General features: G+C 38.6%; 4 protein-coding genes across 7 annotated transcripts; 3 read left to right on the top strand and 1 right to left on the bottom strand.

The window, feature by feature from the left end:
* The first annotated feature begins 19,770 nt into the window (after window positions 1–19,770).
* Window positions 19,771–112,538, top strand: MYO3A (myosin IIIA). The gene is made up of 28 exons (XM_060684219.2): window positions 19,771–19,948; window positions 24,485–24,650; window positions 38,427–38,523; window positions 39,858–39,974; window positions 40,505–40,609; window positions 40,942–41,025; window positions 41,532–41,734; window positions 43,165–43,263; window positions 43,426–43,540; window positions 46,146–46,272; window positions 47,407–47,617; window positions 48,142–48,289; window positions 53,167–53,320; window positions 54,729–54,817; window positions 56,638–56,767; window positions 69,795–69,868; window positions 70,537–70,611; window positions 74,748–74,953; window positions 76,456–76,567; window positions 77,435–77,597; window positions 79,092–79,178; window positions 81,132–81,243; window positions 82,286–82,634; window positions 83,469–83,607; window positions 99,713–99,822; window positions 105,662–105,708; window positions 109,506–109,649; window positions 112,296–112,538. Exons 2-28 carry the CDS (start codon window positions 24,601–24,603, stop codon window positions 112,408–112,410), a joined length of 3,462 nt encoding a protein of 1,153 aa, XP_060540202.2. The 5' UTR covers window positions 19,771–19,948; window positions 24,485–24,600; the 3' UTR covers window positions 112,411–112,538.
* A 4,158-nt stretch (window positions 112,539–116,696) lies between these two features.
* GAD2 (glutamate decarboxylase 2) lies at window positions 116,697–165,962 on the top strand. 3 transcript variants are annotated; one of them, XM_034402448.3, is made up of 17 exons: window positions 116,697–117,278; window positions 118,134–118,193; window positions 118,444–118,596; window positions 119,973–120,206; window positions 136,759–136,849; window positions 139,139–139,251; window positions 144,556–144,671; window positions 146,965–147,044; window positions 150,240–150,294; window positions 151,899–152,015; window positions 152,962–153,026; window positions 155,194–155,272; window positions 156,067–156,216; window positions 160,259–160,366; window positions 161,775–161,864; window positions 162,830–163,040; window positions 163,746–165,962. In XM_034402448.3, exons 1-16 carry the CDS (start codon window positions 117,203–117,205, stop codon window positions 163,001–163,003), a joined length of 1,761 nt encoding a protein of 586 aa, XP_034258339.1. In that variant the 5' UTR covers window positions 116,697–117,202; the 3' UTR covers window positions 163,004–163,040; window positions 163,746–165,962. The 3 variants fall into 3 exon arrangements, with proteins under 3 accessions (XP_034258339.1, XP_034258340.1, XP_034258338.1); XM_034402449.3 differs by having other exon boundaries at window positions 164,012–165,962; XM_034402447.3 differs by having other exon boundaries at window positions 162,830–165,962.
* Window positions 165,963–179,458: 13,496 nt separating this feature from the next.
* Window positions 179,459–197,469, bottom strand: LOC117655042 (uncharacterized). The gene is made up of 4 exons (XM_087892865.1): window positions 196,879–197,469; window positions 194,277–194,815; window positions 186,791–186,857; window positions 179,459–184,489 (listed from the first exon to the last, which is right to left on the bottom strand). The coding sequence occupies exons 1-4, from the start codon at window positions 197,456–197,458 to the stop codon at window positions 182,976–182,978; spliced, it is 2,700 nt and encodes an 899-aa protein (XP_087748991.1). The 5' UTR covers window positions 197,459–197,469; the 3' UTR covers window positions 179,459–182,975.
* Window positions 197,470–224,024: 26,555 nt separating this feature from the next.
* APBB1IP (amyloid beta precursor protein binding family B member 1 interacting protein) lies at window positions 224,025–270,925 on the top strand. 2 transcript variants are annotated; one of them, XM_034401915.2, is made up of 14 exons: window positions 224,025–224,371; window positions 241,265–241,336; window positions 245,126–245,213; window positions 246,039–246,325; window positions 247,622–247,696; window positions 250,190–250,349; window positions 250,730–250,851; window positions 254,432–254,506; window positions 256,410–256,553; window positions 258,859–258,969; window positions 264,695–264,793; window positions 265,118–265,235; window positions 268,082–268,176; window positions 269,560–270,925. In XM_034401915.2, the coding sequence occupies exons 2-14, from the start codon at window positions 241,265–241,267 to the stop codon at window positions 270,133–270,135; spliced, it is 2,022 nt and encodes a 673-aa protein (XP_034257806.2). In that variant the 5' UTR covers window positions 224,025–224,371; the 3' UTR covers window positions 270,136–270,925. The 2 variants fall into 2 exon arrangements, with proteins under 2 accessions (XP_034257806.2, XP_034257807.2); XM_034401916.3 differs by lacking the exon at window positions 265,118–265,235.
* Window positions 270,926–274,535: the final 3,610 nt, after the last annotated feature.

Below are 274,535 nucleotides of genomic sequence, written 5' to 3' on the forward strand. Positions count from 1 at the left end.
TCTGGTGATAGAAAATACTTCTGGCCTGCAGGATACAATGTTTTTCTTATCTGCTGAATGAACCTGTTTTGAAATATAGAGTTTTTCTGCATATGTTTGTGGAAGACTCCATACATGAATAGACTCACAAAGATGCTAGTATGACTGGCAAAAGAATATGACAGCCTAGAAAAGAAAGTATACCATGTATGTATAGACTCCATACATTATATACTTTCTTTTCTAGGCTATCACATTCTTTTCCCAGCCATACTAGCACATAATAATTAATGGCATCTGCATTTGGCAAAACCATGTTCTCAGATTTGTAACTAGCTCCAATCTATTTTTTAAATCTGGATTCAAAACGAGCACGACTTTTTTCTCTTGGTGGCTAGGCACAGGTGTTTTTCTAAACAGCAGTGGATATGACTGCTGCTTCTTTACCTGGTGATAAATTGAAACTATTTCTGCAGAAGAAGGAAATATACCCACTTTCCAAATTTTTTGTCTGACACGTATCTTGTGCTGTTTTTACGGTTTTTGTACAGTTCTTTGTTTTTAAAACATTTTAATGTTTGTTACCCGCCGAAAGTCACTGGTAGTCAGGCAGCATTTAAATTATTATTATTATGGAATCCATAGCTAAGGTTTTGACCACTCATTCAGCAACCATTCAAATTTGCAATGGCACTAAATGAGGGGGGGGCGGGGGGACTTACAGCTTGGAGTTCCAGCAGCCTTGCAGTCTTGGGCTTGTGATTTCCAACATTCCCTGCCAGCTTCCCACAAACAAAATCAGTGGGGAAGCTGGCAGGAAACTGGAAGCCATGTTCACATTAAGTTTTTTTCTTAGTAACCTATGTAGTGCTCACTTAACAACCTGAACTGGGACTGCCAGAACTACAATTGCTAAGCAGCGCAATAATGTGATGTCACAGTTTCAATAAAGGAAATATTTGTAGCCCAAGGTTGAAACAAGAGGTCCTTGGGGCACTCTGACCTTGGCTGTTTTCATGCAGATGTTTCATTACCAAAACTACATAACATTATCAGTGCTAGATGTCACAGTTTATGACCGTATCACTTAGCAATGGCAATTCTAGTCCCAATACCTCTCATAACCCAAGACTACCTATTTTGTCAAAAGTGACTGGTTACATCATTCTAGGTAGGACTTTGCTTATTCAAACTTTACTGAATAAACTAACTTTCTCTGTTTACCTAACAGGTTAAGTCAGTCAATGAAAAAAAATGAACACCAAGGGCCAAAATAAAGCCTTTTTTCTTTCACATTCTTTTTCTCTCCTCTCCCCCAGTTTTCTTTCTGAGTTTATACATGGTATTTTGGTGGGTTGGGAAGCAAAACAAATCTCTTAATCCATACAGAAAAGCAAAGCACTCATTTTACCTCTATCCCTCAGGCCTATAACAAGCCACACAAGCCCAATGCTGACAGAAGTTACGCAGTAACTCTCAAGCTGACAGAAGTTACGCAGTAAAAATACTGCCCGCTTGAGAACAGAAGTTATACCTCGAAACAAAGCAAGGGCATTATTGGCTAATCCAGTGATTCTAGGCACTGACTAACAGTGGGTGTTCAGGATTTTACAACTGAATTTTTGAATCTCTACTTGAATTAAACTTGAATTAAACTATGAGTTTTGTGCTCAAGACATTTCTTCTTTGTTTTTCTGCCTGAGAGCCTCTTTTGATCTACGATTAATGCTATCATTTACTAGGAATAATTTAGCTTAGGAAAGAAAGGTAGAAGATCCTGCTAGACAAAATATAATATTTTATTATGTAGCACCAGAGGTGGGTTTCAGCAGGTTCTGACCAGTTCTGGAGAACAGGTAGTGGAAATTTTGAGTAGTTTGGAGAATCGGTAGTAAAAATTCTGACTGGCCCCGTCCCTATCTATTCTCTGCCTCCCAAATCCCAGCTGATCGGGAGGAAATGGGGATTTTTCAGTAACCTTCCCCTGTAGTGGGGTGGGAATGGACATTTTACAGTATCCTTCCACTGCCATACCCACCAAGCCACGTCCACCAAGCTACACCACACCCACCAAGCCATGCCCACAGAACCGGTTGTAAAAAAATTTGAAACCCACCACTGTGTAGCACTTAATGAATTATAGAATTTGGTGCATTTTAATTGACAACTACAAAATACATATAATGCTCTTAACTCTTTTGTATTACAGTCTTTCTATCTGCAGATTCCTCAGGGATTCTTAGCCATTTAAATATATCATAGAGCAATAAAAGCCACAATCTAAAATAATCTTACTTTTCCTTAAAGTGGGGTACAATTTCAGCCTTAACAGATGTTAATAGATCATCCTTTTCAGGATGATTTCATTGTCATCAGTTTCTCAAAGCCATCAAGGAGATAGCAGTTGGGTCTCCATGGAAAAACTGTTCCATAGAGATAGAACATATATTGTTGGGTAGCACCCAGCCAGGTAGGGAGGAGGGATCAAGGACACAGTTAGCTTGGAGTCACTTCGCAACCACGAAAGGGCTAGGACTGCTCTCCCTATGTTCCTTAGAGCCTTTTCTAATTGTTTCCAAATGTAGGCTGCCAGTTAGATTCTGTACTATAGGCAGAAGAAGATAATGGTAGCTAGCTTGACTTGTGCATGTGTAGGTCTTGTTGTTCACACCTGACATACATTGAAAAATAAAGTTTCCTAGTTCCTTCTTCCTAAATCTCACACAGAGATGGGAAGAACTTTTCATTCTAATGTCAGTGCATGCACTATCCATTTCACTTGAAACAGACAGTTCTGAAATTAGCAGGACGCCAAGCTGTGAAGATCTTGCACATTAAATTGTATTCATAAACCAGCACACACAACATTGTATTATATGATTCTTCTGGCTCTCACTTGCTTGGAAAATGGGATGGTGCATTTTGTATCAATTGCAGTTCCAGCTGTTCTTTAAAAACAACCCCTGTAGGACCCATTGCTATAATACATTATAAACATGACTGTTTACAAAGCTTTCCACTCCATGTGGGACCACAATTGGTGCACTGCACCATATAAAAGATCACAGATAAAAGTTACCATAATTAAGTGCTGTTGGTAGTGTTACAGGAAGTTCTCAACTTAAGACCAAATGCTTAGTAGTTGTTCAGAGTTACAATGGACTGCCCAAAAGATACAACCTAATTCCAAAGTTACAATGGCCATGCCTCCCAGTCACATGACCACATGTTGGGTCCTCAGCAACCAACCCACATTTATGATCATTTGCAGCATCCTGCAGTCATGTAACTGTGATTTATGATATTTTGCCAATTTTTGACAAAACCAGCCCATAGTGAACAATGGTATCCATTTAATGACCACCACAAATAATGTCCATTATAGTTTTAAGTTTATAATTACCTGTATTTTCATTTATTATTAACTTTATGAAACTATTATTCTGATTTGTTGCAACATTTTTAAATAAAAGAATAGTTCTACAAATATATTCAGGCAACTGAATCAAAAAATACAAGGGAGCGGAGTTGATTCCATTTTAATCATATAATCAACTGTAAAACATGTTAATACAAATTTGTACATCACTGCAAATATCTTTCTGCCATTTTGTAGGTTTAGAGGCACTTCTGTGATAGTTGTTGTTTTACATAGAGACAACCTCCCTCAAAACAGGATCATTTTGAAACATCTGCTCTTACATAGAACCAGTATATCCATTTGTTTGAAGTTTCTCAGGATTCCTCTTAGGGCAGAGGTGGGTTTCAGCAGGTTCTGACCAGTTCTGGAGAACCGGTATTGGAAATTTTGAGTAGTTCGGAGAACCAATAGTAAAAATTCTGACTGGCCCCGCCCCCATCTATTCCCTGCCTCCCAAATCCCAGCTGATTGGGACGAAATGGGGATTTTGCAGTAACCTTCCCCTGGATTAGGGAGGGAATGGAGATTTTACAGTATCTTTTCCCTGCCACACTCACCAAGCCACGCCTACCATGCCATGCCACGCCCACCAAACCACACCCACAGAACTGGTAGTAAAAAAATTTGAAACCCACCACTGTCTAAGGGATAGTATTTCTAACATTTTATTCAGTTTTCTTATAATCACTTCTCAATTTCCATTGATAGAGAGGCACACAAATTTAAAATTTTATTTAATAAGATTATCATCCATCCTGACCCATGTCTGATGACCTGAGATAATCTAAACCAAATAGAGCAGTTTCCTGGATATTTACAAATATTCTTGCTATGTATACTTAAATATGTTTGCTCAAAATTACATATAAAATTTTTTTGAAGGGGAAGGGCAGGAGTTAACAGGTCTCTGCCTTTATGCCAGCTTTTGGACATATGGAAAAATTGTAATGTATGAAAACTCTCTGATAACCTTTTCTAATATAACCTTTTATGTTACAGTCTTACCGTATTTATGTATTATTGTCTCCTCACAGTATTCTATAGTTTTCAATTCCATACTTAACAACCTTCTCAGCTACTACCTTCATTTTTGTTCACCGAATTTGAGTTCTTCCTTCTGCTTATTATGAAGGGTTTATTATGATTATTTGAATTGTTTCAATTTTTAATGCATAGGATGTAGCATATAGAAAACACTAGTCATAAATAATGTAAGCATTTTAATTAAAGTAATTAACTTAATTCAACTTGATCCATTTAATTTTGTTTTCTATCTCATGATATGCTTTGGGTCTGTAAGTTACAAAATAATGTATGAGAAACAAATAACTCATTGCTAATGAAGGTGATGTCACAAAAAATAGATATACTGTTTATGTTAATTTCAGAAAATTCAAATGCAAGAATCAGCTTATAAACATTTCCAAGTAGAATACTTGAAATATATTTTTCTGAATCACTAGGTAATGAATATTTTTACATGTCCTATAATAAGAGGTAATCTCCTAATATTTAGGCATACACTCTTGAATTCAGAAATAAGTACAGGTAGCTCTTGACTTATGACCATTCAAAGTTACAACGGACCTCTCCAGGGCTACTTACCTGGATTTGACATTCCAGAAGCTTCCCTATCCCCCGCAGTCCTATATCGTATTTTGGGTGTTTGGCAGTCGGTCTGCATTTATGGTCATTTGCAATATCACATGACCATGATTTACCTTTTTTTTTTTTTTTTGGCCAGAAACTAGTGTTTACTTCAGATTTCTGTCAAAAAAAAAAAAATCCCATTGCAGATACTGGATTCACTTTATGCCCATTGCAAAAAAAGGTAGAGTCAGGTGCTTAACAACTGGCACAATTTATTATCATAATTCTGGGCTCAGTTATAGCACTAGCACTAGCAATAGCACTTAGGCTTATATACTGCTTCACAGTGCTTTACAGCCCTCTCTAAGCGGTTTACAGAGTCAGCATATTGCCACCCAACAATTTGGGTCGTCATATTACCCACCTCGGAAGGATGGAAGCAGTGGTGGGATTCAGCCAGTTCCCATCACTTTGGGAGAACCGGTTGTTAACTTTCTGAGCAGTTTGGTGAACTGGTTGTTGGAAGAGATCATTAGGGCAGAGAACCTGTTGTTAAATTATTTGAATCCCATCACTAGATGGAAGGCTAAATCAACTTGAGCCTGGTGAGATTCAAACTGCCAGATTGAAGGCAGCCGGCAGTCAGCAGAAGTAGCCTGCAGTACTGCACTCTAACCACTGCGCCACCGTGGCTCATTATATGTTGTAAGTTATGGTTATAAATCAAGGACTATCTGTAAAAGCTCATGTTCAGTCCTGTTTTATCTAGTTCTTCCTTTGCATGATCATGTCCTTTGTCTCTTATTTGCTCATATATTTACTATAGTAGAGGTAACTTAATTTGTCATTCCAGATTTTCCCAGTATCTAATTTTACTGATATTAAGTTTATTTTGGTTTTATAGCCAGAGAAGGAAGAAAGCACCTAAGCCTAGTCATTGTGGCAAAAGTATGGTGGTTCCTATTTTGTAAATAAGTTGTAAATCAAGTCAATGAGTTAATTAGTTAAATGAATAATTGACATTAAAGCCGCAGGATAAGACTAAGAATTACCTACACGAATTAAGTAGTCTATCAAAGTTAGACAGTGAGCTATTGCAAGGGTAGCCAAAGTCCAAGCATATGAAATGTTTGTTTTGCAAACATTTACTTTGCTTTATTCTCCCTAAAATTCTAGGAACTCATAGCTAAATCCTATGCAAAGTAGCTGAGCATCAAATGAGAACAGAGCATTTTGAAATGTATCTCAGTCTAGGACTTAAGTTTCAGTGTCCGAATGGAATTTGTAGTCCTTTCACACATGTACAAAAACCAGCCCAGGTTCCTTATTTCTTCTTCATTTTAGCTGCCTAACTTGGAGTATATCAGTGGCGAAGCTTTTTGGCACTGAGTGCCCAAACCGGAATGCACATGTGCATGTGCGCACATGTGCCAGAGCGCTGGAAACCCAAACACCAGCTGGCAAGTGTGCATGCACGCGCTGGCCACCTGGTCTTTGGGTTTCCGGTGCAACAGCTGGTCTTTGCATGCACCGGAGCTCGGGATACCCAAAGACCAGATGGCTAGCCCGCACATGCGCATTATACTCCAATGTTAGGCAGCTGAAATTAAGAAGAAATAAGGAATCTGGGCTTGTTTTTGTACATGTGTGAAAGGACTACAAATTCCATTCAGACACTGAAAACTACGTCCTAGACTGAGATGCATTTCAAAATGCCCTGTTCGCATTTGATCCTCATCTACTTTGCACAGGATTCAGCTGTGAGTTCAGTTGGTATTCGGGTTTCCAGTGCTCCAGTGTGTGCGAAGACCAGTGGCTGGTGTGCGTGTGCACCCCAGAAACCAGAAGAGCAGCTGGCAACAGTGTGCGTGCCCACATAGATTCGCCATCACAGGAGTATATTATTAGTATTATTATTATTATGGTTCAGTGTACAGTCAGCCAGATGTTCAGGCTGGATTTGGCATTTTTGTCCATCAAACTCACAGCCCGTGGGCCGGATGTGTCATGAGCTGGCCACGCCCATCCCTGGAAGGAGGAAAAAGTTGCAATATGTCACATGACAACGTGTCGTTGGATATTTGACACCCCTGATCTATCTTTTCAAGGACCTGGGATTGGCAGATATGCATGATTGATTACATCCATATTACAGCTTGTTACAGCTGTTGTTGCAAAATATAAAGCTGTTTTTAGCAATTGACTGATGGTGAATTTGTCTATGCCAATGATGAACATCATTTTGCAACAACAGCTGTAACAAGCTGTAATATGGATGTGTTCCATTGTGTGTGTCGGGGGTGTGCGTGTGGAATTGCACCGAAGACACCTCTTATTAGTATTGGTACAACCTTTCCTTTCTTTTACCTCAGCCATTCTATTTCTATTTGCAGATTTTTGTATTTTGTTATCTTCTCAATTCTTTTATTACATAATTATTGAAAAAAAGCTTTTGTGAGCTATTGGAAATTTTATAGATATCCCTGTACATCCTGATCCACCTTCTGACCACCCTTAAGCTAAAGAATTAGCTACCTGAACAAAAATGGACAGTTTTATTGTAGCGTCAAGCAGCATGACTAAACCAGAGGCTTAAACTCAGCAGTGAGTCATTTCTGAAAAAGAAAGGCAAGATAATTGGTTTTTTTATCTAGAAATTTTGACATTGGCATGACACGAGTATTGAAGCATGCTGAATTTACTGAACTGAAATAATTTATTTAAACAACTTGTGGAAGCCAAATTAGATGTAATATATGCAAACTTTTGCATATGATTTAGGTGACTGCCACATTTATGAAAAGCAAGCAAAATGGAAGATAAAACTACTTTTGTGAGTCTCCAACTAAAAAAGATTCACATTTTAAAATAATACCCACTATGATGAAAAAAGAGATTCAATTTTTTTTTGTTTTCCTTTATCTCTTCTCTTTAAATTATACTATTACCTCATGTTATGTATGACCAGATCCTCTATAGTATTATCTTTTCCCTTATATAAAATTCTTTAGCATTTTCATAATGGCATATATTTCTTCATAAATCAGCAAAGTAATGACAAATTAAACATGGCTCATTCAATATTACTTTACACTTCGTCCAAGCTCTTAAGCAAGTCATGTTATTATATTCTGCAAAATTTGGGGAAAATAGCTTGTCTGTTATGGTGTTTAGCAGTCTTATTAGTTAATGATAGTCCATTTTTATATCTGATATTTCTACAACAGAAGATGTTTTGAACAAGTTTTTCAAAACCTTGTCTATCTGGAAGCAGCAATAAAATTCAGAATATCGCTTTTCAATATTATTAGATCATTCTGTAAAAGATTTCGTTGGTTTTATCTGAAATAGCTTAAAATGAAGAAATGTTTCTCTGCATCACATAGCTCAATATTCAGATTGAGACAGAAAATGAATTATTTATTTCTGATTATGTTAACCTGTATTAGTAAATGATTTTCTATGCAAATTGTTTCTATGTGGCTTAATGTAAAAAGTAGTTTAGCCCAGTTACATAAATGTTTGGATTTGGTTCTATTCATGTAATGGACCAAAAATGTTTTATCTTTGTAAAATTTAATAAATTAAGACCACATCCTTAGGCAAGTCTTTTCCAAATTAGAACCCTTATACTTTATTTAGTTACCAAGCAATATTGGTGTTGATAATAATACCTGTAAAGAAAAGGTAAAGGTTTCTCCTGTCCAGTCGTGTCCAACTCTAACCGGCAGTGCTCATCTCCATTTCTTAGCCAAGGGAACCAGTGTTGTCTGAAGACATTCCCATGATCATGTGACCAGTATAACTATCCGCTCAGGCACATGAAACACTGTTACCTTCCTGTTTTGACCTAGGCTTCCTGAGTCAGTAAAACACATGAGTAGTCCCCAAAACCTCTTTTATTGCAACAGCTGTGAATTCTGTTCATTCACAGATGAGTCCCAATTAGTTATAAAGAGTCCTTCAGAAGAAGTTCTTTGGGATAATCACCCATCTTTATCTTCCTTGACACGCTGCCAAAGATCTAATTGGCAAAGCCACACGGAGTCCAGAATCAAACAGAGCTTCAGGCTTTAAGCTGAACTGAATGAACAAACGTGGCTTCCTGCAAAGGCCCATGTGCCTTTGCTCCTCTTTTAAGTCTTATGGGAGGGGCCAATCATCTCCCAGCCCTACTCCTGAGTTGTCCCTTTTGTTTTAGTTGTTCTTGCCTTCTGGCAGCTCTGCGCATGCGCGCACTGGAAACAGGCTACCCTTGTTCCTCTCCCTCGCTGATGTCCGACTCTGGAGGCTCCAGAGGCAGCATCTACCTCCCAGATGGCCCTTTTTCTGCCTCTGAGGCAGAGCCCTTGTCTGAGCCTTCCCCAGACTCCAGGACTGGCCCATGGTCCTCCCCAGCCTCCTCACTGTCCAACTCTGTTGCCAGCTGTGCAGGCTGCTAGCGGACCACAACACTTCTTACCGAAATGGTACCTATTTATCCAGTCATATTTTCATGCCTTCAAACTCCTAGGTGGGCAACAGGTGGGGCAAGTAACAGGAGCTCACCCCATTGAGCAGAGTTCGGGTCTTAAATCCGGTCTGACAGCTTTCCAGCTGATAAGTTCAGCATCTTTAATCGCCAAGCCATTGCACCCCTTTAATATTACCTGAGGGTATTGAAAACTCTAGATCTGCTCATCAGAAGGAACCACAGGGTTAATGCCTTACAGATAGTTAATGCCTTACAGATAATTAAGAGCCTTGGTAGTACAGTGGTCTAAGGCACCCTGTTATTAAGCTGGTTATTAAGACCAGCTACCTGCAATTACTGCAGGTTCGAATCTTGCCAAGGCTCAAGGTTGACTCAGCCTTCCATCCTTTCTAAGTTGGGTAAATTGAGGACCCAGTTGTGGGGGCAATAAGCTGACTTTGTATAAATATACAAAAGGATGCAGGCTATTGCTGAGCACATTGTAAGCCGCCCTGAGTCTCTGGAGAAGGGTGGCATATAAATCAAATTTATATATATATATATATATATATATATATATATATATATATATATATATATATATATATATATATATATATATATATATATATATATATATATATATATATATCTTTTTCTTTTTCGTAGGCTTTTATGTGCATATTCTTTCTAGCCAGGTTTTACCTACGTAAACTAAGTTGTTCTGCAGCTCTGGTTGTGTGAAATCTCATTCACAAGCTTCAGGGCTTTTTTTCTGTTGTGAGACCTGGCTAGAAAGAATATGCACATAAAAGCCTACGAAAAAGAAAAAGGCACATTGTACCTTTACAGGGGGAATATCTGAGAAGTGGGTGTGGCTCACTGACGACGCCTTAAAAGGCAGAAATAGCTATCTGAGTCTCCCAGAGAGCAACACAGAGTTGCAGTTTGTCAACAGAAAAAAAGCCCTGAAGCTTGTGAATGAGATTTCACACAACCAGAGCTGCAGAACAACTTAGTTTATGTAGGTAAAACCTGGCTAGAAAGAATATGCACATAAAAGCCTACGAAAAAGAAAAAGACACATTGTACCTTTACAGGGGGAATATCTGAGAAGTGGGTGTGGCTCACTGACGACGCCTTAAAAGGCAGAAATAGCTATCTGAGTCTCCCAGAGAGCAACACAGAGTTGCAGTTTGTCAACGGAAAAAAAGCCCTGAAGCATGTGAATGAGATTTCACACAAGCAGAGCTGCAGAACAACTTAGTTTACGTAGGTAAAACCTGGCTAGAAAGAATATGCACATAAAAGCCTACGAAAAAGAAAAAGACACATTGTACCTTTACAGGGGGAATATCTGAGAAGTGGGTGTGGCTCACTGACGACGCCTTAAAAGGCAGAAATAGCTATCTGAGTCTCCCAGAGAGCAACACAGAGTTGCAGTTTGTCAACGGAAAAAAAGCCCTGAAGCTTGTGAATGAGATTTCACACAAGCAGAGCTGCAGAACAACTTAGTTTATGTAGGTAAAACCTGGCTAGAAAGAATATGCACATAAAAGCCTACGAAAAAGAAAAAGACACATTGTACCTTTACAGGGGGAATATCTGAGAAGTGGGTGTGGCTCACTGACGACGCCTTAAAAGGCAGAAATAGCTATCTGAGTCTCCCAGAGAGCAACATAGAGTTGCAGTTTGTCAACGGAAAAAAAGCCCTGAAGCTTGTGAATGAGATTTCACACAACCAGAGCTGCAGAACAACTTAGTTTATGTAGGTAAAACCTGCCTAGAAAGAATAAGCATATATATATATATATTCCTCAGTTACTGACTGCTCTGTTTGGCAACTATTCAGAGTTATGACAGCACTAAAGAAGTAATTTTACAACTGAACCTTTGACTTATAATGTCTACCATGTGCCAGGGTCATTTGCACGCGTCACAGCTAGCTTTCAGCAAGTAGAGTCAATGGATACACTGACCGTAAAATTATACATCACAGTCATATGATGTCTCACTTAACAACCATGGTGGAAGTGAGGTTGTAAGTCTATCATGCTTGCATGATGTCTCACTTAATGACCAAGATGTCTAGCAATTTGTGGTCCCTTTTGTGGTCATAAGCAAGGACTTCTTGTACTTCCTTGGAAAGAAAAATAATTTCAAAATTATGTACCAACCTCTTCCACTTTCCCACCCCAAGAAAAGCTGTTAGAAAATTTGCAACTCTGGCTTCATGCTTGACTGGCTAATGAGGTGCAGAAAGAGAACATTGCCAAGTGTGGCATGACATTGTGATCCTTTGGTAAAAAAGCAAGTGCCTTAGGAGATCTTGTTCAGCTAATGGTGCAGACTTCAAAGGCCAGTCTGCTACCTCAAGGAAAAGGTTAATAATCATAATTTTGAAAAAAAACAGCCTTAAGGAAATCCATGCCCTGCAATTAAAATATAAAACATACATATTTCTGAACATAAACAAATTCTTTATACGCTTTCATTATTTCAGGTATTTTTTTTTTATTAAAGGAGCAGGATGTGATTTCAGACCGAGCCTTTTCTGCAAATCAGCGTTGGTTTTACGCTTGCCATTTTCCCTGTAAAGCAATTTATGATAATCAAATCTGACAGTAGAGCATAATACAGGATTTCAGCCCTTGCCCTTTTTTTTGATAGGATGGTCCAGATCTGCATCCTGTTGTGTGATTGAAGTGTCTCTCTGGAGCATAAAGCTGGGTGCCTCTCTTCAGAACCTGTGTTAATGACTTTGTTGTTGTTATTAAGACATGGGTTGTATTACTGTTGAATGGGATGGGGAGGTGGGTATTCGTATTATAGCTTTTATCACTGTATAATATATTTAAAGTGCTGGGAATATTTGTGGAGTCTGGATATAGAAACAGTAGAATAAATAAGGGTTTTGCAGCTGTCAACCTAGATAATAGCAGGCAAATTACCATATGATCACTTGACCACTAATTTCTGAGAGAAATTGACCATAAAAATGAAAAAAAATCCAATTTTCACACACACCACATCTTTTTGATGGATAAGAATTTCGTAAATATGTTTTTCATACTTGGGTTCCAAGTGAACCTTGTGGATCACTATAAAATTTACTGGAGATTTTGTTTTGGGAGGGGGATGCCTTTAAGTCAATTTTTTTCTAGATTACCTGGTCTGGTCCCTGAATTTTTCTTGGCAAGTTTTTTTTTTTTTTTTTTTGGAAGATGGTTTGGTTTTGCCTCCTTCCTAGGGCTAAGAGAAAGTGACTGATCACCCAGCTGGCTTTGTGTCTAAGGCAGAACTAGAACTCAGAGACTTTCGGTTTCTAATCTGGTTCATTTGCCACTATACCAAATTGGCTGTCAAAACTTATTGTGATTCCATATTAATAAATTGGTAAGGACAAGCAGGTTCTCTGAAAACAAACTGGCCTTCATATTTCATCAGTTGCCAGAAGGCGTTGGTTAATGGATATCGTAGCATGCATCTACAAATCAGTGAATTGTAAACATGTAAGATACCTTTTTGCTTAGTTTTCTTGAAATATTTTTGCCATTCTTAAAATACTATTTTTTTTAGTGGAAAAACAAAGTTAAAAATTGAAATTGGTAAAATACTAGCCTATGTCACTTGAGTGCACAGTCTGTAACATGTCTCAAAATTTTCTGCAACTTTGTAGAAAGAAGAATGTCCTCTGCAAATATATCAGTGCATGATAAGGATTCCTTGAAAACCATTAATGCAGTTGAAAGTTCAGGGATATGCATTTTATATAAATAAACTTTCTGTTACATCCTAATTTTCAATCTGTCATGCTAGTAGAATTTGGAACATAATCGTTATAACAGCAGCTCTCCCTTAAAAGGAGTCTTGGTGAGTGTCATATGCTTTTCTTTAAAAACCCTCAATAATACTTTTTTAAAGAAGGAATAGATTTTTAATATTTTTCAAGATTGCAGTGAAATGAACAGTTAATAGCTGAAGGTGAGATTTCCCCTCCTCCTGACACTGGTATTGTGTCTTTTTTTGAAAACTGCTGTGTTCCTTATAGAAAAAAAATCCCATATGGTATATACTATGATTTACATAAAAAGCTAGTTTGATCCTTTCAGATCCTTGCTGGGATTTCTTGCTGCTAAGAAAAGGATGTGATAATAACTGTAATCATCCATCTGAAAACCTTGCAGTTGGATTGCTTCTAAAAACCTAATTTACAACTAAATGTTAACCCCTTTCAAGTCACTGGCAGAGGAAAAAAATGCAAAATGGTAAGAAAACAGTTGCCATTATATAGTGTAAGGTACCTGGCAGAAAACTGCAAATGCTACTACAATTTGTAGAGTCCTTGGTGCTTTCTAATCTTGATTGTTTGCTTGCAGATGTTACATTATTCAACTACATCTGCAAACAAACAACCAAGATCAGAGAGCATTAAGCACTCCACAGTTCACAGTTATTCTCTTTTATTGATACTACTAGAATAAGGTGACCAGACGTCCCGCTTTTGGCGGGACAGTCCCGCTTTTGAGCAATTTGTCCCGCGTCCCGCGGCGTTTTAAAAAAGTCCCGATTTTTCATTCTGCCTCCTGAATCCCCGCTGCTGGCTAGAGGGAAAAAAACCTGTTTAAACTCTTGCCGCGGGGCTTCAAAGGGCCGCCCTACGTTGATTAGCTCGGCTTCCCCCTCTCAGCTGATTTGCGCAGGGCTCTGCTCTTCCTAAATTGCTCAGCAGTTTTTTTTTTCTCTTTGTGCAAACCAAGCTCAAAACGAAAGTGAAACTGGCTGTTGGCTTTGCTGTTTGCTTGCAACGTTGGAAAATTAGGCAGCAGATTTATTTTCCTTTTCCTCACCAAAAAAGGTAGGTGTAAACAATGGGAAATTATTTAGGGCAAAAGAGGAGAGTTCAAGATTTTAAAACACAAAAGAAAAAAAAGCTCTTTTTAACTAGGGAATTGTAATAATTGAGATACTATTAATTGTATACTGTGTTGAAAGCAGAAATGGTTAAGTTGTGGTTTGGAGGAATATATGGGGGAAATTATTTGGTTTATTATTATTGGTAAGTATAATTAATTGATTTGTAAGAAATTGGATTGCATGGAAATAATTGGAATATTCATGTTCATATTGATTAATATACAAAAAAGATAGTTATATAACTAATTGATTTATATTAAAATGTTGAATTTGTATTAAACAACTGTATTACATAATTACATAATTAACCAATGTGAGGATGGATATAAAAATAGATGACAATGGGAAGGGGTATAAAATAGAATAGAAGGGAAAAATTGAATTTGATTAAGATTAGAGATGAGGATGAAGGGTAATATTGTTTTTTTTAAAAAATAGATGAGGAATAAATATGGCAAAAAGGAAATATAGAAATTGTAAATTTAATTGAAATGACTAAACACTGTTTAAATTTGTGAACCAGCCAAATATTCTGTTCAAAGAAAATACATTGTATGTATGTGTGTTTCTAATTATTGCTATTTATTCATATTTGTTCTCTTTTATTCCTTAAAGTTTAACAATTCATTCTTTATCTTAATATCTTTATATTTGTTTGGGGTTGGCTTTCTTCCCTTTCATCTTTTTTATTGTACAGCAATCTTTCTCCTCAAACCTACCACCTCTCTTTTCTTTCCTTCTTACTTTCTCTTTCCCCCACCCTCTTTTTCTCCTCCCTACTTCCTCTTCCTTTCTCCTTCTCCTCCTCTCTTCCTCCCTCTCTTAACCGTCACTCCTACTCTAATTTCCCTTCCCTTCCTTCATCCCTCTCTATTACTGTATCCTTTTATGCATATGGACTACTCAGAGGGCTGAAAATGTTATTTTTGACTGGTCCTCGCACTTTTGACCAGTCCTCGAACTTACGACTGTCCTCACATTTTACATTTTTGACCTATCTTGTCATCATGGTGAAGAGAAGCAGTTGTGAAATGAGTGACATGGTTGTTAAGAATGCTGCACGGGCATAAATATGAGGATGGTCATAAGTGTGAGGACCAGTCAAAAGTGCGAGGACCTGTCAGAAATGACTTTTTTCAGCCCTCTGGTTAGTCCTTTTGTGCATATGGACTACTCGGAGGGCTGAAAAAGTTATTTTTGACTGGTCCTCACACTTTTGACCAGTCCTCGAACTTACGACTGTCCTCACATTTTACATTTTTGCCCTATCTTGTCATCATGGTGAAGAGAAGCAGTTGTGAAATGAGTGACATGGTTGTTAAGAATGCTGCATGGGCATAAATGTGAGGATGGTCATAAGTGTGAGGACCAGTCAAAAGTGCGAGGACCTGTCAGAAATGACTTTTTTCAGCCCTCTGGTTAGTCCTTTTGTGCATATGGACTACTCAGAGGGCTGAAAAAGTTATTTTTGACTGGTCCTCGCACTTTTGACCAGTCCTCGAACTTACGACTGTCCTCAAATTTTACGTTTTTGCCCTATCTTGTCACCATGGTGAAGAGAAGCAGTTGTGAAATGAGTGACATGGTTGTTAAGAATGCTGCACGGGCATAAATGTGAGGATGGTCATAAGTGTGAGGACCAGTCAAAAGTGTGAGGACCTGTCAGAAATGACTTTTCAGCCCTCTGAGTAGTCCCTATACACATAGCCATGGCCACCCGGTCACATGACCAGCTAGCCACGCCCACCCAGTCACATGGCCTCCAAGCCACGCCCACACAATAAGCCACGCCCACACTGGTGTCCTTCTTACCAATGTTAAAATCTGTTCACCTTACCCTATACACATAGCCATGGCCACCCGGTCACATGACCAGCTAGCCACGCCCACCCAGTCACATGACCAGCTAGCCACACCCACAAAATAAGCCACGCCCACAATGTCCCTCTTTACCAATGTTAAAATCTGGTCACCTTATACTAGAAGAAATGCTTTGTTGAAACAATGAGGATAAGAAGTGATTCCTGCCAGTGGGAACTCTAAAAATTTTACACTGCTGTCAATTTACCTATTTTCTTTAGATATATCTGGTCAGCTGACCAGAAGTTGCCTCGATTGCAATACTTCAGTAGGAGATTCTCTTTTGAAGGGTTCCCGAGTTTAGGTGGCATTTTATCAATTGTTTATTTTTTTCACATACATCTTCTCTATTTTTATTTCTCTATGCATCTATGTATCCATCACATGGCAATTCTCCCCACTTCTGTCCCTGTTCTTTCATTACAATGCTTTTAAATATTGAGGCCAAATCCTATTTTTAATATGGCCTAAAGTTATTAAAATATACCTAAGATTCTGTTTTTATTCATTAGGGTATAGTAAAATGGCTACCTCACATTGAAATTGTATTCTATCCTATACTCAGTAATGTCCATTGTAATAAAATATATAATATGACTTCTTTTTTTAAGTGCATTTTTATATCATCATAGACAATTATCCATTTATTTATTTACCTGTTCTGAGTTCTTTACTCAGGACAACTTTCATACAGGTAGTTCTTGATGTATGACCACAATTGAGCCCAGCATTTCTGTTGTTGGGCAAGATGGGTTAAGTGAGTTTTGCCCCATTTTAGGATCTTGTCACAGTTGTTAAGTGAATCACTGCAGTTGTTAAATTAATAAAATTTGTTAAGTGAATCTGGCTTCTTCATTGACTTATCAGAATGTCACAAAAAGTGATCACATGACCCCAGGACACTGCAACCATCATAAATACATGCCAGTTGCCAAGCAACAAAATTCTGATCATGTGATTGTGGGAATGCTGCAATGGTCATAAGTGTGAAAAACAGTCAAAAGTCACTTTTTGAAGCACCATTTGTAATTTTGAATGGTCACTAAATGAATGGTTGTAATACTTGTGCATAGTAGCCAAAGGAAAATCTAAATACTGGGTGAAATGTTTTGGTAAAACTCACCAACCAAAGGTTTAACTCAACATTGCACAGAAATGTATTTAAAAACATAGGGAGTAGGGATTACACTTAGTAGATGGTTAGATCTTTGAATCCTGTGGATCTAGTGTTTTTAAAATCCATGCCATCCCCCAGTCTACTCCCTTTTCATATCTCCCAGTAATAGAACTTTGATACCAAAAATAATAATTTTCTATGGAGCCAGGAAAGAAAGTTCTGCAGTCATATGGTCTCTGAATTTGAGACTCTGTCCACCAAACCCATGGCAGATTTCCAATCTAATGTCCAGCTTCTGAATACCTCTTCCAGTGAGTGTGTACTTCCAATATTAGTCTCTTTCATCTTATTTCAAGCTAAGTTTCCTACTTTTTAGAAAAATCTGCATGAAAGTTTTCTTGCATGCTTCTCCTGATATATGCATTATTTGTGAAATAGGCTAATGCAGGGGTGAAATCCAGCAGGTTCTGACAGGTTCTGGAGAACCGGTAGCGGAAATTTTGAGCACTTCGGAGAACCGGCAAATACCACCTCTGGCTGGGGTGGGAATGGAGATTTTGCAGTATCCTTTCCATGGAGTGGGGTGGGAATGAAGATTTTGCAGTATCCTTTCCCTGCCATGCCCACCAAGCCACACCCACCAAGCCACGCCCACAAAACCAGTAGTAAAAAAAAATTGGATTTCACCACTGGCTAATGTGTTCTCCTTTGTAACCTTCAGAAGTTGCAACTAGACACATGCTAACCCACTGGCTCAGACTCTGTAGAGCATTGGATACCTATTTTTTGCATACCAGATAAATTAGAACTGTCTTAAACTTTTTGTAGCCAACTATATTTTAATTTAGAACGATGTAGCCACATGTGTGCCTCAATACTTTATTGGAATATTATGCATGCCATTCCATGACATTGACCATGCTCACTAAAAGTACTTGGAAGGGGAATTCAGCAACATCTGGAGGGCCATATCTTGCCCATCCCTGCTTTAAAATGTTCCATTTTAAGTACATCACATAGTCTATGGCAGGGGTGGGTTCCACTTACCGGTTCGCAATGGGAGCGTGCACGCTTCTGAGCATGCACAGATTGTCAGTGATGACCTCAGGGTGGGTGGGCGGAGCCTCCCACTGCCATTACTACCAGTTCGCAAGAACTGGACCGAACCGGGAGCAACCCACCACTGGTCTGTGGGATTCAATTAATAATAACCATCATTATGGGATGGATGGCTACAAAACATGTACAAAAATTTGATGCTCTAGAAATGCTTTGTGTATCATCACCTGCCCAAAACTAAAATATGTGTCAAGGAGCCCTTCTATGGGTCTCAAGATGTACTGCTACAGTTTAAGATGAGGAATTGGCAATTTAACAGTTCATCGTCACTTACTGATTTATCTCATTTTCAGCTATATAACTGGTTGAGTCCATTTTTATACTGTGATGAAGAGTCTCTTTAAGTACTTATTCATATGTGAAGCGCCTTACTAGAGCTTCTTCAGTTATTGCCCATAGCTGATGTGTGAATTATAACAAGACTTGCTATCAAAGCCTACATTGAATCTTGAAATGTGTGCATCTGGTCTTGAAGAAAGGGATTTAAGTGGTCTTTAGATGCTACGTTGCAATAAATGGAAACAAAAGAGGTATTCCCTCTGCCATGGGATATCACAGCAATCACAGCAGCCATCTTCAGCAAAATTATCAAATGTTATTCTCAGGCACTAGGGGAAATCAAATAATTTGAATACTTAACCTTTCAGAATGTTTCTACTTCTTAGGTTGTGGCATAAAAATCTTGAAATCATAGCTGTCTTTAAAAGCTTTATTATTATTTTTTTTTAGAATCAAACAGCATGATTGAAGATACAATGGATTGTCAGATCTCTTTCTGAATCAGTATCGGTTTCATCTGTGTTTATTCATATATTTGTTATATTTCTGGATCAGTCTTGCGCATGTAAACATGCAAATATTTGTAGATATTACATACAAACCTATCTTGTCACAAAATATCTACTTTAAAGATTATTTTTTAAATGCGTTAACTTATAATATGTATTTTATTGCACATTGTAGCCTTCATATATTTTGACTAAGAGTTATTTTGTTGAGGTTTATATCATGAAATTTGGGAATGCGCAAAAACTGATGAGTAAGTCTTTTAGCTATTTCATCTTTCCCAATCTGATAGATTAAATCTGATAAATCTGATAAATAAAGATTTCCTGAAATTTATCTCACATGGTTTCCACTTGAATGGCCAGCAAATTAGTTGGGAATTTAGGGTTTGATGTCCAAAATATCTCAAGGCACTGGGTACTTTAAGATTAGTTTAAGGAGTGCAAATGAAGTTGAAGCACTTAAAAATGCAAAGTGAATGAGGATTTAAGCAATTTTAGACCTTTCCCAAAGGGATTTCTAATCCAGTTCTTATTTGTTTATTCATCTACTTTACCTCAGCAGGTGCTTGCACGCAAGCAACAGCAAGATAGTGCTTGTGATATTTGATCTGAAGCATGGGCCCTGGGGATTAAAACTGTATAGGTGATGGAAACCCACCTTTGGCTGATTTGCATCCCATGAGAATTTGTTTCTGAATACAAAGGTAAGAACTTAGTAAAACTGATCTGTGCTTTGGGTTTTTTAACAGCTGTAATAGCATTGAAAAAAATAAGTCAGAGAAAAAAAATTTCTCAACCAAATGCTAAATTCTTAAGAATGCCACAGCCCATTACCTCACTAACTGGAAATTCCTGGAATCCTGCATGAAAGTAGACAGAAATTAAAAGCTCTGAGTCAACGATAGATTTCCTTTCGTTGACTTCATTCTCCATCATCAGCTCGAATGATAATGTAACAGAATTGGCCATTCAACAAAATTTGATAGTTTAAGATGGGAAAAACTGAATCTATGCTTTTACAATCTGTGGTTGTGCTTGAGTACCGGCATGAGTACCAGCACTTGAAATGACAGGATTTTTTCTCTGAAGAGCTCAAGGTTTGGGTAGATATATTCAAATTCTAGGATGCAGTGTTTCACAATTAACATTTTATAATTTGAAAATCACTTTGTCTAAATTATACATATATTTCTGGTGTAAGGAGTATTATAATTCAGTGATATGTTCCTATTACCATCTAATTAAACAAATTGTTTTTACGTTACTGTAGCAAAAAGTAGGACTTATAGAATGCTACTTTCAGATATGTCTGTAGGAAATAAACCTTTCCCCATTATATTCTGATACAAGCACCTGAAGTTGTATTGGCCTTTGTTTTTTCTTTCTTCTTTTTCAACTTCACTGCAGGTAGATGGGGCCAGGGTCTATCTGCTTTCAGATATTTTTCATTTATTTATTTGAAAACAGGTACAAATGTTAAGATTAAATATTAATATTAAAATAAACAGAGACTAAATACATTAAAAACCAGAGTGGGGTGGGATGTTCTTCTAAGTCCATTAACTCTCAGGCCAAATGTCAGAACCAGGCATTGAGGCTCTGTTGGAAAGTCAAGAGAGTAGGTAGGGTCAAATGTCACATGAAGGGGTATAATGAGTACAATAAGGATGGGAGTCATGGCAGAAAGCCCTTCTGGATGCCGCCAGCTGTGGGAGGATGGTGTAAGGATGTAAACGGTAAATTAATGAAAAGGACTAGGGGTGACATGATAGTAGTCTTCCAATATCTAAGAGACTGCTACAAAGAAGAGGGGATCAACTTATTTTCCAAAGCAACTGAAGGCAGGACAAGAAGAGAATTAATCAAGGAGAGAACCAACCTAGAATTAAGAAGAAATTTTCTGACAGTTGGAACAATTAATCAGTGGAATGATTTGCCTCCAGAATTGTGGATGCTCCAACACTGGAGGTTTTCAAGAAGAGATTGGACAATTATTTTCTGAAATGGTATGGTTTCCTTCCTGAGCAAGGGATTGGTTTAGAAGACCTCCAAGGCCTCTTCCAACTCTGTTATTCTGTAATTCTGTTAAATAAGTAGAGACTTGTCTAATCTTTTATTTGTGAATCCCAAACATATATTTCTGTGTTTTCCTGAAACTAAGACCCTGTCTTATATTTTTTTTGAACCCTGAAAATAGTGCTTGGCCTTATTGTCATGTGCTCAAAAGCCCGATTGGGCTTATTATCAGGGGATGTCTTATTTCTGGGGAAACAGGGTAATAATATATTTCTTGTTATTTCATCTAGCAGTAGAAAAATCCAGATTATTAGATTATCAAAAATTCTGTATTAGTTAATGGATTAAGGTAATATTTCTGTCAGGGTTCCAAATAACACCCCAATGAAAGAAGATTCCAAGGCTAGAAGTTCCTCAAATTTCCATTTTATTAGAGATATCATATTGGCACATCTGGGAAAACCCGAATCTGAAAGCTTCCAGGTTTTCTCCAGTCCAGGTTCCTTCCCCCTGCACCCACATGTCCATCACATGGTCCAATCATTGCACCATCCCAACTGGAGATGCCTCCCAGTCACGCCACTCCAGGTGCAGGAAGAGTGTCCTTGACTCTCAGAGAAAAGAATGTTATTATGGCTAGATATCCCTGCAACTCCATGCAATCCCCCATCCCAATTTCCCACAGCACTAAGTGTGGCAGCCCTGAAGATCCAAAAAAAAAAAAAAAAGATGGCCTCCAGGGCTGACATCCCAAACATATATTAATAATATATTTCTTGTTATTTCATCTAGCAGTGGAAAATCCAGATTATAAGATTATCAAAAATTCTGTATTAGTCAATGGATTAGGGTAATATTTCTCAACCTCAGCAACTTTAAGAGATATGGACTTCAACTCCCAAAATTCCCCAATCAGATTTCTAGCCAGGAAATTCTGGGAGTTGAAGTCCATACATTTTAATGTTGAGGTTTAAAAATACTGTTTTAGAGCATGGTCTTCAACTTGATTGTAAGTAAATATTTTTTTTCTCTCAACCTGATAGAATACAAAGAACTGTTAAACTAATGGCTTTTAGGATTACAGGGAACTTGTGCGTAAATAATAAAAAAATAAGTCATTAGTCATATTTATGGTATAGTATGTTGTTAGCTTTGTAACATTAAGGTAATCAGTGCTGAATTCTACTTTTCTAAAAGGGCTCCTTATAAATAAGAGGAAATCAATTTGCAATTAGTCTTGCAATTTCATTACTCAGTTTGACTATTCACATTTTAATAGGGGGAGCTAGCTTCAGGCCTGTTGTATTAACATATTAACTTGTTTTAGTACCACCTTCTACAAGAATCCATCTCCAGTATTATAGCAGCAAGAACTATGGTCAGCTGAATTCAATGATTTTATCGGCAAGTGAATGATAGTCTGATCATTTTTAAAAAGCAGTATATACATTGCACATAAACACAGCATTGGAAATGTTTTGGTAATATTTTTGCTTGCTATAACACCTTCCTATTATCCTTGTTAATGAAGGATTTGCCCTGCAGTGTATGCACAACAGTGATTTTAGGTCAATAGGTATTTATTGTATTTCATATATTTATATTTAACCTTTCTTTTATCATGCTAATATAAATGGGATTCTTAGTCTTTCAGTGTCATGAAATGACCTGTTCCAGACCTCTTAGCTTTTTCAAGATGTTTAGATTATATATCTGTAGCCTTTACCTCCCTTGATCCTTTGGCTTTAATCTTAAGTAGTCTTCTGCACAGATAGAAAATAACTTGGAGAGATTTAAACCCTCCTTCTCAGAGTAGTCACCCAGGTGATTCCAAAGGGCCCCCAGTTCTTATAGAGCAGATTTTCAGAAGAGTTAAAGAATGTCATGCGACTCAGGCATTGTAAAGTCTCAATCTATTTGAAGGAGCAAATAATGCTTATTAGCCATATAATAGTACATGCAACATTGGAAGTAGGCAGCGATATAGCCTAATTTCTACAGTAATGGTTCTACCTTAACAAATACAGGTAGTCCTTGACTTACAATCTATCACTTAGTGACCCATTCAAAGTTACAACAGAGCCCTCAAAAGGTACTTACTACCTGATTTCAAAGTTACTCTGAGAACAAGCAGAAATGTATTCAGAAAGGCTGACAATTCTGTTAAAATATTCAGTGAGAAGATAGTAGTGGCATTTCAGCACAGGTTTTTTGTTTTGTTTTGTTTTGTTTTTTTAATTTGATTTATATGCCGCCCTACTCGAGAGACTCAGGGCGGCTTACAATGCGTTAAGCAATAGCCTTCAAACTTTTGTATATTTATACAAAGTCAGCTTATTGCCCCCACAAACTGGGTCCTCATTTAACCTACCTTAGAAAGGATGGAAGGCTGAGTCAACCTTGAGCCTGGTAAGATTCGAACCTGCAGTAATTGCAGGCAGCTGTGTTAATAACAGGGTGCTTTAAACCAGTGGTCCCCAACCCCCGGTCCGCGGACCGGTGCCGGGCCGTGGAGTACCTGGCACCGGGCCGCGCAGCGGCCAGGGGACATGAACGCTGCAGCGCAAAGGCTCCTGGGCCGTGCGCAAAAGCTCCTGGGCCGTGCGCAAAAGCTCCTGGGCCGTGCGCAAAGGCTCCAGGGAAGAGAGCCCCGCGCAGGTACGCACGTGTGGCCCAAAGCCCCCACCCCTGCGCACGCTCAGCGGGCCACGGTAAAATTATCAAAGGCTGATTGGTCCGCGGCGATAAAAAGGTTGGGGACCACTGCTTTAAACCACTGTACTACCAAGGCTCAGTGTGGTTCTTTCCCAAATCCTCTCATTGCTTTTTAAAATATAATCTGGTATAAGAGCCTCGGTGGTGCAGTGGTTAGAGTGCAGTACTGCAGGCTACTTCTGCTGATCGCCGGCTGTTGCAATTTGGCAGTTCAAATCTCACCAGGCTCAAGGTTGACCAGCCTTTCATCCTTCCTGAGGACCCAGATTGTTGGGGGCAATATGCTGACTCTGTAAACTGCTTAGAGAGGGCTGTAAAAAGCATGGTGAAGCAGTATATAAGTCTAAGTGCTATTGCTATATGTAAAATATGACAGATTGACAATAAAGCTAAGTTATGGGGAAAAATTTCACATGCTAGTCCTATACTTAGGTGGCATCAAGCACCCTTTCTTGTCCTGATATCATTTTGTCATACTTCAAAATATTTCCTAGAAATTGTTCTTTTAGCCAAATTCAGGTGTTTAACCAAAGATTATGAAAAGCATCCTGGAGTGACTGACCAACTGCAGCCCAATTTTGTGAAGCAGGTGGAAGGCAAAGAATATAACCAGCAAATACAACTAATGGAGTCTATTAATAATCACCAGCAGATGGGCGTTCCTGAAAAAGCAAGGTAATTTTTCTCTGCATGTAGCAAAGTACATTTTAATATCATTGAATTTAATTTTGACACGTAAGCTTTAACTAGCTAACATTTATGTGAAATGAATAATGGAGGTGGAATGTTATCCAAAAATTGCCTTCATTGGAAGGGATAGAAAATCCCAAGATACGTTTTCCTATCATTTTAAGAGAGGACAAACAAAACTATGGCATAAAACCTAAAACAACTATTATAAAAACTAAAAATATTTTCTGAACTCTTCCTGTCCCATGAAATCCAGGAAACAGAAGAAAACTCAAGCCCCACTAGAGTTACTGCCATGTTTGAGTTGGACAGCCATAGAAATAAATAATCAAATCAAATGTTTGTGATGCAGTCCTGATCCCTTCCATCATCATGTACCCCAAAATTGCTTTGGCCTAAACCTGCAGTATTGGTGAATCTGGATAAAGATATTAGATTTGGGAGCCAGATTTCCCAAATGTATAAACAGTCTTGCTGGAATGCCCTTAAGTTCTAATTCGTTCTCTAAAGATCAAAGAGCATATTGGGGGGGGGGGTGTAGCTACAAAAAGAAAGATGCAGCCAATTGTCTTCTAGCTGTCTACTAGAATTCTTGTTCCTCTGACTAAATGGTGAATATGTATTTTTTTCCCCACCTGAGATAATTGATTCTTGATCTCTATGATCCCCCAAAATGTGATCGTATTCAGTTTTTTAACAGAAGGAGGAAATCATTTTTCCTCATAATCTGCTCTTTGCTACTTTATTGCGAAGATCAGATCAACATGGTGTAGGCACATGTTTTTCTGAATATCAGAATTAAAAAAATTAAAAGATCCAAAACTCTATTCAGTTAATTTACATTAAGGAAAATACTTTCTCATTTCAAAATAAGACCATCCGATCCATCTTTCAACTGTTTAATAATTATATAATTTTCTTTGGTAATGTCTTCTGGTGTTCTGCTTTGGATATACATTCAGCTTCAAATTTGCACTCCCTTTTTAGTAAGGATAATCAACCAACTTTTCCTTGTTCTCTAAACTTGATCTGAACACTTTCAGCAGTTTCTGTCTTTGTAGCAAACCCACAAGAATGTAAGAAATGTAAGAAATAAATAAAGTTTCTAATCCAAAATATAGCTTCCATTGTACTGGGAAAAGGTGGTGTGAGACTTTTGTTAACACCACCATTTACATTCACAATTTACAGAAACATAATATTTCAACATGTATAACATAAATTGCTATTTTATCAATGGAAAAATATGCTAAGTCAGGAATTGGTTTTGTTTAATCTTATGAATTTATCCATGAATTTGGCATATCTTAAAATTTAATTTATTTATTTGTATCCTGCCTTTATTATTTTTGTAAATAATTCCAGGCAGTGAACATATTCAACCCATCTTCCTCCGATAGTGCCGAATATCTAGCTCAGACAAAGGATGATGGTGGAAGTTAGTCAGCCAAGTTTGTGGATTGGTTTCCAAACGTTTCTTTACCAGGCTCTTCAGCGGAATTTAGGGGATATCTATGTTGACATTCTTCTGCTTATAAGGATTTTGTATGGTCAGTAGGTCTTGGGATGGGGAGGTCACATCAGGTGAAGGTCATTGGAAGGTGAAGTGCTGGTTGTGGGGGTTGCTTGGGTTGGTTGAGGGTTAGTGCAGTTGCTGGTTGGCTGTGCAGTTGATTTGAATTCTGAGGGTTTCATAAGCTGGTTGTAGGTTGGTGTGTATATTGATGGAATTGCCAGGCTTTGATAAACTTGTGTGCATGGCGAGTGGTACTTTCCTCCTCCTATTTTTCCTACAACAATAATCCTGAGAGATGAGTTGGGCTGAAAAAGTGACTGGCCCAAAGTCATTCAGCTGGATTTTATGGGTGGGGTGGGACTTGAACTCATGGTTTCCCACTTTCTAGCCTGGCATCTTAACCACTAGACCAAACTGATTCTCTAGACTGCATTCCTGGAACTTCTCAAGTCCCTTTACAATACTCCTTTTGCTTGAAAAATCTATGTGTGTATCCATTAGTTTAGTAGTCAGATATTGGGATTGCTTTCTTGTCATAGGTATAATGTCAGAAAAACTCCTAGTTTGAGTAATCTGTAATATGCTCAAGTCCCCATTTAGCAAATGAAGGAAATATTATTGAGAGAATTACTATGGCTTCCATGATTTTAAAGAACATTTAGCAAGATATCCTGGGCCTCATGAAGATGAAATTGCAAGAAGTATTTTGCTTCAATGTCAGGTTTCCTGAAACAACTTCATCAAAATAATGTGCTGAATTTGAAATTTAGTTGTTGATGAGTATTGATGTGTCTCTTCTGTTTCAAGGTAAGAAATAACAGATTATCCTTTTTAAAAAAGAAGATAGAATTTAAAAGACGTTTCCTTAACACCATCAATTGTTGATGCCACCTTTTTCTCCATGTCAAATGACTTGAATAGAGAAATCCTTCTAAAATCAGCCCATTTATTATTAATATTGGTTTTTATGACAGTTTAATGTTGTTTTTGTTTGCAAACTCCGACTGAGATTTAGGAATTAATTTTGCTTTTTTTGTCTGCTTATCATTAATCTGATAAGGAGGTAGTGTGCAGAGATGTAAACAGTTCTTCTTTTCAGCATTTTGTAGTACCCCTTTCCCTTCTTAAAGCTCAATGTTGTCAGCATTAAAGGTATCCTATGTCAGTCCATAACAAAGGGCAAATCTAATGAATGACATTAATAGACAGGCTTAAAGCTTATAGCCAAGAAGTCAATCTATGAATTGATGCAAACAATAGAGTTAAATGTTTCCTCAAACAACCACTGTTCAGAATAAAATGTTCAATATTATAACTGATCTGTTAAAAAGACTTTTGAAAGTAGTCTTTGCCCAAGTTTGTGTTTTTCCAGCATACAGTACAATAATTTATTGCTGGTTAAATGTGATATTCTACTTCCTTCTCTTGTAATTATTTAAGAAATAGAAAGAAAATTACACAAGCTTTCTTAGGCACGATAATGAATATGTCCCTTAAGTAAAACAACAGAAAACCCTGTAGGTTCCACTTTAGGTGAAAAACATTTAACAATGGATGAATTGTCACAAATTACATCAGTTGGGGTAACAATTCCTGGTCAGATGGGTATGATTCAATTAGATGCCGAATTTCTGGAAGGTGGTTTGAAAGCTACAAATACTCAAGATTTGCATTTTTCCCCATCACAATTCTGTGGAAGTAGATTTCCTGTGGTCCGATATCTGGTTTATCACTGTAACATACAACTGCAGCATGGACACCAATATTTGATTAAACTGATCTGTGTTTGTAGTGATTGTTGTTGTAGTCTACCAAAACAAGCTGCATTTTCATTAGCTTTTCACTAGCTTGCTATTTCAGTAGCTTTTGAGCCATCTCTAGGAAATTCTTCAGTTATTTTTATCAGATAATACCATAGCAAGCCCAGTTTTTGAATACCTTTAGTGTAGTCCTACAAAGGGCTCCTATCTTTTCAGAACATTATTTCTCCTTCTTTTCCTCCAGTATGCCCATAAAAAAACAGCTTGGGCTATCCTAACATGCTCCAGTGCATAGCAATTAAGTGACTAAAAGTGACACTCGAGGAAAGAGGTTATTTCATCAAGCGCTGCCTGACAGATTAGCTTGTCTTCTGTTGTCTTATCTGTCTAGTTGTGTTTGCCAGTCAGGAAGAATTGTGGTAATGTTTGTGGTTTGCGTAGCTGATCCAGTTAGTTTTTATTACGAAGATTTGTCACACCCACAGATCAATCAGCCCTACAACATTGGGCCATGATTAACAAGGTGACCTTTAGAAATTACAAAAGCACTGGAAGTTATTTAAGCATTTTGATTAGACTAGGTCTTCAATAAAACAAGTCAACAAGATATGTAGACTACAAACTCTTTGCAATTCAGAAGACTGGCAACCTAACACTGCTTAATAATAGTTAGCTGTAATTCTTGTTTTAATTCTAACAGATCTCAGAAGTTTTGTGAAACAATCTCATTTTTTTTAGAAGATTTGTATGCAATAAAATTGGAAATTTGTGACCAAGTCCCCTTTAAAAAGAATTAGACAACCGTTTGTCTGAAATGGTATAGGGCAGTGATGTCTAACCTTTTTGCCGTTGTGTGCCAAAAGCAGGGGGAGCGTGGGGGAGGTCGTGCACACACGTGCCCATACTCATAATTCAATGTGCCCCTCCCCCCATGCATGTACACATGACCCCCCATGCTCCCCACACTTTTGGCATGCAATGGCACGTGGTCCTGGTAGGCCCATTTTTTGCCCTCCCCAGGCTCCAGAGGCATTCTAGGAGCCTGGGGAGGGTGAAAATGGCCTTCCCCAACCCCCCAGAGGCCCTCTGGAGGCTAGAAATAGTCCATTTGCCAACTTCCGGTGGGACCAGAAGGCCCGAAAAACAGCTGGCCAGCGCACACATGCGCACTGGAGCTGACCTACAGCAATGCTCATGTGGCCACCAATATGGCTCCGGGTGCTACCTGTGGCACACGTGCCATAGGTTCACCATCACGGGTATAGGGGATTAGACTAGAAGAACTCCAAAGGTCTCTTCCAACTCTGTTATTCTGTTGTTCAGTATCTATGCCACAGATTTGTAGCAGTTTTATATTACATCAAATTGTAATATAAGTCCAATCTTTAAATATTTGTTCAGTGTTATGAAAATGAACACAAAAATCCACCCCTCAAATTGCGGGGGGGGGGGAGAGGAAACTCCCTAGTTCCACTCATTTGAATTGTGATGAAATGTTGCCCTTCAAAAATAATTAAGTGTATCCCACTAGGCTACCTGCTGGTTCTCCATTCTTGGTAAAATGCAGAGATATAAGGAGGGTATAAACAAGTTGCACAGGGGGTGAGGTGGGATCAGCATAGCACTCCCCTACTGGGACCCCAAGCCAAATGGCAGAGCCAAGTTTTCAGACCTTTTTCAGAAGTGGTTTGGGAATAACGAGAGGCACAACCAAGCAAGTGACAACAGCTCTTTAATTTACAGTGAGACTTCAGCAAAAACTCAGAGGCTGCAGCCCTCCTTATATACAATCCTGGAGGGACTGTCAGCCAATCAGAAACATAGGCGGGTTTGAAACTCCCGCTTAAAAGTATCAATACATAACACTCCTCCCTTCCCAGAAGGCACTAACATTCAAATATTTACATACGTACACACAAAATCTCGCAGGTGCCCAGGCCGAGTTCTCGTCCTAGTTGACCTGCGCAGTTCAGTGTTTGGTGGGGCGTCGAGCTGGTCGGAGGGACTTTCTGTCTCTCCCGGCTCCGCCAATGGAACCTCCTGGATTTTGTCCGGGGCGTGGTTATCCCCGGTTGGGAGTGGCGACTCGCTGGGGCAGCGCTGGAACCAGGGCTTGTCAGCTAAGTATTCTCGCGAACCCGGGCTTGGGTTAGCTGTTTTGGGAAAGTTGTTATAGTTAGGCTCGGATATGTCTAAATTTATGTTTGCTTCGCCGACTACCCTTTTCCTCAGCTGGTCTATGTGGCGCTTCCAGAGTCTGTCTACCCCTACGTCTACCGTATAAGATTTCGGGCCCGTTATGCCCACTATGGTTCCTGCAACCCATAGAGGTCCGCTGGCATAGTTGCGAGCAAACACCAGGGACCCAACCTGAAACTGTCTTAGTCCAGAGGTCTCTCCCTTGAAATTTTCGTGCGAGTAGTTAGGATGAAGCCTATCTAACACGCACCGAAGCTTCCTGCCCATGAGGAGCTCTGCTGGGCTTCTCCCTGTGGCTGTGCATGGTGTGGCATGCTGGACAGCTAAGAATTGATCTATCCTGGCCTGCCAGTCCCCGTTATCTAGTCTGGATAGGGCCTCTTTGGCCGTTCTTACAAAACGTTCGGCCAATCTGTTAGAAGCCGGGTGGAACGGGGCCGATAGAGCATGGCGGATGCCCAGGCCGGCCAAGTAACCCTCGAACAGGGTTGCTGTGAATTGAGGGCCGTTGTCAGATACTAGAGTATCCGGTAGGCCATGTGTGGCAAATAGCTTGCGAAGGGCTTTAATGACTGCCTCGGCTGTGGTAGAGGGCATTAGAATTATTTCGAGCCATTTCGAAAAGGCATCAACTACAATTAAAAATGTTTGCCCATGGAAGGGGCCAGCGAAATCAATATGGATCCTCCCCCATGGCCCTTTTGGTTTCTCCCACTCTCGGATGGGTGCTACCGGGGGATCGGGGTGAGACTCCTGGCAGGGTCTGCACTTCCCCACCCACTCAGAGATAACTTGGTCCATGTTGGGCCACCATACGTAACTGCGGGCTAAACTTTTCATTCTAACAATGCCCGGATGCCCTTCGTGCAGCAATTCTAAGACCCTCGTTCGTAGTTTCGTTGGCACTATTACCCTGTCACCCCACAACAAACAACCACCTTGCGTAAACAGTTCATTTCGTTTGTTTACAAAACCTTGGTAGTCCCCCCCCCGTCCACCTTGACCGGCCACCCTTTCAGCACCCACCCCATCACAGTGCGAATGATCGGGTCCCTGGCTGAGGCTTTTGCCACTTCGGCAGAGGAAATAGGTCCCAAAGTTAATGTGTCCAGTAGAAGGACGGAGGCCTCTGGTGTTGGGTTGGTCAGTAAGTCAGGTAGGGGGCAGCGGCTGAGGGCATCCGCGTGACCCAGGGTCCGTCCGGGTCGATGTACAAGCTGATATGAATAGGCCGAAAGAAAAATAGCCCATCTAGTCAAACGTGGGGAAAGAGCAGCGGGGGTGGGCCTGTCGCCTTCCAAAAGTCCTAGCAAGGGCCGGTGATCAGTCACAAGTTCGAATTGCCGGCCATAAAGGTATTCGTGGAACTTTTTAACCCCCGCAATTGCAGCCAGAGCCTCTCTGTCCAATTGACTATAGTTCCGCTCTGCGCTTGACAGAGTGCGAGAGTAAAACGCAATGGGCGCCTCTAGGCCGTTCGGCAGTCTATGGCCTAGGACGGCACCAACTCCTACGGGGGAGGCGTCACAAACCAATACAAGCGGTAGCGCCGCGTTGTATTGGATTAGGAAACTGTCTTCCGATAGAAGTCTCTTTACAGCCTCAAATGCGGCTGCTTGTGGTTTCCCCCAGACCCATGGTACATTCTTCCCCAATAGCTTGTGTAGGGGATCTGCGACGGTAGCCTTGTCTTTCAGGAACATTGAGTAAAAATTGAGCAGTCCAAGGAAGGCTTGGAGCTCTGCTTTGGTCTTGGGGGCAGGTGCGCTCTTAATAGCTCTCACCTTGCTTTCGGTAGGGTGGATGCCTGTGCCGTCCACCCTGTACCCCAAAAATTCAACGGAGGGGACTGCTATCATACACTTGTTTTTTTTTAATTTGAGTCCCGCTTCCCTGAATCTGAACAGGATGTTCCTAACTCTGTCCCCTAGGTGTTATTCGTCCTGAGCGCTGACTAGGACGTCATCGAAATATGGCACCACCCCGGGAAGCCCTTGCAACAGGCGCTCCATGGTGCTTTGAAATAGGCCGGGTGCTACGCTCACCCCGAACTGGAGCCTGGTGCATTTAAATGCACCCCTATGGGTCACTATTGTCTGTGCCTCAGCCGTGGCATCGTAGACAGGAAGTTGTTGATAGGCCTGGGCCAGGTCTAGTTTGGCGAAAATTTTTCCTGGCCCCAGGGAGTGTAGTAGATGATGCACGATCGGCACCGGATAGGCGCTCGGCTGCAAAGCCTTGTTGATCGTGCACTTGTAGTCGGCGCAAATTCTAATTGAGCCGTCCGACTTGACTGGGGTCACTATGGGGGTTTCCCATTTTGCGTGGTCAACGGGAACCAAGATCTCTTGTTTAATTAATTTGTCCAGTTCCGCATCAATCTTTGGTTTCAATGCAAAGGGCACCCGTCTCACCTTGAGTCTTATTTGGGCTACGTTGGGGTCTAGATTAAGAGAGATAGGGGTCCCCACATACTTGCCCAACGTGTCCCCGAAAACGTCCTGGAACTCGGTCAGGAGACTGTCTTTTAACGATGACTTGAGCATCTGGTGGATGCCGGTGAAACCCATGCCGAGGGCTCGGAACCACCCCATGCCGAGAAGGCTGGGAAGCTGCTTCGTAACGATGGTCAGTGGCAGGTCTCTTTCGTAGTCTCCGTAGGTGACTTGGAACGTGCCCACGCCCTCAAGGGGGACTCGGTTCCCCTGGTAGTCTAGGATGCGCAGTCGCTGTTTGGAGAGCTGGTCCTTCCGGAACGACGGCAGGAGGGTCTTTAGGGTCGCCCATGACATTATGGAGAGAGCTGATCCGGTGTCGATCTCCATCGAGCATGGCTTGCCATTGATTTCGACCACCGTGCTGACTTTGTCCTCGATTTCCGCGCTGGCCTGGTCTATGTGAATGCTGCGGCCATCTCGAGGTTCAAATTCGTGCCGTTTTTTCGCGCCACCTTCTCTCGTTGGTTGTTTCTGGCGCGTTGATTCTGGTTGGCTGCAGCGCTCACATGGTTGGTGTTTTCTGGGCAGAATGGCTCTACAGACTCGCGCCAAGTGCCCTTTTTTCTCGCAACGCCTGCAGATAGCCTCCCTGTATTTGCAGGACAGTCTATCATGGTGCCCTCCACAGCTGGGACAGCTTCGCCGCGGGCTGCCTGTGTCCTTTCTCTGGTGCTCCGTTCGGAAGACGTCTTCATCCGACTCGGACTCCGAGCTGGATCCGGCGTCTTCTCTGTGCACCGGGGCAGACTTGGGGTTGTCTTTGCTGGTCAGCGGACGCTGCAGCGTTTCTGCGGCTTTTGTGGAGGCTTCATGAGCCCTGGCCTCGTCTAGGGCTCCAGCAAGCGTCAAATCAGGCTTGGCGAGCAGGCGCTGTTGCAGCCTAATGTCCCGGACACCACAGATGAGTTACTCAAGCAACGCATCGTCCAAGTCTCTATAGTCGCAATGGGTTGCGGCTTTTCTCAGGCTGGCCATGTATGCGCTGACCGGTTCTCCCTCTCACTGAACACGCTGTCTGAGTTGGTATCGTTGCACAAACTTGGAGGGCACGGGAGCATAGTGAGCCCAGAGCGTGGCCATCAGGGTGTCCCAGGAAACGGTCTGGACCGGTGTTGGCTCGCACAGTGACTCTGCCATCTCGAACACGTCCGGTCCACAGTGGCTTAGGAAGAGGGCCCTCTTCCGATTAGCGGAGAGCCCTTGCATGTTGCTGGCTTCGAGCGAGCATTCGAACCTCGTCAGGTACGAGACCCATTTTTCGCGGGTCGGATCAAAAGGCTTGGGCGGAACGTAGGCAGACATGTTCGGTATGCCTCCTGTAGTTCGCCTCGTCGCCTAGCTGAAGCTCGTGGTCTCACTGGTTCACTTCTTGTGACCTCTATCCCACCTTCGTCGCCAATGAAGTGGTTTGGGAATAACGAGAGGCACAACCAAGCAAGTGACAACAGCTCTTTAATTTACAGTGAGACTTCAGCAAAAACTCAGAGGCTGCAGCCCTCCTTATATACAATCCTGGAGGGACTGTCAGCCAATCAGAAACATAGGCGGGTTTGAAACTCCCGCTTAAAAGTATCAATACATAACAGTCAGGAAAGTTGGAGCAGATTTAGGTTTGCTAATTTAGAACAGTCGGGACTGTATTTATAAATACATATCTTCAGGAAGGGGATTGAAATAGGTGTCCGTACTTTAGTTCAGTCAGAATGTCATAACAAGCAATGGGGAAAATATGGAGCATTTTGTCCCAAAATGAGGGCAACAGAATGAATTCCTACTTCCCACCAAGAACCACAATAGGAGTCCTTGACCAAAAATTGGATCCATTATTATTATTATTATTTTGCCTCAGTTATCCTCAACGTGGCCTGCTCTATAGTCTGTTAGGACTATAACACATTACATGTTAGTGGGAAATCCTTGAATCAAGTTGCAATCAAGTGTCAAATTGGAGGTGATTGACCTACTTAACATCTTTCAGTTCCTCTTGGTTTCTCTGGGTTACGACCCAATTTTATAACACCTCCATCATAACCTCCAAGATTTATTTTTCTACTCTTGCATATAAATTATTTTATAATATAAATAGTGATTGTTCAGTTGGTTTAGGATTTTTTTTCCTATCAGATAAATAAGTAGCCTTGGTAGTACAATGGTTTAATGCACCCTGTTATTAACACAGCTGCCTGCAATTTCTGCAGGTTCGAATCTTACCAGGCTCAAGGTTGACTCAGCCTTCCATCCTTTCTAAGGTAGATTAAATGAGGACCCAGTTTGTGGGGGCAATAAGCTGACTTTGTATAAATATACAAAAGGATGAAGGCTATTGCTTAATGCATTGTAAGCCGCCCTGAGTCTCCGGAGAAGGGCGGCATATAAATCAAATTAAAAAAATATATATTCTAATTTCTGTACACAGGACACACATTTACCAAGGACTGGGCTTTTTCCATGCTATTTTGGGAGCCATCAAAAATCCCTTTTGTGCATTTTGACACTTGGGCTGAAAGTGACCTCCTTCTGCTTTGAGTAAAATAGGAGGAGGTAGGTGGCTGGGAATGAATAGAAAACGAGCTGGAACAATAAATAGTTTGGCTCCTGCTGTCAGTTCAGTCTCAAAGTAGTTGACTGTCACACTTTGGAAATACTGGAACAAAGACTTTTCCTAAAACTGACAATAGTAATTGAGCAGATTGAAATAGAAACTGTCAAATATTTGGTTGATTAGGCCTATGAATATGGTGGTAATGTCTAATGAGAAATTTTTGGGTTTTGAGAAATTTACTGGCATGGCTTGAGAAATTCACTAACCTCCTTCCCTTAGAGCAAGTCTTTCTCTCGCAAGGAATCTTGGGTGGGGGGTCCCAAAAAGCTAATTTATATTTCTCTGATAAAGAAATAAAGGGAGACTAGTATAGATCTATTCCAAGCTATTTAGCTGTCATCAGCTAGCCATACCCTTACTTGGATTTGAACTTGGGCTGCCTGCATGTTAGGCAGTTGTATTAACCTATGAGTCACAAGTTCTCCTCTCTTCATCAGCTTGAGCCAGGGGATATATATATATAAAAGGCAAGGCTTTGATGGTGCAGATGTGTAGACTTTTGTTGTTTCCTTCCCCTTGGACTGCCCCAAGAACAATAAAAACATCTGAAATACCTAAATTTAGCCTAAAATTAGGTTAGGTTTCTTTAAGCTACCTAAAATTCAATGAGCAGGCAGTACACACATTTTTGTAAATGAATTATTTATAAATTAAATAAATATATTTGAAGAGAAAACTCTGATGTTCTAAAAAAAAAATCCAGATAATATACATAGCAGAAAAAATAGGAGTAATCCTCTTGTTCCTTGGATTTCTCACTCCCTTAATTCAGCAGCTGCTCAATCCTGTAGGCTGAATGTGATATCACCCTGGCAACACATTGCTGCATGTTCGACTGTGTGGTGAAAATAAGGTGCTATATGCAGTGGTTAACAGCAGACATGGGAAATGACAGGCTGATTCAAGGTCTATGTCCTTCCCTTGGTTGAAGGAAAATAACAGAAAGGGAACAGATTATCTGCCAGCTCCTGCAGCTGTCATTTGTATCGCATATGCTTGACTTGGTCAATGTCACCCTGTCGGCAGAATCCGCATACTGCTTGGGCAAGCCAGTTGCTTCAACATTTCATATCTTTTTAAATGCCAAATAATGCTTGCGCTCCTCAAAATGCCTGCAGCTTAACACAAACGTTCCTCTTCAAGCCATGCACAAGACACAGAGCTGTTAGGAGGATGCCACCTTGCATTAACATTGGTGGAGGTTCCCAAAAGATATTTTAATATTCAAGGATTATGTTTAATGCCAACTCGTTGACAACATCTAGGCCAGAGGTGTGAAACTCAAGGCCCGCTGGCCAGATCCAGCCTGTGATATGGTCAGATCCGGCCTGCAGTTCTACCCAGTGCGAAGAGGAGAAATTGGGCCAGTGTGGCATTGGCCCTGTCGACGCAATGCAAAGAGGAAACATGCCAGCAGTTTGGGGAATGGCATCCAGATGGCCACACTCACCCAGTTGGCCACTCCCACCTGGCACCCTGAGGTCAACCACAGCCCTGATGCGACACTCAATGAAATTGAGTTTGACACTCCTGATCTAGGCAATCTTGCTTAATCTCAAAACCCTAAGCACTAAGCAAAATTAGTGGTAAAGGTGTCTGATTAGGAATGGGGAGACCAGTGGTGAGATTCAAAAATTTTTACTACCGGTTCTGTGGGTGTGGCTTGGTGGACACATGGCATGGCATGGCTTGTGGGTGTGGCTGGGGAAGGATACTGTAAAATCTCCATTTTCTCCTGATCAGCTGGGACTCAGAAGGCAGAGAATAGATGGCGGTGGGGCCAGTCAGAGGTGGTATTTACCAGTTCTCTGAACTACTCAAAATTTCCACTACCGGTTCTCCAGAATTGGTCAGAACCTGCTGAATACCACCTCTGGGGGAGACCAAGGTTTTGGTGTATTCTTAGACACAGAAGTTCTCTGGGCAACTTTGTACCACTCACTGTCTCTTGACCCAACCTAGTTCATAAAAGTGCTCTTGTAGGGGAAAACAGGAGGAACATTATCTGTGCTGCCTTGAGCTCCTCAAGTAAAGGCAGGATGCAGATCAATGTATAAACAATGTGGAGCTGAGATGTCTTTGCCTTCTTACAAGATTTTTGGTATTGTTTAGCTTCCCAGACTAGCTTACAGATCCTGAAATTCCTGATTGTCTTAACTCCCAGTACTAAAAAATTAAGTGCCATGTATGAAAATAAGTCATCAAACAGAGAGCAAATGCTTAGAATATTCTAGATGAATTATATTTTATTATAAACAGAATTAGTCAGGTTATACCTTGAGAATCAGATTAGTTTGTTTTAACCAATCTCGCCTAACTGGTTATGCTGGAGGATTGGAAGAAAACAGTGTAGAATTTTATCTGGCTAGATAAATATGCTACTAATATTGGTTTTCAAATGTCAGCAACATTATCTGTTCATTCATTGTTGAGAATAAGGCAATAGGTTTTTGCACATTGTTATAAGATTTCTGAAGGAAGAAAATCCTAGGTGAATACACAAGATGTTGTGTAGCTAAACTAGCTAGTCATGCGTGATCAGCAGTGATTTAGATCTATGTTCTGCTTTAAGAAATGTCTGAACTCTTGTATGGGAACATGATGTACAATTGTGAATAATAACATATGTTCAGTGGACCATAATGATCACTGTCTGCAACTTCGGGGGGGGGGGAGGTATTGTTGCAGAAAAAAAATGCCCTGTTTGGCTAGCAGCTTAGTGTGGCATAATCCTAACCTCACTCTAAGAAAAAAATATTAAATCCTTGTAACCTCAACCCATATCAGTGTCTCTGTAAACTATAAGAAGAGTCATAGGAGACTTTCTATAACAATCAATTATAGTAAAAATAATTGGTCATCTCACTACATTCTGCCCATAAGAGTAAGTAAAATATAACTGCTATAGCTACATAAAATTTGATTAACCAAAGTAAGTGGGGATTGAACTCTTAATTCAGCTCCTTGAAATGGGACCACTTGCTCCTGAAATGTTAAAAAAAAAAAGCTAAACATAATTCTATGTCCATATGAAAGTAATACCTTTGTAAAGAATGTGGAGAGCTAAATCTATGTTTATCAGAGTATTCCTTTACTTTTGCACTCCTAAGCAGCTAAGTCAAAATAATACTCAAAATCTTTTGTTCATGCTCTCAAATACATCTATCCATATTTGTTTTCTTACAGAATTGAAGATATTCGTTCTAAATTAGAGAATTTGACTAGGTCTCGAACTGCTAATCAGGAGGTGGATGATTTAGCAACCTTAGAAATATTAGATGAGGTAAGATATTTTTATTTTGTTAGGAATGTTCTAAATTGCAATAATATGCATGCATTAAACAAATAATCACCCTTAACTGTTTTCTACAGTATGTCTTTCTTTGAAGCCTACCTGCTTTTTGCTGTGCTTAGATTAAGGCTAGACAGCATTGAAAGAGAGTCACTGAATCTTAGAACTAATATACAAACCAAAACAAGTGACTTTAATAAACTTCATTTGTCTATTAACAAATATACAATAGTATTTCTTCAAATGTACAACAGTACATTATTTAAAAATGCATGTATTCATTAAATCAGTGTACTATTTATATCAGACAGTATTGCAACCAAAACTATGTTTGGAATCATGCACATCAAAATCCATATATTACTGTGAATTTAAAAAGCAACAACAGAAAATTCAAGAGGCAGAATCTGACAGATTGATAAAAATGAAAAACTGACAGAAATAAAATTAATATATCTATTCATCACTGTAGCTGGATATTATGAGCACAATCCATAGCCCCAAGTTTTGTTTTCTCCCTCTGTCTCAAGCTTGATAATATTGCTTTGAATCAACTATATAAATCACATCTAAAGCCAGAATCCAGTTCATGAAATAAACTGGATAAAGGATAAAAAGATAAAAAAATAAAGGATAAAAAAAATTTGTAGGAGTCCAACATTCTCAGGGGTAACATGGAAAAAGCTTTTAATTGGCTACACAAAAATATGATGAACATTTTCTGCATCTATGATGTCATTTTAGCCCTGAGATTAAAGTTTGCCCACCAAAAAGAATAGAGGAGGAAAAAGTAACTTTTCCCAATATTTGGAGCCATAAAAATCTTATAGTGGTAAAGTTATACTAAGATCAACTCTCACTTCATATTGCAGTATAAGATATGAGTCCTTAAAGAATAGTAGTCTGACTTGAATCATCCATAGGTTTGTATGCTAAATGTCTCATAAGATTCAATCCCTGATATCTCAAATTAAATGTTTCAAAATAATAAGTTAGGAAAGAACCAAGATTTCGGATAGCCACTGCCACAGCAGAGAATCTGAATAAGTACGGAGTTAGATCTCATTGATAGATCAGAAGCTTGGTAATTGGAAATCTCCCAGAGCCATTGTTTGACATTTTGTTCTACTGATGGGTTGCTGATGATGAAGACTTATGGATCCAAAAGGTTATCATGCAGGTAGAATTCAAAATTAAGAATATTGGTATCATAGTTAAAGAAATCTAATATATCTTCTTCTTAATCTCTCTTCAGTATAGGTACTCCTTTTTAAAAAAGAAATGTAACTAGGATTTTTCTTCCTCTTTCTCTCAATTTCAAACAGAATACAATAACAGAGCAACTCGAGAAGAGCTACGCCCGAGGTCAGATCTACACTTATGTGGGAGATATCCTCATTGCAGTAAACCCTTTTCGGAATTTAGATCTTTACTCTACAAAGGTGGGAAAATTAGATTAGTTATTTTGAAGGGAATTTGGAAAGGTCAGAATTTGGGCACTGAGCAGTGAAGCATCTTAAAGGGAAATGCTTTTTGCTTACTATACATTGCAGGGGTCATGACTTGTTTCCATGTCCACAGAAATTTCCTTGGGGTGTTTGCTTAGTTTGTTGGAAGCAAGAACGGAATTAAAAAGAGGTTGAACTTGCCAAGTTATATCTGTGTCATTTTCTATTCTTCACTATAGTAATAGTTGAAGAGGACACAGAGAAAATAAAACAGAAAATCTGAGTGTTATAATTAAACAAATTAGTGTTTCAGATTAGTTAATGTATTAGTATTGATACTCATTGCCACTCAAAACTGGAAACGACAAATTGAGAAATTAAATTGAGAAATGCTTTATCCCGGGAGTCAGGCTATTAAAAATGTGACATGTTGTAGCAAATATTTCTCATTGTAATAGTATTTTGATTTATCAGGTTTCTTTTAACCAATAGAATACATAATATTTATCTTTTCTTTCTATCAGCATTCCAGATTGTACATGGGGGCCAAAAGGACTCGCAATCCTCCACATATTTTTGCTATGGCTGATACTGCATATCAATCAATGGTCACCTATGGGTCAGATCGGGTAATGCTAATAATTCTAAGTAGAAATGTGCAGCAATTAAATCCAAAGCAGAAAAAGAATGTTGAAAAAAGTGTTTTTCAGCTCTGGCAACTTTAAGATTTGAAGCAATTCTGGGAGTTCTTAAAGATGCCAAGATTAAGAAACGCTGGCATAGGCATCATGCAACCTCTGCCCAATCCCTCTCCAAGGCAAACATTCATTCATTCATTCATTCATTCATCATTTGCTTTTGAGCCAAATCACTACAGATCCCTAATTCCAAGGCCAAAATGAATGCCCATTTTGATTGCATAGAACATTAATTATAAAATATGCCTGACTCTTAATTTCAGTGTATTGTCATTTCTGGAGAAAGTGGAGCTGGGAAGACTCAAAGTTCTCATCTTCTAGTTCAACAGTTGACAATCCTTGGAAAGGTAAGACAGATTTTAAAAACTTTAAGGGGTCAATTTATCTCTCAAACAGTTTCTATGCCAAATGATCTCGACTTATTCTTTAGTAGGCTGGGAAATTAGGAACTCTTATACAGGCTATTTGTCAAAGCCTGTATTGGGTGGAGATGGGTTCAAATAAATGTGTTCCCATCGGGGAATTAAAATGTGAGCCCACAATTATCTAAGCTATCACAATTAAACTGACAATTACATACCAGTTATTTGTGGTATAATGGTAATTAAATAAAATTCGCCAAAAAAGTTTTCTATATTAGAAAAAAACGAACGACACTCCCTTCTAACACTAAAGATATTACCTAGTTTGGGTAAACATCTGCAAGAAAACAATCAAGCTCAGAGACCACCAAGGACTCCACAATTCAACCTGGACTACAAATATTTTCTTCTGTTGGTAAAGCATGTATTTTGTATATAACCTAAGAAGATGAGTTTTTAAATGGTTTCTAATTTTTAAAATGTTTACTTAGGCTAATAACAAGACTCTTCAAGGAAAAATTATTCAAATCAACAATCTCTTGGAAGCCTTTGGAAATGCAGCCACTATTATTAATGATAATTCTAGCAGATTTGGGAAATATCTGGAAATGAAATTCACTTCTAAAGGAACTGTTGTAAGCGCTCAGATTTCAGAATATCTTCTAGAAAAGTCTAGAGTCATATGTCAAGCTGGGTAAGTGAAAGGAAAAGAACATTTTACCCAAAAGGAAAACAGGGATATTTAGAATAAAGTTTTGGTTCAAATAAAAGCATTTTATTTCTTTATTTCATAGAGATGAATTCAAATGGTATGGACATGGGGTGGGATTAGATAAATGGTATGGACATGGGGTGGGATTAGATACAGCATTTGCACAAAACCTTGACATGACTTGCATTAATATAATATATGAACTATGTATTCATATCCTATATTTTATATGATCTAATAAACATGCATATCAGAGTTGGGTTTCAAAAATTTTAACTACTGGTTTGGTGGGCGTGGCTAGGTGGGGGGCATGTGACTGAGTGTGCATGGCCAACTTGACATCACTCATGCCCATGCCCACTCAATCACATGACCCCTCCATCTAGCCATGCCCACAGGAAAAGGTAGGAAATTTTTTGGAATCTCCACCTCTCTACCACCACCATCCCTTCGCCAGTCATCCCCATTTCCCCTCCTTTAACAGTCCCAGCCCTAGCCCTGCTTCCTCCCCCCCCGCCTCTTTGTTCAGGCTGCTTACCTTCCGCAGCTGGTCCAGAGTCCGGAAGGCAAGCTGACCACAGTTTTTGGTGGCCCCCAGCCAGCCGCCGCTGCTGGAAAGCAGCTGGCAAAGAAACCTCTTTGAGAGTTGCTTTGTGGCTGTGACAGCTGGCCGCAGGCCGCCGAAAAGTACCGGAGGTCACCGAAAAAGCTTCTGCAGTCACTGCCATGTTCTTCACACATGCGCATCCCATTGGACTTGCAAGGCAATGGGATGCATGTGTGCAAAGAACATGGCGGCGACAAACATAGCGGGCAGAGTGAGCGAATGGCAACTGGGGCACCAGTTTAGGGGCATGGCCAGTTGGCCATCGCTACCGGTTCAGCGGCCTTGGCCAAATTTCCGTCAATGGTTCGCATGAACCAATGCGAACCGGCTGAATACCATCTCTGATGCATATGACTTGTATACACTCTATCTAAGTACAATCATGAGTAAATTGATAAATGTGGGATGGGCTTAAATAGCAGGCAAGGGTGATCAACCATTCACCCTAAACTGCCTGATTCACATGTTTTTTTTGTTAAACATGCTAAAGGAGATCACTAAAACATGCAAGTGTAACATATAAATAGTGTTACAAATTTAACAAGTGTATAAACTAGGCAAGAGATTATTTTTCTCAATTTTAATCTGCTTCCAGATCAGGTCTGTTCTTATATTTTATCTGCGTGTAAACACTTTGCTTTAATCCCTTCCTAAAGTATGAAAATAAATCTTAATGTTTAGAAAGAGTTTAAATGTTTAAAATGCAATATGAATTTCAAAAGAGGAACAAACAGATAAAATAGGAATTCTTAGGTTTTATTTTAGCAGCTACAGCACAGTAATTTGTTTGCTTGCTTTGTTTCAGTGGGGAGAAGAATTTTCATATTTTCTATTACATCTTTGCTGGATTGGCAGAAAAGAATAGATTAGCTCATTATAAATTGCCAGAAAATGAACTCCCAAGGTAAAAAAAACAAAACAAAAACCTTTGTATTTTCTTGCTCTAATAGTTCCTTAAATTCTCAAACAATTTTTTTGAAGTTAATTTAAACTGAAAAAACCCTAACATGCCTTGTATTGATTTTCCGTGTGAAAAATTTCACTTTTTTCCCCACCATTTAATTAGTTATCTACAAAATGAACTTCTGACACCAGTGCAAGAGGTCCTGAACAATACTTTTTATAAATCCAAATTTGCATCGATTGAGCAGTGCTTCAAAGTGATTGGCTTTACAATGGAGGTAGGTAATTGGCTGGAAATATTTAATTGGATTATTTAACAAAAAATATTTAATTAGCTGGAAATAAGGCTGATATTCTGACAAATTAGCCATCAATAGACACATAGATATAAATAATATCTACATACTGTGTAAAGGAGACAATCAACAAACCAAAAAGGGAGCAAAATGACAAAACACCTCCTCATCAGCAACCCAAATGTGCATAGATTAATTCCAAGATTATAATTAAACCAGCAATCAAGAAGTAAACAATACTTCTAGCTGCCTCGGCTAAGAAATGGAGATGAGTGCTACCCCTAGAGTCAGAAACTATTGGGCAGGAAATCTTTACCTATCATGCCTTTGTTATTTTTATCAATAACTCAAGGTGGCAAACCCATACAATATTCCTCCCTCCTTTCTTTTCCATCACTACAACAAACCTGTTGAAAAAGAATTTTCTTACCTAAGGTGGGACTAGAACTCACTTTCCTGGTTTCTAGCCTAGTGCCTTAACCACTATTTAACCACAATATTGATATTTCTGAATTCCAGGCCTTGTATCCATTTTTTGGCATGCATTATTTGGCTGGGTTATTTTGAATTTTAGAAATTTCAACCAGTATATCAAGAAGGAAGAAGATTATAGAATTTTGCTTATTGATCTCGAAAATATTCTGGGGTTACTGAATAAAACACATTTGATTTTTGATTGATAAAACACATAAAACCTTCCCTGATCATGCCTTTTCAAGGATGTTGGAACTTTTATAGTTTTCTAAGACCATCTATGCTTAGGAGATAAATATTGACACATGGCTCATGAACAAAAGTTATCCCAAGAGTTAAGAGTTGAATACACAGGGAATCCGTGTTCGTGTATCTCTTTTTGTGATCTCTTACTCACTTACCCACCATTAAACCAAGAAAAGAAAAAAAGAACAACTGAGTAATAAATATTGCAAGCATGATAGTTGAAGATACTTGATCACTAGCTTCTTCCAGATCAAACAGGCTCTTAAGTAGAAAGGTAATGAAGAGGATGAGACTTCTTTATGAAACATGAAAGTGGGACCTAAATAAATAAATCCTAGAGTTGTAAGCAGATATAAAATCAACTCGACTTGACTTTTTTTTGGTCTAATTATATTTATCATTGTTGAAATCTTTTGGGTGCAATACAAAATCTCAAAAAATCAATAAGTATCTTTTCAGACTCTTAATTTTCTCATAGTGTTTAAGCTAACCTTTATTTATCAAATAGTTGCCGCAAGAATTTAGAATTATATACAGTAATTGTACTACCATAGTTCTAATTATTTTACTTCAGCATCAATTCACATTAGTTTTGAAAAAATAAGAAGGTGGGATGAGTATGCCTTAACAGAACATTTCAGATTCTGTTTTTATTTTCCCATTTACAAAATCCCCTTGAATTTTTAAGATATTTACAAATATTATGTCTCCATTGACAGCCCTACTTTAACTAGGTGAAAATAAACAGAAATGCCCAGTACCAGAAAGGTAACATCTGCAAAAATGTAACCGTCAAATCCAAAATTCTACTGTGTTTAGAAAACTTCCAACATGGATTACAACAGACATACTAATCTGACTATTTAAAGAAAACATTTTGTTTTTCACAGGGAAGCAGTGTGTTCCACTAATAAATACATTTGAAGGCTAGATGTCACTTTGCAGCATAAAATCAGACTAAAAGTTATGTGGCAAACCCAATTAAAAGTGGGGGGTTGGAGGCAGGGGGAGTGATGCTGGAAATAAATGGCATTTATGCCATACAAATTAGATTGACCCATATTTAATGTAATAGGAGACTACCCCAAGATTTCAGCTGCAATATATATGTTACTGTGAGATGACCAAAATTGGCGTAATAATTTCAGTCAATCCTGCAATAATTTAGAAAATAAATACAATGGCTAAATGGCTATTTTAGTTAAACACCTACTGTATATTGCATAGTGCAAAAAAAAAAAGGCAAAATACATTATACATTGGATTCCCATGATAAGGTATAACCAAACACATTATTATGCTTAGAAGTTGTACTTAGGCAGGATGCAAACTTGGGCTAGATTAAGATTTACATGTAATTTTAAAAAAACAAATAACTTTCTCCTCTACTTGTCATTTACTGTTGCAGCATCAAGAACTAGCTTTCAGTAAACAAAAATCCAATTACAAAATAAGAGAGAGAGAGACTGAAGTCAATTTTCTTCTGTGGGTTTATTTCATACAAATCAACTAAATGAGGTGTATTATTATAAGCATGAGTAATGGCAAGGTTCAGAATTACATTGAAGTTCAAAATAGCCAGAAGAAGCCAGGGTGGGAATTTCAGTCCAACATAAAGGGAGGACTAAGAAAGAGATCTGTCAAAAAGTCATCCTAATTCCTTTAACTCTGAAGGTTTACCTGGATAACCCTACATTTTTAATATTCCAATGTCATCCATGTGGTTAAGATTAAGGTGAAGTGAAAGAGATGCAGCTATTAGAGAAGGCTGATTTTTCATTAAGCGCAAAATCAATATTAACTGATCGTTCTCTGTTCTGCCTGTTTTAAGACTGAATTGGAATGCTTTTGTACACTTATTTTTCAGGAACTAGAGTGTGTATACTGTGTACTTGCTGCCATTTTAAATGTGGGTAACATTGAATTTTCATCAGAGGTAACCGAGTACATGATTGACAAGAGCGTAATTTCCAGTCCAATGCCTCTGGAGAATTGTGAGTTATTCTTATTTTTTAAAATAGATCGGCAATGTGTGTCTTGCTTGTAGGGCTTGCTTTCAGGGAAGACTGCATATCACGCATTGTAATTTGGAACCTCCAAATATTTTCATCTTTAACTATTATGATCTTTGCCAAAATGATCAGTGTTCAGAGATTGCAGCATTTGAAGCAAAAGCATCTGGAGAATGCCAGTTTCTTATATCTGACATATAGGATTACGGCCTTATTCAGCTGTCTTGTACATTACGAAATCTGAAGCAATATGAACATAGCAGAATACTATTGATAAAATTCTTCAAGACCTAAATCCAATCTTATTGACCTTGTCAACAAATGGGAGCCCGGTTTGGCCACATTAACCTTGTGGATGTCTACAAGTGTAATGAGGTTTCCCCTGATGACATTCAACCTCAATGTTTTCTGTTGAGATACTATGTCTAATAACATTAGTGTAGCCATTTAGAAAAAAAGGGAAAAGTCTACAGTGTCATGTATACTTAAGAGAAAGCTTCAAATCCTAGTGAAAAGCTTGCATGGCATTGCATTGTGAAACCATAAAAGATTTGATGTAGATTAGGCAAGCTGTAAACCCAGGGCTGAAAGTAGCAGGCAATTACTCCAGACATTTTAATAAGTAGTGTAATTCTTTCATTGCAGTTTTCTGCTTAGGGAAAAAGAAGTGTTAAAAATGAGGGAAGACAAGCCAAAAGGGGAAAAAAAGGTTATGTCAAAAAGGACATACTCAGTCCTCATTCGGTTAAAATATTTTTCTATTTCTGCAGATCTTAATGTCTTGCTGAGACCTTTCTCATGTGGGGTGGAGAGTGTCTTTTGGCTATATAAAAATTAGTATTCCAGGGAACGAAATTTGTTGTTAACATATTGGGTAATTTTATTCTGTTTATTATTTATTCATATTTCTTTGTACTTTCTGTGGGGCAATTTTCTTCCTTTCATTTGAAAAACTCCCTTCCTTATAATATTGAATAAAAATAGGAAGCACAAGTTTACTTGTGTTTACTGAAGAGTGCTTTAGAAAAAGTACTTATACAAAACTAAGTAACAGGCCTGAACTTTCTGAACACATCTATGGAAATATGAAAATAACACAATTTATTTGATTTCTAGCTGCTTCCTTGTTATTTATCCAAGCAAATAAGTTGCAAGAAGCCCTAACCTCTCATTGTGTGGTTACCCGAGGGGAAACAATTATACGACCCAACACAATGGAAAAAGCTATTGATGTGAGAGACGCTACAGCCAAAGCATTGTATGGGTGGCTCTTTAGTTGGATAGTCAATCATATTAACATCCTGCTCAAACCAACTATAGGTTTAAGGTAAGATTCCCTCCACCTCTCTGTGAATTGAGATGACTTTATGAATTGAAGATCAGTATGGAATGTCTTATAAAGGGGACAGGCATAGTCATTTTCTTCCATTCAGAGCTTTCAAAAATTTCAGTGTATTTATATAAAAAATATTAAGTATATGCATATTCTTAATATTTTTTTCCTTCTTTTTTCTTTTCTATTTATTTTGTTTAAATAAATAAAACCCAAAACAAAAATGGAAAACAATACAAGTTTCTCACATGATATACAAATATTTATGTGTCATATATGCTTTGTCCAAGAGCTCTGACAACAGAACAATTGTTTCTGTTGTCCCTTTGTTTTCAGAAATTAATTCGTGCAGTTGGGATATTTAGCATTTGATAAACAGCCGTTCCAGAATTCTGGACATTAGACTCTACCAATTTCTGCCTAGCATAATTCCTAAGCATTTTAAAGATCTTTTTGTGAAGTTGAAATGAAACAACTAAATGAGACTGGAATGTAATACAAAGCTTTTGTATTTTCAGTGGAAGCGATAAAGGACTAAACATTGGAATTCTTGATATCTTTGGTTTTGAAAACTTCAAAAAAAATTCTTTTGAGCAGCTCTGTATCAATATTGCCAACGAACAGATTCAGTTTTACTTCAATCAAAATATCTTTGCATGGGAACAGGTAGGCATGCTTACATGCATATGCATACAAATATACTTTTCTCCATTTGTGATGTTCTAGGAGCTATTGAAGGACTTGGAAACTCAGTTCATGCTGCTGAGGAAAATTTTAGTTGAGGGACCACTGGATATTTTCCATATCCAAATGAAGGTTGGGACATGGTTGTCGTAAGCCAGATGAGCTTTAAAAACAAAAACAACTTTTCAGTTTCAAAATAGCAGAAAAAGAAACAAAGCAGAAACATTTGCTAAAAACTAGATGAAAAGGTAGGAGGGTAGGGCTGCTTTTTAAAAGCATATAAAGAAGAGAAGATCTCAACAGGGATGTCGAGATGAATAGTTTTCATTTACTATTGAGGAACCAATCAGGAACAATGAAGCTTCCAATCTGTCACTCATGCAGCAAATGAGAGAAAGGGGCCTACACATGCCCAGGCCAAAACCATGCTGAGGTTAAAGTATGTTGAGCCAGATGTGCTGAACATGCTATAACCTGAATATGCTATCAGCAACAGGGGTGGGTTCTACTTACCTTTACTACCGGTTCGCAATGGGAGCACACGAGTGCTTTTGCACATACGCAGATCATCCATGATGACATCGTAGCGGGTGGGCGGAGCCTCCTGCCGGTTTTACTACCGGTTCTATAGAACCGGACCGAACCGGGAGCAACCCACCACTGATCAGCAACATGTGGCTCAGAATGTGGAAAAAGTGGGATGGTCAGTATATGAGGAGCACAGACTGTTTCTCATTAAGAAGCAATTGTGCAAATTTTGTAGTGTAAGCAGGCAGAGAAAGAAACTGAAAGAAAGAACTTGATAATTTCTGAATTCATATATTTTTATCTAGCAAAGGTAATCTTGGCTTCCTTGAAGAGGAAAAAAAAAGTAGAATTGGAAGAAGGGTATGTGTTTGTGTGTGTGTTCTGTGCACAATTGTTTGATTACTTTCCACAAGTTAAATGTCCATCTGAAAATGCATTAAGCTTCTCATTTAGAGTATCCAGGCAACAGAATGAAGTGATAATAGGTTTGGTGCAAATACAATTTTGTTTTGATGTGGAATAAAGCGTACAGTATAATTTATGGTTCAAGAGCAAAAATAAAAATAAAAATGGACAGCACACTGAGCAATTCTTTATATAAAAGCGACTGTGTTATTAATTTGCCAGCAAGCATATTAACTATGAATCCAATTGGGAGTAGGAATTTGCAGTTTTATTTCATGTAGGAAATATCCCATGTTAATTTGAAAGATCAGTGGTGGGTTTCTACTGGTTTGCTGCAAACCGGTAGTGGAGGGGGTGGGAGCAGTGCCCCGGTTCAGACCTGTTTGCAAGAACTGGTAGTAAAACCAGTGGGAGGCTCCGCCCACCGCTCTGGATGTCGTCATAGGCAATCTGCACATGTGTCCATTGCAAACCAGTAGTAAAGGTAAGTAGAACTCACCCCTGGGCAGGAAGCTCCACCCACCCTCCTGGACGTCATCACGGATGCTCTGTGCATACACAGAAGCGCTGCGCATGAACGAAGCAAGAGTGCATGCGCTCCCAGTTCTGAACCTGTAGCGAAGGTAAGTGGAACCCACTACTGTGAAAGATGGATAATTTAAAATAATAGTAGAATGTATTTGATTTTTAAGATGGAGATAAAACAAAATGGTACAATTACTGAAAATGGGTAAACTTGATGGGTCAGTAAACAGACTTGTGGAGTTTATGAAAGAAGAACATTCAGCTGTGAGCATTAAAACAGTGTTTGGGATATTTGCTTTGGAATATTTGCTTTCTTCATTGGAGAGAAAGAACAAATGTTACAGAAACCCCAAATGGATGCAGCTGATTTATTCATAGTGTAGAAAAAATGTTACAATGCATTTTCGGCCCTTAAGTTGAGTGTTGTTACCCAGTAATTTCAATGACAGCTTTGTAATTCTTCTTAGGGATCCACAGTTTGAAATAGGAGGCAAACAAGTGCTGCTCTGTCCCTCTCCTGAATTCAAGAATATATTACCAATTTCTCATTGAGGACTTGCTCCATGAGCATATTATTAGATACAAACTTCCTCCAAATTCCTTCTGCTGTGCTATGTCAGGAATATGGCTTGATGTGCAGGGACCAGGACTCCTGGATTTTCTTACTTCTCTCTCAGAAAGCACAAATGGCATGGCTACTATTTTGTTTTTCCAGTACATGTCCTTTGCTTCAAGGATGCTATTCAAAAGAGCCTTGGTAGTACAGGGGTTTAAGGCACCCTGTTATTAAGCTGGTTATTAAGACCAGCTGCCTGCAATTACTGCAGGGTTCGAATCTCGCCAAGGCTCAAGGTTGACTCAGCCTTCCATCCTTTCTAAGGTAGGTAAATTGAGGACCCAGTTGTGGGGGCAATAAGCTGACTTTGTATAAATATACAAAAGGATGAAGGCTATTGCTGAGCACATTGTAAGCCGCCCTGAGTCTTCAGAGAAGGGCGGCATATAAATCAAATTAAAAAAAAAAAAAAACAGGTTCTGACAGGACCTGGAGAACTGGTAGCAGACATTTTGAGTAGTTCGGAGAACTGGCAAATACCACCTCTGGCTGGCCCCAGAGTGGGGTGGGAATGGAGATTTTGCAATATCCTTCCCCCAGGAGTGGGGACGGAATGGGGATTTTTGCAGTATCCTTCCCCTGCCACGCCCACCAAGCCACACCCACAGAACCAATAGTAAAAAAAATTGAATTCCACCACTGCTTCATCTCATTCTTTTCTCTTACATTTCCAGTGAGGTTTTGGTAATAATAAGGTCTGAGGCCTAGACTCTTGTGGTCTTCCCAAGAGCAGTTCAAAAAGAATAAGTAGAAGCAAGTACATGACTGGTTGAAACTGGGGAGTGAGAAAGTCATGAAAGCAGAAAACAGGAATAGAAAGTTTATAGAGAAATGCCAAGTTTTGGGACAATTTGTCAATTTGATCTTTGGCACCAGACTTAATTTTTTCCTGTGCCATTCTGAACAGTTTGGAGTTATTCTTGATACGCTTTGAAGGCCAGCCTTGCCTAGTCTTAGGTTTACTTAAGATGTTTTGGAAGGTTTTAGTTGGTTTGTATGCTACTCTTTTCTATTGGATTTCAAGTCTCATCTTCTCCATAGAGTACATAAGTGATCTATGGAATTCATTCATGGAATTCATTGTCACAATATGTTTTGAGAACTACTAAATTGGATGACTTTAAAAAGGATAAATAGGATAAATTCACGGAAGAGAGATTTATAACCGAAGGTCAAATAGTCTTGAAGACTCAATGTTACCTCTATATTGGGTGCAGGATACCTCCAGATATAAATTGTAGGGAAACAACTATGGTAGGAGGAAATGTCACATCTCCAGCTTAGAAGCATCTCAGAGATATTTGGTGTAAGAAACAAAATTCTGAATGAAAATTTGACCTGATCCAGTTAGGATTATTCTAACATTCTTTTTAATGAGTTTTCCCTTAATTCTTTGGAAAGGGCTGGGCAACCGTTTTTATTTCTGAATGGAATATGCCAAGCAGTGATGGGTTGCCCCCGGTTTGCACCAGTTCTATAGAACCGGTAGTAAAACCGGCAGGAGGCTCTGCCCACTGACCCTGACATCATCAAAATGCTTCTGTGCACGTGCAGAAGAGTGCACATATGCGCAAGCGAAGCGAGCGCATGCGCACGGCCCCATTGCAAACCAGTAGTAAAGGTAAGTAGAACCACCCCTGATGCCAAATGCCAGGAACATAGCATTTGTAATGCAATACTTGTTTGTCATGCAAACCAAATTTACCAAATTCCTCTATCCTAGAGAAAGAAGTGTCATTAAAATCCATCACTGAATTGGATTCTGAGTAAACTTGGAATGTGGAAGTTTTAAATGTGTCTCTGACTGCTAGCTGGTGATTCTAGATGTACTCTGCAAGTCTCCTGCCTATCTATTCTATATAATGGCTGCTGTTGTCCTTAATAATTTATGTTGTACATGACTAGTGCTTTTTTTTTTCTCTTAGGCTGCTGCATCTTAGTTTGCTTAAGATGTTTTGAGGGCTTTAGTTGGTTTCTGTGCTACTCTGTTCTATCAGATTTCAAGTTCATTCCAAATGAGGAACCTCAACTGTCTTCCAGTTGAGAAAGTCAACTGATGCTTTATTAGCTAAAGATTTAATACCCCATGTCCACATCGTCTTTTCAGTTCATATTTTATAAACTTACCATTTAAATTGGAACAAAATTAGATTCCTTACAGCTTTATAATAATGACCATTCTAACCATACCAGTGCTAAAGGCAAATAGTGGTTAGAGGGATGAAAATATTAATACCAGCTTATTTAGTGATTACTTCTTCTTCTTGTGCCATATCCATCATTGCGATCATGTTGGCGATCTTATCATGTTATTAGTTATTACTGGATTTTATTATTGTTTGATTTGATTCCCGGCATTTTTTCATGATCCTCTAAGAACTTTTGTGGTAGTATTAAGACAATTATTATGATGAAGGTTAAATCAATTATATAAATTAATTTCATGGCTCGCTCCACTCCCTATTCCTCTGAGTAATCTAGTCGAATTTTTAAAAACAGGGATGGGCAGGGGATAAGAAAACAAGCGGGACATATATCTGTGGTTTCCGTAAATTTTAGTAGGGAACGTATGGCTATTGTTGGCTGCCTGTTCCCAACTGTGCCACAGATTGGTACTCAGGAAAATCAACAGAAGGATTTACTGCTTGATTGGAAATTTAGGTTCAGACCATAGTTCTTAAATCTTTTATTAAATCCATTTGCTCTGCTTTTCCTATTGTTCACATACACCGGGTATCTTTACAAAATACTTCAGAAAAACACTTTTTTTTAAAATTTCTTACAGAATGAATACCTGAACGAAGGCATTGATGCACGAATTATTGAGTATGAGGACAACAAACCACTGTTAGATATATTCCTACAAAAGCCAATGGGATTACTGTCCCTTCTTGATGAAGAAAGTAGTTTTCCTCAAGCCACTGATCAGACGCTTGTTGGTAAGCTGTTGGCAGCTTGTACATAAAGATATATTGGCTTTTTTTTAGGGTTTAAAAAGAAATAGGATTGTTTCGCAGATTATTTTAAAATTGCCTAATTCGCACTTAGTCAACAGCCCAGAAGATAGGCTCAGAATCCAGATGGATCTCAACAAACTTGAACACTGGGTTCATCTTACAAAATGAAAATCAGTGTAGAGAAAAGTAAGGTTTTACACTTAGGCAAGAAAAACCAAATGTAGATTAGGTGAAACCTGCCTCACAAGCAGTAACCGAGAAGGATCTTGGAGTCCTAATGGACAATCACTTAAATATGAGCTAGGAGTATGCAGCAACATCCAAAAAGCCATGCAATCCTAGGCTGCATTAAAAGGGGATAGAATCAAGATAGTGTGAAGTATTAGTATCACTTTATAATGCCTTAGTAAGACCACATTTGGAATACTATATCCAGTTTTGGTCACCATGTTATAAAAATGATGTAGAGACGCTGGAAAGAATGCAGAAAAGGGCAACCAGGATTAGGGAACTGGAGGCTAAAATATATCAAAAACAGTTGCAGGAATTGGGTTTGTCTGGTCTAGTGAAAAGAAGGAGTAGGGGTGATATGATAGCATCATTCCAATAGGCAGCCACAAAGAAGAGAGGATCAACCTGTTTTCCAAAGCACCAGAAGGCAAGACAAGAAACAATAGATGGAAATTAATCAAGGAGATAAGCAATCTAGAACTGAAGAGAAATTTCCTAAAACAATTAACCACGAAATGGCTTGCCTTCAGAAGTTGTAGGTACTCTATCCCTGTTAGGAATGGTATAGTATAGCCAGGGTCTTGTCCAAAATGCCTACAAAAATGTGTGATTGGAAAACAGACACATATCCAAATGTGTATATTGGGGAAATTCTTAACAAAAAGTCATAATTGCTAAAGAAATGCATAGATTAGCAAAAAGTGAGAATGAGATACAGTTTAGTAGAAATATCTATGAAACTACATGTATAAACTTACACATAGACTTCTTTTAAAAAGGCAGACAAAATAGATTCATGGTTGAAAAAGCATCAAACTGAGCAAAGCTGAAGTTGATAGATTTACCCATTTTTACACAGATTTCTCACTGAAGTGTTTTCATTTATGCCTTCAGGGTGAAAATATTCCCACTGCTAATAGTATCTGTAAAGCTAATATTTTTTTGCTTCAAGAAGCTATTCAGCAGAAATATCAGGCAGAACCATAAAGTCTTCCTCTATTTAACCCAGAGCAGAAGGAAGTTCAGAGCATCCTTTCCAAAGTAATTTTCTTTCATATCACCAAAATATTTTTAAAATTTCTAAATGCATATTTACATGAGTGATACAAAAGCTAAGGTAATATTGGTGATGTTATAAGAGCAGTGTTTATCTTTACAGAAAAGTTTGAAGACAATTTGAAATCCAAATATTTCTGGAGACCAAAGAGAATTGATTTGACATTTGGCATTTACCATTATGCAGGGCAGGTAAAAAGACTGAATAATTTTTCTCTATTAATGTGATTATTTTATAACAGGATGGGCTAATTTGTTTCAATACATTACAAAAGTCTAAGCAGCTTTTTACACCATAAATGGTTACAAATATTTACTCTGTGCAACACAGTTATACCTTATATCTCTCCCTCTTTCTCTCTTTCTCTCTCTCGTTCTCTCTCTGTAAGAGAGAGGGAGGAGAGAAAGAGTAAGAGAGAGAGAGAAAGAAAAGAGAGAGATAAAGAAAAAAGGAAGGGAGGCAGGCAGGCAGGAAGACAGGCAGGAAGGAAGGAAGAAAAAAAGAGAAAGAAAAAAGAAAGAAAGGAAGAAAGAAAGAAAGAAAGAAAGAAAGAAAGAAAGAAAGAAAGAAAGAAAGAAAGAAAGAAAATCTTCCTCCAGGATCATAGAACATACATGCAACAATCTTTCTTCTTTAAAGCATTTATAAGTAATACTGTCATTAAAAAGAAATAATAGCTTATAAAGTTGGAAACCAGCTCTTTTAACAGCATTGCCACGTATGCCTAGAGCCTGAGATCAATTTCATACAAAACTGTTATTGTGGCTGCCTTTATGTGCCCAAGAATTCATGGTATATTCAACTTCATGGGTCACATAGGCCTTAGAGCTACTTCTCATATGAATAATGATCCTGCTCTTGCTGAGTTGGCATAAGGGACACTTACCAATCGGAACAGCCTGTGTTAAAGCTAAACAGTCTGCTTGAGCTAGTATTCTCCAGATGATTTGGATTTTAATTGAAATCCAGTATAATTTGAGAACTTTTTGAAGAAAGTTGCATTGGAATGTGTAGATCAACAATACTGACCTGTTTGCTTGTAATTGTATCAAAGTGGATGTCTTTTTGTGCATGTTCTTCTTCAAACAAAGACCACTATTAACACTGGTTACTTTTCACTTCCCAGTAGCCCCAAGTTCACTGTCCATGAGGAAGAACCAAATTGTAAATCTTCCCTGTGAACTCAAGGCACACCTGTCTCCAAGTCTTGAGGAAGAGCCTTAAGCACATATTTGTTGCCATGGGTACTGTGTGTAGGGCCTTTTGCCATATACACATACTCTTCTGCTGCGAGTGCGGCCTGCTCTCCTCCTCACACATTTACAGTATCCTTATATATTGTATATTATATATCTTTTTTAACTAGCAGGCCTCTAACTGCCTACTCAGTTGAATAGCAGACCTGTACAGTAATCACATAGGGATGCGGTGGCTCAGTGGCTAAGATGCTGAGCTTGTCGATCGAAAAGTTCAGCAGTTCAGTAGTTCGAATCCCTAGTGCCGCGTAACGGGATGAGGTCCCGTTACTTGTCCCAGCTTCTGCCAGCCAAGCAGTTCAAAAGCACGTAAAAAATACAAGTAGAAAAATGGGGACCACCTTTGGTGGGAAGGTAATAGTGTTCCGTGCACCTTTGACGTTTATTCATGCCGGCCACAAGACCATGGAGACATCTTCAGACAGCGCTGGCTCTTCGGCTTTGAAACGGAGATGAGCACCACCCCCTAGAGTCGGGAACGACTAGCACCTATGTGCGAGGGGAACCTTTACTTGACCTTACAGTAATCACATTCCTTCCATGCCTTCCAAAGTGAATCAGTCTATTCATATGGTAGCTGAATATCACCTTATTGGGGGTTTTTATGATTTTTTTTTATGATTTATTGATTTTTGGCAGATACAATTTTATCTCCGAAGAACCTTCTGTTTTTCTCATTCAAGAACAGAGAAGTAGTTAAAGAAGAAAAAATAGCATTGAATAAACTGTTCCTGACCTTTTGTATTTTCATTCAGGTTCTTTATAATGTAAATGGGTTCTTAGCAAAAAACAGAGATACTTTGCCAGCTGATATTGTACTACTCCTGCAATCCTCTCAGAATCACTTGATTCGGCTGTTAGCAACCCACCCTCTTACCAAAACAGGTAATAAGTCCGTGTTTTCTAAGTCCGATATTCTTTGCTATCTTTCCATTTTGTGGCTCCCTCTTGGGATTACATAGAAGGAGCTATCAGCCAAGATAATCACCATACAGGAATATCAGTGAAGGCCATGTAATTGGGGCCTTATCTATAATGTTGCCAGGTGTCCACTATTTGAGCGGACAGTCTGCTTTTTTCACATTATGTTCACTATTTTTTTTTCACAAAATAGTGGACATTTTTTTTATTCAAAAACTTTATGATGAAATTAAAATGTAATTTAATATTTTACATATTATTATAACATATTTGATGTTTTGAATTTTAAGTAAAAGTTTTGAAGTGATTATTTTAATACGTGTTAAAATGTTTGTAAGAAAATATATAATTTAATTGTAAAAATTTTTTTAATTTTTTTACTACTTAACCCCCTGCTCCCCCCACTTGTCCGCTATTTTTTGGAAGCAGACCTGGCAACCCTACTTATCCAGGCCCCTGCTCCCTATCTGTGATTTTTCACTGTCCTGCCCAGGGGTGAAATCCAATTTTTTTTACTACCGGTTCTGTGGGTGTGACTTGCTGGGCGTAGTATGGCTTGGTGGGCATGGCAGGGGAAAGATACTGCAAAATCCCCATTCCCTCCCCACTCCTGCGGGAAGGATATTGCAAAATCTCCACTCCCACCCCACTCTGGGGCCAGCCAGAAGTGGTATTTGCCAGTTCTCTGAACTAGTCAAAATTTCCGCTACCTGTTCTCCTGTCAGAACCTGCTGGATTTCACCCCTGGTCCTGCCCTTAGGAATATCTCCTATATGGATCAAACTGATACGTTTTATAGCCATCATTACATCCTTGCAACTTTCAGAGGATTAAAAAAAATCAGAAGAGGGATTATTCTGAATTGGCCATTGTTGTATGTGATTCAGTGATCCTGATCCAATGTCCTACAGATGAATTAAGGTGTACTTCATCATTATTTGATATATTTGAAAGGCATCAGATTGAGAAAGGGTAGTTCACACTGTTTCTAATTTTCCAGTATTTCAGGCCTATCTTTCAGGATCGGGTGGGAAGTGCCTCATTAAAAAAAAAAGTCCTATTTAGAATTGATAGGATTGAACCTGAGCCATTGACTCACAAACCCGATACTTCTCTGAAGGACATTCTACTAATGCACAATCAGTAGTGAACGCTGGTGATGGATTACAGCAAGCAAAAATGTATAGATAGTCCTCGCTTAACAACCATTGTTCAGCAACTGTTTCAAGTTACAACAGCACTGAATGAATAATAGCTGCAACCAGTCCTCAAAGTTAATAGATGTTGCAGTGGCCCCAAAGTCATGTGATCAAAATTCAGGCATTTGGCGGTCAGTCCACATAGTGTGCACTTCAATTCGCCCCCACCATAGGTAGGTTTCAGCAGGTTCTGACCAGTTCTGGAGAGCTGGTAGTGGAAATTTTGAGTAGTTCGGAGAACCGGTAGAAAAAATTCTGACTGGTCCCACCTCCATCTATTCTCTCCCTCCCAAGTCCCAGCTGATCAGGAGGAAATGGGCATTTTGCAGTAGCCTTCCCCTGGAGTGGGGTGGGAATAGAGATTTTACAGTATCCTTCCCCTGCCATGCCCACCAAGCCACACCCACCAAGCCACAACCACAGAACCAGTACTAAAAAAATTTGAAACCCACCACTGCCCCTCACCCATCTATAGCCTTCTCTCCTCTGCATGGAGGCTTTATGGAGGCCACCTGAGGGCCTCACAAAGGGCCAGCAACTCCCTTGCAGCAGCAGGAGGAAGACAGCGAAGGTCAACTGGGGCAAAAGTGGTAAGCAGCAAAATGCAAGGCAGCCAAAGCGTAGACATGGGGGGGGGAAGGTAGGCGAGGAGGAGTTGAAGCAGAGTTGAGCATGGCAGAACAAGAGAAGCATGAAATTGTGATGAAATAACAGTACAGTCCTGGCCTAATTATTGCATTCAGGATTACCAGAATTCCCATTGCTAAATGATATAATCACATAATTCAGCCTACAAACTTTTTGCTTAATGATGAAAATTCCAGTCCCAATTCAAATTGTTAAACGACGTCTATGGAGATTCTCAGTCATCCATATCATGGTTGTCCCATAGGTGCTTTTTCAAGTAGCAACTGGACTTTCTGGTTTTTCTTTGAAGACGTTTCGCTTCTCATTCAAGAAGCTTCTATATAAATTTGAAGTAAAAAAAAAAAAAGCTTCTTCAGCTGATTTAGTTAAATGAGGATTATCTGTACTGGGTGAATATAGTATAGTAATTATCTCTCAGTCATACCTACCTCATATGATACTGTTATGGGAGTAAATTTGAAGGCTGTATGACTTCACAATATACTCCACTTTGAACTCTTGCAGAAAAGGTGGGATATAAATCTAATGAATAAAATTACCTAAGGGAAATAAATCATATATTTTGCCATTAATCTGCAGGCACTAAGCATGCTTCCTTGAACATAACCAGTCAGGATTGCCATTTCTTTGATTGGTCCTGCTCCTCTGATTTTAATTGCAATCTCGCTATGCTGCTCTAAGCAGATGAATCATTTTTCATGATAGGGATTAAATGAAGTCAAAAGATTTATTTGTGCATAATATATAGAAAAATAAAATAAGGTGACAAGTCATTGTCCAGGTTCTTACAAGGCTGTGTATTGTGACAGAAATTGGCTGTAATGCTAAGAAGTGGGCTTGAAATCTAAGGCAGCTTGATAGAAATAGAGAAAAATTCTTGTCAACCTCCTCTCCTGGATGTTTCTCAGATGCATCTGGGGCAGCTCAATTTTTTGTGATGTGGATGGGGATTTAATCTTATTCAGCAAAGCTGTTCTTATGGTTATAAAATACAAAGATGAGTCTTGTGTTGGACATCTTTAGTTAGCTCTCTGCAAGCTCAAAACCCAGATGTATTCCCTGATCCTCAGAGATCTGTTTCCATTAGGAAATATGACTGCTACATCATACCATATAAAAATAAGACAGCAGGATTTACCCTGTTTCCCCGAAAATTTCCCCTGATAATAAGACCAATTGGGCTTTTGAATGCATGCACTAAAGGAAGCCTCCTCCTGAAAATAAGCCCTCCCCGAAAATACTTAAATGCAGAGCTAGAAATCAGGTAAAACAGCAAGAGGAGCCTCATCTTGCTCCACAATAAGACCTCCCCCAAAATAAGGCCAAGCACTTATTTTAGGGTTCAAAAAAATATAAGACAGGGTCTTGTTTTTGAAGAAACACTGTAATATTTGTTGATTTTAATGCATTTATGAGGACAGACTGAAAAATGCAAATCGTTAATTATTTCAGTAACCAGCATAGCTTTCATAATGCTATGGAAGTATTGTATATGCTTTTTCTATCTATAGGGAATCCCTGGATTATAGAAGCCTTGACCTACATAACTTCTGACTTTATGGAAAGAATGCAAGGACAACACATTTGGAGTTAAATAATTTTAATATTTGGAATTTTGCAACTTTGAACAGTTTAAAAACTGTTAAAAACATTTAGAATAAGAAAACAAGATAATTCAGCCCGGAAAAAAACCAACCTCTTGTCGGTTGGCCAGAACGCTGACGGTTGCTTTTAAAAAAGGGAAGTGAGGATTGAGCAAACAGCATCAATAAGAATAACTAATTACTCTTATTCTGAAACATTTAAATATTTAAAACATCGGATACATAACTAAAAAGAGAAACTGATCGGCAAAGCAGAATTGTTAAGAAGAAACGGAGTGAAAATATAACGGAGTGAGTTAACGAGGCTAATTGAAGTGTGAGGGGGCGAAACTGACAGGCAACGGAGCTGAGGCGATTTTGAGGAAGTGCAACGGAGAGGTGTGGATTGGAAATAAAACACATTATAGATTTACCAGACAGAAATTGGGAAATAGACAAAGATTATTCATTTGGGGAAAGAAATACAGATCCAAGTGTTAGACTTATTTTTAAAAAAAAGAAGCTGGTGCGGAGACAATAAAGAAGAGACGAAGAAGAAACAGTATCTAGTTTCCGGAGTGACTGTGAGGGATTTAAAAACTTTGTAACGGTGGCAGAGCTTCAGTGAACAGATACTGTAACTATATTAGAGTATTAACTTGCAAATAAATAAAAAACATTGAGGCTCTGGAAGAGGTGTTTAAAATATTTTCAGAAGGCAAATTGAAGGACTTTGGAAACAATTACAAACTAGACAACTGAAAAGACACAAAACCAAGTGAGGATTGCAAAGACTTCAATTCTGGAACCTAATACAACGAAAGAAATTTATTTTATTGTTTGAAAGACTTAATTTATTTGAATTATTTTAATTGAATTATTTTAATAATATTTTAAGTACTTTTAAGTACTTTTATCTATTTGTTTGTTTATTTATGTAATACTTAATGTTTTAATATAGAATATAGTATATAATATTATAGCCCAAATAGCATAAGGTTTAGGATTACTTAAGTTTAAATGTTAAATATATACTTTTTAATATATTCTGGAACCTAATATAACGAAAGAAATTTATTTTATTGTTTGAAAGACTTAATTTATTTGAATTATTTTAATTGAATTATTTTAATAATATTTTAAGTACTTTTAAGTACTTTTATCTATTTATTTGTTTATTTATGTAATACTTAATGTTTTAATATAGAATATAGTATATAATATTATAGCCCAAATAGCATAAGGTTTAGGATCACTTAAGTTTAAATGTTAAATATATACTTTTTAATATATTCTGGAACCTAATATAACGAAAGAAATTTATTTTATTGTTTGAGAGACTTAATTTATTTGAATTATTTTAATTGAATTATTTTAATAATATTTTAAATACTTTTAAGTACTTTTATCTATTTATTTGTTTATTTATGTAATACTTAATGTTTTAATATAGAATATAGTATATAATATTATAGCCCAAATAGCATAAGGTTTAGGATTACTTAAGCTTAAATGTTAAATATATACTTTCTAATATAAGTAAGAAAAGTTGGAATATATAAGTTTTGAATAGATATAATAATATAACACATAGCATATCTGTTTTTTCTTATTTCTGTTTTATCTTGTTTTTCTATTCTAATAGTTTTTTTATGTGACACAATTTAATATTAATTTAAAAATTGATATGGTGTTAAAAGAATGAATTGAAAATTGATTATTAATATTGATATATATTGATTTAAATAAGAATAAATTTATTAAAATTGATAAAATTTATTAGAGATATAACTAAGGATTTAATAGAACTTATTAGAATTAATAATATATTTAAATAGAATATTTAGTTTAGAAACTGAAATATGACTTGCTGAGATATCATATTTTATCCCTGCTCCTTATTTAAATTTAATTAATCCCTCATATAATGATATTATAGTTTGAAATTTGACTGTATTTGAAAACTAAACAAGTGATATTGGCTTCTGTAATTATCAGAAGGAAAATCTTACTATATGCTATAGACAGTGCGTGAAAATTTGGGAATTATTAAATTAGAAAATTAAGACGACAACTACTGGCTTATTAATAATGACAAAACCAGGTAAAAAGGCAATAGCCAACCAAGCAATGTCTATTACGTCATCAACACAACAGAAAACAATAGACACAATGTTACTTTCAGAAAAAGAGAAATCTCCTCAATCAATTAACATCAAAAACATTCACTCAGTATTATCAATGATACAAGAGACTATGAACAAAACACAGGAATCAATTGCTGATAACCATCAAGAAAGTAGGAAAAACCATGAGGATTTGAAAATGGACATAGGTGAAATTAAAGATAATCTTAAAAAAATGGATAATAAGATAGAGAAAATTCAACAAAATATTGCTAAAAATGAACAAAGGATCCAAAATATTGAAGATAAGATGGGCAAAGTAGAAAAAAAGATAGAAGAGTCAGAATGTGCTCAAACAACAATAAACAAAGAACTGGAAGATTCAATTTCATTTTTAGAAATGGAAAAGGCGTTATTTTACCTAAGATTTCAAAATATAGTGGAAAACAGAGAGGAAGATTTGAGAGATGTAATGGTGGGAATTCTGGCTGAAGCAACGTTAAAGAATAAAGAAGAAATTAATAAGGAAATTGATGAAATTTATAGAGTATTCACAAATTACGCCCGAAGAAACAGGTTACCAAAAGAGGTTCATATTAGATTTGTAAGGAAGTTGGTAAAAGAGGAAATATACAAAAAAATGAGAGAAAAACCAATTATATATAAGGGAAAAGAAATAATTACATTAAAACAAATACCAAGAAGAATAAGAGAAACAAGGAAAAATTATAACTTTCTGACAACAGAATTACACAAACATAAAATAATGTTCCGGTGGTTAACGCCAGAGGGACTGCTTGTTTCATGGCAAGATAAAAAATATAAACTTGATACACTAGAGAAAGCACAGCAATTTTTTGATAGCAACTTTTTTCCTGAGGAAGAACAAGAATCTGAACCACAGCAAGAAATTGCAAATCAGGAGAACAAACCGAGAAAAATACAGCAAGAAGAAAGAAAAAGAGGGGAGAAAGAAAGAATGGAAAGAGAAGGAGCAAGGGATAAAATACAAATTACAGGAAAAAAAAGACACTAGGAAAATAAGAACATCAAGAAAATAGAAATTTGAAATGGAGAAAGATTTAAAATTGATATCGATTAACATAAATGGACTAAACATTCCATCAAAGAGATCACGTACTTTTAGAAATTTACAAAAATTGAAGATAGATATTATAACATTACAAGAAGTTCATATTAAAAAACAACAACGCAGTTTATTAGAGAACAAAAGATTAGGAAAACTTTATACGGCACTAACAGAACAAAAAAAGAGAGGTATAGCAATGTACATCCGGAATCATATACAATCAAAGCAATTATTTGCAGATGAGGAGGGTAGGATGCTGATGGTTGAAATTGAAACAGAAAAGAAGAAGATATTACTAGTATCACTTTATGCACCAAATGGAACCCAAATTGATTATTTTAAAAAGATGCACAACAAAATTAAGGAATTGGAATACCAAAACATATGCATAATTGGAGATTTTAATGCAATTGTAAACATAGAGAAGGACTATAGGAGTTGTAAACATAATAAATCCAGGAAAAAAACACTTCCAGAAACATTTTATGATATAGTAGAAGAATTTCAATTACAAGATGCTTGGAGGGAACTCAATTATGATAAACAACAATACACATTCTATTCAAATCCACATCAATCGTGGTCCAGAATTGACATGGCTTGGATGACAGCAGAGCTTATAGCAGACATTAAACAAATAGAAATTACAACAAACACATGGGCTGATCATAGCCCCATTGAAATAACATGGAAGGGACACCAAAAGCGTAAAAGATGGATGATGGATAGAGATATTATAAATGACAAACAATATGTGGATATGATCCAAAAAGAATTGAAAATATTTCTACAAATTAATGTGAAAGAGCACACCAGTCTACAAAATCTATGGGACACAACCAAGGCATATATCAGAGGCTTAACAATTGCCTATACTGCACAAAAAAATAAAAACAAACAACAAATAAAACAAAATTTACAGACAATATTACATCAATATGAATTAGATCTACAGAAACAGCCATATAATCAAGAAATTAAGGAGAAAATAAATTTAACAAGGCATAAATTAAATTTGATCACAACAACAGAAATAGCAAGAAAAATAAAAATCGCTAAACAAAACCAATTTGAAAATGCAAACAAAACTGGACGGTGGTTAGCATATAAATTGAAAATAGAAAAACAGAGGAATATTATAATACAGTTAAAAGATGTAGATGGTTGTTTATACCAGAATATTGAAGACAAAAAACGAATTGCAAAGGAATTTTTCAAAAACTTATACGCAAAGGAAGAGATTAGAGAAGAAAATATCATAGAATATTTAAATAAAATAAAGATTCAAGAATTAGAAGAAGAACATATAGAATTATTGAACAGACCAATCTCAATGTTAGAATTAATAGAAGCGAGAAAGAAACAAAAAAATAACAAGACACCGGGAACAGACGGTATACCGGCAGAGTTTTATAAGACATTCCAACAACCATTAGATGATATATTAATACAAGTTTTCAATGATGCATTAATGGAAGCTGAAATTCCGAAGTCATGGAATGAAACAATAATCACATTAATACCAAAACAAGATTCGGATCCCACGGAAATTAAAAATTATAGACCAATTTCTCTTCTCAATGTAGATTATAAACTATTCACATCAATTATAACACAGAGATTGAAAAACCTAGTCAAATACTATATACATCCTGATCAAAATGGTTTTATTCCGGGAAGACAAATTCATAACAATACAAGAACAATTATTGACACTCTGGAATTCTATGAGCAAAGATCGGAAAACCAGTTAGCTTTAATTTTCCTAGATGCGCAAAAAGCATTTGATAATCTCAACTGGACATTTCTATTAGCACAATTAGAAAAAATGAAATTTGGAGAAAGATTTATAAAAATGATTAAAAAGATATACAACACCCAAACAGCAAAAATACAAATTAATGGCGATACAACTGAACAATTTGATATAAAGAAAGGAGTGAGACAAGGATGCCCATTATCTCCTATATTGTTTATATTAACATTGGAAATATTACTAGAAGAAATCAGGAAAGATACAGAAATAACTGGACTAAAAATAAAAAATCAAGAATATAAACTGCAAGCCTTTGCAGATGATATAGTATTCATTTTAGATAAACCCATACAATCTGGACCAAAATTAATGATAAAAGTACAACAATATGGAGAAGTAGCGGGATTGAAAATTAATAAACAAAAAACTAAAATTATAACAAAGAATCTTAACAAGTATCAAAAAGAAGAATTGGAAAATATATTAGGGATACAAATAGCAAAGAAAGTTAAATACTTAGGAATATGGATTACAAACAAAATATCAACTTTGAAGGAAGACAATTATATTAAATTAGCTAAACAAATAGAAAAGGATTTGGAAAAATGGGCAAAACTCCAATTGTCTCTTTTAGGCAAAATTGCTACCATTAAAATGAATATTCTGCCAAGAGTGTTATACTTATTTAGGGTAATACCAGTAAACCCAGGAAGAACATATTTTAAAGATTTAGACAGAATGATATTAAAATTTATTTGGCAGGGGAAAAAAGCAAGAATCAAATTAAAACATCTACAAGACAAAAGAGAGAGGGGGGGAATGGGACTCCCTGATTGGCAGAGTTATTACAAAGCCTCAGCGTTAATATGGATAAAAGATTGGATCGAACTCAAAAACATAAGAACATTAATATTGGAAGGTTTTGACTTAACAAGAGGTTGGCATGCATATCTTTGGGGAGAGAAAATTACAAAACAAGAACAATTTCGCAAACATATTGTAAGAGATAATTTGCTTAAAATATGGAATGAAATCAGAAAATATCACTATGATAGGATTCCTAGGTGGACTTCCATAATGGAAGCACATATTTATCCAAATACAATAGATACAAATAAATTAAAAACATATAAGGACATCTTAAATGAAGAAGGAAAACTAAAAACAAGAGAAGAATTGAGAATGCAAAATGTGGAAATAGAGTGGTGGTCATATTTGCAATTAAAATCCAGATATAAGTCTGATATGGAAAAAACTGGAATTCAAATGGAACCAAATCAGTTGGATAAAATTTTATTAGGCCCCAATGAGAAATTAATAACCAAAATTTATAATTTTCTATTGGAATATAAACTAGCAGAGGAAGTAGTTAAAGAGAATATGATCACATGGGCGACGAATTTTGGGTATGCAATAGAATTAAATAAGTGGGAAAATTTGTGGAAAAATATTAATAAATTAACATTATCTGTACCATACAAAGAAAATGCTTATAAATTGTTCTATAGATGGCATCTACCACCGGCGCGAATTTCTAAAATGTTTCCTGGCACATCTCCACTCTGTTGGAAATGTAAAGCGCATAAAGGGACATATTATCATATATGGTGGTCATGTTCCAAAGCTAAAAAATTCTGGAACAATATAAAAATGCAACTAGAACAAATAATAACTCAAAAGGTGCCATTAAAGCCAGAAACTTATTTATTAGGAATACCTACAAGCAAATATGAAAAAGAAATAATATATTTAATAACACACATTTTGACTGCAGCAAGAATTATATACGCACAAAATTGGAAACAAGAAGAGGTCCCGACTCAAGAGAAATTAATATCCAAAATTATGGAATGCGCTGAGATGGATAAACTTACCAAGGAGATCCAAGGAAAAGAAGAATCTGAATATTATCTAGTCTGGCAAAAATGGTATAAATGGTTAGAGGGAAGTGGAAAAAGAAGAGAAGAAGAAAGAAAGAAAAATTGAATAAAAGAAAAGATATCAATAGAGTAAAATAAAGTTTTAAATCAAATGAAATTTAAGAAAGAGACACGAGATATCAATAAAATAATATCATTATATAAGGTGAGAGAAATATTGTATATTGAAGAATATAGGATATTGATATTGTAACAATTCAGATATTATAGGTAGATGTTATAAAGATGATGTTTGTTGTAAATTGTTTTACTTGCATTTATAAATGTATTATGTGGTTTCTTAAATTAATAAAAATTAAATTTAAAAAAAAAAAAAAAAAAAAAAAACTTTATAGTAACTTAGACCATGATTTTTTTTGTTGGTGGTGCTTTTGCTACAATAAACTAAGGTGGTACCCATCTGGAAACATTAATGTGTTAACTGATATTCATTTTTTAAGCATGCCCTACGTTTGAATGAACTGCATTAAAAAATAAAATAAAACATTTTGATAGAGAGAAAAAAAAAAAAAAAAAAAAAGAAAACAAGATAAGACAAGACAGAAAAAGAGCAAAAATGGTAGGGATAACAAAACCAGATGGGAAAAAAGAAAAGAAAGAAAGAGTAGGTCTTTGTTCATACTCACCAAAGGCCTGGATGAAGAGCCTGACCTTCAGTGCTTTTCAAAATACTAGTAAAAGATGGGATTGGGGTGTTCAAATCTCATTCAAGAGGGCACGTGCTTTCAGGATCCTGATATGTAGAATGATTTAACTGAAGGATACTGGAGTGGGTGAATATTGCCAGATCAGATCAGTTGGGCAGATGTATGTGAGATAGGAGATCTCTCATGTAACCAAACTATTAGGGCCCTATGCCATGTAGGATTTTATAGGAAGTATCACCCATCAAATCACACCTGGAAGTAAATTGGCAACCAATGCAACTCACAATACATACCAAGATATGTCAATCATTGGCCATGCCACTACATTCTATACTATTTGAAGTTTTCAGATGATGTTCAAGGGCAGTTGTGAGATGTCCAGGGCATGAGTGAAGGGCCCACCAACCTAGGAAAGGAGAACAATTGGTGTACTAGATGAAGTTGTGCAGGTGCCATCATCACTTTGGGTGGCAGAACTAGCATTTTCAAATAGGGACATTTAAATGGGGGTCGTTGTTTTATTTGCTTTTTACTTTTTAGTATTTTTAAAAGATAACCAATATACTTTTCATTTGCTTCTTCAGTTTCTTACCCCAAATTATACATGAGAGCATATTTGTCAATACAACTTTTGGTGATTAGAAAATACACATTTGGTGAAAGAGCAGTTTTCACCCATTGTCCAACTATAATCTCAGAGATCTTGTTCTCTGAGAAACTGGAAGAAGAGACAGAAATTGAGCTGGCCCTTAGAAACAGTTCTGAGTACTGTCTTTTGTGTGTCTTTTTTAAGGGTTGCAGTTGTACACATTTCTTGCCCGATGGAATGTGTCCTGAGCTCCTTAAGAGAATGAGCTTCTTATGTCTCGCAGCTCAGAAAGGTGACAACAGCTCTATAAAATACTTTTCTCATTTTCCCCATGGATTGCTTCCATGCACTGTTTCCTGAACCTTTCATGGGGTCTAAGACTGGTTTGTCATTTATTGCATGTCACACTAGGCTATTTGGAAATTGTACAGTACTTTCTAATCAGGCTAAGCCATCTTAGCCACGTGTGTAAGGCTTTGGAAGTTCCACTGAAAACAAATTGGATCTTCAGAAATTCGATTTATACAATAATATTAAAAGAACAAATGCAAAATATATGTTCCATCTTCTCAGAATCTTCCAATTATCTGGGATTTTTTTCTTAATTAAAAGGAAAATAAGGAAAAGCTGGACAATTTATGTATTTTGAAGGCCAGATTATATCTTCCATTGTTCACAAGATGTTATTTTTAATTGTGAGAAATGTTTAGTTACCTTTCCAGCATTTTTGGAAGTCAGCATCCTGAAAGCCAAGTAATATAAAGCCTATAATAAAAATTCAAACAAGCATCAGAATGACAAAAGATGGACTAGAAAACACTAAAGACACACCATTGTGTTCTTTTTGTCATCTAAAAAGGACCCAGAAAGTACTGTATGTACAACAAAAAGTCTGGGAATCATTCTTACCTGTTTACCCGAAAATAAGACTTCCCCTGATAATAAGCCCAATCGGGCTTTTGAGTGCATGTACTAAAATAAGCTTCCCCCCGAAAATAAGCCCAAAATATTTAAATGCAGAGCTGGAAATCAGGCAAGACGGCAAGAGGAGCTCAATCTTGTTCCACGTGCCCCAAAATAATAAGATCTCCCCAAAAATAAGGCCAAGCGCTTATTTTGGGGTTCAGAAAACTATAAGACAGGGTCTTATTTTCAGGGAAACACGGTATTTTCTAAAAGTTCTTTTGAAAGATAACAGGTAATTAATACCATCTTTTTGCTAGTGGGCTAGTCCATGAACCTAAAAAAATCATGAAGGAGGCAAATATTAAAATAATGAATAGGTATTTTCATGAAGAACTTTTTTGTGCAAATGCAATAGCCAATTTTGTTTGTTCCCTATTTAATCCAGGAAGTGACCCTTTTTACCAATTTCTGATATCTTCTCTCTCTCTCTCTCTCTCTCTCTCTCAGGTAATTTGGCACTGAGGAAGCATGCAATAAATTGTCAGAAGTGGAGACCACAGAATCCAGTCAACCAAATAAAAGTAAAGGAGTCCCTGGATTGCTATCTAAATCAGATTTTAGAGTAGATAAATTGTTAATCCTTACGGAGTGGGGGGCTGTCTTTTTCCTCAACTCAGATAATTTTTTGTTTTGTTTTGTTTTTGTTTAGCAGGGTATCTTTGAAATGTACAATTCATTTTGCTTCTGTATCAGAAAACCAACATCTCCCTCCTTTCTGCTATAGTTTTATGAGTTGAGGGAAAACTAAATTAATTCTCAATTGTTATTTTCTTTAATATTAATCCATAGGTACCTTTACTGATGAACGTGTGCCACTAAATTCACAGAATTAGCTTGCTAGCAAATGTATTGAAAAAGAGAAAACACAAAGATTTTAATTATAGAATTGCATCCAACTTTATTGAAAGAGCTACACAACTATTACTATTGTAATTAATATGCTCATTAGATGTACGAAGTTTTAATAAATAAGAGAGCGATAGGCATGCTGTTTTTCTTCATATTTGTGACAAACACTTGTATCAAAATGTTCAGCTTTCCCAGATATACAGCATGATAAATTATTCTGTTTATGAAATAACAGCACCTACAGCTTAGAATGGGTACATGCAGGTTTTGTTGGGCAGGTTCAATCACTTTTGGCTGTTGTACTGATAAGCAGTGTCATTTTTCTTTTTTGATCAAATAGAATCAGCAGGAAGGTTCCATGCATCCAAGAGAAACAACCAATACGAAAATACAGACAGTTGCTTCTTATTTCCGAGTAAGACATTGTTTATTTTATATTTTAATGCATGTTATTCATACAACTATCCACACTACTTTCTGTAATTATATGATTAAAGTCAATTCTCCCACTATGCAGTCTTGACTCTTGATAACTCGATGGATATGCCTATTAATTTTCTTCACATCGATATGGAGATCCTTTGTTATTTTCACTTTTGGGGAAGATTTTTAAACTTTTCAATCTGCCTTCAGCCTTAGTATATTCTGGTACTGGTCTCCTCTCTTAATACCAGCATCTCACTATCCTTACCTCCCTGAAATGAGCAAGAAACATCCAGATGCTGGGCAAGGAGAGGTTTAATATTAATGTTTTAGAATATTATTTTAATGCATAAAACTGGGAGAAAATACTTCAATTCATTATTACTGAAATAGCTAATAAATCCACTAATTTTCTAATTGTTAACTTGAATTTGTGAAGATTCTGTCCATCTAATATCATTGGCATGATGCATGCATGCACAAACAAATCAGCTTATTGACAGTGGAAGAATAAATAGCCTATGATCTAACTGTGGTTACCATCCAGGTTACCTGGATGGTATAGAAACACTGATCTAAGTGGCCCTGCAAAAGACCATGGATGAGACTTGGCCAAAATTCATTGCCTGTTCCAGTCTGCTACTTGAAACAATTTCTAAATATTTTCTAAGGGCACCTATTAACTACTTAGTTATCTCAAGGCCATTTTAAGAAGAGAACTCTTGAGTGAGATGGCTGCAGCAATTGGTTCTAATTTTAATTTGGTTATACTCAAAGAATAACATTTGTGATATATGACCCTTTCAGAATATAAGCTATCTCAACATTGGATTCTATATCTTTATTTGAACTTTTAAAAGAGATGCCATCATTAGTTGTGTTTGTCTTTTGGAATTCACAAATTCCAGCATTTACCTGCCAGTAACTAACAGCTTATAGTAGGTTCATGTGTCCTTGCCCACTTGATTTGTTTTATTTTCAGATTCTTTTAATTGTCATCCTCCAAAATAAAATTCCAGCCAACAACATATACAAATATTTCTGTGTCCCACCAGAGCCCATTGTATAGGCATTCTTGAGAAATGAGCATAGAATCTACTTTGGCTTAACTCAAAAAGTTAAATTGGATTGGATCTGGGTAGGATTTGGATTGGAGATTCCTAGAAAATCCCAAGGCTATAGCAATAGCACTTAGCAATAGCACTTAGACTTATATTCCGCTTCATAGTGCTTTACAGCCCTCTCTAAGTGGTTTACAGAGTCAGCATATTGCCCCAACAATCTGGGTCCTCATTTTACCCATCTTGAAGGATGAAAGGCTGAGTCAACCTTGAGCCTGGTGAGATTCGATCTTCTGAACTGCAGCTAGCAGTCAGCTGAAGTAGCCTGTAGTACTACACTCTAACCACTGCACCATCTCGGCTCTTTATGTATAATGTAGATTTGGAAATCAAATAAATATCCCTCCAAAAATAACTTCCAAACAACTTCCATATTACTTCAAAGAAAAATATAGGGTTCTGTATTCATCAGAAGTCAAGCTCAATTCAAAGGACTCTTTTCTCTTCATAGGCTTAAGTCAGAGAAAAAATACACTATAATTTTGTTGTGTTCCATATTATATTCATATTCATGATATTGCTTGTATGTGTCCCTGCCAAAGATTTTTATCACTCTCTGGTTGGATTTGATTATTATGTCAATTATAGCATTTGGTTTGTGATGCCGACTGAAATTGTAATTATACATTCAAGGAGCATATTAATATGCTTTTTAAATTTACATTTGAATAATGCACTTACAAGAGTATTACATTGTTGCTACCATTTTCTTTTGAGGCACTCTGGTGCTTGCACAATTAGCTTCTCTGTTTTGAATAAGAATTTGCATTGAGGCATTGTAGAACACCTGTCTGAATACCATTTTATGCCACAACCACCATTAATTGCCAAGAGGCAATTACATCTCTCTCTGCTCATTAGGAGTACATAATAGGAAGAGAGTGTGCTAGAGCCCCTACGTGCAATGTGTTAGCTTAAGACATCAGCCACAACCAATTTGCTTAGCATCAGAGGTCACCGTGATCTACATGACTGTTAGCATAAGAGTATGCAATCAAGAAGTTAAGATAAACAATTTTATGATCTACATACAGTTTTAAGCACCAGAAAAGTCTCAACAATGAATACATTGTACTGAATAGGCCAGAGCTCATAGACAACCAAACTGAAAATTCCTTTCTCCTGTGTGTTTTGTCTATTCTGCACATTCAGTCTCTAGGTTTCCCTTTAAATAAACTTTGCCTAAAGAACCTAGGATTATAAATTGCAGTTTAATCCAGTAATGAAAGTTTACATTTGACATAAAGAAATAATCTCTTGTCAAAAGTGAGGACATAGATGTGACAGAAATTTAAATACTTCATTTAGCATTACCTGCTAATATGATACCTTTGGCACATAGTTATTTATATATTCAAAGAAAGGTGAGTCATCCATCTCATTCCCAGATGGGTTAATTGTTTTAATTTCATGTACAAGTTCTGCACTTTGATGTAGGGCTAATTTTATTTTTGAAATGTTGCATCATTCAGTATATAGGATGAATTCACTTAGTGTTTTGCCAGCTTTGTTCTCCTCCTGTTTTGTGGCAGCTGACTAATCAAGCTAAGAGCAGGGATAAGCAGTCTGGAGGTCATGGGCTAGGCTGTGCCTACAGGCACAATTCAGAGTTCCAAGTAATACATCCATAGCAAACAAAACTCCAAGGCAGGTAGTTTCCTCAAAGAATAGTTTTATTAGAAATGTCATATTGGCACAACCTGGTGAAAACCGACTCTGAAAGTTCCCACAGTTTTCACCTAAATAAAAGTAAAAGTTTTTCCCCTTTCCTAAACAATCAGTCACATGGTCCAATCAAAGTGCCATCCAGTTGCCTGGTAACTTCACTCCTCCCCTCTCTCTCTGGCCACCTGTGGAATTGTCCTTGGTTCCCAGGAGAAAGTATTTTGTTTTGGCTACAAAACCCCAACTATTTCTATTCCCCCTCCCTATCCCTCAACTCCAGTGTGCCAACACTGAAGTTTCAAAATGGCTTCAGTCAGGCCAGCTTCAGAGTTGACACACTATTCTTGGTGCTTGCCAGACTCCATATTCCATCTGACATTAAAATATTATTTTAAATTTTTAAAGTGAGGTAGTAAATTAGGGTATTCTAAAGCAAAGCACTCTACGATTATGTTTACAGGTAGTCCTCGAGTTACGACCACAATTGAGCCCAACATTTATGTTGGTAAATGAAACATTTGTTAATGTTTTATTATGAATTTGCCCCATTTTAGGACTTTTCTTGCCACAATTGTTAAGTGAATCGTTGCATTTGTAAGTTAGTAACATGGTTGTTAAGTGTTAAGTTGTTGACATCGTTGTTAAGTGAATCCGGATTCCCCATTGACCTGGCTTGTCAGAAAGTCGCAAAAGGGAACAACTTGATCCCAGGACCTTGCAACCATCATAAATATGAACCACTTACCAACCATCTGAATTTTGGTCAGGTGACCATGGGGATGCTGCAATGGTCATAAGTGTGAAAAACAGTCATAAGTCACTCTTTTCAGTGCTGTTGTAACTTTCAATGGTCACTAAATGAACTGTCGAGGACTATCTGTATTTACATGTATTTCTCTCAACTTCATTCTGAAATAAGGGAGCTTACAAAAGGGTATCTCAGAGCAGATGGGATAATAGAAATCCTCCAGAATAATCATCCAAGTCTAAAGGTTATGGTGGAAATCAATCATACAGTAGTTATTTGCTCTTTGGTCAACTGGTGTTTTATATAGTGGTGGCTTGATGGTAGTTCTAAATATGTTCACTGGCCCCAAACATTTACTTCTTCCTGACATTTTGTTCACTCAGTTTTGAATTGTTTAAAATATTGGTGAGAACAAGAGATTATTTATAGCTGCTCTTTCAGTTATTGCAGCAAATTCATTCTTACTTATGATCGCCTGTAGTTATTCTTTGAGCCAGGCACATTTCAAATGTTGCCAACAGAAGCTTTATCAGTTTTTGCAAATAGAGTCTGTAAAAGAATCCCAAATGTTTTATTTTCATCATTCCTATTCAGAATTCATTGATGGATTTGTTGTACAAACTGGCGGTTGGCCAGCCTCATTTTGTTCGTTGTATTAAACCAAACAACCATCGTCAGGCGAACAAATATGACAAAGAAAAAGTATTGATTCAGTTGCGATACACTGGAATTTTGGAAACAGCTCGGATTCGGCAACAGGGATATTCTCATCGTATTCTTTTTGCAAACTTCATAAATCGGTAAGTCCTTGTAAAACAAGACCCTCTACTCCTCCTTCCTTCTGTGTTATTGGTTTTTCTATCTGCTTGTGTTTCTGCCAAGAGAATGCCAGTATTGCCTTAAAGGTAAGAAAGGTGGCATATAAAATAAACAAATAAATGTGGCATTTTAATTAATTAAATACATACATACATACTGTCACCAGCCTCTTTAAAATAAGAAGGATCTCTGCTTTTTTTCACTTGGAAAGGCCAGGCAAAGAAGGAACAAGAAAACAAGAAGTATGTAAAACTAAACTCGAAATATTACAATTGCATTTTTTATTTGTATAAATAAATCCTCAGAATTATTTATTTACAGATTTACAACCTGCCACAATTATCAAAAAAGACCATAGCTGGATCAAAATAATAAACCTTTTTTTTTCTAGTGTTTTTCCTGCAAAAGCAGGGTGTGCTTTTTTTCAGATCAACCAAATGTTGATCCATTGATTGAAACGGGACTTTTCACCAGAGGTGACTTGTCACCTGACCTGGACATCATGGGCTAAGAGAAAGTGATTGGCTCAACATTACCCAGCCAGTTATCATGCCTAAAGCAGGACCAGAACTCACAGTCCCCAGGTTTCTAACCTGATACCTTATCCACTTGACCAAACTAGTACTCACATCAAACATAATAATGCAGACCAAAAATGCCTTAGAAATACAATTTTAAAAATCTCAAAAAAATATCTGGAATCAGATCCTCAAAATCCTCTGGAAAAGTTCTATTTTCATCCTCTTCCTAAAGTTAGATAATGTTGGAGACAAAGCAGTCTCCAACTAGAGGAAAGAAGAAAATACTAGTTGACATTGGTGCCCAAATTTCCAGGACAACAACTAGTTGCTTCTCCCAGCATGATCAAAATAATTGGGCCCCTCTAGTGGGAGTGGTCATCTTGCAGGTAACTGGAGTTGAACTAGACTTTGGTTAATTTATGGTAATTTAGTTAGGCGAGGGATGGAGAAATGGATAGATAAACAAAAAAGTGCTATAATATTCAATCCTTTAAAGATTTGCTTACATTGTACAAACTAAGATAGTTTTTCAAAAGTCAGTGTGTTGTCACTCATGTTATACCTATCAAAGCTGACAAGACTTAACATAGGCAGGAAAAAAATCCAGTGGCCTTCTTGAGAAGGTAGCAGGAGCATCATACATTTTCCTCTCTGAAAAATGAGCTAGTCAGGTGGAAAATTTGTTCCTTCTGTACAGTAGTGAGGTATCTGAATGGGTGGATAAATTGAAACCTATTCAATGATGCTTTGTTTGCAGTTTCTGTTACTTGAGTGCACCTCAGTATTGGAATAGCCTTTTAGCTTGGTAAATATGATGCACTCAACCTTGTAAAGATTGTTTACTGTTTATCTAATAAGCACCAAATACAGTATCTCCTATAAATGCATTGTTAAATAGTTGGACCTTTTTCCTCTCACTCTTTCTCTTTCTTTCCTTCCTGAACTCTTTCTTTCTCTTGTAGATACTATTTCCTTTGTTACAATTCCAGCAACGAACTTCCTATAAATTCTGCTACTTGTACTGCCATCTTGAAAAAAGCCAGTTTGGATAAATGGATGGTTGGGAAAACAAAGGTACTATTTCCATGCTCTGCCACTATCCACCTGTAATATTGTCTGCAGTGCTCCTGCTGAAACAAGTAGAATAATCAAGACTATAATGCTATGAAGGCTCACTCATATGCCATCAATAGTTACATCCACCAGTTTTTAAAAAATTATCCTCTCTTTTTTTTAATAACTTATTTAATATAATTTGATGAAAAGTTCTAGTGAACTCATTAGCTTGAAGTTGGCCTAATAGTTATGATTAACCTATATATTTGTGACTTTGGATTCTGGCTATTTTGTACACAGTTTCATAGATACTTAGAATACATTGCAAAAACTGTTTTAGTAACATTATTTTGTCTAGAATTCAATGCCGGATTCAGAATTCCATACACACACACACACACACACACACACACACACACACACACACACACACACACATATATGTATACTGCCCTTCTCCCAAAAGGACTCAGGGCAGTGTACAGCCAGAATAAAACAAATAAATATAAAATTTAAAAAACAATTTAAAAAATATTAAATAATTTGGTCCATATCTAATTAAAATAAAACTACCCGTTTTGGACATTTAAAAATTAGAATTAACAATTAAAAATTTAAAAATTAGGCCAGCCTGGCTTGTTGGAATAAAAATGTCAGACAGACTATCTGACATTTTACCCACCATAAAATAGGAACATCTGTTCCCTGGACATTTTTCATATCTAATCATCCTGACTTCCAACATTGCTGTTTTTTTTTTTTTAAGGCAGATATTGGGTGGCTTCCTCTTAGCTAGGCAGCAATCATCATGGGAAATGTTATCTATGTAATTAAGTGGGTCTTCTCTTTATAATCTATTGTGATCCTCCTCTTTTTTTACAAAAGGTTTTTCTGAAGTACTACCACGTAGAGCAACTAAATATAAAGCAAAAGGAGACAATGCACAGGATTGTTTTGATTCAAACCTATGTGAGAAAATGGCTTCATTCAAACAGATTTAAAAGGTTGAAGGAGAAAAGGCAAGCAAGTGCAATTAAAATACAATCAGGTAACAAAAATATTTTTAGCATCACATATACATGTATTTACATAGAATAAGATACTCAGGCATAAAACAAAAGAAACACCCATTTTAACTATTGCTTTAATTCTCACTATATATAATTTTGTTCTCTTGTTCTATTTTGTACTTATAGCTTGACTTTTATCTCAAATCTCAAGTCTGCATACATGAAGATTTCCCTCCTTGATGGGCATCACTTACATGCATCACAAAGTAAACTCTACCATTTTTTTATTTGTATTATGATGTCACATACAAGTATGGAAGGGATAGAGCTTGTATTGGGATGTCATAATGCAAATTTTGTTATTTTGATGACATTTTCACTTCTCTAGTTGCCCTTCCCTTTTCTATATAGAGTCTTGAATTGGTGACTTGCAGAATATCTTAGGAAAATCAATCTGTAACCAAAGTAGGAGATTGCCAGGAAGTTGGCAGATCCTACCAATGAGATTGATTAATATCTCTGGACAAGGGAATATGAGAAGATACTCTCAACCCCCTTAAAAATTTTCAATTCACCAAAATAGTATATCAAGAGCCAGAGCCAGTAATGTAGTCCCGTATTTCCCTCCTTTTTGTTTGCTTTGTTCTCCTCTGCCTTTTCTCATCTTCCAGCTTGACCATTTCCTCTTTAAAAAGTCCCTTTCTTGCATTGATGGCTTTTCATTACAGCTGACAGTCTTGTCTACTCATCCACTTTATTTCCCAGCAGAAAATTGTCTGATATTGTGAGCATTATCACTACTAGAGAAGTCCTCTGACAGTGTTTTCAAATAAACAAATAAATACATAAACCTGAAAGGACTAAGGTGAGAAGAATTAATTAAGCTGGTTTTTGACTAAGCAACTATAAGGCTTTAGCTGAAAAGATAGAGCATCTTGTTTGGGATTTAAGCTTTTGATAAATGGCAGTTTGATCCCTAAGCCCATTTCCAATTTTATCTCTTTTAAAGTCTGAATTTTCCATTTTGAGAGGAAAGTTGCATTCTTGTTCCTAAATGAAAGCTTTATATTGAATCAACTTGTGTTTTCTTGTCATAAGCCTGGATCTCTACATAAAATTTCATTGTATTTGATGTCCTAAAACATGATTTTTTAGCAACCTATGATTTCAGATGTATTTAATGTCCCTAAGCCCTATTTTTTCTTTCTTTGCTTTCTTCCCAGTTTTCTTGTTTTCTACCACTGGAGGTGTCATAGTTTTACAATTCAAAGATAGAGCCTCATCTTGAAGTCCAGTTTCAAAACAAAAATGTTTACACTGGCTGCATTTGTATAGGCCCATCTATTTTATTACATGGTCCAATCCCTATAGTCCTCGTTGCCCTCTTTCAAAGGATGCCACAAAGACAACAAAGTTTGTCCCAAAGAATAATCTTTTATCCACTTCTTTCCTCCTTGCAGATGTGAATAACTAGGTAACCCTGTAGGAAAATACAATAGCTTACTTTAGAGGTTTTCACTTTCTATCTTCAGTTTACAGGGGATATATCACCCGCAAAGCATTGGCAGAGGCAAAGAGTGTGTATGGAACAGCTATGTGGATTATCAAGCTCCAATCAGGTAAGACTTTCCAATTATAGCATCAAGGTTTGTACAATCAGAATGCATAGCTATCAAACAGATTTAGAAGAAAGAATTGTTTCTTCTATTTCCGCTTAATGTATTTCAGTCTGAGCTAGTGACTACAAGTGGTAGCTGAGAATCAGGACACCGGAGTGAAGCCAGATATCAAAGCTAGAAATCAGAATCTAGAACTTGAACTATTTTTTTAAAAAGTTGCAATTCAAATAGGAGCTTTTCATAGACTTTCCTGCTGAAGCAATAGGCAGCCTACTTGCGCAGAATTATTGCCGTAACCCAGAACTGTTTCTGACACCATGATCCTATCAGCCAATGGCAGTGAGCAATAAAATATTGAATCAAAAGTTGTAGTTTCACCCTTGTTTAGTATCCCTCCCCATTCACTCTATCTGGGGGGGATGGACAGGTTGGGGGAGGGAAAAAATACTTTCCAGATAGGGGAAGTAGGCAAAGAGAGTTAAATCCCATGAGAATTGAGAGTCTAGTGACTTCAAAGAAGAAAGAATAACTGCAAAATCTGGGCATTGAGGTGAGATTTTAGGACCCCAAAAGAAAAGTTTGAACAAGGGAAATCAGGAAAAAGGAGTGAGGCATGATCTGATGAAACAAATAAATGCTAGGTTATAAATAGAGGCAAGGCACTGAACAGCGGAACTGTGACTTATGATCAGGCGTTCCTAAGCAAACCTGCTTTTATGAAATATGGTGGAAAATGCTTATCCATCAACCAAGCATTATGATGAAATTGATAACAAAAGATCTTGACAGACTTGAACATTGGGTACTATCTAACAAAATGAAGTTCGATGGCGAAAAAAGTAAGGTTCTACATTTAGGCAAGAAAAACAAAATGCACAAGTACAGTATATGTTGTACCTCGCTCAATAGTAGTAACTGTGAGAGGGAACTTGGACTCCTACTGGACAACCATTTAAATATGAGCCAGCAGTGAGCAGCAGCTGTTTAAAAAGCCAACACAGTTCTAGGCTGCATAAACAGAGGGATAGAATCAAGACTACATGAAGTGTTAATGCTACTTTAGAACTCCTTGGTAAGGCCACACTTGGAATACTCCATCCAGTTTTGGTCGCCATGATGAAAAAAGATGTTGAGACTCTAGAAAGAGTGCAGAGAAGAACAACAAAGATGATTGGGGACTGGAAGCTAAAACATATGAGGAACAGCTGCAGGAACTGGGTATGTCTAGTTTAATGAAGAGAAGGACTAGGAGAGACATGATAGCTGTGCTTTAATATCTCAGGGACTGCCACAAAGAAGGAGTCAAGCTATTCTCCAAAGCACTTGAGGGTAGAACAAGAAGTAATGGGAGGAAACTAATCAAGGAGAGAAGCAACCTAGAACTAAGGAGAAATTTCCTGACAGTTAGAACAATTAATCAGTGGAACAACTTGCCTCCAGAAGTTGTAAATGCTCTAACGCTGGAAGTTTTTAAGAAGAGATTGGATAACCATTTGTTTGAAATGGTATAGGGTTTCCTGCCTAAGTAGGGGGTTGGACTAGAAGACCTCCAAAGTCCCTTCCAACTCTGTTATTCTATTCTATTCTGTTCTGTTCTATTCTAAATTCAGTTGAATCCAATTAATACTGAAGATTTGTGAGTGACTAATAACATAAGTCTGTATTTAATAACATAAGTCTGTAAATTCTCATTACCTTGGATAGAGATCATGAAAATCATATCACATAATACATTGATTGTATAACCCAGTGTTCCCCATTCTCCAGCATCTGAAAAGAACAATTCCTATCATCTACAGCTATAGACCCAGCAGGCTAAATTGGGAAAAAGAGAGTTGATGAGAACAGTCCTCCAATCCAATCTGAAAAGTGCCAGATTAAAGAAGAGATAGTTTTAATATGCTGATTTACCACAATAAATTAAGGGTTTATTCTTACTGTGACTTATATTAGTTACAAGAAGATTCTCGAGCCAAAAGGGGGCTAAAGAAATAAACAACGCTGCAATAACAATTCAGTCTTACTTCAGAGGATACAGGGAGAGAACAAGTCTCAAAAAAAGAAGGTAGTATTTTATTTTACCTACGATTACTCTGTTAAATACCAACTCTTCTGCAATAAAACATAATCTTCTGTTTCATTTCAAGCAGCACCATGCCATGCAGTCTTTCTCAAAGAGAGATTTCCTCATACTAAGTTTTGTTTTCAAAAGATAACATAAGGAAAGATGTATGTGCTAAAACTATAGTATGGGGGAAAAAACCAAACCCTCAACCTGTATTCTTAACATTTTGTTCATTAAATGAGATGTGAAATTTCCATTCCATTTGGAATGGAAGCAAATGCATTTTTAAATCGCTCTTGGATAGACTAGAGATGCTGAAAATATAGGGTACTTTAAAAATACAAGAAAGAAAATAATACTGAATAGCCTTTTTACCTGGTACTCAATCTGGAGTGCAAATTACTAAAACAGATGCATTGGTGGCAGAATGCCTTTCAGAACCAAATGATATTGCACTGAATTGGACCACCCTTGGTCTGGTCCAGCGGAGCTCTTCTTAATTTAAGAATGACCTCATTCTCCTCTTCCCGGCAACACAGATACTGATGGCCTAGAATCACAAATTGTGACTCAAATGAGGCCTTCGTGCAATTGGGATGAAGAGCTAGTACTGGAGTGGATTCAAACGGCCTCTCCAAGTCCATTTCTTCTTTCTCAGCAGTATATATGGAAGGCCATTTCATAGGATAGGAATTAGTTACTGGATGGTCTGACACTGAGTGAGAGGTGATAAAAGTATACACATGATTTTGTTTCCCATTGTACTTTTAATGGAATAATATACAGAAAACTGCTGCCTATCTCCTGGTGACCATAAATCCTATTATTTAACATTACAGTATATACCTTTATTTTGCAAAATAAACATGTGCTGCATGCAGAAAAAAACATCACTCCCAAGAAATGTTTTGCTTTCTTTTCGTTTTGGAAAAAAAAAAGTATTATATTGACAGTTTAATGCATAAACTAGGCCTGAGTGGTCTTGTAAGGTTGCAGTAGCTGTCTCCTGTAATCTTCGCTAAATATATTACATTTGTTTCAGAGAATCACTTCTCAAGAATAAGCAAGCCGAAATGGCAACAAGCCCAGGAAAAAAAGAAAATCTTCCTAAAGAAGACCAAAACCAACTTATTTTTCGAGAAAGAAGTGATCCAACAGGATCTGCACGAAGCTCTCAGAAACCTATTGAAGCTGGCCAACAAATCACAGAGAATGAAGCAAAGGCAGCACTAATCATTCAGAGTATTTATCGAGGGTACCGAGTAAGAGATCAGCTCAGAAAGAAAAAGAAGTTACCTTTGGAAAATCAAGGTGATAGTGAGTCTGATGACCTAGCTTTAAAGGGTGGCCCAGAAGAGGAAAAATCTAACTTGGCTGTTTTCTCCAAGCAGGTAAGCATTTTAGAATAACCTTTCTCCACGTGGGTTGAGCCATAGCAGCCGGTATACCTTCTGGGGATGATTAGAATTATAGTCCAAAGTATTTGAAAGACCCAAGCTGAGGAAAGACTAGAATAGAATAGATGAATAGAATAGAATAGAATAGAATAGAATTTTTTGTTGGCCAAGTGTGATTGGACACACAAGAAATTTATCTTGGTTCATATGCTCTCAGTGTACATAAAAGAAAAGATACATTCATCAAGAATCATAAGGTACAACACTTAATGATAGTCATAGGGTACAAATAAGCAATCAGGAAATAATATCAATATAAATCATAAGGATACAAGCAACAAAGTTACAGTTATACAGTCATAAGTGGAAGCAGATGGGTGATAGGATGGGTGGGAACAATGAGAAGATTAATAGTAGTGCAGACTTAATAAATAGATTGACAGTGTTGTGGGAATTATTTATTTAGCAGAGTGATTGCGTTTGGGAAAAAACTGTCCTTGTGTCTAGTTGTTCTGGTGTGCAGTGCTCTATGGTGTCGTTTTGAGGGTAGGAGTTGAAACAGTTTGTGTCCAGGATGTGAGGGGTCTGTAAAGCAGTTAATTCAATCTGCATTAAAACAGAACCATTGAAATCAAATACTGAAAAAAGTGGTCAAGGTTTTGATTTGAATAGTGTAATAGTTCGGTATTAGAAAATTCTCCATAATAGAAGGGGCAGAATTCTTTGTAATAAAAAGTAATAGTTTCTCAGGATGACTTTCCCTCTTTGATTTGCCTTTGGGTGTATTGTTTGGTTATATATATATGTTTGTGTGTGTTTCTCACCTAGATATCAAAGTTATCAGAGAACTATCTGTCTCTGGAGAAGAAACTGAATCACATACTTTTATCCAATCAGCTGAATCCCATGAAGCTCCCCACAAACTACCATCCCGGCAGTCACCTTTCTTCATATGTATACCAGTCTGGTAACAACCAATCTCATTATTAAACAAATTTATTTTATTTTATTATTATTTTTTTATTTGTCAAGCATATATAAGATAACAGGTAGAGGTATAAACATAATTTGAATACATGAAAAGAGTAAGAGTAAAAGGAATATTAGGACAGGGATGGTAGGCACACTGGTCCACTTATGCACACCCCTTACAGACCACTTAGGAATGGGGTGAGGTCAACAGTAGACAGTCTAAGATTAAAATTTGGGGGGCTTGGGGAAGAAACCATAGAGTCAGGTAGCGCATTCCAGGCATTGACCACTCTATTACTGAAGTCAATTTTCTGCAATCGAGTTTGGAGCGGTTTACCTTGAGTTTATATCTATTATTTGCTTATGTATTGTTGCGGTTGAAGTTGAAGCAGTCATTGACAGGTAGGACATTGTGGTAGATAATTTTATGTACTACACTTAGGTCAGACCAAAGTCAGAGTAGTTCTAAGTTGTTTAAGTCCAAAATTTCAAGTCTGGTGGCATAAGGCATTTTATTGCGGGTAGAGGAATGGAGGACTCTTCTCATACTCTCTCAATTCAATGGTGGGTTGCCCCCAGTTCGCACCGGTTTAATAGAACCGGTAGTAAAACCGGCGGGAAGCTCCGCCCATGGACCCTGACATCATCAGAGCACGCACGCGCCCCCATTGCGAACCAGTAGTAAGTAGAACTAAGTAACTTACAGCAGTAAGTAGAACCCACCCCTGTCTCAATTGTATTTAATGGAATCATCTGCAGTTGCAACTGTTATCCTCATGAAACTATTATTTACTCATGGAACTGTAGTCTTTCAAGAGACCAAGGGAGGATCATTAATTTATACAGATAATCCTCGATTTAAAACCACACTTGAACCAGTGGTGGTATTCAGCCGGTTCTATCCGGTTTAGGCAAACTGGTACAGTGGCTGCGGGAGGCTCCGCCCACCTGCCCAGACGTCATCATGTCCTGTTTTTGATGCTCTGCGCATCCGCAGAGGTGTCATGCGCGAGCGTGCTCACATTTGTGGACCGGTAGCGAAGGTAAGTGAATACCATCCCTGACTTGAACCCCAAATTTCCATTGCTAAGCAAGAGGGTTGTTGAGTGAATTTTTCCTCATTTTATGACCTTTCTTACCACAGTTGTTAAGTGAACAACTACAATTGTTAAATGAGTAACATGGCTCTTAAGTGAATCTGGCTTCCCTATTGACTTTGCTTATCAGAAGGTCACAAAAGCTGACCCTGGGACATTGCAAGTTTCATAAATATATAGCCAGTTGCCAAGGGTTCAAATCTGGATTATGAAACCAGGGGAATGCTGTAATAGTAAGTGTGAAAATCAGTCATACGTCATTTTTTTCAGTGCCACTATAGCTTCAAATAATCACTAAACAAATGATAGTAAGTCAAGGACTACTTGCACTGATATCATTCTGAATGGAAAAATTCATTAGCTATAAGAATCCAAGACCAACTAAGCTAATCACTTGTCCAGCTTGAGATCTATCTAAGTATGTTACAGGTCTCAATTTGCCCTAGAATGGACATGCACCACATGATAGATGCAGTGGTGAAATTCAATTTTTTTTACTACCGGTTCTGTGTGTGAGGCTTGGTGGGCATGGCAGGAGAAGGATACTACAAAATCTCCATTCACACCCCACTCTGGGGCCAGCCAGAGGTGGTATTTGCTGGTTCTCTGAACTCTCAAAATTTCCGCTACTGGTTCTCCAGAACCTGTCAGAACCTGCTGGATTTCACCTCTGGATAGATGTTTTCAAAGTCAATAACATGCTTAGGGCTAGTCAAAATGAACTGCAGTATATTATCAGAAAGTAAAGTTTAGCTGAAGTTTAGTACTTTAAAATACACATGTAAATATTATAACAACTGTCAGTGAACCCAGAAGTGTTTTGATTGAATTCCTGGGCAATTTATTTTCCAAAGAATAAATGTACTAGGGAACAATTAGTTTTTTCAACATGCATCCATTTCTTTCTGAAATGTTCTTTAAAAAAAAAATCATTATTGTTTCATAGTTTTAAACCTTCTTTTATATTACCTTTTAATTTTCTTTGTGTTTGTAAAGGGCTTAATCATGTCTGAATAACAATGTGATTGAAGATCTGATAAAAATGAAAAAAAAAATTTAAAACTTCTAGAAAGAGTTTTTTTTTTATCTACTGTAGCTAAAAAGTCATAGTCTTAGCAGTGTTTCTTTTCTTAAACTATAACCCTTCAAAAATCATTTATATTTCCAAAGGAGGTTTGGCTTAATAGTTTTATAAAATATTAGACATTTTTATTGGAGCAGTGGATTAATCTGGTCATTTCTCGTACTGGCATTTGATTTTATCTGTTTCAAAAATGTCGCTAAGAAAATTAATAGTATAATTCTGTATACTATTTGTCTTACCGTATCTGTCATCCTAAAATATATCGAAGGATTTAGGTTCTCCATATTGCTAGTTCCTTTACTGTGAAGTTAATTTTATTGTAATTACTGTTAATAAAATGTGCAACTTTTATTGTGAAAAGTTGAGGCCTCACCAGTGGTGGGTTTCAAAAATTTTTACTACCGGTTCTGTGGGTGTGGCTTGATGGGCATGACATGGCTTAGTGGGTTTGGCTTGGTGGGCGTGGCAGGGGAAGGTTACTGCAAAATCCCCATTTCTTCCCGATCAGCTGGAACTCAGGAGGCAGAGAATAGATGGGGGCGGGGCCAGTCAGAATTTTTACTATCGGTTCTCCGAACTATTCAAAATTTCTGCTACTGGTTCTCCAGAACTGGTCAGAACCTGCTGAAACCCACCTCTGGGCCTCACACAGTGATGATCCCTATGTAGAATCTCTTCCAGATTGAATTCTATTTCTGGGATAAATGCAGGTTTGAGGTTAGACAGGATTAATGCTTAATAGTTCTCAGTGGCTAAAAGACCCTCTCCCCTCCTTGTTCTGCTGGTTTTGGTTGTAATCATCTATACCTATTCTAAAGACTATTCTCTGCACTGGTATTTTGATTTGGCTTCCTATCATGTATCGTATATGGCTTGCCCTTGAAGATAATTCAAACTCAGGAGTATTATCTAGCCACTTAGTTTTTGTATGAGTAGTAGTTAAGTTTTTTTCTAAGTTAAATCTCATCTGTGCCATTCAATGCTAAATTGAATAAAACATACCATTTTGTATGTTTTGCAAAGCATTCAGTTGTAGATTGGGGTGGCAGGTTGGTAGCAATATTTGTGATAATAATAGTGGGAGGATACTGGGAAAGAAGGGGTGTAATGGCTCAGCCCAGGTTTGAGGACCGAGTGCCACGCAACAGGGTGAGCTCTCGTTACTGGCCGTAGCTTCTGCCCACTTAGCAGGTCAAAAGCATGCAAATCAGTGTGGGTTGCCCCCAATTCGCACCGGTTCTATAGAACCGGTAGTAAAACCAGCGAGAGGCTCCGCCCACCGACCCCAACGTCATCAGAATGCTTTTGCGCATGTGCTTCTGCAGAAGAGCGCGAGAGTAAGAGAGCAAACTGAGCGCACGCACACGACCCCATTGCGAACCGGTAGTAAAGATAAGTAGAACCCACCCCTGATGCAAATGTGAATAGATAAATAGGCACAACTTTAGTGAGAAGGTAACAGTGTGCCTCAGCGTATAGTCATGCTGGCTATATGACTACATCCAAAATGTCTTTGGACTATGCTGGTATCCTCGGCTAAGAAACAGAGGTGAGCACTGCCCCTTTGAGTCACACATGACTTGAAAGGGGAAACCTTTACCTTTTACTGAGAAATGGGGCCGGTTGTAATATGGGAAGACGTGGTAAGAAGAGTGGCAGAGTAAGAAGACTGGAGAATGCACCCAAATCACGTGTGATTAAATAACCCTAACTTCCCTGTTAATCAGGGAATCAGGTGGGGTTTTCATTTCTCCTCTTCCTTTGCCTATCATCCTGATATATTTGGATGAATTTGAAAATTATTGTTTTTGTTATTTTTACAGTCATTTAGTTTGAAAATCCAACTGGTGTCTTTAAGGGGATTGCCACTAAAACACAACACTTCTTATCAAGGTGCAGTTCCTGTGGCTATAAGAGCTTCCAAATACAAATGGGATATCTGTTATGGTACTGGTAACGAGCAATTACTGGCTGTAAGATACAAGTGTTAATAGATACTCCATGTTCAGGAATCTCCTGCCATGTTGCAAGTTCTTTCTCTATCTCTTTGTTCTTCAGTTGTTTTGTGTCATGTTTCAACATGACAAAATAGTCTGTTTTGGTTGTCTGCTCTGATTACTTCTCGAAATTAAGCTTGAGAAAACCCAGTCTTGAATATATAAGATTCAATCTGGATCATAGGATCATTGTTACTTGATTTGTATATTGTGTTGCAATATGCAAAATAGAATTTTTTTTTTGATTCAGTATATTTTCCCCAGGCATAATTTTAAAAGTATTCCTGAGATTTTGAACAAAACCTTTCAGCCAATTGATCTGTAGCTTGGGAGATAAGATATTGATACAGTGTATCTGAAATTGTTCAGTTACAGTTTACCATTCACTAATTATTCTGAAACACCAGTTCACACAATATATACAGCCATGGTGGCGCAGTGGTTAGAATGCAGTACTGCAGGCTAACTCACTGTTCACTCCAGGAGTTCGATTCTGGAAGGTTGTCTCAGCCTTCCATCCTTCCGAGGTGGGTAAAATGAGGACCCAGATTGTTGGGGGCAATATGCTGACTCTGTAAACAGCTTAGAGAGGGCTGTAAAGCACTGTGAAGTGATATATAAATGTAAGTGCTATTGATGTTGCTATCTATATTGTGTGTGCCTGTGTGCCTCACTGGAAATACCCCTGTCTACTTCAAATGCCTATTCGCCATAAGTTAAAAAAAATATGTACCCAAAAACAGTCCTACAAAGTCAGTAGGGGTGTTTTTTTCATGGCAAGGAAGCCATGACTGAAGTGATGCACTTCAGCATTTTTGGACATTTTAGCCACCTGAGTAACTCACTATAGATCGTCTCAGCTTATGATTTTAAAGACCATTTGAAATTATGACAGACTTCAGAAAAAAGCTACATAACCCATATTTGAAATTTCAACTGCTGCTGCACCACCATCTCCTGAAGTCACATGATTGCATTTCAGTTGCACTTCTTGTGGTCATGTGACCACAATGTTTTCTGTCATCTTCTGGAGAAAACATGTACTTGATTTACTTAATAACTGTGGTGACTCACTTATCAACCATCAAATATGCTCATAAAATTGAGTCAGGTCAGATGGTGAGCCACTTAATGAGCACAATGATTTATGACCAAAATTCTCAATTGTGGCCATACATTGAGGACTATCTATACACACTGTTCACTTGGGTGTGTATATATGTATATTTTTCCTGGCTAGCAAACAAAATTGAGTTACGAGCAACTTGTAGTTCCTTCAGAGCTTAATCTTTCAGCTTGGATGTTACGATGACTCTACAATCTTTATGTAAAGAAACTGTCACAAGGTATAAGTCGGCATGTCACTGATAAAACTCCATAATACCCTCCATTCACTGGTCATCTCAGTTGTGAGAAGATGCTCAATTTCTATGAGAGAAAGTATGTCAAAGGAATCTCCGTCAGATGTGCATTCCTCAGTTTGCTTACCCCTTATGAGTAAACAAGATAATCCATCTGCATTGTATGATTATGTATCATTTTAAATTCTATTGTGCATTTATGTCTACCAAGCAACAAAGCTGAATGTTTTATCCATGCAGCTGCTGTAAGCAGAATTCCTTGTGGTGAATTTAAGACTGTCAATAGTAGCTGATGAGAGCAGTGAAACTAAATTCTCTTCTTTTCAAATACTGGCTGAAATGTTAAGCCATGCTCAGTACTTCCCTGTCTATATTTGCATAATTTTTCTCTGCAGCTGTGAGTCAGCATGATGCAAAATCTATCAGGCATTCACTGCTGTCTTCCATGATGTGTGACATAACCACATCAATGCCATATGATGAGGCATCTCTGTGCAATTTCACTTCTAAGTCCTGGTTATAATGTACGACGGTTGTGATGCTGTGCATTTTCTTGATAAAATAAAAGCTTATTTGCACTGCTTTTTCTTCTTCCATGCTCTTCCTACTTACAGTAAGATGTTCGAGGGATAGAACACAATGACTACATTTGGTAGGAAAGTGTTAGAATAATTAACAAATCCTAAAAATAATTTAGACGCAACACAGCAGCTTTGCATTTTCTCTTAATGTTTCTGTAGGCCTTGTGCATCAGTGGTAAAAGGGTGTAGAAAATTAAGATAACATCAAATATATGCTTAGTGAATTCACAATTGATGGCAAAAAATGAACTTCATAAATAACTTTGTTTTCCTAGCCTTGAGAATAGATAAAGATTGTCAATGTGTTGAAGAAATAAAGAGATTAATCTTGAGGAGACAGGCAATGACAAACATAGACAAACTCAAGAAAGTTACACATACATATATCTATGACAATGGATTAGAATTGTTAAAAGAGTAGGTTTTTTTCAGAGATAATATACAGCTATGAAAACTGGACATTGAGAAAAATTAGAGAAATAAATCAAATAACTGATTTGGGGGCAGTTACTAAAAGTATGATGATCTGCAAAAAGAGCCAGTGAATTAGTCTTGGATTAAATAAAGTTTGATTGCTCTTTTGGGCAAAAAGAAATTCCAGACCTTGAGCCTGGTATATGGACAAATGGATTAGGGGGAAAAAATCTGGTAAGGTTGGTAAGGACAGGAAGACAATAGATACGTTATAGATTACAAAGGAAAACAGAATGAGATTCCAACCATGTGTTCGTCCTATAAACAAGGGTTGGGTTGACTCACTAGCAACTAACAAACTACATAATATGTGTTTTGTAGGAAAGGATCACCCAAGCCCATCCTTGAAGTTCTATAGAGGTTGCTCTGGGCTGGACCATGGAGTAATAGTCCAGTAGATTAAATCTCAGTGAGGAAGAGAGGGAAAGGGAAAATTCAGTATCCCATGTTTTTTTCCACCTCTTCCATAAAAAAAATTGCACTTGCTCCCATTTCTCTCTCCCTGTTCCTAAAAGCTTCTGAAAAAAAAAATCAAAATGCTGGTTATGATTTTAGTTTTGGTCTACAGTGTATCTAAACTCTTTTAATTGAGGGAGGGAGGGAGGGAGGGAGGGAGGGAGGAAGGAAGGAAGGAAGGAAGGAAGGAAGGAAGGTAACCAATGGCACTAAAGGCACCCAAATGTCAGTGTTCAAGATGGCGATGGCCATATAGTCAAAGCTAAGTATCTTTATTACCTGCATGAGAGCACAATCTTCCAGGAGAAGAGTATTATAAATGTACTATACTTGTATTACTATTTAGTCAAAATAATTAATATTAACATATCAGTTATTGAAGTTGTGAATAATAACAAATCTATTCTAAACTCATCTGATCCCGAATGTTTGCTTGGTTGACTGGTTATGTGCCATCAAGTCATTTTTGGCTCCAAGTAAGTACATAGATAGCTTTTCTCCAAGACTATCAGTTCCTAATCAGATTTTTTTTTAGTTCTCATAGCCACTGTAACTACTGAGTCTTTCCATCTTTGTCCTGGTTGCCCTCTTCTCTTTCCCTCCACCTTTCTAAGCATTAGAGCAGGGGTGTCAAGCTCGTGGCATCACGGTGGCATCATGTGACGTATCGCAATTTTTTCCCCCTTTGCTAAACTGGGCATGGCCAGAGTGTGACTCATCCGGTCCACGGGCCACAAGTTTGACAACCCTGCATTAGAGCCTTTTTCCAAAGAGCTGGGTCTTTGTCACGTGTCCAAAGAAGGATAATTAAGCCAAAGGTTAATGCTGTGTATATAGCATGCCAAAATTCATCTTTCAATTTCTTGACAATCTTCTTTCCTTGTAAAAGAAGCTTTGGTTTTCTACTTTATAGTGTGCATTCAGCTTTTCTAGGCATTTCATTGGGAAAAGGTTATTTGAACTTAATTTGGAAGATGACAAAGAATGCCAACGATTTTTTTTGTTATGAGTCTTAGCACTGATGTGCTCTTTCTCTAGCTGGTCCTTCTTCCTAAATAGAAAAAAAAAACCCTCCACATTCTGAAGTGTCTTGGTAAATATAGTTGGTTATCATAACAGTTGTCTCAATAAGGACCCTTTCATACAATTCCATTTTAATTCTGAGTTGTCACTTCAGGAAAGGAAACAATTCCACTGACCATTTGCATTCTTTATTCTCTATTTATTAGCTAGCAGCACCTGGATGTTCCCAGGTTTTAACTCCCTTTTCATTGAGTTGTATCTGCCTGATCAGGTTTTGTTACCAATAAAAAGGAGCATATAAATTTAAACCTTTTCTTTGCTGATAAAAATAAAATATTTACCCCCAACATTTCAGTTTTCTCCAAAATATAATATTAAAGATGTGTATATTAGTAGCAGATTAATGTAAAAGGAGCACATCATATTTCATATCCTTTAAAAGCAACACAATTGAGGAAAAAAACATTCACTGTAGTCTCAGTTCCTAAAAACATCATTAATCTGTAAGCGGCAATGACTGCTGATTTTTTTTGTTTTCATTTAAACTGGTTAGCCTACCATAATTACTATAATAGTACAACTGATAATTGTACATCTTTCCTTCAATTTCATGTGTTTAGCTTTTCATCCTACAGCTGCAATGAGAGAATCCAAAAAATAGGGCCCTTTTGCCAAACAGAAATATTTCCCTGCCTTTTGTTACGAATAGAGCAATATTATACATTTATATAGGTCACAGTAGTCCTCATAGTTAAGTTCCGGTTAAATATTTCCCTTTATAAATGATAATCTAATAGATTGTAGCAAGGAATTTGAGTCATTTTTAAATAATCAGATGATTATTTATCTGAAAGGAAACAAAAGGTTCAGAGAGCTGTTATTCTTCACCAGGAGTAAGCAATAAAATCAGGGTGAAATCCAGCAGGTTCTGACAGGTTCTGAAGAACCAGTAGCGGAAATTTTGAATAATTCGGAGAACCGGCAAATGCCACCTCTGGCTGGCCCCAGAGTGGGTGGGAATGGAGATTTTGCAGTATCTTTCCCCTGGAGTGGGGTGGGAATGGAGATTTTGCAGTGTCCTTCTCCTGCCACGCCCACCAAGGCATGTCCACCAAGCCACACCACGCCCACCAAGTCACACCCACAGAACCGGTAGTAAAAAAAAATTGGATTTCACCATTGAGTAAGATGTTTCCCATTGTTTCTACAGTAACCATAATCTTCAAAAAAATAGGGCATTATGAGACATAATGGAAATTGTGGACCTTATACAACTGGAGGAGTTCAATTTCCCAACACAGCGCTGGCCACAGAGATACTCCAACACTTTTCAAATAATTGGAACAGATTGTTTCAAACTCAGTTTGAAATGCTTGCATACCTCTAGTTTAATATATATCGGAAATATACCGTAGCTAGGTCACTATCAGTTCTGACCCATCCATCTGTAGTTAGATACAAACAAGAGCTTACCACTGGTTTTCTGAATGTGGAAAATTGCAACTTGGATAAACACATGTACATATCAAAAATATCAAGTCATTATTTGATCAAAATCTAACATCCCAAACTGATATGAAATTGAAGACAGGTTTGCTTTAAGAATTGCTTTACAGGTAATAGAGTACAGATAGTCCTTTATTTATGACTGGTTGTTAAACAACTGTTCCACAGCAAGATGGGTGGCAAACAAATGAAATGAAATGAAATAAATAAGCTACTTATGACATCTGCAAATCCCCATGGTCACCTGATTGCATTTTGGGCACTTAACAACCAGCTTACCTTTATGGATGTTTCCAATTTCCCATGATGATGTGAATGTGATTTTCCAATGTTTTTTCCCATTTCTGGCATTTTCTTCTGGTTTCCAATAAAAATACGCCCATTGGTTAGCAAATTAGTTTGCTTAATAACCTCTGTGTTCACTTAAGGACCATGGCATTTGCTTAACAACCTTAGCTTAATGACTGCCACAAAAATAATCAGAAAATTGGATCTGGTCATGTGATGCCAGGACCACAATGACTTACAACTGTAAGTCTGGACTCAGTTACAGTTTTAATTTCAGGATGACCTATAAAAACAATTTAGAGCCTAGGCTTGAGGATTACAACAATTGATCACAATTCACATGTACAAACAAACAATATACTATTGGGTGCTGCATTCTATTCCCAGAGAAAAGGTGAAACATAAATTTAGTAAATATATAAAGTCCATCCGACTTACACACACATATATATACCAACATACAAGAAACAATAGATGGAAGGTTTCGGTTATATTCACTTTCAGCGTACTAAAAGGAATTAATTACATTAAAATGTCATTCTCTGCGGCACCTAGTTTAGGAAATAACTTTTGTTCTTGAGAAGGAAACATAATTGTCAATTCGTTCAATTTAGGAACCTTCTATATTCCAGATAAGAAACTAAAACAATAAATGTAAGCATTACTCAGCTGTATTATAAATTAACATTATTCCTTCTGGCCTTTCAATATATCAGTGACCTTTCCAAGCCTTTATTTATCACATGTAACAAAGAAAAAGTTAGTACCTAATTGTGCTGAGGTTACACTGATGTATTGCTGATCATTTTTGATTATAAATGTTTGTGTCGTTTTCTTAATTAAAATGACATAATGCGGTAGAATAGCATTTTCCTTACACGCAAGAATGATGAACTAACCCAGATGAGAAAATTTCCTTCCTTACCCATATAGGTCAAACGAAGGAGAATACAATAAATATCGTAAATTGCAGGCTAGTCATACAGTCATGTAATCAAAGCCTTCTTGTGGAGTGATTAAATATATTTGAGCTGGATCAAGCAGGTAGATCACTTGGAAACTACATTCTTTGAGAAATGATTGAAAGAACTCATTCTTTTGAGCCCAGAGGATTAAAAGATAATGGTAATCTTCAAATATCTTTTTGACTGTCACCCAAGGGAGAGGCTTGTTTCATTATTTCTTCAAAAGGCAGAAGGAAAATTGCAGATAGCCATAGTAATTCATTTAATTTAAGTATTATTCCAAGGTCTCCAGAGGTAAGGTGTCTTTTGAACACATGTAATATCAAGAGTGTAAAGAAGAATTAAGATATTTCTCTAGATGCAGAAATAACAAATTTTAACTAAGATGTATCTAGACTTTTCCATATCATGTACAGGTAATCCTCAATTTATGACCACAATTGGTAAACAAGATATGTGACAGCTTTGTTTGGTGACCACAATCCAATATTCCCAATTGTGGTTGTTAAGTGATCTTGTGGGTCATTAAGTGGACCAATTCCCAGATAAGGAGCGGAGGCTCAAGGAGGTGGGAAAGACATGGGAGGTCTATTTAGGAGCTGAAAATCCTCCCTTGCTGAAATCCTAGCAGGTTTTTCAGCCCCTGAATGAAGAAACACTCTTGGCCTATGCCAGGCCTCACAGGGGCTCCTCCAACCATTTGAGGCAGTCCGTGTTCCAGTGGTGGGTTTCAAATTTTTTTACCACCGGTTCTGTGGGTGTGGCTTGGTGGGTGTGGCGGGGAAGAATACTGTAAAATCTCCATTCCCACCCCACTCCAGGGGAAGAATACTGTAAAATCTCCATTCCCTCCCCATTCCAGGGGAAGGTTACTGCAAAATCCCCATTTCCTCCCGATCAGCTGGGATTCGGGACGCAGAGAATAGATGGGGGTGGTCAGAGATGGTATTTACCGGTTTTCCGAACTACTCAAAATTTCCACTATTAGTTCTCCAGAACTGGTCAGAACCTGCTGAAATTCACCTCTGCTGTGTTCCTTACCCTACCACACTGCTTCTCTGCATGGATTTTGGCTCCCTATCCTTTTTGGGGGCTGACTAAAAGAGTTGCCTACCAAAGGAATTCAGCTCACTCCATCTCTGCATGGAAGGGAACTTTTTCAGTGGAATGCAGAACAGGGCTTGAATCTTCAGAATTTGTATTCCATTTCTGCACCCCATCAAGGTAGTTCAGCTGCCCTCCATGTGCAGAAGAGAACTCCCTCGATGGGTGTTTTGTCAACTTTTATGGAATGCAGGAATGGAGCTTGTTTCTGAATTCCACCAAAGCAGCTCAGCTCCCCAGGAACCCTCTTGGCATGCGTCAACAGTTGCAACTGTCTCTACTGACTTTCCCATTGACTTTCTGTGAAAGCCAGCAGAAAAGATTGAAAATGGTGATCACATATTTTCAGGGCACTTGGCAATCAGTCATAAGCGTGAACAGGTTGCCAAACAGCAAGATTACAATGATATGACCACAGAGGATTGTGTGCAACATTTTGGGATGATTGGAGGTGCTTTATTGGCTGTAAAGCACTCTTTCTGAGACTGTTGTAATTCCAAACCATTGTTAAACCAACAGTCATAAACTGAGAACTACATGTAATTAGGAATTCATTTTTAAAGTAGCTTGGAAGGCAAACTGCAGATTTGAGATTTTCAGTCAGTGGTGAGTTGCCCCTGGTTCAGATTGATTACAAGAACCGGTAGTAAAACCGGCAGGAGGCTCCACCCACTGACCCAGACATCATCCTAGGTGAGAGCACGCAGACGCGGTGCAAACTGGAAGTAAAGATCAGTAGAACCCACCCCTGCTTTCAGTCCATATCTCCAAGAGAGAGTGCTGGCTCTTTACTTCATATAGACATTTTTCAGCCGCTTCTGTCCTGGATGTAGGAAAGATTCATGTTTTTAAAAGAAAGAAATCCACAGAATAGAATTATTTCTGGGGAGGAAAACAGGCTTCCTTTGTCTCTTGTTGCAGAACCTATTACTACTTAGAATCTCCAAATTGCTGGAGAAGACCAAAAAATTGAAGCAGAAAGCTATTTGCTTCAGCAAACTTATATCTGTGGAAATAGGTAAATACATAAAGCTAGGTCACTGCACTAAGCCTTTTCTACTTTCTTTTGTATTGTGACAAATCCCATTTTCTTTTTCTCTTTGTACAAGTTACGGGACTGAGTGTTTGATTTTAGGTTTGGTGCATATCTTATAGACTAAGTTCATTAAGATTCTTTTGTTCGTTAAAATCTTCTTTGTAATATTTTGCAGTCAAAAATCTTTATTCATAGCAGATCAGTCCCTCTTTGTGGTTTGTCTGGAATAGTGTATTTTTTTGTTGACGTTTGCTTTTTGGAAGATTAATTTGCAAGCTGCTCACTTATGACCTGTGCAGTTATACAACTTTCTATTTCTATATTAAATATTTGCATTTTAATTCTTGCAGGTAAAAAGGGGTAGAGAGTTCTTTTTTTTTTTTTTTTTACATTTTGTCTCTTTTTAAATAATGAAGCTAGATTTTATTTGTCTCCTGTGAGATTGATTTATCTCCCAGTGGATTGGGAAGAAGGGCAGAAGCTGCAGATACCAGTATGCTGCTTAGCCAGAGGATGGCATATTAAAATTATTTCTTGTTTATCTCTTAACATTTAGAAAAGCATCTGACAGATCTCTCATACATATCTGTGTTAGAGTGTGGTAATCATGAGAAGTTTCCACTTAGGGACAGGTGTTAATAGCAGGAAGTACCAAATCAAACAGAAACAGGCATATAGAGAATGGGAGGACTTCTGAGAGAGGAAGTATGGTGTCTGTGGGTTTCACCATTGCTTTAGATTGAAAAGTCTAACTGAACAGTAGCAGCATTTGGCAATGTAAATTTGAAAATTAAAAAAAAATCCAGAAGAAGGCAAGGGCAAATCTTGCTGTTCTGTTGCCAAGAAATGCCTTCTGTTGAGATCCTGGAGATGTCCAGCAGCTCAATAGAAATCGGGATCAGGTTAAAGACGGATGTTTTTTTTTTTTACTGTTTACAAATATAATAGTCTCTCTAGCAACTCAAATATAATTGGTTCAGGGGTGGGTTCCACTTACTTTTGCTACCAGTTCGCAACGGGAGCACTCGCTTCTGTGCATGTGCAGAAGGTTCTGTGCATGTACCGAGCATCCGTGATGACGTCCAGGTGGGTGGGTGGAGCCTCCCGCCACCGTTACTACTGGTTCACAAGATCCAGACTGAACCGGTAGCAACCCACCACTGAATTGATTGAACTTGTAATTATAGAATTGCAAAATATCAAGGTTGGAAGAGACCTTGGAAGTCTTCTAGTCCAACTCCCTGCTCAAGCAGCAGACCCTGAACCATTTCAGATAGGTGGATGTCCAATTTCTTCTTAAAAACCTCAAGTAATGGAGCACTTGTAACTTCTTATGATAAATTCATAATAAAAGTCAAGTTAGCATTAGAAATTGGTTGTATAAATAACCACAACTGAATCTAAAACAAGTATTTCATATACATTTTAGTTTTTGAGCTGAAATCATCACATGATTTAGCAAAATAAATCAGTTGATACAGAAAGAAGTGGTACAATTAAAATGCGCTAGATATAATGCCAAGATTTATACTTTCCAAACATGGGATTTATTTTTCCCCATTCTGGAAAAAGTCCAATAGCTAAGTTTGGTCTATACAACATCACTGGTTGAAAGTCTGTTCAACTTAATGCAATCTAGCAATAATTGCCTATATGTTATAATTAAATAATAAAGCAATTAATGTATACTGCTTATATAAACAAGTATATATTCTTCCATTTGGAAATGAAGTGTCTCATCAAATTATTTGCAAAACCCTACCATTCAGCCTCTAAAAGTCAACACCAACATTTTGAATTTGTCTCAAAAACTAATCAGCAACTAGTCTAGTTAAGACTGGAGTCATATTTAATATATTTGATGCTGTGTGATATCCATTGCATAGTATAAATTAAATAACCCTTGCTTGATTTTTTAAAAAAGGAGTTAAAGTTGATTCAAAACATTGGGCAGCTTACAAAAAAGATGGGAATTTATTTCCTAATACTTACTTTGTGATTTTTTTTAATTGTCTGAATATATTCTAATAGTACCTGTTGGGATCTCCAAAATTGTGCCCTTTTTAATGGTATTTACAATTAGTCTTTACTTACCACAATTAGGACCAACAACTCCATTATTAAGCAATATGTCCATAAACAACATGTGAGAGTATCCAATTTATCCCAAAAAACTAAAAACTGGACTTTCTTGGTGTTTCTTGAAGACATTTCACTTCTCATTTAAGAAGCTTCTTCAGTTCTAACTATGTGATGGGAAACAAAAATGATTTATACTCTTTGCAGTCAGCCACTCTGATTCAGGTAACTGAGGAAACAGATTAACTCCCAGGTAGTTTCAGTGCCCTCAAGAGTGTTAAGGACTGGCTGACTGCAAAGAGATTTCCTTTCACCTGAAGAATGGAGAAGAAGCTTCTTGATGAGCAGTGAAAGACTTCATGAGAAATAAGAAAGTCCAGTTGTCTTTTTTAAAGCACCTTTGGAACAATCATGACATGGATGACTGAGAAGCTCCATAGACAATGCCCAACTTACAGCATCAGTTCTAGTTGTGGTTGTTAAGTGAATCACCTGTGGTCATTAAGTGCTGTATCACATGACCACATATGTGATTTCTGGCCAGCTTTGCTTGTTGGAATTTAGCCATAAAAGTCACAAATGGGACTCCATGTGGAAGCTGGGACAGCCACAAGCTCAAGGACCAAGTTCTAAATGTCCCTTTTAAGCACCATGGTAACTTTGAATAATTCCTGAACAAATAGTTGCTAAGCAAGGACTACCTGTATAAGTTTGGTAAATATACAAAAATGTTTAAGAAATTATACTGTCAGGGACAATGAATCAGAAACATTTGTAAGGTTGCAGCATAGAAATTTATCCAAGACTATACATAAGACTCTGGTCAACTAAAGTTCAACACTACATTAGCACCAGATAGCGATCAACAGAATTCAGGAGGAATTGAACCTGGAGCACTTGTGGGAATGCAAGGATTCTAAACTGATGAAATGTTTAACTTCGCCCTCTGGCTGCTTACTCTTCTATACTTACTGCATCTCAAAATGGTTTCTTGTCTCAAATATATTGCTGTTTCAAAACAATTTTCTCATAATGAACCTTCTTTGCAGTTGGTTTCAAAAGAGAGGATGGCGATCATATACAGAGAAGCCCAAGGCGATTTCCAAAATCCAAGATTTTAGATGATCCTGAAGATTCAACCTTTTATGCTCTTCTACAAGTAAGCAGTAGTTTTAAATGGTGTGGTTAAAAAGCCACTGTTTTTACGAAAGGAATGCTTAATATTTCTGGCCTTTGATTGACACGCATAAATACCCTGTTGGAAGAGTGGAATTACAAAAACTGAAAATGGTGCCCACAGTTGTGTGAGTGAAATCTGCTTTGGATAGTAAAAGGTGACATATGGTTATGAATGCCATCTTTCTTTCTTTCTTTCTTTCTTTCTTTCTTTCTTTCTTTCTTTCTTTCTTTCTTTCTTTCCTTCATTCCTTCTTTCTTTTCCTTCCTTCCTTCCTTCCTTCCTTCCTTCCTTTATTTATTTTTGGATCTTCCTACTAGTCATGGCTGGTGTCAGGCCAAAGGATGCATTTCCAAAAATACAGGTGGAAGACTACAAACGATGGAACCAAAATGATATAATTACTCAAACTGAATTAAAATTCATAAAATAAAATTTAATAGGATTACTTGCCATATACTTAATAATTTACTTCCTTTATACATTAAAATTTTTAATTCTGTGGTGACTTCTGGTAGTGCACAACCTCTGGAATTGATTCTGGAGGGTTTAGGGAACTGCAAATAATACCATAACTCCGGTTGCTCAGCCTAAGGTCTTTCAGGAAGCCCTTAATTCATAACAAACTTCGTTTATTCAGTTTGACTTTATTTAGGATCTAAATGAGTTTTCTTGTTAGTTTTGATAAAATAAAATCTTTAAATCAGTACAAGAAAGCTTTTGATTCAAAATCATTTCTAGATTCACCGTTGGACCCAGAATAAAGTGGTGCATTGTACATTGCAATTTGTACATCAATGTCTTTTCCCAGACAAGTGCAGAGAAATGGTATAAGAGGTCTTCTCGCCCATTTATGTATGACATTGTAATCTTTTAGTTAATTCCCATGTGATTATTCATGGCTGCTTTCCAGATCTGACCTTAATGCAGTTAAAAATAGAAAAAGGGACTTTGGGAAATAGCAATCCAGTATGTCAAAGAGAAATTGAAGGAGCTGTTTTCCTACTTCCCTCTTAAAAGCAATTAAGCCTACTTGCTGGAGGCATATGCAAACTATTGACCTACTTAGCAGCAGGTGACAAAATACATTTGCTTAGTCAGCCTGCCTCAGTGGCTACCATTCAACCGAAATGATAACAGACTAGTTGCAAAAATGAAGGTGGTTCTAGATATTTTTATCTAGAAATTCTTATCTTTGCCTGAGGCAGGCTAAGAGGCTTGGAGCAGCTGTTGCTTTTAACATTATTTGTTCCCTCTTTTTTGTGACATCTATGACAACATAATGTCACATATTTATGCAGTGCATTTCTCCTCCCCGCTGAGTCATGAAGCAAGGCAGCATCACATCCAGAAAGAAAAATAAAAAGATGTTGAACTGTGACAAAAGCTTCTAGGTGTCTTTCAGTGCCTTGTTCCACCTGCTCATAAGTGGTATTTGGAAAGGCTTCCAAACCTTCCAAAGGCTTCAACCTTAAGAGGAATTCCCAGTAAGAATGGCCTTAACTAGAATGATAGGGTATTCCATAAACAGATATGGAGGCTTCTTGTTCTGCTTCAGGTGTTTTTCTTTATGTCAGTTCCAGTGGTGAAATTCAGATTTTTTTACTACCATTCTGTGGGCATGGCTTGGTGGGCATGGTGTGGCTTGGTGAGCATGGCAGGAGAAGGATACTGCAAAATCCCTATTCCCTCCCCACTCATTGGGAAAGGATATTGCAAAATCTCCATTCCCACTCCACTCCAGGGAAAGGATACTGCAAAATCCCCATTCCCTCGCCATTCTGGGGCCAGCCAGAGGTGGTAGTTGAATTACTATTCTCTGAACTACTCAAAATTTCCACTATTGGTTCTCCACAACCTGTCAGAACCTGCTGGATGTCATCCCTGGTCAGTTCCTTAGATATTGTGACACTTCTACCCTATTACCCCAGTCCTTCTTTTCATTAAATTAGGATATACCCAATTCCTTCAACCATTCTTCATATGCCTTAACTTCCAGATCTGATCAACTTTGTTGCTCTTCTCTGCACTCTTTCTAGAATCTCAACAATTTTTTTTACAATGTGACAACCAAAATTGGATGCAATATTCCACATATTATCTTACCAAAGCACTATAAATTGATACTAACACTTCACATGATTTTTATTTTATCTGTCTGTTGATGCAGCTTAAAATTAGCTTTCTTTGCTGCTGTAGCACACTGCTGGCTCATATTGAAGTGATTGTCTTCTAGGACTGTTAAGGTCCCTCTCACAATTCCTACTCTTGAACCAGATACTACCTATTCTATACCCATGCATTTGGTTTTTCATGCCTAAGTGTAGAGCCTTTTTTTTTCACCACTGAATTTTATTTTGTTAGATAGGGCCCAGTGTTCAAGTCTGTCAAGATCCTTCTTTTTTAAGCCTATTTTCTGCAGTGTTTGGCTATTCCTGTCAGCGTGATGTTATCTGCATATTTGATGAGTTCCTTTCTATCCCCTCATCTAAATTGTATTATACATTTTAGATTACTGTCAGTCATCACTAAAGGATTTTTCAGGTTTTAGTCCTATTTTCAGTGCTTTAAACTGCCTTAACTGGCATTACATCAGAACTATTTATTCTACAGGGTCATACTGTAATCATGGTACTACCATATCTACTCTACACCTATTTCATTCTATATCCCATTCATTTCCTTCTTGGAAGAAGTATAGCAGAAATCAAAGCTAAAAACAAAAATAGATTCTCTGAATCTGAAATACAGATTAGCCATAAAGCAACCTTGAAATGCGTTGGAATTACAGTGTTTAAAGTTGGGCAGGAATTGTAGACTTTAGCATTTTGGGGAGAAGGAAGCACGGTTGGGGAAATACGGATCCTGCGTTTTCAGTATTTCATAAAGGTTTTAAATGATGAAATGTACAAGATTAAGAATAAAGGCTTTAAGTTTCAGCATTGCCCACTGTTAGAAACTGTTAGAAAAAGAAAAGAGGAGACAATTATTACATTGATTGTTTGTTTATGTGCATGAAATAAAACTGTTAAAATACAAAACATCTAACATAAAAGTCCTGTTTATAATAAAACTAAGCATAAGTGTAGTGGTTAAGGTGCTGCCATAGAAACCAGAAGACTGTGAGTTCTAGTCTGGCCTTAGGCATGAGAGCCAGCTGGATTACTTTGGGCTAGCCATTATCTTTCAGCCCAACTAACCTCACAGTTTGATGATGTGGAGGAGAAAGTAGTAGTATATATATTGATTGCCTTGAGTTATTTATAAAAGTAATAAATATGGGATAAAAAATGAAATAAATAACATTTAACAGATTAATAGAGTTGGAAGGGACCTTGCAGGTCATCAAGTCCAACCTCCTGCCCAACACCCTACATCTGCCTCTACCTAGGATCGAACTCACAACCTCCTGATTGTGAGACAAGAGCTCCACGTTTTAGTTCAGATACAGAAAGTTCTGACATAATTTTTATAGTAAAGAATTTAACCACATAAATAGGATTTATAAATATTGTTCATTTAATAGGAAATGCACAGTGGCCTATTCTGGCCAGCTCAAGTGATTTGTGATTCTAGAGAATCACATCTTACAACTTCCAGAAACAATAAATTGGACAATTCAGAAGTGCATGTGCAATTGATTCAGTTTCAGTGTCACGACTATATATAAAGGCTCCTAGTGTAGAATATTATCAAATCTCTCAGTGAACACCATCAAGGTCAGGACATCTAAGTATGTCAGTATAAACAGCCTTCTGTGGAAGGACACAAGTTATGATAAAATTACTTGGGAATAATAAGAAGCAGATCAGTAAGTTCATTGTAGCAGAGGTGTGAGATATCAATTCTATCACTTAATTATCCAATTCATCCAGATAATGTTGGAAGTGATAACATCAATAAACCTTTACGTTTCATTCAAAATAAAAAACAACAAAAATGCTAAGTGCTCCATCACAGTGCATCAAAACGTTCTCTGCTTTACTTCATTCCACATGTTTCTGAGAGCCACCTGTATGTGGATTGAGGGTAAAACACAGTGAAACAAATCAGGTATCATTTGTTCTTCTGTGAGAAAAACTTTGTCTGTCTAGCAGTATAAGCTGGGCCAAAAAATCACTTCAGTGTATTTGGGCTAGTACTTAAACAGGCAAAGTTTCAAACAGGCCTCAGCAGAAGTACTCTGTAGAACAAGTTCTAGCTGAAGAAATGCGTTTTCTGTTGAACAAGGAACTCTGAGAATAAATCTTAGAAATTTAGATTGAATTATTTCTACTGTGGCAATATCATTGTACATGCATTACTGTGCACCTTAGAACAGAAGGCTTATTACCTTGGCTTTAAGTAATTTAAATGCTACCAGCATGTAATTATTCCCTAGTATCGCTTGCCTACCTGTTTAATGCAATAGAAGCTTTTTAAACTTCTGCCATGGTTTCAAGACTGAAATTCCAGCATGCTAAAGACTGAAATACATGCCTAGGTACTTGACAGTTTTAACTTGCTCAATTTGGTTATTCATTTCTAATTATGAGAGCAATAGATGGAATGCTTAGTAAATAAAGCCACCTTTGTATATGCATTAGATTGAACTGGGAGCCAGAAACTGAAGGTGGAATTTGGATTGACAAGGGCCTGTATAATTCATTAATTAAATTTCGTGCCATAATTTATTCTTTGTAATGTTTTCATGGAACATCATCATTAGCCATGGAAGATTATAGAAGTGGCTAAATGGTAAATAGGGGGAGAGGGGCCATGATGGCTTAGTGGTTAAGATGCTGAGTTTGTCAACTTGAAACAGCCTGGGTTTGAGACCTGAGTATCATGCAACATTCACCCCAGGTTGAAAGCAAGCAACTGTGAGTAGATAAATAAGTACCACTTTGGCAGGAAAGTTACTGCATTCCATATTTTCATGTTGGCCACATGATGATGGAAACGTCTCTCAGACAATGCAGCCTCCCACAGTTGAGAATCAGATGAGCACCAACCCCTTGAGTCAGTCACGACAAAACAGGGAATCTTTAAGCCTTTTAAATGGTAAAATGAGTCAGCCTTAAATGAATCTAAAGCTTTATGTTTTAAACGCATTATTAGTTCAGTGCAGAAATGCTTAAAACTAACCCTCTGTCTGCTCAGAATTCCTATTCCAAATCATCTAAATTTTGGTTTGTCAGGGATGTCTGTGCTAAGGCCTAAGTAATTCTTGCTTGCAAAGCTGCAAGGGGTCAAAATAATTATCATTCTCAGGATTTATTTTACTCCTTGAAAAAGGAGAACAGATTTCTCCTCAGAAGGAAGATTCCGGTAAACCAATTGGCTGAATGGGACACATTTATTCAATCCAGGGCTTTATAATCTTGGCAGCTTTATGATGTGTGGACTTCAACTCCCAAAATTCCTAAGTGAACATGTTTTCCCTTCTGATGATAGACAGACTCTAAGCAGATAGTGATGGAAGTTATGATTATACAGTAAGTGCCCCGGCCTCACTTCCATTTCCCAAAACAGTCAAGTGATTGAAATGTAATCGTCTTTCAGTGTATACACACTAGAAATGCAGATTTTGGGATAAATTGGGATTCAAAATTGGGATAAATTGGTATACAAAACTTACATTTAAGAGCAATTGTGTAAATTATTAGAAATTTGCAGATTGATACACAGGTAGACTAAACCAGATTAGTATTGACCATAAACTAACAACGATCAGATTTATAGTAGTCCTTATTTATGGATATTAATGAGAAGTAAATTGATACTGTTTAATGTGTACAATGTTTTATCATGTTGATGTTCATTTGAAATATTTTTTCAGAAATTCTCGTCTATGCAAGATGAAAGGCGAAAAGCAAGAAGTAACAGGTAATTGTCTTCTCAGTAAGATGCAGCAATATTGTGAGGTAATAACAGGAATACATTGAAATTGAAGAAAAAAATGGCATGTAGACTAACTGAGGGGTGTAGACCCAACAGTAGGGGTATCTGTTAAAAGAGGAGTATATTGTTGCAACTGGACATCTGTTTAGTGATGTTGTCATACAACCAATCCCAAATAAAAGCTTCAATTTATCCTCTAGAATTTTCTTTGCTAAGCTAGGTTAAGTGAGTTGCACCCAATTTTACTACCTTTTTTTGCCATAGTTATTAAACAAATCATTGCAGTTGTTAAGTGAATCACACCGTCATTAAATGAATATGGCTTCTATTCACTTTGCTTGTCAGAAGTCAGCTGAGAAAGTTGTAAATGATGATCACATGACCTCAGGATGTTGCAACCATCATAAATACATGCAGTTTGTCAAGCATTTGAATTTTGATGACCTGATCATGGGGATGATGCAATGATCATAAGTGCAAGGGCCGGTTGTAAAGCCCTTTTTTGAGTGCCATTGTAACTTTGAACAGTCACTAAACAAATGATACATATCATCATGCAAAATATTCAAATCACTATAGAATTTGGTCCATAGTAGTTGTATCCATTGAATCGATATCCAATAAATCAAGATTCCACTGTTGACATGACACGTTAACATTGCTAATTGGTGAACATTTATTCTTGAATTTTGAAACCTTTAGTTTATTCATGCATTATAGTTTCCTAGTGTCACTTGTCCATAAATTGGAGAATATACTAAATCCAAACAAAATACTGAACGTTTTTACATTTCCATTTTATTGCAAGTAAATTTTCATCTCATTTCATCCATATAAGTTTTCCTTCTGAAAATAAATAGTAGAGCAGGAGAGTGAAATTTGAATCAATGACATGACACTGGGGAAAAAATGTTGGACTTTTTCTTTTAGACACTCATTCAGTTCATGGTCCTGATACCCATAGACACCTGTTTTTACATTACATTGGTGCATTCAAGAAATAGCAAGCAAATACAAAGTAACGCTTGCTACATAAAACTACTCTCACTTTCAATTCACTTCTTGATGAAGGTCTCATTATTCCCTGAAACAACCATATTATGTTTATTTCAAGTAGCTGTATATGTTTTGCATTTTGGATAGACTCTATCAAGCCTATAGCAAATAAAAAGAATCCAGTGCCATGGATTGTAAATAGGAGGTACCTTGTGCTACAGTTAGTCTTCAGTTTAAGAACCTTCCCAAAATCTGTCCTTCAATTGAACTTCTATGTAAGCTGGAACAGTATTACAGGTCCTCAGTTTACAATCATAATTAAACTTGGAATTACAGTTGCAAGTTGAGTCAGTTATTAAGCAGGTCACTATGTGATTGCATCCAATCTTGCAACCTTTTTTGTGAATGTCACTAAATGAATGCCCTGGATATTAAGGAAATCCACTGTCTGCAATTTTTTTTTTCTTCTGAAAACAGGAAGTAAATGCCGGTTTCTAGCAAAAAATAACATTGTAAATTTTGATCACATGACCCCATGACACTGCAAATGGCCATAAAGGCAAACAAGTTTCCAAATGCCCAAATTGCAATAACATGATCACAACGGTTATCAGAACTTTGATTCTGGGTCACAAGTATCCCTAGTCCATCAGAATTTCATTGCTAAGTGACCAATCATAAATCAAGGACTATCTATATTGTATAATACTATATACGTGGTATTGTTTGCTTAATCTGAATCATTGTGTATTTAACTTGAATTTTGCAACAATAGGTTCCATTATTAACTACATGCCATTACATGCCATCTAGTGGTGAAGTCTAAAATTTGTCACTACCGGTTCTGTGGGGGTGGCTTGGGGGGGTAATGTGACTGGGTGGGTGTGGCCAATTTTTTTTTTTTTACTTTTAAAACCATTTTTTTTACAACCTCTTCAGCAAAGAGGTTGTAAAAAAATGCTTTCAAAAGGCTCTGACAATCCCAGCTGAGTTGCCTGATCGGCAGAGGCTTTTTTTCTTTTAAATGCCTCTGACGATCAGGCAACTCAGCTTAGATCTTCAGAGGCATTTAAAAGAAAAAAAGCCTCTGCCGATCAGGCAACTCAGCTGGGATCCTCAAGAGGCTTTTAAAAGCATTTTTTCTACAACCTCTGAAGAAGTTATAGAAAAAATGCTTTTAAAAACCTTTGAGGATCCCAGCTGAGTTGCGCGATCATCAGAGGCTTTTTTTTTTTTACTTTTAAAAGCATTTTTTCGGCTAAAGAGGTGGTAGAAAAAATGCTTTTAAAAGTAAAAAAAAAAAGCCTCTGACGATTGTGCAGCTCATCTGGGCATGGCGGGGGGCAGGGATTTTGCTACCGGTTCTCCGAACCACCCGCCTCCATCACTACCAAATCAGGCGATCCGGTCCGAACCGGGAGCATTTCACCCTTGATGCCATCCATAAATTGGGGCGTTCTTAATCCAGGCACTTGCTTACTAAAATCAAGCTCTCTCTTTCATAATGAGTGTTAAACATATGCACAGTGATTATTTCTGTGCTCTTATTGATCAATATAAGCTATTCATTTATTTCTCAGCCTGACATAGCCCTGATAATGTCACTTTCTTAGTGATATGGCAAAATGCTGGAGTCTGAATTTAAATCTCTTGCAGCCTAGGCTTAGTGGAAGCCTTGCCTGCAAACTGCAGTGTCGGTGCACAGCGATGTTAAATACATAAATCCTTCTAAATAGGGGCTTATAAAGACAGGCCTAATGCACTTCAAATTATATCAGTAGAAATGGCGTTTCAGAAAATTGCCCAGTAATTGTAGAACCTTATAGTATGGAACAGCTTTGAAATACTAACTTGTGCATACTTCCTATCAGTATTGAATGGGGCATTTAGAACTCTGGACTTTTTTTTTTTTTTTTACTTACAGTAAGACTTGGTGTAACATAAGAAGCCTATCCTTCTATGGTACAAAATGCTTTTGTTATGTGCAGTCCAGGGTTACCAGTTACCAGCTTCTCAAGTGCCAATTGTATGTGATATTTCACATGCCTTTTCCCTGCATTTTTTTTCCAATCAGTTGAAATCTCTTCTAACATCTCTCTCATATTGTCACTGGAACCTCGCAAAATTTCAGCATTCTAGAACAGTATCTGACAAAAGTTCAACATGTCTGTGAGATCTTGAAAGGTTTCAGGTTGAGTGCCTAAGATTTAGGGCATCTGGAGTCCACATATGTCCTACTGCCAGCAAGAGTTTCTTGCCTAACCTAGTGAAGTCCAAAACAGCTAACATTGTGCCAACCGCTTCTCAAAACTTTAGCTGCCATTGGCTGTGTTCAGAAATAATTAAGTCTATAGTCCTTTAGTTGTGACTTGGATTGTGCTTTAAAATTGCAGTCTTAAATATACTTATTGGCTTATAAAAACATAAGGAAGGTGAAATTTTAAATAAACACAGAATTGAGCTGAATACGTCACTTGTGAAATATAAAAGGGAATCAGCATTGCCCTTAAAATAATTTGAGCCAGGATAATTTATCTACTTTTATTGTGGAAGTTGCTTTCCTTTTGCCCTTTGTAGCTTTGTAGCTTTACAGATAAACTACATAACAAAGAGGTAATATTTCTATAGGAGTCAATCTCTTTTAGTTGATAAGATGGTACATAATACATTTTGGTTTAGTTTATTAATATATGTAGTAGTAATACATGTATTTATATATATTACTATATATAGTAGTAATATATGTATATATATTACATATACATATGTAATATTTATTTTGATAGTCTGGGCAGGATACTGAATATAGAAGATCGGTACTACCAAGAGTTTTCATCTACTGATTTCGTCTCAAAGGATAGAAATGCCAGCACAAGAGAAAAGAATCTCCTGCAAGACCCTATCTCTGCAACATTAAGGAGTGCTGAAGGGTGAGCAGTTTCTCCAAAAATTAGTATCTTAATATTTACCAAGTTAAATAGGGGCATGTTGAACTTTTCCTATTTAAGAAGTCTTCCAATACAACCAGTAACTTAGATTGGGGTCATACAGATCATCATGAAATGGAAGCTATAACTAACTTAATTTAAGAATGCAAATGGATTTATTTGTTTAAGTAATTCACATTCTGTTCTCCAAGGATGTCAGCAGCTCATCATGACATAATTCAAAAACACATACCCAGACTAACTAAAATTGCATTTTCAAAATTTAGATCCCATTGAGTTCACCAGAAGCCTGTTTTTAATTGTACATGCTTGTAGAATTGTACTTATTTTCCCCGAAAATAAGACCCTGTCTTATATTTTTTTTAACCCCGAAATAAGCACTTGGCCTTGTTTTCGGGGAGGTCTTATTATTTGGGGGCGTCTGGAGCAAGATGAGGCTCCCCTTGCTGTCTTACCTGATTTCCAGCTCTGCATTTAAATATTTTCGGGAAGGACTTAATTTCAGGGGGAGGCTTATTTTAGCGCATGCGCTCAAAAGTCCGATTGGGCTTATTATCAGGGGATGTCTTATTTTCAGAGAAACAGGGTAGATCCATTAGTTGTGCAGCAGAATCTGTATAAAATTCTTGAATAAAGCTAGGTCTTCCAAGTAGATGTGTAAAGGATGAGAGTGCTTAATCATAAGTCAGGATGGCCATAAGTCATATTGATGTGTATAGCCAGTTTTTCTAATGCTCTCTTTATTCCCTTCAAAGGCCTTTGAAACCAATAAACCTCTTTCTCTTATTTGAAGTTCAGAGAGGCAGAAGATAAATGCAGCCTCATAAGAAAATGTGACATTTCTCACAGTAGATTGTTTGACTTAGAAATTAGAGAAGCTGATACGGAATATTACATGATTGTTTGAGTAAGGAAGTAAAACTCATCAAAGAAGAACAGTTATATCTGGCTTCTTCCAGGGTTATATAAAGGAAGAATTTTGTTATTGTATAACATGGTTATCCAAAATGTTATTCCTTTGATTAAAATATTGATATAATTTTAAAATTAAATCTGTCTGTTGGCCTGGGGTAACTGGGTATGGCTGATGGGGATAGAGAGAAGATTCCCATCTGTGTATGCCTGTCCCTTTGGTTTTTACTTTCTTATTTAACCTTTCTAATTTTAAGTACTTTGTATTGTCTTTTTTATTTTTTATTATTTTGCGAGCCACCCAATGTTGCTGTAACAGTGACATGTGTGGCATATTAAACACATACATACATACAGCAGGGTGTTTGCCATCAAGTGAAATAGACTTAGTTCTCATTTACACGCTTACAGTTTTTAAAGTTTTTGTGGGTAAGGGTTATCTTCATCAGATGGTTGATGCTGGCAGCTTGCAGATTCATGGACACTATAATTGCTGTATATCCCATCTACCAAATGTGGATAACTCATGTTTCATCTGATGAAAAGGGATTTAGGTCCAAATGCCAAAACTTTTTATTTTCACATGCACACAACACACATACACATGCACACACACTTATTCTTTGTTTGTTTGTTTCCAGGATTTCTCTCAATGGAAATCTCACAGGTTGCAAATAAACTTTTAGAATTTCATTAACTATGCAAAGCCTTGTTAGCTAAATCACTATTCTCAGGGATTTCATCATTTGCAGTATTAAAACTGGCATTTATTCTGGTATTTGTCAGTAAAACAAAAGTTGCAGCTACACTGCAACTACATAGAGTGCAGCTAGAAGCTTGGTGCACTTAAATAGGCACCCAAAGGTGCTTTTTCAAGAAGGCAACTAGACTTCCTGAAACCAGAAAGTCCAGTTGCCTCTTGAAAAAGCACCTTTGGGACAACCATGACCTGGATGACTGAGAATCTCCATGGACTTAAATAGGTACATTTTGGTATGTCTAACAGCTAGCTACCCTATGTAACATTTGTCCAGTAGATACAAATTGCTGAACAAAGCTAATTGTGTACTAGCCATTTCCTGACCCAATGTTAAGATACTACTTTTCACTGTGACTTTAAGATATCTGCAAAATCAAGAAACCTGTAAGTTTCTTTATGGTCAGCTGATTGTGATTGATACATGCATGCTCATTATCTATCATTATGAGATCAGATAATGATTTACATGTATAAACAGTTTTGCACTAGAACATTCATGTATTCTTAAACACCATCATTTCCCAAAAGCCTGGGATTGGAAAGACTCAACTGATCATATGATCCAATTGCCTGTTATAAAACAAAATATCTGTAATCTGAAAAAAACAATGACCCCCCCAAGTTCTCAAACTGAAGATAACAACATTCAGCTAAGAAAACAAATGGACACCAGAGCGGCTCTCAAGTAGTTCATTCCTATTTTTTTTTCTAACACTTCCATGTAATCCTTTTTAATTGGTTACTTCATGCCCATTGAATAAAACATCGTCTTTATTTGACATTCCCTCACACATAGCACATTTCCCCTTGCCGCAAAAGGCAATATTTTGTCAGAGTGAAAGAACTGGAAATTTTCTTTCCCCTGAGGGTAGAGTTAAGCAGTCAGTTAATAGTGTATACTGAGGTAAATATTTTGATTTACCCTTTCTAAAATGTTTCTGTAATGTAATCCATAGGCCAAAGGTCCCTGGGATCCCGCTGAAAGAGAATGAAGATGAAGATTATCCTTTTGACTACCAAAAGCTACTCCGGAAGACTTCTCAACGCAGGCGCCTTCTTCAGAAATATTAGCAGCTGCTGCTACTGTTTGTTCTTCTTCTTCAGCAAAATCTCTGCTTTTTTTCTTATTGTTTTGTTTTGCTGGGGGGCGTATGGAATTCCCATATCCTTTTCTTTTGAATAAACCTCCTACATACATATATTAGCTGTGTATTTGGGTATATGAATATGCTATCTTAGCCTCTTTCCAAAGGGAGACACTAGGCTTTGTTATAATGTTTGTTTGTTTAAATATGCAAACAGATATGAAAAATATTGCTCTCCTGTACTATCTCTAACTCTTAAGAGTTCGTTTTGGAGGGAAGGGGAAGTACATTATTTTTCATTTTGTTTTACTATATGTTTTGCATAGCTTTATCTACATAGTGAGATTGCTTATGATCTGCCTGGATCTTTGAACCTTTCACTTACATATTATGGTTCAGATGAAGTTAGTTTAATTAATGTAAATGGATAAGGAAATAAGCCTTGAATGTTAAAAGATTGGGGGCTATAGTGGAGGCAGTGCAGGTAATTTAAGAAGCAACTTTATTGTGAGAACCAACTTTCAAATGAGCATATGGACATATGGACATGATAAACACATACGTGTAAAACGTGGCCTCTGTTTGTAGCTGTGACAACTAACCATCATCATTCATCATTTTGGTAGGCATTGTATTCAAGCAAAAAATGTTGTACATCAGTTAAGCCCTTTTGTGGGTAGAGAAACAATGATTTCAGAGGGGAGAACTATAGGGGGGATTTGTATCCTCTTCCTACAAATCTGGTAATTAGAGGTTCTTTCCTTTAAAAAAAAACCTTTAGTTTTCCTCTACTGTGATCGCAAAATACAGTACAGATTCATTTATTTTGCCCTGGTTGTATTAGAGCAAAAAAAAATCATGTGCTTCATAGTGATTGTGTTGTTGTTGTTTTGCATGAGTAGTTCAAAATTGACTTGTAGGGTCTCTGCACAGTGGGAAAAATTATTTTCTCTCATGTTTTGACCAGATTATCCTGCAGCCACTAGCTCAAATGGTTATGGTGTAACAAAGACATTTTACATAATGCCACTTTCGTAAATGGAATATACATATACTATTAAAAAGAGAAATTGTGAAATTACAGCCACGCCATCAAGTTCTTTGTAGTAACTAAAATTACAATCCATATAAATAATAGCTTTGGTTTTCATTAGTATAGTGACTGTGTTAAAAGGCAAGAGACAAGCACAATGAACTGGGAAATGCATTGGGAATTTGTGTGCGCGCGTGCGCATGCACTTGTAATTGTGTTTCTGTATGTGTGGATGTGTGTGTGTGTATTGCCTTCCTAATGTGTATTTTGGAAAGATGTATTCATGGCCTATATTATTACAACATTACAGGGTATAAAGCTAGGAGAGATGATGACTACATCTACTAAAAATCCTATAGAATTGTTGAAATTAACGAGCTTACGTCTCAGTCCAAACTATTTTGGGATTTGATTTTAGGACCAATGAGAACAAAACATCGAAGATCGTCTTGCACTACTTTGAAGCCCATTGTGATTTTTTTGTTACTTGCTCATCCACAGGAAGAAATCTAAGCCAGTTCTGCCCTTGTGAAGAGAGACTAGCTTTTTCCCTCTAGCCAATTTAAAAGGCAAGCGACTCCTGCTTCAATGAACTGAGACATGAACTAGCCCTGAGATAAATAAGACTCTGCAGTGTCTGTGTTACAGATGCCCATCAAAGGCCTCCATGTTCCATGTACAAACAAAGGAAGAGAGACTGGCCCCATAGCTTCAAATCTGCTTTCCCCGAGAGGAAACAGCTTTCCCCACAAGCAGATTTGAAAATGACCACATCCTTAATATGGGACATTAAAAAATCCTTACCAGGATAGTGTGACCTCTAACATTTCTGAGCATGTGGTTTTGCTGGCAACAGTATGTCAAAAATTTGCCTTGCTTTCTTCCACCCTTCCCATTGGGCCTCTTCCCTTGAATGTCCTGAGAATTTCTAAATACTAACCAGATCCCACCTAACTTAGTTTATTTTCAAGCCAAAGTCAGCTAAGACTGCCATAAGAGATGGGCAATTAAAATGCAAAAACTAAGAGTAAAATTAGAGATTATTTTAATTGGATGCTTTGAAATCAATGCTTGGATTTTGTTTTTCATTTGCTATAAAGGGGAAGATGATCACATTTCAAATGGGGAATTTTATCCCAGCCTAAATGTAAGCATGCTACAAAGAAACAACGCCTGTGCAAAAATATGTCAGTTGGGGGAGAGGAAGAGGGCTCCTATTAACACTGAGAATAGAAGGACTCAGTTTTCATTCTGATCACAGCTGGCATGGAAAAAGTACCCTGTTGCATGATTTGAGCCCAAATGTGATTGCTCAAACTCAGTTGGAACGGGCAGAAAATGTACTGACCTCAAATGGCATTAGACTAACTCCAATTAATCCTGATCAGGACCCATGGTGGGACTTGTGAGTAGTCTAGAATGCCTCACTTCCAGCCACTCCAGAGTTGGTGGTAAATGCCTGCAGCATAGCTTGACAGAGAAACTAATGAATTTGTCTCTGCCGTTCATTAACTCACAAATCTGTTTTTCAACCAGCCAGCTGAGGTCCTTGCTCATGCTACCTGTCCATGGACACAAGCCAGGGACTTGAACAGGATAAGAAGATGGCAGACAGTAGCTACCAAGATCAGTTTCCCTATAGGGAATGCTTCCCCGTTTCTTCACTACTGTGGAGGCAAAAGATGTCACCAAATTATACTCTCTCTGTATGAGAAGCATTGATGTTGATTTTCTCTGTTCAAGTACACATTTTTTGTCTTGGAGCCGTGCATTTTGATTCCGGCAGACAATGTATTCACTGCCTCTCTAAGAATACTGTGAAATCAGTTCACCAACAGGGCATCTTTGATGTACATCAACAAATTAATTGAAAGCTATTATCTGCCTGCAGATACCCCAGAGATAAAGCACACTCCAGGCAAGATTTATCGCCCCTCCAATATGCTTCCACATTTTTCAGTTGGCTAGATGATAATGGGAGCTGAAATTCAACAGCTCTGGAAGATACCAGGGTGGGGAGACTTCTAGCTCAATATCTTGAGCATGTTATGATCTAATTTATCTTAAAAAGAAAAACAGACAGCAGTGTCAACCAATTCCATCCAAAGCATAGAAAGAAAGCTGATGGAAAGCTGTAGTGTTTTCACGTATTGAAGGTTTGGCCTTCTTCCCTTCCCATCCCCTCTTCCATGTATATATTGAGCTGAAGAGTTCAGGAGCAGGCATAATCAATAGGACGGCAAAATAAGAATGGTGTGTGTGTCAGAAGGGAGAGAGATAAAGGAGCTATATAGCATTTGTTTTTCATGCTGATTGCCATCACTGAGGATGTATGTTTCCCACACTGCTGCTTCTGCTTGGCTCACAAGCCACAAAGAAAGCAGAAATTGTCTGAACTGTCTCATAAAGTGGCTAAATGCTTGAGTTGGTCCTATGACACATGAAAATTGTGATCCTGGTCATACAAGGATTCCTGACTGGTGGTTGTCAGATTTTTTTAATGCAGTCTCCAAGGCTTGTTTTAAAATAGAAAACAGATGGCCAGAAACTTTCTTCTGACATAGAGGAACAGACAAACCAGGCAAATTGGCAATGGAGAGAGATTTGCCCTACTCTACTGTTAGCTATAGCATCACTAACTGAGATGAGGAAAAGCACTTGTTTAAATCTCTGGTGGATGATATGGCCAACAAGTGTCCCTCAGCTTGTAACTTTTTCCCTAGGCCAAATTGACTCTGGTTATTTCTGTCCAGCAAATCTCTAGCTGGGCCAACTGTTCAGATCAGGAGCACAAAATGTCTACAGAATCAGGACAGGGTTTTCAGTGCCCGAAGAACCAGGTGCTGCAGTAGCTGAAGTGTGGCTGGTGCTCCTCAAAGAAGGTGGAGATGGGAGAGGAAGCCATCGTGGTTCCTGCTAGATCTGTTTTTTCATTATGGATCGCCGAGTTGTTGGAGGCTTTGAGCCTGAGCAACGTTGCCACTCCAAATACAAGTCACGCATTGCTGGCTCTGGGCGACGTGCGTGATGTGTATCGATCCCTCTGTTCTCCGTCCTGTGTGGTGCGAGGAATTCCTGACCTCGCCCTGCGGCGCCCTCTCTTAGGTACAGCCCTTGAAGGCTGGATCCAGATGTGATCCGAGGCATCCTCCTCCCCTTTCAAGACGGCCACCGGAGCAGACTACCAATCCTGCCTCCTCCTCCTCTCGGTCTTTCCCCTGCTGTCAAACGCCTGAAGGGCCTCTCCTGTTTCGGCGCTCCTTTACTTTTTTTGCTGCAGCCTGAGGCAGCCCCAGTTGGACTGGGCTGCTTTTGCTGCCTGCTAGGATCACAGCAGCAGGTGGCCATTCGCTAACTGTCGCTTGAAGGCAAAGCTCCCGCCACCGTCGCGCCTCCTCTCAGCCACTGCTTCTGACGGCGAGTCAGCGGCGGGTCAGTAGCGCGGAAAGCGCTCAGCACGAGTGTCTGCCCAATTGGCGCGCCCAGGTCTTCAGTGAGAGAGGAAATCACGCTCAGAGCCTATCCGCCGTCCACGTCGCGCTGAATCAGGCCCGCGTCCTCATTGCAACCCTCTCCCCGAACGCATTCGCCTCGCTTTCTCCCGCGCCTTCCCTTCCTCCCCTCCCCCGGTCTCTCACGCACCCCCCCCCGCCTCGTCCCGCCTTTCGCGGCGGCGGCTCTGTCTCCCGCACACACAGCCCAGGCGCTCCGGCTGCACTTCAGCGGCTTCTCAGCGGCTCCTCAGATGGCAACTCCGGGAGCTGGCTTTTGGTCCTTCGGGACTGAGGAGGGATCTGGCGATCCGGACAACCCAGGTACAGGTAAGAATCTCCGGCCCGCCTTTCTCTGGCACATAATCAGACCGCCGGAAGAGCGGATGGCCACCCGAAGCCACCTGTCCGCGCGAAGTTGCTCTTCGCCTAAGTCTTCCCGGACTTTTGGCATCTCCCCGTCCAATCTCGACCTTTCTGGCCCTGAAAGGAGAAGCGACTGCCGATCCCCTCAACTGACTGGGCTTCAGACCATCACAACCCAGTCAGTCTCAAGAGACATTTACCTGCTGGCCAAGGAGACCTTGCCCCGGCGAAGGAAGGCAGCCCGGGCGTCGAAATGAGGGTGAACTCTGGGCTTTCAGGCGGCGACGAGGAGACGCGCCAAACCTCACTAACGTCGCAAAGTGAAGTGGAAAGAAGGGCGGGCTGGGTGGGTGCAGGTGATGAGGTTGGCAACCCTGGATGCGCCGCTATACTGCTTTTCTTGAGCCGCGGGCTACAAATAAGATCGCTAGAGAGATATGGGCAAGGGTGCTGGCTGGGGATGATGGAAGCTGTGGTCGGCTGCAAAAGGCCCTCTTAGAAAGTTATAGGTGTTACATCACCCACCCATCCCTCGGATTTAAGGGCAATCCACGGAAAGAGCGGTTGAGCCTTGCTTTCTTGAGTTTAAAATCTTTCTCAGAGGGAAAAGGCAAAAAGCAACCCGCGCAGCTCTATCCTAAAGCACACTGCTCAGGACGCAAAAGCCTCTGAGAGGGTTGCAGCCGATGGACCCTCACTCCACTCACTCATAGGACTGATCGAAAGAAATAAAGAATGTAGTCTATAGTGTGATAAGATCTATCCGCTGAAATCCACTCATCCATCTAATGCCAATATATTGTTCTCCTCTGTCCTTAGCCAAAGCCTGGTGCCAGGCTGCCCAGAAGTTTACCGGAGGCATTTCAACCAAACTCTGCGGTAAGCATCTACCCCAAGAGGGTCCCCAAATCACCGAAAGAACCGTTTTTTAAGTAATAATGATGATAATTTCGGCAATCAAAGTAATCTCCCCGAAGTCTCAAGGACGCTTTCCCGGGAAATATGGAGATTTGGCGATCCTTCGAGGCGTGGAGGCAGGGGGGAGACATTGGAATTGGGGAGGAGGGGGGGGCGTTTCGCTCCAGTCCCCGCGGTGCCATTGACGCTTCGCCCTTTGTGTCTTTGTTAGCGCTGCTCTACGGAGATGGCGACAAGACCACGGAAACGGGAGAGACGAAGGCAGACCCTGGTTCGGCCGCCAGAAAGGGGGCTTGTACCTGCAGCAAAAAGCCTTGCGCTTGCCAGAAAGGAGAGCTCAGCTATGCTTTCCTGCACGCCTCAGGTAATTGGTCTCCAGCCGGCCCAGGACTTGGCAGCGGAGTCTTAAAAGGAGGGTGGTAGTCAGACGTTTTGGAAGCCCTCCCGCCTTTGGTGGTTTCTATTTCTCTTTAAGGGGGAGTAGAGCAAGTGGGGTAGTTCCACACCAAAGGGCATTCTGTCACTCATTTTCCCTCGAGGTGAGGCGTGCGCCACCCCGTCTTGCAAAAGGAACGGAGATCAGATGCCAGCTCTGCCAGAACGTCCCTGTATTCTCATTCAGCCACCAGAAGATAAAAAAAAGGGGGGGGGCGGATCTGTTTTCCGATTTCGCAGAGATGCCAGCCCTTCCCTTCCCCTTCCGTCTCCATTTTTATATACATTCTTTCTATATCGCAATGATTCCAACGTTGGAAAATCAGTTGAAATCTACCTAAGCAAGGACTAGACTGGCTTCATATTAACTCCGAAAACACTGCCCGAAAAAGTTCCCGTTGATTCCAAGCCAAATAAATTAGTTTATCTTCATTTAAATACAACTATTCCTACAGTGAATGGGTTGTTGTTGTTTTTTATTTGTTTTATGAGCTATTCCTAAATTGTTTAATTTCAAATCCCATCACATCTCTCCAGGGCCAAGAAATACTCAGAATAGGCCTGTGGACAACGTGTGTGTGTGTGCGCGCGCGCGAGAGGGGTGGAGGGAGAAATGTAGAAATTTTGAATCAGTCTTTTAAATCAGTCTTTTAAATTTGGAAGTGCTTGCCAAGAAGAATATTTATGGGACATGAATCATTCTGGCTCAATGAATCTATTTGAAAACAATGTACCCTACATTGCTGGATGGCAATAACTAATAAATGGCCTTCTTTGACATCACACAGAAGGTGGTTCGAATAATGCCACTGGCTCCGCATCCCGTAACATTGTTCGTTGTCGGAGAACTGTTGTCAAATTGACCTTTAATTCAGCACCACTTGGAAGAGAACAGCAACCAAATAGATTTTAAGTCATTTTATAAACCTAAATTAAGGGAGAGGGGAGTAACGGTATTGGCAGTATGTGTCTCATTTTTCAAACAGAACTGTTTGATTTTTTTAAAAAAAATTACATGTCAAATAGTTAAAATATTAATTCTTAAATATTGATTTCTGTGTTGACAATGACAGTGACACTGTGTTGACAGTGACCTGAAAGTATATTTCATAATCGTGTGTCTCTCCCATTCCAGCGATTTGAACTGTATGTTTATACAAACAACAAACCGTTTAGATATATTAAGGACCTGCAAATTATTACAGGGTAAAGGAATGACTTTAAAATAAATACAGTCTGCCTTGGCTGTTTTTATCCTAAGCATAAATCTGAAAGGGTCGCATCCTGTTTGTTCCTTCGGTGCAGATCTTCTGCCTGCTTCAGATGGGGAAGCGATCACCTTGGCTTTCCTACAAGATGTGATGGACATTTTGCTCCAGTATATGGTGAAGAATTTCGACCGAACCACTAAAGTGATTGATTTCCACTACCCAAACGAGCTGCTTCAGGAATATAATTGGGAATTGGCGGATCAGCCCCAAACCTTGGAGGAAATTCTGCTGACCTGCAGGACGGCGCTGAAATACGCCATCAAAACAGGTATGCCGGGCTCGGCCAACCGCCACCAACATAGGGCCGATTTTTTCTCTATTGATCATGTTGGGCGCTGCAGCCTTTTCGTGCTGGGCCTTTAAGGGAAAGAGCTGCAATTTCTGGGCAGGGCGAGGGAAGAGGGGGAGCGGCATTAATTCGATTCCGCCGCGACTAGTGGGTAGGACTCAGGACAGTGGCGGTCAGTGAGAGGCCGGACACTTGAAGGACAACAATTGCTTGCCGTGTTTGTCAGAGGAGGGGGGCAGGTTTGATTCTGAGGACAGAACCTTCCTCTTCCTCCCCACTTCCCCCCCTTCAAAAAGTGCACCATTTGGAAAGTAAACCCCCTTCCCCACCCCATCCCACCCCCTTTCTTTATATCTCCTCCGGCACAGTGTGTATAGCTAACCGGAGGTCCGTTATTTCTGTTTCTTTCGCTTTTTAAAGGAATTTTTAAGTATTTTCTGGCTGGATAAATCCGACCCAAATGGAATTGGCTGGAGTAGGGCGGAGAGTAAACGCGTGCCAGTCCATGGCTAGACTGAAACAGTATATAGGCCATGCCACACTAATGATTGATGGCGTCTTATAGTGTCACCTGACCATTGCTGTGCCAATATATCAATAAGACAGACATTATAGCGCCACAGCGATGGCTGAGTGACCCTCGAAAACGCTATAAATCACCCGTGAGGCAATCGCTTTTGGGGTGGAGGGTGGGTGGGAACAAAGGGATGGTCGCAGCCGAAGAGGAGAATAAAGAAAACGCGGAGCAGAGCAACAGGGCAAGAAATGAGGTATCTATTGAATAGGAGACTTCCTCGATTGCGCCCGGTCATACAATATTCTATTGTTGTCATTATACCGTGATGTCCATAGCAAACGGTAGCTATCACTCTGTGGGCGAACTCACTCCCCAATGAGTTAGTTCCCTCAACCCTAGCTAGTATCACCAAATCACACTGACTCCTATGGCGGTGTTGGCTGAGTGACAAGACTTGTATTCCAGAGCATCTCGGAGGCAACCAACTGGTGAAGGAAGCCTCGTCCAGACACTAATTTTTTGTAGAGGTTACTGTTCTTCTCGCTTTCTTCTCCCTCTTCTTCTGCTTTCATGGGACACTTGGCTCTCTTCCTGGCAGAGATGAAAGTGGCTGAACGCCTTCTTGGGAGTAAGCCAATGCGGGGCGGGGCGGCTCTTGCACGATCTTCGCGGCTGATGGCCCGCTTCTCGAGATGCCAATGGAAGGAGGTCTCCCCGAAGCCAAGCCTTAGAGCCGCGCAGTCTCTCTTTATTCGTGCATAGTTCTTCTGCTTCGGTTTACAAATTTGGGGGAGAAGATCGAGAAAAACGGGTGCCAAATTTAGGCGTTTGGTTGGATCTTGATGTGGCACCCGCTTTCTTTATTGCTCAAGCTGCCCTGTCTTGAATTTCGTTGCTAACTAGGTTTCCTTTCTCTTCTTGCCTCCGGGCTGTACGTTTGGCATCAGTTATTTTTAAGAATATTCCTGCCAGATCAGAATGGGGGAGCCATGATTGGTTGTGTAACTGGGTCGACGGAGTGATTTAGGATTCATCCACCCATCCCTGATTGCAAATGAGTCCGTTTAATTTCGAAATACTTCGGCTTTTGGGGACACGACCTCTTCCTAATTCTTCCTACAGGCAGTTCTCGAAAACGTGATGTTGCTTTCCCTTTAAAAAAGGTCGCGGGGATAGTGGACAGCTTCTTACAGCCCCATCCTTTTGCGCTCTCTTGGAAATCATCTCTGCAGCTTTCCCTGGATTTAAATCCAAGGAGGCTTTTTTTTTTTTAACTCAAGCTTAATTTAATGACAGATTAAGAAATGCACTAAAAGAGCTACTCGCATTTGGGAGAAATCTGCACTGGAATTCACGTGGTCACATTCCAAGGCTGCCATTGCAAGAAAACCTATGGTATAGGTTTTCCTGTTTGAGCAGGTAGGATTTGTTAGACAGTGGTAAGAAAATCTGAAATGAGATAATTCTGTCCGTCCCCAGCCTCCAAGCCGGAAGATTCCGTCGAAATTAGTTCTTTTTAGTTTGTAGACCTGTGAGAAGGCTGAGATAAACAACAATAGATTTATTGTGGGCCACAGCACATTTTCTGCAGCTGGACATTCTGCAGCTCACATCAAGAATTGGACCGTTTCCATGATTTTGAGTCCATCAATCTGCTCCAATCTGTTGAAGTTCCTCCAATCTGCTGGAATGGTCCTTTCTTTTCCAGGAATACTTTCAAAAGACTGGCTGAAGAAGACACTGGGAAGCCCATTCGAAGAAGCTAAGCCCAATCAAAGGCAGGATAGTTGCCTGAATCAGAATGGTAACCCATGAATAAGCTCACAAGAAGGTCCAAGAAAATGTTCCCAGTTGTCCATAGAAGGGATATTAGGGACAGGACGGCCTAGGGAAGTTAGACCTTCCTTCCTCTCTGCAGGAAGGTTTTTGCAAGATCTGACTAGAAGAAAAGAGCCGAAGTGATATTGAGAAAGGAGAAGGATGTCTACCCAGGTCTCCAAGTCTCACACATTCATACAAATATTCCACTGAGGGATGTGTGCATGTCCATGCATGCAAACACCCACAAACACATATACATTGACACAGGTTTGTCTGTATTAAAAGATCCATAAATCAGATATTTTTCAAGAGTTGCAACTGCTGTTCATTTATCATGTGAATAACACAGCTAATGCATTTCACACACACACACATGTCCAACTTTCAGCAGAGGAGGAGGAGCCTATTATGCATCACTTCTGTCAGCACTAGAATAAATGCAACTTGAAGTGCATTTCCTTACCAGAAAAAGACAATGTATTATTTCATTCAGCACACTCTGTCCCACATAAGAAAATGCAATTCGATAAATAGGAGGCAATTCTTAAATGATCAGTTGGTTACTGATCCAGTTGGATGACATCCCACAGTTTGCTGTGACATATGATCTGCTTAGAGGGTATCACAATTTTCTCCCTGAATATTCTCCAGAGATGGACTTCAGATGGACTTCAGTTCCAAAATTCTTCCAGACAACATGACAATTGTTGAGAACTCCAGGTGAGTGCAGTGGCCAGACTGGTAAAAATTAGATGAGAAATCAGATAAATTTCCTTCAACCTTCCAGAGCTACTAAATTTCAAAATAATCTACTGCCTGTAGTGGGAATTGAAATTCAGGGCAAATAAAGGGCAGCAGGCTGCACTAAACTAAGAAGAGATAGAATGAAGGCATAGAGTTATTTAAATGTGCTCCAATACGGGAGGTTTTTAAAAAGAATTGGGTTATTTGTTTGAAATAGAATAGGATTTCCTGCTTGAGAAGGGGGTTGGGCTGGAAGACCTCCAAGGTCCCTTCCAGCTCTGTTATTCTGTTAAATCTTTTGAAACCCAAGGATTTTCTCCATTTACTTGGCTAGAATATAGATTTAGACAGAAAACCATGTCTGATACTATTAGAGACACATAAAAATACACAGGTATAAAATTTGCTAACCCAATTGCCAAGCTGTATTCTGCCACAATAATGAGACAGGTTTAGCACATGACTTAGTCAACAAACCATGATTAGACATGTGGGACTGCATTGCTACAGTATATGCTTACTTGTGGTTAAATGAACCATGTTTATGCCATTAATCCAGTATTTTAGATGTTTCTCACACACTAACCCATAAATAAACTATGGGGTTTCTGCAGTATCTGCATATTCTAAAATATGGTTCAGAATGCTCAATGATCTGGATCTCTTGCAGTTTGTTTTCCTGGAAAAATCTGTTATCTGCAAATACCCTTTAAAAAGAATTTCCTCTATTGCTGGAAATCACAGGTGCAAGGACTCCCATTAAGAAAAGAATCTGGAGCTAGGATTTCTAAAAAAAAAAAAAAAAAGCTCCTTATGGTTGGCATACAAATTGAATGCAACAAATATGCAAATGTGCCCCTCGATGCTTCCTGAGAATTGTTTATTCATCTTTGCTCAGCCCAGTGCCCTGCAAACTGTGTTGGATTTGGCCACCACTCCTGTGGCCACAATAGCAAGGAATTTGGGGAGTTCAAGCACAGCATTTGTGGAAAGTGCAACGTTGAGCGAAACTAATCTGGTTTAAATTAATAACCAATACTAGTCAAGGAGGCATCCTTCCGGGAGTTGTCCTTCCCCTTTTTTTCTCCTTTCTTCTTTGTCTTAAAGAAGCTGCTTGACAATCTTCTCTTAGCTATTGCTAATTGTTTTGGTTTTATTTTAATGTAAAAATTGTCTGAAATTGAGCTCATTTCTGGTGACTGCAGGAGACCTCCTTGATGTTTTCCTGACCAAAAAAAAGGGGGGGGGCTTCCGTTGGCTTTCAGGGGATTCTTGTCTAGCAGTTGCACCTATGAACAAACCAAGTTCGACCCCGTTTTTCTCTGCCTAACCATAACAAAGTGCGCTATTTTAGCGCGTTGCGCTAAGCCACTTTCATCTCAGCTTGTGTGGCTCGTATGGCTACCTTGGTTTGACGCAACAAGTCACACGACTGAGGCCCTTGCCGTTCTCAGCCAGAGTTTCGTGAGAAATCACTCATTGCGCATTTTGGTTTTATTTGATTGGTTTTATTTGCTCGTCCAGACGCTGAAACCACTTCGCGTTACCAGCAAAGCAGCTTCTAGCTAAGATCTTACAACAGCAACCTTTTGGGTCACTGCTTTGTGTCGCCTCCATCACGGAAGGGGGGCTACCAGAACTGGGCTGCAAAAACCTGGATTATTTTTTAACAGCCAGGTACGGGGCCGTTCTTGGTCACTGCATCTCCCGCAACAGGGAAGCTCACACTCCGCCTGTCCGCTCTCCCTTCCCTGCTCGCTCCTCCGTTGCCTCCGGTTTTGTTACGCGACCCTTCTCCCAAAAAATGTTGCGCGGCGTGAGAAGGAAATCGTAACGCGGCGCATTTGGATTTTATTGGAGAAAGGAAACACGGGGGGGGGGAACAGAGGAGAAAAAGTCGGGAAATTAGGGAAAGGTTTTTGGGGAAAAGAAATCATGTTCGGATTTTCTACTCGGGGTATTTCTTACCAATTACACCAAAGACCAAATATGCTTTATCTAGGTTCAGTTAATTGCGCGAATGCTTACACAACCGATTGTTAATCACGCTAGCCGTTAAACACCGTGGTTTAGCATGTTGGCTATGGGAACATAGCGTTGGAGTGTCATCCAGGGACGGTCACGTGGCAATGAACGTGGAAACGCTTGTCTTCCATAGCCAACGGAAGAGAGATGCTAGGACATAAACATACAGTATTTTGCACAGAACTGTTAGCAACACGTGTTTGGCTTTCAGCCATCCTATGGAGAAGGTAGATGTTAATAGAATTTGCTGCCTCAAACTTCACAGTTTCAGAGCAATATTGTTGTGGTTGTAAATGTATCTCAACTTGAGATACTTTTATAGGAAGAGAAGAGAGTTGTGGATGCTTTCACCTTTTTACTGGGGAGGAAATTACATGCTTTTTGAGCAGAAAGATTATAGTTTTGTCCAAGATGTTGAACTATACTCCTAATATTTTCATGTTTCATTCAAAGCTGTGTATTCCCACTAAAATGCTTTGGAGAGCAACCCTAACCCTAACTCCTGGACTAGTTGTGTCTAAATCCAAAGAATTTAGCTGTACCTAAAATATAATACTTAGTTCACCTTGGTTCATTCTGAAAAGCAAAGCCGGATCAGTCCTGGTTAGTATTTGAATAGGCAACTAGCAGGAAAGCCCAGGTCTGTAGACTGAACTAAGAAGTCATTAAAATATCCCTCAAAAAGATAATGACAATCCAGTACCACATTCCACCTAAGAAAACTCAACTTGGAGGAAATATTAAAATTCCACTAAGTGGTAGCACCTTCCCAACCCTTCAGCCATGCATGGCAATTGGCTTTTCTTAAAAGCTAGACTGGAGCTTTTAATGGAGCTTTGTGAAATAATAGAGATGCTATCCATTTTTTGCTGCTGCTCCTTGGAATCCAGCAATTAACATTTCCTTCAGAGAAAACTAGTGCCTCTATTCCAACATTGTTAATCAGACTCTAGTTTCTTGGTTTGCAGGATACAATGACTCCAAACAACTCACAACTCTGGATTTTGACAACCTGTCTGGCTAAAATGTGGTGTATTTGTAGATTAAAGTGCTATGGGATCAAAGCCAGCATTTAGAAGATTGAATTGCTATGTTGCACTCAATGAATAAATCCACAGCTATTGCTGAACCAATAGGATGGGAATATATACAGAAAACAAAGATACAAAAGAGGAGAAAGAACTATTTCTCTTAGACCATTTAGGCTGCAATAAATTCATTGTATACAGTTACCTGGGAAGAAATCTATTGGCCCTATAGGCCTATATTTTTGAAAAGGAATGCCCTTTAGACATAAATATTTATCTCTGAAGAGCATTTCAGGACCTTGCATAAATAACACGATCCATGGAAAGACCAAGAATCCTGAATATTATTAGAGATACAAGTATCTATAACAGGACGAAAAAGAGACCTGTAATGGTGACTCTTAACTACAAGGAATGACCTAGCCAGTTTGGTGCAGAGGTTAAGGCATCAGGCTGAAAACCAGAAGACCATGAGTTCTAGTCCCACCTTAGGTACAAAGGCAGCTGGGTGACCTTGGGCCAACCTTTCACTCTTAGCCATAGAAAGCAGACAATGGCAACCACTTCTGAAATCTTGCTGGAAAACCTGCAGTTTTGGGTTCATAGGCACAAACAAAAGCCAAAATTTCAAGGAATAATAAAACAAATGTGTACCTGCTAGGTTTATTCTGTAAAGTTTGCTCTCTCCGAGAAGCATAGATTAGTAGAGATGTCACAGAATAATTTCCAAGATTCATTAGACTTGCTCTTCAATGTGGAGTAAAATTCTCCTAGCAAAAATAGTTTCAATCAGTTCATACTTGGAAAATCTAGGAAGTAGACTGAGGAGCCTATATCAAATAATATTTTCATCCACCCTTCCAATCTGTGGATGAAGGCTGGAAAAAGAATAGTGCCTATTGCAGGTGAATGTCTATGAAAGTGTAAAGAATATTTGATACCTACATACATAAATAAATATACATTTAATTTATGCGACCACAGTATTTATTATTTGGATTATTAGTCCCTAGTATTCCACCTCATGAAGAGTTGGGTAATGTTAAGGTGTATCAGACCAATCTCATTTCATTTTTTCAATCAGTATTTTCCACAATAGATTGTAAAAATGCTGTGGACATAATATCTCTTGACTTCCATAAGGCATTTGATAAAGTACCTTTAGATTTTTCTGTTAACAAGCTAATTGAATATGGAATGGTATGTCTGCACCCTACCTGCCTTGTTACCAATCTGAATCCTCACCTGATCCTGAGCCAGTGTGTGCTTGGACTACTGTAAATTGGGTGATAGGATGATTTAGATTTATACCATCTTGACAATTGTTTTTTTATATGACTTCATGTTTATCTTTTTTTTTCATTGTGAAACCACCCAGAGATATCCTGGAGTGGAATAGCCTAGGAATTCAATGAAATAAACAAATAATGATGATTAAGGAGAGCTGATTGTAATGAGGAGATAAGTTGAATGCTTACCAACTTTGCAGATGGCTCAAAATGGGGTGGAAGGGTTAATAATTTTAAAAGACAGAATCAAGTTAAAAATCACCTTGATGGAATAGAAAAATATGTTGAAAATAACAGAATGAATTTTAATAAACAAATGCATCAGATTTCACCCACCAAAAGGAAATCATCATAAAATGGATAATCTCACAGATGTAATTCTTCTACTTTTTGGAATTCCATTACATTGATTTTTTAAAAAAATAAAAGTTATCTTATTTGTATATTAAATACTTTTATATTCCTTCCTCTTGCAAATAATTTAATTATTTGTAAATATTTATAAATACAGACTGTAAATTTGTTCTTTGGGTTGGGCTGCAAATGTGTTACAAATGACAAATGATGTGAAAGGAGCAATGAAAATTTGAAGCACCCAATTCAAACACTTCAAAGGCATTTCTAATTGGCCACAGTCTGATCACCAAATACATTTAAGGAAATCTAATGCCTTATCTAGAAGTTTATGAATTAGAGATGCAGTTCTCAGAATCTTTAATTAAGATAGTCAACAAATTATGGAAAATATATTCCATCACATCTTCACAGTACCATGTTGGGATAAACCTCTCTACAGCATGCAGCCATCATGTATTTAGTTTGCACCTATACTTTTTTTATATATAACTTTGTGATCTCTGGAACATACAAAGAATCACAGCTGTGAGAGGGCAAATATATTACATTGCTGTGATAAATAAATACATTGATGTGTGTAATCAGGAATCTATAAATTAGTTGGGGATTGTGGGTATCACATATTTTCATAGCAGAAATCCGGACTTGATGTGGTGATCTTCTTGGACAGTTTTCCTGGCCTTGACTTTCTAGAATGCTCATTAGTACTGAGATCAGTCTTCAGTCTTTTACTAAATTTATTTATTTTAATTTCCTGCCATACTTTCATTAAAAACCCATTTTATTGTCCCACTGTTATTATGGCATACAGACCACTGGCTGGGGAGATGTGGAGATAGGAGAGGATTCACTAGGAGCAATATTAAGGTAGCATGGCATTTGTTGTTGTTATTAATTGTGAAGTCATGTCCAACCCATCGTGACCCCATGGACAATGTTCATCCAGGCCTTCCTGTTCTTTACCATCCCCTGGAGTCCATTTAAGCTCACTCCTACTGCTTCAGTGACTCTATCCAGCCACCTCATTCTCTGTCATCCCCTTTTTCTTTTGCCCTCAACTTCTCCAGTGAGTCCTTCCTTCTCATTAGGTGGCCAAAGTATTTGAGTTTCATCTTCAGGATCTGGCCTTCTAAAAAGCAGTCAGGGTTGATCACCTCTAGGACTGACCGGTTTGACCGCCTTGCAGTCCAAGGGACTAGCAGGAGTCTTCTCTAGCACCGTAGTTCAAAGGCATCAATTCTTTGTGCTCGTCCTTTCTTATAGTCCAACTTTCACAACCATACATTGCAACTGGGAAAACCATAGCCTTGACTATACGCACTTTTGTTGGCAGGGTGATGTCTCTGCTTTTTAGAATGCTGTCTAGATTTGCCATAGCTTTCCTCCCCAGGAGCAAGTATCTTTTAATTTCTTGGCTGCAGTCCCCATCTGTGGTGACCTTGGAGCCCAAATAAAATCTGTCACTACCTCCATTTCTTCCCCATCTATTTGCCAGGATAGCATGGCATAGTTGGGAGCAAAATATACTCTAATAATGCAAAGGATTTATTAAGAATAAGTCACACAATCTGTCCAACTGACAGAATAGCTCTGAGAATAGAGTTGAACTGCAGTTCCTTGGTATTCTATGAGCTTTGTAGTTTTCTTGCAGACACTTCATTTCATTACCAAACTAGGTAACATCATCAGTGCTAGAAGGAAGCAAGTTTGTTCTAAGGGTGGCAGTGGAGAATTGACCTGAGATTTTAAGGAAAAAAGCTTTGCTTTCATATTAGCAGGGCTTAATAATCCACTTGTGCTTAATTTTTTATTTGACAAAATATTGTTCCCTGTAAAACACTGAAATGAATCTAGAAACTACATGGAACCTCATTCACATGGAAATTTCTCTGATAAAATATTATTTTCCTCTTCTTCTTCAGTGTAAAGCAAAACATGATCAAGTTAATCCACATAAATGGGTTTGCTGGAAATGTTTCTAGATGAGTGCACTCTGAACACCATTTTTGGTGGAAAGAAAGATGTATAATATAAATATGAAAACATCACATAAAATATGTTAGGAATGTGATTTGTTAAGACTGCAGATGCCCATGCCATGTGTTTTGCCACAGGGCTCACTGTACTCATTTAGTACAGTTTTAATTCAGCTTTTCCCATGCTGGTGCTTTTCAGATGCAGTGAATCTCAATTGCCATATTTGTACTAATAAACCAATAAATAATCAATAAAGGCAAGCAATGGCTAAGTGTAGCAAAATTAGATGTAGGACTGCAGATTTATTGAATCCAAACCAGTGGTGAAATCTAAAAATTGTTGCTACCAGTTCTGTGGGCGTGGCTTGGTAGGCATGGCTTGGTGGTCATGTGACCGGGTGGGCATGGCCAACTTGACGTCACGTATGTCACTCACTGTTAGAGCCAGGAGCTGCACATTCTGAAGCACATTCTGCCCTTCTGAAGCCCCCAACACTTTGAGTTTCCCTCCACTATCTGGCTTGACTGCCCAAGCGAACCTCAGAGCCTTCTCTTGCCCTGCTGTCCATCCAGAGGGCCATGCATTCTCCCCGCCAATCCTTGATACAAACTGCCCACCCTGTTTCTGCAAAGCATAGCCCCCCCCACCTGCAGAATGATCCAAAGAAGGGAGGGGGATGCTGCAGAAAAGGCTGCCTTCCACCCGGGCCTCCCGGGCCAGCTTCGCGGGACTTGGAACTCCAAAGCAGCCCACTGGATTCCCACCCAGCCACCTGCCTGCTCTCTTTTACCACTGGCGCCACTCCAGGAACTCGGCCCATGGAGTCCAGTGCTCTGGGGGAAGGAAGCTCAGCCACGCTGCTGCTTCCTGGCAGCGAAGAAGCAGACCAAGAGGGGCAGAAGCCCCCCACATGGGGAGGGTTGTAACCCAGGCCCAAGTAGGTAGTAATCAATGCAAACAGTTCCAAAACAAACAGACTTTATTAGAACAGCTGAGAATTAATTCATTCTCAGCATAGTCCAAACTAAATTAAAACAAACTCTTCATAACACAAATTCTTCAGTCTAATCACCAACCTTGGTATAATTAGGCAAACTGCCAAAGGCTTCTCTTGGCAAAAGTTCAAAAGCAGAAGATAAGTGCAGCAATACTATCAACATTGTTTTCCGACAAAGAGCCCAAGAGCCGTTGCTGGTCTTTTAAGCCTTATGGGAGGGGCCAATCATCTCTTGGCCCTACTCCCGAGTCATCCTCTTTGCTTTAGCTGCTCTTGCCTTCTAGCAGCTCTTCTCACATGTGTACTAGAGACAGGCTCCTCCTGTTCCTCTGCCTCTCTATTGTCAGCCTCTGGAGGCTCCGGAATCCTCAGATCACTCCCCGATGGCTCTGGCCCCATCTCTGCCTCCGATGCAGAGCCTTCATCTGAGCCTTCCCAAGCCTCCAGGACTGGCCCATGTTCTTCCTCAGCCTCATCGCTGTCCGACTCCGCTGCCAGCTCTGCAGGCTGCTGGCGAACTACAACAGGGAGAGGGCCAGGCCCGACCGCACCACCGCAGAGCCCGCAGCACTTTCTCTTCGACCTGAGCAGCGGCGCTTACCCAGATGGGCTAGCCCTTCATCTTAGCACTCCCTTGCCCACTGCCACCATTCTCTCTGCCCTCCCTCCCCACCTGGCTGCAGACCTCTGCCTGCCCAAAGCAACCTCCCGAAGCAACTCTGGCACTGTTTGCTTTCATTTTGCAATGGGAGAAGGAAGAAAGTGAATGGCAGCAGCGTGGCAGTGCTCCGGGAGGACAGGACCCAAGGCAGAGGGGAAGGCAAGTGGACGACAGTCAGCTAAAGGCCCCATGGAAGCCGAGTGCACCAGGTCCAAAAGGCGAGCGAGCCTTGGCATATCCCTCCAAGGGGCTGAGCGTAGCGGGTCTCCCTCCCACCACCAGTGTCAGCCTTACCTTCTAGAGATCCTCCACCGGTGTACTCAGCATGCCCAATGGGGCTGATGGTGGGCAACCCTTGGTGGAGATGTAGCTGCTCCGGGGCTAAGAGGGACGGCGCCACCATAGTGGAGGGGCTGCTGCACATGTCCCAGGGTAGCACAGTGGTGGCATCTCAACCAAGGGCCACCTGCCCATCCACTGGCCGGGCCAGGCTGGGTGCCAACCTCGGAAGGCAAGCAGGTGTGGGGGACCACCGGGAAGGCAGCATGGAAGGCAGGCAAGCATGGCAGGGCTGTAGGGAAGGGAATAGGCTGCTAGCTCCCTTCCCCACATCCCTGCCATTCTTCCCTGCCTTCCACGTGGCCTTCCACTTGCCTGCCTTCGCAAGCTGGCCACCGGGATGCTGGGAAGGTAGCGTGGAAGGCAGACAAGCATGGCAAGGCTGTGGGGAAGGGAGTAGGCTGCTCACTCCCTTCCACACAGCCATGCTATGTTTGCCTTTCTTCCACATTGCCTTCTGCTTGCCTGCCTTCGCAAGCTGGCCACAGGGATGCTGGGAAGGCATGGAAGGCAGGGAAGCATGGCAGGACTGTGGGCTGCTGATCACTTCGGGCGGGTGGCCAGCCAGCGATTGCCACCGGTTCAGTGAACCAGCCCCAATATTTGCTACCAGTTTGCCCGAACCGGTCCGAACCAGTAGCATTTCACCCCTGATCCAAACCCTAATGTACTGTAGATAGTGGAGACACTGTCATATGTGATTATATTAGGAATTTGGAACTAATAATTTATATTCCAGGTGAAATCTATGTGCATATACAATTAGTTTGAATTTGGTTTTGCTCTGCTTTCTGCAGCAGCCAGGTTTGAAAAAGCTATATGTGAAGATTGAAGGTGTAAACCAAAAATATATCTGGGACATAGACATTGTCTACATTATATTTTAGCCACTTCCAGATTCTGGAAGTTGATCTACAAGGAAATGTTGTTCTTGGAATGAAAAAAAAAACCACCTTTCTTAGGCCTTCATTAGCATACAGATTTACATTCCCCTTTAGCCATGTAGATAGTCATCAACTTACATCCACAATTGAATCTAAAATCTCTGTTGCTAACTAAGGCAGTTAAGTGAGTCATACCCCATTTGATGACGTTTTTGGCATGGTTATTAAGTGAATCACTACAATTATCAAGTAAATCGTGGTTCTTATGTGGATCTGACTTCCCCCATTGATTTTGTTTGTCAAAACCTCCTTAGGCAGGTTGCAAATAATTCCAGGGGCCTGGGAATCTGCAAACCATTGTAAACACACACCAGTTGCTAAGCATCTGAAGGTTGAACGTTTGACTTTAGAGGTGCTGCAACAGTCATAAGTATGAGAACTGGTCATAGGTCACTTTTTTCAGTTGCATTGTAACTCTGAACAGTCATTAAACAATGAACAATCATTGTAACTCAAGGACTACTCATACTAACCTACTGAATGTCCTTGGCCTAATTGTTCCCTCCCGCTTTATTTTACTCATTGAATCATTCTGGACAGATGGCACAGGGCCATTTTGGGACAAACATGGGCTAAACCTGTAAAAAACAACAGGGATAAAAATCAGGGGGATTTAAGTCAAACCATACTCTTTGCTTTTCCAAAACAGTCACCATAATTTTAAGCTAAATTAACAGAAGGTTGTGCTCTAGTTCCATATCTAAAAGAGTAATTGGTTTTGCTGCCCCCTTCAACCTTCCTCTCCTCCTTTAGTTTCACCCACACAACCTGACTATTCAGCCTTTGTGTGTCACTCTGTGGATGACAGCAAAACCCCTTTCAGTGCCGAAGTCTTTATGATATGCATGTGATTGATGTAAGACTGCTCAAGGGAGATAATTTTCTTTTCAGTTTCTGTATGCCATTTTTAATGGCTCTGCTGTACCTCCTGCTTCTCTTGCAGATAGAGATGTTATATATCTTAAAGAGGAGCTGTCTGGGGCTTGATTTCAGAAATCAAATGCTGGTGAAGCAGCTGTTAATCTTCTCGTGTGCTGATCCTGAATCTGAGACAGGACTAAATACACAAGTGTTGCATGGTTAAGCACATGTGTATGTGTTTTAGCAACTTCAGGAAAGTTTTCTTTATGGATGAAAGACTAGCCCCCCCCAAATTTACTAAAATCTCCAAACTGTTTAGAACATATCGAATAAACCACATAAATGAGCTAATCAATCTATAGGGATTTTCTCATGTATCATTTTTACCACACCAGTGATATTAACTTCCATCAGATTTCTTTAAAAATCACAATGAACAGGAAATTTGATGATTTATTGTTGTTACGTTCTGTCCAGGAAGAAGTAATATAGTCTTCAGCTGCCTGGGAAATTCATATCTTCACCTCTTTCATTCCATTTCCTCCTTTTGCCTTATCATCATTAGTTGTTTATCATATGGGTTATGATTAATCATGAATAACTACTCAGTATTCTGGCTGGTGCTTCTGATTCTGAAATAGAGCAGTAATTTGTAACAGAAGAAATAAAGATATCTACAAGGTGGTTGGATTCATTTTAAAGGTAAAGGGGAATTGCAATTAAAATAATATTTAGTTTTGCTTTACAGTGATGGCAGAAGGCTGCTTTTCTGGAATGGGCTAATATGTAGTATATCTTTTTTGTGGTTTAGAATAGGGCTACTCTATTTTCTCTGGGCAGCGAAATCCAGGTGACCCAGAAATGAAAATAGGCAACTGAACATTCCCTTTTTGTTGATATCTAGAAGCTATCTGGCTACTAGAAATTGCAACCTAAGGATGTGCAAATGCATGTGGTGATCCTATTAGAGCATTGTATAAATCTAGCCCTTATAATTTCTGAATTGTTTACTTGCTGAGCAAATTATTCTAGTTGTGATTTGCTTGCAATTGCATGTCCTGTGAATACAGTTGAAATATTTTAATCTGCTCAGATATGGATTAACTACTGTGCAAAGAATCCAACAGGGCAGAATTCCAGAACTGCTGTGCTTTAGATCTACTTGAAGCAACGTAAATATATTAAACTGTTATAGAAAAGGTCTAGAAAGAAATCCAAATAATTCATACATTTACCCTTTCCTAGCAGTGGGAATTTGAACATCTTTTCATAAATCTTCCAGATATGGTGGACTTCTATTCCCAGAATTCCTTTCAACCTTGCTGGCTAAATATTTTGGAAGAGTTCAGCATATCTGGAAGACACTAAATTGGTGACAGTTGGTTTACAGGAGTATTTTTATTTAAGCAGGGAAAAAATATGAGCTATAAAGTTATAAAGTTATAATCAAACAGAGCTTGTTATCCAAATCTAGATATGAATTGACAATTAGTTTTTGGAAGATTTATTGCATTGTTTAAAATTATTATTCTAATAAGCAAAAAATCATTGCTATATTTCCTAGAATTCAAAGTTACCCTGGGTCAAAAGATCCAAGGAGAAACAGAATGTCAGATTTAGTCATGTTCTTCCCTTAATAAGATCAGCAAGATTTTATTTACACATTTCAAGTATTGCTGTCTTATTTTCTCAAACCCCCCCCCCCCCACTTTAGACTCGTGTAAGATTTATTTCTGATATCTATAAATTCTGCCAATGATCTACATGGAAACATGTTAGAGCTGATCCCTTCAAAAACTAGAGGAAACCTGTGAACAATGATTTGTGGAGGACAGAGATAGAATGGGTGGAGAACAAGAGGGATGCAGTCTCTTTCTTCTGAATGTATTGATCAGATGTATATTCGTCCTGTTTTGTGGCTTAGGCTTGTTATAAGATAATTTACTGCCCATTAAGAATGTTTATGTTTTGATGGCTCTGTCTACAGTATTTGGAGTTTATTAGAAGATCAAGAAGGATGGCCAAATACTGTAATTAAATAAGGACAACTTTCTTGTGCTAATTTGTAGGAAAGAATGGCTGTTATATATGGTCTATCGACATAGGGACAAGGAGCAATTAGGACAGTTTGTTTAAATTTTATGAATTTGTTTCGTTTATTAGATAAATTTCCAGGCACATTTTGCCTGCCTATCTCCCTACCTGTATTCTCTTCTCTTCTCTTCTCTTCTCTTCTCTTCTCTTCTCTTCTCTTCTCTTCTCTTCCCTTCCCTTCCCTTCCCTTCCCTTCCACTCCCCACCCCTCCTCTCTTCTCTTCTCTTCTCCTCTCCCCTCTCCCCTCTCCCTTCTCTCTTCTCCCTTCTCCTTGCCCTCTCCTTTGTTCTCTCTTCTTCCCTCCTGCACCCTCTCCTCCCTCTCCTTTCTCTCTCTCTCTCTCTCTCTCTCTCTCTCTCTCTCTCTCTCTCTCTCTCTCTCTCTTTGGAGGTAAGAAAGGGAAGACAAAAGTATTCGTGTTATTTTGCTATGTTAACTCTGTTTACATAGCTATTTTTCCTTTTTGTTCTTATCTAGTTTGAGAAAATGTTTTTTTAAAGAAAATAAGTTCCCTTGGATTGATATAAAGTGCTCTTTGTGTAATTATATTGAAATATAATTCAACTGTTAATTTCAATTTGTTTCTTTTTTCTGAAATGGAAAAGATCTATCTAGTCTTTTTAAGAGAACAGAGCATTTTGAGCAATGGTAATACTTATAATGTCTGAACAAAAGTCTCTCTATACAGAACCTTCCTCCTCATTGCTGAAAGCTAAAAATAATGATTTTTCACTGAAGCTGTTTGCCATATAAATTCCATAGAAATGCAATGAGGTTGGGATTTTATGGGTCAAAATAGACAGCAGAAATATGAATGTGATAGAAATATAATAAAAATTTATATCTTTCAATGTAGCTTATTCAGATGTTTTGCAGGGCATCCCAGATATTTCAATCAGCTTTCAACTGGATTGGATATGGTTGGATTAGCTGCAGATTGGCTAACTTCTACAGCTAACACTAATATGTAAGTATGTAAATTGACTAATAAGATACTTTTAAGCATCATTAACTCAGAAATTAGCTTAGATTGTTTTCAGAAATAAAATACACTATCTTACTGTCTATGCAAAATATTTGTTTTTTTAAATTAGCAACTGTACAAAAAAATCCTCATTGCAAGAGTTTGTCCATTTTTGCACGCATAAAATTAAGGTGAGAGCTTATTTTATTTCAGGGTAATGCTCCATAGTAGTTATAAGGAACAAAACCCAACAAACATACTTGAATTCATAATTAATGAACAATAATTAATCACATAAAATTTCACATTCATAGATATTAATACATTTATTTTATAGTACACAAGAGGTTTTAGAGAGAAGAAAATAACTTGATCCTCATATTTACCAATGTCAGCAGATAGGTTAGCATTTATATTTTGCATGCCTCTTGTTAAGAAAGAAGAAAAGAAAGAGGGGGAAAAGGGTAGCATTTACCATATATGACATGAAAAATGGTTCTATAGAATCACTGAGAGTTGCATAGCCAAACAGATAAACAGAAAATAATTTGTTAGTGAAAACAAGAAGAGCAGGTATTAATTTGTTAAAACTAAGGGAGGCAAATGGGAAAAACAGCAATTTGTACCTCTCCAGAAAAAAATAGAATAAAAAGTTCAGTTCTGAAGAAGCTTCTTGGATGAGAAAAAACTCAAGAAAGTCCAGTTGGAAAAGCTCTTTGGGATAACCATGACCTGGATTATTGAGAATCTCCATAGACAGTGATATGTTGAAATCTCTTCTTTTTCTTTTGCCAGTGGTATTTGGGAGTTGTAGTCTCAGGCATATCTGGAAGGCATCAGAAATTGTTTTAAAGATCTAAGCAAGAATTTCTAGAATGCATATGGGTCAACATAAAAGGAAAAAAGAATGACATTGCCATAGGTATATACTACAGGCTATCCAATCGAGCAGAAGAAATAGAATAGATGGACTTTTTCTAATCACTTAACCAATTTATATAGAAAACACACCACAGTAGCAATGTAACTACTCTGACATCAACTGGGAGACAAACTGCAACAAATGAAAGATTCAATAGATTCCTGACCCACCTAGCTGACAACTTCATCACCCAAAAGGTAGAGGAGGCAACTAGAGGGACAGCTATACTGCATCTTATTCTTACCAACATAGAAGAAATTATAGAGGGGGTTGAAATTTCAGGGACTTTATGGGAGATTGACCATGTCATATTAGAATTCAATATAAAAAAGGCACAAGCAACAGAACACAATCAGAGCCAGTTTCTTAGACGTTAAAAGAGCTGATTTTAACAAACTCAGAAAGAGCTTTGGGAGGATCCCATGGATGAAAATCTGAAAGGGGAAATCAACTCAAGAAGTTTGGGAAACTGAAAAATGATCCAGTTCGATACTGCTAAAAAGGAAAACCAAGAAAACCAAGAAAAATCCAGCATGGTTGCACAAAGAACTCTCAGTCCAACTGAGAGGAAAAAAAGGATAAGTACAAAAAATGGAAAGAGAAACAACTAAGGCAGGATATCAACAAATAGTCCAAACTTGAAAAGATGAAGTTAGGAAAGCCAAGGCTTTGAACGAAGTAAGACTTGCAACAAATATCAAAAGCATTTTTAAAAAAAATTATTTCAACATATAAAAAACAAGGAAAAAAGTCAGAAACATAATTGGTCCACTAATGGGCAAAGATGGCTAAGAAATAATGGGCAATAGAGAGAAAGCACAACTACTTAATTCATACTTTGCATTTATTCATGCAAAAAGAAAACACAACTCAACCCACCAAAAACAGAACCCTAAATGACAGGTTAGGAATGCAAATCTGCAAAAATAAGGTAAGAGAACACCTGTCATATCTAGATGGATTCAAATCACCAGGTCATGACGGACTACATCCCAGAGTGTTGAAGAAACTACAGACATGATTTCAGAATTATTGAAACATATCTTTCAAAGCTCTTGGAGCACTGGGGAACTATCTGAAGACTGAAAAACAGTTGATATGGTTTTGAACTTCAAAAAAAGGGAAAAACATATCCAGGAAATTACAAACCAATCAGCCTGACATCAATACCTGGAAAAGTCTTGGAAAAAATAATCAAGCAACAAATCTGAAGCAAAGTTATAAGGGTCTCCTGCTTGAGCAGGGATTGAACTAGAAAACCTCCAAGGTCCCTTCCAACTCTATTTTTCTATATTCTATGCTCTGTGAAGTGAGATATTCTGTCAGTACTTTTACTTAGTCAATAAGATGCAGAAATTGCTTTGTTCTAGGTTCACCTATGAAATTGCTCCTGTGTTTGTACTGTTGGAATATGTCACATTAAGAAAAATGAGAGAAATAATTGGTTGGCCAGGAGGTGCTGGTGATGGAATTTTTTCACCTGGTAAGTGATGCTTCTTTGTGCTTTCATGCTTATGATATGCAATACCTTTGAAGACAATCTAATGTGAGATGCAGCATGTTCAAATGAACCTTTCCTCTTAACATTCTCTCCTGGTTATAAAAAAGATGCATATTTATGTCAACCCAGAGACACTGAGAACAAAAACTTTACTGTCTATTCTTGCAGAAAGTTCCTTCAAGCAAATTGTGCTGTTTTATAAAGAATCAAATGATTGAGAACATGCAATCAAATAAAATATCCATTCCTTAGTTCTGTAGTACATAACATTCACTCATTTGTATGGAATAAATAAGAAATTACAGTATGTAATAATGAGGTCAGGCTGTTGTAGACCTAGTAAATGAAGATAGGAGTGCTGAATGGATATTACAACAGCTAATGATGTAAGCAATTTATCAAAGCTATTACAGTTACATTAGGCCAATGTTGGCGAACCTTTTCAGCACCTAGTACTGAAACGGGAGTGTGTGCGCATGTGCAGGGGCTCCAGAAGCCAGAAGAGCAGTTCCCTAGGAGCACACACATGCCAGGAAGCTGAGCTTATGGTTTTCAGCATGCACATGCATGCTGGTCACCTGGTCCTCTGGTTTCCAGCGCTCCCATGAGCACAAAGACCAGCTGTGCACCGGAACCTGGAAGAGCAACAGGTGACGGCTGGCGGGCCTGGAGAGATGGCTCTGCGTGCCACTTCCGGCACTCGTGCCATATGTTCACCATCATCCGAGAGGTGGTATGCAGCAAAAGGGATTTTGAGGAGTTTTTTGTATAAATTTTTAATTAAATTTTTAAGGGGTTCTGGGGGGGAGGGTTGGATTGGAACTAGGGCTGTGGGTTTAGGGGATAACCCACTGAGGGTGAGACCAGGCCTGGCTAGGGGTCACGGCATGGGAGGCACAGGGCTCCGGGTTAAGGAGAGGGTTAGAGCTTGCAACGATGAGAGCCAGTACATCAGTACTGTGAGTGGGAGGGGCAGATAGGGTGGGAGCAGGGGGCCAAACCTGGTTGTGGGAGTGCGCGCCCGCCGTCCTCAAGTGGTGGTGCGCGCCAGCCCCCAAGGCTCCTCTTGTCCCCCAGGTAGTTCAGACTCTCGGGGCCCGGACCTTTGGCTGATGTTATGCCTTGCCAGATCCGTAGTAAATAAAGCCGCCCTCATTTGTGATCTTGTTCAGGAGGGGGGGAGCGGATCTAGCAGGTATTATGGAGACCTGGTTGGGCCAAGAGGGGGGGTCCCCCTCATTGAAATGTGCCCTCCTGGTTTCCGCGCATTTCATCAACCAAGGTCACAGGGTAGGGGCAGGGGGGGTTGTTATAAAAGAAGGTCTTGGTCCAAGGGAGGCCACTGTTCCTCAGATTGCCAGATGCGAGTCCCTCCTGGGGAAGTGGGGTCATGGGGTACAGGTGGGCTTGCTGATCACGTACCTGGCTCCCTGCCATGTGGCAGCAGCCCTGCCTGAACTGCTCAACATTATAGCCAGGGTGGCGGTTGATACCCCGAGGCTTATGGTCATGGGGGATTTTAACCTGCCATCCATCGGTGAAGCATCTGAGGCAGCACGGGAGTTCATGGCTTCCATGACGGCTATGGACCTGACCCAGTTAGTGCATGGCTCTACTCACACAGGGGGAAACACTCTGGACTTGGTTTTTGTCTCTGGACAATGGTTGAATGATCTCGATATTGGGGATATAGTGACTAAACCCTTGTCATGGTCAAATCATTCCCTCCTTCGCTTTGACCTTTGAACCACCACACCCCACCGCAGGGAGGCAGAACCGATGAGGTGGTTCTGCCCCAGGCGCCTGATGGACCCAGATCAGTTCCAGATGGAGCTTGGGCCGTTTCCTGAGGCTTTGGCTCACGGCTCGACTGAAGACCGGTGGCCACCTGGGATAGGGCGGCCGCTGGAGCTTTGGATCGGGTCATACCTTTGCTGCCTCTGACTCAGCGCCGATCTCGCTTGGCTCCTTGGTTTACCAAGGAGCTGAGGGAGATGAAGCACCAGAAAAGACACCTGGAGAGGGGTTGGAGGGCCAGCCAGTCAGAATCTGACCGAACACTGGTAAGGTCTCATATTAAGACTTACCTAGTGGTGATAAAAGCGGCAAAATGTAATTATTTTTCCGCTCTTATTGCATTATCAGATAATTGCCCAGCTGCCCTGTTTAGGGTGACCTGCTCCCTGCTCCTTCAGGAAGCGTGGGAGGACCCCTTGGAGGGCAGAGCCAAGGATTTTGTACAGTATCTGTATGATAAAATCACTCAGATTCGGGAACACCTGGACTCCGACAGGGTAGATCCAGGGGGGAGGATGGAGGCAGGTCTTGAGAATATTATCTGGGAAGAGTTTGATTCTGTGACTCCTGAAGACATGGACAGGATACTGAGTAGACTGAATGCTACCACATGTTTATTGGACCCGTGTCGCTCCTGGCTGGTGCTGACCTCTCGGGAAGTTACACGAGGCTGGCTCCAGGGGATTATAAATGCTTCTTTGAGTAAGGGTGTCTTTCCCGCCGCCTTGAAAGAGGCGGTGGTGAGTTCTCTCCTCAAGAAGCCTTCCCTGGACCCGGCAGTGTTGGCTAATTACCGTCCAGTCTCCAGCCTTCGCTTTGTTGTGAAGGTTGTTGAGAGTGTGGTAGCATGACAGCTCCCTCAATACCTGGATGAATCAGCTTATCTGGATCCGTTCCAGTTGGGCTTCAGGCCTGGGTACAGCACGGAAATGGCATTGGTCGCATTGGTTGATGATCTCTGGAGGGCTCGGGACAGGGGTTGTTCCTCTATCCTGGTCCTATTAGACCTCTCAGCGGCTTTTGATACCATCGACCATGGTATCATGCTGCACCGGCTGGAAGAGTTAGGGATGGGGGGCACCGTGTTGCGGTGATTCTCCTCCTTTCTCTCTGACCGGTCGCAGTCTGTGTTGGCAGGGGGGCAGAGGTCGACCCCGAGGCCCCTTGTATGTGGGGTGCCACAAAGGTCGGTCCTCTTGCCCCTTCTGTTCAACATTTATGTGAAGCCACTGGGTGAGATCATCCGTGGTTTCGGGGTGAAGTACCACCAGTACGCTGATGACACTCAGCTGTACATCTCCACCCCGGACAACCCCAATGATGCCCTTGAAGTGATGTCCCGGTGCCTGGAGGCTGTATGGATCTGGATGGGAAGAAACAGACTCGGGCTCAACCCATCCAAGACCGAGTGGCTGTGGTTTCCGACATCCCAATATTGTCAGTTGGTGCCATCACTGACTATTGGGGGCGAGTCATTGGCCCACACAGAGAGGGTCCGCAACTTGGGTGTCCTCCTGGACTCACAGCTGTCTTTAGAAAGGCATCTGATGGCTGTGGCCGGGAAGGCATTTTATCAGGTTCACCTGATTCGCCAGTTGCATCCCTTTCTGGATCGGGACTCGTTAAATACGGTCACTCATGCCCTCGTCACTTCCCGCCTGGACTACTGCAATGCTCTCTACATGGGGCTCTCCTTGAGGAGCACCCGGAGGCTCCAGCTGGTCCAGAATGCAGCCACGTGGGTGGTTATGGAAGCCACGGGGCACTCCCATGTGACCCCCCCCCTCCTGCGCGAGCTGCACTGGCTCCCAGTGGTCTTCCGGGTGCACTTCAAGGTTTTGGTTACCACCTTTAGAGCGCTCCATGGCCTAGGACTGGGGTATCTACGAGACTGCCTTCTGCCACCAGTAGCCTCTCACCGACCAGTATGCTCCCATAGAGAGGGGCTTCTTAGGGTGCCGTCGGTCAAACAGTGTCGACTGGCAGCCCCCAGGAGGAGAGCCTTCTCTGTGGAAGCACCTGCCATCTGGAACGAGCTCCCCCCGGAGATACAGAGGATCACTGATCTGTGCGCTTTCCACCGTGCCCTTAAAACATTCCTATTCCAGCAGGCCAGCCTGGCCTAACCTCTTTTTTAAATTGTTTTAAATTGTTTTTAATTTTAAATTTGTCTTATAAAATTGGGGTTTTTAAATTTTGTTTTCTGGGCCAAATCATTTAATTGTAGTTTAATGATTTTTTAACATTTGTATTATATGTATTTTATCTTTTGGCTGTTCACCGCCCTGAGTCCTTCGGGAGTAGGGCGGTATATAAATTCAATAAATCATCATCATCATCATCATCATCATCATCATCATCATCATCATCATTGCACTAGGCCATGATATGACTTTTTTTTACTTAACATGTAATGTGAACCAATTATGATTTACAATCTATTACTTAATGACTTATCTCGTGGAATGAATCTAATTTAAATGAGACTGTTGGATTATAGATTCAATTAACAGAAATCTCTTTAAAATGATTACGTAGTAAGGAGAGCAAAATTCATTCTATTTTTTTTAAGCAGAACCCAAATCTACTTGCCAGAGTCAAATATAAAGTACCATAGTACAAAATAGCAATAGCAATAGCACTTAGACTTATATAACATTTCACAGCGCTTTAGGGCCCTCTCTAAGCCATTTACAGAGTCAGCATATTCCCTCAACAATCTGGGTCCTCATTTTACCCACCTCAGAAGGATGGAAGGCTGAGTCAACCTTGAGCTGGTCAGAACTCCTGGCAGTGAGTTAGCCTGCAGTACTGCATTGAACCTATTTTGTACAGCAATTTTTTAAATACACATTGGAATCATCAAAATTTACAAATACATATCTATGTCTGAATAGATACTGTGAGAATTGGGGATTCTTATAGTCCAGTTCAGGAGAAGAAATGTTTTCTGCTGTCTTCTCTGCTTGAAACAAACTCTATCTGATCTATTGGGGAAAAAAATCCTCTATTGAGATTATAAACTGAAAAAACTGTTTGGTCAGTGAAGAATGTACATTCTAGAAGTAAGACAATAAGTTGTCCTAGGTAAGACTCTCTATTCCTTTGGAGCTAAGCCATCAAATCTAGAACAGCAAGATAAGAAATTAAGGGAAGGTAATAGGAAAAAAAAATAGCACTGAATCTTCCAAATTCTTTCAAACAAGTTTAGATTTTTAATAGTGAAAGGGTCATTGAGCAAATGGATTCAAACAAGAGTAAAAAGTAAAATGTGGTTCTACAGTATTTTTTATTGCTTTTGTCTTCTTCATATTTCTTCCATTGTTACCTGCCTTCAAAATTCAGCACATGAATATAAACTGAATGAGTGAGAATTTATGATACCTGTATTTGGATTAAACCCTGAGAAAAATGTCTACTATGAAAAAAGGTTTAGTTTGTATGCAAAGTGTGAATCAATAAAAGTAACACTCTTACTGTGGTCTCCAGGTGGTGCCATATCTAACATGTATGCTATGTTGATTGCACGTTTCAAGATGTTTCCAGAAGTTAAAGAGAAAGGAATGGCAGCTATTCCGAGACTGGTTGCCTTCACCTCAGAACATGTAGGTGTTCCTCTGTAATCCTTTATGCCCAATTTATCTTTGGCTTATTGCTTTCTTTCTGTGACATATATTCTTCCTTTGGATGTGCGTATGTTTATTCTTTTCCAAACAGGGCATCCCATATTAGAACCAATGATTCTTTCTTTTTGAAATGCATTACACAGTGATGTTTGTGAATAAATGTGAATTTGAAATTAATCCTGTCTTTATACAAGCACTTGGCACAGTTTTGATCTTAGGAGGTGCACTAATGTTTTGTTTATTGGGTTGCTGGAACCTACAGCAGATGAAGTTATGATGCAAAGTGGCCAGGTTAGAATTTTCTGGAGCAGTTTCTTGTGCTCTGCAGATAGGGGAGTTTCAGGATTTTTAAACTCTTTTTAAAATTCATTCTACAACTTAGATTATGGTTTCACTATGATTCTCTTTCCGTGCCACCAGTTTTCAACAATGGTGACCAGACATGATCTGAGGCTCTTGAGAAAGGTAGTTTAGGGACTTCATAAGGTTCTGAAATGTCTAATACTAATTAGGTCAATTGAACATCATTTCTGTGGAATCCAGTGCAAAGACAATTGTAACAAACTGAATTGATATAAATACTTAGAATTCAAAACTCTTTGTTTTACATCAAGTGACTAATTTTCTAAACAACTGTGCTAGGTGACTCCGTCTAGGCTTGAACAACATGGTAATATTAGAGTTGAATAGTTTGCAGGTCGGAGGGGAATCAGATCATCCATTAAGCCATTATATAATTTAATTGTTTGGACGTAGTTATCAGATCAATTCTATTTTTTAATCAAATTAAAATATTGTATGAATGAAGTCAGAATAATGTTATGGGATTCACAAATAAAGACAAGGTCCTATCAGATTTATTCATAAAGGAGATAAATAAATAAATTAATTAATTCATTCATTCATTCAATTTATATGTCACCTATCTCATTCTTGAAATGACTCTGAGCTCTGGGATTTAAATTTCTTCCCCAAGAAGAATAATTTTCCTCAGGGCTGGCAACCTGCAATCAGAACTGAATCTTACATTGTTATCTATCTTGCAATCTCTAAAGCCCATAATCCCCAATTCCTAATCAGGCACATGAATGTTGGCTGAATGGTTTTGGGTTGGGAAACACATGAAAACTGTGATACAAACTGTAAAATATACTGATGAAATACACAATGCAAAGAAAAAGAAAGCATCAATCCCATTCGTTTTTGTTTTAATTGAAAAAAAATGAACTGTGTAATGTCTCTTGAGACTCAGAAATTTTAAAAGTGGCTCAAGGTTATAAAAGAAAAAAGGCCATTGATTGTTAAGATGTTTGGCTGTTCGGCTACAGTAGGTCTTAAGAAAAAGTTGCATTCAGAAAACATTACATGCCAGTCAGAGGCAATAGAGCAGAGGTGTCAAACTCAAGGCCCAGGGGCCAGATCTGGCCCGTGGGGTGCTTAGATCCGGCCTGTGGGGCTGCCCTGGAAACAGTGATGGACTGGCCTGCGATGCCTCTGCCAGTGAAAATGGCACTCGCAAGGGCCACAGGCAGCCCTCCAGAGTTCCGTTTTCGCTAGCAGAGGGTTACAGGAGGACATCACAGCCGAAAATGGAGCTCAGGAGCCTGTTTTCTCTGACAGAGCTCTCGGGCCACCACAGGTGCCCTCAACATGAATGATGTCAAGCTGGCCCCCCTGAGGTCAAACACAACCCTGATGTGGCCCTCAATGAAATCGAGTTTGACACCCCTGAGGATGGTCAGGCTTCCTAATTGTGAGCACTTCTATTTTCAGGAATTTGAGCACATCTCACACACTTTCTCAAACTTTTCAAGGCTAAATATGAGTTCCCCCAATTTCTCCCAATAGGATTGTTTCAGATAAATATAAATATGGATGGGGGAGAATTGCAAAGAAAAGAGAAACAAAATAATAGGATTCAACCTACCCACTGGCCAAAGGTTTGTGTATCAACAACTGCTGTACTTGCCATATCTTCTCAAATTCATTTAAAATACCATTACTTGATTAGACTTGCTTTGTAACTCAGGACAACACTTTATGCTGATGATGAAATACACAGTAGCCCACTAAACCTCTATTATAATGCATTTGTCAATTTCTAAGATGAGACTGGATTTTGCTTTTTTTTTTTTTTTTTTACAAACCCTTAAAGAATTAATCCTAACATTTCACTAGTTTGCAAAGAAGACAAATGCAAGAGCATTATTTCATAGGAGAAATATATTGGTGCATTGCTTCCATGTACAAAATAATCAATATACTTTTTCAGAGTCATTTTTCAGTGAAGAAAGGAGCAGCAGCTTTAGGAATTGGTACTGACAGTGTGATTTTGATCAGATGTGACGAAAGGTAAGCAGAACTTTTAATTTAACCAAAAGTTAGCATCGGTGGTGGGTTACTATTGGTTCGCGCTGGATTGGGCGAACCGGTAGCAGCAGTGGGAGGCTCTGCCCACCCACCTGGATGTCTCTGCGCATGCACAGAAGTGTCATGCTCACGCTCACATGTGTGCGTGCCCACAAGGGAACCGGTAGGAATCGAAATTGAAGTCCACTACTGGTGAGCACCAGGGGTGGGTCCCACTTACCTTTACTAGCGGTTTGCAGTGGGAGTTTGCTTCTATGCATGCGCAGATCACCCATGATGACGTTGTGGTGGGTGGGCGGAGCCTCCCACCAGTTTTACTACCAGTTCTATAGAACCGGTCCGAACCAGGGCAACCCACCACTGGTCGGCACCCATTTTCAGGCTGCTCTACATTCTCAACCCAAAGGAACCAAATTTATCCAGAAAGATTTCACAAAATTTCAGCATTCATATGTGCAAGTGCCAAAACCTCATATTGTTTACCCTTTTGCAAGAAAAAAATTCCTTTAATAATTTTATTTATGAGTGCAATAGATACATTTTAATAGGAAACATTTTTGAATACAGAAGATTTTTTTAAGCTCCATTAGGATGAATATTTGCCCAGAAAGCTGGTTAGAAATATTTAACCACTCATCATATTTACTTATCATTGTAATGTAGTAAGTAATTTCCGTTTCCAAACATTTCCTGTTTTTGATCTACCATCATGTTGTACTTTTTATGGCCATTGAGACTGGTCCAAGGTAGGAAATGTTGCTAATTCTATTTCCTAAAGTCTCTGCTTAGGAATTAGTTTCATGGGTTTTTGTAATTGTTAAAACTTGAATACCAGAAAACCATTGTCTTTTCTCTGCACCCACCAAATCTTCAGGGAATTGTTCTCAGTGCTCTGTGCAAATAAACTGACCAATTATCCTTATTAGGAAGAAGGTTTTTTTTCCCTGATAGTAGCACCTCAATTATGGAAAGTCTTCCCAGAGAGAGATTTTCTGGTGCTAAGGATTTTGACACCATATCTTTGGTAATTTTGACACCATATCTTAATTAGAATACAATAACAGAGTTGGAAGGGACTTTGGAGGTCTTCTAGTCCAACCCCCTGCTTAGGCAAGAAGCCCTACACCACTTCAGACAAATGGTTATCCAACATCTTCTTAAAAATTTCCAGTATTGGAGCATTCACAACTTCTGGAAGCAAGTTGTTGCACTGATTAATTGTTCCAACTGTCAGGAAATGTCTCCTTAGTTCTAAGTTGATTCTCTCCTTGATTAGTTTCCACCCATTGCTTCTTGTTCTACCCTCAGGTGCTTTGATTAATAGTTTGACTTCCTCTTCTTCGTGGCAACCCCTGAGATATTGGAACACTGCTATCATGTCTCCCTTAGTCCTTCTTTTCATTAAACTAGACATACCCAGTTCCTGCAACCATTCTTCATATGTTTTAGCTTCCAGTCCCCTAATCATCTTTGTTGCTCTTCTCTGCACTCTTTGTAGAGTCTCCACATCTTTTTCACATCATGGCGACCAAAACTGAATGCAGTATTCCAAGTGTGGCCTTACCAAGGCATTTTATAAAGTGATATTAACACATAACATATCTTTGAATCTTTTAGTCTGACTGTCTCAATTTAAATAATTTAATTCTGAGTGAGGCTTGGCAGTATTTCTTGTTTATATTGTGTTGTTTATAATATGTCTACCTAACTTATGTTATGGGACAACCGTAAAATTATAGTGAGCAAAGCATACAAAGAAACAATCTATGGATATCAAAAAGAACAATAATGACTCCAAATGTTTTTTTCTTCTCTATTAAATATAGGCAGTCCTCGACTTATGACCACAATTGGGTCCAAAATTAAATGAGACATTTGTTAAGTGAATATTTTAAGTGAATTTTGCCCCATTTTACGATCTTTCTTGCCATAATTGTTAAGTGAATCACTGCAATTGGTAAGTTAGTAGCCCGGTTGTTAAATGAATCTGGCTTCCCCATTGACTTTGTCTTTGTCAGAAGGTCACAAAAGGTGATCACATGACACTTGGGACATTGCAACCGTCATAAATATGAACCAATTGCCAAGCATCTGAATTTTTATGACATGATGATGGGAAGGCTGCAAAGGTCATAACTTTGAAGAATGGTCATAAGCAGGGGTGGTATTCACTTACTTTCCCTACCAGTTCATAAATATGAGCGTGGGCGCCATCCATGCATGTATGTACTGCAGAACGCAGCTAACAAAAGAGTTCATTGAAGATGAAGTATGCTGAAAATTCCATTTGTGCTCCCTACAGTGGTAGAGTTCTTGGAAGCTGCATAGCATGCTTCATGTGAATGTCTAGCTCAGATCCTATTAACATCTTGATTCCGCCTTCCTGCCCCCATGGAACTGATTATAGCAGTCAATATGAATATATTTCATGGTACCATGACTGTATCATTTCGGCTGCTATATATATTGTGGCCTAAACTTCTTTAAAATCCAATTTTTTAATTGCCAAGATTTATCAAGTACCTTTTAGACTCATATGCTTTAAGAATTTAATAGGCAAATTAACAGTGGAAAAATAAATCATTTCATAAATCTGAGTTCCTTATACTACTTTTGATATCTCCCCACTCAAACGTTACTGGTAAAAAAAGGAGTCACACACACATACATACGCACGAGTTTATACTTGCATAAATGAGAGACAAATTTTTCTTCAAACCCTAGCTATTAGCCACTTGTAATTCAGACAAGTAATAAACACAAGATAGTGAATGAACATATTAACACAACAGATTACAAAACAGGTTTAATTATGTCAGGTAAAACTTAGTTTGTGCATTTGTACAATATGCAAAGTTTGCTTGGCATTAACCTGAATTAATTTTTGTACGGCATCATGTGTTATGCAAATGAGCCATCTTAAACTATTCCTCAGTATATTGCGTGAATTGTTGGGAAATTATTTAATTCTGTAATTAGGTTTACTGTGTTGTGTACATGCCAGTTGTATTGCTTTATAAACTGACAGATAAGCTAATGCTTCTGACAGTTTGTAAGCAGCAAAGGACAATTTTCATAAATAGCAGCTTATCTTGGATAAGACATTTGAAAACACTTAGTATTTAGTATGATTATATCCATATCCATCATATTTATTTATATATTCACTATTTCCAGGGGGAAAATGATCCCATCTGATCTTGAAAGACGAATTGTTGAGGCCAAGCAAAAGGCAAGTTAATTCTATCTAAAGTTTCTATTTAATGCCATTCAGATATTCCAGCAATATGACATTTTTCATGCTGTATCTCAGTCTTCACCAATATGCTGGATTAAAAATCTCATCATGATCATCTAAAGATAATACATCTGGTTCTCTGGATTACTTTTGCTTGGAAAAAAAAGGATCTGTCACTAGCTAGGTAAAAATAACAAATTAAACATAGCTCTTTTATGTGCATATGGATACATAGTCAATTTTTAAAAATCCAACTGTGTAGAATTTTGAGAAAGAGAAGAAATTATCTGAAAGGTGGTAGTGGAAATGCTTGCTGATATGTGATGTTCCCTCAGAGAAGGAAACCCCATCCTCATTTCTAAAATCCTCTTCCTCTAGTGTAGGATCTTGGTGCTAGATTTGGATTTTTCCAAGTGAGGTTAAAAACAAAGAAACAAATAAACACAAAGTACCTTCAACAATTCATATTAGGGCACTATTTTTATTAGACAGTTCTAAATGTCCCAGAATAATGTGCAAACATTTGAATTCTTCTCAGGAAATTACGAGGCTAGAGTAAATGGAATGAAATTGAAGAATAAAGGGGTTGTGGGGGGGTGTGGAAGTCAGGTCAGTCCATCCATCTTTGTGTGTGTGTGTGTGTGTGTGTGTGTGTGTGTGTGTGTGTGTGTTTTGTGTTTTGTGTTTTGTGTCAATAATGTCAAGACTACAGCCACAACTAGGCAATCAAAATTTGGTGTGTTACAATGCATGTAAAAGAGAGTGGGGGTTTAATCACATGGTTGTGACTGCCTTTTTTTGATATTTTTCACTCACACACACACAAACATACAATGAGACCTGAAAAAGGTTATAGGTTCTTTCTCTTGGAATTTCTATGACAAACTAGGGGACTCCCTGGCACCCCAGTGTTCCTCACTGATCACAATACTGGCCATATCTTGTCCCCAGTCTGCATTTTAAAGTCTGCATTTTTTCTGTCTGACCACATCCAACCTACATGAATTTTATTGAATTTCCTTTTATCCTTTTTAAAAGGAAGTATCATGTGACTAAGCAAGCATTGATCAGTCCCTGGTAAATTTGCAAAGGTAATGCCTCGTTTATAGCATTTTATCAGCCAATCAGTATCCTCAAAATATAATTGCCTCCAATCTTGGAGAACAATACATCCTATTAGTCTGATAAAATTAGAATGTCGTGCAGCTATTTCAGCAAAATGTTATTGCATATCCACACAGTAAGAGCTGAGTTACTGTAAAGATCCCCAATGAGGAAATCCTGACAATGTTTAGATGGAAGGAAGCTGAAGACATTTAATTAGGTTCTCTCTGCTCTGAGAGTTTAAGATTGCACTTTGGATGGTCTGTTATGTACCCCATTAGGTTGTTTAGGTAAACAATACTGAATCATTTCTATTGTTTTGGCAGCTTGCTGCCTCCTACTGTTAGAAACAGCAATCACATGGCAAATAAAGTAACTGTAATAGTAAGTACTGTGTAATCTCTTGGCTGCCTCATAACAGAAAGTGGTCTCTTATGCATTGCCAGAGGAGAAGAAATTAATCTGCTGAGGGTTTTTTTTATATATTCCTGTAGGGATTTGTTCCTTTTCTAGTAAGTGCCACTGCAGGAACTACCGTATACGGAGCTTTTGATCCGCTTATAGCTATTGCTGATATTTGCAAGAAGTATAAGATATGGATGCACGTGGATGTGAGTATTAAATCTTCAAGCATCAGATTGTAAATCCAGTCCTGGGTCTGCTGGTGGGAATGATAATGAAGATGCAGAGGATTTAACTGTGTCTGGGCTGTGTTGCTTCACATGAAAATAAACTTCTTAATAGAATCTTTGGAAGATTGAAAGGTTTTCTGCTTCTCAGAGATAACACGGTAGCCCTAAAGATGGTGAATCATTTGATGTGTAAGATATACTGTCTTAGTATTCTGGCATTTTATGTAGACTTCATGCTTAACAGCGATAGATAAATCAATCCTCCACAAAGTTATCTTTTTAAAAAATACAACTCCATCTGTATCTACAATGGTACTTAATTACACACACACACACACACACACACACACACACATGTATATGTATGTACGTGCATGTGTGTGTATACATATCATATACATGTGCAATACAATACACATACACATACACAAACACATATACATATACACCTGTGGTGGGTTGCTACCAGTTCGCCTCGGATCGGGTGATGCGGTAGCGGCGGCAGCAAGAGGCTTTGCCAACCCACCTGGACATCTCTGCACATGCACAGAAGTGTCGCGCGCTCGAGCACGCAAGCACTCATGAGTGAACCAGTAGCGATGGGATTTGAAACCCACTACTGATATACACATACACATATACGTAATATACATATACATATAGATGGAAGATCTTTGTGCTGAAAGATTTATTATTGCTGTCTTAAAAGGCATTCAAGCTAATTCCAACATATGCTGCAAATTACAGCAGTGTTACTGGAAAACTGATCAAAATTTACCTTTGGCAATTTCCAAAATTTTAACTGCTTTCCCAAATAAGTAAAAAGCTGAAAATAAGTGATTCACATCTTTAAATATGAAAATGTTATATTTTCAGAAATCTGAATTATTATTTAATGGAACTGATGATTGTAATCTTTTTCCAGGGAGCTTGGGGTGGTGGGCTGCTGATGTCAAGAAAACATAAATGGAAATTAAATGGCATTGAAAGGTATGGTTCATAACGATATTATGATATGCTTCTCACATTGATACCAAGAAACTCCAACCTGGCGAAAAACAAAGCCAATTTAATTCATGCTTGAAATAATAGCCTAGAAAAACGTTTTTCTGGTAGGCATTCTCCAACTTTTCAAGCATTAATTCCCATAATTTCCATTTGTTATGGTCTTTGGTCATGCTAGCTAAGAACTAAAACCCTTGAAAGCTGAAGAGTTGGGATCCGGGAAGTCTGGTGTAAAATGCTTAAGTAACAGGGCATTTGCGAGAATTACAAAAAAAGATGGCGACCAGTTGAGATTAAAGCCTCTTCCCATTTTATATATATCAAGCATGCAGCATACATGATATGGTGGGGGAGAAGTTGACTGCACAATTGTGGACTCCATCGAGACAGTTCTTAACCTCCTACCCCATGTCCTGCTTGTATAACAAAATGCCCCTCGGCAAAGCCTAGCACCTAACTAACAGCATCCTGCCAGATCAGAAGGAGACTCAAAGAGAAGAAAGTGATTCTGAGATTAGCAATCTCTTAGACAGGGAGTAAGAGAAGGAGTGGCAGAGCCTGGGGACAGAGTCAAAAGAGAGATAATCCTAGAAGCCCTATGTAGCCACAAACGTGCTAAATCCAATCTACCATGAATTCTGTTGATCCTTATCTAACTTCTAGGAGGTGCTAACCATTAGTTGAGAATATTCCTGTGCATAGGCATAAGAAATAAAGTTGTTCAATTAAATCATAATATATGGTCCTGGTCTTTCCCATATGACATTGGCAGAGTAATAAAGACAGAACATTGAATAAATACTTACATATGTCCCGATACATATACCTTTGTAGTTAGTGGTTCATGAAGAGATGGAATTCATACTTCCAACATTTCCAAGACATTTTTTCAGTTATACTTTTTAATATGTTGCTTCACTAAGGTTTACAAGATAAACTACAACTGTCTGAATTTATAGTTTAAGCCATAAATCATGGCTTGATCTTTAATGTTTGCATTTACTCAATCTGCTAAGCCTCACTTGGTTGAACTACTTTATGGCTTACTCTAATACGTGGAATACATTATTCTATATTCTGTTATAATTTTTCCTAATACTTTATAGGAGCATATGAACAACCTTCAGCTGATCCTGGCTTCCTGCTTGTCTCCCTCTTCTGCATGTTAATAAGGAGGCTGGAGGCATTTGTTTTAGTCAAACTATGTTTAAGACGAATGAAGTCAAACTTTCAGGTCCTCGGTAATGCTAATTAACCATAATTTAACAACTCCAAATATTTCTTTCAGGTTTAGACATTGGAGAACTCAGAAGTAGAAAGTTCTAAATTATTTTTTTCAAAGGAAAAGGGAATAAATGCAAGGTTGAGATCCTCTGTATTTATTTACATAGCAGGAAACATGGTGTATGATGGAAAGCAACACATAAATCAGTATTATGGTGTTAACACAGCATTTCAGCTTCTACTGGTGGTGGGACTCCATTTTAAACTTCTCATAAAGCTAAGATAATGTATATGTTCATTATTGCGCATCCTAATGACTTAATATTATCCACCTTCCAGAACTAATGTGAAACATAGATATAAAATGCCATCAGATATGCTTTCCTTCTGAAAACAAAACAAAAACAAAACAGATGATGCAGCTCTGGAACTGCAATATATCCTCCACTTAACTGTGAAACCTAAAATTGAAATATTTGTACTTGTTTTATAAACCTCCATTTCTTATCTGTTGAACTAATATTAATAATTATCTTCCAAAATGTAAAGATGAATCAGAAGACAAATAGTATGGAAAATGAAAATGCTATACATAAATATTAAAATTCTTGTTTCAGATAACGAGAAAGTTTATTTTTAGAACTATAGTTGAGATCCCTAATCTTTGTGTTAAATACCAAAAAAGATTGCAAATCCAGTTAAGCTGAACAGAGGTCTGATGGTGACATCAAACAATTATGTTATCTACTTTTTGTTTTCGTGTGTGTGTGTGTGTGTGTGTGTGTGTGTTTAAATGCTTATTTTCAGTCTTGTTGCTTTTGGCCTTACAAAAATCCTATTATGTTTTATAATTGCTTTTCCATTTGAGCTTCTAAGATTGCAGTCCTTGATCATTTCACTTCCTTTTAAAGTTTGGTTTCTGTTCCAGAGCAAATTCCGTGACATGGAATCCACACAAAATGATGGGGGTTCCCCTTCAGTGTTCTGCCTTGCTTGTACGCGAAGAGGTGAGCCGCTGAAACTTTGAACGATGTCTTGTTGCTTTCAGATTTCTGCCTTTTCATATGTTGGTTCTACATAATTGTGACACAGCAGATACACCCATGTGTAATTAAGATAACATCTGAAATTTAAAAAGAAAAAAGTCCAATCACTTTTCAACACAGAATTTAAAAAACTTCATAACAACTGTCTAGGTATATTGAATTAGAGATCTGGAAGAGATTTTTGAGGTCTTCTAGTCTAACCCACTTCCAAGGCATGAGTCCTTGTTCCATTTCAGACAAATGGTTGTTCAATCTTTTATTTAAATCCTTTTCGGCCAAAAAGCAGTAGGAAGTTGCTTTATGGTAACTTTGATCCACACTCCATTTAGAATAGACAATGCTGGAATGTAATATATAACACAAGAATACCACTTGGATGGAAGTGATAAAGACCCAAAATTCTATTTCCAAAAATAGATTCCAGTGGGAAGCCCATAAATAAATTATGAATGCAATAAGATTTCTTAGATTCCCTAGACTAGAAACCATACATGCTTGGTTTTGTTGAATGATCCCACAGGTATTGGTATTAAGAAATTATCCCTCTTTGCAGATTTAGCATAATTGTATATACTTTTGACATGGTCCCTGTACTTGCCTTATTTGTAAACTTCCAAACACTGTGAAAATTTTTCTTGGAGAATTTTTCTTCAATCATTTTGCCTGCTCTTTTTGGAACTTTTTCCAACACAACAAGTAGTTCTTTAAGATGCAATAAATCAGAACTATGCAGAGTGTTATTATTTCTTTTTAAGGGGCTGATGCAAAGCTGCAATCAGATGCATGCTTCTTACCTCTTCCAACAAGATAAGCATTATGATCTCTCTTATGACACTGGAGACAAGGCATTGCAATGTGGACGCCATGTTGATGTCTTCAAACTATGGCTGATGTGGCGAGCAAAGGTAAGCATTTAGATGAGTTTGTGGGGATAACAGTAGTCCAAATCAGGGATCTCAGAATGCAATAAGGAAAAATATTGAACTTCAGAGATAAGACCAGGTGTGTTAATTGAAATGGTCTATAGCAGAGACCTTGAAACGGCATTGATAATGCTACTTCTTTAGAACATGCTGAGAACATAGCATATACTACTGTGTATGTATAGGAGGTTTTTACCTTCAGCTAAATTGGGTCTACTTTCTTGATTCCATTTCCCAATTTATTTGACTCATGCACCATCTACAAATTCCCATCATGATATTAGAAGGAAATGTTTCTGTAGTGGGGAACACGTTGAGCCCAGGGCCCTCATGCAGCCCCAGTCCTGTTTTTGCAGTCCCAAATTCTAACTGCAGAAAAATGGAAATCATGGTTTCCTGTGATGTTAAAGCCAAAAACACAACAACTCTAGTGTACCTTCTAAAATAGATGCAATGAGAAAGAAATTGGCAAAAATTTCAACCATTCCTATGTTCTGACATTGCCCTTCTGTCTCTTCCTCCCCTACTAACACATGATTTTTTAAAAAAAAATGGTCAACATTTTGCTTCTCTCTCCATTGTGCTTTGGACAAGTCGAAATTGCATGTTGGTTGCTAGGCAACCCTTCTTAGTCCTTCTGCACTGCAGCTTGGAGGTAAACTTGAGCAATCTCTTACATAAGACCTCTGTTTCTGTAAGAAGCAGATAAGAGAAGAAAGCTGGGAGTAACCAACAAACAATGATACAAATACGTTTGCATTTTTCCAGGAAGTCACCCAGAAAGTGGGTGTCACTTTCAAGCTTAAAACACTTGATGTCATCCAATTATGGCTTGTCATCCAGATCTTGCTAGTTGGCAGCATATCGTAATTGTGATGCTTTAATGTAATCAAGCTAAAAGCTTTTGGGAAATAGAAAGGATTTCGTTTTAGGAATTCTTAAAACTAGATGTGGCAAACTGTGATGAGAACACCTGCTTCCACTTTACTCCACAATTAAGAATAGGCACATTATTGATGTGGAGAGACAAATTAAAAACCTGTTCTTTTCTGGGGCATATTTGTAAAAAACCTCAAAGGACCACCACTTTGACCATTTGAAAAGGGGTTGCCAAATAAATACTTCCTGCATAATGATTCCTATTTTTCTGGCATGATTTGTCTAAAAATTGTTCATTATTGTAAACAGTAATAAATAAATAAGTAGTGTTTGTTATAAAGAGCTTTGTTCCATCACTGTGTATTCTAGTATCCGTAAATCATTCCCAACACAAATTAAATCCACGGTAATCTGCTATTCACTATCTGCATGGTGTTATCAATGTGCTGATGAAAGTACCTCCAGCCTTTCATTGTTCAGCCTGAGGTGGTCGGTAGATGAATTCAGCTAAGACAAGTCTATCAGTGTTCATTGTTCTAGAAGTAACCTTACCAATCACTGAGTTCACTCCTTCCAGCACTCAGAGAAATGAAATATATCATTTCCTCTCCTTTATTTATTTATATTATTTTATCTATTAATCAAATGTGCATCCCACTGCAATCAAAAGATTTTCAGCAGCTCAGAAAATTAAGAAACTATTATAAAATATGAAAACATAGCCGTAGAATTAATAAAGTCCCAAAACATCCTTGGCATCATGCTCCAAAACCTCTCTAGAAAAGTTTTGTCTTCATCTGTATTTATTATTTATGTTGTTTTTGTTAACTTAATTAAAAAACAGAAAAAGAACCAAAAGAATCAATAAATGGGGGAGGGAGGAAAGCACTACAAAAATATGAGGACTTCTCATATATGTATGTACAATATACAATTTTATACAATGGTTAATTCTTGCATTTTGTATAATTGTAATCCACACAACTCATTCATATGTATGTGTAACAAGTAACTTCTGATCTTCAACTTACTGAGTAACTGGCCATAAATGTATTTTCAAAGGTTGAAAGACAAGTTTTTTAATAATAGGAAAGAGAAGGAATATTCATTTATGTTTTGAGCTGTCAAAAGAATAAACCATGTATCAGATTAATATGTGTAATTACTTTTTTTTCCATAATGTAATAATTTTAGGGCATCACAAAAATCAATGCTTTAATGAAGCATTATTCTCGTTGCTTTTCCAATGACACAATGATTTTCTCATTACTTTTCTCTACAAATAGAATGTAGTCTTTGGTCCACTTATTCCAAAGTAGGTTTTGCACCCAGGTCCCAATTACCTGCATTAAATGAGAATTACACAGTTCTCATTTAATGCAGGTAATTGGGACCTGAATTACCAATGCTAAGTGTCATAATGATAAAGCACAATATCAAATGTCTCCACTACTTAGATGCAGAAATTTTAGTACTTCTAGTTGTTGAGTGAGGTTACTGTCACTGTGGTTGTTAAGCAAGGACATTTCATAGTTGTCATTTGGGACCTCCTGTAATGGAATGCATGGATAGTCTTGAGGAAAGAAGAAAAGGGATGATGCCTAGGCAGGGATGAAATGCTCCTGGTTCGGACCGGCTCAGGTGGCAGCAGGCAGTTTGGAGAACCGGTAGCAAAAATCCCTGCCCCCATCCCCCATGCCCAGCTGAGCCGCTCAATCATCAGAGCCTTTTTTTTCTTTTAAATGGCTCTGACCAGCCAAGCTCTGATGATCCCAGCTCAGTTGCCTGCTAATCAGGCAACTCAGCTTGGATCGCCAGAGCCATGTAAAAGAAAAAAAAACTTTTTTCCTTTTAAATGGCTCTGCCTGCTAATCGGTAGCAAAAATCCCTCCCACTCCCTCCCTCAGCTTGCTTACTTTAGCTGCTGGTCGCAATGCCTTGCTGTAATCCCTGCAATCGATTGCATCAGCAAGCAACTGAATCTCCCTGCCTGCAATCAAGCAGGCAGGGAATTGTGGACTTCAACTCCCAGAATTCCTCAGCCAGCAAAGCAAAGCTGGCTGAGGAATTCTGGGAGCTGAAGTCTACAAGTCTTAAAGTTGCCAAGGTTGGAAACCCCTGTTCAATTGGGTAAGTTTTTTTCCCCTTTGGGAGCTTTAAAAAAATAGTTAATTGGGTTTTTTTTAGTTGTTCTTTTTTTAGACCTAGCCATTTAAAGTTTAGGAAGTTTTAAATTTAGCTGCTTTTATATAAAAATAAAAGTAAATTAAAATTAAATAATATTTGTGCAGCTTTCTGAGATTTAGTGTGTTTCTGTAGTGTTTCATTCTAACTACACAAATGCACAAAATCTAACAAAACTGTATGTGGAATTTTGTGTGTGTAAAGTGTGAAAGTTGGTTTTTTGGGCTTTTTGTCGCTGTGTGAGGTTCTTGCTTGTTGCAGGGGCCATTTTGGGTCTAGCACAGCTGCTTTTACATTGTGGGTGAGCCAGTTGTGTTGTGTTGTGTGTGTGTAAAGTGTGAAAGTTGGGTTTTGAGGCTTTTTGTGGCTGTGTGAGGTTCCTGCTTGTTGCAGGGGCCATTTTGGGTCTAGCACAGCTGCTTTTATATTGTGGGTGAGCCAGTTTGTGTTGTTTGTGTTTTGTAGGTTAAAAAAGGGCAAAGAAGTGACGTTGACTTGGCCACGCCCACCTGACCAACAAGCCACGCCCTCCCAGTCACCTTACCACCAAGCCACGTGCACTAATTAAGCCACGCCCACAGAACCGGTAGCAAAAAATTTTAGATTTCACCCCTGTGCCTAGGGAACAATCAGACAAGCGGGGCAGAGGTCTGCAGTCTCTTAAAGAAACTAAGGAAGCCCCCTCCCCCAATGTAGCAAGCAGTTAAAAGTAGGAAGTGAGGCATTTGTACTTTCAGGCTTACAAGATTCTACTAATGCACCCTTATAATAATGTAGATTTAGTTTATCTTGTCATGCTTCCTATCTGGTTTACCCACAAAGATTTATGGTACAGATCTTATAGATCTGAAAGTACAAACTTACTTACCCTCCACTTTTAACAGCTTGCTCCATTTTTCAAAAAAATTAGTGTGATTTGTATACTCACTCATGCTATTTTTTAATTTCCTTTGTTCTGCAGGGCACTGTAGGATTTGAAGCACATATTGACAAATGCTTGGATCTTGCAGAGTATCTATATAACAAAATTAAGAACAGAGAAGGCTATGAAATGGTGTTTGATGGAAAGGTATGTTTTAAATCATACTTTTGAATAGCAGGTACAGTTTTAGTTGTCCATTGTACTGTGTATAGGTTCAATGGTTTTTGAGAATGCACCAATGGATTCTCTTCCAAGTTATCATGCAAAAATTGTACTGTTAGAGATTTTCTATCAGTATATTAATAGCACTAGCACTTCTACTTATATACCACTTTACAGTGCTTTACAGCCCTGTCTAAGCGATTTGCAGAGTCAGCATATTGCCACCAACAATTTGGGTCCTCATTTTACCGACCTCAGAAGGATGGAAGGCTGAGTCAACCTTGAGCCTGGTGAGATTTGCACTGCCAAATTGCAGGCAGCCGGCAGGCAGCAGAAGTAGCCTGCAGTACTGCACTCTAACCACTGTGCCACCGCGACTAATATTTGTTTATTATTAATTGACATATTAATACGCCTTCAGAAATTACACTGTATTCCATTCTTCAGTTTTACCCTCATAACACCAAGATATAGGCAAGACAACAATGTGACAATCTCAAAGCTTTGGCTCAGTGGGGGTATGAACTAAAATTTCTCTAATTCCTTCTCTAGCACTCTTGTTTAGTTATTTACAGATCTCAAAACTTATTCACAAGCAATTATATCCTGCACAAATTATTGTGGTCAGATGGCTCTGAGACATGATACCATAGAAGTACTTGGCAACTATGAGAATGTTTCTCAATTAATCTTCATGCTACAAGGAATCAGTATTAAGGTTCATGGCTACATATGTCAATACTTGTACATGAAAAGAACATGCCAAGTGATTGAAGATAGGTGATCCGTCAGATAACAGTTCTTATGTATGATTACTTCCCAGTGCTCAGTGGGCTAATTCACTAATTCACTGGTTAGGGAGAACAGTGGAAATTCAAAGAAAGAGGCTACATTTCAAAAAGTCAATGCCATCAAGAAGTTAATTATTTCAGTCTTTCTTTCATGCCCATCATTACAATATGTATAAATAAATGCTTTTGTACTTTAGCTCTGTCCCTCTGTTTCAAGAGGGGTAGCCATATTATGTCTTCTATAGGATCACAATAGAGAATTTTATGAAATAGTATACATGCATCTGATGTAATGGGCAGTGAACTACAAACACTTAGGTAAAAACAGATCAGATAATTCTAATGTATGATAAAATTAACCATTAGTGTGACCCAGACCATTTTCACTAAGAAAACAGATATTTGGAGCGAAACATGATTTCCCCAGTTTAAGATGCAAGAAATATTTGTAGATGCATTGATTACAATGCTAGTGATTTTTACTGTGCTGCACCAAAGTCAATAAACAAGAAAAACACTTCAACTGATCACAATCATAGGAAAGGCAACCCTGGGGAAAAGTGAAAACACAGTGCTTACTGCCATTATTGTTCTTCCATTAGCCTCAACACACAAATGTTTGCTTCTGGTACGTGCCTCCCAGTTTGCGGAATACAGAAGATAATGAAGAAAGAGTGAACCGTCTTTCAAAGGTAAAAGAGAGCACAGAAAAAACAGAACAGAATGAAGTCTATTTCTGTTATGCAATTTTAAGGACCGCCATCTGTATCTGGGTGGTGCCTCAGAATTATCAAATCTCTTCTAAATAGAGAGGGAACCCTTACCAGTTAATTGATCAGCTTGCACTGTTTATGGAAGATAGGGTAGTCCTGATTATGAAATGAAACAAATTATATTTTTATTACTCCCCAGCCGATTAGTGGCAGTGGAGAATGAAGACAGAGATTTACAACCTCACAATGAAGATTTGTGTTAAATTCATTTTGAAAGAATCAGCATTCTGGTACTTCTTCCACAGATGTTTGGCCTAAAATTCCTCAGTCCTGACCATTGAATAATTAAATTGAGGTTAATGGGACGTAAAACTCTCTAGAGGACACAATACTTCCTATTTTTGTGTAGATGCTACTGAAACAAAGTCACATGTTTTGATGAACAATATAGAGCAGAAATTAGGAACTTTATGATCAAAGATCTTGGTGAACTTTGAAAACTATGTTAAAATACTTTGACATCTCACATGAAAATTCTGAAACTTCATGAAAGTTTTTTCAAATGATGTGAAATTTTACCCAAATTTTCTGAAATCTCACAGAAATGTTGGCAGTCTTCAGATCATTAACATTAACATTCAGATCTGATGGAATTGTGGTGTCCAGGATTATGCAAGATTGCCAATTTATGTACTAAATTTTAGACTATTGCAGGAGGAGGTCTTTTGGACTTGGTGAGTTTCCAGAAATGGGTTGCCATGATATGGTAACTTCTATTAATTTATTCATCTCAAAAACCAGGCTGAATGAATTTGAAGAGCTCCTCATTCTGTTGAGTAGTGTTGTATATTCATGCCAAAGACCTTCCCAGAATGCATCACTAGAAGAATCAGAAGGACACGATGGTGCAGTATTGATTTGCTTTCCATGTTTTATCTTTGAAGGTGGCACCAGTAATTAAAGCTCGGATGATGGAGTATGGAACCACAATGGTCAGCTATCAGCCCCTGGGAGACAAGGTCAATTTTTTCCGCATGGTTATCTCCAATCCAGCAGCAGCTCACCAAGACATTGATTTTCTGATTGAAGAAATAGAACGCCTTGGGCAAGATTTATAATCCTATAATCTGCCATATCCTTCTGAAGTACCTCTAGGTAGACAATTAAGTTGTCACAAACTGTGGTGAATGTATTTGTAGTTTGTTCCAAAGTGATTCTCTTTCTATATTGTGGCGTCAAAGTAGAGTACAATTTAAAATCAAGAACATTGCTCCTTTTAAAAAGTTGTCTTCTCCCCTCTGAGTTTGCAAAAACTTCTTTTCCAGGAAGATAGTATACAAAAGGCTGCATTTTTGCATATCAAGCATACATATATATATTCACAATCTCATCTCTAAAGATCAGTGTGAGTAGTAAAAATAATTCCTTTTGTTAAAAATAGCCAATAGAACAATGGTTCCCAAATGGCCACAGATTGCGGGGCAGCATAAAAACAAAATGCAAAAATGCATATTAAAACTGAGTAACTTTTATCTTTTTTTTTTACTCTGTTAGAACAGAATTTCTAATTTACATGCAACGTTCAGATGTACTTAAATACATCTAATTTTACAAAAGAAATATATAAATATATAAATATATATATTAAAAAGATCCTATTTTGTAAAATATAGATTTTTTATTTTATATGGGTTCTAAAAACTGCAGGGACAAATAATAAATATAATAATGAAATATTTTATTTTTCCTTAGATGAAATGCATCAAATGTTTAAGAATGCTTCTTTTGAGACATAAACCCACATAAATTCTTAAAAAGAAATGTTTGTTTTACATGTCCTTTTATCTTGTATATCTCCAGAGTCTAGTACTGCAGAACCTCAAGAGATGTCTGCGTATAAGAAAACAAACTGAAAATAGTGATATCACAAAATGCTGCTATTCCTAGTGATTTTTCCCATATGACCTAGCTAAATAAAAGCACAATCTTTCCAGACTGCTATCTGGGAGTAAAATTAGGGTTGTGTTTGGAGCCTTCTCCAAAAAAAAGGGTGCACTTCAGAATAATTAATTTTACTACAGTACTTATATTTCTCACAGCTACTGAAGAAAATATGAATATTTTAGGTTCTAAAAAGGCCAGTCCACTGGTAAGGAAGTTCAAGTAACAGCAAAGATCCACAGCAGGTTCTAAGGATTGACGGTCGAACTTCGTGCGGAGACATGAGTTTGAGAAGACATCCAGTGCTGTTGATCTTTGGAGGAGGCACAAGAGTTGGAAATAACTTTTACTTGTCATGTGATATTTGTAACTGCTGCTATGACCATATTTCCTTTCAGAGACTGGCTGCTAATGTCCCAGTAGATCTATGTGATCTTATGAATGATGTGTCCAAGACATTGAATCCATTTATTTGAAATTGGTTTTCCACATCTAAGCTCTTAGACAGTTCTTAACTACTATTTACGTTGCTCTTAGAATTGGCCTAGTATAACAACTAAGATACTAAATACAAAGCAGAAAATATCTGCCCTGAATTATTTCTAATGTAATTTGTAAATGGATTCAACCATGCTACTGGGTTTTAAGCTTAGCCCCTAACAATTGTATGGGAATACTACTACCAGCTTATCTTATATAGTGTTATGGAATTTCAAAATATAACAGAGTGCTATTTTAATATAAATGTGTGATTATGATAATCAGTATTCTGTCCACAGTTCATATACCTCTTTTAAGGAAACACAATGAAGGTCCATCTAGTTTTTATGGATGCAAGATCAGCCATATTTCAGGCAGATTTCCTTAGTGTGTTGCCCTCCAAATGTTTGGGACTGCAAACCCCATCAGTCTTAGCCATTATGGCCAGTGGTTTGAGATGATGGATGCTGCATTAGAGAACATCATGAGGCTATTGTGTCAGGGAAGGCTAGCTTGGAGGAAATGAAATCTGTCATTCCTCAGTTTCACATCCTGGAACAATTTCCAGTTACAACCCTATTTAAACATTGGGTTTTAGCTTTAACTAAAAAGCAACATGGCCACCTGGGTTTGTAAAGCAATATTGTTTTACACTCTCTCAAAATACTTGAAGATACAAATGCAATGTAATATGATTTGATTGAACATATATAATTTTATGTACTAGTGACTCATTGTAAACTTGCAAAATAGGGGGAAAAAGAGATAAAACTGTGTCTGTAGTTGTGTTGCCTTTTGAATGATCTTGCTGGTTTTTTTCCCACCTCAAGTTGAGAATTGCGCACTTTAGATTTCATACTGTACAGTGTTGCCAATTGACATATATTGCTGTATAAGCTTGTACGATATATTATGAATTGTTCTTATACGTGTTTGGTAGCAGTATTGAATCTAGATATTGTAAGAACTTAATCCTTTCTAGTTTCTCTATTGCTTATTTGCTTTAGACCATGATTCCATTCTGGCTGATTCGTACAAATAGTGTTTAATTCTAGACATTAAAGCTTATGTGCTGAAGAGTTTAAGAGCTTTTCTATGTGATCTAGACCAGCTTTCCCCAGTCATGGGTCTCTATGCAGATGCCAGTGGACAATGCAAAACCTCCACGCATAAGAACTTTCCCCCAATCAGCTCTATGCTGTATTGGAAGAGGGAAATCAGATCATCTTTACAGATCAGGACATTTGAATACGTATCAAACACTGTTGTTAATGCAATCTCTCTTCAGGTGGTAATTGTATAAATTCCACTGAAGTGAGCAGTCCATTGGTGAGACCACTTTGAGATAATGGAGCAGTTCAACAGCTAGATTGTAAGTCACCACAAATGTTCCTGTTACAATCAAAGGGAGACAGAATAGTGGCAGTGACTTATAGCTTGGATTGCCTCCAATAATATTTAGTCTAGATAGAATTTTGGTGTTCAAGATCTACAAATGGTGTTTTCATATGAACATTCTAACAGGAATTTCTTTTTCAAATTAACTCTGTCTGTTGTATCTGGGGGGAAGTCCACAGCAACCTGTTCTTCCTGTATTTGATTAAAGTACTTTATCTGTAGTGTCATTCAGAACCCAAATAAAAGTGTAAAATGTGATTGTTGTGTTTCTCTAAAGTTTATCCCCAGCTTTCGTTATTCATTTGAAAGCTCATAAGATCTAGTTGCATCTGTTATGCTATCTTTCAACAAAAGTCATGAAGACCAAAAATGATTTCTTCCAGCTGTCCCTGCTATCATGTTAGTGCCTAATTACTAGTGTCGATGTAACAGCCTCTTGAAAATCCTCTTGTTTGGTTAGCTCTTTTATTACCTTATACTTTATGAAAACAGATAGAGATTTCCCCCCTTCTTTAAAAACAGGTGTGTCCTTGAATTAATAATCTTCCTATCCAATGTCTTTTTCAACGGATACCTAATATTGGTAGAATAATTGACCAAGGATAGATCTGTAGCCTTTTGCAGTCTACATACATGGATCTACTCCTCCCAGGCTACACTCTACAGAATTGACCCTGCCAGATTTATTGTATCACTGTCATCATCATCGTCACCTTATATTCCACCTTTATTTTTTCAGATGGTATCTCCACAACAAGACAATGGTAATGTAGAATACAATTGTACAACACACTAACCACTCTTGCTTCAAAAATGGTTTACTCAACCCAATTTGGGGAGTCGTTAAATAAATTGAAGCACAAATGGGATGTAATGCATTAAATTACAATGTGGTTGGTGCCAGTGGTGGAATTCAAATTTTTTTATTACCGGTTCTGTGGGCGTGGCTTGGTGGGCATGGTGTGGCTTGGTGGGCATGGCTTGGTGAGCATGGAAGGGGAAGGATACTGCAAAATCTCCATTTCCCCCCCCCCCCACTCCAGGGGAAAGTATATTGCAAAATCTCCATTCCCATCCCACTCTGGGGCCAGCCAGAGGTGGTATTTGCCGGTTCTCTGAACTACTCAAAATTTCCACTACTGGTTCTCCAGAACCTGTCAGAATCTGCTGAATAGCACCCCTGGGTTGGCCTCTTTATGGTTCATGCATTGTATAAAGCCAGCCAATGTCCAACCCTACTCATAGTATGGTCACTGATCGCAGTCAACAAGTGACTCCAAATACTGAAAATGATTGTACATTGAGTGCCAATTGCTGCAGAGTTTTGTGGACCAAAGTACAACACTTGGGTTATGAATCACTTTGCAGAGTAGTAAAAACCAATGCTTATCAAGCAAGGGCTGACATTGTGGTGTAATGAAAATAATCTCACACTTAACATCACAAAAACTAAAGAACTTATAATTGACTTCAGGAGGAAGAGCGATGTACATCTACCATTGTACATAAATGGTGAGGAGGTGGAGAGGTGGGTAGTTTTAAATTTCTGGGCACTTATATCTTGGAGGACCTCTCATGGACTATGAATGCTAACATGCTTGTGGAGAAGGCACAGAAGAGGCTGTACTTCCTGAGAATGATCAGGAAAATAAATCTATCTCAGCATCTACTTCTGTCCTACCATCGCAGCACCATTGAGAGTGTCCTGACATACGGCATTCTTGCATGGTATGGGAGCAGCTCTGTAGCGGACAAAAAAGCTCTACAGAGAATCATTAAAACTGCCCAGAATATCATCGGATTCCAGCTACTAGCCCTGGATGACATCTTCGAATCTTGCTGTTTGAGAAAGTTCCATAACATTCTCAGAGACTCTTCCCATCCTGCTTACAATCTTTTTGTACTGTTGCCTTCTGGCAGAAAATACAGAACAATTAAAACTCAGACCACATGTTTTCTGAATAGTTTTTATCCCAGAGCTATGTTCAACAATGAACTAAAGGGCCACCATTAGTTGGACAGTATTACTTGGTCTGTTGTGTGGATGTTTGGGTGGTTTAGGGGTGGAGAATTATGGTGGGTGGAAGTGTGTTTGGGTGTTATGTGTGTTGGACCTGGTCTTTGAGTGTTAAGTGAATTTTGTTGTATGGGTATACTGTGTATACACATACAATGACTATTTATTTATTTATTTATTTATTTATTTATTTATTTATTTATTTATTTATTATCCTCCATTTCATGGTCAGGACCCCAATCCCACTTGAGTTATTTTGGTATCAGAGGGAAAAAGAACCATAAGCCCATTATCCTACCTTAAGACAGTAAAACTAAGATATTATATGGCATTACTTTTAGCTTCATGAAAGGCGTAAATGTCATACCCATTTTCTTGTTTAAAGGGATTTTCTTACTCTACTTATAACAAACTGCTTTGAGCTTTTGGAATTGATATAGGAATAACCAAAAAAAAAAAAAGCTTGGTGAACAGCTGGTGCAGCTGGGAGTTAAATAAGTAAATCTCTTGTTTGGTGTGGATATATTTTGAGAGGGGGATAAAAGTGCAGGTTTGGGACTGGCCCTAAATTAAACCAATATTATCACATGTGCACAGCCTTAATTTGCACTTTTTAGGATAAAAGGATAGAAATCATTACAGCTGTTTTGAAACAGCTTGAAAAAAAGAGGGAAATTGAGAAAGTTATAAACGGAAACATTAGCTGAGCAGTGACTCAGAGCCTTCTATCTTTGGGGCTTACCATCTGTTTGCTTTCCTCTCTTTCAAAGGCTCCTGCTGCCAAGTACAATAAAAAGAGGAAAATAAAGCAATATTGACCACAGCCACTCTAGCATATGAGACAGCTGCAAAATCTTCTTCAAACTGAATTCTCTGCACGAGTACACTACATCATGATGTTCAATTGGCAAAGTGCTACTTGGTTGTAAACACACTGTGGCTCCCATCCAGATAGCTGCCTGCATAAACCTGTTCTGTTGAGACAATGGATAAGGTAACAGAATGGTTGTTTCTTAATTTTTCATCATCCAGAGGCTGCAAGTGGAGCCTGTATTAGACTGTAAAGTGACAAGTCAGTCCCCTCCTGCCCATTCTACTGAAAATAACCTTGGACTTCTTCCCTAAATTCTATGATAATGGAGGTGGATCAATATGATTCTCCATTCTGACTATAACTTCTGGTTGCCAAAGTTTGTTATTTCCATTCCAGACCAATGCATGTGCGTATCAGCCCTGTATCCTGCCATCTTGCTAAATTCCACACATCACTCTTACCTTTCAGATGTGGCCGCTATGGCTTCAGTAGTGGCCAAAATTGTGGAAAACTTTTGGGGAAAGTGTATTTTTGAGATTTGATGGCTAATAACACCACTTTTTTTTGGAGTTTCAAGATAATCATATTCCACTGCTGGAATGGCCTGGGAATAACCCAGATCCTAACCCAATTGAAAATCTATGGAGCTGACTAAAGAAACTTGTTAGTCAAATGCAACCCAGCAATAAAACCCAGTTAATAGAAGCAATCATTCAATCTTGGTTTCACATTATAACAGCTGCAGAACTAAAAAGTTCACTCTATGGGAAGACATTGTGAGGCCGTAATTCATGCTAAAGGTTACCCAACTAAGTATTAACTGACATGGTGATAATTTTTGTATATCTCATTTTTTATATGTGTTTCACTTTTCTTCTTTATACTGTAACTGCTATTCTAATAGCAAATCCTTCATAAAAGTTATTGCATTACATTCTTGATTAAATTATCTTTCCATTGATATATGGTAATTTTATGGTACTAGTCCAAAAAAAAAAAAGTGGTGTTATTAGCTAGTTTTAGAAAATACACTTTTCCCAAAAGGTTTCCACAATTTTGGCCAGTATTATAACCCAAAAGGTACCACTCACACATAAGAGGTCAGTATCACTAAAGAAGTACAAGAAAGTTTTAACAGGACTCTCAAACCTAGTGAGATTGTTTTTCCATAATAAAATCCTAATTGCTAGAGAAGGGGAAAAATTGGAGCAGTCAGAGGGAAAGGAAGGAATAGAGTACCATATCCCAGATCGGAGAATGGTTAAATAGGAGCATGTCATAAAGACTATTGCTATCTATAGGGAACAACATGTTATTTCCCATAGTTGGTTAGGTCATGCCTGCAGTACTTAGGTTGAGGCTGTTAAGAGGAAAGGTGTGAGGTCTCAAAACTTCTCTTCCAGAAATTGCACACGTGCTAACTATAAGAAAAATAGCAGAACTTCAGTTAGACTATGACCACTCTCTTGACTTTTGGGGCCAAAATGGAAGTTGATCCTCCATCACAACCAACTTCTTTCATGTTAAAGCCTCTGTTTCAATTTATGTTTGTTATATAAAATTGGCAGCTGCCAAGGCAAACCTTGCAGAGACTTAGCTATGTGTTAATTATTTACCCCCTTATCTATCTGTAAATAGGTACCACCTCAGTGGGAAGAAAGAGCGCTCTGTGAGGTCATGCTGGCCACATGAGCGCAGAAATGTCTTTGGCCAGCATTGGCTAAATGGTCTTGAAACAACAGAGATGAATAACGACCCTAAGTCAGCAATGACCAGTGAATTCCCTTATCTTTATCTATCTGCAAATCATTGCATACCCCAAAATCATGGTGTGGTTCTGCTGGTCAGTTTTAGTAATATATAATCCTCTTGGATCGTTAGTAATTTTAATGTTGATTTTTAACAGATATTGTCTCCGTCAATTAATTATGAATTTTATTTAGTTACTATGAATTTGTCTAATTTCTCCTTTTGAATCATATCAATGAGTTGCATCCATCAGTTCCTTTTATCTACCCTAAATTTATTCTTAAATGGCCCCAGGTTCTAGCCCCGGTTTTCAAACCTGGATCCCCATATGATTCTGGATTATAAATTTATCAACTTTATCCTTGTTGGCTGGAAGTTTCAGAGAGACAAAGGTAGACTTCTCAAACTAGAAGCATTTGAATGGTAAGTGCAGCCAGCAACACCTGAACACCAAAGTCTGAGACATGCCAATCTGCAGAGTTCTAAGTTATTTCAGGTATAGCTTCTCTTTCTCCTGTAATGAAAACTACATAAGCTGTTTTGGACATAGATGCTGACCAAAAGAACTTCAATAAGTTCATTTTCAATTCAGAAGATAAGGTATCTTATATCATTTAAGAGAAAGTATACATGATTAGACACTCTCATGTCTTCCAGAGGGAACTTTAATTAGACGATTACTATAATAATTCATCCCAAAATGTCAACAAGAACCAAGAAAGAGCATTTTCCAGCAGAATGCAATCTGTGTGTGCATTTTAATTGTTCTATGCAAATATTATTATCCTTATATACATTTTCCATGAATACTACACTGATCTTTTTGGCCTGATTCACCATAAATATGGCTTTTTTTTGATTTTGGCTTAATGCACTGATGGACCTTCCCACTGTGGTTGGGTAAATGATGTGCCATAGTATGTAGAGTTAACACAGATACTTGTGATTTCATTACTAAAATTATGGTTAACAAGCTACAATTTAGCACAATACGTGAATACCTAGCCTGATACTCTTCTCTTCCAGATGTTGGCATGTAAGGTTCCTGAAGATACAGATGATGATAGATAGATAGATAAATAGATAGATAGATAGATAGATAGATAGATAGATAGATAGATAGATAGATAGATAGATAGATAGACAGACAGACAGACAGACAGAGATATAATTTATGTGGATTCAGTCCAGCAAAACTTTATGCAAGAAGGAATTTGAAATAGCTCCTCTCCATTCTGACAATTATAGGACTTTTAAAATATAAGCATATAAAATGAATTTAAAAAGCCACTATCACAGACTTGCCTTGACAATACAATTTCATAATAAATCAGAACTGAGAACACAAGCCTTTATAAGTAGGTGGGGTCATGAGTCCATCCCATAAGATATCTAAACAGCCTTGCTAATTATTCTCTGACAGGTAGATGATAAATCATAGAACTTAGGAGAAATGGCAAGTGATTCCATGTCTCATTCTATCCTTGTGCAGCACCTCAGACAGAAATGAATAATGAAACATTCACTTTCTGTATACCTTCCATGTTCCATCGGATATTACAGCTTCTGGTTTCTTCCTTGCCAGCAATTCATAGACCCATTCACTTTAGGATGGGGTGAGGTTAGTCAACCACTGTCTCTTGTTGGCCGGATTCCCAAAATTCTTCTCAAATGATCCATTTAGGGTTCTGACCGAAGCAATCTGTCCTCTACTTGATTGAAGAGAAAGAAGAGAAAGGAAGAATGAGGAGTGCCAAAGTAGGTAGTGATTTTCTTTGGGTGCTGACTTCATCCATCATAAATTTCATCCACCAGATAAAGAAAATACAACATTTGACAGGAAGGATGTTCTATCCCAACAGCAATCCAGGGCAAATATGGCTGGGAGCTGCACTTCTGGACTTTTCTGACTTCAAAACTAAGAATGTCATTTGCAGCAAGTTGGGACTGCTTCAGATGGACAGTTTGTGAGGCAGAACAAAGAACTAAGTTGCAGACAAAGACAGCCTATCTGTCCATACTAGTCCAAGATCTTGCAATGCTTTGTGAGACGGAGCAACGAGATACTGCTTAGCAAACAAACAGATAAGAGAGAGCAAGCCCCCCCCTCTCTCTCTCACACACACACACACAGAGAGCAGGCTAACAAGTCCATCCGGCTAGAAGATAAATAGTTGTCTGCCACATCTATTCATCTCCGCCCCCTGCCTTTTATCCCCAGAACTAGGGTGGGGCTTCCCTAGCAGCAGTGGCTCTTCCATCCCAAGGATCAGCCCACAGATTTCCACTGCTCTCCTCTCCTCTGCCTTCTGTGCATCCGAGCGTCAGGCATTGGATCCAGCTGTTCCTCCTCTTCCTCATCAGCCACCTCCAGACCTGGGGGCAGTTGACTCTCCATCTGAGGGCTGATGGATGGCCCAGGCTCCACCTCTGTATTTTTCTCTGACAGCTCCATTCCCTCTTCCCCCTTGGAGCTCTCAGGTTGCCTTGATAATGATCCTGACTCCCATGCCTCCTCCTCAACTGATTCAGTTCTGGAACGGTAGGCGGCCAACAGGCTACAACAGGTTGGGCCTTCTGTATGGTCTATCTGGTAAGGCTGACAGATACCCATGATAAAACAGAATATATTAAGATGTTGCTGTTGATTCTGCTCAATTTCTTCAGAGTTTCGAAAGAAAGTAATGGTAGGTGGTCATTCCCTGAATGAAAAGCTATTCTAAAAACTTTGCAAAGAAATGTAGCCATTAGATAGTCATATGTAATCTAAAGTGTTCATTCCTTGAGATTCCCAAATGGTGAATTCGCCCTCAGAAAGCATAAAACTGTTCAGAGTGTTCAGATCAATTTGGTTAACAGAAAAATGATAGTGTAATCTCAGTATTCAGGAATTGACCAAATGGGGGCTGGGCACACTTTTGGGGAAGTGGCAGTTTTCAGGCATGGGATCCATGTGTCAATTGCTTGCCACTTTATCTTTGCTTTTTAACTTCCATTCATCTCTTCTAGTCAATGTCACTTTGAGAATTTAAGATTATGTAGCTGTCAGCAACTCTTTCTTTTCCTCCTTTAATTCTAAAGTTAAACTTAATTGTGCCATGGGCCATGTTACCATTCACATGAGAGAAATGTAATTACCAACTTCATTATATGCAATTGCTGCAGCACTTCTAAAAACAAATGTCCATGCCAATAAATTGAATGAGAATAACCTGGGCATGAGCATCTCCCTGGAGGTCCACCAGAAATTCTAAGTGAAAACATGTTGAAGGAGGAAATTGCACTGCTACTGCAGAGAGCCTAACTGACAAGCATTGGAAGTCTTGTGTGGCATTTATTTCCAACCAAAGGAACTAACTGACAAGAATGACAAGAATTATGAATTCTAATAAACAACCTGACCTTGGTGAATGACACAACTAAATTTTTTTTGGTGCAGGTTAGAAAAAAATCCCAGAAAGATAAGTAACCTGATATTTGAAGAACTGACCCCAATCTCTGGTGATGACCTTCCTTTTACAGATGGTTACTACAAAAATATCAGATAATCTAAGTACAGAAATCTTAGATCTGATAAAGGAGGGAAATCTAGTCATCCATCAGATGAAATAAATTGAGTGCTATTGATTCAGTATAAAAACCCACTGACTGTGCTTAAAATCCAGAGGACACACACTTGGTGAAGCCTTGGCCTTTTAATCCACCTGAAATTCACTCCATTGGGTTTTGTTCTATTTTGGAAACATCAAAGAAACCTTTCAGTTCAGGTCTTCTCCAAGTCTGAAGGGCAATACAGTAGCAGAAAATAGGTCAGTAAGCAAAAAGATAAACTTCCATCCAGTTGTCCAAAGCAATGGAGCCATTGTGAGAAAATTTAAAATGTGTTCACCAATTCAGATAACCAGCAGAGGTTTCCCCTTAGTTTATTATGTATTTAGCAAATTTATAAAGCTGCCCATTTCATGAGAAATGATTCTGAGTGGCATACAATAGTACAGTTATAAGCTAGATCACAGAGATTTACAGTAGTGCCTTTAATATTTTCAGTTAATAGTTCAAAATATAGGCAAAGTAAAAGACTCAGAGGGCCATTCAAATATTATAATTAACCTAGTCAACCACTAACTCTGCGCCACTAACCACTGAGCCGTGGTGGCGCAGTGGTTAGAATGCAGTACTGCAGGCTACTTCTTTTGACTGCCAGCTGCCAGCAGTTCGGCAGTTCAGCAGTTCGAATTTCACCGGCTCAAGGTTGACTCAGCCTTCCATCTTTCCGAGGTCAGTAAAATGAGGAGCCAGATTGTTAGGGGCAATATACTGACTCTGTAAACCACTTAGAGTGGGTGTAAAGCCCTGTGAAGCAGTAAATAAGTTGAAGTGCTATTGCTAACTCAGTCATACAGGTAGACCTCACTTAGCAATTCTCTTAAGCAGTACCATTTAAAATTATGATGATGAAAAAATAACTTGACCACCAATGTCATCTCTCAGCCCTGTGTTCACCTTGGTCAGTTGCAGTAATATGTGTTGTCCTGTGCCTGCTTTGCTTTGCTTTTCCCATCTTGGCACAGCAGAGAGATTGCTTTAAAAAGTAATCTCTTCCTGAGCTGCTTTTCTCCCCGTAGACCTCCCCAAAAAGGTGCTAAAGGCAAGCTCAGGTCTGTAATCTTAACTAGCTGGTTCTGCTTGTGACTGATAAGACTACCATAATTACTTTAGGACCTTCCACTTTTGTTTTCTTTCCAAGCAGCTCAGGGCTCAGAGCTGCAATCATGCTAGGCAAACAGCCAGTGCTAGTGCATTTCTTTCTATGTGTTTTCCCTATTGTTTGCCTGATTACTCTGTTGTAATCCTGTCCTTTACACTGAATGTAAATATAAATACTAATCTCTTTCTTGCTAAATTATTCCATTGCCATGGTGAGCATTCCTAAGAGCAGGGAGTGGGGTAAAAGGAAAGCTGAAGTAAAACTATATGTAAAATCATGTTCATATCATTTTCAACCTAGTGACCAAGTGCTGGTCCAGTTTTGGTTGTTAAATGACTACTTGTAGTTCTTTACTATTGAATCTGGCCACACACAATCATTCTAACCAGATCAAGGACAGTCATTTTGAGAAAGCCAATCTGCTTCTTCCAATCTTGCCTGATGTCTCATGAACCACTGCAGTTTATTAATGGATCCCTCACCATTGGCAAGCAGGCAACAGAGCCTATGGCCTATGTAGAGACAATATTTGGGCAATATAGGATAGGGATCCCCAACTCTGGGCCACACAGCTGGAGGTGAGGAGCAGGCGAGTGAAGTTTCATCCGTATTTGCAGCCTTTCCCCAGTGCTCAGCTCTACCTCAGATTGTCAGGCATTAGATTCTCATAGGAGAAAGAACCCTACTGTAAGCTGCAATTGTGAGGGATCTAGGTTGTACCCTTCTCCACCCCATCCCATCTACTCCATGGAAAAATTCTCTTCCACAAAATCAGTTTCTGGTGCCCAAAAGGTTGGGGACTGCTGGTTTAGGAGATGACCAGGATGAGCCCAAGAGAGGGGTCAAGCACTTTATCAATTATCATGCCCACAAGATATCTGTTGGGCATGCCTCCGTTCAAAACCCAAGAAAGAAAACCCGGGACTCCATGTTTGCAGATAAGAAGTACTTTTACTGAATTTGAAATGATAGCCATGAAAGAAAAGCAAGATCTGAGCCAAAGGGTGCAAAAGTTACATATTGAAAGTTTCCCAAAATCCCTCCCAAGGACCCAGAATGTCCAATCCCCATTCCATATGGTATCATGGGGCTCTACATGGGGCTACCCTTGAAAAGTGTTCAGAGACTACAGTTGGTCCAGAATGCAGCCGCGAGAGCTGTGGTGGGTACACCTAGGTACACCCACATTACACCAATTCTCTGCGAGCTGCACTGGCTCCCTATAGGTCTCCGGTCACAATTCAAGGTGTTGGTTATTACCTTTAAAGCCCTACATGGCTCAGGGCCAGGGTATCTTCGAGACCGCCTTCTACCGCATAGCTCCCAGCGACCGGTAAGATCCCACAGAGTTGGTCTCCTCAGGGTCCCATCAGCTAAATAATGCTGGATGGCGGGCCCATGGGGGAGGGCCTTCTCTGTGGCTGCCCCAGCTCTCTGGAACCAGTTACCTCCTGAGGTCCGAACTATCCCCACCCTATTGGCCTTCCGAAAAGCGGTGAAGACCTTGCTCTTCCGGCAAGCCTGGGGCCGTTGATCTTGCTGTTGCGATCTGGCGAGATCCGGCCATGAATGGTGTGAATGGGTTTTAATTGTTTTTAATGGTTTAACTTTTGTTTTATATATGGTTTTTAAATGCATTGTAAGCAGCCTTGTGTCGACATACAAGTTGAACAAATAAAATAAATCATGTGGGGCACATCTTCAGGTGGTTTTCCCCATCTGGTATGCTGAGATGGTTGACTTTGACTGGGCACAAACAAGTCCATTCAGCTGCACAGTCGAGACCATCCCTCCCTTTTGGTTCACACACAGGCCGTCTTCACTCTAACTCACTTCCCCACCCAAATGCCAACCTTCCCCCTTCCCCATTACTATGGCAGCCGATAGCAAGCAAGCATCAAACTGATATCTAAGTCCAGTCCACCTTAAATTCTGTTGACTCTTATCTACTACCAATTTGTTTTGACTATTAGCGGTTCAGATTCTTGTAACTAGTGTTAGCATGTGATAGACCTGCATTCATTTTAATCATCTTTTTTCCAGATTTCTTGTACTTGACAGGTGGTACTCTGATGGTGTGTGTTTTCTAATAGAGTTTCTTCTGTTTTGAATACTGCATGCTTTTCTCTTCTTTCTCCGGAGTATTGATTAGCTAAGAAATGACCCTTGGCCTACAGTGCACTAGATTTTAAGATTCACACAACACAGCTAAGCCAGGCAATATGGTTGAATTCACTGTTCTTATACTGAGCAACTTATTTGACTTATCCTGGGTCATGTGATCACCTTTTGCAACCTTCTGACAAGCAAAGTCAATGGGGAAGCCAGATTCATTTAACAACCATGTTACTAGCTTAATAACTGCAGTGATTCAGTTAGCAATGGAAATTTTGGGCTCAGTTGTGGTCTTAAACTGAGGACTACCTATAACAGTGATGACTTTTTGCCATCGCATGCCAAAAGTGGGGGGGAGCGCGGGGGGTTGAGCATGCATGTGCCCACACCCATAATTCAATGTGCCCCGCCCCCGTGCATGCACATGCGACTCCCCCAGCGCTCCCCCCACTTTTGGCATGCGATGGCACGGTGGGTCCAGTAGGCCTGTTTTTTCTTTCCCCAGGCTCCAGAGGCTTTCTAGGAACCTGGGGAGGGCGAAAATGGCCTTCCCCACCCTCCTGGAGGCCAGAAATGGTCCGTTTCCCGATTTCTGGTGGGCCCAAAAGGCCTGAAAATCAGCTGGCTGGTGTACACATGCACGCTGGAGCTGAGCTAGGGCAATGTTCACGTGCTCACAGATATGGCTCTGTGTGCCACCTGTGGCACGCGTGCCATAGTTTCGCCATCACGGACCTATAACAAAAATAATCAGGAAAGATATCACTAAATAATCAATGTGACATCATCGAAGAGAATCACATTGGCAGTACTTTTGCTTTTAATGCTGTTAGAATATTCTTCTTGCCCTTCTCTTAAGCACCAAAATCTCTACCTCGATAAATGAACTATGTGAATCTCAAAATGCATTTCTGCATCACCAACAGAAACATCAATAACTGGCATCCATACACCTGTTTTAATCTCTCCAAATAATGTGCCATGTTCCCTGGCACATAGGGGTAATAGGAAAAAAATGCCAACACTAGAAAAATGGAAAAATGTGGAAAAGGGAAGATTTTTCATTCTCAACAATAACATTCCAGGGAGACAAATGACTTCTTAAATTACAGCTTTGGGCAAAGCTTTCATTAATATTATACTGCCAGACTTTATTCACAGATATTAAACATTAGTCCAATGAGAAGCCAAACTTTTGACCCGCACAAAGTACAGAAGAAACTGATGCCTTCGCTTAGCAACGTAGTCTCCCCAGTAGGTCAGTTTCTCAAACTTGACAACTTTAAATTGTGTGGATATCAACACCCAGCATTTCTCACCCAGCTAGGGAATTCTGGGAGTTAAAGTCTACATATCTTAAAAGCTGCAAATGTTTTAGAAACTTTGGCTTAGATGTTCTACTTCCCAGGTGCCAAACTTGCCGTGTCATGTTGATGTCACATGATGTATCGCGGTGTTTTTTGCCTTCACGGAGTTGGGGTGGGTGTGATTTGTGTGTGATGCATCTGGCCTGTGGGACACCCCTGTTCTACTTCATCACATCTTCTCTTGCAGGTATGGCATCAAATATCACAACCTCATACTGAAATATAATTGCAGGAATACAAAAGTACTGGTTTTGTATTAAACACACACACATTCACAGTACTATGAAAATCTGTCATTCCAGAAATGTAATGTTTTTTCAAAAAGAAAATGAAATGCACTTCAAGTACTGCTCCCATTGGCCCTAAGATAAACATTGTTTTTTCTTTCTTAGTACAACAAATCTTTTCCTTAAGTAAAATATTTTATAACACCAGCTAAATCTGTCTCCTACTTCCAAAATGAGTGAGTTAATTTTTGTCTGATGTAAGACACCTGTATTCTTCTTCTGCTTGCAATCTGTTCATATTCCCTGAAGTCTTTTATTCTCCTCTCAGCCAAGGGTTATACAATCATGAGGTTCAGATGTGCCTAGAACTTTAAATCATCTGTTGGTCTTATTTGCTTTGAAGTGATTAAGATGGAAGCACTCAAGAATGCCTCACAGGGGTGTCTTTAAAGAAAGATTAGTTTGAAATAACGAATCTGGCAACCTTTAGATAGCAGTCAGATGCTCCTAGGCTGAGCAAAGACTTTCTAAATGGATGAAATACTACATTTTGAATATTGCTGAATTCCTCTTCAGAATTAACAGGAAATTAACTGTTGGAATGAACACATAATTAAGAACATAAATTGTGCTGCCTTTTAGCTTCCTCTAAATGTTTTACCTATTGTTGTTTATGGCTGCTGTTGTTTGTCTGCAATTATGGAAGAAATTACATGAAATATGAAGGATAATCAAGCAAGAAATAATACCTAGATACTATTGTCAAAAGTGTACTGTTTTATTTCTCAGTCACTTGTGAGCTTTTCAAGGCTTAAAGCAACTCAGTAGAAGCGTATGGGGTAAAAAATTTAAGCAAGTAAATAGGATATAACATTTATACCTTCCAAGGAGCTGAAAGCAATTGTTAGTGAGGAGGGTGTGGACAACCAATTTCTCAACATCTCAGGAACACAAAGTTCATGATTATATGTAATATTCTTGTGGTTTTACTGTCAGGAAGACATGTAACAGATGGTAGCTTGCCTTTTTTAAAAAAAAATTTTTTTGATTCATATGCCACCCTTCTCCGGAGACTCAGGGAGGCTTACAATGCGTTAAGCAATAGCCTTCATACTTTTGTATATATTTATACAAAGTCAGCTTATTGCTCCCACAAACTGGGTCCTCAATTTACCTACCTTAGAAAGGATGGAAAGCCTTGAGCCTGGTGAGATTCGAACTTACAGTAATTGCAGACAGCTGGTGTTAATCACAATGCTATCAGTCTGCTGAGCCACCAGGCCCTCAAGGTCCCAATGCAGGAGCTCAACTGCAGTTGCATCCTGCAGAAATCAAATCTGGTTAGTTGCTCCTAAGCCATAATTAGAAACTGGACAGAAGACTGCTGACAAATTTTGGGACCGTACTCTAGATCTAGATCGGTGTTTTTCAACCTCAGGAACTTTAAACTGTGTGGACTTCAACTTCTAGAATTCTGGGGATTTCTCGGAGCTGAAGTTCACACAGCTTAAAGTTCTCAAATTGAAAAACACTGCTGTAGATTTAACTGGGAACTCAAAAGAATATCCCAGAAGTAGGCTGTGATACTTTGGTACGCCTTGTACTTGATACTTTGGTATTCCTAGTTTGGTTTTCATGGCTACTGTTTGTTGGTGAAATGACTTTGGGGTAAAGCCGTGGGAGAAAAGGAATATATGCTGACATTTTGCTAGCTATGTGGCAAATTTGGAGCAGATTTGAAACTAAACGTAGCAGCAGATGTCACATCCTTTTATGTTGCCTGTGTCCAAGGGAGGAAAATGCCTTGAAGTCACCACTAACTGCCATGGAGATGACAGTCAACCACTTTCCTACTGACTGAAATTATTTGGATATTTATACATTTCTGTATCTTAATAATTCTGGGAAAATATCTGCTGAATCATGCCACAATACAAGTACACATATTTTTTTTTGTACCAATTCCATGAATGCACTATTCATTGGCAAACAGCAACTGCCTAGCAGAAACAATAGATACTGAAGAAAAATAGTAATTAAAAATACCGTCTGCTGGGTTTCAAACTAGAGATATTTTGCATTCAAGACAAGTATTATAACTATTATGCTAGGAAAGAAGACTATCAGGCACAACATCTGCAACAGGTGTTAACCAAGAAAATCAGGATAAAAGTAAGAAGAGAATAATTTTAAGGCTGGTGATTGTACCTATATATATGTTCAGGATCTGTAATGATTGTGCACTTTATATTTATTATGTCCTCTCAAGTTGGCTTTGATTCTTAGCAAAGACATACATTTTATCCAGGGGTGGAGGAGATTGTACCCAGCCTGGTCCTTCAGGTCTTCCAATGATGCACCTATCATGATGTAATTGCATCCATCCACCTAGCTTAATTTTATATATATAAATGTATGTACATATGTGTATACAGATGCATATACACATAAAATATAAATGCCCACTCATCCATAGGAAGAAAATTCTACTAGATATGTATAAAGTAAATACTGTGAGAACATTTCTGGGCATCGCATGCAGTGCTTTCCAGTTGGTTTTGGCTATAGCTCTAGGATGGCAGTATGGCACCTACATGCTCTGCCTGCTGGGTGATAGCTGGCTATAGCCTTGCAGAGGCAAGTCAACTTCAACACTGAATACTTCCACAGGATTACTGGTTCTGATGCAGAAATTCATGGCACGAAAGGTATTCTGCAGGATGGTTTGTGTGCTGCATGAGGTTTACTTGATAGTTATTGTGAAGGTGAGAAATAAATGGGTCAGGGGCTCCATGAGGGTTGGTTCTTCCTCTGGACTTAGTAAGATAGCTTTGATTCCATGTATTTGAAACCTTATACTCAACTAATGTGGTCCAGAGTCTTAGAAAAAGAAAGTACTATCACAGCATAGTGCTGCAGGTTGGGATGAATTTACGGGCCAGTTTATGGGCTTCAGTGCAAGTGGTTCTGAAGGTTACTACAAAAATCAGGTGTTTTAAGCTTCTTCTCTTGAGTTGGATGATCACCTTGTTATTGTGGAAGTGTGCATTTCAGGTATAGTTGATGATTTCCTACCATTTCTCCTGCACTCTACAACAAGAGTGTATAATACGTAGTTGAGCAGGCATTTGAGGACAAGAGAACATTATCTATATAACATGTTTCTAGAACATGGTTTGGTTTGGTTAAAAATGTGCTTATGGCTCACTGATTTGTGCGTCACAGTCACGCACAAATCAGTGCCAAAAGATGCTCTTAGGCTACTTGCTAAGAGTACAACAAAAGCTGTTGCGTCAAAAGCTGGTGGAGATGATTAGATGCTTTGCATGCAAAATCCCTGGATTCCAGGCACTAATCATCCATCATGTCAGGAGTCAATTGCTATACACTTCTGGGAACCCATGAGAGGTATCTGCTGCCCTTCTTCTTGGGGCTACTGGTATACCGTAAAGCCTAGGTGCCATGACTTTGGTTTAACTCAGTTATGTATTTTTGCCATTTTCTTGCTCCCACTCCTTGTGTTAGGCCACCAATGAGGTTTGTTGCAGTAGGGAAAGATTGTCTCCTTCACTATTGCTTTCCTTCTATATTTACTTCCCTTAAAAGAACAGTGAAGGTACTGTTTTGCTCATGAGTCACTTGCAGAGTGATAGCCAGGTGGTAGACAGGAAGGGTTTTTCAGTGTTTCCTCAGCTTGAGATCATGTCAGGAGAGGTAGAGGAGGATGATACTAGGCAGTGATGGGCAAAGCAGATAGTGGATGGAATTGCTAAAAGGATGGCCTGTAGGCAGTGTGAAAATAGGGTGGATCAGTGGATGTACCATTGAATATTCCTGCTTTTTTCTCTTTCTCCCTTAATTTGTCCAATAAGGAAGGAGTTAATGATGAGATATAGTCTTTCCAATACTTTCACAACTCAAGAGCTCATGGGATGGCCAGAACATCCAACAGAAATTCAGTAGAGATGGTACCTTTGGTTGACTCACAATTCTCATTTTCTATCAATCAATCATTCATTCAATCACTATTATCAAAAAGTTGACTGTTTAATTTACTTCATGCAACAAAATGTAAACAAAAGTAAGGGAATTGTGGCTTTCTCAGTCTTAGTCCCTTGATGTACACTAGACTGAAAATTCTGAGTCCCATAGCTGGAAGATTATGGGAGCTGTAGTCCAACGCATCTGAAAGGCACCAAGTTGGGTTTTATCCAATAGTTGCAACCCGTTTACTTCAATCTTCAAAGTTTCTTTTAAAAGTCCTCCAAGCAAAACTATGAAGATATCCATAAGACAGATAAGCTTGTTCCATATTCATGAGAAATGTGGTTAATTCTGCCACGCACACAGTCTAGTGATACAGATATCATGGTTCCATTGTGAACCTTGAAAGAGGAACGAAGGCTAACACTGGTCCAGATACTACCTTCAGGTACTTGGCCTCCAATTTGTTGAGCAATTATGTTAAGAGGAGCATTATCACTGACATACTGATTTAAAGTTACCCGGAGCATATTACATGAATGAATTAATTTTAAAGTGAACACAATACTAGCAATTCCTCTTTCTGTAAACATAAAATATTTTTGGGCAAATTGTCCAGTAGATATTAAATAGATCTGTTTCTCATAGGTTGAGACTTGTGCAAAATCCAAAACTTTGTTTCTGACAGCTCCTGTAGGCAATCTTATTACGGAGACTCTGGCTGACAATGCAGTGGAAATAGCAGATGGAAGCCAGATGAGACTTAGAGTACTAATTCCAGAACTGTCTCCAAAATAACGAATGCTGCATTGTGTAGGAGAAAGGATTTCAAAGCTCATTAGATCCCCAGCACTGACTTTGGTGGCTCCAGAAACAGAGATTGAAGTATCTCTGTAATTGACCCCAGATTTATAAACCGTCATCAGTTCTGCATTAGTTCCGTTTTTGTTCAGATAAACAACCATATTGAATCCCTCATGAATGCAGGTGTGACCCATGGAATACAGAGCTTGTTGGAAAACAAATTTCACTACCCCCATTTCAGTAAACTTGATGGCTCTACCATCATGAGATAAGGTTAGCATATAAGAGTCAGAAAGAGAAACAAATTTAAAGGTTGGTTGATAATTTGTCTGGTAGTGAACTGCGGTCATTATCTGTGCAGTCATGGCTACTGCTCCTGTATCGTGAGATAACCAAAACAAGCTGAGAGGGGTTTGAAGATTATATATGTCTAAATCTTTACTTTGGTTGCAGAATTGATTAGGGCTCTTCAAAAATATCGAAAGAGTTTGGCTTGGCTCTACTTCTGCAGCACTACTCACACTGGCACTCTGAAAAAATTTGCCTTCTGGTTGTTCAATACGAACTCCACTGAGTTCATAGCCTTCTTCACTGTCCTTGAATTTTAAGGAAAGGTGGAGGAAATTTCTGCAGTTATGTTTCACAGCAAAATTGAAATCAGCCCACATTAAGCCATGTTCTTTGAACACCAAGCTGTCCTCTTCAAGAGTTCCCGTATCACATCCTTGCTTTTCTTTTAACTTCAGGTTAAACCCAGGGTAGATCTGAAATGAGCCAGACAACGGTAAAGCTATATCTGCAGCCCATGTCTCAGATAGAATGGTTTCAACAGCTGTTGAACAAACTGTATCGCTCACAAGCGAACAAGGTAAAATCACTGCTCCATCATCACACACGAGACAGGCCTGGCACTCCTGATGCTCTTTATTGAAGAAATATTCCTCTCCACACAGTCCCAGAGCAGCCTCTTTTTCTGCCATTCCAAGACAGCGGAATCCTCCTATTCACAAGAAGAAAAGATAATTCAGTCAGAAGCCTGATTTTATTTACCTGCAACAATTAAACCCTGTTTACTGAATGTCTGATGAAATTTACACTAATAAAATCAGTTCCAAGTCAATGGATTCAATTCAAAAAAAGGCCAAATGCCTTATTACAACTTTGGAAGTTTTCTCCAATTTTATCCCCACCTTGGCGCACAATTTTTCTCCATTATGAATTGGGACATCTAGGAAAACTAGACTCAATTCAGGCAGCTGAAACAAAAGAAAATTCTCCCTGCAAATCTGAGTGGGGGGGGGGGAGTAAAACTCATATGACACAGAACTACCAAAAATGCACCATCACTTCACTGCTTGCATTGAGCCTGTGGCCTCCTAATTATGAATTTTAGCTAATAGTTTGAATGAATCATCAGAAACATTTGTATTTTGTGTATGAATGGCAAGTTTTTTTTAGCCAAACAATTCCATTTTATTTGCTTTAGACAGAGCTGCTCCATTTCAATCAATTCAGGTGTAAACTTTCAAAATGTTAGGAATAATAATCAAAGTTCCTCTAAGATTGCCAGCTGTAATTTTTAATGCAACAAATGGGGGAAAAGTTTCCAGGGGACTAAAAGTTTCAGTCCTACTTTAGCCATGAAAAACAGCTGGGTGATTTTGGGCCAGTCATTCTCTCTCAACCCAACCTACCTCACAGGATTGTTTTTTGTGAGGAAAGTAGGAAGAAGGAATATTATGCACATTCACTGCTCTGAGTTTTTTATAAAAATAATAATGCCAGGATAAAAATGGAGTAAGTGAAATAAACAAGTGGGGAAAAATATTAAATGCAGAAAAAACAATCAGATTAATTGTATTTCACTATTTTCATTCAGTTGAATACAGAATCATCTCCTGGCCCTGCACCTTTTCAGAATTGGAAAATTCCTCCAATTCAATGGTCCAGGGACATAAAATCTCACCTTCCCCTTTTGGAAGCACAATTCTAAAAGAGGGAAATTGTTGTGAACTATAGGTCAAAATTCAGAAAATTTGCCTTTTACAAGTTTAAGAAGAACAAATTAATGAAGCTTGCCTAAAATACCCTGTTTCCCCCAAAATAAGACATCCCCTGATAATAAGCCCAATCTGGTAATAAAGCCAAGCACTTATTTCAGGGTTCAAAAAATTATAGGACAGGGTCTTATTTTCAGGAAAACACGGTACAGAAATACATGTGATCTACATCCAACCCAAAATAAATTAATTTGTGTTTCTAATCCAATGTTACACTAAATCTGACTAGGTGGCTCAGTGGCTAAAACACTGAGCTTGTCAATCAGAAAGGTCAGCAGATCGAATCCCTAGTACAGATCTCCTGCGTGAGCAGGGGGTTGGACTAGATGACCTCCAAGGTCCCTTCCAACTCATTTACTGTTAACTGTTAAATGCTCCAGGATATAGAACTGAGAAGTTAGAAACAACCCCCGAAAATAGATAATCTAGTCTAACCTTTTGAAATTTGCAGAAAAACTAACTACAGGTAGTCCTCGACTTACGATCACAATTGTGCACATCATTTATGTTGCTAAGCAAGAAAGTTGTTAAGTGAATTTTGCCACATTTTACAACCTTTCTTGTCCCAGATGTTAAGTGAATCACTGCAAATGTTAAGTGAATCTGGCTTCCCCGTTGACTTTGCTTATCAGAAGATCACAAAAGGTTATCAAATGGCCTCAGGACAGTGCAACCGTCATAAATATGATTCAGTTATTGAGGGTCTGAATTTTGATCATGTGACCACGGGGAAGCTGCAACGGTTGCAACAGTTGTAAGAAAAACTGTCATAATCCCTTTTTTTAGTGCCATTATAACATCAAACAGTCACTAAATGAACTGTTATAAATCGAGGAGTACTTGTAAACTATCCTTTAGAGGTAGCTATCCAGTGTCATTTTAAAAATCTCAAAAGATGGAAAACCCACAACTTCCATAGGGAAATCATAGAATAAGATTATAATGAACCTATATGCATGTTATTTAACAGTTTCCATTAAAACCAGAATTTGGCAATTGTTTGTGCCTGTAAACAAATCATTTTCCTATCATACTTAATCATTTTCTGCACAGCTGACTCTGATTAAGAACCAAGATTAAGATGGACATTGGTGCCACTGGAATCACTAAGACAAATCAGTCCTGACCATCTGGAGTTCAACTGATTCCAATCAAACTAAAGGCATACTAAAACTCTGATTTTTTAGATATATTTTGTAAAAGGAGACTATGAAATAAATAATGTTTTTGTCACTCATTACCTGGTGTGTTCAGGCATTTCATCCTTTCTCCACATATACTTGGTAATTCGATGCATTCATCTTTATCCTGTGAAGAATAGATTCAAATTCATATTCAAATCAGTGTTTTCCCCAAAAAAACCCCAAAAATCCAAAAAACACCTCTATACCTGCATCTCTTACCTCTACACTGATAAACTTCCAAAATGCTAGTTATACATTCCAGGATTGTGGCCTTAAAGTCCAACCTACCCAAAAAACGCCAGATTGGAAAGGCTTCTATTAGATATACTTATATTAATTCTGTAGTACATTTCTAACATTATACTATACTATTACAGATATCAAATTAATGTACTATTACAGATATCATTTTTTAAAAAAAAACATATTCAGTGCTACTGTTCTCTTATAATTTGGACAAAAGATGCAAATGATCTAATGTCTTTCCAATAATTCTATAATTACACTGCACCTTTGGGACTCAAAATCTATTTTGTCTAGTCTATTTTGTTCCATAAATTTAAAACCAATTCCTATCCCTTTCAATTTTCTTCCTTATAATTCCTGTGAGACCTTAAAACCCCCTTGACATACTCAAATTATTTCTTTTTGGCTTCGCTACTTTGCCTCTTTTCGACAAATGATAACAATTGTGTATGTTTTTGTTTTTCAAAGATGCTCCTAATATTAGTAAATATGATCCCAGGCATCATGGATCATCTCACCAGTATCACAATATCATAATGCCACATAATCAATATTCTATTTTACAATGACCCAAAAATACCACTTTTTCCTCAATCCATGCTACTTTTGATAATTTTGATTTCTTTGTAGAAAAACTGAAGAAGAAAAACTTAGCTAAAATATTCATAACTGCTTCTATTCCTTACTTTGTTTCAGATTTAAGTAAACCCAGCAATGTTTTGGAAGCTTGTCTGACAGGATTTATGGCCTTCTCAGCCCTCTATCCCTGGCCGTGCTGTTGGAGACACTTGTAGGACAACAATATCTAGGAGACCCTTTTCATGCTCATGCAGGCGTGGTTAATTGTATTGAAAAAATAGTTGTGAAGTCTATTGGCCATCCATTTCATAGAGAGATTCCAAATCTATTATGAAAGTAATTACTTCCAGACCTATTTCTTCACACCACCTGCTAGGAATCTATTTCATACCACCAAAAAGATTAGCTAGAGCTCTCATAACTTGGATATTGAATTATCTCTTTCAACTGTTTCCTTACCACATATAAATATTCTTAAAGGCATCTGCAGGGAGTGGGAAGAAGGAAGAGAAATGATATCTGGATTATGATATGATGGCATAAGTTATACTACTTACTTACTTGTGTCAAGCTTCATTACATAACTACATCACTTACAAGGCATCATAATACAAGTTGGCATTTCAATGTCACTGCAGTTTGTTATAGATTCCCTTGTTAAATTCAATGCTTCTGCGCTTGCTCAAACATATACAACGCCTAGAGCTACTAGCAAATATGACAAATCTGTTTCATGACCAAGAATTTCCAATCTGGAACATCTGGAGGATAAATTCCTAACATATTAGGAGCATCACTGTATTCTGATTTTATTTTTTGTTTGTTTGTTTAGCAAGCAAGCAGTTGGCATTTTCTGCCCTAAGATTATGTCTATGTATCTACCCACCTACGAATGAACTGGATGTTGTTTTGGAAGAAAAATCTCTCAAAATATATACACATACAAATATTCCTTGACTTACAGCCATTCATTGGAAGTTACAACAGCACTGAAAAAAATGATTTGCAATCATTCCTCGCACATGACTATTGCATCATCCCCATGATAATTCAACCAGCATGTATTTATGATAGTTGCAGCATCCCAGGTCATTTAATCGACATTTTCAACCTTCCCAGCTGGCTTCTACCAAATGAAGTCAATGGGGAAAGCCAAATTAGCTGAATGACCACTGAACAACTGCAATGATTTGATTAACAATTGTGGCATAAAAGGTCATAAAATTGGGCATGACTCTCTTAACCACTGTCCTTCTTAGCCATGGAAATTGTGGACCCAACTGTGGTTGCAAGTTGAGGACTACCAGTATATGGTGAACTGGTAGTGAGCTTCTGATTAAGAAATAGACTCCAGTTCTTATAACGCCTTGCAATCAGGCATGCTATCTGCAGCTGATAGGACTTGGTTCAAAACATTTGGGAAACTAAATTTTATTTTTTAAAAAAATAATACTCTAGTTATCCTTATCAAAATAACCAATTAAATGACCTCAAATTACAAATGTTTAAAAAGAATATAAGACAGTAATTATTCGTGGTGCAAATGTATGCTTTTAATTATATGGTTTCAAAGAAGTGTTGAATTATTCATCCTTACTTATTGGAAGATCACATTCTCCAACAGAAAATAGTGGATCTGCCTAGAACTAGAAAAAGTCCTAGAACTTCAGCTCTAAGGCTGTTGCAGAAAATATGCAATAGATGACCACACAGTAAATTTAGGCAATGTATTATTGCTGTTACTGTTATTATATATTCTTTATTACTTCAGTTCATATGACTGTCCACTTAGCATATGAATCAGGGGAGATAACAATCTATAGTGACTAAAAATAGCCAGAAATAATAATTTTAAAACAATTATAGACAACACATCATGCCCACAGTGACTCACAAACATACAGATAATTCCTGATTTATGGCCATTTAAAGTTATAATGGATGTCCCTAGAACTACTTAAGATCCATTTTCAAAGTTATAATAGCCCACACACACCATGGTCACACAATCACATTTTAGGTGCTTGTCAACTGGCTCGCATTTATTGCCATTTGCAGTGTCCTACAGTTCCATGATGATTTTCAACATTTTCTGCCAGTTTCCAATATTTATTTCTGGTTTATGGCAAAAAAAAAAAAAACCTACTGTGGAAAATTGTTTTACTTAATGACCTCAGTGTTTGCTTAACAACCACTATAAAAATGTCAACAAATTGGGTCCAGTCACACTCAATTTATGACAACTTACAAGCATAATTCTGGGCTCAATTACAGTTGTAAATTGAGGAATATCAGTACAATTATTTCATCAAATTTCTTAGCAACCTTGTCACTGCCTAGAGCAGGGGTGTCAAACTCAAGGACCTGGGGCCGGATTTGGCCTGTGGGATATTTAGATCCGGCCGGCAGGCCCGCTCTGGAAACAGCAAATGACTGGCCTGTGGTGCCTCTGCCAGCAAAAACAGAGCTCGGGGAGGTGCACAGGGGGGCTTCTGAGCTCCATTTTTGCTAGCAGAGGTTGCAGGAGGCTGTCACAGCTAAAAACGGAGCTTGGGAGTCCGTTTTCACTGGCAGAATGCTCAGGCCACCACAGGCACCCTCAACACAAGTGACATCGAACTGGCCATGCCCATCCTTGCCACAATCACCCTGGTCCCCCGAAGTCAAAGACAACCCTGATGTGGCTCTCAATGAAATCGAGTTTGACATCCTTGGCCTAGAGGAAGAACTTCAGCAACTTACAGTTTCAGGAAATATGCTGTTCCACAGGGTAGATACCACAACAGAGAAGACATGCTTCCTGGTTCCTATCAGATGACATTGCTTATGGAAGGGCTTCAGAGCATGCCCACCCTGTCAGATTTCATAGGACGGGCAGAAATAAGTGGAGATAGACCATCATGCAAGCAACCTGGCCCTATGTCAAGAAGAGATTTATAGCAATAACCAGCAGCTTGAATTATACCTGAAAACCCACTGGGAGCTGTGCACCTTACAAAGTAGACATGTACAAGGGGTAAGGTGACCAGATTTTAACATTGGTAAAGAGGGACATTGTGGGCGTGGCTTATTTTGTGGGCGTGGCTAGCTGGTCATGTGACCGGGTGGGCATGGCTAGCTGGTCATGTGACCGGGTGGCCATGGCTATGTGTATAGGGTAAGGTGAACAGATTTTAACATTGGTAAGAAGGACACCATTGTGGGCGTGACTTATTGTGTGGGCGTGGCTTGGAGGCCATGTGACTGGGTGGGAGTGGCTAGCTGGTCATGTGACCGGGTGGCCATGGCTATGTGTATAGGGACTACTCAGAGGGCTGAAAAGTCATTTCTGACAGGTCCTCACACTTTTGACTGGTCCTCACACTTATGACCATCCTCACATTTATGCCCGTGCAGTATTCTTAACAACCATGTCACTCATTTCACAACTGCTTCTCTTCACCATGGTGACAAGATAGGGCAAAAACGTAAAATGTGAGGACAGTCGTAAGTTCGAGGACTGGTCAAAAGTGTGAGGACCAGTCAAAAATAACTTTTTCAGCCCTCTGAGTAGTCCATATGCACAAAAGGACTAACCAGAGGGCTGAAAAAATCATTTCTGACAGGTCCTCGCACTTTTGACTGGTCCTCACACTTATGACCATCCTCACATTTATGCCCGTGCAGCATTCTTAACAACCATGTCACTCATTTCACAACTGCTTCTCTTCACCATGATGACAAGATAGGGCAAAAATGTAAAATGTGAGGACAGTCGTAAGTTCGAGGACTGGTCAAAAGTGTGAGGACCAGTCAAAAATAACTTTTTCAGCCCTCTGAGTAGTCCATATGCACAAAAGGACTAACCAGAGGGCTGAAAAAAGTCATTTCTGACAGGTCCTCGCACTTTTGACTGGTCCTCACACTTATGACCATCCTCACATTTATGCCCATGCAGCATCCTTAACAACCATGTCACTCATTTCACAACTGCTTCTCTTCACCATGGTGATAAGATAGGGCAAAAAACATAAAATGTGAAGACAGTCGTAAGTTCGATGACTGGTCAAAAGTGCGAGGACCAGTCAAAAATAACTTTTTCAGCCCTCTGAGTAGTCCATATGCATAAAAGGATACAGCAATAGAGAGGGATGAAGGAAGGGAAGGGAAATTAGAGTAGGAGTGAGGGTAAGAGGGGGAGGAAGAGAGGAGAAGGAGAAAGGAAGAGGAAGTAGGGAGGAGAAGAAGAGGGGGGGGAAGAGAAAGTAAGAAGGAAAGAAAAGAGAGAGGTGGTAGGTTTGAGGAGAAAGATTGCTGTACAATAAAAAAGATGAAAGGGAAGAAAGCCAACCCCAAACAAATATTAAGATATTAAGATAAAGAATGAATTGTTAAACTTTAAAGAATAAAAGAGAACAAATATGAATAAATAGCAATAATTAGAAACACACATACAAACATACAATGTATTTTCTTTGAACAAAGTATTTGGCCAGTTCACAAATTTAAACAGTGTTTAGTCATTTCAATTTAATTTACAATTTCTATATTTCCTTTTTGCCATATTTATTCCTCATCTATTTTTTTTAAAAAACAATATTACCCTTCATCCTCATCTCTAATCTTAATCAAATTCAATTTTTCCCTTCTATTCTATATTATACCCCTTCCCATTGTCATCTATTTTTATATCCATCCTCACATTGTTTAATTATGTAATTATGTAATACAGTTGTTTAATACAAATTCAACATTTTAATATAAATCAATTAGTTATAAAACTATCTTTTTTGTATATTAATCAATATGAACATGAATATTCCAATTATTTCCATGCAATCCAATTTCTTACAAATCAATTAATTATATTTACCAATAATAATAAACCAAATAATTTCCCCCATATATTCCTCTGAACCACAACTTAAACATTTCTGCTTTCAACACAATATACAATTAATAGTATCTCAATTCAATTATTACCATTCCCTAGTTAAATACAGCTTTTTTTTCTTTTGTGTTTTAAAATCTTGAACTCTCCTCCTAAATTTCCCATTGTTTGCAGTTTTTCACCTACCTTTTTTGGGGAGGAAAAATAAAAATAAAAATAAATCTCTCTCTGCCTCATTTTGTCACGTTCCACCAAAGATCCTGGTTTCGGTTTCGTTTCTGCAGCTTAGCTAGGGGAAAAAAAAACTGCTTCAGGAACTCTTTACACTGATTGCCTGTAGGGCGGCCCTTTGAAGCCCCGGGCAAGAGTTTAAACAGTTTTTTTTTCTTCTAGCTATCAGCTGGGGCTCAAGAGGCAGCGGGACTGAGGAGGCAGAATGAAAAATCGGGACTTTTTTGAAACGCCGCAGGACGCGGGACAAATTGCTAAAAAGCGGGACTGTCCTGCCAAAAGACGGGACGTCTGGTCACCTTAACAAGGGGTAGCAATGTATCCCTTGCTATCATGTAGAATGCATTGCAATAATCCAAATGGGAGGTGACCAATGCACAAATGACCCTAATTATGATCTCTTAGTCAAGAAATGTGTACAATTAGTACAGAACAATTTCTAATCATAGCTGCCATCAGCTCTCCTGGACCTCCAGGTTGCGCAGTAACTGTGTCGCAGAAGTACTAACCAATTCTCAACAAAAGATGGTGAATCTCCAGATCCATGTTGGTCAAAATTCATATCCACTTTATTCTGCTAAAACTGAGCCCAATTCGGTGCCTTCCCATCCAGATTCCACTACCTTGAGAGAACCTATTAAACATTTTCTTTTTTACCTCCCCAACCTGAGGTATTCTGAGCCTACATGTAGAGCAATACCAGATGTTTGAATTTTATCACTTTTTATAATCCCACAGTGACCTATAACTAACATTTCATTTTATTTTTTATTTATTTTTTTATTTGTCAATAACGTATTAGGTAATATATATAAGTATAGGCATGAATTGAATACATAAAATAGATACGAATAGAGGAAACATTAGGACAAGGACGGTAGGCACGCTGGTGGTCTTATGCACGCACCTTACAGGCCTCTTAGGAATGGGGTGAGGTCAACAGTAGACAGTCTTAGGTTAAAATTTTGGGAGCTTTAGGATGAAACCACAGAGTCAGGTAGTGCATTCCAGGCATTAACCACTCTGTTGCTGAAGTCCTATTTCTGCAATCAAGTTTGAAGTCATTACCTTAACTAACACCAGCTACTTACCAATACTGTAAATATTGCCAATGTCATCTGCTCAGATAGCAGATGCTTTTGAAAGTTGTGGAAACACCAAGAGCCTTGGTGGCGCAGCGGACTAAAGTTCTGTTAAGTAGCACTTAGCTGCCAGCTGCCTGCAATTACTGCAAGTTCAAATCTCACCAGGCTCAAGGTTGACTCAGCCTTCCATCCTTCCGAGGTAGGTAAAATAAGGACCCGGACTGTGGGGGCAATAAGCTGACTTTGTATAAAAAGAACACCGCTTGGGGGGGGGGGCGAAAGCCCTACTAAGCAGGTACTGTATATACAAAAGTATGAAGGCTATTGCTTAACGCATTGTAAACCGCCCTGAGTCTCCAGAGAAGGGTGGCATATAAATCGAACCAATAAATAAATAAATAAACAGTAAGTAACCGATGTCAAAGATCAAGGTATACACATCTATATACTTGTGTAAAATGCATATAGGCCAAACCTGACCATTAATCCTAAAAATGCTACTATTTAAATTTAGAATATAATAATAGCTCACCTGGCATATTCGATCTGTATTTGCAGAACATTCCAATAGCTGAAAAAAGCCAGCAGGACACAAGGTACATTTTTCACATTGTGATGGTGTCTTCTGAAAATTGCAAAATTCATCACTTTCACAAAAGCCACATTCCATTAAAGTTTCTCCAATATCAATCATTTTTGCGTCCACATTTAGTTTATGCCCAGAATAGGACTTCTGGAGATGATTTCTGACTTCCTTCTGCAGGTTTTCAAGATTAGCCTCAAAGTAATGCTGGATGTCCTCTTGCAAACCTTTAAATGACATTTGCTTCACTGTGTCAAAAAGCATGCCGTACTGAACTTTGATCAGATCCATTTGTTCATACATTTTTCTTTGTTGCATAATAATTTCCCGCTGCTGGGTAACCAATGCATTCTGCTGCTCGGCAAGTTTTTGCTGTAAATCCACAATGACTGCCTGCTGACTTTTTAGTGTTTCAACAAACTTTTCTTGGCCTTTTGTAAGCTGTAGTTGGAGCACAAGTGCATCCTCAGATGGAACTTCATTACCTCCTAACATACAAACAATCCGGCATTAAAACATGCACAGCTTCTCTCACTGGTTTCATTTACCATAATGCCTTCAATCTTCTTACAAAATATCCTAATTTCATTCTTAAATTCCCATAATGTGCTGGTGTAACAAATTCAGATATTGGCATATTGTAATATTGCTGCTGTACTAAATAATATTCCAGCATGTGGGAGCCCACTAAGTCTACATAATGTTTGCTAAGTCTCTTCAAATTCAGAGGTGGCTCTGTCCAGCCTCACCAACTTTTTTTGACTGGCCTGTTTTCAAGGAACTATCTCTATGGCAGGGGTGTCAAATTCGCGTCATCACAGTGGCGTCACGTGATGTATTGTGACTTTTTTCCCCTTCGCTAAACAAGACGTGGGCATGGACAGCGTGTGATGCATCTGGCCCACTGGCTGTGGGTTTTACAGCCCTGCTCTATTGTATCACCACAATTACAAGTAATCCTTGATTTACAACCACTTGCTTAGCAACAATTCAAAGTTACAACGGCACTAAAAAAGTGGCTTGTGAACTGCCCTCCTACTTACAACCGTTGCAGCATCCCCATGATTACATGATCAAAATTTGGGAAGTTGGCAACTGGCATTTATTTATGAATGTTGAAGCATTCCAGAATTGCAGTATCCTAGAGTTACGTGATTGCTATTTGTGACTTTTCCAGCCAGTCCAACAAGCAAAGTCAATGGGGGAAGTTGGATTCCCTTAACAGCACTGTAATTTGCTTAATAACTGTGGCAAAAAAAAAGTCATACAGTTGGGAATGACTCAACAGCCACCCTGCTTAGCAACAGACGTTCTGGTGCCAGTTGTGTTTGTAAGTCAAGAGTCATGTGATTGAAGGAGTCTTAGCAATTCAAACTGGTATTCTTTAGAGGTGTTAGATTAAGGTTGGCCACATGGGCTGGAAATTCTAACTCTAACCTATGGTTGCTGGGTTTCAGGTGCAAGAATTGGGATGACCAAAAACATGGCACCAGAGTTTTCTTTATTTCTTTGCTATCATCTAATGATTATTCATATTTTTGTAGCACAGATTTATAACTTCGAACCTATTTAAAGGCGTCAAGATTATAAAACGTTTTTATTCACTTAGGTAACATTAACAGGGAGAGGAAAACTGGAATGAGAATGTTGCTGCAAAGAAAAACTACCACATTGGCATGAAGCCTATTAAACTTATAGGGTATAACATGAAAACAAAAAAGGAATGATTTTTCTTTCTGTTTGCCCTCCCCGTTCCTCATATTACTATTTTGGAAGAAGTTGGTCTGTTATTCAATTGGCCCTAGAAATGCTAATTCTCATCTGCAACTTTTAGGACATAGAAAAAATTGTTTATATTTTACTTTGAACTGTTTTTTTGTAGAAGGAATGGCAGAACCTGGGGGTGGAGATAAAACGGGAATCAGCCTCAAATCTCTATGTAGTCACAAATGGACTTAGTTCAACCCCTCTTGAATTCTGTTGGCCTTTATCCAGCACCAAAATAGTGCTAACCATTAGTTGACTAGATTACTGTTCATGGGCATGATGATATTATTTAGTAATATTTCATTTTAATTGGAGATTCATGTGTGATCCTAGTCTTTCTTGTCTGACATTTTTATAATGTAAAAATCCTGGAACTAAATGTTTCTTATGGCCACAGTATATCTGGGTATTTTTCACTGAACATGTCTTCTTGTGACCAGAACTGGTACTTAAAGTTATTCATTGTACAATGATGTGCTGCAGCCAATCAGTTCTAGCCAGAGGTGGGTTTCCAATATACTTACCACCAGTTCGCTGTGCATGCGCACACATGCTTTGCGTGGCTGGACGCCTTCCACACATACCTGACCTTCCGGTCATGCGCCTGGCCTCGAAAACGTCTCTTAATAGGACGACATAGAGCCAGGGCAAGTGCACGGGTGGGTGGGTGGGCAGGCCCACCCATGATCTCCACTACCTATTCACCCGAACCGGTACGAACTGGCTGAATACCACCTTTGGTCCTAGCTTACTAAATGGATCAATACTAGTTCCCAACACTTACCTGGTTTAACATCACAGGTGAGCTGAACGCTGAGAGCAGTGCCACCAAGTTCTGAAGCTGTGTAGGCAAGCTCTTCCCCAACAAATTGTGCTGCCTTCTCAGTTACTCTGACCAGGGTAGGCTCCAGGCAGCGTTCCCCTTGATTTGGTGGGCATGGGAAGATTTGGCTTGCAGGTCTAGGCTTCTGGCGAATGTGCAGGGGCAGCCGACACTCAATGCCTCTGCAATCCTGCATGGTGCTATTGAGAGTTCTTCTGGTACAGTCCCTTCCTCCAGAACATATCGCCTCTGAACTTCGGCTAGTCACAGCTAAGAGCCCCAGGATGCTGCCTATAGAAGACTGCTGTGGTTGTTGTTTGCTGGATGGCTGAACAAAAGTATGAGATGAGTGATTTGACCTGCTGAAGCAGTGTGCGCCATGGCACTGCTGTCTGATAGGCTGTAATCCATCATTGGTATTCCTGCCACATGGGGGAATTCTGCAGAGTTTTGCATAGGCATATCCTCCTTCTCCAGCTAGGAGCCATAGGCAGGTTCCAAGCCAACAGCAACAAGTCCAATATGGCTGTGTCACCTGCATCTCACATCTACAGAAAAGAAGATCTTAGTAATCAGTTGGGGAGAGGGAAACACCACACTATTCAAATGCTTGCTCTTTACCTCTGCCTTAACAGGCAGTGTTATGGAATTAGTACATCAAAAGAAAACAGTCAATTATTTTTCCCAGTAGAAGAAAGAGGAGAGAGAAGATAAATGTATTAACAGCAAAGTAAGAAATGTGGGAGAAATGTTATAATAAATGAAATGATATTATGAAATGATTAACATTGGAGAACAAGAAGAAGTCACAAAAGATGTTCTCAGATGAAGCACTGAATGATTGATTATGTATTGTTTCTTTGTCTATAAAATAAAACTTTAATAAAACTAAAATAAAAAAAACTTTCAATAAAATTCTTTTTCCCAGTGAATCAATGAATAAAATATGCATGATAATTATGTTTGCTGGAGAAACAAATATAATTAACTGTCTGACTACTGATGGAAAGTGCTTCCTATTGAGGAAAAAAAATAACATGTATAATATTAAATGAAACCAAAGAAAATAAGAAAGCATTGAAGGGCATGCATGCTATTACTGTTAATAAATAGAAGATATAAATATATGGATGAATTTAGAGTTGGCCACAACCACCTATAGCTGTCACCATATAACTATGCTGTGAAGGTTTGATGGGGGATACAGAGGATTGCAGATGGTGGACGCAAAAAGTTCCAGAACCCCAATTGCGGATTGTGGAGCTGTGTACTCCATGTGCTGATTGGTTCCAACTTCCTGCTGAGAGGTGGGAGAAGGGAAGGCACATTCCAATGGTGGGTTGCCCCCGGTTCAGACCGGTTCGCAAGAACCGGTAGTAAAACTGGCGGGAGGCCGGAGATCTGCGCATGCGCGTGCGATCCCGTTGCGAACCGGTAGTAAAGGTAAATAGAACCCACCCCTGGCACATTCAACGGGAAACATTAAAATTCACTGACATACAAAAAGAGCACCCGTACAATCATCCCTGGATGACAGCCATGTGTGTTCCACATAGTCCAGTGCAGCAGAAATCTACTCCAGTCTTTAGGCCAAAATAGCTTTCAGAAACAAAGGATTTTACATTCTGAATGCAGAGGTTTAAATCCTTCACAGTAACGTCAATGAATTTGGTACCCTCTAAATGTTTTGGAAAATATTTCCAGATGCCTTTTACTGGCTTTGCTACCCAAGTCTAATATGAGCTAAAAGCCAAACATCCAGGAGACAGCAGATTACACATTTTGTTTGATTTCCTTACCCCAGGTTCTTATTTTGAGATGCATACAAATAAAAGAAAGTTAACTTTACAAATGGATAGTTTTGCTCTGAGCAATTTCTTGCTTTTTGTTACAAAGACACTCAAACAGCAATTCCTAAAGCTCAGTGCAGAATCTAAGGTGAGACAGAAAGTGGGGAAAGTAATGAAATGTCAATGGGGTTTTAGACTTGGATTACATATACAGACAGTTCTTGATTTACAACGATTTGTTTTGTGACCATTCAGTTACAACAACGTTGAAAAAAAACTGATTTACAATCAGTCCTCACACTTAGGGCCATCAGCATTCCCACAGTCACAGGATCAAAACTCAGGCACCTGGTATGTATTCACAACCATTGCAGCATCCTAGGGTCATGCTATCACCACTTGCAATCTTCCCAGATGACTCTGAACAAGAAAGTCAGGGGGAAAGACAGATTCACTTAACGACCACACGAGACACTTAACAACTGCAGTGATTGGCTTTAACAAATGTGGGAAACAAGATCATACAATTGGGCAAGACTCACTTTGTGGAGATTCTCAATCTCACTTGATAACCAATTTGCTTAGCAACTCAAATTCTGGTTCCGGTTGTGGTCATAAGTCAAGGACCACCTGTATAATGTATACATCTCAACTGTAACACTTATGTGCATGGTAGAAATGCAAACATCATTTTAAAAATGCAAACAAGCCTTCTCAAGCAAACTGTTCCTTCATCCTACAGAGTTGTTTTCAACAGGTTTTAGTTCTACTTTACAGATAAAGAATCCTTCGCCTACTGAGTACTTTTTATATGTGTTAGGTGTGTAACTCTCAGAATTTCTAGCTTTTATCAGAATTTTGGAGATTGCCAAGTGGGACAACACTAGATTTGGGTGTTACAATGCTGAAAGCACACAAACACACCCAACTAGCTTGCCTTGGTAGCAAAGTTTATTTTTCACATCCCTTGCTCTAAAAGGTCAGAGCCAACAAATCTTTTTTTAAAATCAGATAATCTCCAGATGCCCAACTTAATAAACACAATACTGCTTTTCCATTATTCTTATTTCTAACCTCTTACTGGATTCACCCACATTTCTTGAAAGATACACAAAGAGAGACTGAGACTCATCATTCTTCTTTTTTAGCATAAATAATCAAAGTTTTCTCTACTTGTGTGTAGTCCCTATTCCCAACTAGAGAACACAGGTTGCTTTTTCTCTTTCTTTGCAAACGTTGCCAAAGTCCTCCTTAAATATGATCTAGTGAACTTTTTAAACACACACAGGGAAAAAGAGAGAAAGGGAGAGAGAAAGGGAAGAAAGTTCACAATACAGTAATCCTAATCAAGCAACCTGAGCGGCTTACCTAAAAAAAATAATACTAGGCGTAGATGAAGCGGGAGGAGAACAAAAGAGCAGGAGAAAATCCCCTTTTTTCTCGGTTTCTGGACGAGGTGAATCAATGATCGAGAAGGGGCCCCGGGGCAGGGAAGTAGTCCTTTCTTCTCCCTCCTTCTCCGGGACCTTGGAAGGGAACGGGAAAGTGTAAGGTTTCTGAAGACATCATTTACTTCAGTTGTTTTAAGCGCCTCCCTTTAGTTTCCTGGATGCCCGACTATTGCAGGATTCCTCCCGGGCTGGAAGAGTTTGCTGCCCCCAAAAAGAAGGAGGAGGAGGAGGAGCGCCCCACAACACTTCTGGCTGGGGAATTTGCAGGTCTCCATTTCAGGGGGAGGGCACAGAGGTGCTGCTCTCTGCTCTCAGGCGAACCGGAATAAAAGCCAATCAGCTTTGCAGTTAAATGATCTCTCTCCTCATCCTCACCCCCCCCCCAAAAAAACATACTGATACACAGAGACTCCCCTCATGCCCCGCTGGTTAACCTAATCCCAACAGGTGCCCGAGCCCTTTCTTTAATCAGGAGTAAGAACCAAACATCCAAGCATTCCTTAACCTTTCAGGATTCCTTAACTGAGCAGGATGTGACTAGGAAGAGGAGGCTAGACACGTAAAAAGACTCAGAACAAGGACACCTGTAGGATCTGTGCCTGAGGTTTGCCTAGAACAGCGTTTGTGAATGGTGGCTGCTCTGAGATGTGTGAACTTCAATTCTCAGAATTGCCCAGCCACCCTGGGGATTTCTGGGAGATGAAGTCCACACATCTTAAGAGAGCCAAGGTTGACAAGCACTTGCCTAGAGAGTACAGGTAGTCCTCGACCACAATTGAGCCCAAAATTGATGATACTAAGTGAGAAATTTATTAAGTGAGTTATGCCCCATTTTATGACTTTTCTTCACATTTGTTAACTGAATCACTGCGGTTATTATATTAGTAACACTATTGTTAAGTGAATCTGGCTTCCTCATTGTCTTTGCTTGTCAGAAGGTTGCAAAAGGTAATCACATGACCCCGGGACACTGAAACCATTATACATGTGAGTCATTTATCAAGCATCTGAATGTAAATCATGTGCCAATGGGGATGCTGCAATGGTCAAAGTGTGAAAAATGTTCATAAGTCACTTTTTTCTGTGTCATTCTAACTTCGAATAGTCACTGTTGACCTGTTGTAAAACAAAGATTACCTGTAATGTCTGCTAGGGATCCATATCAACAAATGTCTTCAGGCAAAACCTTTAGAATAGTAAAGTAAAGACCTGTTAGATCTCAAGTTGGATAGGGTAAGTTTATGGCTTTACTTGATCTGTTTGAGTTTGGTTATGATATGCTTCTATATGGTTATGGAATTCAGAAAATGGGCTAATTCATTCTGACGTTCTGAGGAAGTCATCATGGTACGCAGCTCAGCTGAATACTGCAACACAGAAGCTCTACAAATTGCAAAACACCGTAAAACACATATCTGGAAATTAAATAACTACCCAATTATACAACTCAAATTTAAAGGCTGACACTCTCTGTGAGTTTATCTTGCCTATATTATTGGAAATAACTCAAGGCAGCAAACATATCAAACATACCTTCCTCCTATTTTTGCTTATTTGCTTATTTTGCTTATATCACAGTGTTTTCCCGAAAATAAGATTCTGTCTTATATTTTTTTGAACCCTGAAATAAGCGCTTGGCCTTATTGCCATGTGCTCAAAAGCCCAATTGGGCTTATTATCAGGGAATGTCTTATTTTGGGGAAACGGTAAACATTCTGGTCACTATTTAAATTTCCTACTATCAGATTCAAATGTCTCCATCTCTTTAACGGTGGCCAAATTCTGTCATGTAATATGTAAGGTGGGCAGCAGCCTGATCAACAAATATTCTGACCTAACTAATCAATATTAATTTTAGGTATCCAAGGTTTTTATGTATACAAGACCAAGTTTGGGGTAGTGTGTAAACATCAGGCTAATTGAAGGAGATTGTGAATTCTAATTGTGCCTAAGACACAAAGCCATCTAGGTGACCTTGGGCCAGTCATCCTCTCATAGCCCTAGGAAGGAGGCAGCAACAAACCACTGCCAAGTTTTGACAAGAAAACTGCTTGGGCAGAGGGTTGGACTAGATGACCTACAAGGTCTCTTCCAACTCTGTTAATCTAATCTAATCTAGTCCAGACAGTCCCCAGAAGTCAAAACTAAGTTAAGGTACAGAAACATTTTTATGGACTAGTCACTGGTACAATGAAGCTTATGTTCTAATATTTGTAAACAAAGAATAACTCAGCCATAATCATGTATTTCTAAATTTACTGTATTTCTACTAGCAGTAGTTATCTATATCCCAATTACTCAGTGCTGAGTAAAACAATATCAACAATGTATCTTTATTTATCTCATCTTGCTTCCACATGCTTATTTCACATCTTTTTGTTTTATTTAAACAGGCTAAATTGAATCCATATTCAATTCAGAAATGAAATGCACCTTTGCAAAAATTGGGAGCTAAGCCAAAACTCTTCAATTCATGTGAAGTCACTTTATTTTCTCAAGGAATGAAAAGTCCTGCCCAAAAAAGATAATTCATATGCACTTAAAATATAGTTATTTTAAAATGGTCTTTTGAACACAGGCGACTCATTTGAGCTTTGAACAATGAAAAGAAACCAGAATTCTAATAGCTGTTGTATTTAACTTTCTGCACCCAGATCCCTGTTTTGAAAATTAGCACTACATAAGTTCCTACTATTTAGAAATCCACAAAGATATGTATTAGGTCTAAAAAAGTGTAGCTTTGCTTCAAAACGCCCAAATCCTAACTGCAATAGAAAAACTTCATTTTTGCCTGCTTAGGACAACTAGGATACAATTTTGGTCAGGTGATTGGGTATGTCTATGCAAATAAGATCATTTTTCAATGAATGAAAAGAAGAACAGAAAAAGAAAAAAGTTTAAGTATCACATTACTGTAGTAAATTGGATGTTATTTCCTTAATACTGTATAGTTATACTGCTTAAATACCCTGATGGGAAATTCTGACTGAATGCTAAAATATTATACATTACATACAGTTGTTTTGTGTTCCCTTTAATTGTTTGAGCAGTGAATAAACTACTGTATGTAAAGAACAAAGTATTTAATAAGGCCATTTCATTCATTCAGATCTTGGATGTCTTCTGCTTGTGTTCCCTTTATTTTTTTGAGCAGTATATATTGCAGTGAGTGCTTCCTCTTAATGTTCTTGATGATGGTATTTTTCTCCTTCCATTTTCAAACTAATGGAATATTGGAAATAAATTACCTATCCACATTTGTATTTAATTCATTTTGGATAGCACCTACTCCAACTTACTCAGGTGCATTTAAATTGAAAATGGGCTCAAGATAACTGCAAAGCAAAACAGGACTAAATTTGATATGGCAGCTCTCCTTAAAACTGGTTACAGAAAGCATGAAAATTGAAGGTACAATGGCTCATAGATTGAATGTATGGTCTTGAAGGAAACGTCTTGAACTGAATCCAAAAATAGACCACTTGCAACACAAGAACTTTTGCATGACCATCTAATCACTGTGGTTTTTGGCTTCCCTACTGTTTATTGTGACCACTAGCAATAGTTCATTAAAATGTCCACTGCCCTCCAAGTGTAGGAGCATGTGTGTGGAGAGGGTGGAAGAGGGAGAGGGAGGGGAGGAGAGAGAAAAAGAGCAGTAACAAGGGTTAGGAATTGTGGAGGTAATTATGTGCACTTTCTGTAACTATGCTTGGTGATAACAGCATATTTTATTTTCCATGGCAGAGGAATTGCATTTATGCAACATGGCTGATTTAGCAGCTACCCAGGGGGAAGCAACTCAACTGTACTTTAGGTACCTGGTCAAACAGGTTTGAACATCTACCCAGACTTGCAAATGTCTCCTGAAGGTTTTTGGATCCTTTTTTTCAAAATCAATTTTTTGGGAGGAAAAAAATCATAGCTCAGTTGACATCAACACTACCATCACCAATAGAGCTAGGGTACCTTTATCCCTTCTATCCATGTTTAACATCATGTGTGACCAAGGGCAAGGCATGAATACTAAAAGAGACTCAAAACAAAGATCCTAAAACTTAAAGGGCACTCTAGGAATTTGTCTCTGTGCCACTAGCAGGAAAAGAGGGTTACAATAGTTGTTTTGCCTCTATTTGTATGATAAAGTTGATTGATTGAGTAGTTTAGCATCAAATAACTTCAGGGCTATGTTTGGTAATACCAATAGCAATAGCACTTAAGACTTATATACTGCTTTACAGTGCTTTACACAGTTTACAGAGTCAGCATATTGCCCCCAACAATCTGGGTCCTCATTTTACCCATCTTGGAAGGATAGAAGACTGAGTCAACCTTGAGCCTGGTGAGATTTGAACTGCCAAATGGCAGGCAGCCGGCAGCCAGCAGTCAGCAGAAGTAGCCTGCAGTATTGCACTGTAACCACTGTGCCACTGAAGCTCATACTAATAATACTCTCTAAACCCAGTACTGATTGGATAGAACTGTTTGAATTACATATTATGTATATTCCCCCCCTTTAAACTCAAACAAAGAAAGCCACTAGATTCTTATGTATTGCCGTTTTTAACATTAATGCTTCATTCATTGTACCATTCCAACAGGCAAAATCTCCCCCATTTGCTTTTGTTCAAATAATTGGCCTTTTCGCATTTTTTCCTAAATATGAAGATACTTGTTGCCATATTTTAACTATGCCATTTTTATTTTTTATTTTATCTTTTAATATTTACAAATCTTTTATTTCCAAAATCCATTTCACAATGTAACATAAATAGATGTCTTATTATAGGAATACAGAAAAAGCTAGCTGAGTTTATTGTTTTTGTTTTTTTCTAATAGATATTTCATAATTTTAGAGAGCAGAGGAAATAGGTTTTTTCCTCACTTTATTATTAATGGCTGAAGACATATTAAGACATATCTTGAAATCAAGACCCTTTGCTGGAATTCCTTAAGCAAAAGACTAAGAAATATCACTGAAACAATTATGCCAACAGTGAAAAAAATGCACCTACCGTGTTTCCCCGAAAATAAGACCCTGTCTTATATTTTTTTGAACCCTGAAATAAGTGCTTGGCCTTATTGTCATGAGCTCAAAAGCCCGATTAGGCTTATTATCAGAGGATGTCTTATTTTGGGGAAAACAGGGTATTATTTTTCAGACTATAAGATGCTCCGAAGTATAAGACGCACCTAGCTTTTGGGGAGGAAAACAAGGAGGGAAAAAATCTGCCTCTGCTTCCCAGCAATTTACCTCTTTGCAGCAAACAGCAAACAGCCTGGTCAGCTTCAGCACAGCCTGATTTAGCACAAGCAGCTGACTGACAGTTGGATTGGCCTCCCAGAATATCAGCTGTTCCAGGCTGCAGGGATTGCCACAGTCCATTATCGCCATCATTGCCCAATGCTGCTGCTGCCTAGCACCATCTCTGTGCGCCCCATTTTCAGCCTCTGGGACCCTGTTTTCTGCCTCTGCATGTCCCAAATTTGGCCCATTCCAGGCAGCATGGATAGGCAGCAGCAGCGAAAGGTGGGGGCCGGCAGGTGGTCAGGGCTGTGGCAACATTTGCAGACATTTCCACTCATTTCTGGGGTCGGGAATGCATCTTATACACTGAAAAATATGGTAGTTTCCAGCCAGTAACTTTAATGGGTAAAATTTCAATTAACTCGGCTTTTACTGAGAGAGATGTTCTCCCATGTGCAGACCTTCCATAATTTTTTTGCTTTATTTTGCTAACAGTATATCCTGTCAGATGAGGAAAGCATTTAAAAAATTGATTGTCTTAGTATTAATTAATGTGGAAGAGAGAATCAAGGAAATAAAAAGTGATGAAGTAATTTTAAGATAATCCCAAAGGTGCTTTTTCAAGAGGCAATTTGACTTTCCAGTTTTTCTTTGAAGATGTTTTGCTTCTTATCCTAGAAGCTTCTTCAGCTCATTTTGCTTCTTGGATGAGAAATGAAACGTCTTCAAAGAAAAACCAGAAAGTCCATTTGCCTCTTGAAAAAGTACCTTTGGGACAACCATGACCTGGATAACTGAGAATCTCCATAGACATTAATTCTAGGATTCTTAACTTTAGAAGAATTCAAATCTGAGTTTACTTGACCATGTATTGTGAACTTCCAAAAGGCAGTTTTTAATAAATTCAAAGGAACTGGAAGCATGATTCAAAGGATAAATTAATAAAATAATTTAAGATGGCTTGGAATTCCTAAAAGCACAATTGCAAACAATTCCAAGAAGAAAAACAATTGGAGGATATTCAGAGGAGCTAAGGTGAGTACACAAAACACCTGTGAAGATCAGAAAATGAGGAACATATGTAGAAAGTGGAAAGACAAAGGATCATCAGAGAAGATGTAGCTCAGAAGTGTTGCATACTTTGCCAGGCAGAAAAAAAGCACAGAATGCTTCTTGGGTTAGTATTAAAGTTTTACTCAGTCTTCCATCCTTTCAAGATGGGTAAAATAGGACCCAGATTGTTGGGGGCAAAAGGCTGACTCTGTAAACCGCTTAGAGAGGGCTGTAAACAGTGGTGGGCTGCTGCTAGTTCGGAATGGTTCGGGAGAACCAGTAGCTACTACCTGAGGGTGGGCGCAATCCCATTCTATATCGCTGTGTTTTTGATGCCGCATGCATCCGTGGATGGTGCATGTGCGTGAATTGCCATGTTTTGTGATGCCACACAAATGTATCGATGGCGCGTGAGCAAGCGAAGTGGGCATGAGCATGCACACACTCACATTTCCAGTTGCTGGGCAAATCAGTTATTACAGTATGTGATGGCCACCTCTGTCTGTAAAGCACTGTGAAGTGGTATATAAGTCTATTGCTATTGCTATTGGTAAGGCCATTCTTTGGAATGCTAAAAAAGAAGCCAGTCTTTTCTCCCTCTACACAGTTCAGGAGACAAAATTCTGAATGCAGCTAAACATAGGCCAAACGTATATAAATCAGGTCTGTTAAACTGGCGGCCTCTGGGCCAGAGGTATCATGTGCAGGCCACATCCACTCCAGCTCTGCAAAGGCAAAAATCGTCATGATACATTATGATACATCACATGATATGATCGAGTTTGACACCTGTGATATAGGTAGTCCTCAACTTACAGCCAGTCAGTTAGTGACCATTTGAAGTTAGTGCAATTAAATAAAGCAGACTATAACCATTTTTCATGCTTATAATCCATGCAGCAACCCCATGGTCATGTGATCAAAATTCAGACACTTGGCAGCTGACGTGTTTATGATGATTGCAATGTCCCATGGCCACATGATCATATCTGTAACTTTCTAGCTGCTTCCAACAAGCAAATTGAACAGGAGGCGGAGCCAGATTTGCTTAACAATTGCATGATTCACTTAACAACTGTGACAAAAAGATGATTAAATGGGATAAAACTCACTTAACAACTGCCTTATTTAGCAAGAGAAATTTTAGACTCAGTTGTGATCATAGTTCAAGGATTACCTGAATTAACTTTTATGTCTAAGATTTAATCATTGGCCAAAACGGAATGCTCAATTATTTGACCCAGATTATTCAATTAATCTAAATAAAGTTAACTGCTTACAACATGCATGACTTCAATAAGTGAAGCCAACAACAAAAAGAAACCTCTAAATTTGAGTCATCTTGTATATTGTAGATGCAGTTCCCAGAACCTTTAGCCAATGAGGCTGAAAAAGACCATTGCAAAATGCATTTATGTGTTCCTGGATGTGGGATATAGACATGGAGAAAATATAGCTGAAATAAATTTGTGAAAATGACTTGAAAAAAGTGCTTTGGATATCACTTATTTGGTGTTGATTAAAGTATCTTATATCAAGTTTCAGCCTGAGCCATTTTTCTCAGGGTCTTGAAGATGCTTTTAAAAAGTAATGGCTACTTTAATTAGTAGCAGAGAGTCATCCTGTTATTCAGGCACAAGGATGAAAGGCCCCCATTTAAACAATTTTTAAAGAGGCACAGTGATAATGCTAAAGTCATTGTTACATTTTTATGTCAGTTTTTTAGGATGAACATTTCTTTTAACAGCTATTATTAACTGCCTTTTAATCCTATTAAAGTCAAGTCTTGAAAAATAATAAAAAGAAATGAAATAGAAGGGTAATTATACAAAATATTTAGGACAATCCAAAATTCTGAAAGTATCTGAATTGATGATGCAGAGTTTGAAAAGACCTGTGCTCTTAGTTTGAAGATAATTCCTTTCTACCCACTGTCTTCTTACATTAGTCATGAAATACAGCAGCCAGGCAAGAACAGATTTATTAAAACAGATATCCAGAAAGCTTTGTTCATCTAGCATATTTCTAGTAAGCTCAGCATTTTAAAAAGGATTTTTAAAAATGCATAATATCCATCATCAATTTCTTAGCTCAACAAAGCTGCTTGGCACTAAAGTGATGTAGAAAACAACCTTGGTTTAGGATGAAAAACAAGTTTCAGATCTCTGCACAGCCCTAGGGGTTATTTGATGTGCTTTGTGCAAATCATTTCTCTCACTCAAAATTTGCATGTTTACTTAAGACCTAATTTGGGAAAGGTTACCCATAAGAGGACAAGCTAAGTGATCTCATAATGGGATTGTGAGAACAAATGAGATAAAATATGCTGCATTTAAAATTACGTGAAAATATTAGGTATTACATGTCATAATATTACATATTATATTATATATTACATATTACATTCTCCTACATTGCATGTAGGAGAATGCATAAGGGCCTGGTGGCTCAGCAGACTGATAGCATTGTGATTAACACCAGCTGTCTGCAATTATTGTAAGTTCGAATTTCACCAGGCTCAAGGTTGACTCAGCCTTCCATCCTTTCTAAGGTAGGTAAATTGAGACCCAGTTTGTGGGGGCAATAAACTGACTTTGTATAAATATACAAAAGTATGAAGGCTATTGCTTAACGCATTGTAAGCTGCCCTGAGTCTCCGGAGAAGGGCGGCATATAAATCAAATTAAAAAAAATATATACAGAAGCATATTCATAACCTTAATGGAGTCTGATGTAAGAGAAAATAACTCAGTATATATTTAAACAGATCCTTGAAACCTGGTTTTAATTTTTTCTCCACTCTATGCCTGATTTTTATTGATTACAGAAATCAATATGTTTTAATAAAAGAGATTTTAATCTCAAATGTGCCAATAAAATATTATATTTCACATAATAATTGGGTCAGTAATGTGTTACAGGAATACTGTACTGATAGTCCTTGACTTACAGCCATTCATTTAGTGACCATTCAAAGTTACAGTGGCACTGAAAAAAATGACTAACAACCATTTTTCACACTTACAACTGTTGAAGCAACCCCATGGTCACATGATCAAAATTCAGAAAAATTCGGGTTTATATTTATGATGGTTGTAGTGTTCTGAGGTGATCAACTTTTGCAACCTTCTGACAAGCAAAATCAATGGGGAAGCCAGATTCACATAACAATCGTGTTACTAATTTAACAAGAGCAGTGATTCATTTAACAACTGTGGCAAGAAAGGTCATGAAATGAAGCAAAACTTACTTAACAACTGTCTTGCTTAGCAACAGAAATTTTGGATTCAACTGTGATTACAAGTCAAGGACTACTACAGTAGTAGAGGCATTGTATTCTATCCTGGGATCTCAAGGTTTACCTGCCCACCAGAAGTATCAGATACTGGAAGTATTAGATTATTGAGATAAATGGGAGTCAATGGAAATGATTCTAGAATGGGGAGACAGAGAGACACTACTCCCCTATCTCTGCAAAACTAAGTGGCCCATTTCCCTCTGCTTGGATGAAGGATTATGCTGGGGGCATGGTTAGGGCATTGCACACCCTGCTATTTTAATTGATATCAGGGTATGCAATGAGATCTTGGTCACTTGCATATATTCCCTAGATCCCTGTCTCTTCAGACAGTTTCTCAGTTGCCCTTAGTTTGTTATTAATCTATCCAGATAACATGTAACCCGGTAGATCAGGGGTGTCAAACTGGTAGCCCACAGGCCGGATAGATCCTGCGCAGGCCACGCCCACCCCAGTTCCACAAAGGAAAAAAAGTTGTGATACATCACATATGTCACATGACGTGATTGAGTTTGACACCTGTGCATTAGATCATCATTTCAGAGATATGTCCTTTGTTAACCATCAGAACTACAATGCTTTGTGTGACCTAACCAGTCCATGTTGATCAACAATTACGTGGCCTCAGCCAGTCAGTCCAAGCAAAAACTATTTCCTCCTTAATCCTAAACCATATTTCATTGGCAGCATATTTCATTAGTCAGCTATAGTGAGAAGACATCATACTAGTATCTTTCAAAGGTAAGTAGGACCATTGGGGCATGGCAAGCACACTGGCCTGGCAGGGGCAACTGTGATCCTATTAGTTCCCATTAAACATTCAGGCCTTCCTCTCTTGCATTTCCAATCTCCCTTATCCACCATTTTGACCATCTCTGCTGGATAATCTCAAAAGGTTATGTCAGATGTAGACACATTGATGTTTTATGAGGACTCAGAGGGAGATCATTGAAATCAAATCCTTAGAGAAGATATGAGATGAGGAGGCTCAATTATATATGGCAGGGCCATATCCGCACTTTTTCCTCACGGATGCTACCTCTTATCATTGCTTAGAAATCCAGCTTGTGGCCATCCTTATGCCTTACTTCCATGTGAATCATGGGATCAACGGGTGGGTTGCTTGGCCAAGATTTCCTGAGCTAGTGGTACTAATTGTCAGGAGACGATTGCAATCTGCTGTTGCTTGTCAGAATCTGTTTCAAAACCAGCCTGCATGCCACTCTTAAATGATAGAAGATTGTATCTACTGTTTTGATTGTTTATCCCAAATGCCAAGGGTAGGCCCTGAATTACTTGTGTGCTTTTCTTTTATAACCCTTTCTTTCCTTCCTGGGGTGCCTTATGCTTATTTATAGTTAGGAACAACTGACTACTTTTGCAGTCATTTTCTCCCTCTCTTAAAGCTTTTTCCCTCTTGCTAGTCATATGGTAAATAACACATGGTATAAGTATTTTTCCAATGAGCAGTTGAAATGTTCACTTGTCAGTAAGAGTACTGAGAGAGGTTCATGCTCGGCAGGGATGCAGAAGTGAATGCAATGAAACAGCTCATCCTCCTTTACAGAGATCTGGAGAGATAAGATGTAATAGAGTTGTAAATCTTCACCTAGATTGATACTTGGAGTGCTATCACCTGGCCAGCTTTTCATTTCCATGTATTCATTCACCAGCCTCTTTCTATTCCATGCAGTAGGGAGAAAAAAATGTCATGAAACCTTACAAGTACTCACTCTCCAGGGACAAATATTGTAAAGCTACCAAAAGTTCAGATAAAGTTATTTTAAGTAATACCACAGAACTACAGAAAACCTTAATGCTTTGCTGCCATCTACTGGTCATTCAGATATTTGCAGTTCATGGAGCTCTACAAAACTCACAAATATTAAGTATGGTTGCCAGATGTTCAAAACTGGCAAATTTAAGTATGATTGCCAGAACTACTGAAAAAGAGGTTTGACTGAGTTAGTTGCTGACTGGACATGAATATTGTAGGAACAGTGTATTTATTGCAATATTTTCTTCAAAATCAAAATGATTTGGCTTCTTTTAATTGTGCTTTGAATAATTTTTGACATTCAAATATTACAGGATTGATTTCAGAATTGGCTTGATTCTTTGATAGCCTAGTAAAAGTGCCAATGTTCTATGAAGGCCTTAGAGAAATTTTATGATTTAATTTATTGCTGGCGACCCATAGTTGCTGGATTCTTGCAATCCAGATATAGTATGATAGACTTAAAATCTGACTCTTCATGTAAATTTTCTAATTAATTTATTTAGATGTTACACTTTATTTTTTTAAAAATGATTATACCACTTTTATGTTTTGAAAACAAAGCTGATAGTATCATTTACTGATATATGTGGCTTCTAAGTGGGCTATACAGCCATCTGCAGCCTGGATACCCTCCTGATAGATGGACTTCAAGAGCCAACTTTTCCAGCCATCATTGTTGTAACTGCTAGAATTCTGGGAGTTGGGAGCCATTCAGAAATCATCCAGATTAGGTTTAGATCATATCTTCTCCAGCACTGACCCTGCAGGCTTTAACATCTGGATTTGGCTCAAACAGTGGTGGGTTGCCCCCGGTTCGCACCGGTTCTATAGAACTGGTAGTAAAACTGGTGGGAGGCTCCGCCCACTGACTCCGACATCATCAGAATTGCGCTTGCGCAGAAGAGTGTGCATGTGCACAAGCGAAGCGAGTGCACACGTGCGGCCCCATTGCGATAGTAAAGGTAAGTAGAACCCACTCCTGGGCTCAAAGATGAATAATTCCTGAAGAGTGCTATGAGCAATAGTTCAGTGTGTTTCAGAAGATTGGAAACCTTTAGGCTGGAACCAGGCTGTTCTGAGAAATTAATTCCAGGAAAGGTTAACTTATGATGTCCTTGACAAGTTTGCTCAAATAGGGCAGTCTATAACATTACAGGTCCATTTTACACATTGATGACTGATTGGATAGTGCTTTGCCACAGGAAATATATTGAATCATGCTCTATGATAATTCTCCATTGTTAGTCTCCAAAAACACTCATATAGTTGAGACTTGAGAGGATTCCAGCTACCCCAGTAATCAATAGAAAGCAGAAATTTGCTAGTGCTTTAAGCTAGCACCTTTCTCTAAGACTACCACAATTGATTTTGGAGCCAGAAATAACTAAACTTGTGTCTCTCTTCCTGAAACTTATTTGAAACTGCTTATTTCCTGGATCATGGTTCATGAGATGGCCATAATGATAGTTCTAAGATAAACGGAAGAAAACTTTTTGTCAGTGTCTCTTCTTCCTGATGGACAAGATGATCTGATTAACCTGTCATGATTTCAAGATCAAATTTCTGGCAGCTGAGTGCTATTCTTTTTGTTTTGTTGTGAAGATCATTTATGCATATATCTACTCAATATTCTATTATCTCCTGTTCCAGACTTAATCATAAAAACTTTAAAAACTATATAACCTCTTTCACCTTTGAGAGTAAATAGGGACAAAAAGTTTGAAGTTGCTGGAAGAATCTCCTTTTAATGCTTCTAGAACTCACTGATAAATTCCAGGAAATTTTTTGCTTTATTTTTGTCCAAAAGCCTCCACAGTAACATATCTGACACCCAGTTGGGGCAGGGACGGAGAATGGAATGGGAGTGATTTTAGACCTTAAATTAATAGCATCTCCTAATAGCCTCTACTTTTGTGCATAATTCTTTTAGCTACTTGTTGTTTACTTGAAGCCAAATTGATACTGCCTTCCTCCTTCATATTGGATATAGTTATAAGAGATTAGAAATTCAGGCTCCATAATTAGATATGTACTTTCATTGTCAAAAAAAAAAATACAAAATATAAAACAACTCACAAAAATAGTTGAAGACATTCAAGTTTACAGAAGGATTGAGGAAATTAAAATATAGCTGGTGATATGTTTGTACCAACTTGGAGAAGGATTGAGGGGAACGTCTATAAATAACCCAAGAGCCTGCATATTCTAAATATAGAAATTGTATTATGGTAGATTGTACCAATATTCCCCCTACCCCCAAACTGCTGGGGAAAATAATTGTCTGTTATTCTTCAATTAATCTTTTGCAATCAAATTGTTATGGTCAAAACTGCTCCCATAATTTCACAGGTCACTTACTAAAGAGAAGATAGTAGAGATGGTTAGACAAGGAAGAATATGCTGAACAAACACTAGGACAGGGGTATCAAACTTCCACCAACTTCCCTGATCTGCCGCAGATTTTAATTTGGGTATTTTTAATTTTGGTTTTAATACTATTTAATTTTTACTTATTGTCGGGTTTTTCTATTGTTGTGAGCCGCCCCGAGTCCTACGGGAGAAGGGCGGCATATAAATCTGACTAAATAAATAAATAAATAAATAAACTCAAGGCCAATAGGCTAGATCCGGCCCACAGGGTGCTTAGATCTGGCCTGCGGGGTCACCCTGGAAACATTGAAGGAACAGTTAATGGTGCCTCTGCCAGCAAAAACGGGCTCTTCCCAAGTTCCATTTTCGCTGGCAGAGGGTTATAGGAGGCCATCCCAGCCGAAAATGGAGATTGGGAGTCCATTTTCACTGGCAGAGCTTCGGGCCACCATAGGCACCCTGACATGAGTGACGTCAAGCTGGCCACACACACACACACACACCCCAAGGTCAAACAGAACCCTGATGCGGCCCTCAATGAAATCGAGTTTGACATTCCTGCACTAGTAGAATATTCTAGGAAATATCTTTCTCCAGCACTAAACACTAGTTTTTAGGCTAACCTTGGCTCAAGAGAATTCAGTGTGAGTCAAAGCTCAACTATAGAATACATGATGTTTAAAGGGTGTTCCTTTAAGAATGTGTTTCCGCTAAGCAGTGGGTAACCACAACTACTCATGTATATCTGAGGTTTTAAGCAAACTTGATACTTCTCTCTGTAAAAAAAGTAGCTATTTCTTCAGACGGCATTAAATAGTTAACAAAAATGTTCTAGTGTGAAGTACTAGAAACTAATATATGTATAGTGTTAGCCCACAAGAACTCTGTAAATGAAGCACATATGAAAATCACATGTTAAGATTCCCAGTTCTGGTGTTTTCTGGTTGTTATTCTTTTGGTTCTATCTGGACATTCATTGTTATGTTGTGGGTTGCGGCAGGCAAGAAAAGACAGCATAGATACAACAGCATTTATTGACTCAACTGGAACTGCTGAACAACAGGCAAATTCCTGTAATTTATACTCTGGGCCCACAGGGCCTCAACCAATCATAATACTTGAAAAAGCCCGCCCAAATCTGAATGTTCTAAGTTTCCCTCCAAAACAGTTGAAGTTAACAGTTAGGGTGTCAAGCCTGGAAGCCATCTTTTATATTAGGCCTTCAGACCTGCCACGTTTACTACTGTTGGAAATTGGGAGGGGGGATTGTATGGTGCATGGGTGTTATATAGTCATAATAACATTCCTTTCTCAGGAAGTGAAGGACAACTTGCCCTGCACCCGGAAGGCTGGAACTGGGTGGCATCCCCAGTTGGGACAATGTTTGATTGGACCATGTGATGGACTTGTGGGTATTGGGCAGGGACTTGAACTTTTCATTGGGTGGGGAAAACCTGGAAACTTTGAGATGGGGGTTTTTCCAGATCTGCCAATATGACATCTCTAGTTTTTTTTTCATTGGGGGTGTTACTTGAAACCCTGACATAGGGTCATCTAAAGGTTAGTTTCACTTTAGCAGGGCTTAACACAACTATATGTATTCAATACATAACACCCCTCCCTTCTATGATAGTTATTACCCTCAGTCTGTTCAATATTCATAGTCTTTAAGATAGGCTGGGGGCTCACGGATCCTGGTGGACCGCCGTAATGTTACTGGAGAGTCCTGTTTAAGTGGAGTATTGTCCATCTCCAATTGGACAGAGTCTTGATGGCCATTTTGGTCATCCATGAGCGGTGGTGGCTCTACGGCCCTTGGTATCTTCGTTTCTCCGGAGACGGCCACCGGTGGTGTAGGCAAACTCGGAAAAAAACAGTTCTCTAGTGGGTCTGATAAAGCTTTGAGATCCTCAACTGGCACTGGCCTGGCCTGCCGATGCCATAACTGATCAATGTGGCATCTATTGTATGATCATCCCCCAGAGTAACCTCGTATGACAATGGGCCCATTACCATGGTTACCCTGGCTGCCACCCAAGGTGCCCCACTCCCATAGTTCCTGGCCCAGACCAATTCACCTGGCTGTAAATTCCTGGGGGGGGGCTCTAGGTGAAGTCGGTTAAGCTTAGTTGTGAGCTGGCTGCCCTACCTCAACTCCGCTGGGCTGTGACCTGTTGCTGTACTGGGCGTTCTGTGTTGACACAGGAGGATGTTCACCAGATAGTGATTCCAGTCCCCATTCGCCATCCACTTGAGCACCTCCTTTGTGGTCCTGACCATTCGTTCAATCTGACCATTGGTTGCGGGGTGGACTGGAGCGGATGTCACATACCAAATCATGTTGGCATTGAGGAGTGACTGAAACTCTGCTGCCGTGAATTGTGCCCCATTGTCGGACACAATTACATCTGACAGACTATCTGTGGCAAACAGCCGGCACAACTCTCAGATGACCCTGGTCATTGTCATCGATAACACCGGTACCACTTTCAACCACTTGGAATAACTGTCCACTACTATCAGGAACACCTGCTCCTGGAAGAGGCCAGTAAAGTCAATGTGCAAGTGAGACCATGGGGTGTGCGTGGTCTCCCAATAGTGCACCGGTGCTTGTGGCATCTCCAGTTGGGTTTCTTGGCAGACCTAGCATCTCCTTACTTGCTTCTCTATGTCTTTGTCCAGGCCTGGCCACCACAAGTAGCTCTTGGCTAGAACCTTCATCCGAACAATTCCTGGGTGACCCTTGTGTAATTCCTTGTGGAATCCAGCATCTTGGAGTGAAGACTGGGTGGAATGATGACCCTGCTGCCCCACAGCACACATCCCTTGTGGGCCAACAGTTCATTTTTTTGAGAAGCATAGCATTGGAACTCAGAGCCTGGCCAGGCCTCTGGCCATCCCCTTAGTTGAGAATGCGGTTAAGTGTTCTGTCCATGGTAGTTTCAGCTGCAACGTCCCCTGCATGTAGAGGTGCATCAGGCAGGTCCTGGATCGCCAGAATATAACAAGCTTGGGCCAGATCCATCTCAGTCTGTGGTAGAGGCAGTTGGCTGAGAGCAATGGCATGGCCCATTTCCTTGCCCGGCCTTTAGACTAGCCGGTACGAGTATGCGGCCATGAAAATGGACCATCATAGCATTCGCGGCGACAGGATCTGCTGTGTCTGTTTGTCAGCTGTGAAGAGACCAAGCAGAGGTTTGTGGTCTGTAAAGATGGTGAAGTTTCATCCATATAAGAAGTCATGGAACTTCTTAATGCCAGCCACTATGGCGACAGCTTCCTTGTCTATCTGGGCATAGTTCCTTTCAGCCAGTGATAATGTTCTAGAATAGTATGTGATGAGGGCCTCTCTACCATCTGGTATCCTGTGGCTTAGTACTGCCCCAATGCTGTATGGCAAAGCATCACAAGCTAGTGTTACTGGTAGGGTTTCATTGAAATGAGGATGGAGTCAGAGGATAGCAATGATTTTACCACCTTGAACGTTTTGTCTTGAGTGCTCGAGCAGAGCAGTCAAAGCACAGGGTGTTTGTTTGTCCAGTAGGCGGTGTAGTGGTTCTGCCAGGGCAGCTTTATGCGATAAAAAAGAATGGTAATAATTGAGCAAGCCCAGGAATGCTTGGAGCTCCCCCTTGGATTTTGGATTGGGGGCTTGCTGAATTGCCTTTAGCTTTGCTTCAGATGGGTGGATTCCAGCAGCATCGATGCAGAAATCCAGGAATTCTGTGGATTCCAGGCCGATCTGGCAATTTTCCTTCCTGAGTTTTAGGCTTGCCTTGTGCAAACATTGCGTGGTGATGCCAGGACTGCTGCTGATTTCCCCATGATCAGGATGTCATCAAAGTAGGGGCAGATGCCTGGAATGTTCTTTGGTGTTTGTTCCATAATACTGTGGAACAACCTTGGTGCTACACTTACTCCAAACTGCAATCGGTGCACTCGGAATGCACCTCTGTGTGTGACTATTGTTTGTGCTTCTGTGGTAGCATCATCTACCGGTAGCAGCTGGTAGGCCTGGGTGAGATCTAGCTCAGTGAAGATTCAGCCTCCCTGGAGCGAGGCGAGGATTTGGCTTACTATTGGTACAGGGTAAGCATGCTGCTATAGTGCCTTATTTATAGTGCACTTGTAGTCTGGGCAAATGTGATCGTCCCAGTTAGGCTTACTGGGGTCAGTATGGGAGTCTCCCAATGGCTACAGTCCATAGGTTGGAGCATCCCCTGCTGTACCAGCTTGTTTAGTTCTGCATCAATTTTAGGCTTCAATGCAAAAGGAACCCTGCACAGTTTTAATCAGATTGGAGTTACTGCTGGATCAAGGTTGAGTGCAATGGATCCCCTTTGTATTGTCCCAGTTCAGTGCTGAATACGTCAGCATATTGCTGGCATACCGCTTCTAGATTGGCTATTTATTTATTTATTTATTAGTCGCATTTCTATGCCACCCAACTCTCTAGGGACTCTGGGCGGCTTACAGCAAAAAACAATGCGAACAATATCCCATAATTTTTTTTTAAAAGAAAACATTAAAAACCCCTACACTCCATTCCATGGCCGGGTCTCACAAGATCGCCATAGCGAGATCAACGCTTGGATTGGGTTCGATGGATGCCTGTTACCCTAATGCCCAGGGCCTTGAACCAGTCCAGTCCTATGAGGCTGGTGCGCGGCCCTTCTACAACCACTATGCTGAGGGAACCCTTGAACTCTCTGAATTGTACCCTAATGGTAGCTTTGCCCCTTATGGGAACACAGTGATTCTGGAAGTCCATTAGCATTAAGCTTGATGATTTGAGCAGGATCTGCTGTCGGCTTCATTTGTGAATGTGGTCGAAAGTCATGGAGGAAGTCATGGAGGAGATAATGGACAGGGCCGATCCAGTATCTAGCTCCATGCAGCATGGGACCCTTGGAGACTTATCTTTTCTTTGATGGAGCGTTGGGCCCCTTTGTGTTGGATGCTACGCCTTCCCGAACAGTATTCAACTCTGTTCTGTCCTGGGGCCTTTTCCCATTGTGCTGCTGTGTCGCAGGTTTCGTTTCCCACTGATGACCTCTGCAAACTCTAGCAATGTGCCCTTGCTTTCCACAGGCATGGCATACTGCTTCGGAATCTGCACTCTGCTCTTTCATGCTGTCCCTTGTAGCTTACTCAGCTTTGCGGGGGAATTTCTTGCTCTGTGGATCGCAGCTTCTGGGTGGCTCTCTCCACAAGTGATTGATTTCTTTGATCTCACTGACCTTTTCCGAGTCTTCTGTGGTCTCTTGGTAGATCGCTGGTGGGCTGATGTGTGTTTTTTGTGGCCGGAGAGTCTTCATGGCCCTCCAGCAGCCTCATCCACCATGACTTCCTTCAATGTGTCTTCAATGTGTCTTGGAAAGTCAGTTTCTTTATGACGAATAGGTGCTGCTGTATTTCACTATTATGCAGGCCACAAACAAGCCTGTCTCTGAGAAGGTCTTCCAGATCAGGGAACTCACATTGGCACGAAGTTTGGCAAAAGGGTGCCACAAACTCTGCTGCAGATTCCCCGGATCTCTGTTCACATTGCTCGAATGCATGGTGCTGGGTGATGAGTGAGAGAGTTTAGGCTCAAAATGTTCGCTTAATTTTTTCTTGAGGTCTGCGTAGGCCACTGTCTCTACGCTTGCCGGTGGAACTTTTCAGTGATATCAAACATGGCTTGTCCACCAACACATAGTAGGGTGGCTGCCTTCAGGCCATCATCCGTGATCTGGTTAGCCCTGAGATAGTTGTCTACTTGGGAGTCGTATGAGCTCCTCTGATCCGGGTGAGTAATATTGAACTCATTGAGTCTTCCCAGTTTAGCCATTTTGGGAAGGCCCCTGTGGTGCTGGTTAATGCCTGTACTACTGCTGGTTAATGCCTGTACTACTGCGGTTGGAGCTGAGCTGCACTTAGGAGTCCTGGGGACGGATCCCTCAGGTATGTCTGTGCCTCCAGTGTGTCTTACTGGCAGGCAGGGTGGAGAGCATGGTCCCACCACGGCTCTTTACCTGGTCTGACACCCAGTGATTTCAGTCTCTTGGTTAGCAGCAGCTCTCTCCTCTGCAGCATCCCACCTTCGTCGCCACTGTTATATTGTGGGTTGCAGTAGGCAAGAAGAGGCAGCATAGATACAACAGCATTTATTGCCTCAACTGAAACTGCTGAACAACAGGCAAATTCCTGTAATTTATACTCTGGGCCCACAGGGCCTCAACTAATCATAATACTTGAAAAAGCCCACCCAAAGATGTACAGTATTCAGACATATATAAAAACCTGTCACCCTTTAGAAGTACTGGATTGCAATTCATATCACCAACTAACACAAGACAGTAAAGTGAAGACATTTATTTATTCAATTATCATTATTCATAGCAATCCATATCACAAAATGTGATTTTAAGTGACATAAAATAAGAATAATAAAATAAGACTATGTATAAAAACAACTAACAATAAAAATATTAAAATTATGATTAAAGTGCAAGAAGAGAACGACAGATATTAATAGCAATGGAGCCATTTCAGCAACTCATTGCCTTGAGATCACCAGGCCTCATGACATAACAGTATTTTGAAATATTTAGAAAAATTAACAGGAATGGAGCCAACTTCACTTTAGTGGATTGTCTTCCACAGGTTGGGCACTATGGCAAAAAAGATTTGTGAGTTAGAAGGACTCATAGGTTGTTTACTGAGTCTGTGAAGGGCAGTGCAGTCCCATCCAGCATAAAAAATGGCATAGTCTCACAACCAGTAGGCTGCAAAATCTTGCCAGGTTCAGGTAAATCCTGTTGCTCTGTGTCCAGACTATCACACATTCCAGGCACCAGAGCGACAGTAATAGCATTGTTTAGTTTGCCAGAGGCAGAGATATATAACTGGGTATTATGTTGTGTTGTGTTGTATTGTTATTTGTAACACATAACTCAAGGCTCTGAACATATCCAACAGAACATAACAATTTTTGAGGTGAGTTGGGCTGAGAAAGTCTGACTAGTCCAAAGTCACACAGTTGATTTTCATGGCCAAAGTGGGCCTCCCAGTCTCTTGCTTTCTAGCCCGGTATCTTAACCACTATACCAAACTGGTAGTCTGATGATATCTCAGCCCATGATGGCAGATTAATTCACCCAGCAACTTCAGTGAGATGTTGAATAGAAGCAAGGAGAACACTAAATCTTACAGCAACCCACACAATAGGGCCTAAGACTGGCCCTGATCACAAACTAGTATTGACCCCAAACGAAGATGGCAAACCATCCCAATAGAGTGCTACCCACCTCAATCTCTGCAGCTGGTTCAGAAGAATACTAAAGTTGATGGTACCAAAGACCACTGAGAGATCAAGCAGAGAAAGGTAGGATGCATAATCTCCATCCTGCTTTTGCCAGATACCATATAAAAGTATCCAATGCCTTTTCCATTCCATATCAAGGCTTGAATACTAACCTGGGAGGGTGTCCAGATAATCTGTTTAATCTGATGCTGGTATGTATGTATGTATGTATGTATGTATGTATGTATGTATGTATGTATTTATTTATTTATTTATTTGATTTGATTTCTATACCGCCCTACTCCCGAAGGACTCAGGGCGGTGCACAGCCAAACAATAAAATACGTACATACAAAATTTAAAAAGTGGAATTAAAATCAAATTAAATAGTTTTAGACAAATTAAAACCCCCATCAATTTAAAACCAATTTTAAAATTTGAATATATAAAATACTGAAAAATTTTAAAAATTAAAAATCTTTTATAAAAGAGGGAGAAAATTAGGCCAGGCCCGCCTGGTGAAATAAAAAGGTCTTTAGAGCGCGGCGGAAGGTGCGCAGATGTGACCCCCTTTTCAATCACCTTCCCCAGATAGGGAAGATTATATACCAGATGAAAGTTGTTCAGAATGTTGGGATCCAGTGAAAGCTTTTTGAGGAGCGTGTGAACCAAGGCGTCCTTAAGGGATGAAGCAAACACGTCTCAAAAAAGTACTCAAAGAAGAATTCATCACTGCTAGAACCCCTCACAAGACAGTCCCTTGGCCATTTTTATAAGACAAGAGGGGCATGAATGAATGATGGAAAAATAGTTCCACAGAATGCCTGAATTGGAAATATGAGGTGTATCTTCAGAAGTATATACAAAACAATAATAGTAACCATGTGCAAGATATGTGATAATTGAGACAATTGTGGCATTAATAGCAATAGCACTTAGACTTATATACCACTTCACAGTGCTTTACAGCCCTCTCTAAGCGGTTTACACAGTCAGCCTATTGCCCCCGACAATCTAGGTCCTCATTTTACCTACCTCGGAAGGATGGAAGTCTGAATCAACCTTGAGCCTGGTGAGATTCAATCTGCCAAACTGCTGGCAGCCGGTGATCAGCAGAAGTAGCCTGCAGTACTACACTCTAACCACTGCGCCACCGCGGCTCTTGAATTAATAAGATAATTATCAACTTATGAATCTAATAAATACCATTTCATACATATATCAAAACTTATTTCTATTATTGAAAGATTGTTAAGCTTAGTTTTGCTGTGGGATTTATTGGGCCAAAAACAAATAAATTTATTTATTTATATGGCTTAGTAGGCCCCATTCTGATCCATATTGACCATTCTGATCAATAAATAAGCAATAAGATAATATATTCATTCTATGTTTGTGGATGCAGCAGACAAAAAATGAGCTGGTTTATTCCTTGTATTGTCTAATGTCATATTGTAATAATAAACACTGGCTTGCCTCAATTTGGTTAGCCTTGATATTTTAGGTTTAATCAAAAGTTGCACATACACATTGTATGCTGATACTGAAGGATTCAGTATTGTGAAGGGATCATGTATAATTGAACACAATTATGTGACGACTCTACAAAGTTCTAAATGCAGTCCAACTTATCCCTTAAGGTCTTCCACCAATGCATTCACCATCACCTCTGCAACTGAATCAATTCTGATCATCCTCTTTCTGTTTTCTTCAACTTTTCCCAGCATTATAGATTTTCAAGAAAGCTAAATTTTCACATATGTCCAAAGTGTGACCATTTGAACTTGCTCATTAGTGGCTGGAGTGAGAGTTGTTCTACGATCCATTTGGTTTTTATCCGGGGTGTTCTCAGGAGTCTTCTCCAACACCAAAGTTCAAAAGTGTCAATATTCTTCATATGCTGCTTCTTCAAAATCCCAACTTTTGCTTCCACAGAGTACCACAGAGAATACCATTCCTACACAATTCTGTTCTAGACACATCACAGTATCTGAATATTGCTGAGCACATTGTAAGCCGCCCTGAGTCTTCGGAGAAGGGCGGCATATAAATCAAATTAAAATATATATATATATATATATATATATCTTTTCCAAAGCATCTGCTCTACCAGATGCTAATCTATGTTGTAATTCTTTATTGCTGGTCCCTTTATTGTTCATGACTGATTCTAAAAAAGAGTAGGTATTCACTTTAATAACTTGCCAATTTGAAGTATAGTTGCATTAGTTTGATCTTCCTTATGTTTAATTGAACCTGTATTTTTCACGGTATTCCTTGACTTTCATTACTTGAAGATCAGCTGTATTTTCAGCTGTTGGAGTAGTCATTAACATAGGACCAGATTATTTGGCCGTGGGAGGACATCAAATGTATATACTCTTTGTACTGTGATATATTAAGCAAAAAAATTATCTGATTTTTATTATTTTAGTTTAGTTTAATGGTGCATAAAAGATCAGCATTAGACGATTAATTCTAGGGTGAGGTAAAGCTAGCACTTTTTGTTCAGAGGCACATTAGAAAGTCGCTGGCATTCAGGGTCTGAAGTAAACTACAAATTTGAAAAGCCATGTGAAGGAAATTAATGGCAAAATTAAACCCTGTGGCTTCCCTGGTCTTATGTTGCAATAAGTGGGAAAACACTGCTCCCTTAAAGAGCTGAGGACAGTTTAAGGCTGATTTGCCTTTAGGCTGGGAAGGCAAGGTCACGGGGAATACCATATTGCCATGGCCCAGGTGTGGGAAGGTGCAACTCGGAAACGCCCTTTTACCTTGACTGTTATCAAACGGAGCTTCTCGCTTCGAGAGATCAAATCTCGTTAAAGCAAAGAGAAGAGAGGCAAAGCAAAACAGGGGAGGGCAAAAAGTTTCTTCAATGACATTCTAGGAAACGCCTGTTGTTTTATCTCTGCCCACCCAGTCATCTTCGAGCACCGGCCACTCCCGCCCCATCTGCAGCCTGTATTCTCCGCTCGGCGTTAACTTCCTCTCTGGGAGCAGCGAGCCGAGCGGTCGGGCGTGGAAAGGAGCGCTCCGTCGCTGGGGCAATAGCCAGTCGCGGCCGAGCGCGCGCTCTCCACCCTTTGCCCATCGGCTTCGCCTCGGTTGTGCGGGTATTCCCTAGCCTAGCGCTTGAACCTCTGGAAGTTGGTGCCGCAGCAAAATCCGGCAAGGTAGGCTTTGGAAGAAGAGCCGCTGGAGTTCATGCCAGCAAAAAAAAAAAAAAAAATAGGTCTGGTTTGGCTTTCCTCCCCTCATGGCGGGCGATGTTTGTCATAAGTGCCCCGTTACACCGAATAGAAGAAAGCGGAGAGAAGAATGCCTGTTATGCTTGCAAAATTCGGTTCCCTTTCTTTTCCTGGCTGGGGGGAGTGGGGGTGGGTGGGGGAGAGGGGACCCATTAAATGCAAAATGTATTTCTGTACACGAAAAACCTTACCTTCACCACGGCAACTTGTAATGCCCCTTTTCGGGAATTCAGCCCAAGTTTGAACTAAAAGTAGAACTTGGCTCGGGAATTACTTGGTCAGTTTTGGAATGATTAAACAGCAGCAGCAGCAGCAGCAGCGCCACACTCGTTCCGGTTGCTGAGATGAAGTAAAGATGGAGTAACTAGGTTTGGATTTTGTGGAAAGACTGGCGCAGTAAACTCCTGGTTTCATTCATTTTAAGTATTACCTTTTTGCATCAATTCCATTTTAGTAAATCTCGGAGTTTTTCTAAATTTAGCAAATACGATAATCCCAGACCTCCATTTTATACACTTTTGCAAAATACTCCATAAGACAGTATTTCTTTCTCACCCCACAACTTTATGCTATCTATATAAACATTCATCCTGATGTTCCTACCCCCCCCCCTTTATTATAGTGTATTGCAGTTACTTCTGATAGTAACTGCAGTACATTATATTAGATAGCTAGGATCATTGTATTGTAATTAATTGAAAATGCAGTGTGAGAGGTTTGATATGATCTCTGAAGATATTTTGATGGAAGGTATTCAAGAGGGAGATTATGCAGCTCCTGAACATGCACAGAACACCTTTGCTTCACATCAAGGAAGGTCACACTTTTTTAAAAAAATAGCCATCCAGTTTAAAGAATGTAGCTTCCAGGTGGGTCAGTTTCCACAACTCTTTATTTATTAAGCTCTGCCTAAGGACCTTAGAAGATAAGCGGGTGTGAAAATGGGGGACGGAAGAAGTGTGAAAGCATGGCAGTTTCTTCACCAGCTCTCTTCTGGTGTTGATCTCTGATACCTATTTGCTCACTTCTCTATATGGTGGTTTTGTTAATTCTGCAAAACTTCCTGCCACAAAAAGTATACACAAGGTTATGTTGGCTGAACAGCAACTCTTCTTGCAACACAGAGGAACTGCAGCATGAACTTTCACAGCCACTGTCTTTTAAAGTTACAGCAAACTAATTATGATTCTGATTTTTTAAAATTTAAGAATGGCTTATAACGTATTTAACGATGTTTCTATTCCATTGTAAAAGACACTGAACTTCTCTGACTAGGAGAAAGAGCAATATAGAAATACAATCTTTCTCTCTTTCCCCTGTAAAAGAAAGCAGGTGCAAGTCAGAAAATATAGCTGGGGACAAGTGAAAAGTTAAGTCTTTCACCCTCTTCAGTTGAATGTTACTTTTTAAACATACATACATACATACATACATTTATACTAGCCAAACTCTACTGTGATAAACATCATAATGAATCATACATTTTATCTTCCGTTAAAAATATTTGCATTTGCAGTTTCGTACATACTTGAAGCACAGATTTTATTGGTTTCAAGGTAGACCAGATAGGAAATACGATCAAATGAGTTAATTGAAGGCTAAATTAACAGATGCTTGCAAGTCTAAAAGTACAAATCGGCAGTCTTTTACTACCTGATGAATTTGGGAAGTTCCTCTCTGAGTTTCTTTCTCTGCCCATTATGCAGCTATGGGCTCCCCCTCCCCACTCCTCCCCCATCTTCTGAGGTCATTCCCACCTATCATTACGCCCCCAAATCCTAAAACATTATTTTGGCCCAGTACACCTAGGTAAGCCTCAGTAAGAGGCCAGCACTCTCTGATCTTGGCAACTAAGTAGGTCTGGGCCTAGTTATGATTTGAATGGGTGACTTCCAGGCTAGATTGAGAAATCAAAAATCTCCCAGGAGAAGCAGTGGCAAACTATTTCTGCAACATCATCAGGAAAACTGGAGATGTCAGAAACAGTTTGTCCTTACACTCCGGTAAATACATTACAAAGCCTACATTGCGTATCTCTAGTTAGCCAGTTAATATTATCCTAGAATAAAAACAGGAATTAGGTTTCTTTTTAAAGTACATATTAACAGAGGCTGTGTTGTATATTTCCAAGTTAGTCAGCAGCTAATATTATCTTGGAAGAGAAAGGAAGAAGTTAGATTTCATTTCCGTTCCCTGATTAACTGCTGTAACATCAAGGGCCTTTCGGAGCTGAGCAACTCTCAGATACGAAGAGCATGCTAAAATATATCTAGACACATGCAGCAATTTCACAATGCTAACTTTAGCACAAAAAGGAGTTTATCCAGAAAAGTTTCTTTTCATTCTGAACTTATTATGAACCCACATAAGTAGCATTCTTGAACCTAGGCAGCTTTATAATGTCTGTTAAAGCCCAGCTTGATCTGTTATGGGAGGGGTGTCAAACTCAATTTGATCAGGGTTGTGTTTAATCTCGGAGAGTCAGGGTGGGCATGGCCAGTTCAACATCTCTCGTGTTGGCACCTGTGATGGCCCGAGTGCTCTGCCAGCTCTACCAGTGAAAATGGGCTCCCGAGCTCTGTTTTCAGCTGCCACAGCCTCCTGCAACACTCTGCCAGTGAAAACAGAGCTCGGGAAGGGCTGCACGCAGCCCCTTCAAGATCCGTTTTCGCTGGTAGAAGCACCACGGGATGGTCTTTTGCTGTTTTCCAGGGTGGTCCCATGGGCCAGATATAAGTATCTCACGGGCCAGATATGGCCCCCAGGCCTTGAGTTTGACACCCCTGTGTTAGGGAAACTGAAAATACAGATAGTCCTTAACATATAACAACAGAGTTGGAAGGGACATTGAATGTCTAGTCTATCACCTATTTTGGAGGTTTTCTAGTCCAACCCCCTGCTCCTTGACTTACAACCATTGGTTTAGTTACAAAGGCATTAAAAAAAATGACTTACAACCACTCTGTTAGCATCCCCATAATAACACAATCAAAATTTGGGTGCTTGGCTACTGACAAGTATTTACGATTGTTGCAGAGTCACTAGGTCATATGATCACCATTTGGAACCTTTCCAGGCATCTCCTCGACAAGGAAATGCAGTGGGGGAGGCCAGATTCAGTTAATGGCCGCATGATTCACTTAACAAGTGCAATAATTCAATTAACTAGCCAAAAAAAAAAATCATAAGATCATAAAATCAAGCACAACTCACTTAACAACCATCTTGTTTAGCAGTGGAAATTCTGGTCCTAATTACGGTCATAAGTCAAGGTATGTATAACCTAAGAAGAGGTATCTGCTTCTCCCACCTCCTCCCCCCAAATCTCCTAAAAATGTCTAGTCTGCTTTCCAGGACCTCTGAGGGTTGTCTGCAGGGTGTGGTCAAATAGTTTAAGATGGCAGCTGCAGTAGCACCGTCAAAGGTCCACATATTTCCACATAAACAGCTTTAATCACAACATCATTATTGTCATGCTGACTTTTTGTGGCCATATTCTGCATACCCCTCCAATGACTTCTTTCCTTTTTACTGTGCTATCATATTTTTAAATTGATGCTAAAAGGGCCTACTTAAGAAGTGTAATGATTCAACATACTTTTCAGGAGATTCGGTGTTCAAAACAAAAGAAATAAAAAATAAACAGTTTTCCATTAGTGTTTAGTTCAATGCAGATCAGAGTAGAATTATTTTATTTCATTGTTTCATTTTTTTTTATTGGTGAAATGCCTCAGTTGTAAAAGGAGCACTAGGCAGTTTGCAGATACAGGTAGTCCTCGACTTACAGCAATTCATTTAGTGACTGTTCAAAGTTACAAAGGCACTGAAAAAAGTGACTTATGACTATTACAGCATCCCTCCCCATGGTCACATGATTAAAATTTGGACACTTGGCAACTAATTTATGATATTCTGGTTATTGTGACCACCTTCTGTGACTTTCTGACAAGCAAAGTCAATGGGTAAGCCAGCTTCACTTTATAACCGTGTTACTACTGTGTTTCCCCGAAAATAAGACCCTGTCTTATATTTTTTTGAACCTTGAAATAAGCACTTGGCCTTATTGCCATGCGCTCAAAAGCCCAATTGGGCTTATTATCAGGGGATGTCTTATTTTGGGGGAAACGGGATAGCTTAATACCGGTAACTGCAGTGATTCACTTAATAACCATGGCAAGTAAGGTTGTGAAATGGGACAAAATTCACTTAACAAATGCAACAGAAATTTTGGGCTCATTGGTGGTTGTAAATTGAGGATTACCTGTATTAAAGTAAAAAACAGTAAATACACATTTAATAGGTGAAATAAAAATAACAAATATTAATAAGCCTGGTTCCATAATCAGTCTTCAAATGCCCTCTGGAGAAGCTGAGTTTTACCAGCCTCTGGAAGGCCAAGAGGATGACATGGTTAAGCATCAGACATACTTAGTTGAGAATATCAAACATTTTTTGAGCACACTCCTTTCTTATTTAACTTATTTTAGAAGGTTTGCCAAGTGAAACTTTTAAAATAACCTTCATACCAACAGAGCATAGTTGCTAGTATTATGCATCGTTATATTTAATTCATTTTAGTTCTACCTTTCCAGAAGGCTCACGATGACACCGATCATTCTGTTTTAAAGTGTGGTCCTGGAGCATAACATGGACCAAGAACCTATCTTCAAAATCAAAATTACTTGCCAGCTTATGTTGAAAAAGAATATAATATTAAAATTCCATCATATAATCTAAAAAGCAGTAGTAACCGCAGATGCATCAGTTTTATCTGATAATTATAACCCATAAAAACAAAAGCTGTTTGAGGATTGTCTCTACCAGCAAGGGGACCTGAGAGGAAAAAAGTTTAAAAGCACTGATAAGCATTGGAACATATTTCTCCATAGATACACAAGAAATCCTATTCCCATTTATTTTCCCAACAATCAAGAGAGCATACAAGCTTTATGACTGAATGGAGATAAGAATTCAATTTCTGGCATTGTAATTGCTGCCTGGCCAATCTTAGCTTATGTAAAAAACCTAAACGTTAGTACTTGGATGGAAGGCCATAGATCAGGAGTGTCAAACGCGCGGCCCACAGGCCAGATGCGTTATGCGCTGGCCACGCCCACCTCTGTTTTAGCAAAGGAGAAAGTTGCAATATGTCATGTGATGACAATATGACAACGCGAGTTTGACATCCCTGCCGTAGTTGATCCAAGAACTAACTGAGCTATTGTAAGCATCCAGAAGGAAGGAAATGTTAGACCAGATTAATGCCAAGAAAACTGACTATTAAAGTGTTTTTATCTTATTATAAATTAATACCACAATGCACTGGGTAAGTAAAATCCTTGAAATAAATGTTCAGTTTAGCGTAATTGAATAAAACATTTGAGAAACTTGCAGTATTTAGATTTAACTACAGGTAGTCCTCCAACTTACCACTATTTGTTTAGTGACCGTTCAAAGTTACAACAGTACTGAAAAGCGTGACTTAAAGCAATTTTTTTCACATTTACAACCATTGCAGCCTTTCTGTGGTCACGTGATAAAAATTCAGATGCTCAGCAACTGGTATGTATTTATGATGATTGCAGTGCCCCTGAGTTATTTGATCACTTTTTGCGACCTTTTGAAGAGCAGAGTCAATGGGGAAGATAGATTCACTTAACAACCTTGCCACTAACTTAACTGCAATGTTTCACTTAACTGTGGCAAAAAAAAATAAATCATGAAATGGGACAAAACTCAATTAAGAACTGCCTTGCTTAGCATGGAAATCTTGGCCTCGATTGTCATAATTCGAGGACTACGTGTATTTTATACCGTATGTTATATGGAAATATATTTATTACAGGTTTATTTAGTTTATTACAGGCTGTATTTAGAGGAAATGTTCACAGTTCTTTTTTGTTCAGTTTTCACTCATTTTTCAGAATTAATCTATTAACAAGGAGCTTTGGAGTAGAGGTAAATTTTGCAGCCACATCCCAGAATCCCCAAGTATTAAAACAATGAAATTCAGAAGCAAAATAGCAATTTTAGGAAATAAAATCAATGTGTTAAGGATACAATAAGCTTAATGAAGTGCTTGAAAATGCCACACATCACTGCCATACCTACTGCACTTCTTGGAAGAAGAAGGAAGACGGTAAGAACAAATTAGTTTAAAGGAAAAAAAGTTCCCAAATCCCCTCTGCTTCGTTTTCTGTGCCTAGTCTCCATTGTAAAATTCATTTTTTAAATTCGTGTTATCCCGCACCTGAAAATATCCTAGGACTATACTAGTAGTAAAATTACGTGTTCTATAAATGTGATAACTTTCATTGGTGCAACCAGCAAATTATTTTTTATAGGTATAGAAGTGTAATTAAGGAGGAAAGCTGTACATACCAATTTTAGCTTCCTGTGTACTTACGAACACTTGGAGTCTTTGTTCATAAAGAAAGTGTGTGACTTAATGTACACTCACGATAAGGTGTGAAATGGGATGTTTGCTATATGTATGCTTTTAGAGGATTAGCTTGTGTGAGTCTGCAGCCTGCATTGTATTTCTAGGCCAGGTGTATCAAATCAAGGCCCGCGGGCCAGATCGGCTCACAGGGTGCTTAGATCTGGCCCCCAGGCCCGCCCTGGAAACAGCGAAGTACTGGCCTGCGGTGCCTCTGCCTGCGGTAACTGAGCACGTGAGGAAAATAATGGAGCTTCGTTTTCTCTGGCAGAGGGCTGCAGGAGGCCATCGCAGTCAAAAACGGAGTCCAGGAGGGACGCATGCAGCCCTTCCAACCTCAGTTTTTGCTGGCAGATTGCTAGCAAAACAAACTATTTGCAAAAGTGACATTTGATCATACAAGTGATGTCGAGCTGGCCACACCCATCCCGGGGGATCCCAAGGTCAAACATAACCCTAATGCGGCCCTCGATGAAATTGAGTTTGACACCCCTGTTCTAGGCAGTAAGAAGACATTCAGAAGATAAATAATTTGATTTATGCACTAGAACTAGAATTTTATTAGAATTAGAAAACCATGCAATTCTAATAATTTTGTTTGGGAATTTACCTGTAGTATATATTTCAGGCATTTGAAAAATCATGGCTTATAGTAAAAGCTAAGCTTACAATGGCATAGTAAAACCTCAAGTTTATGACAGTTGTTCAGATGAAGAATTTTTTTCAAAAGCAATTTTAATGCATTGGGTAGCAGAAGTGTAAAGCAGGGCCTTTGGGTTTGTGGCACATGTAAATAAGTTAGCTTGTTTCAGTTTGCCATTTGTAATCTGGAAAATTATTTGATTGTTTATAACTTAGATTTCTTAGACTTCCCAACTAGACAATGAGTTTTTAGCCTGTACAGGTAGTCCTCAACTTATGATCACAATGGAGCCCGACGTTTCTGTTGTTAAGTGAGATATTTGTTGAGTTTTGCCCCATTTTATGATTTTGAACTGCTCAAAATTTTCGCTACCGGTTCTCTGAACTGCTCAGAATTTCTGCTACTGGATCTCCAGAACCTATCAGAACCTGCTGGATTTCACCCCTGATACTGCATAAGTGTGAAACATCAAAGTCACATTTTTCAGTGCCATTGTTACTTTGAACAGTCACTAAATAAACTGTTATAAGTGGAGGACTACCTGTATAGAGGTGGTTCTATTTATAACAAAAGTACTCTCCAACTCTAGTGGTTCTTCTTCGATGCAAATCATTTTGTCTCTGGAGGATACTTAATCAGACTGAAAATGTACTCTGGCATTTGGTAAAAAGATGCTGTTATATCTGTTTGTCTTTTTCCTTCCTTCCTCTTGAAAAATTTCAAAGTACAAAGTCTGAATTGCAAGATTAATGCATTATCATTTCACAGGGGAGGGAAACTGTCCTTTTAGTTGAAAGTTCTGATGGAAGAACTGATGAAAGAGCAATTAAGAATATTCCATAATGTTAGCCTTATGAACAATATTTATTTATTTATTTGTTTGTTTGTTTTAATTTGTATACCGCCCTTCTCCAGCAGGACTCAGGGTGGTGAATAGCCAGAATAAAACAGAACATACAAAATTTAAAAACAGTTTAAAAATAATTAAATATTTTGGCCGCAATTTAAAACAACCCAATTAAAATCAATTAAATTTAACCAAAAACAGTGGGATCTAGCCAGCCCGGCTAGGTGAAATAAATAAGTTTTCAGGGCCCGACAAAAAGTCCGGAGGTCTGGTATTGTACGTATCTCTGGGGGGAGGTTGTTCCAGAGGGCGGGCGCCGCCACAGAGAAGGCTCTCCCCCTGGGGGTCGCCAGCCGACATTGTCTGGCGGACAGCACCCTGAGGAGGCCCTCTCTGTGCGAGCGTACTGGCCGGTGGGAGGCTATTGGTGTCAGAAGGCGGTCTCGTAAATACCCCGGCCCTAAACCATGGAGCTCTTTAAAGGTGATCACCAACACCTTGAAGCGCACCCGGAAGACCACCAGGAGCCAGTGCAGCTCGTGCAGGAGAGGTGTCACATGGGAGCGCCCAGTCACTTCCATAATCCCCTGCGCGGCCGTGTTCTGGACCAGCTGGAGCCTCCGGGTGCACCCAGGGGGAACCCCATGTAGAGAGCATTGCAGTAGTCCAAAATTATCAAATTTAAATTCAAGATGTTGGTCATGTCTACAACAGTCAAGGAAAACCAGGCAATTTACACTTTAACTATCTTTCTGACTATAAGAACAGATCTTATAGTCTGTTCTTATAACAGATCTTGTTAACATACAGTGGAGGGAGGATGATACGAATATCTATAAATCCAATCTACGTGAAGAGCATGTGTTGATTTGATACCAGAAAGCACAACTGATAGCCCATCAGTTTAAGGATAAGATTTTACAATGCCGTTTATGTGATAAGAAACAACATAGTGGATGTAAGAGAAAGCTCTGTTTCTGGGTTTTTTTTCTTTTGCCTTGTTTCCCAATTCATGCAGTAATGTTCTAGAATTGGAAACCTTGGTCTCCTAGGTTCAATATATATATAACTTAAATTAGTGAAAGACAGAACTGTATTTTCACATATTATTTCATATCTATAGTATAGCTCTATCAATTCTTTCAAAATAGAATTATCAAGGTGGGTGTAATTGCTAGGTACTGTGCTGTTGTACACCTTTCTTTAATTTGGCACCTAGATTGTATCTGATAAGAATTCATAGGTAACATGGCTTTTCAGAATTCAGGACACACATGAAGTTTACCGTTGCTGGAAAATTGCTGAAATGTGACTGCATACTGTGTACCTGATTTAGATTGTAGTAACTCTCTGCTATCCCACAAGAAAATATTTTTTAAAAAAATCAATCCAATCAAAAGTGCCTCTGTGTGCTAAATTAGTGTTTTTGAACCTCAGTATCTTTAAGATGTGTGGGATTCAACTCCCGGAATTCCCCTGCAGGCAATACTACATTTACTAAAGAAGGGCATTAAAACTGTTGGTACCTCAACACATTCAGCAAGGAGAACAATGCTTGCATTATATATTTTTGTAAGTAAGCAGAGGAGAGAGTATAAGATATGAATCAAAGATATCTCTACCTTCTTTAGTGTTAATAAATGGCATTTGTATTGGAAAAAGTCTACTAAAACATCAGAACAAAGACCAAACTTAGATTTGTAGAAGTATTAAAGGCAATGATTCTTAACTTCTATGAAATGCTATCATGATACAAGCGGAAGTAGCAACCTCACATCAGTGCAAGGAGATTGTCAGTCATTCCTTATAACCCAGAATCTGGACCCATCTCTGAATCCAAAAAATAAAACTATTGGCCAGAAAGGATTTATTTTTTCACATGAGAAAAAGAATGATTGAATGCTGTTGAAAGGATCTCAAGATTTTCTGAAAGTCTCTAAACCAATTTTCTAGGCAAGGTGCATCATTTTTCCAGAATATGGAATATGATATTCCATATTGGAATATCTCCATTCTGGAGCCAAATCTATCAGTCCACCACCTAAATACAAAACTTTGCTTGTGTCAATGAAATTCATTGATACAATGAAAATGCAGTGGCCCACATGGTTTTGTACAGACCTCGGTATGCACATGTATTACTTCTCTTGTGGGAGCTGCATTGGTTACCTATTTGCTTCCAGGTACAATTCAAGGTGCTGCTTGTCGCCTTTAAAGCCGTTCATGGCTGAAGGACTGTCTCTTGCTGGTCACATCTACCAGACCCACTAGAGTGGGGAGGCAAGGAATGTTGCGGGTCCCATCCCCTAGGGAGATACACCATGCCATGTGGGATCCAGAAGAATGGTCTTCTCCATGGTGGCTCCCTCTCCTTGAAACATCATCCCCCAGAGATTAGGACAGCCCCCCATTCTAATACTCTTCCGGAAGGTATTGAAGATCTGGTTCTGCCAGCAGACCTGGGGAACCCAGAACGGGATGGAGCCCATTAAATGGTAGGTTTGATGTGTTGTCGCCAGAGTGAGGGGTGGGAGGCTATTATATTAATTTATTATCTTTTCTTTTTTATATATATGATGTTTTTATACCTCTGTAAGCTGCCTTGAGTCACCATGTGCAAATTTTCTAGTAAATAAAAAAAATTAAAATAAATTAAACTGGCCTCTTCAAACACAACTACTGGTATCTTTCACAAATGTCCTGCTATTTGGCTACACCCAGGAGCCATTGCTAATAGTTCAGATGTTCAGATCATTGTTTGTAACTTTCACTGTTGTTCGTTTATGACATTCAGAAACTTGTGGGCCATGCTAGAATGTTGCAAACTTTCTCTGCATATATGTATTCATAGCTGAAGCTTTTCTTTCCAACAGAAAATAGTTAATTCTGCTATCTTACTTATTCTAAGACTTGCTGATTTTGTTGACTGAAAATATGTTAAAAAGCTGTTGGCCAAGAAAAATTAATTAGCAACATCAATGACAGTGTGCTGAATAAATAGTGACCATTTTATCAATTAGGTTTTTTGTTTTGTTTTGCTGCATGGAATATTTCTGTTATCATAAGTCATTATTGTGCTAATTTGAAGGATCACTGATTTCCAAGGAATTTAATTCAAAGGAAGTAGACTTAGAATTCTTCATAATTTTTTGTTTCTTATTAAACAGTTTCCAAGAATCAAACATGTTGAAACAGAAAAAAGGACCCCAACTTGTCTATTCTTTTGAAAAACATCAAATTATTAATGATGACTATTATAAAAATATTTGCTATGAACTTTTCTGTACCGACAGCATGTATGCCTGCAGGCCTCAAAATAACCAATTAATGTCCCAGCTCTCTTTACAATGGCTTTAGTTTTATGCATTCTCATTAGTCAAGCAGTCATACCTATTATGGAAATACATGTCAGGAAATAAATTATGATTGTATTGTTTGATTTTGCAGAAAAAATAATAATTCAACTCTTCAATAGAAAGTAGGGAAAGAGAACAAATGTAGACAAGTTTTTAGTATGTTGCATTTTATCATTAATAATGCACAGCCCTGTCTCTAAAGACAATCTAGAAAGCTCAGTTGGTTCAAACTCAAGTGGTCCAGCTGTTGGCAGTGGACCATTCAACAGCATAACTATTGCTTCAGTCACTCTAAGTTATGCTCTATATGGATGACTTCCTCTCCACTGGCAGAATGGTATCCACTGATGTTTCCATCCATCCTGTGCAAATATTTTGAGAAAGGATGATTATGAAGAACCCAATGTCTCATAGGCCAAAATCTGAATTGAAGAAGCAAAGCATGATAGGTTTTCACCTTGCAACTCAAGAGCCAAGCAGTTGAAGAAAGAGCTTGAATATGTAGAGAAATCAGGAATCAACACCTGTTATAGAAACACAACATCAGGCTCAGTCAGATGACAGAGAGCCTGACCAGGAAAAATGTCCTACCTAGCCAGCGGTGAAATGCACTTATCTTTGCTACCAGTTCAGGAATGTGAGTGTGTGCGCCTCTTCTGCGCATGTGCAGAACCTTCTAGGCTTGCACAGAGGGTCAAAAATGAGACATAATGATGTCCTGGCAAGTGGGTGGAGTCTCCCGTGCTACTGGTTCCTGCGAGCTAGATAGATCCGGCCAGATTTCACCGCTGGTCCTAGCCTTCACAGGTAGAGAAAGCTCAAGGGAGTAGAATAGAGACATTTTGAGAGGCTTCTCATATGACAGGGTCATGAGTCAGGAAAACAGGCATGACTGAGTCAGTACATTAAAGAGGAATTGGGAATCAGACTTCTATTGACTGATGGTTTTCCAACCTTGGACCTGACTTCCTCAGCATGGGTTACTTCTGATTTCCTGATTAATCCTAAAACTGGTATGAGACTCCCTTCAAATAGGATGATTAGATTTTGGACTTATCTACATGAAATGAGACTACATTCAAATTGGGTGATTAGATCTTGGGTTTATCTACATGGACTTTTGACTTCTGAAATAAGCTTGTTTGCTCTACCTGGACTTTCCAATTCTTGCACTCGAGTGAGAGAGCTGACACACAGATCTCTGATCCACATCTCCCCGCCTACAATTATAGCTGCTGGCACGGGATACCTGGAAACAGTCCTTGATGGTGGCTCTTACATTGTATAGCTCACCTTCCAAGTTTCATTTATCCTGATTTTCTGGCTTTCCATTAAGCTGTGAAAGCTGTATTATTTTGCTAATGGTGCTGCTCTTTGCAGAGCACACTAAATAAATTGTCCTCGAAATCACAGAACAGCCTGATTGCTGCCTTGAGAAAGCTTTTGTTGGGAAATGTGACATAAATTCTTAATAGACCAAATGATATCCGAATCACCTGAAAAAAAATGGATTGTACATAAGATTATTAATGCTCCTGTTGAATAGACTTTTTCCCCTTTGGATTTTTGACTCTCCTCAGATTTTGAAGGCACGTCTAAAGACTTTCTAGCTCAGTGTTTCTCAAAATTATTTGCCAGCCTATGTTGAAAACTAACACAATCTCATTAAACATTCATGAGTAGTGACAATGAATGCATCAGTTTTAATTTTTAGCCCAGCAAATACTGATAAACATAACCCATACAAACAAAAGCATATTTGGGGTCCTCCATAATTTTTAAAAGTGGAAATTGGTCTGGAAAAAAAGAAAAGAAAGACTGTTCTAGAATAGAATCTCTACTTATTGCTGATGGAGTTCTTTGTGCCTTATGAAATGATAAAGTGCTAATTGCTTTAGCCAGATTCCTGATACTTCAGAAGAATAGTATGAATCATAGTAGCAACAATGCATTTAGCTCTCATGGATTCTTAGCCCTGATTCAGTTTATTTATTTTATTTATTTATTTTTCATATTTGTATACCGCCCTACTCCCAAGGGACTCGGGGCGGTGAACAGCCATAAATAAATACAAAGACATACAAAAGTTAAAAACTATTAAAAAATATTAAATAATTTAGGATTAGGTTCAAAGATTAAAACATCCAATTTAACTAAAAGAGATTTAAAACCCAATTTAAAGCCAATTTAAAGGCCAATTTAAAAGGGAGAGTTAGGCCAGACCAGCCTGTTGGAATAAAAACCTTTTTAGGGCGCGGCGGAAGATGCGTAGGTCTTGGATCCTCCGTATCTCCGGGGGGAGCTCGTTCCAGATGACAGGTGCCCCCACAGAGAAGGCTCTCCTGGGGGCCGCCAGTCGACATTGTTTGGCTGACGGCACCCCGAGGAGCCCCTCTCTGTGGGAACGAACTTGTCGGTGAGAGGCTACTGGTGGCAGGAGGCGGTCTCGTAAGTAGCCTGGTCCTGAGCCATGGAGCGCTCTAAAGGTAGTAACCAAAACCTTGAAGCGCACCCGGAAGACCACCGGGAGCCAGTGCAGCTCGCGCAGGAGGGGGGTCACATGAGAGTGCCACATTGCTCCCGTCACCACCCGCGCGGCCGCATTCTGGACCAGTTGGAGTCTCCGGGTGCTTCTCAAGGGGAGCCCCATGTAGAGAGCATTACAATAATCCAGGCGTGAGGTGACAAGGGCGTGAGTGACCGTGCGTAACGAGTCCCGATCCAGAAAGGGACGCAACTGGCGAATCAGGCGAACCTGATGAAAAGTCCTCCTGGCCACGGCCGTCATATGTTGTTCTAAAGACAGCCGCGAGTCTAGGAGGACACCCAAGTTGCGAACCCCATCTGTGGGGTTAACATATTAAACCATAATGTAGCTTGTTTGGTTTGGGCTGGTACATTGTGTAAAACCAGCTAATTGTCATTAATTCCACAAACTTAACATTTCATGGCTTCTCACAATGCATGAACAAGATATTTGACATTACCACGCCAGCTTCACAATGTTGTCTTCCTGAGATAGTCTTTATCAGTTGCATCTTTCAAAATCTGATGATTCTAAGTTTCAGAATTTCATGCTAGCATGTAGGGTTGGCTTCTGGAAATTGCAAACGTTTTTTGCGTTCCAGGTTTGGGAAGGATAGTCTATTCTCATTAGTATTCAGAAAACTGAACATTGCGATTTTATTTTTTTAACCGGGAGAGCTGTTTTATCAATTCTGTAAAGCTACTCAACTCTGATGACTCTGGTGATGTGCAAAATTAAAAATAGATTGAAACAAACATAAAACAGAAATTATGAATATTTGAAATTGGCAAAACAAACATTTTATCTAATGTAATCATTTTCTCCCAAGGAGTCCACCACCCACTAACTTCCTATTACATTTGATCCTTGTTTTTGTGGCCTGAAAGGGAGGGATATTGGTTTAGTTTATTTGATTAACACATTCAGGGAACCAATAAACAAATTTAACAATGAAATATACCCCCCCCCAAGAGGCAGTAAATGTACTTTGTTTAGTATAGGCATTTAACAAATCCACAAACAAATATTTTTAAGAAGGATTTCCTTCTTTCCTTCTGTTCTTAAACAAAAAATGCACTTTGATGTTTTTAGTGCATATAAATGCATTTTATATAGTGCATATAAATATAATAAAAATTATTTAAAAAGTAAAGTTCTTCAATAAAATAATGGATATAATATGAAGTAAAACAATATTGTTAATTTTGGATCCGATCAGTAATTATGCTATCAGAACTAATTTTATGACACGTCATAATAATCAGGGATAATGGTGGAGAGAAGGCTCTTCTCTTTCATAGAGAGGGAAAAATAGTTTAATGATGTGCTTACTCCTTAATTTTTTTTATAAACTGACTCAGTTCCATATACAGTTAGTAGAAGGGTTATAAATGGTGCAGTCTTTCATCATGATCAATCATCATTTTCATCTTCATTCTGGTTGAACTATGCTTTCTTAGGTGCTATGCTATTCTGAAGCATTTGCTATGTGTTTCTTGCCTATTAGAAGAGAAAATTGCATGTTTCCAGTAAGATACATTAGTTTAGAAACAAATGTTCCTCAAACTAAACCCTTGCAAATTGCATTTCTTAATTTGCATATTTTCCTGGGAAATTATACAGTTAGCCCTAGATTGAAAATAGAATCTCTTTGTAGTTGAAGTCCTCCCATTCCTTTCTTTATTGCAGTATTTCTTATTTCCTTGATAAAAATGAAACAAGATGCTTTGCTTAGCATTCTACATTATGTAGAGTTTTTTTTTTTCATGAAGGAATTACTGAAATATATCAGAAAATAAACAAAGGCACCTCATACAACAGCTGCTTTGTGTGATTTTTTTTTTCCTTGTGGCTTCAGTTAGGGACATAATTGGAGTGCTTTGGGCATCAAGGAATAAAATCTCTGTGATAGAACCCCCAGTGATGGGAGGGGCCAGGTGTTGACCCCCATCTAGGCTACAGCAGTTGAGGGCAGCAGTAGAAGAGGAAGAGGAAGAGAACTAATTTCCTTAGTTCTTCCCCTTTTCACCAGATATCTGGGTCCTGGAAAGGTCATACCTCACCTCCTCACTCATTCAAGGTATCCCTGTGCTCTCCTCCATTCATATTTCCATTCAATACACATGCAGTGTCCATGCCCTCCCCCCACGTGCCCCTTCTCCCTCAGTCAGTGCCTGAAAGCCCTTTTTCTCTCAGGTATCTGGGCTAAGAAAATCTGGATGATTGTGTGATGGCAGCCAAGAAATATGGAAGACTTTGCACTGTTTTTTCACATAGCAGGCATTCTTCACTCCAATATCTCTGGAGAATTGATAGAACAATTTCTGGAGGACTCTGTTTTACTGAAAAGTGAAAATAGAAATTATCACTTTGTAAAATAGGACATGACATGATTGATGGCTCATATTGGAGTGGTTCTGCTTGATAACAATAATCCCAAGATCTTTTCACCCTAAGTAAAAATGAAACTGTTTGCAAGTAGTCCTCAATTTATATTCCTAATTGAGCCTGAAATCAAGCTTGCAGCCATAGGTTGAGGCATCACATGACCATATTTGAAGTTACAACCATTTTTATAATGATCATTAAGCAAATGCTGCAGTTGTTAAGCAAATCTATTTTCCCCCATGGGTTTGTTTTTGTTTTTGCCAAACACTGGAAATAAATGCGAGAAACTGCAACGGGGGATAAGGGATCATCTTAAATTTGAACGATTACTAAGCAAATAGTTTTAAATAAAAGATTACCTTGAAAACAAATGGAAGACAATGGTATTTCTTTATTGATAGCAAGAAAATTGCATATTTTGTCTATAAAGTCAACAATCACATTTAATTAAAATGGGGATTATTAATCATGTTTACCTCAGTGAAAACTGGGGAAAAGGTTTTTTTTTTTGAGATTCTATGCTAAAGACATCCATTTTTCCCACTATAGAACAGTTTACAAATTCTTTGTTGAAGTAAAATATGATACTGACACCCGTTTCACATTTTTGTGTTTCAGATGGAGGAAGCCTGTGAAGATATAGATCAAATGTTCAGTGACTTATTGGGAGAAATGGATTTGCTAACACAGGTAAGTATGCCAAATAATCCTATTTTCTTCTTCAGTTTTCTGCTTTTTATATTTATTAAATTGTAAACGTTCTTTCTTTTATGCTAGAACTTTTTCCTTGTATGAGGCTTTTAAATTGATGGAGTAAATCAATGCAATACAATGCAATCAAAACACCAAAGTTTTTCTAGTTTGCACACCCAACCGCATCTTTCAAAATAGAAAGGGGGGGGAAATCTGCAACCCTTCTTACCCACTGCAGTACTTTATGCTGAAATTGGGGTTTGTACATGTATTGATTTACATTTCTCTCCCAAGTTAGTTAATTAATCCCAATAACATGGCAAGTAACAATGATACTGAATACATATAGATCAGTGTTTCTCAACCTTGGCAACTTTAAGGTGTCTGGACTTGGCTGGGAATTCTGGGAGTTGAAGTCCATGTAATCTTAAAAGTTGCCAAGGTTGAGAAACAATGACAGCTCCTGGTGCTGTCCAGCTACAGTGCATTCAGATTCCGTTCACTTTTGTCAGTTTTGTTATGCTGCAGCCTGATTCTGCAGTTGTTGAAATTCACTTTTTTGTTATTAATCTACACTTAGCACCCTATAATGAGAAAGTGAAAACAGAATTTTGCAAATGTCTGTAAATTTATTAAAATTGATGTTCTGGCCCTTCTGATGATGAGGAAAAGAAAGACGAGCCAGGGACTTAACAGAATAACAGAGCTGGCTATCTTAACTGAATGGAGTTATTGGCTTCAACACTGCTGAAATTGCTCCCTCCAGAACTACGATCCTTGGAAGCCCCTGGCTCTACTTCTTCCTTCTCCCCATCAGAAGGTGAGTCAATCAGGACCATAATATAGTTCCTTGTTTTTCCTTTCCTCTATAAATGGGAGGATTTATTTTACAGCCAAATGTTTCTCTTCCTCCCTCCCTCTCCCTCCCTCCCTCTCTCTCTCTCTCTCTCTCTCTCTCTCTCTCTCTCTCTCTCTCTCTCTCTCTGTTGGCTTGTAGACATGTGCACATGCACTGGGTCCTTCCTTTTTTGCATTGTGACTTCTGATAAGTATAAGGCACATAGCCTTATGAAGCTTGCACATATTTTGAGGGTAAGGGAAAAGCGGAAAATTGGGCTTAGCTGGAATTCACAATTTTGAAATGGCAAGATGGGAAATGGCATTAGATAAGAGTTTTGATCTGTTTGGGGGTTTTCCCTGTCTTTATTCTTCCATTTTGGTGCCTTAAATTTCATATCACCTTTCCAATGAATCTAAAGTAGTGATCAGCTGTTCATAAAAATGCCATCAAACCCTTATTAGTGAGATTGCTCCCTCACAAATACAACAAGGGAGACAGCCATAAGGTGGTTGCCAGAATAGGCTTTTGCCTCAGTTCCCCTTTTATTCTATTTCTTTATTTGTATATTATTCTGTCTTTTAAGGCTTCCTTCTCTATTTTCCCCAGTGTGTCTGCTATTTTCTTTCACAGAGTTGTAATTGTACATTTTTATCTTCTCAACAAAGCTTTTCCCATATTTGGAATATTTCTACTTCTTGTTTTATATCTAGCTTGCAAATGAGAAGTAAACTATGCAGTACAATCCAAAATATACCTAGGAATTTGTGTTGGTTATCTATGTCCTTGGATATCCTATTCTACAGCCTGGGTATTTTTAGGGAGATTTCTAATTCCCTCTAGTTGTGGGGAACTTGTCTCCCATTTTCCACTGCTATTCCCACTTTTCTCCTGTCCTTCCATTTTCCATCCTGCCCTGAATTGTGGAAGCAGCTGATTAGCCCATTCTTTTTGGTAAGCGCTCTTAATAAAGAAATCTTTTGTCAGTGCTGGGATTGATTGATTTACTGTGAGTGGAAGACTCCCAGAAACAATAGTTGGTTTTTTAAATGTTCAGAACAAAAAATAGATCTGTGAAAACGTGATTGATCCTTGAAGCACATGAAGAACAATAAAAACTGACAATGTTGTAAAATCTCATTTCACATCGGTGGTGGGAGAGGCTGCATTAGAATCCTTCTCCAAGTTTCAGGTTCTCCCTATGAATATTAGCATTGCTGGATATTTTGCTAGGGTTGTGCAATGAAATAAGTTGTGTGCAGACAGAGCACAGGGAAGTAGTTTGCCTGCCAAAGAAGTAGTTGTTTCAGCATGGTACTACTTCCGCTATCTTACAAGGCTCTTGTAAGATGAATAATAAGAAATTTCAAGCTAGACAGTGGGTGGGTTAGCATAATATGTTTATATGTGGTTAACCTAACTGGGGACTTATTCAATTCAACCCATTTTCTTATCTTAGTACACATTTAACCTAAGTCTCCAGCAAGTTGGCATCTTTTACAGATCTAGCCAAAAGGAAGTACTTTTTCATGTAGGACATGATTAAACTATGAAATTCATCATCCAAAAATGTAAATATGATTATCAACTGGGATAGTTATAGGAGAGGTAAATTAAGGGAAGAAATTATTCTACTTTGGGCACATTATGCAAAAACCTAGCTCTCTGGAGAAGGCTCTAATTATGGGAGAAGAAGAGGACAACTGGCAGCAAGACTCACTAAAACGCACCATTGGTACTACTGAACGACCAGGTTAGGGGTAGATCATCATAGAGAAAATATATATGGTTACTAGGAATTCAAAATAACTTGATGGCACGTTAAGCTCAATTAAGTTTAACAATGAACCTTGATCATCAGGGGTTTCCTCAGGGAGTGATCAAAAAGTCAAGATGATGGTTATGATTATATGGTTGAAGATCCATCTGTTTTTTTAAGTGTAAGTGGCAAGTACAGCATGGTTGTAAGAAAAGGCTCAACATTTTGTAAGATAAAAATTATTGGAATTTGGAAGCAATGTATTATATTGATTGGGCAGAATTTAAATGTTGGCATTGACTTATAATGAAATTAAATAAATGAATTAACAGGATAACAAGTTATATTTTTTAATATTTTAATGACTTATTAAGCGTTTTAGTGTTAAAATAGTTTTGTGCACTCTAGCCCAAATTAAGGGATTACTGAGTCAGAAAAAGGAATTAATAATGTAAATGTATTAAAGTTTCAGATTTCTTGAGACTTTAGCCAGAATCTTTGAGAATGTGCATTCTGGGAATTATAATACCAGCATATCTAGAAAGTACCAATACTAGTTGCTGGAAAAGAAAAGTGTCACTTTTATATATGGTTGGGGTTTCTTGGGAGCATCTGGTTGTCCACTTTGAGAATAGAATAGTGGGCTAAACCAGGGGTCTCCAACCTTGACCAGTTTAAGTCTGGTGGACTTCAACTCCCAGAATTGTCTGCTAGGGTTAAAGTGGCCAAGTTTGCAGACCCCTGGGCTAGACAATTTTCTGATATGGTTTTTCTTAAATTCTTATGTGCTCCCATTCCTCTGTGTAATATTTCTGCAATAAACACTGTTCTGTTGAAGAAAGGAACTCGGGGGGGTTATTATTAGCCAAGTTTCATGTGCTAATTTTTATCTTCAAATGTGTTTATGTTGTTCATCATACAGAGTACAAAAAAAAAACATTGTTCAAAAACTATTTTTCTTATAATATGCACTTTCCGATGTGTGTGTGTGTGTGTGTGTGTGTGTGTGTGTGTGTGTGTGATCATTGTAGTTGAAGAAAATATTCTGGAAAAAAGATTGTAGCTTTCATAATTCTAAAGCAATACATTTCCTATGGAGAAAAAAAAAAGCCAATAGAAATAAAAATGTGCTTCCCATTATATGAGGTTATAAAGGCTTTCAAATTTTAATACTTTTTTTTAAAATCAGAGCTTAGAAGTGGAAGCCATGCCTGTTCCTCAACAACAATCAACTGATGCTGAATTTAATTTTGCAGTTGGTTTCAAAGATTTAAATGGTAAGTACTAAAAAAAAATCAATTGGGCATACTTTCCTATGCAGATTAGAAGTATAAGAAGCGTAAAATTACACTGTTTTTGTTCTTTTCCAAAAGTATTTGTTAATTGGCCTGTGTGTAGTGTATGTCTGTTGTGTCCAATGAATTCTACCTAGACTTAAAAAGATAAATATAGGGGACTGACATTATAAAAATTAAAGTTTCAGAATGTTTCCCCAAATTTTCTATTGATTTGATTAGAACATTCATTGACTATAAAAAGATATAAAATAGAGCTGAAGAATAAAAGAAGTTTTTTCAATATATTTGCAAGCTTTCCAAGATTTATAATCAGGCAAAATGCTAAGCGAGAGAAGGGAAGAAAAAAAATCTGACCTATTTTTGAGCCATCTCAGTACCAAATTATTTTCTAAAATGTAAGGTAATGTTAAACTGCATAGAACCTACCTCGTACCTTCCCAGTTATCAGACCTTAATAAATCCTTCATTTTGAAATATATATTCCAGCTTAATCATTACTGTTTCCATTAGGAATAATAATTCATATTGGGAATTGGAAAGTTCTAGACAATCCATCAGAAAAGCAACGAATAGGGATGCCTTCTTATAAGAGCAGGCATGAGCAAGTTATTCTAGCATATTTTCAAATGTGATAAATCCTCTAATGAAAGGATATTTCTTCATTTTAGAAGAATCCCAAGAACCGTTGAGTCTATATGTGTTGCTTGTAGCTGTCTGGAAGACTATCTAATGATGTTTATGGAAGTACTGTTTCTTAATAACGTTGGAGAAGATCTCTGATATGTTTATCCTTTTTTGTAACAGAGTCTTTGAATACATTGGAAGATACTGATTTAGATATTTTAATGGCTGATCTTATAGCAGACATCAGTGAAGTAGAAAAGACAACATTACAAGAACCGAAGGATATCTCTTACTATGAGCAAGGTGCCATAATGCAGCCACCTGCAAAGGCTGCTCCCATTTATGGAACTCAATCAGTGCTAAATAATTTTCCTCCACCTGATGAGAATAAATTACCAGCCCCTCCTGCAGAAATGCTAATGCCACTGCCACCACCTCCAGCTTTTCCTCAGCAGCCACTCACTCAGGTTAGCAACCAGAGAATCCCTAAAGAAGTTCAAAATGTCAGTTTCTGATGCATTAGAAGAACATCTTAACTTTTGTAATGTTCGTTCTGAAAGATTATTGATCTTAGTACAATTTTGGAAGTTTTGTTAGTCAAAAAGGTTGAGAAAAGAATGTAATGTTTGGGTCCTAGAGGTAAGGCAGGATATAAATCTAACAAATAATTCAGGCTGAGGAAACCGTATGTGGAACAGGCCAGTGATTATTCTATGGAAGTTTTATTCACAATGATTGATGAAAACTACAATGAGGATGAATGAGTATGGTCAATACACTGATATTTCCACTTACCTGTATTTTTTGGACACACTTTTTTGTCTCCCAAAAGGGGATGAAAATGTCTATACGTCTTATAGACCGAATATTGCTGAACCCCCCCCCCCCACCTGCCGGCTGTTTTTGTTTTTTTTTGCCTCCGCACGTCCCATTTTTGGGGCTTTTTAAGGCCTTTTTCAGGTCTTTTTTCGGCCCACTTTCAGGGCTTTTCTCAGCCCATTTTTTAGGCTTTTTTTGGCCCGATTTTTAGGCTTTTTTTGGCCCATTTTCAAGGCTTTTTTCTGGTCAATTCTTTTGGAAAAAAACGGCATGACAAATGTTTCAATATTTTAATTCTGAAGAGGCAAGATGTTTCCTGAATTAATTGTTACATTAAGCTAAGGAGAAAATTACCTGTTTAAATCTACAAGATGCTGCAGTTAAAATTGCAGAGAAGGTTATAATGAGTGAAAGATGAAGAATGAATTCATTGAGAGACCTAATTAAAAAAGAGTCTTATCATAGTCATGGCTATTACCCACAATTTTATTTTTAAAAACTAGCCTTCTACAAGTATAGCTGAAGTGATGATGTCACCATAGTGAGGTGAATCTCAACTATCCATCCATTGGCTGAGAAGGGAAAGGAATTGAAGCTTGTTGGACAAAACTTGGATTTAGCATCTTTTGTTTTATCAAAGCAATAAAAACAGGAAAAACACACTTGCTATAAGGTACAGTACAGTGATTGATAAAAGAAAAAAGAGGAACACATTTAAGAACAACTCTCAAAAAAGATGCAGATGATGAGACTGTACTCTTGAAAGAAGGTGGGGGAGGGAAATCTTAATTTTTGATCATTTTTAATTGGAATAATATGTTAGTCCATACTGTTTTAGAGAAATGTTTACAAAATGCTGTAAAAACTTTTTTGGGAAAAACTTACAAAATGACGATGGACAAGCATATATAAGATCTTTACAATTTTATTTACACCTTCTTTAGGAAGCACAAGAACAAGCAAAAGCTGACAAGATTAAACTAGCATTAGAAAAACTAAAGGAAGCCAAGGTTAAAAAGGTAGGATTTATATAGTTGCACTGCCCACTATCCACTATCTGTTATTCGCTACCATTTCTTTAAATACCATGTTTCAGGCACAGGAATGGTGTTTTCTTTAAGGAAAGATTTTTTTTTTTTAATTTGATTTATATGCCGCCCTTCTCTGGAGACTCAGGGCGGCTTACAATGTGTTAAGCAATAGCCTTCATACTTTTGTATATTTTATACAAAGTCAGCTTATTGCCCCCACAAACTGGTTCCTCAATTTACCTACCTTAGAAAGGATGGAAGGCTGAGTCAACCTTGAGCCTGGTGAGATTCAAATTTACAGTAATTGCAGACAACTGGTGTTAATCACAATGCTATCAGTCTGCTGAGCCACCAGGCTCATCTTGGTGTTAAACCAGGATTATAAATGCATCCAAACTATTATTTTTAGATTTATAACAGAAATAAGCAATTAAATACCTCGTGGTCATAATTATATCAAAAAGGATGTTTAAATGCTGTGGTCATATTTTTGGACAAACCAGAACAGTGCTTCTTTTCTGATGTCAACCTATAAGGTAGACTAGACCAAGGAACCAATGCCATGTGGGTCAGATCTGTTTTTATTGTAACAGCTCTAGTAATCGAATCTTGGAAGTTTGGATTTGTTTCCCTCTTTCTCACTTCATCTTCATGTGAATTAGGATTTTTTTCAAATTAATTTCTTAGAATGGGCTCAAGTCCCACTTATCTGATCATTGCCTAGCCAGGTAGCCAGTTTTTCTTTTCTCCCCTTTAAGGCCATTCTCTATGCCCCGTAGATCTGCCTACACCACTACCCAAAATCAGGAACTCATGCCTATCAAAAAATACTCCTCCATACTGCTGAAGGAAAAAAAGTCAAGGAAATCTAGTTGTAGACCAGGGGTGTCAAACTCAAGGCCTGCAATGCACAACTGGCCGACGGGGTGCTTAGATCTGGCCCACAGAGCTGCCCTGGAAACCGCAAACGACTGGGCTGCAGTGCCTCTGCCAGTGAAACAAGTGCCTCCTGAGCTCCATTTTTGCTGGCAGAGGATTGCACGAAGCTTGGGAACCTATTTTCGCTGCCCTCCCCCCAATGTCAAATACAACCCTGTGAAATCGAGTTTGACACTCCTGTTGTAGGTTTGGAAAATAAGCTATCAGTGCTTCAAGTCATTAAGGCTAAACTAGCGATAAGCAGGAGGATGGATTTATAAATATATCCTTATGTGGGTTTTCCAGATTCAACTGGTTGACCACCCATGGAAACATACTAACTTGTATATTGTTGGACTTCAGTCTGATCCAGCAAAACACTTTATTTTATTTCTATTCGGAAGAAAGACCCTATCCATAATCCCAGTTAATGGTCGGGAGATGGCAATGAACCCTTTCAGCCAATTTTGGCCCTGACTAAAATTCCCATCTAGATCTTATGGCCAATAAAGTGGGTACAGGATTGCAGTAGGGGGATAATGATATAAATTGCTACTAGCTGATGTAGGTAGGAATGTCATAATATCCTTAATTGTCTTAAATTTTAAAGCGCGCACATAAAATAAGCAGAGCGAGTGCTTGTTCTTTCTTGATTTCCTTCTTCTGATTCTGAGATCATTATATTCTTGATGCTTTAAAATGAGTCTTCAACAAGGAATTGTTATTCTAAGTTCTGATTCCCAAACAGTCCTGATTCTTCTTGTCCTATATGTCTGCTGTTATCTACCAATGGAGCTTCTTCTAAGCATTCTTTATTTTGCCAGAAAACCTAATGATGTTCATCAGATCATTGAATAAGAGTACAGAATCTTGCTAGTACTTAGATCAAGGAATAACAAGGCAACATCCTTTGCAACTATCAGGACAAAAGAAGGATTTGTGTGTGTGTGTGTGTGTATTTTTGCAAAGTACAAATCTCAAAATTCACACACAGCAAGATTTTCTGAAAAGACTATTGTAAAGAGCTTTATAGTGACAGTTCATAATAAAAACAATGCTGACTTTCCAGGATTGATTTATACTAAATTTTCAGTATGTCCAAATTATTATCACAGTTGCATTAAATTATTTTTTAGGCAAAAAAATAATTCTCATGGCATAAAAAAACCCTCTGTTTTTTGTGCCTCTGGTTGGAGCCCCTTAAAATCAAAGAGAAATGTTAGAAATGATTAAATTGCATTCAATATGGTGAGAGTCAAGACCAAATAATTTCATTTGGATGCAAAGCTAGGTTTTACATCTGGTTTTGGTGAACATATTGTCCAAAACCAAGTTCGCAATTTGTTTAAAAATCTTATTTAATCAAAAGCACACAGGGGAGAACAAATTTGATGAGGTGATGAATGAGACATGCATTATATTTCTCAGTCCAATTTGTGATATACAGGATGCATTTTAATCTGCAGTAATCTTCAATTTTTATCAGTCATGGCAGACTTTTGAATGCTCTGGCCTTTTCTTCCAGGCTGAAATTAACTGACTGATCTATTATTTTCTCCCCAGCTTGTTGTCAAGGTGCACATGAATGATAACAGCACAAAGTCTCTAATGGTGGATGAACGACAAGTGGCACGTGATGTTTTAGACAATCTCTTTGAAAAAACCCACTGTGATTGCAATATAAACTGGTGCCTTTATGAAATACATCCTGAGCTACAAATCGGTAATTTTCAAACCATCAGGCTATATCTGCTGATGTTTGTATGGTTTTTCACAGAGAGTGGTTTTGCAGCCACCCAGCCTGTGTCTGTATTAATGAGAAGTGTGCTGTTTGTTGGGTTCCAAAGCTGTGAATGGCTGGTGTCGTTGTATTCATACATATGAGACAGAGAGGAAAAAAACTGGCTAATCAGACAGATGCTCAGTTTATACAAATAAGGCTCTTTTTCCCGCTAAAATTATCGATACTTTTAGGAAGCTTCTGTTTTGAAGAAATCACTCTTGTTTCTGCTAAATCTAACATATATATATATATATATATAGGCCAAAATATTATGGTAGACGATCATTTTAAATTGTATTTCTTTCTCTTTCCTTCCCTAGAAAGATTTTTTGAAGATCATGAAAATGTGATTGAAGTCCTATCCCATTGGACTCGAGACAGTGAAAATAAAATACTGTTCTTGGAGAAAAATGAAAAATATGCTGTATTTAAAAACCCTCAGGTAAAGTAATATGACCGAGACCAAGGGATATTACCCTCTACGTTCTGAATTCCTAACAGGATCGCAAGCATCTTTGAGAAAAGCCACATTAATTTCTTAAAATAATTTGTCCAAGCAAATCTAGTAGCAGTATAAAAACTGGCAAGAGGCTTGGGTAGATAAAGACTAGAACAAGTTTTGAGAAGCTAAATCTTTAGGTCTACACATCTGTCAAAACCATCTGCCAATCAGAGCAATTTTGTTTATCATTTAGTTATTTATGAAGAGGGGGTATCCCATAAATGCATTTATCATTTTAAAATGTTGTGATATTGCAGTTTAAGACTGTCTGCTATAGCTACACCAGTGGCGGGCAGAAAATAGATATGGATTTATTCACTTCTGTAATATAGAGATAAGAATTTAATCAATAAAAGGTACAAATTGCTTATCCACATTCTTAATAATTCACACATTGCCTGCCTATGATTAAAAATAATACAGCTTTGATAACAAAGAACAGCTGTAGTGAAGAAACCCTACAGATGTTTCATGTGATACTGGAAACAAATTATTTGAGACATAAATAATTGTGTACAAAATCCCTGTCTTCCATAGAACGTTCAAGTGTTTTCCAAAATGTTTGTTGTTCATTGTGATTCATCTCTTTCTAGAAGTAAATTTATTTGAGGGCAGGAGGGAGAGGAAACCAAACATGAATCAGGAAAATCATATTTTGGAAGATGTACTTCTAATAAATGATTAACCACTCTTAGAACAATTATATCAATGCCTTTTCAGGATAAAAAAACAAAGAAACTGAAGTGTGTCCACTATTGATTTGGCTTAGGTCATGTAATGCTACTTATTATGTTGATTTTAAGGAACAATTCAAAAACAAGAAAAGTTGAGCAGAAATTTTCAAACGTATATAAAATTATCTTGCCTGGTTATCAGAACACCACCTATTTTGGCTCCTAAACTTATTTTCTAGAATAACCACAATGGGTGTTGATGTAGCCCTAACATTTACACTTTCTAGAATTCCTGCCTTTATTGGGTTGAAACCCTGTGGCCATCATTGCATTTAGTATACTATAGACAAAAATGTGTTTTGAGCACTCATAACTGGCCTGCATTTATAGCTGTTGCATGCATTACATACTCTGATCCCACAGCCACAATTCATGATATTTTTGCCTAAAACTGGCATACACTTCTGGGTTTTGCCAAATATGGCACATATTCTCTTACTGACTGCCATTAAATTAGGTTGGTTGGTGTGGGTAACGGTCTTTAAAACCATCACGACTTACGACCGTAATGGGCAGGCTCCATTATGGTTGTAAGTCGAGAACTACTCGACTTTATCAATAAAATAAAATTTATTTATTTATTTATGAAAGAGAAAGATTATTTCTTTCAAATAACTTAACTTTAAAATAGGAAGGGTATTTTAGATTTGGTGAAAGTTCAGTAATGAAGGCAGACAATTTATTTGTATCCTTTTTGGAAGGATGTTGCCGTCTATTCAGAGTCATCTTCCTTTTAGCTAAGTGTAGTACATTTCTCTATCCGTATTTTTGTAATTGGTTTTCTCAGAGAAATCACTACTGCAGTGATTCAATAAGTGGAAGGTCAAAAGCTTTTTACCAAAAGCTTGGACTTCAAACAAACGTACATATTCCAAATATCTTAATGGCAATAAATGAACCAATACAAATTACTTTTTAAGGTTATGACTGATTTCCAAGATAGCAAAATAAACCTGCTTTTTGCTGGCATAATTGGAGTGTCTCAGTTCATGGAGCTTTACTTTAGGTTTATCTTAAGGTTTACTTTTGATTTATCTTAAGGTTGCAAATCGGATATATGCCGCGGGGGGGGGGGGGGCGGGGGGAGTAGATACTCCTAAGTCTGAGGTGTGTTTTGTTTAGTGGGAAAGACATCATTTGGTTCAAAGTCTCTGTGCAGTGCAGTTTAGTGTAGTGCAATGAGCCAAAGAATCTACTCCTTTTTCAGTTAATTAGCTGGATGTTCTATAGTTAATAAGGAAGAGCCAGGTGCAGTCATTCAACAGTGAAAATACAGATAATGACTATCCAGCTGCTTCATTCATTGTATACCAGCTTTCCTGTGTACTGATGGATGAAGGGTGGCCTAGAAGAAATCATTTTAGTCCTATGGTTCTCTATTTTCTCAAAAAGAAAGAACTGAACAAGAAACATAAACATTTTCTTCACATTGGGCCAGCTTGATTTCTCCTTCCATGTTTGTTAAAACATGGAACACGAGAAAAAAATGAGCAAAAAAATTCTTTTAAATTTGTAGGACTGCAAGTTCCAGGATGCCCAGCTCATTCTACAAGCAAGGTTCTTATCTTATTTCAACCACTGGTGATAGTGTTGAGTTTGTTCAGTGAAAAAATAACAGCAAAATATTGGACTTGTTGTCTATACAAAATACTAAACAAAACAAAACAAAAAAAACCCAGCACTGGTAGACTTCCTAGCTGTAATGGCATATCTTTACTGTGCAAGCCTCATTGTAACTAATCTGGACTATATCGAAAGAGATCCTCATAGTGTTACATGAGTTTCTTTAGACTTTTAATTTTTTTGAATTTAGAAGACTTTTCCTAGGAAATGCAGTTAAAATTGGATTATCTTATCCATCACCAATGCCCCAATTTAAAAGAGCCATAAGCCTCTTTCAAAATGAATGTTTCCATCACCATTGGTAGCTAGATCCATGGAGACAGGAATTGGAATACTTAAACTGCCTTTTTTCTATTGTTGATTTTCTCATCTGATATGCCCCAGAGCAAAAGAAAGGAAACAACCCAGTTACAATGATTGAGGATAGTATTTCTCAATCCTAGCAAGTATAAGACATGTGGACTTCAACTTCTCAAAGTCTCTAAGATGATGGCTGGAGAATCTGGGGAGCTAAAGTCCACATAGATAAACATGGTTCTAGGACAGGGGTCAGCACCTGTGGCTCTGGAGCAGCATGTGGCTCTTTCATCCCTCTGCTACGGCTCCCTGTCACTCAAAATATGCGTCACAACCGCCAATGTGCGACACCCGCCGGCACACAATTTATTGAGCTTTTCAACCCCCGGTAGGCCAACCATGGATAAATACAAGAAAAGAAAAGTTTCAGAAGAAAATAGAACATTTAATTCAACTACATATGCTAGTTTTATGGCCGCTCAAGAAATAGTCAGGCGCAGGAGGCGTTTTTTGTTTTTTGTTTTTTTAATGTGGGAAACGGGTCCAAATGGCTCTTTGAGTGTTTAAGGTTGCAGGCCTCTGTTCTAGGACAAGCAAAGCCTAGACCAGTTTGGTTAGAGGAGCCTCTGCTGGACTAGACAGATTCTCAATTATTCCTACCTTGGATGATAACTCTATTTCTTGCTCTGTGCTTAGAGCTTTTTACTTTATTGAAGACTTGCTGTAAGTACTAAAATAGGCAGTTGATGAGAAAGATGGTTAAAATGCAGCTTGACTTAATATCATCCTGACTCAGTCACATTCGGGGGCTTACTCAAGTAGCAACTGCCTATTTTATTGGTTCATTTGTCTTTTTTTTTTATTAGAATTTCTACTTGTCAAACAAAGGAAAAAATGAAATCAAGGAAATGAATGAGAAAAGCAAAGAAGCATTATTGGAGGTAAATTAATGTTAACAAACTGTGCATTTGATTGTAAAACAACTTCTTAAGTTCTTCCTCGTTCCTGAAATAGAACTGAAATATTTCAGTTCTGCATTTGATGCAATACAAAAACAGGAAGTTCTGACTTCAGAGTTGTATTTTAAAACTCTAAAGATGAAGTATCTTCAACATGTGTAACATGAGGAACTAATTCTGACAATTTTGGGTCAAGTTAGAACTGATTCACAGGACCATGGAAACCGGTCTTGACAGTTGTACGAGCTTAGGAAACAAATTGATTCTATGATAGATCCAGGGGAAAGGGCTGATGAGAGATATCTCAGCCACAGAAGGAATAGCGACAGAAAAGGCATCTCGGAAGTGTCTCCCTAGTTCTCTGGGAAGTAAAGACAAAGGAGAGAAGATGTGATTTCATAACTTGCAGTGATTTGTTACCGTAAACTTCCAATACAAGTAGAGTTAGTATTCATAGTTTTGGTTTCTCGCCTAGATTACTTTAAAGCAGCAATCACTAACTGATGGTCTGAAGATCACTGGTGGTCTGGGAGAAAATGTTGGTGGTCCGCAGAAAAATTATTTGCATTTTTTATATTGCACTAAATACTATTTAATCTTTTTTAAAAATTCATATTAGTAGTCCACGGGATTCAAAATTATGAATTTAGTGGTCCCTGAGGTCTGAAAGGTTGGCGACTCCTGTCTTAAAGGACTGACAAGCATATTCAAAGACATGGAAACTTGCCATCGCATTCCAAATATAAATTCCAAAAACCCAGCCTTCCTAAAGGGCTGGGTTTTTGCTTGGTTTCACCAAAGTAAAGGGGAATATTCACTAATTACAGTGAGGCTATCCAAAATAATTATATATAACAGATTGAAATGTTCAACTTCACAGGCATATACATTTGATAAAGAAATAAATAAATTTACTAACTTTGTTTAAAAGCTGTCTATTAAATTTAACATTCATTGCCTCATTACAAGCTCTGTCAGTGTTTTAAATATGAGACTGCTCTGAAAAGGTTCTTTTCAAGCTTGAGTTTGGGAGGTGGCAAGGACATCTGCTTGCACTTCCAAAATGCATGGTGCACATGTTTGTTTTTAATACTTGGGTCTGTGTGTGCTTTGCGTTAGGAAACTTTCTTCTTATTCCAATTGTTTGACCACCTGGTGACTGGCTACTTTTGGACTCTGCAATCTTAAGCTATAAAAGCCTGGATTTTCTTATAGAACAGTGGTGCCCTCCAGTTATTTCAGATTGTACCTACCATACTAGAAATTATTATCAGAACTGATGAGAGTTAGTTCAAAACAGAGATGGCACTGCTTTGCAGGTCATTTCAGAAGGACCGGCATTCGGTCGTTGGTATCTCTGTATAAATTTGGCAAATATTCCTGGATGAAATATAGATAATAATTTGGCAAATTAACTGGTAAAGACTTTCATAGCTGGTCTCTTTTGGCCTTCAGGATTTAGTCATGGTGATCTAGACAATCTATTTCTAGTGTTCTGCCAGCAACGGTGGCTGGTATCTTCAGAGGCAAGGTGGTCACCAAACCCTGAAGCCCAACCTAGCACAATTTGGCAATTATTCCTGAAGGAAATTTGGAGAGCTGCCCTAACCAGGGTAAGCCTTATCAGGGTTACTTTAAAGCCATGCCACCCAAAGTTCTTATCTCAAATTCAGCCACTGATCAATGCCTATTCAAGAGTTCAAGCAAGTTGTTTATGTGTTTAGGAAATCAAGCATTACCCTGTTTTTGATGTTGGTGAAAGAAAAAGCAAAGCTGATAGGGTGAATGGAGACTCAGGTTTTTGGAAGCAAAATTGAACAAACCATGTTGTAAGACGCTTGGCTTGTTCACTTGCTATCTGTCTCACCACTTTTTCCCTCTGCAGGAAAGCTTCTGTGGTACATCTGTCATTGTGCCAGAAGTTGAAGGTGCCCTTTATTTAAAGGAAGATGGAAAGAAGTCCTGGAAGAGGCGCTATTTTCTTCTACGAGCTTCAGGCATTTATTATGTCCCCAAAGGAAAAACCAAGGTCAGGCATGTCAAAGAAATGTTTTGAAGCATTAAAGCAATTTGTAAAACGGAAGGCAAAGAAGCCTCCAGGTAACAGTTGAGGAGGTGCCCCTGAGAGCTGCTGTTTGGGCAAATACGGAGAATGGGTAGCAGATTTCCTTTGAAACTCATTCCTTTTATAGACTACTCTTTTGTTTTTCAATGATAATGAATTGCATTCTTAAACATTTCAGTCGTGAAAAGAAATAACATCTCTGAACTGCAATTGGTCATCCACTGCAAAATAATGCAATTGTTTTTGCTTAATTTAAAGTACACTTGAGTGTACCAAGACAAGTTGGTACAATCACCAAAGTTGTTGGTGTGTCCAATCACACTTGGCCAATAAAGAATTCTATTCTATTCTATTCTATTCTATTCCATTCCATTACATTACATTACATTATATTACATTCTAATTTTAAAGAAATAGAATAAAATGGAATAGTTTTGCATGTCAAACTGCAGACAAGAAAGCTGCCATTGTTTGGCCAAGGAGAGAATTAGCCTAGGACAGTAATGGCTAACCTTTTTGCCATTGCGTGGCAAAAGCGGGGGTCGCGCAGGGGGGTCACACGCACATGTGCCCACACCCATAATTCTATGCACCTTGACCCCCAGTGCATGTGCACGCAACCCCTCTCCCCTCCCTTTTGGCACATGATGGCACGATGGGCCCGGACTGGCAGATGGGCCATTTCCAGCTTCCAGAGGGCCTCCGTGGGGGTGAGGAAGGCTGTTTTTGCCCTCCTCAGGCTCCTAAAAAGTCTCTGGAGCTGGGGAGAATGAAAAATGGGCCTTCCCCACCCCCATGGAGGCCTTCTGGAGGCCAGAAACAGCCTGTTTCCTGACTTCTGGTGGGCCCAGAAAGCCCGAAAATCAGCTGGCCAGAGCACATATGCGTGCTGGAGCTGAGCTCGCATGCCCACCGATATGGCTCCACGTGCCATCTATGGCACGCATGCCATAGGTTTGCCATCACGGGCCTAGGAGCTGCTTCTGTTTAGCTCCTCTTTTGTAGAGATCCTTCCAGAAAGCATTCTGGAATCCACTTAGATGCATATTTTTCCTGAGTGTTTTTTTTCCCCCATTCACCTAAATCATATAGTGGCATGTGTGTCCACAGCCAGGATCAGTCACTTCAAAATGGCTGCCATAACCACACTATCCCCCCCCCCATGGCTACATCTTAAGGTTGTTGTTTTTTTTTGTCTGCCCTATGGATACCCCTGCAGTTTTTAATTTGAAAGTGCTAAGTCAGAGGGATTCTTGGTTTGTTTGTTTTTTAAAGGTATCTGCACAGGGAAGATCTCTTTCTCAGCTGTTCTTGTGAACTAAGTTCTGAAAAGCTAGTATTAAAAAAAAAAACCAACTACAGGTACTTACAACAGTTCACTTAGTGGCCGTTCAAAGTTACTATGGCATTGACTTATGACTGGTTTTCACACTTATGACCATTGCAGCATCTCCATGGTCACATGATCAAAATTCCGACGCTTGGCAACTGACTTACATTTTTGACAATTGCATTGTCCTGAGGTCATGGGGCCCCCTTTTGTGACCTTCTGACAAGCAGAGTCAATGGGGAAGCCAGATTCCCTTAATAACTGTGTCACTAACAGAACAATTGCAATGATTCACTTAACAACTGTGGCAAGAAAGGTCGTAAAATGGAGCAAAACTCACTTAACAAATGTCTCACTGAACAACAGAAATGTTGGGTTCAGTTGTGGTTGTAAGTTGAGGACTACTTGTACATGTACATGAGCCAGGAAGACTTTAGGCACTGTTCTATTTCCATTCAAATTGGTACTTCATCCACAGATCCTTCACTAGGAAACTTTGTTGCTATGGCAACCCATTAAGAACAGCCAATGTGCACTTTGTGATAGTAGAAACTCTTATTTGGCAGGATTGCAAATTGGCACAGAATGACAGATGAAGTTTTCACCCATGTACAAATAAACTTTCAGCATGCATTACTAAAAAGTCTCTTCCTCCTCCTTGCCCCATGAATTCTATGCACCTTTCTTGATACTTAATACTTTTGTGGATTTATTTTTGCAAATAATAGGAGAATCATTTGCTTCAAGTCCTCAGAAGAACAATGATACACATATTCCCCCATCGCTCCTAAACTTACAACGTGTTACAAAAGTTGCATTGCTATTAATTCTCAGATCAATAAATAGATCAAAAGATTATCCAACATGGAAGAGGTGGCCTTCTTTTGAATAAATAGATAATTATTCTAATAACTAAAGGTTGTGTTTTTAATTTTTTAGACATCCCGAGACTTGGCTTGTTTCATACAGTTTGAGAACGTAAATGTTTATTATGGTACTCAGTACAAAATGAAGTATAAGTCCCCTACTGATTATTGTTTTGTCCTAAAGGTATGTATTACAGAACATGCACTCTTTATTGTGTTATGTATTGTGTATTGAGTTACATATGTTGATCATGCATTCCTATACTGTCTACTCAGAAATAATCCTTGCTGAGTTTAATAAGGTATAGGGGTAACTGGAGAGAATAGTCAAAAAAGATGGCAGCCACAATGGTGCAATCAAAGCTCCAGCCATTTTTATGTGTAACATTCACTAATAAAAAGCAGAGTGTCGATACTCCATTGTGTCCATCTTTTGACTGTTGTGACTGTATGTTTATACATCCCTGATAAGGCTCATTCCCAGCTAAATGGGTACATTAGATTGCATCTTACAGCAAGAATGCAATGTCTAATTTTTCAGAAAAAAAAACTTTTTCAGTAACCACATAAGGGTTTGATTAGGAGATTATTATAATTTTTAAGAAATGGGTTTGTGTTAGGATCATTGCTAGCTCATTCATAAATCATCTATTGATAGTGACATTGTCAGATTTGTGGATGATGCTAAGTTATGCAGGATAGCGAAGGACAAAAAGAAATTCATTTTCCAAATTAAATGAATGAACCATATTTTGGCATACCTTTCAAGCATGGTGAAGCAAACAATCTACTTTGGGGATGAGATGGACAGTTCAGTGGAAGTGTTATCCATGTGTGTGGCAGCTGTGAAAAAGTAGATTCCATGTCAGGGTTCATTAGGAAAAGAATGAAAATGGCAGCAGAACCAATTTTGCAAGAACTGGTGGGTTCCTCTTCACCGAGTACATTCACACACAAATTTAGAGGGGATATTTTAATTTGGATTCCTGCACTCATCGTGGCACTCTTTGGGCTACAAAGAGTAAATGGTCCCTTCCAGTTTTGTGAGTCCATGGAAAGAATAACCCTTTGAAGAAAAGGTTCATATTGGACATTTTAGACTTAAATTGGGATAGGTGGGGAGTGAGTGAGAGGCAATGTAGTAGGAATTATAAAACTTTGTATGTATTGAGAAAAGGGCAAGAATTTTCTCCCTCTCTTTTGTTCACCATATTTAAATCAAATATTATGAAATAATTCCGGGTAACAGTAATAAGCCAAGGGAGCTTCTTCCTACATGCTTGGTTACACAACAACAGTTGCTTCCCTAAGATGTGCTTAATAACCAATAACTTTGATAGTGTCAGAAATAACTCATTCATGGAAGAGAAGAGCATTAGTAGTTACTGATCATAATAGTCACATACTCTTTAGGTAACCTATAAGAAATGTAAGCCCTGAGCTATGTAAATTTGATTTTATGGAAGGTGATATATGAATGTAGGTGATGTATGCAAACATTTGCTTACAAAAAGTGTTGCTGAAACTGAATCATCTAGGACAGTGTTTCTCAATGTCATGATGATTGGGGAATCTTGGGAGTTGAAGTCCATCTTAAAGTTGTTGAAGTTGATAAACACTGAACATCCCTTATGCTCATAAGCAGCCATATTTTCTACCGCGATTTCAAATTCTTAGTTTTAATTTTTAATCTAGATGGATGTTTAATCTATAGGCCGTTTGTCCAAACTCTTATCATGAACTTTCCAGTTTTAAGATTGGAAAGAGAATCCTTTAAGCATTTTGCCCTTTTAGGGGCTGCTAGGCATAGATACATGAGAAAGGGTCTTTTATGTCATTAAATCCCAGGATATGATCCCTATGAGGCTGCAATGATTCCCTACTCCCTGCTTTCAGAAAGGGCATCAAAAGACATCTTTTTCATTTGATCTTCAGAGTTGTTTAAATAATTTTCCTTTTGGTTTTCAGAAATTATATTCATCTTTTGCTAAGATTATGAGTTTGCTTCATTCCCTATCTTGGGAGTTATCAGAAAGGTGCTAAAAATGCTTTCAGTAAGGAAAGCTATTGTGGGTAGCCAAATGACAGGGGTCAGCCTGATGAAATGCTCAATCCTGCCAGCTATTTAAGAGTGTCAGATCTGGTGAAATAAATTAAAAACTATAAATTTTGTTGAAACATCCAAATATGTTTCATACATCATTATTTTATTGATATTAATGAATAACCAAAGAATTTGCAATCCTGGTTTAAACCAGAAAAGACTGCTCAAAATTTTGTCAACAGCATTTGCTTATAGTTCAAATTCAAGTTCTGGGCACTATGTTATGTAGCATTTCTTCAGAAAATTTGAAAAGCCAACAACATAAAGTCTTAGCTCCTGGTTTTTTGTTTTTTTTTTATCTTCACAGCTGGTGGTAGTAAGGTAATCTATATGTAAATTGGCTCATTTAGTCAGTCTGTTGTGTCTCGGATACCAGGAGAATTTAATTATGCTTTATTGGCACAAGTTTTGCTTGAGTAACCTGAGAGTAATGGTGCATAATGTGGAATTAATCTAGGGTGAAAGAATTGGTACCCTGGGAGCAAACTGGCACAATAGCGTCCTCTTATCCCATTTCCATTGCTTAGTACTTCTCTTCAGAGCCCATGCAGTTCGTTTTCCTAATTCTTTCAGATTTTGCTCGCTCTCAAATTGGGTTGCTGTATTCTTTAACAACAGTGTGGGTAGCAACATTGCTTGTTTACTAATAGCATTTGCGCTTGCCCTGAATTAAAATGGGAAAGATCATTCATCTGAATCTGGGATTTGTTCTGGTGATTCCCTTGTCTGACGCCTTTAAAATAGCATAATAAAAAGATGGCCATGTTAAACTATAATGGTTAAAAATCAGTCTGGTAGCACTTGTCATACAAGAAGATTTTATTAAAATGCCTTTTTAATTCATTCATTTAAGAAACATGAAAAGGCATTTAATAACCTTTAAAAGGTACTTCCAACCACTTTCTGGTCTTTCTAAAGTAGTGTGATCAGGAAAAGGATCTGACATGTTTAGTGATCACAGCATCTTCAAGCATTGTGTGGAAGCGTTAATACTGGTGCTTGGATTATACAGCTGACCCATTCTCGTGCTGTAACTCCCCATCTCTTGATGGCAAGCTATCATAGATATCCTGGTTAAATACAATGCATCTGTTTTGGGCTGTCTCTTGGCTCCTTCAAAAGTTGCCTTGGTAAGACCATCGTTGGAATATTGCATCCAATTTTGGTTACCATGATATAAAAAAGACATTGAGGCTCTAGAAAGAGTGCAGAGGAGAGCAACAAAGATAATGAGGGGACTGGATGTCTAGTCTAAAAGAAGGACTAGGAGTGACATTTATTTTTTTATTTTATTTTATTTATTTATTTATGAGATTTATATTGCCACCTATTAGCACATGGCGTCTCAAGGCAGCTTACAAGAATATAAAAACATCATATAAAAACAATAAAACCAATAAAAGAGAGAACCATATATAATAAAATAAAATAACCCCCACCCCGCCACCCCTGTGACAACACATCATACGAGCCATTTAATGGACTCCATCCCACTCTGTATTCCCCTGGCCTGCTGGCAGAAGCTTCGGCACTTTCCGGAAGAGTGTTAGAATGGGGGCCATTCTAATCTGGAGGAATGATATTCCAAACATGATAGCAGTGTTCCTCTATTTGAAGGACTGCTATAAGGAAGAGGAGTCAAGCTATTCTCCAAATAACCAGAAAGCAAGACAAAAAGCAATGGTTGGAAACTAATCAAGAAGAGAAGCAACCTAGAACGAAGGAGAAAATTCCGAATAGTGAGAATAATTAATCAGTGGAATGGTTTGCTTCCAGAAATTGTGGGTGCTCCACAAATTTTAAAGTGGAGATTGAACAGCTGTTTATGTGAAATGATACAGAGTCTCCTGCTTGGGCGGGGTGTTGGACTAAAAGACTTCCAAGGTCTGTTCCAACTTTGGTATTCCGTTATTCTGTTAAGGTGGCCAGGAGAGAGTCACTTCCTGGCACTTACTTTTTTTTTTCCTTTTACTCCCAGTGGCGAGGTCATTGAAGTTGCCATAATCACAGAGAAACTGCCTACGTCACCTGCTTTTCTTTCCATATTCCTCCTCCCGCCCAAGTTTCACATAAAATGATAAGCCTCAATTTTTGGTCTGCTGCAGTTAGGCAAAAAAAACCTCCAAACCCTAAAATGTCCAGTGTTTATTTCCTCCCTTGCGAGTTTTCAGAAAGGTGGTAAGTTTGGTGCTATAACCAAGAAGCGATTACTTTAAAAATACCTCTGAGATGGTATTTGGCCAGTATTCTAGCTACCCAAGATTTTGTCCAGTGTACCATGCCACCCCAATTTATGACAAATTATGATTAAGATAATAATTTATATACAGTTACATTTTGAATTTTTGAAAAAGCTTTTCCTTCCTATCATCTCACAAATTAAAAGTATTTTAATTAAATGCACAAAATGAATTTATTGGCGTATTTAAGGCCCTAGAACCCTGTGCCATGTTGAATTGTGATATGTGAGAATCAAATATTACTCATAAGTTTATTTTAAAAAATGATGTCAGCCCTTGCTTCTCCACACATCTTTTTTTCTGAGAGAGAAAAAAATTATTCTTGAGGAGATGGGTTTGAGTGATAGAAAAAGAATAGCTTATGTTTATTTATTTTTTTTAAAAAAAATAAAGATGCTTGTGGAAGCTATTGAGAAAATCTAGAATAATATTATTCAGAAAATGAAATATAAAAAATACACATAAGAAAATGCATAATCTTCTGCTTGCCTATTTCTATATATATTTCTGCAAGTTCATTTCATGATGAATTGATTCTAGTCCACAAAAACTTATGTCTAATAAATATGTTGACCTATAAGATGCAATAAAATTATTTTTTATTGCGATATAGAGATGAAAACATCAAAAGTAAAAATTTTAAAATAGAAAAGTATCTGATGCCATCTGCTGGATTTACCATATCATTGCAAAACTATTAGCTATTTTTGTAGGATACCTTAGTTACAGATTATTATCAGTGTCAGAAGAAAATTGACAGACTATTTTGCATTGTTGATACTTGTCAATAATCACATAGAATTAATTTGACATGTAAATTAGTCCTGGGAGTTTGATTGATGAAACCTAGCATCCTATTCATTGTGTTGAATAAATGTGAGTATGTGTTGTTCTCAGATCCTAAAGTGATGAAAAGGTAAAATTTGGGGGGGGGGGGATGAGCAGAAAAGGAAGGAAAATTGTTTGCTTTTGGAAAATGCAGATAGTAAATTTGTCTTTTAATCACTTCCAGATGACAATTAAGAACTGTTCACATATTATGTTTAACTTCAGAATTCTGATATGCTTAAAATTACTTTTATTAAATAATATTACAAGCAGTTTCAAGTCAAATTTCCTTTGAATAGAGCATAAATATTTATAATCCGTGATGTTCTGAAATATGGCTTTGTGTGATTTATTTACAGATGCACATCCAATTCGTTACCTGTTAATTTGACATTTCATTATTTAAAGCACATTTATCCCAACTCCTTTGTAATCAGTTAAAAATAAAGATAGCCCTTGCTTGCAAATTTGCAGTCTAAAATGGCTGTGAGAAAAAAGAAGAGATAGTGAAGAATTTTTTTAAAACACCAAGTTTGACTAAATTTTTAAATACCAATTACAGTCATGTAACTCCCAGTTGTGTACCATTAATCTGTGGTTTCTCGGTGGGTTTGTGGTTTGAAGTAGCCAAGATGTAGTGATAGACAAGAAATCTTGTTGGGAAGTTGGCTTGTACTTGGGTTATTTCAGCAGATTTTTAATGATTAAAAAAATACTATTGCTGTTATTATTTATAGCATCCTCAAATACAGAAGGAATCACAGTACATCAAATACCTGTGCTGTGATGATAAGCAGGCTCTACATCATTGGGTAACTGGTATCAGAATTGCAAAGGTAAGAAGAAAGATATTTTTCAGTAGTAAAGGAAGAAGTAAATGGAATTATGAAAACCAAAAAGGTGATAAAACTTTAGTGAATAAACATGACCATAGAGTATGTAGAACAAAATTTATATTGGGAAAATAAATTACTTTGTCAAACAAATAATAGGCTTTCAACCTATTGGTTTACAGTCCTGTTTATTAGTTCATAGTTTTTATGGAAGAGATTTCAGATGAACCACTCTTCTGTTAAGAATTGATGGAACAAGCAGAGAAATGCATGTTCATTTTTTTATGATGGAAAATCTATCAGATATTTGTGGTACTTATTTTTCAGTATGGAAAGGCCTTGTATGATAACTACATTGGTGCAGTACAAAAGTCTGAGTTAGCTTCACGTCTGGCAAAGCCAGGAAATACTAAATCCATAGCTTCTGGGGGATCATCTTCAAAAGGTATCCAAATTATTTATTTTTTTAAAGAAATTATTGTGAGGATTATAAACTCAGTTTTTTTCCTACCATCTTGCCAATCACTATCATTGTTTTAACATGTTCAATAATAGCTCATTTTAGGATGTGAATTTTTAGTAAGTGAAGACAGTACAATCTGCAGCAGGACAATAAAGTCATTTGTATCTATTTGATGTAAACCTGAGAAATTTATCCAAGTGAACAGAGGTTTGTTTTATTAATGAGTACTGATGTGAATAACAGTTCTGCAGTTCCAAAATTTAGAGGCCAAAACGATAAAAGAGAAAAGTTCATTCGGCAACAATCACTGGATCTCTCCTGCAGGAGCAGATCGCTTTGGGATTGTTGCAGGACTTACAAATAGAGTTCTATCTAAGCTTTTGCCTCACATGGTCAAACTTTACATTTTGCACATACAGAAATGGTTGCTTCTCCATCCTAAAATATCCTGATGGGCCCACTCATTTGTTTCTTGGTTTCCTTGTAAATGACCTCTCCATTTAAGAGTTAAGTTTGGCAGTTCAATTCTTACCAGGCTCAAGGTTGACTCGGCCTTCCATCTTTCCGAGGTTGGTAAAATGAGGACCCAGATTGTTGAGGGCAGTTTGCTGATTCTGCTTAGAGAAGGCTGTAAAAGCACTGTAAAACAGTATATAAGTCTAAATGCTATTGCTAATGGGGAATGGCCTTTATTTGTCCCCATAACATGATCTCAGTTAGCTTGCTAAGGCGTTCTTGTTCAGTCCTAACCACAATTCAGGCCAGAATTGCTCTGTTTTCTTGATGCTGCTGACCATTTTCTGAGTACTGCATTGGTTGAAATCATCCTCCACCTTCTATCCTACCCTTTGTTAACGCATCCCTGCAACCATGTTTAGAAGCTTGGCTGTTTTCTATCCTGAGCCATTTTAAGCCCTTTTGAACAGTTGATCTACCAGGCTTTATTCCAGTCTAGGACATCCTCAGCTTTGATTAGCTATAATACTTGCTATTCTATTCCCTTCCAATGACAGTCACTCACTGCCCTCTAAGGCTACTTCATGCTGGGCTGCTGTATCCTCAACTAGTCAGCTTGGTTATTTTTTTTTTTCTTCCAGTTGATCTAACAGTGACCATAAAGACTAATTCTCCTGCCACTTTCATTACCTCTTATGCCAGAACACACCTGTTGTATCTTTGCATTTCTCAATGGCCATCATTACATTTTTTCCCAGTCCAGAGGAAGCATGCTCTGCATTATTTCCTATCTTCCTTCTCTCCTGCACTGGTTTCCTTTCTTTTTTAAAAAACTATAGGCACAGAACATAGCTATCAAATTTGAAGGCGTTCTACTTCTTCTTGTTCTATGAATTTGATTCTTCATTGCTACAGAGTTTCTATCAATGTGCAGTGGATTGAAATAACAACCTGTTCTTTTTTATCACTGTAGCACCCAGAGCAGTGAGGCTACAATGGAGGGAAGGCGGGGGGAATCCATGTTAAAACGACTGGTGAAGAAGGAATAATCTCTAAATGTTGTGTTGGCAACTGCTAAGGTTCACTGCATGGAAGAGGGTCAAGCAATCAAGTACTATGATAGCCATGTTGGACTTGATGGACCCACTTTTTTTTTTTTCTGTCAGTTTTCTTTATTTCTATGTTTCATTAGCTCAGGCCTATTGCCAGAGCACTACAATCCAGAGTAAGATAAAGGTAAAAGTTCCCCTCGCACATATGTGCTAGTCATTTCTGACTCTAGGGGGTGGTGCTCACTTCCATTTCAAAGCCAAAGAGCCAGCACTGTCCAAAGACATCTCCGTGGTCATGTGGCCGGCATGACTAAACGCCAAAGGCGCACGCAACGCTGTTACCTTCCCACCAAAGGTGGTCCCTATTTTTCTACTTCCATTTTTATGTGCTTTTGAACTGCTAGGTTGGCAGAAGCTGAACGGGAGCTCACCCCATTACGTGGCACTAGGGATTCGAACCGCCGAACTGCCCACCTTTCGATTGACAAGCTCAGCATCTTAATCACTGAGCCACCACATCTCTTTTACAATCCAGAGTAGAATTGCTAAATTGGTTTCAAGAACAGCCAAAAGCAGCATAGCAAAGAGAGTGAAACTGCCTTCAGCATCAGTCAAAACTTTCTGCATCGTATTTCTTTTAAAGCAACTATATTTTGCTTTCTCATTTATTACACTGAGTTGATATTCCAGTATAAGAACTGCTTTTCTCAAAGATTCGGTTTTCATATATCCTTGACTAAACGGGTGAATCATTCTCCTAACCTACAAAGCTCTTAAAGATTGAACAAACAGTAGTTAAAAACAGAAGTCATCTGTTTTCATTTGGTCCAGTTTGTCATAAGGGTTACTTGATGTCCATGCTCCTTTTGGAAATCATGAACAATATTCATCCACCATCACCAATTTATAAGCTATTTTAATGCGATGGAAAGAGTAGCATATTCTCTTCACAGCAGGGTTCAGTAGAAGTCTGAACAAGGGTTGATTGTTCAAAATAATGAAAAAAATCAAATCTGTACAGCAGTGCTGAGTTTAAATGCTAGGCCTTTTTCTCTGTTCCTCCCAAGTTAACAGATACTTGATGGCCTAGAAAAGTACTTGAAGTATGTTTGCAGCATGATTCTCCCTGGGTTTGCTGGTTCCTGCCTTGCCAATTCAATTCTTACTGATGATACTGAATAAGATTATTTTTTGTTTAAATCTAATTATTTTTAGTAGCGTAGGCAAAACTCTTCTTTCTTCTTTGTATTATTATTATTATTATTATTATTATTATTATTATTATTATTATTATTATTATTATTATTATTATTATTATAGGTAGCTCTCATGCCAATGGACAAATCATCCAAACTCTTAATACAGCAAACACTGCAGAAACTGGAAAATCTGAGATGCCAAAGATACAAATTAATGTAAGTATGCAAGAACTACAGGCCTTCCTACCTTTTTGGAAGAACGGGTCTCCCAAAACTAATTGGTCTTTTTTTGCTGAAGAAGTCCTCTTCCTTGCCAGAAGTGGAAAATTAATGCTGGAAACTGGCAAAAAAAATATTGCGAATTGTAGTCACATGATTGGAATGCTGCAAATGGCCATTTGCCAAACACTCAAAGACAATCACATGTTCACAGGGATGAGCGTGGGTGTTGACATTTTGAAAACATGTTGTAAGCGGTTTGTGGAGGGTTCATCTTAACTTCAAACAGTTATTAAGAAACTGGTTGTAAGTCAAGGACTACCTATACCTTGCTTAGGTTTTATTTCAGACTGTTTTGTCCCTTCTAGTCCACAATTGCCCTTGGCAGTGGCTAAGGGCACCCATGCCATCTAAGAGTATAAATATGAAACTGCCATATATCGACTGTTCTATATTCGTTTAAAAAACCATTTAAATGCATCTCTTATTTTAATGTCATTTAAAAAAAGCTTTTAAGCATTAATTCATTATAAAGAATGTTAAATTTTGCTTCCAACCTCTTCTATTAAGTCTCTTTGTGAATTAACATTTAACAAGGGGAAGGGGTAGCATAAAAACTCAATTGTGGGTATTTTGAGACACTGAATGTAAGTAAACATTAGGGATGCTACTAATGCTTCTCCTTTTTTTTCCTTTTATAATGTTTCCTTATAATAATGTTTTCCTTTTATAATGGTGTCATAACTAGTTTGATTTTTAAAAAATGTTTATACCAAAATGATTATATATATACTTCTGCTAACATTTGTGACAATTCCCCCTAAAATGATACGTATTTGCATGTTATTTTCATGAGGTGTGCATTTTATATAATTCTCTACCTATATGTGTGTATTGTATTATAAATTCATAATTGCATTTAGCAATTATAATTGCAGAATTCAAACAATGTTTAAAGCAAGCTAGATTTCAATTCAGTATTGATTCATATATGAAAAACTCAAAAGGTAAATTAAACATTTACCCTAGTGAATGTAAAAATATTTGATAAGAGTTTTGTTTTTATCGGCATTAATCCTAGTAAAATCAGGGAGCATCTAAATTGTTGTTTTTCAACCTCAGGAGTTTTAAGATGTGTGGACCTCAACTCCCAGAATTCCCCAGCCAACATACTGACTAGAGAATTTGGAAGTTGAAATCCACAACATGTTAAAAGTTGTTGAATGAATGCTGTAAATGATTGCTTCTTGAATAATAGGCAATGTACCAGTGGGAGCCTCTTGACTGAACACTCTTAAAATTATAACAGTATTATTCAGGAACTCATAATTTCTTCTAAATTCTTAGTCATATGCTAATCATTTTAAAATCATTTTTAAGGTTAAAAAGCCAGATACTTTCAATGTTGGTCAAGCATCATCCCTACCTATACAACAGACGAAACAGATCCGCAAACATAGTGGTTTGCACCCTCCTCCCCCTCCTCAAAGACGGTCTTCTACTATTACTGCTTCATTGGATTTATCCGCCATTGCTGAGAGAGAAAATCCAACTTTCTTACAAAATTATGAAGAATTTCCACCACCTCCTGAATTTATACGACTTCCTCCAAATTTGGAAGATCTGCCGCCGCCGCCACCACCATCTCCACCACTACCTGAATACTATGAATCTCCTCCTGATTTCACTCCTCCCCCGCCTCCTTTTCTTCCTACTGGCATTGGCTCTGCAGAACTACTACCACCTCCGCCGCCGCCCTCCTTCTCTGTCCCTGGTCTTCCTCCTGCAACCAAAAAGAAACCACCCCCTCCTCCTAGAAAGCAAGAAGAAGGTGCTTGTCAAGTCGTAAGACCAAAACAAAGTGGGTCAATTTCAAGCAGACATGCTTCTGAACAAGGAGATTTCATGTCTGATCTCATGAGAGCATTGCAAAAGAAAAGGAGTGAGTCCTCATGAACGAAGTAGTTTCAAACATCAGGTGATCTAAAGGGGTATATGCTAGAAAAATTGATGGCAGACACAGACCAAAGGTTTGGTTGAGCTACTGGGTCAATTCCCATGCTCTTTGCTTGAAGGCTGAAAAATACAATCAACCGTAGGAGACGTCCTTGAGAAAAACAGGTTCCAGAAAAATTGTTTAATTTGATCCAGTAGGTTTTTTTTTAAAAAAAATCAGGATTAATTTAAAAGCTGATTAGTTTAATAAAAAGCTATTTTTTTCAGAGTTCCTTCCACACCACTTGCATGTAAGAATAGCCTGGATAAGGCCTTGGCAGTTGACTCATCTAAAACACTTTGCAGAAATAAGGGGTGTAAGATTGAATAACAAATTCACTTCACTGCTTGTAAATTCCCTCTTTCATTATGAAGTCAAAATCTGCCCCATCTACTTTTTTGTTTCCCATAGTTGGATTTGGGAAAAATGCAACTCACAACATTATTATGTTATGCAACATATTACAGCTGTTTCCTCGGTTTCAAAGACAAAGTGAAATTTGTTTTCAGTGATAATATCTGCAGGCAATCTCTGGTTATTTATTTGGTTTAATGCAGGATAATTCCTTTGGAGATAGCTTTAATTTTTCCATTCCCAACTACAAATGTAGTGGTTGTACTAGGTGATATCTAAAAATGTTTATCTCAAAGAAAGTAATTTATTTCTTCTTACTTATATTTTATCATGTATATTTCATTTTTATTCTCCTTTATTTACTGCAATCTTCATGAATAAAACTTATTTCTTCAACCTAGTGCCTAAATTAATGAAAAGCATACACTTTGGAAATTAATGGCTAGATTCATATACCGTGTTTCCCGGAAAATAAGATATGTCCAGGTAATAAGCCCAATTGGGCTTTCAGCGCATGTGATAATATAAGCCACCCCCGGAAAATAAGCCTCACCACCACCAACTACTCACATGCATGCGCAGCCGGTCCTGCCATTTCCTCTGATTGCTTGCTGTGCAACCAGAATGAGTTGAGGAGGCAAGGCCGGAAGGGGGGAACATGCCCTTCCCTCCCTGTTTTTCACCGGCAGAGTGGTCCTACCCCACCCCAATGGCAACAGCAGCCTGGCTGCTTCCCTTCCCCATTGTCTCTTTATCCAGAGGGTGGCAGGTGGGGCAGGGGAGAAGCAAGACGCATGGAACAAGAAGTGGCTCCCCTTGCCGTCTCTTCTTCCCCCCCACTTGCCGGGCATGGCAGGGCTTACTTTTCAAGCTCCGTCTCTTTCCTCGCCGTTGTGTCCAGGGAAACTATAAAAGAAAACCTCGCAAGTTCAATCAAACTTCTCGAACTCGCGAGAAGGTTTTCTTTTACAGTGTGTTTTCCTGGGCACAACAGCAAAGAAAGCAACGGGAGTTTGGAAGCGTGTCTTACCTTTCAAGCTCTCTCGCTTTCCTTGCCATTGTGTCCAAGGAAACACACTATAAAAGAAAGCCTCGTGAGTTCAAGAAGTTTGATTGAACTCACAAGAAGCCGCCCTACCTGCCACCCCCAAATTGCATCCTTAAAGGGGGCGGGTGGCTAAGCAAGGGGCAGGAGCCCTGTCATGCAGGGGGGAGAGAAGAGATCACCAGGGGAGCCACATCTCGCTCCTCACGTCTTGCTTCTCCCCCACCCCACCTGCCACCCCTCTCAATAAAGAGACGGAAGGGAAGCAGCTGTTGCCATTAGGCCATTAGTGGCCAGAGTTGGGCCACTCTGCAGGCACGAAGAACAGGGAGGGGAGGGACAGGACACCGCCTCCTACACTCCCAAAACAATTAAGACCCCCCAATAATAAGGCCAAGCCTGTCTATATATTAAGTCTACTATATTAAGCTATGGTTAGTTTTATGCTGTGGCTTCTATAACAACAATTTTTACATATACAGTAATTCACATTAAGTCAAAATTATGATGGTGCTAAAAATTTACAACAAATTTACAACTATTAATGACCTTTGCAGCATCCCTCAGTCACTTGATCATCATTAAAGTCAGTATATATCCTGTACCCCCTCCCTCACAGACTAGAGAGATTGAAGAGTAAGGGTTCAGAAGAGAATATGCCGTTTGCTTTTCTACTTAATTGTAAAAGTTTTATTCAGTCTTATTGTGATGGCAGACTGGGCCTGGGAATGATAAGCATTCTATACAGAGGTGGGTTTCACACAATTTTACCACCGGTTAGCTGCACACCGAAAATGTGAGTATGCACTTTGCTCGCATGTGCGGCTTGCACATATGCATGTGGCTTAGAAAATGTGGCTAAATAAGACGGCATAGCGCTGGGGTGGGTGGGTGGGCAGGCCACCACTACCGGTTCACCCAAATCGGTCTGAACCAGCTGAATATCACCACTGATTCTATACAAACAGCTTACATTATGTACTATCTTGATATCTCCTCCGATCTCTGCTCTGCAGGAGGGGAGGAGAAATGCAAGCTATTTTTTTCTGCCAGTGCAATCCCATTCCTTTTGAAAAATAAGTCCCTCAGCAGTCAATTGTTCTTTTGATTTCATTTTAAGTTGTCTAGTTTGCTATACTTGCAAGTTTTGATATTTTAATCATTTTTCTTTACACTTTATTTTCTATAAAATGCTTAAGCCAGTAAAGTATTTTCAGGCAAAATCTGAGTTTATATTCATTTTATATTCTTAATATGGCACTCCTAACTTAATTGATTTTTGAAACCTAGATTCACTTTAATTTTATTGTGCATAAAAAATGCCACCCAAATCTGTTTGTGCTCTTCCAATTCTAACTTTCTCTTATTTCTTAGCAACAACCATTCTTTCATCCAAATCAAATGGCAGACCACAAAAAACCATTTAAAATCGGTCAAATACCAGTTCGCCTCATTTCTTTGCATTTTATATTTAACTCTTTCATAATTCACAATTCTTGAAAACTCAACCTGGGACCCAGGTCTGGGGACTTTACATATTCTTTAGAATAACAGAATAACCTCCCAATGAGCTTGCTGGCCAATAAGAGATTCTTTTTACATTTACAATACAAATATGTCCACGATGAATTTTGATTTACCAGGCAAGTGGGAGGAACAAATACATAATGTACACAAATGCATAAATGATGTGAATTTTACAAGTTGCATTAATGGTGTGATGTCATATTCTGCATGAAACATCTATGTCAATGGTTAAAAAAGGCAAATAGGAAAGTGCTGGACTCTTTTGGGTTTCTGGTCATAGTAGTTTTAGTTATTATTAAATTTATATACCACCCATTCAGTGGTGGGATCCTACCAGTTTAAAAACCGGTTCGCTGAGTGTGCACGTGCGCAGTTTTTAGAAAATAGAACTTCCACATTGCTCAGAGCAAAGAAAACAGCTGAGGAGCAGCAATCCAATCAGCTGGGCTTTGGAAGAAGCAATACAGGTAAATATAATGTAGGGGTGGGTGGGTGGGCCCATTTCAAAGAAAGAGAATCGATTCACTCATGGCTGAAAGTCAGCTAACAGTTCACCCAAACTGGTCCAGACCGGTAGAATGCTACCACTGCAGCCATCTCATTCTTTGACTCTAGATAGCTTAAAATATTAGTACAATATAAATACATATTTATAACTACATAAACGATATAGTACAGTGATGGCTAACCTTTTTGCCATCGCGTACCAAAAGCTGGGAGAATGCTGGGTGGTCATGCACATGTGTGCCCACACTGATAATTCTATGTGCCCTGCCCCCCCATGCATGTGAGCGCAACCCCCCCATGCTTCTCTTGCTTTTGGCATATGATGGCAACATGCTGGTAGGCCTGTTTTTTGCCCTCCCCAGGCTCCAGAGGCTTTCTAGGAGCCTGGGGAGGGCAAAGACAGCCTTCCCTGCCCCCACCCTCCGGAGGCCCTCCAGAAGCTGGAAACAGCCCGTTTGCCAACTTCCGGTGGGCCCAGAAGGCCCAAAAATCAGCTGTCCAGTGCGCACATGTGTGCTGGAACTAAGCTAGGGCAACGCTTGCATGCCCACCAATATGGCTCGGCGTGCCACCTGTGGCATGCATGCCATAGGTTCACCATCACGGATATAGTAGTTCAAGGAGTGTGGAATGCAATGGATCATGAGGTTAGGGCATTCAAGACCCAGTTGTTGCTGTGTGGCAGGGTGTGTTCCCATCACTCACTCCAGCCCTGCCAACTCAGAGTTCTAAAGCAGGTGATCATAAGTAGATAGATGGGTACCACTTTAGGGGGCAACTTAACTAACACATGAAAGGAACCCCCAGCTGGGTATCCCCCAGGAAAAGGTGATGTCACCAGCTGATCCTTTCACCATGGAAGCATTTCAATGCTTCTGACACAGAAGTATAGTATAGTGCAGTTCAAGGATTATTGGAAACAGCCAA

This window comes from Pantherophis guttatus, chromosome 4 (assembly GCF_059756535.1).
Source record: "Pantherophis guttatus breed Tessera chromosome 4, ASM5975653v1, whole genome shotgun sequence".
NCBI classification, from domain to species: Eukaryota; Metazoa; Chordata; class Lepidosauria; order Squamata; family Colubridae; genus Pantherophis; species Pantherophis guttatus.

Coding starts and splice junctions, on each gene's coding strand:
- MYO3A (XM_060684219.2), top strand. CDS start 24,601: ATGGAGTCTATTAATAATCACCAGCAGATGGGCGTTCCTGAAAAAGCA. Junction 79,179..81,131: donor GATTATCAAGCTCCAATCAG/GTAAGACTTTCC, acceptor GACTTATATTAG/TTACAAGAAGATTCTCGAGC. Junction 83,608..99,712: donor TTCATATGTATACCAGTCTG/GTAACAACCAAT, acceptor CCTTCTTTGCAG/TTGGTTTCAAAAGAGAGGAT.
- GAD2 (XM_034402447.3), top strand. CDS start 117,203: ATGGCAACTCCGGGAGCTGGCTTTTGGTCCTTCGGGACTGAGGAGGGA. Junction 118,194..118,443: donor CATTTCAACCAAACTCTGCG/GTAAGCATCTAC, acceptor TGTCTTTGTTAG/CGCTGCTCTACGGAGATGGC. Junction 118,597..119,972: donor TGCTTTCCTGCACGCCTCAG/GTAATTGGTCTC, acceptor CCTTCGGTGCAG/ATCTTCTGCCTGCTTCAGAT.
- LOC117655042 (XM_087892865.1), bottom strand. CDS start 197,458: ATGCAGGTGACACAGCCATATTGGACTTGTTGCTGTTGGCTTGGAACC. Junction 194,816..196,878: donor CACCTGTGATGTTAAACCAG/GTAAGTGTTGGG, acceptor TTTGTATGTTAG/GAGGTAATGAAGTTCCATCT. Junction 184,490..186,790: donor GAAATGCCTGAACACACCAG/GTAATGAGTGAC, acceptor TCTTGTGAATAG/GAGGATTCCGCTGTCTTGGA.
- APBB1IP (XM_034401915.2), top strand. CDS start 241,265: ATGGAGGAAGCCTGTGAAGATATAGATCAAATGTTCAGTGACTTATTG. Junction 250,852..254,431: donor CTGTATTTAAAAACCCTCAG/GTAAAGTAATAT, acceptor TTTTTTTATTAG/AATTTCTACTTGTCAAACAA. Junction 268,177..269,559: donor TGCCAAAGATACAAATTAAT/GTAAGTATGCAA, acceptor ATCATTTTTAAG/GTTAAAAAGCCAGATACTTT.